Source organism: Mesocricetus auratus, unplaced genomic scaffold, assembly GCF_017639785.1.
Source record: "Mesocricetus auratus isolate SY011 unplaced genomic scaffold, BCM_Maur_2.0 Super-Scaffold_100010, whole genome shotgun sequence".
NCBI classification, from domain to species: Eukaryota; Metazoa; Chordata; class Mammalia; order Rodentia; family Cricetidae; genus Mesocricetus; species Mesocricetus auratus.
The window spans coordinates 16,343,074-16,620,672 of NW_024429194.1; the positions used below are offsets into that span (position 1 = coordinate 16,343,074).

Here is a 277,599-nt window from a genome sequence, read left to right on the forward strand (position 1 = left end):
CCTGCCCTCCATCTTTCTCCTAGGTGTCCACCAGACCCACGTTGAATGTCCTGCGGGTTGGGACACTCTGTACCAGTTGAAAGCCTGGCTTTGGCTCATCCAAGATGAAACAAAATAAAACTAAGGACACCAAAGCTGAGCAGTCCCTTAACACATCTAATTAAAATTCTCTCTCCACAGCATTGACCCCGACTTAGCTGAGATTTTAGCCTTCGTTTTCCTGACACTCAAATGCAGAGTCATTAGTTATTGATTTTGACATAATACATCACCCAAGTTTAGTAACTTAAAGTAGAAATACTTATTTCACAGCTTGAATGGCTCAGGAAATCTGGAGTGGGTTAGTTCAGTGGTTCCAGCTTAGGGTACCAAACAAGGCTACAGTTAGTGTCCAGTGAGGTTTTGGTTACTTGAGACTGGACTGGCAGGTGGATTCAGTTCCACACTACATGGATCCCTCTGTAGAATTACACACAACATGGTTTTCCCCAAGACAAGTGAAATTAGACAGAACCATGGAGATAAACCTAGAGAGGGAACACTCAGCAGCCTTAAACCCTGCAGAGACTTACTACCCAGAATATGCAAAGCACTCAAATACCAAAAAAAAAATCATGTGATTAATAAATGAGAAAATGTGTTGAGGAGACAGTTCTCAAAAAGAAAAAAAGGACAAATGGCCACTAAATATAGGAAAATGCCAATCGAAACTGCACTGAGATTCTACCGTACCCATTCATAATATCTATCATTTAAAACACAAATAACCACAGACTCTAGTGAAAATATGGGTAAAGGGGAATTCTTGTGCACTGATGATAAAACTGTAAACTCGTGCAGCTGCTAGGGAAATCAGTCAGGATGTTCCTAAAAATACTAAAAATAAAATGAACACATGTTCCAGCTCTAGGGAATAGTCAAAGGACTCATAAGTGAACACGCCACGAAAACGCATCCATGGTCATTGGAGCAGTGTTAAAGACAACTAATTTACCAATAGCTTTGACATCTATTAAGAGGTGAATAATACAGAAATGTAGCATATTTAGATAGATGATAGATAGATGATAGATAGATAGATAGATAGATAGATGATAGATAGATAGATAGATAGATGTTAGATAGATTATAGATGATAGATAGATAGATAGATAGATAGATAGATAGATAGATAGATGGAGACAGACATATATTCACACACATTTATCATACATATATACCCACAAGTTTATATAGTCACAAAGAAAAACAAATTATGACATTTTCGGGGAAATAGATGGGACTGGAAATCACCATGCTAAACAAATAAGCCAGACTCAGAAAGACAAACTCTCATTTCCTTTGCCACGTGGAACCTAGACTTCAGAAGGAAACAGGAAAGGACTGTGTGCTCCGTAGGGAGAGAGAGGGCATTGGGAAAGGAAGAAGAGTGCACTGGAAAGGAACGTTCATGAAAACATCACAATGAAACTGATTTGTGCTGCAGGATATTCGATCACACTGTGAATCCCGAGTTTGTGTTTTCATTAATTAAATAAAATCAACCCAGGAAGAGGAGCTAGCGACTAGTTGGCAGAAAGTAATCATAGAGAGGGAGTCTGGAAGACGGGTCGAGATGTACAGGAAAGAGTAGGGAGGGACTTTGAGTGTGGCGGTCTTTCGTGGTTTGTCGGTTTGGAAGAATGCGCTCTTTCTGAGATGCCAGTGAAGAGGGAAAAATCAGCTGATGGCTCCTCTTCGTCTCTGAGCTAGCATGTTTTCACCCCAGCCTCTGACTCCTCGGTCTCACTGATGAATAAAACAATAGGAATATAGTTAAAAACTACATATGATGGCAGCAACAGGAGGTAGATCCAGGGGGAAATGAAAGTCCCACGAGACTACTGCCTGCGAACTGGGCTGGTAACAGTAGAGCCGCAATTCCTGGCTGAAACAGGAATTCTCAGCTGCTGTGACTGCAGAGAAACAACGGATTGTATTCAAATAGTGTATGTCTGCTTAAAAATAGAGACACACAGCTATGATTACCAGCTTTATCATTCTTATTTATTTTTCCCAATTTATCTTTGCCAGCAATAGTTAATTTAGATGGCTCTGATACTTGCTACAAAAGAAAAGACAACAGCCCTCCTACACAAACACAGTCATTGCACTTGTCTGGCTATCCTTTGGTTTTGGTTTTGTTTGTGGTGATGGTGTAAACCGAACCCATGGGTTTACCCATATTCGACAAATGCTTCACCACTGAGCTACACTCCCATTCTTATCTTCCCATGAAGACAAACCTCACAGTCCGCACAAGCCATGATGACCTGTTGAGTCTGCCTACCTTTCAGGCACAATTTTTCCTTTTCCTTCTCTTTGTCTCTTTCTTTTGGATACTGCCCAGAACTTACATTTGCTCTGGCTTCCTTTTTTCTTCTCCATGCCATGTGACTGGCCTCCTTGCAGGCTTAACTCAAATAACACGGCTTTGTTTTCTTCTTCGCTCCATTCTTTGCCAGGCAGCTACCAAGACTTACAGCTTCCCTGCCATGAAGTTTTTCTTCTAAATTCTTAATAAAATCGTCCTCAGGTTTCAAAAAGAAAAAAAAATCTGTACAGATAGAGCAGCTAACTTAAGAGGTATGCACTGTAAATGCTGTAAACAAAATGTCACATTCTGGAAACAAAGTACAAATCCCATAGCAGGGACACTTTTTATATATATTTTATTGAAACAAAATCATATCACTTTCCCCCTACCTTTTCTTACTTCTGTCCTTCCCAGTTATGTTTTGAACCTCTTTGTACCCCCAACTCTTGAGTTGATAGCCTCTTTTTCTTTGATTATTATTACATACATATGCATATATATCATGTATATGCACAAATATATATAAATACAACCTACAGAGTTCATTTTAGTTCTTTGCATGTATGCGATTCCAAGGTTGGCCACTCTAAATTGATTTGTCAATCAATGAGGAACTCGTTGCTGGAAGAGGATAATTCTCCCAACACTCATTAGCTGCCTATGTAGTCCCCTTCCATGTTAACATGCCCACTGATATCACCCTTGTTCTGATCTGGTTTATGCAGCCATTTTAGGAGAGACCATTTCATAGCAGAGTTTCCGGTATTCTGGCTCTTTCCATGTCTCCCTTCACCACCTTCCATGATGTTTCCTGAGTCACAAATGGAGGAGCTGTAAAGTAGGTGTATCCATTGAAGATACAGAGTCCATAATAAGTTGATCTCATCATTGTGTCCAGTTGTGGTTTTCTAGCTACAGTAAGGAGAGTTTTATTTGATGAGGGGTATTAGGTACACTTATCTGTGGGTATAAGGATAAGATTTAGAATGTAGTAAGGAATTACAATAGTCTGGTAAAGTGGAGATAACAGATTATTTTCTAAGGTCCATGACCTCACTAGCCCCAGAAAGCTGGCTAGGTTTCCAGCACCAGGCAGGAAATCTCTCCTGTTGACTGGGCCTTAAGTCCAGTGAGGCAGCCACCAAGATGTGAGAGCCACTCATTGCACTTTTATACATATCTTGCTGTCTTACTTAGGTTTTATATTACTGTGAAGAGACACCATGACCTCGGCAACTCTTATAAAGCAAAACATTTAATTGAGGCTGGCTTACAGTTTCAGAGGTTTAGGCCAGTATCTTTGTAGCAGAATGCACAGTGGCCTGCAGACAGACATGGTGCTGGAGAAGAAGCAGAGAGTTCTACATCTAGAACTACAGGCATCAGGAAAGGAGAATGGCACTGGGCCTGGCTTGAGCATCTGAAACCAAAAAGCCCACACCCAGTGGCACACTTCCTCCAACAAGGCCACGCCTACTATGACAAGGTCACACCTACAAGAGCGCCATTCTCTATGAGTCTCTGAGGGTCATCTTCCCTCAAACCACCACACTTGCCATGCTAGTAATTAAGATGTTCATGGTGTTGTTGCATCTGGGTGGGACTGTTTATTTGCTTCCCTCCCTTGGCAACTTGCATAGGATTTTCTGTAACCCTGGAAGCTAGATTGTAGGAAAGAGACTTTCAGATTATTTTCATCTCACCCCAGCCAAAATATCAAAGCTCAACAAAAGGACTAAGAACAAACGCTAGTGGAGGGAGGAGATGGGGGAGCCTTCATTCACTGTTGGTGGGAATGTAAATTGATGCAGCCACTCTTCAAGTCACAGGCAGAATCCTCAAAAAAGTAAACATGAATCTACCACATGACCCACTGTGGTGGTTTGAATAAAAATGGCCCCCATAGATTCAGGAAGTGGCACCATTAGGAGGTGTGGTCTTGTTGAAGGAAGTGTGTCACTAGGAGTTGGGCTTTGAGGTTTCAGAAGCTCCAGCCAGGCCTAGTAGCTCACTGTTCATTCCTGCTGCCTGCTGGCCCAGATGTAGAACTCTCAGCTACCACTCCAGTACCATGTCTGCCTGCATGCCACCATGCTTCCCACAATGCAATAACGGGCTAAACCTCTGAGCAGTAAGCCAGCGCAAATTTAATTTTCCCTTGTAAGAGCTGCCTTCATCGTGGTGTCTCTTCACAGTATTAGAAGCCCTAACCAAGACACCCACCTATGCCTCTGTTGGGTAAAATCCCAAAGAACTCAACATCCTAGTCCATGGATTCTTGCTCATCTATTCCCTATTCACAATAACCAGAAAACTAGAAAAATCTAAATGTCCTTCAACAGATAAATGAATAATGAAAATATGGTATATATATATATATACAATGGAATACTATCCAGCTATAAGGAAAAATTAAATGAAACATTTTTCAGGTAAATGGACAGACCTGGAAAAGACTGTATTGAGTGAAGCCAGACCCAGAATGACAAATGCCACAAGTTCTTTCTCATCTGTAGTTCCTAGTTCCAAATCCTCAGACATAAGTATATAACATGGCGTAACCACAGAAACCAGGAAAGTATAAAGGAGGGGCTGTTGAAAGGAGACTATCTGGACATAAATGATATGAATATGTATCTACAAATATTATTCCAATCCACAAACAGAAACACATATTCCGTCTCTTGTCATTGAATGCTATCATAGAGTTTTGACTGCTATGAGAAAACATCATGACTAAAAGCAACTTGGGGAAGAAAGGGTTTACTTGAGCTTATAATTCTCAGGTCACAGTTCTTCACTGAAGGAAGTCAGATAAGGAACTCAAGGCATGAACCTGGGCACAGGAACAGAAACAGACGTCATGGAAGTCGTGGACTAAGGCTGGCTTATTCCATATGACTTGCTTTTTTCATATAACTTAGGACCACCTGCCCTGGATTTGTACTGCCTACAATGGCTAGACCCTCCCACATCAATCATTAGTCAAGAATTTGTCTGACAGACTTGCCTATAGGCCAGTGTTATGAAGGCATTTTCTCAATAGAGAGTCCATCTTCCCAAATGATTCTAGCTTGTGTCAAGTTGACATAAAACTAATCAACACAGATGTTTTGTGTGGCTGCTAGACTCTGACAACAATAAGTGAATTGCCACATGCAACAAGCCCCGTGACCTTGAACTTCAAGATTCATAAACCAAAATATGGCTCTTTTTTTATAAAGTGTCCTACCTCAGGTAATTCATTAATATAAAAAACTCGCTTATGAATTCTAGGATACCCACAGGCTATGTTGAGACACCTTATCTCAAAAAATAATAAAATAAAATATATAATAAGTTGATTATTGAATAAATTCTCCCATATATTTTATAGGTACTGTATGTTAATATAACCTCCTCAATCTCATCATGAGACAAGGGAAAATATTGTGAATAAAGAAATGAGAACAGAGACTGAAGAAAAGACTCAGTAGTTAAGAGCACTGGCTGCTCTTCCAGAAGACATGGGTTCAGTTCCAATACCCACATAGCAGCTTATAACCATAAGTAACTCCAGCTCTAGGGAATTTGAGACCCTCATCTGGCATCTGGCCTCTGTGGGCACCAGGCATGTATGTGGTAAACAGACATATATGCAGGCAAAAGAGTCATACACATAAGATAGATTTTGCATTAAAAAAGTTTTTAGGAAACTAAAATGACAAAAATCTTAATTATCAGTGTAAAGTATAAGAAGAACCCTATTGTAAAGGGAAACCTTCCCGCCAGACTGATTCCAGAGCCACATGAGTCCCAAATAAACACACAGGAGGCTATATTAACTATGAAGCTGTTGGCCTTGCTTGTTTCTTACTGGCTAGCTCTGACTTAAGTATTTATCCCATAATTGCTAATCTAAGTATTTCTCTTACTGGAGAGGTTTCCGGGCTTCCTACCCCATGGTGTTACATCATGACCTTCTGTGTTTCTCTTTCCCAGTGTCCTCCTGGACTCCTAGTCCTACCTATCTTTGTTCCCTATTGGCCAACAGTGCTTTATTGACATATACACAGGACTTCCCCCATCACCCTATTATTAGATTTTTTCCCCCAGTAAATAAAACAGATGACAACTCATACTGGCAAAGATATGAGGAAATGGAAACTTGTGTTCACTGCCGGTGGAAGTGAAAATTCGTACAACCACTATGGAAATCAGTGTGATGGTTCTTCGGGAATCTGGGTATGCATCACCCTCAAGATTCAGATATACTATTCTTAGGCACATACCCAAAGGGCTCTACATCTACTGCAGAGATTCTTGCTCATCCATATTCATTACTGCTCTACTTACAATAGCCAGAAACTGGAAACAAACTAGATGTCCATCGACAAATGAATGGGTGATGAAAATGTGGTACATTTACACAATGGAGTATTACCATCAGTTAAAAAAAAATGAAGGAAGGAGGAGGACTTCGGGGGTCAGCCATTCAGTCACCCAGCTACACAGCCAGACAGGGAGTAAGAAAGGAAGAAGAGATATACATAGAGAAAGCTAAAAGCCCAGTGGCCAAAGATAGATGGGTTAATTTAAGATAAGAAATGTGGGTTAAAAAAACGAGTCAAGATCCCAGCAGAAGGAGCCAACGCACCCCAGCAGCCTAGTCTACTGCCCCACCCTTGGGACTAGGCTGGCTGCCTGTGCTTGGGGTCTGTCACTGTGGCTTCCATCCCGACGTTGGGAGCCAACATACCCTAGTCTTCTACTCCACCCACGGCACTAGGTAAGCCAGGGCCCATTTCTGGGCCGCCTGCCTGTGCTTGGGGTCTGCCACAGTGGCTACCATTCCAGCAGCAGGAGCCAATACACCCCAGAATCCCAGTCTCCTGCTCCACCCACTTGACTAAGTCTACCAGGGCCTGTCTCCAGGCCACACTCCTGTGCCTGGGGTCTACCACTGGAGCTCCCATCCATCCCAGCAGGATCCAAAGCACCCCAGCATCCTAGTCCATTTCTCCACCCATGAGACCAGGATGTGGAGAGCCACCAGAGCATTGGACTTGCCTACACCCACCAGAAGGGAACCCTGGGTCTGCACCCACCTTCTGGAACTCACTGCAAGAACAGATGGGAAGGAGACAATATAAGAACACGATGAGCAACAGAAAACCCAAGATGACACTGCCAGAGTCCTGAGACCCTACATCAGCAAGACTGGAACACCCCAACACAAATGAAGTGCAAAGTGGTGGAAATCCACATACAATTCCAACAACAACAACCATTCCAAAACAAACGAGAATGAGCTATCAATGGTCATTAATATCCCTCAATATTACTGGTCTTAATTCACCCATAAAAAGGCACAGACTAACAGAATGGATTTGAAGACAGAATCCATCCTTCTGCTGCATACAAGAAACACACCTCAGCTTCAAAGACAGTCATTATTTCAGAGTTAAAGGTTGGGAAAAGATTTTCCAATCAAATGGACCCAAGAAACAAGCAGGGGTAGCACTCCTAAAATCTAACAAATTAGGCTTTAAAATAAAATCAATCAAAAGAGATGAAGGAGGTCACTTCCTACTCATCATAGGAGAAATAACACTAAGATGAAGTCTCAATTTTGAACATCTATCCCAAAATAAAAAGGCATCCACATTCCTAAAAGAAACATTACTAAAACTCAAAGCACATATAAAACCTCACACACTTGCAGTAGGAGACTTCAACACCCCACTCTCACCACTAGACAGAAACAAGGATACAAAGGAACTAATAAAAGTTATGACCCAATTGGGTGTAACAAACATCTATAGAACACTCCATCCAAACACAAAAGAATATACCTTCTTCTCAGTGCCACACAGAACCTTCTCAAAAATGGATCACATACTTGGCAACATAGCAAACCTCAACAGGCACAAAAAAATTGGAATAACTCCATGTATCTTATCAGACCACCATGCTTTAAAGTTAGAATTCAACAACAACACAAATCACAGAAACCCTGCAAACTCATGGAAATTGGATAATGCACAATTGCACCACTCCTGGTTCAAAGAAGAAATAAAAAAAGAAATTAAAGACTTCCTGGAATTCAATGAGAATGAAGACACAACACACCCAAACTTATGGGACACTTGGAAAGCAGTGCTAAGAGGAAAGTTCATAGCACTATATGCCCACATGAAGAAACTGGATAATAGTCACACTAGAGAATTAACAGCACAACTGAAAGCTCTAGAACAAAAGGAAGCAATCTTACCCCAGTGGAGCAGACACCAAGAAATAATTAAATTGAAGGCTAAAATCAATAAAGTAGAAACTAGGAAAACAATACAAAGAATCAGTGTAATGAAGAATTGATTCTTTGAGAAAATCAACAAGATAGACAAACCTTTATGCAAACTTACCAAACGGCAGAGTATGGACATGCAAATTAACAAAATCAGAAATGAAAAGGGAGACATAACAACAGACACTGAGGAAATCCAGAGAATCATCTGGTGATATTTTGAAAAGCTATACTCCACAAAATTTGAAAATTTAAAGGAAACGGACAATTTTCTGGATAGATATCACTTACCAAAATTAAATCAAGAACAGATAAGCAATTTAAATAGACCTATAACACCTAAGGAAATAGAAGCACTCATCAACAGTCTCCCAAGCAAAAAAATCCCAGGGCCAGATGGCTTCAGTGCATAATTTTACCAGAAATTCAAAGAACAACTTATACCAATTCTCCTCAAAGTATTGCAATAGAAGTAGAAGGGTCTTTGCCAAACTCTTTATACGAGGCTTCAATAACATTGACACCCAAGCCACATAAAGACACAACTAAGAAAGAGAACTTCAGACCAATATCCCTCATGAACATTGATGCAAAAATACTCAATAAAATACTAGCAAATCAAATCCAAGAACACATCAAAACAATCATTCACCACGATCAAGTAGGTTTCATCCCAGGGATGCAGGGATGGTTCAACATACGAAAATCCATCAACGTAATCCACCATATAAACAAGCTGAAAAACAAAAATCACATGATCACCTCACTAGATACTGAAAAAGCCTTTGACAAAATCCAACACTCATTCATGATAAAGGTCTTGGAGAGATCTGGGCTAACAGAAACATGCCTAAACATAATAAAAGCTATATACAGCAAACCGACAACCAACATCAAACTAAATAGAGAGAAACTCAACACGATTCCTCTAAAATCAGGAACAAGACAAGGATGCCCCCTCTTCCAATACCTCTTCAATATTGTACTCGAAGTTCTATCTAGAGCAATAAGACAACAAAAGGAGATCAAGGGGATACAAATTGGAAAGGAAGAGGTAAAACTTTCACTATTTGCAGATGATATGATAATTTACATAAGTGACCCAAAAAAACTCTACCGGGAAATTCTTATAGCTGATAAACACCTTCAGCAAAGTGGCAGGATACAAGATCAACTTAAGAAAATCAGTAGCCCTACTATATACAGACGATAAAAGGGCCAAGAAAGAAATCAGAGAAACATCACCCTTTACAATTGCCACAAACAACATAAAATACCTTGGGGTAGCACTAACCAAACAAGTGAAAGACCTGTATAATAAGAACTTTGAGTCTTTAAAGAAAGAAATTAAAGAAGACACCAGAAAATGGAAAGATCTCCCATGCTCTTGTATAGGTAGGATCAATGTAGTAAAAATGGCAATCCTGCCAAAAGCAATCTACAGACTCAATGCAATCTCCATCAAAAACCCAGCACAATCCTCCACAGACCTTGAAAGAACAATTCTCAACATTATATGGAAAAACAAAAAACCCAGGATAGCCAAGACAACCCTGCTCAACAAAGCAATGTCTGGAGGCATCACTGACTTCAAGCTCCATTATAGAGATATAATCCTGAAAACAGCTTGGTATTGGCACAAAAATAGACAGGTAGATCAATGGAATCGAATTGAACACCCTGAAATTAATCCACAAACCTATAAACACCTGATTTTCAACAAAGAAGCTAAAATTTATACAATGGAAAAATGGTGCTGGAATAAATGGATATTGGCATGTAGAACACTACAGATAGATCCATGTCTATCACCATGCACAAAACTGAAGTCCAAATGAATCAAAGACTTCAACATAAATCCAGCCACACTGTTAGAAGAGAAAGTGGGAGGTACCCTTGAACGAATTGGTACAGGAGACTGCTTCCTGAACATAACACCAGTAGCACAGACAGTGAGATCAACAATTAATAAATGGGACCTCCTGAAACTGAGAAGCTTCTGTAAGGCAAAGGACACAGTCAGCAAGACAAAAAGGCAACCCACAGATTGGGAAAAGATATTCACTAACCCCATATCTGGCAGAGGGCTGATCTCCAAAATTTACAAAGAACTCAAGAAGCTACTCTCCAAAACACCAAAGGATCCAGTTTAAAAGTGGGCTACAGAACTAAATAGAGAATTCTCAATAGAGGAGTCTAAAATGGCTGAGAGACACTTAAGAAAATGCTTAACATCCTTAGCCATTAGGGAAATGCAAATCAAAACAACCCTGAGATATCATCTTACTCCTGTAAGAATAGCTAAAATCAAAAACACCAATGACAGCTTATGCTAGAGAGGATGTGGAGAAAGAGGAACACTTGTCCCCTGCTGGTAGGAGTGCAAACTTGTACAGCCACTTTGGAAATCAGTATGGAGATTCCTCAGGAAAATGGGACTCAGTCTACCACAAGACCCAGCAATTCCATTCTTAGGCATATACCCAAAAGATGCCCATTCATTCATACAACAAGGATGTCTGTTCCAGTATGTTCATGGCAGCATTATTTGTAATAGCTAGATCCTGGAAGCAACCTAGGTGCCCCACAATTGAAGAATGGATAGAGAAAATGTGGTACACTTACACAATGGAGTACTACTCAGCAGAAAAAAAGCAATGGAATCTTGAAATTTGCAGGCAAATGGATGGCACTAGAAGAAATCATCCTGAGTGAGGTAACCCAGTCACAAAAAGACAAACATGGTATGTACTCACTCATATATGGATTTTAGACATGGATCAGGGGAGTGCCAGCCTACAATCCCACTGCCAGTGAGTCTGGGAAACAGGGAGGTTCCCAAGAGATATGCATTATACCCCCAGAGAAGTGGAATGAGGCAAGATCTCCTGAGCAGATTGGGAACATGGGGGGAGAGGAGAGGGAGCCAGGAAAAAGAGAGGAGGAAAAGAGGAGTGGAGAAGAAGACATGGGGGAGCAGGAAGGTTGAGTCAGAGTAAGAATAGAGGAGAGCAGGATGAGAAAGACCATAATAAATGGAGTCATTATAGGTTTGAGGAGAGAGCTGACACTAGTGAGATTTCCAGAGATCTACAAGGATAACACCAACTAGCAAACTAAGCAATAGTGGAGAGGCTACATTAATAGCCCCTACCTAATGATAAGGTTGATGAATACCTTATATGCCATCCTAGAACCTTCATCCAGAGACTGATGGAAGCAGAGACAGATACCTACAGCTAAACACTGAGCTGAACTCCTGGAACCCAGTGACAGAGATGGAGGAGTGATGAGCAAAGGGGTCAAGACCATGCTGGTTAAACCCACAAAGACAGCTGACTGGACAAGGGGGAGCTCTTGAACCCCAGACTGATGGCTGAGAGGCAAACAGGGGACTGATCCAGACTCTTATATGTGGATGCTGGCTCTTAAGCCATTGGATACACATGCTACCATCCATCTAACTGTGGCGGTATCTTAGCTGTGAACCTGCAAGAATGGCCACGCCTTTGGGCATGGTTTCAGGTGCCAACATGACCCATTTAAGGTAGACGAGCAGGGGACGGAAGCCCCTCTTTGGTCTGGTAAACTCGCTATAGCCCCTTGCCTTCAGATAACCACAGAGATTGCTATAGAGTAAGAGTCTAGGGGAATGGGGAGGAGCTCCCAAGAATGGGGGGAGAGAGAATACACAGGTATGGAGAGATGGGAGTGAGACTGGAGTGGGAGGGGAAAGTGGCTTCAGGGAGGAAACAGGAAAGAGAGCTAACGCCAGATGACTAGGCTTTGATGTCAACTTGACTATATCTGGAATTAACTAAAAGCCCAAGCCACTAGACACACTGCTGAGGGATTTTTATTTAACTGGATCAGTTGTGGTGGACATCCCCCATCCAGATCATCCGGGCCATATCTTCTTGAGGCTGCTTATGTAAAGGGCAAGGAAGAAGCTTTGCTCTTCGTCTGCTCTTTCTCTCTCTACTGGCACGTGGGTCCCTCCACTGCCATCAGAGCCTACTTCTTTGAGATTCTGAAATATACTGAAGATCAGCTAAGACATCAAGATGCCTGAACAACTACTGGATTTGGGGACTTTCTGCCAGAAGACAGCCATTGTGAGACTAGCTGGACCACAGCCTATAAACCATTCTAGTAAATTCCCTCTATGTATATTTAAACAATTCGATTTTGAATATACGAATGTATGCAGTATGTATGTATGTATGTATGTATGTATGTATGTATGTATATATTCGTTCTGTGAGTTCTGTTCCTCTAGAGAGTCCTAACTACTACAAGGAATCATGTGGAAACTTACTACTGTGGAAGTTTTGTAAAATACATATATGAAATAAATCTAAATGGAGTCAAAAACAGAGGAGACAATGCCCAACTAGACACCTTCCACCCCAAATGAAACCTCTAGTCCAAGGAATTGATTTCATCTAGTTGAGTTGTTGGCTAAAGAGGCCCCCATGGAAACCCCAAAATATCTTTTTTTTTTACTTTTTTATTTTAAATAGCTTGCTTCACATGTCAATCCCAATTCCCTGTCCCTCTCCTCCTCCTGCACCCCCCTACCATCCCCCCAGCCTCCCACCCTATCGCCACTTCCTTCCACATAGGGGATATCTAGAGTCTGTCATTTCACTCAGGGCAGGGTCCAGGCACTCCCCCTAAGAGTCCAGACTGAGAGAGCATCCCTCTTTGGGTTATGGACACATGATGTCTGTTTGTATGCCAGGGATAAACACTGATCCACTGCCCAAGGCCCCATAGGTTGCCCAGGCCTCCTCACTGACTCTCACACTCAGGGGGCCTGGATCAGTCCCATGCTGGCCTCCCAGCTGTCGGTCTGGGGTCCAAGAGCTCTCCCCTGTTCAGATCAGCTGTCTCTGCTGGTTTTGCCAGCCCATTCTTTGCCAATTTGCTCATCGCTCCTCTCTCTGTGTCACTGGGTTCCATGGAAAACCCCAAAATATATCTTAAGGAAGGAAAGGGAACGCAGGAAGGAAGAGATGGGGGAGGGAGTCATGGGGAAGGAGAGAGTAAGGGAGGGCGGGATGTCTGAGGAAGACTATAAGTGGATCATAACATAATAAAGTGTACAATCTTAGTAAGAACAAAAAAATTGATTTACAAAGTTTCACTTTTTTATTTTGGAGAGAGATAGCTCTGTGTCCTGGGGTTCCAAGGTAGAAGAATGTAGCCCTAGAATTAGTGGCCACAATTTTACTACAGGTGAGGAGAGCCAAGTTGAGAATAAACTTAGAGGAAAGCAAGACTGAAAGACGAAACATCCATGGTACATCTCTGACCACTTGGCTGCAGTGAGATCTAGAGCATAGCTTTCATTTTTTATAGGAACAAAAATAAATATTTTGTTCTGTCATAACACTTAAAAAATCAAAGTCTTCTGAATAATAGAACTCAGAAATAGCATTTACTCTACACAAATACTTAGAAGACTGAAACATATTAGCAGTGTGTTGTTAGGAAAGCAAATGATACCTTCAAAGATATTCCTGAACTAATTCCTAGAATTAGAGAATTTGGTATGTTGCCTAAAAAGACCTGAAAGATGTAACTATATTAAGGATTCTAGGGTGTTTTTTCCTAGATTCTCCAGGTTGCTCTGATCTAATCCCAAGAATCTTTTTCAAAGCACAGCAAGGATTTAGGTCAGGAGTGAGTCAGTTGTAGGGACTGGGTGAGAGAATTAGACATAAGATGATTAATTCTGGAGTTGGGGGAAAGAGCCATAAAGCCACAGGTTGCCTCTTGAACCTGGAAAAATGATTCTTAACCCTCTGTCACCTCCAGAAGGAGCCAGTATGACCAATGGCTCCACACTGACCCCATGAGCTGCCAGAACTAAAAGATTACACTATTTTAAACCACATACAACTGGCAATTTGTTACAGTTAACAACAGCAAAACTCATATAGTTGCATACTTCATGGAAATACCTTTTGTTACCCAATACAGAATTATGTCCTTTGTGAAAACAACAAGGAAGACACCCCAGGTTTCGTCCAAGTGGTTGAAGGCAATAGGATGACAGTCTGATACACTCTAATAGTGTTGCTATTGAGTTGATAGCATGGTTTTGAGCTCAAATACATTTTCTCTGCCTGTAACTAATGATACTTCTGAGGAACACTGATTCTCCAATAAAAAGCAACATAACTAACATGACTCATAAGGGAACTATATGAAGCAGAGGCAGAAGGACCACAAGTTCAAGGCCAACATGGCTGAACAATAAAATCCAGTATATTTTTCATGTAAATATATCTGATGTGTATAAAATTCTACAATAAATAAATTGGAAACATATGATATCACCTGAAATAGAATCAAGTATGTGTCCATTGTCATCTGGATAAATAACAACCTGAAATAATATTGGTAGCTTGATATATAAGAGAGAAAGAGTGAGAGAGTCTAATATAATTGAGAAGCAAAATGCTTTCTGTTTGACTCACTTTTTTCTCTTTAATTAATTTTATTCACAATATGCAAAATAGGCTGAGATGTGGTTACATAGCCAACTTGTTAATTGCTTCCTAAGCAAACTCTGATTAAGTTGTCACTAAATAATGAACAATTGTGCATGTGACCCCTGCATAAAACAACCTACCGTTGGCTTTTATGTCTGGAGAAATACCATCTCATTTCAATTGCTGTCAGTCAGATGTGACGTATTTTATATGTCCATAGACACGTTGCCCATGCGCATAGTCGTGATATGACAAACGATGTCTTTTTTCTTTGATTCAGATGAGTTGTCACGTTGCAACAGCTAGTCTCCTGACTGTCAGTTTCACAACCATCTGGGCACTCATTTACCCTAGCATTTTGGCTTTTAAAAGCCAAGTTCTGCGAATAACAAGCATGATTCCATATTTGCCAGGCAGCGAACTCCTGATCTACCAGACATAACTTCCTACCCTCACTTCATGGAGCTCTATGGCTACCTTGCTCTCCCTGCCCACATCTGCCCACAGCAACTTTCCTTTGAAGAATATCCACAGGGCGTTCCCAATTCCTGCTAGGCAAGGGAACAAGATCTTATCCTTCTACATATGAAGAGGTTACTGTTTTAGTATTACAATACTTTCTCAAAATTTAATCTGGTCATTTGGATGCTAATTCACTTTTAAAGTCTTAGTTAAATTCTAAAGGTAGGGGGCTGGAGAGGTGGCTCCGAGGTTAAGGGCACTGGCTGCTCTTCCAGAGTACCAGGATTCAATTCTTAGCACCCACACAGCAGCTCACAACTGTTTATAACTCTGGTTTTAGGGGACTCAGCACCCTTACACAGACCTACATGTAGGCAAAACACCAATGCACATAAAATAAAATGTGTTTAATTAAAAAATTCTAAAGCAAAATTATATCATCACTTGATTCCACCAACATTAATTCATCCAGTTAATATTTTAAGCACCTACTACAACCCAAGTGTACCAAATACACCAAGGATCATCTTCCCAAGTTAGATGACAGTGTCTCGGGTAGAGGAGAAATAACCAGCTAGAGTAAACATTTAAAGTACTGTGACAGGTGATCCCAAAACTCCATGGCTTAAAGAAAAAACAACATTGATTTCATAGTTTCTGTAAGTCAGAAAGTTCTCCCAGGTCTCCCAGAGCCATTGTGGTTTATTTATCTGGCAGGTGAGTGGTGGCTTTAGGCTTTAGGCTCAGTCTCTCCACATGAACTTCCTCACAGGACCACATTGCAACCACTCAGGGTGGCTCTTTTCTATAATGAGCCAGCTGAAGCTTCCATGTCTCTTATGACCTAGGCTTTGAATTTACAAGACACCACTTCTGCAGTATTCTGCCAGTCACACGGGCCAGCCCTGCCCTGCATTGACGTGAGAGGACACAGATGAAGGAGGTAGATTCCAGACAAGGAGCATCAGATGCCATCTGTCACAATACCATATGCAGCCCACTCCTTGAAAAGGCTACCACTTACGCATGAGCTGCCCCAGCCCATCTAACAAATGTGACCCATACATTCTGACAAGACCATGAACTAAGTTTTCCATCACGTTTAATGGGATCCAGAATCTCTGCACTGGGTGAGAATAATGTGTGGGGAAAGCATCCCAGATAGCCCCCTGAAGAGTGTTAGATAGAGGATGAGGGTGCCAGATGTGAACAGACACATCCCAGGCATCCCTGCCCCCTCAGCAGCAATTACACTCTCTGGAGACCCAATACCTCTTGCACAAACAGAAGTCCCAATTTTTCATCAATACTGTTAGCAGCTATTATTTAGACATTATACTTATAAAAAAATAAAAATTATATCACACTGACTTCCTTCTAGATCTTACTTTTGCTGAAATTTCTATCTCACTGTAATTAAATATTCAAAATGTTCAGTGTCAGAGAAAACATAAGTAGTGACAGAACATTTTATTATAATGGATACAAATTTAAATGTGAGACATAAGGTCATGAAGATTCTTAGAAAAACTCTAATAGGATGGGGAAATGTGATAACCAACACTATAGGCACAATCAACTTCGGGCTAGGGAAAGTTAGCAAATTCATTCCACTTCACATATGAATATCAGGCTCACTTAATAAAATGAAAGACGGGGAGAGAGGAAGAGAGAGAGAGAGAGTTCTCAATTTGAAAAAATAAAATTATGCAACCACTATAGAAATCGGTATGGACATTGTTCGAAATACTGAAAATAAAACTACCATATGACACACCAATGTCATACGTGGGTATATCTCAAGGACTCTAAGTCAAGATACTACAGAAATATTTGTACATCCATATTTATAGCCACAATATTCACAATAGCCAGGAGGCAGAACCAGCCTAAACATCCATTAACAGGAAATAGATAAAGTGTGGTAAATGTGCATAGTTAAATGTTGTGTAGCCATAAAGAAAGATTAAGTCATGACATTAGCAATAAAATGGAAGTAACTGCAGATTAAGCAAAACAAGCCAGGCTCAAAAGACGAATGTCATGTTTTCTGTCATATGGAACTTAAAGACTTTAAAATCCTGTGTGTGCAAGTGTATGTGTGTGCAAGTATGTGTGTACATGAATGTGGGGGGGGTCCAGCCAAAGAAACACACCTTGAGCAGAGACAAAAAAAAATCACACTTTGGCCCTGCAACTAGAACCAAAGAAAGGTACCCTGACCCTGAAACCAGTGCCAAAGAAACACACTTTGTCCCTGGAATCAGAGCCAGTGGGGGGGAAAAAAAACACCCTGGCCCTAAAACTAGAGCCAAAAGGCTAAAAAGGACCAGAGAAAGAAACACACTTTGGCCCTGAAACCAGAGCCAAATGTGACTCTAAACCTGTGTAGAAAACTAACCAATCCCTGAGCAGGAGTTCTAGCCATCCTAAGCTCAGGATTGAAATCTGACCAATCCCCACCCTGGAAAACTGCCCCTAAGAAGCTCTGTGTCTGTTCAGCTTCTGGCTGTTAGTGCTACCCGGCTGTCCTCTGCCATCTTGGCAGAGGGCAGCCACTCTCCTGGATTCTTCTCTTCCAATAAATCTCTTGAATGAGGTATAGGTGAGACTTTCTTTCACCAGAGCAGAGAAGACCCTGGATAGAGCAGAGCAGGACTGTAACACTTTTCGCTGGTGTAAACCTTCCCCTGGTAAATTGAAGTTGCTACACTCTCCTGAGGAATGGAACTGAAGTATTACAACTTCGCTGGGAAGCTCTCTCCTGAAGGAACAGAGCTGATACACTGGGGAAGCCTCTCCCTGACGCAAGGCTGTAAGCTGCTATGCTTACTGTGACCTGTGGTATTCCTTGGCTCCTGAGTACCAGAATACCTTGCCATCTGAGCTGTAACACTCAGTATTCTTTAGCTCCCCAGTACCATAATTCACCCTTTTCCATCACATTCAATCCGTTGAAATGCTTACTCTGTGTGTGTGTGTGTGTGTGTGTGTGTGTGTGTGTGTGTGTGTGTGTATTACGTGTGCTTAAGTAATGAAACTAGAACTGGGATCCTTAGAGTACAAGAAAGAGACCTTAGGGGAAGTGGGGAATAGGGAAATGGGACAGACATAACAGGAAAGCAGAAAGGGGACTAACTTGGAGAAAGTAAGGGAACCAGCTTGGGGAGAAGAAGAAATGGGGGAGGGCAGTGGGAAAACATAATGACACATGTTGATACATGACATTGCACAGTAAGCTAAATACTACTTTAGAAAAGCAATCCTTCTGAGAAGGATTGATAATGCACCCGATAGTCACATCCTTGGTGTCCCTGCTTTCTCCAGGAGACTCTCAAACACAAAGATGTATGTTCATGAAGCATAGTGCTGTTTTTCCCCTGCAATGAAACACAAAGCAGGTAGTGGGGGTTTTGTTTTAGTAAAAGCTAAACGAGTCCCCTTAACAAAGAAAAGATACTGCCTTTAAAAATAAACAAATAAACTGAACAGCAGTGGCACACACCTTTAATCTCATCATTCAAGAGGTAGCGGCAGGCAGATCTCTGTGAGTTCGAGACCAGCCTGCTCTACAAAAGCTAAGTCCAGGACAGCCTCCAAAGCCACAGAGAACCCCTGTTTCCAAAAACAAACACAAAAAAGTCACATTGAAGCCCATGATTTCATATGCCAACAAAAACCAAGTAAAATGTAACAAAAAAGTTAACAACAGTGTGGTAGTGTTGCACTGTGTTAGACTACATTTAGACTGTGCTCACTAAGTCTTTCTAAGTGAAAGAATGCAAGGTACAACCAAAGCTTCACAATATTTGCTCAGGATGGTAGGAAAACACTTAGATGGTATCTGTTATCTATAAAAGTATGTTAAATTAATCCCAAACTTAGCATGAGAGCATAACAGTAGCACTCATCCCTCAGTGTCCTGGAGAAAGGCCCCAGAACCCCTGTGGATACTGAAAACTGCCAATGATTGAATTCCTCTTATAAACAACACAATATTTGCATATAACCGATATATACTTCATATAAGGTATATGTGGCCTCTCATCTTTTGACATCACCTCTAGATGACTTGCAACGCAGAATGTAAAATAAATACTATGCAAATAGTATGCAGTAGGGTGTAAATAAGCATAATGCTATATTTAGGAAGAGTAACAAAAAGGACTGTACATATTCAATACAGATACAGCCATCATGGGAAAAACTACATAGTACACACACAAAAAAGCCCAATACAGATGCTCCAAAAGAGGTGCTGGAGAGAGCCTGAGGCTACACAGACATGCCTACACGTCACTTCAGTCGTTTTTACTTGGCAGAGTCCTCAGTGCAAAGCAAATTCAGATTTTGCATTTTGGAACTTTCTGGAATTTTTTTCCCAAAATATCTCCAGTTCAAGGTTGATAGAATCCACTGAGACAAAGAGCCAAATTACTCACTGTTTCTGCAAGTCAGGAAGCCAGGTGCAGCTGGACCCTCCCGCTCTGTAGCTCCCAAGGCTCCAGGCAAGCTATGGACTGAGTCTGCCATCATCTTAAACAAGAGGGAAAGTATCCCTGAGCTCACTCCGGTGAAAGCTGGCAGGATCTGGTCCTTCACAGGCTTTTGATAGGAGGGCTCAGCTCCCCACTGTTGGCCAGGTTCTATCATCAAGGCCATGTGGCACCTCACAATTTAACAGCTTGCTGCATCACAGCAGGAGAGGTCAGAGATCTTACAGAAAGTGGGTATCACAGACATTTACAACACAGAGACATATCTTAGCTCTTTTGCCTAATCTCATGCCCAGAAAAAAAAGCCAGTAAATCCAATCTCATTAGCCCCATAAAAAGGAATTTTCAAGTGGTAAGAGGGAGGGATGCTGTATCACTGTGGTAGCCAGAAATTTACATTTGGGGATTTTTATTTACCCAAAGCCCTTCCAAGGCTATATTCATATGACAAAATAATTGTATACAATGCAAAAAAAATGAACGTATTTTATCTTAAGACCTCTGTCTATTTTAAATTCTCCTCTACTTTATATCCAGAAGATTGACATGGATGGCTATATCATTTAAATCAAAGATACTCGCTTCCTGGATACACATAAGGGGCTGGAGAGGAGGCTCAGCAGTTAGAGCACTAGCTGCTTCTCTGGGGACCCTGGGTTCAGTTCCCAAAACTCACATGGCAGCTTGCAACCATCTGTAACTCCAGTTGCAGAGGATCTGATGCCCTCTGCTGGCCTGCTTGTACACTGCACCCATTTAGTGCTCACACATACATGCAGGCAAAAGACACATAAGACACACCTAAAAGACAAGAATGGCCAACACACCTATTAGCACAGGGTTTTTATTTGGAGCTTTGTGGGGGTATGTTTGTGTGAATAGCAGTCATCTCAATCTATTGAGGTTGTGACCAGACATCCCAGTATGGGAGTAGTTTTCAGAAACCTATCTTTGAGCTAGATATGGTGGTACCCCCAGTACGTTGGATGCTGAGACAGGAAAATCCCTAAGAGTTTGAGGCCAGTTTAAACTGTGTACTCAGACTATGCATCAAAAACAAAACAAAACTGGCATCTTTGCCAGATATAGTGGCTCGCACACACCTATGATCCCAGCACTCCAGAGGCTGAATGAGGCAGGAGGTCCTTGAGTTATAGTCCAACTTGGACTGCAAAGCAAGGTCCCTTTTTTGAAGAAATTAACCTCATTTAAAACACCTTCAGACTAATAAGCCTGATGTATGGGACTAAGGAGCTACAGACAGTGATGGCTTCTGAGAGCGGCGAAGTCAGGTTTCTTAAAGGGTGTGGCCCCTGGTTGGTCAGCCATTCCCCAGTGGACAGCCCCACATCGTGAGTATTTGGGCAGCAGGAACCTGGAATCCCATGGTCTATAAAGATGAATTTTAACACGTTTTTTAAAGAGGACATGAAATTGGTAGAGGGAGGTAGATCTGGGAGCTAAGATGAGGAGTAGGGGATGAATACAATCAAAGCTCATGACAAACATATTAAATTCTCAAAAAAGTAAAAATAGAGATAGATGAGTCTCATTACAGATGATCTTCCTCCAAATCCACGCCTAACCCCCACTGTGTAGAAGACTACCTGCTGTAACCTCCCCTTTCTCTCCGCCCCCATCTCCAACAGATCAGATGACACAGACCTATCCCCTCCTCTCCACCCATCCCTTTATCTCAGCACCAATCACTGGAGTCCTTCCCTGGGAAGCCACCAACCCCAGCAGCCAGGGAAGCAAGTTGACAATCTTCACTCTCCCTCCTCTCCTACAAATCCAGACCACAGGACTCCTCCCCAGCTCTGTAACAGAACAACTGCTGTGACTTCTCCTTCAAGTCTGACCACATTTCCAGGGGTCTAGGCAAATCCTGAAGGCACACCCAGTTTTCCTGCCATCTGTAGACCCCCTCACCCTCCCTTTTAGCCTGCTCCTGTTCCTAAGTGTCAGCTCTATAAAACATTCTACCCAGAACCCCTAGTGGCCAAAGATTTCAGAAGCATTCTCTAAGAGACAACCCATAACCACCACACTCTCCTAAGAACCAGAAAGAGCAACTGAAACCAACTAAGGGAACACTCACCCAACAAAGATAAGACATCAGCATCGTGAGTTACAATCATCCTAACCTGTGATGCCTAAACACAAGCATAAAAATGCAATCGATAACAAACAGGGTAATATTTCTCCACCAGAGCCCAACAACCTTACTACAGGGCCTGAGAAATGCATTCTAGCTAAAGCTAAACTGAACCTCAAAATATCCTTTGTGAATGTGTTAGAGGTCCTTAAAGATGATATGAATGAAACCATTAATGAAAATCTATGAAAACACAAGCAATGGAATGAAATTAAGAAAACAGTTCAATACATAAAAGTGGAAATAGAAACAATAAAGAAAACCTAAACTAGGTGAAAATAGAAAGGAAAAATTTAGGAGCTTGAACAAGGACCTCAGTGGCAAGCCTTACCAACAAAATACAAGACGCAAAACAGAGAACCTCAGGCACTGAAGACAAGACAGAAGAAATGGATACATTGGTCAAAGAAATCCATGTACAACATCCAGAAAATCTGGGACACTATGAAAAGACCAAATCTAAGAATAATAAGAACAGAAGGAGGGCTGGGCATTGGTGGCTCACACTTTAATCCCGGTACTTGGAGGCAGAGGCAGATGGATCTCTGTGAGTTTGAGGCCAGCTGGTCTACAGAGCGAGTTTCAGGGCAGGCTCCAAAGCAATACAGAGAAACTCTGTCTCAAAAAAAAAGAACAGAGGGAGGAAAAGAAACCCAGGTCAAAGTCACAGAAAATATTTTCAACAAAATCTTAGGAGAAAATTTCCCTAACCTAAAGAAGGAGGTGCTGGTCAAGTTACAAGAAGCATACAGAGCACCAAGAAAAGGAATTCTCCATGGCACATAATAACCAAGCGTACAGAACAAAGAAAGAAAATTAAAGGCTACAAGGGGAAAAGGTCAATTAGCATATAAAGACAGGCCTATTAGAATACCATCTGACTTTTCATGGGAGCCTCTAAAAGCCAGCTGGAGAGATGTTCTACAAACTCTAAAAAACCACACATGCCTACCCAGACTACTATACCCAACAAAATTTTCAACAACATTAGAAAAAAGACATTCCATAATAAAACAAAATTCAAGTTGTCTCTATTTATAAATCCAGCCCTACAGAAGGTACTGGAATGAAAACTCCAATGTAAAGAGGTTAACCACACCCAAGAAAGCACAATGAATAAATAATAACAGACCAGTTAAACAAAATAACAGGAATAAGCAAACACTGGTCACTGGTAACTTTCAATATTAATGGTTTAAATTCCCCAATAAAAAGAAAGAGACTAACATACTAGATTAAAAAGCAGAATCCATACTTCTATATATCCAAGTAACACACCTTATCATCAAGAATAGACATCACCTCACAGTAAAGAGATATCCCAAGCAAACCGAACTAAGAAGGAAACCAGTGTAGCCATGTTAATGTCTGACTTCAAGCCAAAACTATTCAGAAGCATAGAGAAGGATGCTACTCTCTGTATAAATCCACCAAGAGGATATTGCAATTTTTACATATATGCACCAAGCATGTGGGCCCCCAGTTCATAAGAGAAACAGTACTATAGCTTAAATCACATATTTAACCTCAAAACCCCAATAGACAGGTCATCCAGACAAAAACTAAACAGAGAAATGCTGAACCTGTCTGATGCTATAAACCCAATGAACTATGGTGGTTTGGGTAGGAATGGCCCCCATAGGCACATAGATTTGAATGCTTAGTCACTAGGGTGTAGTGCTACTTGGCAGGGATTAGGAGGTATGGCTTTTTTGGAGTACATGTGGCCTTGTTGGAGAAAGTGTGTCACTGGGGATGGACTTTGGGGTTTCAAATGCTCAAGCCAGGTCTAGCGTCTTTCTCCTCCTGCTGGCTGAAGACCTGGTCGTAGAATGCTAAAGCTACTTTACTGGCACCAAGTCTGTCTGTGCGCTGCCATGCTTCTTGCCTTGAAAACAACAGATGAAACCTTTAACTGTAAGCAAGCCACAATTAAACGCTTTCCTCCTTAAGAGTTGCTGTGGTCCAGCTAAACACTGAACTGAACTCCTGGAACCCAGTTGCAGAGACGGAGGAGTGATGAGCAAAGGGGTTAAGATTAGGCTGGAGAAAACCACAGGAATAGCTGACCTGAACAAAGGGGAGCTCATGGACCCCAGTATGATGTCTGGGAGGCCAGCATGGGACTGATCCAGATGCTCTGAGCGTGGGTGTCAGTGAGGAGGCCTCGGCAATCTATGGGGTCTGGGGTAGTAGATCAGTATTTATCCCTGGTATACAAATGGACTTTGGGAGCCCATTCCACATGGAGGAATGCTCTCTCAGCCTGGACACATGGGGGAGGGCGTAGGCCCTGCCTGGAATGATATGACAGACTTTGGAGATCCCCCATGGAGGGCCTCACCTTCTCTGGGGAGCATAGGGGGAATGGGGTGGGAAACTGAGGGGAGGGAGAGGGAGCTGGGATTGACATGTGAAGCAAGCTTGTTTCTAATTTAAATTTTAAAAAGTGGAAAACAATAAACCCTTCTGGTGACTTAAAAAAAAAAAAGAGTTGCTATGGTCATGGTCTCTTCACAGCAATAGAACAGTGACTAAGACAGAAGTTGGTAACAGGAACGAGGTATTGCTACAACAGACCTGACCATGCTGTTTGTCAGTGAAATGTAGATTAGGAAAGCAGCTGAATGCTTTAAGTGGGGCTTAATGGACCACACTGGTAGGAACATGGAAGACAATGATGCTGAGTGCAATGTAGATTATGACAGCCTGACTCAAGGGTTTCAGAGGAGAGGAAGTATTAAGTGGCCTAGAGATTGCTCTTGTGATATTTTGGCAAAGAATCTGGCTGCTTTTTGCCCTTGTCAGAAAAATCTGCCTGGGGCTAAATTGAAGAGTTTTGGATTGATGGTACAGGTAGAGGAGATTTCGGGACAGTCTAGTATTGACTCTGCCCTGTGGCTATTATGAAGAGCTATCATGGAAAGGAGTAAGCTGAGCAGAGGAAAATGCAAAATGCACAATTTGAGGAGAAAAGTGACACCGGGAAGTATGATAGAGCTACGGAGATAAGCAAGTTAAACAAAAGTCTGATGCTCAATGGAATAAAGGGAGTAGTGACCTCAGGGCAAAATGCCAACAAGATAAACTTCAAACTTGTGAAAAGGAATTAAAGGAAAACTTAAGGCCAGACATGGTGGTACACACTTAAGCTCAGCACTCAGAAGTCAGAGGCAGGCAGATCTCTGAGTTCAAGGCCACTTTAGTATACATAGTTCTGGGACAGCCAAGTTTAGGCAGCGGGATGGCCCCCGGGATCCAGAGGTGCAGCAGCTGGAATGCCGATTAGCACTCACCTTAGTTATCAATGACTGCGCTGTGCGGTTTTGGCACACAACCACAGATGGCTTAAGTTCTTTTGTCTGGCCGCAGTGGACGTGCGGGTTAGGGTGGAGAGGGTAGCACTCACCTCGGGAGCAGAGCCAGGCGGCCACCAGCCACAGAGGCATGGGCTTCCAATCCACTCAGCTGACACCAGATATGGATGGTAGCCAATGCTATAGGGAAAACAATACATTTATTTACCAAAGAGAGAGTCATACAAGCTAGGAGTTAGAAGCATGGCTGGCTTCCAAGAGAAAGAGAGGTCCTTTTTCCTTTCGCTTCCTTTTATCTCTACCTGTGCTAATTTTCTTGTCCCCGCCCTCATGGGCGGATAGCTTGTGGGGTTCACTCCTACAAAAGTCCAAGAGAAGGTGCCAGAAACAGAGACCCACTCGTTCACATCCTCAGGAGTCCCATAAAAACACTACACTGAAAGCTGTAAGAGCTACAGTGACACACTAAGGATCGGGGCAGACCCTGTCGGCCCAGTGCCTGATGCCACGGTCTCTGTGAAGTTCGCGTGAGCTTTGTTCCATTGAGTTAGAGAGCCTTGCTCTCCTGGTGTCTTTCATCCCCTCTGGCTCTTATGCTCTGTCCCCCTCCTCTTCTGTGGGGTTCCCTGAGCTCTGAGGGGAGAGATTTGATAGAGACATCCCATTTAGAGCTGTGTGTTCCAAGGCCTCTCACTCTCTGTATGACGTCTGCCTGTGGGTCTGTATCTGTTCCCGTCTGCCGCGCAGGGGCCGGGGGGCTTCTCTGAGGATGGCTGAGCAAGGCACTGATCTATGAGGATAGCCGGACGTCATTAGGAGTCATTTTGTCACTGCTTAAGAAAAGTAATGTTTGGTTTCACACTAGGTCTCTGGCTTATCTAGTGTCTGGTTCTTGGTCACCCAAGCAGTGTCAGTTTTGGGTCCCATCTTGTGGTTTGGGCTTAAGGCAAATCAGATGTTGGTTGGTGACTCCCACAAGCTTTGCGCCGCCATTGCCCTGGGATATTTTGCAGGCATGGCACTACTATAGATCAAAGGGTTCGTGGCTGAGTTGGTGTTTACATTCCTCCTTTGGCAGCCTGCAGAGTACCTTCCCATACCATGAACACTAGTCCATAGGGGTGAAAGTTATGTAGGTGTAGTATTTATCAATGGGGCCTCGCCATCAGTTGGTGAAGTCAGCTTATTGTCTTGGCAATAGCCTAGGTTGTTTGGGGGTTTGCATGAGACCCCTTTGGCCAACAACTCAATTGGATGCAACCCAGTCCCTGTACTGGAAGATTCATTTGGTGACAAGAGATGGCCAGTTGAGATTCTGTCTCCCCCATTATTTGCTGACTTCATTAGGATCACCTTCATATAGTTTAGGAAATTTCTACTGTACTAGGTTTCCATACCACCCCTCAAATACCCAATTATCTGTCCCCTCATTCCCTCCCTCAACCCCATCTCCCCTCCACATCCCAACCTGGTCCTCTCATTTCTGTCTCCCCACCCCCAGTCCACCCACAAAATCTATTCTATCTCCCCCTCCCAGGGAGATCCATGTGTCCCTCCCAGCCCCTCCTTCTATATCTAATGTCCCTGGGTCTACACCTTATACCTTGGTTATCATTTATTTAACAGCTAATAACCACATCTAAGCAAATACATACTGTATTTATATTTCTGGGTTTGGGTTATCTCACTCAGGATGAATTTTTTCTAGTTCAATCTATTTGCCTGAAATTTTCATGATGTTATTTTAACAGATGAGTAATACTCCTTTGCGTAAATGTACCATATTTCCTCTATCCATTCTTCTGTTGTAAGACATCTAGGAGGTTTCCAGTTTCTAGCTGTTATGAATAGAACAATGAACATGGTTAAGCAAGTGTCCTTGTGGTAGGATAAAGCATCCTTTGGATATATGCCCAAGAGGAGTAAGTATAGCTGGATCTTTTTTTATTTAAATTAGAAGTTTGTTTTACATGTCAATCCCAGTTCCCCCTCTCTCCCCTCCTCCCCTGCCCACCACTGACCCCCTATCCCATCCCCTTTCTGCTCCCAAGGGAGGGTGAGGCCCTCCATAGGGGATCTTCAAAGTCTGTCACATCATTTGGAGCAGAGCCTAGTCCCTCCCCCATGTGTCTAGGCTGAGAGAGTATCCCTCTATGTGGAATGAGCTCTCAAAGTCCATTCTTTTGCTACGGACTAATATTGATCCACTACTAGAGGCCCCATAGATTGTCCAGGCCTCCTAAATGACACCCACATTCAGGGGGTCTGGGTGGATCTTATGCTGGTTTCCCAGCTATCAGTCTGGGGTCCATGGCTCCCCCCTTGTTCAGGTCAGCTATTTCTGTGAGTTTCTTCAGCCTGGTCTTGAGCTCTTTGCTCATCACTCCTCCCTCTCTGCAACTGGATTCCAGGAGTTCAGTTCAGTGTTTAGCTGTAGGTGTCTGCTTCTGCTTCCATTAGCTACTGGATGAAGGCTCTAGCATGGCATATAAGGTAGTCATCAATCTCATTATCGGTGAAGGGCATTTAAGGCAGCCTCTCCACTATTGCTTAGATTGTTAGTTGGGGTCACCCTTGTAGATCTCTGGGCATTTCCCTAGTGCCAGATTTCTCTTTAAACCTGTAATATCTCCCTCTATTATGGTATCTCTTTTCTTGCTCTCCTCTAGTCTTCCCCTGACTCAATCTTCCTGATCCCTCATGTCCTCCTCTCCCTCCTCTTCTCCCCTTCTCTTTCTCCTATTTCTCTCTCCCCTTCCTGCCCCCATGATCCCATTTAGCTCAGGAGATCTTGTCCCTTTCCCCTTCTCCGAGGAACCATGTAGGTCTCTCTTAGGGTCCTCCTTGTTTTCTAGCTTCTCTGATGGTGTGGATAGTACGCTGGTAATTCTTTGCTCTATGTCTAGAATCCATACATGAGTGAGTTCATACCACATTTGCCTTTTTGTGACTGGGTTACCTCACTCAAGATGGTTTCTCTTAGTTCCATCCACTTGCCAATGGATTTCAAGATTCCATTGTTTTCCAGTATAGCTGGATCTTGAGGTAGATCGATTCCCATCTTTCTGAAGAGCCACCACACTGAGTTCCATAGTGGCTGTACAAGTTCCACTCCAAATGTCAATGGATGAGCATTGCCCTTCAGCGTGAGTTGTCACTTGTGTTATTGATTTCAGCCACTCTGTCATGTGTAAGATGAAACCTCACAGCAGTTTTGATTTGCATTTCCCTGATGACTAACGATGTTGATCATTTCTTTAAGTGTTTCTCGGTGTTTTGCGTTTCCTCTATTGAGAATTCTCTGTTTAGGTCTGTAGCCCATTTCTTAATTGGATTATTTGAGTTTTTTATATTTTCAGTTTCATGAGGTACCATCTTATTAATCGTTGACCTTAGTGCCTGTGCTAACAGTGTTGTGTTCAGGAAGTCTTTTCCTGTGCCAATGAGCTCAAGGCTATTCCACACTTAGAAATTGGCTGTTTTAAAATACCATTTCTGTGAGGGAATGAATTGGCATGGCAGATCAAGTACTAGCACTCCCTGCTTAATCATTTAATGTAGATTGGAATATATTTTCATCAATAATGTATTCATTAAATTTGTGCTTATTTCATTTCCATTTCACCCATACATCGTACATAAGTCAGAGATGAGCTGTATCAACACTGTGTATTTTTTTTTAAGAACCGCTTTACTATTTTTGGTTCCAAGCTCTTTAATGTGTAATTTTTGCATCTCTTGTCATGTGTAGAGAGAAGTTTTTACATATACTTTAATAAGTATTCTTATTCATGGAACTAGATAATTATCATTATACTGTCTGCAGCCATTTCATAATAAATGATGTATTGAAAATAAAACACTTTACATGGAAAAATAGACCATTTGTGGAGAACTACTGGTTGAGTATACTAAGCACCCATCCCTATTCTCCTCACCATCCCATCCCATCTGCTGCTGCTCCCTCCAGTTCCCCACAGTCCATAGCCACGTTACCTCTGGGATCTTCAGTTGATGAGAGTAGAAGAATGGAGAGAAAAAAATCCCTTCGCTGATGTAGGTCTCCGATTCTCAGTATAAAGTCACTGTTGCTTTGTAATGCCGAAATTAGCATCTTCTCACAGAGTCAGAGGAATGAATCTAGGTGCAGCATAGACACCAGTACAATGCAGAGCAAGTTGGAGCCTAGGTTCCTCCTCCTGCTTATTCTCTCTGCCTGGCAGCCCCGCCTGTTGCTCTACTGCCTAGCTATTGGCCATTCATTTTTTGTATCAGTCCTATCAGGTGCCTTAGGCAGGCAAAGCAACACATCTTTACATAGTTAAACAAATGCAGCATAAACAAATGTGATACACCTTTACATAGTTAAATATTCCACAATAATATGCCCTATTTGAGGAATAGTATTTCTACTGACATTCTCACTTTTTCCGTGAACATGCATGATGAAATGTGTCTAGGTGGTTTAAAGGGTGAATCTAAGTCAAATTTTGCACTTGGATTGGAATGTAATGAGTAAACAATGTAGTCAAAACCACAATGGGGCTGCTTTGAAGAGGCTCCCTTTGGTCAAAACCAGAGTGTTTACGGCAAAACCAGAGTGTTTATGGCAAAACAATGATGCCCATCAATTACAATGAATTGAAATTTCCCACCCTCCACAGTATCAAGAATGACACAGAAAGGGTGAGAGAAAGCCAGAGAGAGCTAGAGGGGGGAGGGGAGGCAAAGCTGCCTTTGGCAACCTATTAATTTATCAGTCTACCCTATCAAGGTTACCAGGAAAATGCTCCACTATACAAGTCTCCTATTGCCTATTACTGGTTTAAGCAGCAAGAATGATGATGTGCTTATCTTTTTTTTCCTTAAAAAAAAAGCCTTTTTTTTTTTTTGGTCAGGCAGAGGTGGTGCAAGCCTTTAATCCCAGCACTTGGGGAGGCAGAGACAGATGGATCTCTGAATTCAAGGCCAGTCTGGTCTACAGACTGAGTTCCAGGACAGCTCCAACTCTACACAAAGAAACTCTGTCTCAAAAAAAAAAAAGGAGTACTATTATCATTTTATTCATCATTTTTATGTGTAATGGGTTTTTACTTGCATGTGTGTCCATGTACCACAAGCACAGAGGTCAAAAAGTGTAAAGAGAAACTTTTTCCTTGTGAGAAGCCTTCCCGCCAGCCTGGTTCTAGAGCCGCATCAGTCCCAAATAAACACACAGGAGGCTATATTAATTATGAAGCTGCTGGCCTTGCTTGTTTCTTACTGGCTAGCTCTGACTTAAGTAATTACCCCATAATTGTTAATCTAAGTATGTCTCTTACCAGAGAAGTTTCCGGGCTTCCTACCCCATGGCGTTACATCTCGACTCCTGTGTTTCTCCTACCCAGAGTCCTCCTGGACTCCTAGTCCCACCTATCTTGCTTCCCTATTGGCCAACAGTGCTTTATTGACATAATCACAGGACTTCCCCCATCAAAAAAGTATTAGATTCCCTGAAATAGGGATTATAGATAATTGTGGGCTGTCATATGGACACTGGGAATCAAACCTACATCCTCTGTCAGGTAAGTGACTGTCACTTTCCTTCCAATCCTCCATTAAAATTTACCCAGTCTGTCCCAAGCCCCATAGCAGATTACTTGTCTTCCCTCTGTCTGCTTCCCTCTGCCTATTCCCTAGGCACTCCACTGAACCCCAGCACCCCGGATGGAGACAGCAGGATCTCAGACTCAGAGTGAAACTCTGCCTCCGTGAGTAAAGCGGAGCATGAGAAGGGAAACACAAGATGTCATCCTCTGGCTGCTGCAGGCATGTGCACCCTAACATGCATGTTCATATATGGCAAGCACACATCACACTAAAAATAAAAACACTCCCTCAAACAAAGCAAAAAGACTTAGTGTGGTGAGCCTTCTACCTCAACACCAGAAAACTTGAGGATCTGCTTGAGTTGGAAGCTAACTTGGGGTACATAGAAAGACCCTGCCACAAAATATATGGAGATGGACTTTCTTTGCACCACCAACTCTCAAATAATGACATGATTAATTATGAAAGCTTAGCCTTAGCTTAGGCCTAGCTTAGTCCTTATAACTTAAATTAACCCATTTATATTCATCTACATTCTGCCATGAGGTGGTTAGCTCTCCTCCATAACATATGTCCAACTTCCTCCCAGTCTCCCTGGGGACTCCCCAACCTCTCCAGATTCCTCCCAGAGTTCCCACCTCTGCCCAGAAGTCCCGCCTATCCTCTCCTCCCTAGCTATTGGCAGTTCAGCTCTTCATTAAACCAATCAGAAGGTGCCTTAGGCAGGAAGGAAGGACAGGCACATCTTTGCATATTGTGATCAAATATCCTTTAAAAAATATGTAAATTAAACATGACAAGGTTGGGTGTCCTGTCACTCCTTCGGAAGCAAGCTAGGATGGGGAGGGGGGAGCGCTGTTAGGACTAATTCTGCTATGATGAAACACCATAACCAAAAGCCAGTTGGGGAGGAATGGTTTATTTGGCTAGGAAATCGTCGTCTATGAAAGAAGTCAGAGCAGGAGCGGATGCAGAGGCCATGGAGCGGTGATGCTTACCAGCTTGCTCCTCAAGGATTCCTCAGCCTGCTTTCTTATAGAACCCAGGACCATCAGCCCAGGGATAACACTGCCCACAATTGCCTGGGCCCTCCCCCATCAACCATGAATTAAGAAAACGCTCTACACTCGTGCCTACAGCCTGATCTTATGGAGGCATTTTCACAATTGAGGTTCCCTCCTCTCAGATGACCTTAGCTGACAAAACTAGCCAGCACGGAGAGAATCTAGGGGGCATAAAAGGCAGAGGACAGGCCGTCCCTCCTCCTCCCCTTAAGAGGGTACCCCCTCCGGCTAAGATCCTGCCTCCCTCGTGATGAAGTCGCAAGGCTAAGCCGGAGCGGCACTTGATGGGAGGTAGGGGTGATGGGAGAGCTGCGAAGGTCACCTCCCTGAGCGGCTGTGGTCTTGAAGTCCGCAGAGGGCTGACGGGCGGAAGTGAACGGGGCAGATGAGTACAGTAACGTGGTTGTTTGTGCACACCCGATGCCGGGGGGCTAAGCCGCAGAGGATTCTGACCGTGACCCTGATGTGACCCTGACCCAGCCATATTTGCAGGGGTCAAGCCCTGACTCTGACCCTGCAGATGTAGTATCATGCAGCGGCCGCGTGCAGCTGGTCCACAAGTCATCCTCGCAGCAGTTCCCTAGAGACGGAACCATCATCAGGCCCGCCCACCCTGCGGTCCCGCCCCCACGCCATCAGCACCCCTCTCCCGCAGTTCACAGGGCCCCTGCCCGGGCTCCTGACGTCATCACGTTGTCCAGACCCGATTCCTTCGGGTCTCGGAAACCTCACGCTCCGCGCGGCTGCTCCCGACTACACATCGGCTCTTTCCGGCCGCCCTCCGGAGCGCTCGGCATCCTCTCACGGACACTCGGATGTCTTCGTCAATGCTCGGCGCTGCCAGCCAGTCTCGGTCTTTTCCGCCGCCTCTCGTTTCCGAACACGCTCGGCCGTTCCCGAGAGCACTCGGCTGTAAACTCGCGGAGGTCGGGCGTTTCGGCTCTGTTCATCCGTCTGCAGAGCCTTAAGAGCTCTCTGAAGCCTCCCTGATGGCGGCTGTGGATAAATAAGGGAACACAGACCCCAAAAGGCTTCTCCACAGGTGCCAACTCCAGCAGTTTGGCCCACGATACCCAGAATGGTTAGGGTCCACAAGTGCCGCCTTCTGAAGGCTCTGAACTACAATACCCAGAAGGCTTAGGGCCCTCACTGCCCTCCCCCCCAGACTTTGGACTACAATACCCAGAAAGCTCAGTCTCCCCTCCCCGGGGTTTGGACACTTACTGGAGCCTGTGGGGTCGCAGGGAAGCTAGCTATAAAACAAAAAACTCAAACGTGCAGAGAACACGAGCAGGTTCCGTTCTCGCCTGGACTTGTCCTCGATTCCTCGACGCTGGCGAGAGCGTTCAATCATGATCCGAGGTGCAATTTAGGGCTTGAGACCGTCGCGTGTCTGGTTCTCGCACGGTCCACGCAGAGTCCCTGCGGGGTCCTGAGTCGCCAGGTGCGGGAGGCCACACTGCCCAGCACCGGCGGTGACTACACGGAAGCCTCCGGGACGCTGTGAGCACAAAAACACCGCAAAATCTGCAATGTGCCGGGGCGCACGGGCTCTTTAACACTAAGATGTGCAAGCCGAAACGAGCGGCATCACCCGGAATGCATGCGCGCATCAGGACAGGGGCAAACCGGAGAATTCACGCCGTGGCCGCCACCCCAACCCTAACCACTCGCCTCCTTTGGGTGACGCTATTGTAAACAGAGATCCTCCTGCATCGACCTCCAGATTTCTGGAAGTACAGCCGCTCTGTTGACGACAAGCTGCGCCAGAGGACGCAGGAGTTGGCGCTTTACACAGTGGCCGAGCCCCTGGACACAGATGTGTTCCCTCGGCCTGTGCACGGGTGTCGGCGCGTCCGTCTACTGCGTACCCGAGCACAGGAGTCTGTACGCTGCCAGCTTAGCTGTGCCCCGGGAGGAGGTCACTGTTCCGGAGTGTAAACGCATCCCCCCCCCCGAAACGCGTCCCCGCACCTTTAATGCTGAGTTGCATTCCTAAACACAGGCGTGTGTGCCATCCTTAAATAGACGTAGCCCTGGCCCTGGCACAGCTGACGGCAGATTTTCCAGATAAGCTTCGAAAAATGTATAAACCGAACTCTACCCCTAACACTGACCCAAGACTTATCCCCAGACCAAACCCTACCTGACGCTAGCATGAGCCCTAACCCTAACCTAACGCTAAACCTAACTAACCCTAACCCCTCTGACAGGTTCCGCCGGTTGTTCCGAATGCTGCCACCAGGTGGCAGCCTCTGCGCGCCGTTGTTCGCTCCATTTGGCTTGTCTTTTTGGTCTCTGAAGAGTCTGCTGGTTTCTCCGGTTCGGCCACTGGATGGCACCATCCGTATGCTGTTTCCTTTTAGTTTTGCTCTTTTGGTCTTCAAATAGCATCTCCTTTCCTCTCTGAGAACGGAAACTTGCAGTCAAACCGATTGATGCCCAGAGTGATACCGCCCCCAAGCCTCGTATTTTCTCTCACTCGCACAATAGGGAGGTGTGACAGGTCTCCGGTGGAGTCATCTTCCCTTAATGGCCTGGGCTGGTCATAGTCATCTTCTACTCCATCAAGTCACCTAAATTTTCTCCTAACACGGGGACCACACACTCTAAACTCTCACCCCTTCAGTGTGTGCTACAAAATGCACCCCAAGGGTTTGGGGCGGAACGCGGGGATGTGTTCTCAAAGAGAAGGCTAGTGAAGCTGCAGAAGCTGTCTCTAAGGCAACTACTTAGAGCGATGGTGTAGCCCTTTCCTGATCTACAGTCCTTTTTCTACTTCAGTTCTGTATTTCCATGAGCCCCAAGCCCTGGCTGCCTTCCTGGAGTTCAACCTCCGGCCCTATCGCCCCACCTGGGATGGTTACCAACAACTCCCGACTCTGGCTACTTCAGAGCCAAGGACGGCTCTTTTGGCCTCAGCCACTGGTACCCATGCTGGAAGGCTACTTTAGAGGCGGCTTTCCCATCCACGTGTCCCGATTAGAACCCCAATAGTATGCAGGTTCCAAGGCCCTGAACACTTTTCACCAATACCCTATGACTGGACTTTGGGATGCAGCTCAAATCCTACTCATTGTCTAAGGATACTCGGGTTTTTCAAGGCCCAGAAGAGTCTCTCAGGGCATTTCTGGAGCAGTAACAAATTTTCAGCATTTCTACTTCTTTGATCCGATGTCTCCAGAAAATGACACAGCATTACATTTGGCTTTCGTCACTAGGTCAGCTCCGGATATCCCAAACTCCAAAAGCTACAAGGGCTCTTGCAGGGACGAATACCTCCCAGCTCGTCAGAGTGGCCCAAAAGGTTTACGATAACTGAGACAGTAAAAGGCAAAAGCAAGTTGTCTTGCTGACCCCTCCCCCACCCCTCCGGAAGTCAAGGATTGTACTGGCCAGTTCCAGTCAACTTGGCTCCATTTGTGTGAAGAATCTGTGGTATCTGGTCTGCCGGGGCTGAAGAGTCAGCTGTGACTAAGGAGAGAGCAGCATCACTGCAGTGAAATCTGGGAAGTGTTCCTTCAAGATCCCACACGGAAGCTGTGTTCCAGAGGTGGCCAAGGTTGCACCTTGTGCTGGCAGCTGACCTCGGTAGCAGAGGAGCTACCCAGGTGGCGGTGGTTTTGAAGGGGTGGAGGGGTCATGGAGAGCAGCTCGGCACTGTGTGGCAGGGCTGGAGTCCCTGAAGGCAGCCGGGGAGAGAGGCTATTGGTGAGAGTGCAGCCTGTTGGCAGCAGAAGATGCCAGCACTTTGGAGACGCCAAGGCTGTGGGATGATCACCATGAACAGCAGCCGCCTCAAGTGGAGCCTAGGAGACAGGCTGTGCGCTTCCAGGGCAGAGCCAGAGAAATGAACCAAGCCCTTTGCTGCTGTTGTTTGGTTTGGAGTTAGGGGGAGGGCTTGGTTTTGGTTGTTCTTGTTGCTGTGGTTTTTTTCCCCCAAGACAGGGTTTCTCTGTGTATCTCTAACTGTCCTGGAACTCACTCTGTAGACCAGGCTGGCCTCCTGAGTGCTGGGATTAAAGGTGTGCACCATTACCACCCAGCTGACCCAAGCCCTTTGAAGCAGCCCAGAAGGTGGTAAATAAATCTCGGATATTGGACATTGAGTTATTTATACTGTTGGAATTTGGTTTGTACTGTCCTGATTGTGCCTGTGTGCCCTGATTCTTTGTCTTAAAGTAAGGAAGTGGTTTACTGGGGCCCACAGTCAAAAGAGTTTGAATTTTAAAAGACTTAGGATTTTAAAAGAGCCTGGCCATTTTAAAGAGACTGAATTTTTAAGTGTCTGAGTGTTTTTTAAAGACCACAGCACTTTTAAAATTCGGAATGTTTTATTGTGATGCTGATATTGAAGAACAATGAAGGAAAGGTTATAGCTTAACAGTGATGTGTTTAAGTTGTCAAGGGGTCAATTGTGCCGGCTAGTTTTGTGTCAACTTGACACACACTAGAGTCATCTGAAAGGAGGGGACTCAAGTGAAAAAATACTTCCATAAGATCTAATTGTAGGGCACTTTCTTATTCAGTGATTGATGGGGTAGGGCCCAGTCCATGATGGGCAGTGCCATCCCTGGGCTGGTGGTCCTGGGTTCTGTAAGAAGGCAGACTGAACCAAGCCATGGGGAGCCAGCCAGTAAGCAGCACGTCTCTGGGTCCTCTACAACAGCTCCTGCCTCCAGGTTCCAGCCCTGTTTTGAGTTCCTGTCCTGACTTCCTTCAGTGGAAGGAAGCCAGACAAACCCTCTCCTTCCCAAGTCGCTTTTGGTCAGGGTCTTTCCTCACAGCAGTAGGAACCCTAACTAGGGCGGGCACCTAAGAGTCCTTGGCCACTGCATCGATGGGAAACCACACAGTTAAGTTTTTAGTAGACAATGTGGCAGAGGGGCAGTTACCAATAAAAAGATGCTAGCACAGGAAACCACAAACACAATTAAGGACAATCACCTCACACCTAAGAGAACGGCTGGGCCCCCAGCAGGTGACTCAAGCCGAACAGCAGCAAAGGACCTTGAAGGCATCATTCTTTAAAAGGAGCAAAAGGGGAGGTCTGTGTTAGAACGGGCTAGGATGTGGTGGAGACGTGGGATGAGGGGAAGGGGATGAGGGAAGGGGGAGGGGGTATTTGTCCCAGAGGGGCAAAGGACGGCCTCTGGGGAGAGGAGACAGCCGTGGCACGTGGGCAAATGGCGGTTTATAAAGGAAAAGGAGGAAACCCAGTGTAACGATGAGGTGTTTGATTTTAATTGGACAAGTTAATTAAGTGAGCCAAAGGGGGCTTCCGATTGCTGGACTTCCATAGCTGGACCTTGGTGTCAGCCTCAGGAGGAGGAAGTGACCAAGTAAGAGAACAGACCTCAGTGGCCAGCTTTAGGGATGTAATTGAACATTTATTTTTACCAAGGTAGAGGGAATGGAGAGAAGGGCAAGGCCTTGCAGAGTCGCATATTCGAGTGGGTTAGTGTCCCTTCAAGTCACATCATCCCTTCCCAACTTTATTTTATGACTGCCTGGTCACTTGTTAAACATTCACCACCCCCACCACCACCAACAACAACAGTGACCTCCACATTGGCAATGCTTCAGGGACTGTTCACGACCTTAACCATGGTCCAAACAGATTATGCAGTGTCTGGAAAACACCACCAAGCCTTGCAAAGAAAGCAGACGTTACTAGACAACTCTAAATCCCTCACTAATGCACTCCTCCCCACCAGCACTGATGCAAGTATGTGTTTGTCTTTAAAAGCCTGTATCCCTGAGCTTGGGCACCAGGAGACTTCAGAGGCGTGATCCCACTTTTCTTAGTCTGGCCGTCAATAAAAATGGGTCAGATTGGGCTGGAGAGATGGCTCAGAGGTTAAGAGCACTATCTGCTCTTCCAGAGGTTCTGAGTTCAATTCCCAGCAACCACATGGTGGCTCACAACCATCCTTAATGAGATCTGGTGCTTCTGGCGTGCAGACATACATGGAGGCAAGATGTTGTATTCATAATAAATAAATAAATCTTTAAAAAAATGGGTCAGATTTTAAATTGTCTTAATTAACGTGGTTGTCAATAACTACCTCACGTGAATTATTTCACCATCACTATTTTTCCTTGGAACTCCAACTCAACTCAAGTCTGGCCACATCTGCTTGGGACTCAGACAGGACCCCACCTGTTTACTCTCCTCCCTCCTCCTCCCATGGGCTTTGGCACCTTGCGAACTCAAGGGCATGATGGTCTAGCTCACTCAGGTCTGCCAAAGCCTCTCCTACCTCATAAAGATCCCATCTCCAGGTCCCTATTGGATCACTTTCTCCTCAATTTCCCTGTGATCATAGTTCTGTCAGGCCCAGCGAACTGGGGGCCATGCACAGATTCTCTTGTTCCCAGTTCCCTCAGTAACCCCGTCCCTATGTTGTTTTCAACATTTATGGGGACGTCAGATGGAGACAACCAAGTGTTTCTGATGGCTCTGGTAATACAGCCCACTAGGGACTGACTCCCCTCCACTGTCTCAGGTTGTATAGCCTCTGCCTTAAGGAGGGATGGGGAGTTTCACTGTTCAGGTTTTCTGTCTCCACAGAAGACAGACTGGTCCCATCTGGTCCCATGTCCCACAGTCTCAAGAGCCAAGCTTTGATGGGCTCTTCCATTGTTTGTTTAAGTCTTCCCCAATTCCAGAAGCCAGGCACTGAACATTCCCTGGCAACACTAGTTTTGTCTTTTCTTTTTTTCTTTTTTGCACAGGACCATTATTGATGTCTACATGCTGCATTGTAGAATGTCCCTGTTTTTCTACCCAACGTCAGACCCTCAGGGTATCATCCACTGCTTTTACCATGTTCTCCTCCTCTTCCCTCTCTGGATTTTTCCATGGCTTCCAAGTTCTTAGATCCCAAGAAGGGCTTTAAGCATTGATCTAACCTGTGCTCAATTTTCCCTCTGACCCCCAAGCCCTCAGAAGCATCAAGCCAACACCTCTATCTCAGTCTCTTACACATCTAATTTATTTGCCAAATCAGAGGTTAATGCAGGGAGTGCTGCCGAATCTCCCTTTCCTGTCACAGTTGCTCCTTTAAACAAACAAGTTCCTGCTTAGCAGCCGCCTTGGCCTCAGATGCATTTCTAACTGCACACACAGAAGCCAGGCAACCTCTGCTGTGGCTGCCAACAATCTCCACCCTTGTATGCTAATCTCAAAGACTGCAAAGATTCCTCTAAACCTTTAACTGTCTTCAGGACATCTCCATATTCACCCAATAGACGCCACTCATCAGGTAGGCATGCCAGACCATTCCACACAGACAAAGACTGCTATCCTAGGATTCCTCCCACAGACACTCCCAAGCCTGATGCCTCAACCTTAGTTGCTTGCCTGACTACCCATAGCACAAAGCATGCAACTGCTCACATAGTACAAAGGCAAATTACACCTCACACGGGAAAGAACAACTGTATAGGAACTTCATCCATAGATAATCCCGGCTCTGTTCAGATGCCAATTACGTCGTGTGACAAAACATTCCCCAGAGAGATGCTGCACAGACATCTACTCACCCCAGACAGGGAGCCCACAACAGGCCAAAGTGTGGCATGCCCCCACAGTGTAATGTGGACAGCCAACAGGTTTGACTGCAGTTACTTACAGGCGTATGGGTGAGGGATCACTCATAGGAGCAGAAATGACTCAAAGGCAGCTGCATCACACAGCACAGCCTGCAGGAAGCTCAACACGCCAAAGAGTATCCTTCCTACTCACTTCCAGGCAGCGGGTCTTGTCTCAGCCTCATTTGCAGCTAGTCAGTTTCAGGGACTTCCGGAAGCTATCTTGAGTTGTTTACCTTCCTGCTTAAGGAGCTTCCCCGAAGGATGGAATGTTTCAATCAGGGAGGAAACTGTTGCACAACAAACCCTCATCCTCTATCACTCATCCTGACCCTGAACTGAACCCTGATCCAAACCATAACCTTTACTCCTAAACCTGGTCCTAACCCTAAAGTAAACCCTAACCCTGACAGAAACCCTTACCCTGACCGGGAGGGGATCTTCTGCAGGGCTTAGCTAGCAAGACCTCATGGCTCATTTCCTAGAGCCAGGATGAGCCCCTGGGGAGGGGGACACAGGAGCTGATTAAGATCAATCAGGCTTTTGGCCAGGTTGTGAATGGGAACTGACTGGCAGGGATGAGAAGCTTTGAGACAAGCTGGGCGATTGGGGGGGTGGCTTTGGACAATTCTCCATTCCATTTTACAAAGTTATCTAAATCAATTTAGATATCAGTATTGGAAGTTTCCGATTTGGGCCAGCAGTGGCCATTGTTCGATGTATATTGAGGCCAGATTTGGATCAAGAGTTGAGTACCTGTGGTGGTTATGAGGTCTCCCAAACGGCGCTCTGTAAGCCTCACCCCAGACAGGCTTAGGATGTGTCCTTTGGTACTGATAATTTGTAACCCATAGCAGATGTAGGACCAAGGTAAAAATGGGGGTCAGATCCAGCTGCCCACGGTATCCCCAAGTTTCAGATTGGCCAGATGAGCCTAGAAAATTAGGGGGCATCCTCAGACTCGTACCTTCCAGCAGTGAAGAGGTCGTGAAGCCTGCAGAGAGCTGTTGGAACTCTCAACTGAACGAATCTCAAGTCGAGACTGAGAGAGGCTCCCATGAGCCCCTGAGACCAGGCACCACCAAGTTAGGTCCCGTGAGTTACCCTGTCCCGACATTTGTCTGTGTTGGATATGTGGTCTGGTCAAATGGAGAACACCAACAAAGCAAAACAACAGTGAGAGTAGCAAATGGCCAGGACAAGTGAAAGATGGCTCCCTGGGGGAGGAGGACAGCCCTGCCAGGCCTACCAGGGCCCAGGGCCCGAAAGCAGCTGAGACAAGGGAGGGCCAGCAGAGGGCTCGAAGCTGCCTGTGGACCCCAAATGTCTTCCCGGTTTCAGCACCAGAGGTTAGATTCCTGAGGCAGCATAAAGAGACAAGAGGCAGAAGGAGGCTGGAGTCTGACATGAATAGATGAGACTGCTTGTTAGCCCATGGGAGGGGCAGGCAGCCTCTCTCCTGCAGAGACGGAGGTGGTCTGCAAGGAGGAAAACTAGCTGGGACCCTTCACGGAGCTTGGGGCTGAGGAAATTGATGCCACTGTGGGGACTACACGGAGGTGCGGTCCTCTCTTTCTGGGAAGCGTTTTCCTCAGGCAAGACCAATTATCGTGGAGAACAATTGCCTCTGCAAACACTCCTATCTGCATTAAGCAAGGCTGAGCAAGGCCATCTGTGAACATGGAAACACTGTTTACCACAGAGGCCCTCTACCACAGTGCCTCGGGAGCGACAAGTCAAGCTAGGTTAAATTGGTCGAGTTCACCATCACTCAGAAGCATTGGTGTGGGCTGGAAGGATGGCTCAGTGGTTAAGGGCACTGACTGCTCTTCCAGAGGACCCAGGTTCAACTCCTAGCGCCAACATGGTGGCTCACAACTGTCTGTAACTTCAGCTCTAGGCGATCTGACACCCTCACACAGACATACATGCAGGAAAAATGCAAATGCACATAAAATAAAAATAAATAAATGATTTAAGGAAAGAAGAAGCCAGGTGGCATACACCTTTAATCCCAGCACTTGGGAGGTAGGAGGGTCTCTGTGAGTTTGAGGCCAGCCTGGTCTACAGAGCGAGTTCAAGGACAGTCAGGGCTACACAGAGAAACCCTGTCTCGGAAAAATAAGGAGGAGGAAGAAAAGTAGAAGAAAAAGGGGAAGGAGGAGGAGGAAAAAGAGGAAGAAGAAGAGGAAGAAGAAGCAGCAGCAGCAGCACCACCACCACCACTCTGGTTGAGGTCTCAGATTCCTGTTCCTGCTTGGGTCCCACCTGTGGTCCTATCTCTGCTTGCCCACTAAGCCAGCTCTTTTGCTGTGGCCCAAAGGGTAAGAATATGCTTTAAGATGCTCCATGGACTTGCAGATGCTTATTACCTCTCTGGAACCTGAAAAGCCCCAACTCCAACTCGACTGGCCCCAGAGGTTTCAGATCCTGAGAATCACGGCACCCACATCAAAGGGCAGATCACTGCTCCCCACCTCCTGGCTCCGCCTAGTGTCCCTTCATATTGACAAACCGACTAGCCCTTTGTCTTTCTGCCCTACAAGACCTTCACCTGTTCAATTCCTTCTCTCCGCAGAGCGAGAGCTGCCCCTGGGTGGAAATGCTAGAGGGAATAGGGCAGTGTGGTTCCTTGAATCATTAGTTATCATCATGATAACAGCTACCGCCAACCACTCTACTCCAGCCCTCTAACGCCATCCAACAGCTCTCCCATCCCTTAGGCCAAGCATCCTGCGCCCATGGACCCTTCAGTTTCTACTTAGGCAATGAGGGGTGCCTCTACTCTCCTGCTCATGAGCACTGACACCTGTTGTGTCATGGCAACATTGTGGATGTGACCCACCTACCCAAGGGCAGCACTGGCCAGAGGAACTCAAGTGAGTCAATAAATAGATAACAGATAAATAAATAAAATAAAAGACACCCCGATCACCCCACCCAGGCAGCCCATGGAAATCTCAATTTCTCGGTAAGGATGACACGTACCTAGCCACGTCCACGTGTCTGAGACATGATTAGACAAGCCCCAGTTCCCACCCCAACAGCATCCACTCCCTACCACAAGGAGCATGGCCTCGGGGACCACATCAACCAAGGCCAATAACAAGGCACTTTCAGCCCCTTCATCTCCCAGAACCCAACAGGAGGTCTCCCAACCCTCTCCACACTGTGAAAGCAACTTCAGATGGTCCTGGAAATAGTCACTGTCCCGGTGTCCCTAAACCAGGCTTTCCTGGGGATGCAGAACCCAGATGGCATGGGGCTTCCTCTCCTCCATCAGCTGAGCAGTTCCCTGCCCATACGTCTGCCTCAAGCCTGTCCATGTTGCTATTGCGCTCTGCAGTGCCGCACACACTCAGATACCAAACAAGCATCCCATATGTAAGTGCCAGCTAATTAGCTACTTTCACAACAGCGTGGTCTCCATGGCAACTAATATGCATCAGAGAGGCAGAGGAGATTGCAGTGACATCCCACTGGAGATCACCAACACGCAGCACCACACATGTGCACTGACATCCAGCATCACCTCTGAACTCTTTATTGATGAAAAAAATTAAACATTTAGTCTAAAGTGCCTAAATCATAACTGCATAGTGTACGGGGCTGGGGAGAAGAATGAGTGGTTCAGAGTACTTACCACTCCTGCAGATAACCCCGATTCAGTTCCCACGCTCACGACCATCTGTAACTCCCATTATAATAAACCCAACGCCCTCTTCTGGCCCCTGCCCCTCCCCCGACTCCAGCCCACCAGAATGAGGTCGCAAACGGCAAAGGGTCAAGTGAGAGGATGGGGGAGGAGAAACGAAGGCAAAAGCAATGGCTGGGATGGGATCAGAAGGTGTCACGTGCTCGTGACTCACACCAAGCAAGTTCATTTACAGCGTCTTATAGACTATTTGCAGGGAGGAAATGAACCGGGATCATCAGAGAGCTAAAGCCAGACAATGCTGGCAAAGAGAACACAAGGAGGGTTTCTGGGAAAGTCTTGGGCTGGACTGGCTCTCAGAACCCTGTTGCTGGAGTTTCCTTGTCTCGCCAGGTCCCGCCGCTCTTCTCAGTCCCAAATAAACACACAGATGCTGTATTAATTATAAAACTATTGGCCAATGGCTAGGGCTTCTTATTGGCTAGCTCTGTCTTAATTATTAACCCATTTCTATTAATCTATGTATTTTGACATGATCTTGGCTTACCAGAGAATGCCCGGACCTGTTACTCCTTTTGTAGCTACGTGGTCTCCCCCTGCCCACCCTTCCCAGAATTCTCCCAGTCCTGCCCATCTTCCTGCCTCCATTGGCCAAACAGTGTTTTATTCATCAAGCAATAAAAGAAACACATATACAGAAGGACATCCCCATCAGTGCCCCCCAACAACCACATCTGCCTTGGCATCATATTTGGAATTTTTGATGACCCTGACCATGGCCCAGCCATATTAGACAAAATAACTAATGTGTTTTACAAACTAAAATGACCAGCAAAGGTAAAAGTGAAAATAAGTTGTTACATTGTAACTGGAATCACTATCATGTTCTGCCAACACAAGGGTTGCAGTTATTCTCACCCTCATCCAACATTGTGGTTTTTTTACTTTTAAAAACACCGTGCCCCCTGAGCTTCAGCACAAGAGTATTTCTGAGGTGCTACCCCACTCTTGGTCACCAGCCAAAATAAAGGACCCCTTATGCTCTTCATTGGCTTAAGAAGCGTGATGTATTTCACACACGTAACATTTTACTGGCAGGTCAATCAACCCTATGCATTTTCTTCATCTATACCAGAAAAACAAAACAAAAACCATGTCCGTGGGTAAAAACTGTGCCCACCATGATGCAAAGCTCAGGCATAGATCCAGCTGCACTGATGTATAACCATCAAAGTGGGACTGGAACCCATCCTCAGTGGACCGAAGGGATGCTGGCCTCCGAGGACAAGCTTTAGGAGCAGGTTACAGATGAGACCTGTCCGGAGACCCAAGAAGCCTCCCCTGAAACAGCTCTCAACGGGCCGGAAGAGGGACAGGAAAGAAGAAACCACTGGGAAAGCCAGGTCAGCTTCAGCACCATCGACCACCTAGCAAGATGCCCATGTCCTCCCCCTGCCCTTCCCATGACCCTGCTCTCCCTCATCCCATGGCTCAGCTTCTAAGCTCAGCTCTGACAAGGGCTAGGACAGCTGACAGCATGGCAGCCTAGCTGCAAGCTCACCAACATCGAAGAGGGGACCAGTGTCTTAGTCAGGGTTTCTATTGCTGTGATGAAACCATGACCAAAAAGCAAGCTGGGGAGGAAAAGATTAATGGCTCACACTTCCACATCACTGTTCATCATGGAAGGAAGTCAGGACAGGACCTCAAAAGGGGCAGGAACTTGGAGGCAGGAGCTGATACAGAGGCCATAGCAGGTCCTGCTTACTGGCTTGTTCCTCGAGGTTTCGTGGAGAACCCTGGACCAGCAGCCCAAAGTTGGCACCACCCACCATGGACTGGGTCCTCCTCCATCAATCACTAATTAAGAAAATGCCTTACAGCGAGATCTTCTGGGAGCATTTTGTCAATCGAAGCTCCCTCCTTTCAAACGACTCTAGCTTGTGTCAAGTTGACATGACACTAGCCAGCACAACCACCCAGGCAGGGGAGCTGTCCCTTCAGTCCTCTGCAGCTCAGAGGCCATTGGCTTTCCAAGGTCTCCCAGAGGGCACTGCGCTCTCATGGCCAGTGGAGCCTGGCTCCGGGGCTTTAGAGAGGCTATACCACAGCCCTCTGCATAATCAATAAGGGCCCGGATGAAGCCCTCAGTGCCAGTGTGACAAGACTGGAAGGTGTTTCCACACAGAGTACAGACATCCCAGGAGCACATGTATACAGCATACACGTGCATACACATGTAGACACATATGCAACAGGCACACAGAAATGCACACAATGAATTTAAATGCCGATGCACATTTAAACCACTAACGACACTCTCCAAAGTTCAGAGGAGCAGAGCTAGAAATCACATGTTTTAAGGAACAAGTACATGATTAAGTGTGAAGTTGGGTGTATGTGTGTGTTAAATCGGACAGATAAATTAGCGGCTCTTCCTTTAGCTTCTGGGAAATGTTTCAAAACAGGGCAGAACAGAGAGTTTTTATTTGCAAACACTATTAACCATTTCCTGTTCCAACCTCAGAAGTACCTTTGAATCAGCCTGTCACCTGGGTCGCTGAGCCCTGAAACCCCATGAGACCTCACTGTGGGCCACAGTGGGTTTTGGGTCTGGATTCTGGCCCGCCCCTCTACCTCCTGTTTCCCTTGCAGTTGTTTCAAAATGATCCTTCTGTTTTCTGAACTTTCTGCCCGTGTCCCCATCTAAATGGAAACTTCCCATTACCTCCAGGGTGCGGGGGTTCCCTCTCCCTAACTTTCCACCAGTGCTGCCTTTGTGTCATAATCTTGAGGTCAACACCCTGGAAACTCATGCTTCTCTGCTGTCCAAAAGGAGGGGAGCCCCCAACCCCCCAGGCGGGGTGACTTCTAGGACTTGACACAGGGAAGCTCTGCTAGTGACCACTGAGACCAGCCTTGGGTCGACTCTTCCAGCCTTTCTTACCGAGCATTTTCTCAGCGAGTCCAGTAAGAAACAGATGTGGATGCAGGCTCTCCAGTTCGTGCTACCATGGCAACCTCATCTCCAATGATCACATTCTTGAAATGATAACTGGTGGCCATACCCACATCCTCACAAGAATGTCCCTGGCAGTTCTGTCCCCAGCAACTGGGATCTTCCCACCCTTGCCTTGGTTGGAAACAGCCACACCACCAACTCTGGCTCAGTACTCAAAAGGGACTAGAGAGCTGCCCTGGAACTCAAGGGAATGATGCCCCGTAGAAACCCAGAGCAACAGGCACCTGCTGTACCACACAGAGCAGGTAACCAGCACAGTGGGATAGCATGTGTGTTTTGGACATTGTGTGTATATTGGGAGGTAGTATGTGTGCCGGACATTAAGTGTGTATTGGGACATAGCATGTGTATCAGAAGATAGCACAGGTATTGAGGAGAAAGTGAGTCTTGAGGATTGTGTGTGTGTTGTGAGATAGTGTATGTGTTTGAGACTGTCGGTTATGTGTTAGGGATTGCATGTGTATTAAGAGGCAGCATTATGCTGGGTATCGCTTTTCTAGGGAAGAGAATGTGTTAGGGATTTTATATGTATTGAAAAATAGCATGAGCTGGGTGGTGGTTGCTCACGCCTTAACCTCAGCACGCAGGAGGCCAAGGAAGGTGGTTCTCTGTGAGTTCGAGGCCAGCCTGGTCTACAGAGCAAGTTCCAGGACAGCCAGGGCTACACAGAGAAACCCTGTCTCAAAAGAAAATAGCATGAGTATTAGGATTGGGTGTGTATTGCAGGATAGTATTGTGTTAGGGACTGCACGCCATGGAACATAATGTGTTTGTATTCAGGATTGAGTATTGGAGGACAGCATGTGTCTTAGAGATTATATGTGTCATTTGGAGAACACATGAGAATTGGGAGATCATATGTACTTTATAGAGCATGTGTGCTTGAGGATAGCATGTGTATTTTGGATTGTGGGTCTGGGAGAACAATATGCATGTTGAGGACTGTGAATTTTGTAGGGGATTATCTGGTAAGTAGTGTGAGTTGGGGTGTGACCCAGTGACCCTTCTCTAGATCTGGTCCTAGGACCCTGCTGCTCCACACACAGTACGGCTCTTTCCCTGCTGCCCTTTCTCTCCTGCTGTCTGCTTCCTTGCAGGCCCTGGGACCCACAAGGCAAAGAACTCAGACCCTCTCAGGCAAACATCCCTCACCAATGGGGGCTATTGGCACAGGGAAGCCAAGTGGGTTATTCCAGGTCCAGCCTTGTTCCTCCCCCCACTGCTAGGGAGGAGAAAGGAGAGAAGGGAGGAACAGGCCTAGGGATAAAGAGAAGGAAGAAGGTACAGCAGAAGGGAGGGAGAGAGATGGGCGGGGGTTCCCTCCCTCTCCATGAGGACATGGCCCACTACCTGCTGGCCTGGGATGTTGCATATACCTCCAGGGATGGGATGACAGCTTGCTGCTCAGACTCCAGCTCCTCTCCAATCTACAAAGTCTCAGTCCGAACATCACAGTCTAGACAGAACATCAGAACAAGGCTGCATGGGATCTGTCCAGAATCCGTTCGAGGCCTATGGCTGTCTCCTAATCGCCCAGCTTGGTTGGGGACTTGCTAGCCTGAGCATGCCTGGGAACCACAAGGGCGTCGGGAGGGGATCCCCCTCGCTCCTGCCCACAAGCCCCACACTGAGACTGGGGGCGGCCAGTCTGTGCCTCACACTCTTTTTCCATCTCTGTATTGTACAAAGTAACGTTTCCTTCGCCGCTAAGCCGGTGCCTCTGAACTAGGGCGGCTGCCACGGCTGCCAGATGGTTTCCAGCCGTGCTAGCTATTTTAGGGTTGTGAACCCCATACATCTCACTGCTAATATCAGCAGTTTTTCCTATTTCCCATTCACACTTAGAACACAACTGTTAAGTAATCAGAGATCTTCACAAACTACCAGCCAACCTGGGGCTGTGCACACGGGTCTGCTGGAAAAGACCCAAGTCTGTGACCACTCAAACTTGGTGTTGGGGGTCTGTCAGGCAAAGAGGAAGACCCAGGGCAGCTGGACCTTGAGAGCTAGGACCATTGTGGGAGCAGAGACGACAGTGGCCCAGGCAGGAGGGCTCAGTGTCTTGAAGGGAAGTAAAACCATGAGAGAAAGCTACACCAGGCCCAGGGCCTTTCTGAGGCTGGCGATACGGCTAGGCAGGAAAGCATCTTCTGGGGGTACCAGGAGAGGCTCACCATAGCCCTTCCAGGCCTCTCTGACCCATCAGGCAGAGAAGATGGGGATGGCTGGGCTCTCGCTCCCCAAAAGTGAAGGACTAAGGCACAGCTCGAGGGACTCCAGGTCATACATGTCAGACAAGGTAGGAGAAGGTTCCTGTTCACCCTCACTGCAGCCAGGGAGGAGGCCCATCCTTCAAAGGGATAAGAGTCTGGCCCTGATCTCAAGCTCCCTAAGCCCCAGGAACTAGGGATCAGCATACAGTGAATGCAAAGGACCAAAACTGTCCACAGGAGGGGCCTGAAGTGGAGAAGACCCCATAGTGCGACAGGAGGGAAGGGCAGCTGGTCTCTCCCCTCCTCTCTCTCTCTCTCTCTCTCTCTCTGTCTCTCTCTGTCTCTGTCTCTCTCTCTGTCTCTCTCTCTCCCCTCCCCCCACAGCTCCCTCACTGGTCCCTACCTGCTCTTCCCAGGCATCTTTCCCTCCCACTCCTCCATCCCCCTTCCTTGCCCCTCCCCCATATCTCGTTGCCTATTCTCCCACCTCTGTGGAGGTGGAGGAAGAGGGGGCGGGAGCCAAGAACAGGTCTCCTCCCTCCAACATAACCCAGGACAGTTTCCTTTCCGCTAGAGACAACTGCCAGAGCAGCCGAGGAGGAGGAGACCACAGCTGCGGTTGACGGAGGCACAGCCAGGGGCTCTGGGCATGTGGGTCCCGCAGGTGTGCTGGACACTCACTTGGGCTGTGCTGCAGTTCAGCTGGCAAGCAGGGTGGCTTCTAGGTATGTGGCTCCTAGGGACGCGGGATCAGGGTTGGTGGCTGGGCCAGGGCTTGAAGAATCCGTCGTCATCCTCCGTCCCTGTTACTGGATGTAAGAACCCTGAACTCGGGGGGCGCCCGTGCCCCTGGTTGCCCGGACTGGCTCCTTTTTCAGCTCTCGGGGGTTTTTACAGGTGGAGTGCCTTTCAGGGCTCGGGACCCACTCCCCACTTTCTCTCAGGTAGACTGAACGTTTGTCCAGTCTCAGCCGATTCTTTATGTCCTTCTTTGTGGAACACTAGCGGGTCTGGCCAGAGCTCTGGCCTTGGCAGCTGTGGCCCTGCTTCAGGATTCTGGCAGGTGCTGGTGTCCTTGGCCCTCCCTGTGTTTTTCTATAGTTGGGGACATCCCTACATGAGGCCTGCCTTACACACTGGAGAGATGACTGGCGATCTAAGGCCAAGGGTGTAATCAGCTGTGTGTCCTCACGGGCTTGGTGACTTCCTGTGCTGACATCTCTGGAGGACTCCAGTCTGCACATTCCTGGCCTCATAGCGTCTGTGGTGGACTCTGGGGAGGTTGAGATCGAGGGGTACAGCAATCCTAGTCAAATTCCTCACAGCGAAAACTCCACCTCACCCCGCTGTACCCCTTGACCTCTGCCCTCTACTCTCTCGACTAAGCCCATCCTCACTGGGAACCCAGGGCTAGAGGAAGAGTCACCTAGCTCCTGGAGTCACCTAGCTCCTGGGTCAGACCTCCTGCCGAGCATGGGAGAGTGATCCAGACAAGTTTATACCCTGTGCTGCCCTGGGACATGTTTTACCTGTAATGATGCCCCCTGCTCATACGACGCCTCAGTCACCTTGACTCCGGCCTCTTCACTCTCGTGAGAGCTGGGCGGGACTGGAAGCTAGGTGCTCATCATTGTAGGTCCTCTCCATGATGCAGGCCAAGGCTGGCTGGGAGGCTGGGGATGCTTTTCTTCCATGCTGGCCCCTGGTGGGAGAGCCCCTGGACTGCTGTCAGGGCTGGTGAGGAAATGATGATCCAAGGCCCTCTGGATAAAAGATGTCCCTTGAGGGAACCTAGGGCAGGAAGCAAAGGGAGAAGGACATGAGACAGAAAGGGGACCGTGACTCACTCTGGTGACCTGGCACACTGGGCATGCCCCCAAATGCAACATCATGACGAAATACGGAAAGACGAGTGTATTTATGCAGGCCAACTCTAGATTGTGTCTGACAAATGTCCTGAATCTGGCATGCCTCTCTCGCCATCTAAATAGCACTGAACACTTCACGTGACCAGTGAGTGCCCTGCCCCTTGGCAGAGCTGGACCTTGGGTCCAGGACATTTCTTCCTTCCCACAGACAGCCCCTCTCACGCTTACTAGTCCCCCAACCTCAACAATGGCTGCCTAGTGACTAAGGTGAGGAAAATTCAGGCTTGGCAACGGACCATCCTGTATCTATTCTAAAGGCAGACATAGTGGAGCATGCCTGTCCAAAGTTCAAAGCCAGCCTGGGCTGCCTTGCTGGCAGACCCTTTCGGAAAAAGCTGTAAGTTAGTCAGTAAAGCCGTGAGCATGGTGACCTTCGGCAAGCCACTCAGTCTCTTTACCGTTTTCTCACCTACATTTTTTCTTTTGTTCTTTCATTTTATTATTTTATCTTTTGTGTACAGATGTTTCGCCTGTGTGTCTGTGCATTATGTGTGTGCCTGGTGTCTGGGGCCAGAAGAAGGCATTGGCTTCCCTGGAACTGGAGTTACATATGGTTGTGAGCTGCCATGTGGGTGCTGGGAATTAAATCCGGGTCCAATGGAAGAACAGCCCCAGCTTTTAGCAGCTGAGGCATTTCTTATACCTCGTGGGTCATAAGATTTCATCAGACCAGCCGGGCGGTGGTGGCGCACGCCTTTAATCCCAGCACTCGGGAGGCAGAGGCAGGTGGATCTCTGTGAGTTCGAGGCCGGGCTGGACCGACAGCCTCCAAAACAATACAGAGAAACCCTGTCTCGTAAAAAACAAAAAAAAATATTTAATCAGACCACTGCCAAACTCATCCTAAGACACATTTCTACATTTCTTCCTCCTCCTTACCCTCTTCCTCCTCATCTTCTTCCTCCTCCCCTTCTATTCTCCTTTTTTGTTTTGTTTACACAGTGTTTCTCTGTGTAACTTTTGGAGCCTGTCTTGGGACGCGCTCTGTAGACCAGGCTGACCTCAAACTCACAGAGATCTGCCTGCCTCTGCCTCCTGAGTGCTGGGATCAAAGGTATGCACCACCGCCACCCGGCTAAGTCACAATTCTTAAAGTCAGACTTGCTTTTTAAAAGCTATAGTTTTGAAAAGTATCCACATAAAAATAAGTACATACACATCTGCATATATAGCTTATTAAGTCCATTTAGCTTTGCTCATACGTGCACATGTTCAGGGTTGACCGCTTGGGATTGGACAGCCTTCATGGGAGTTTGTCTTTGGGCAACTGATTCCCTCTCTCCCAAAAGCCATTAACCTCCTGTAGCGCCTCATATGGGGATAAGAGCATGTGGAATTCCCTCTGTTCACATCTGTGCGGCAACTGGTGTTATGATTATGCTAGTCTTGTGTTCAGTCTGGTTGAAAGTTCATGGGTGCGTTTTCCCTGTGGTGTCTAGGGAACACTCTCCATCATCAGGTCCACTGGGCCTCCAGCTCTGACCCGCCTTCCACACTCTCTTCTGAGCTTTGCCCTGAGCCTTAGGTCTAGGGTTTGAGCTCCAAATGTATCAGCTGGAGTTGTCACTTACTCTCTGCATTTTGAGCAGTTGGGTATCTCTGTAATCACCTCCTTATGTTGCAAAAGAACCTTCTTTGATAAGGGGTGAGAGAGAGCTACACTAATTTGTGGGTATAAGGATAGATATTTAGAAAACAGTTATAGACAGATGATAATGAATGGATAGGGGTAGGGGTGTGTGTGTGTGTGTGTGTGTGTGTGTGTGTGTGTGTGTGTTGTGATATTAGTTTAGAATACAGACCTTTTTGGGGGGCAATGTCTCATCAGATTGCCCAGGCCAGTCTCAAACGAAAGATTGCCCAGCACTAATTTCCCAGGTGCTGAGGTCAGCAGCGCACAACCTCACTTGGCGGAGAAGCAAGTTAGGAAGCTCTGTCTCAGGCTCAGGGCCTTAAATTGGAACTCAAGATAGGGGCTCCTCAGTCCCCATGGGCCAGTATGTTCCTGGTCCCCCTCCTGCCTCTGAATTTCCCAGCAACCTTTGGGTTCCTTGGTACCTAGGCGCATCCCCCACCTCTACCTTTATCCTGATGCATTAGTCAGTGTCCAAAATTCCCTTTCTACGAAGGCACTAGTCCCGCTAGCTGAGACGTGCCCTACTCCTACCTTATCTTAATTAATCCCATAGCTAGCCCCTACTGCTAGCAAAGTTCCATCCCAAGGTGCTGGAATGAAGATGCCAGTTTGAGTCTAGGAATAGTTCGCCCCCAAATCCCATCTCCTCACATCACTGCATCAGCAGCAGATGTTACAAAGCCCTTCACCCCTCCCTCATCCCCGGAAGTCCCCCAGAGACATATTCCCACCTAGATACAGCTGGAGCTCTGAGATTGTGTTTCCGGCTGGCTTGCCTCTCCTTGGCTGGGACCCTTGTGGGTGACGTGGTTTTGGCTGAGTGTCTGCGGGTCCTCCGCCTCCCCTTTGGCTTGGTTGGCCTGTGCCCTTAGTAGTTTAGGCAGGAAAGGTGGAGTGCCATCTGGGGCATCACACGGCTACTTGAAACTACAGTCCTGATGCCTTTGGAGGTGCCCGTCTGAGATCCTCACACTGAGGACATTCCTCCAGGTGGAAATTGGGGATGCAATCTATTTGTAATGAATAAGGAGACCCCTGTCACCCACCTGACCATGTTTTCATTGTCCCAGATGAATCTTGTCTAAATAAGGTATGGGATGCTTCTGTGTGGTTATGATTTGACCTCAGCCTACAGGAGCTGGTGATCTGCAGTGAGCTTGCTGTGTGACCCTCCAGGCTCAGATTCAGGCTCAGGCATGGTAACCTCGGCATGCCACTCACCCATGAGCTCACCTCTGTACATGAATCCAAGAGCAAGCTCAGGGAAATCAAGAAGACCCCTGTCGCTTCTATGCAGATCTTTGCACCAGCTAAGGAGGCCAGGGATGCTCCCTGGAGGAGAGAGCCTCGCTTAGTCCCTCTTCTGTTATTCTGGGTGATTTGTGAAGAATAAGGTTTAATCATCTCAGGGCTCCTAAGGTAGGAGTCTGAGGTCAAGGAGTGACCTCCAGTGAGTCCTTCCTGCCAGTGGGAAGACTGCAGAGTCCCAAAGCAGTTCCAGAAATCCTAGAGAAGGGCAGACCAAGCAAATGTTGTCTTACAGCCCAGCCTCTCTCTCTCTCTCTCTCTCTCTCTCTCTCTCTCTCTCTCTCTCTCTCTCTCTCTCTCTCTCTCTCTCCTCTCTCTCTCTCTCTCTCTCTCTCTCTCTCTCTCTCTCTCTCTCTCTCTCTCTCTCTCTCTCTCTCTCTCTCTCTCTCTCTCTCCAGCACATGATCCAACAGTCTGTGAGTGGACACCCTGTTGCCTCCAGAGCTCTCCCTTCCCAGTATCTCTAGTATATGACTTCAGGGTTAGTGTTCTGGGCACAGACACTCACTGATGGCGTGATTATGGGGTAAAAACTCCCAAGTAAGTTAGACAAGAGTGGGTTTGAAGAGCCTCACTCACCAGCATCGGCATGCGTACACTGGGCCTCCAGGAGCAGGAGTCCTAGGATAGGTTGGGCAGGGGAAAGGGACCCTTTACATTACATTCTGGTCCTCACACCTCACTAGGTTGAAGGGCAAGGGGTGAGTTCAACTAGGCTGGCTCTGCTCTGGGTACATCCCCAAAAGGGGTTCCAGTCTGTTCTAGGTTCCCAGATCCTGGTTAGATGCCCACGAGACGAGAGACTTGAAAAAGGGCCAAATCTCACTGGCATGCACACTGGCATGTGAAAGGAGTGTGTGTGTACATCACTGTACATGCACATTGCGTGTGTGTGAACATATATGTGGAGGTCAGAGGTTAATATCCGGTATCTTACTTAATTGTTCTCCACCTTAATTTTTGAGGCAGGATCTCTCTCTGAACCGGAAGCTCACAACTCAGCCAAATTAGCTCTCCAACAGGCTCCTGTCCCTGCCTTTCCGGTCCCAGGGTTATAGGCGTGCATGGATACACCAGACTTACATAGGTGCCGTAAATCAGTCTCCTCACATTTGCTTGCAAACACTTCAGCAACTGAGCCAACTCCACAGCCCTGGGTGACTTACACGGGTGTGGATGTGGGTGTCTGTGGGTGCACACACCTATGTGTGTGTGTGTGTGTCTGTGTGGTGGCCGGAGGAAGATGCCCGGCTTTATTGTCCTACCTTTGTGCAGATTATACCCATTAGTGAATAATCTGAGGCACCAATAATGCATCAGCGTCACATTAAGGAAAGAAATTGACTCACTTTCCCTTGGAGCCATTCAACCAAGAGACAGTCCGGATTAGAATTCTCCACTTCATGCTCCACATGTCTTTCTCCATCCGTCTGTTGCGTGAGTCTGAATCTATGTCTCTGTCCTCTGTTCAGTGTGTGTGTTGTGGCTGTCCGTGTTTGTGAGCGGTGTCTATCTGTTGTCTGAGCTGTGTGTGTGTGTGTGTGTGTGTGCGCGCGCGTGTCTGTCTGTCTGTCTCTCTTGTCTGTTTGTCCCTAACAAAGGACTTTGCTCTGTCTTTATGGACCAGCATAAAAAGTGTCATACAGTAGAGATAATGGGACACTTGGCAGAAATCTTTAACAGTGTTACAAGGGATTGAGTCACTGGCTCCAACTGACTGACTAACCCAGATGATAAGTGCCATTATCAACCAATACCCACAAATGGATGCTTTCGACCTCTGTGACAGATGTTAGAATGTTTCCACCTCTGTATTTGCTGCTTTCAGCAAATGGCACACATGTGTTATCTGAGTCAGGGGCATGGAAGAGAATGCAACTTAAGATTGCATTATGCATTGCTTAAATTGTAAAAGTTGATTACACTTACAAGTAAGGTTAATTGTTACATTGTTCTCTTAAATCCAAGCCAAGTGAGGTTGATTGCTATATTGTTACCTTAAAGGCAAGTTGAAGTGGGGCTTGGTGACATAAGGCTTTAATCCCACCACTTGGGAGGCAGAGGCAGGCAGATCTCTTGAGTTCAAGGCCAGCCTACTCTATAGACAGAGTGAGTTCCAGGACAGCCAGGGCTACACAGAGAAATCCTGTCCTAAAAACCAAAAGAAAAAAATTTCAAAGGCAGGCTAAATAAACAGGTTGGGTACACAGTAGGGCAGCAGTCTTAAATCTTAAGTGACACCAAGGTATATAATTAACTCTGGCTGTGAGGCCCAACAAAATTTTCAGTCTCTTAAAATGTAAGAGATATTTTCAAAGTATTACATTGTCACACACTTTATTCCCTTGAGACAGTGTCTTCCCAGGATGCCCCGTCTCTACTTCCCATGATGCTGACATTACAAACACACACTGCCACACCCGTCTTTCACATGGGTGTGAAGGACCCAAACTCCCAGCACCAAGTGTTCTTACCTGCTGGGCCATCTCCCCAGCCCTCCTCCCTCCCTCCTGTGAAATCTCTAATTGTGCAAACAACATCAAAAGAGTTTGCTGGAACTCATAGTGCAGGGACTCGGGGCCATCCTCACCCACTGTACCCAGAAGTCAGTATTGTCACAGTTCCTCTCCACTCACCCACCACTCCTGGGTTAAGCAGAAGTGTCTGTCTTTATCGAAGCAGGACAGTTCCTGCCTGTGATCTCAGCACCTAGGAAGCAGGCGGAGAATTGTGCGTTCAAGGCCAACCTCGGCTATCTAGCCAGTTCCTGTCTTTAAAAAAGAAGCCACCGTTATGTGTTTTAACCACAGTGACACTTCACTTTCATCTGCCTGTATGCTCCCACAGCATGAAAGGGAGACTCAGAAGTACTGCCTGGGGCCTCAGTACTTATCTCACTTTCTCAGGACTGCAGGAGATGCTTGGTGCTGACCCACCTAACTGCCATCACACGCAACGAGGTGCTTCCAGCTCTCTCGGGGGCCTGATCATTCCTGGGTGGCGCTTTTCTCTGACCTGAACGCCTGCGGGTATCACCCTACCACCTGTGACCTCCAGAGGCACTCTCTTGCCAAACCCAGCCCCTCCCACACATCCCCAAAGCAGAGCAGTGCCCCTGTGAGCAAGTGTCCACCCTTGTCATCGCTAGCCCACCACAGGCACAACTGAAGGGAGGCACATGCCAGTTCAAGAAAAGAATTCCCAGGGGAGCAGAGGAGCAGAGGCTGTGGGGCACAGAGGGAGCAGGGACTACTCTGAGGAGGGAGGAAGGGGCATGGAGGCCACCTAGACAGAGAGAGACAAGGCCCTGGCGTGGACATCGGCAGAGACCCACAAGAGAACAGAGATCTGAGAAGTCGACAGTCCCGCTACCAGAAGTATAGATAGCAAAGAGTCAGTGAGAAGAAAAGTCACTCAAATTGCCATATATTTAAACACAGGACCAGGAAAGACTTGGAACCAAACAACCGATGGGGCAAGGGGACTCTGGAATCCATGACCAAATGTCTACCCAACAACTCATCTGGGGCAACCTAGGGGCCAACCTTGAGAGGGAGGGTGGCAGGTGGTTCCCTGAGGACATGCCACGGTCCCAAAGCCCAGTGGATGAATCCCGTCAGAGGACAGGAGGTGACAACCGGACAGAGATGCCCGGTGTGTTCACAGACCACAACTGCCCTTGGACGGGTGTGACAATCCTGCTGGGAACAAAGAAGAGGCATATGCCTTTTGGCTCTCCGGGGACTTTTCTAGTCCTCATGACCATGGAAAGTCTTGGGAATCTGTATGGAGATGGGTGGTTGTGTGTGGCTGTGGTGGTGGATTTGGGGGTCAGGGTAATGCTGTATAGACTGAAGGTTACCGCTTGGAAAGGGACCCCGGGTTTCTAGTTGCAAGAAGGGAGACCATAGACCACACTGACAGAGCCTAGAAGGTGCAGGTGAGGAGCTACGTCTCCTTTGCCAATGTGTGCATAGCCTTACTACAGTGCCGGGGCTCTCTTGGAAAGGACTTGTGTGTTTGATGAAGGGCTCCACTGACACTAGTGTGTTGGGGCATGCTGGCTGAGTCTGGTTTGCACAGATCATCTCAAGCCAAAGAGAGAGAGTATACTGTAGCCGCATGGTGTTTGTGCTGCCTCTTGAGGAGGGACAGAACCTTCGCTAAGCTGGGGAGATCTCACCCTGGCCATCCCTAGCCTGGGCTTGGCCCCTCTGAGGATCCCTGATGCTGCTGGTCCTCCTCTCCCACACAGACCTACATGGTCTGCTGGCTGCCTAGCACCATGTGACTTAGGATTCACCAACTACATGGGATCTAGAGACCCTGGCCCTTGAGGAGCTCCAGGTCTGGCTCAGAGACCACGTCCACCCTCAAATCCAAGTGGCCCTAGATCATCAGCAGGGCCCAGCAGTGTTTATCCATCATCCATACAGAGCCGAGAACATCAAGGAGGGGAAATGTTAGTCCTGCTTCTTCCCGGGTGGGGGTGTCTCCGGGCCTCCCTCTGCTGAAGTCTTCTTGCTCACTGCAGATAACTCACCAAGAATCTCTGTGGCTCACTGCAGATGATAACTCACCAAGAATCTCTGTGGCTCACTGCAGATGATAACTCACCAAGAATCTCTGTGGCTCACTGCAGATGATAACTCACCAAGAATCTCTGTGGCTCACTGCAGATGATAACTCACCAAGAATCTCTGTGGCTCACTGCAGATGATAACTCACCAAGAATCTCTGTGGCTCACTGCAGATGATAACTCACCAAGTATCTCTGGCCCCCTTTCTGAGCTGGAGGCGGCTGATTTCTTATACCACATTTGCTGGCTGTTTTGGGCCCTCACTTTTTCCGTTCATCCTCTCCCTATGTGGTCCCTGCTCTTTCTGTGTCTTCTGAGGCTGTAACCTTAGCCATGGCAACACAGCCTGACTCTGTCACCCCTGGGAGGGAACGATGCCCAGTAAGGATAATCAAATGGCCCGCATTGGAGATGGTTGCCATGTTTGCAGTACAGTTCCCTGGGCCCTGCAATTGGGTAGAACTCCCTCACTATATGACTATTCAGTCTGTGAGAGGAGAGGGCAGAGAGCCAGAAAGGGTGCAGCTGGGGACATATCTCTACAAGTCCCAGTTGCCAAATGACTGCATAGGCCAAGGCCAAAGAGAGCTGGCAGCACAGCCGGCGTTGAGGCCAGAGCATCTGCAAGGGGGTCTCTGTGGCTGTTCCCTGTGTGCTCACCAAATCTGCCTTCCCTTGACCCTGGGGCTTCTGACTGGCCAGTCCTGTGTACTCGACTGTGGGTTTAGCTGCTGGCATCACAGAGTACGGAGCGAAGTTGTATGTAAGCGTGCATGTATGTGGCAAGAAGCCTGTCAGTGATACAGACATTTGCTGAGAAGAGCCACTGAGGCCCCGCATGATGGGTGGGGCATCCCTGACAAAGCCCTGGGAGCCACACCACCCAGTGTTTGCTTCGGGGAGTCCTGCACCATGGAACCTCTCCTTCTGTCCACTCAAGGGACATTGACACAGCTGATCTTTGGAGGCTCCTGGCTGTGACCTCTGATGTGACTGGAAGACATGGCTGCCCTCTAACTTCTGTTATCCAGGGCAGCTCTGTCAGCTCTGGGCCAGGACACAGCCTGGACCCCAAGTTTGCTAAGGAACACACTACCTCCAAAGTGGTTTTCATGCGAGTCCTCACATTCCCACTCCAGCATCCCACTGACCCTTCAAACAGAGCTAACCCAGCCGACCAGAAGGCGAGAGCTGGGCTGGGCAGGTCAGGCCTGGGAAACATTGCACAGGTAAAGACATTGGGGGCAGGGGGATCCAAATTCTCAAAGGACAGAAATAAGCACGCCAGTGACAAGCCTCAGTCTCTAGGTTAAATTATGCTAAAGGACGAGCCCTGTTTCTTGGGGCTGGGGATTGCACACCCACAGCCTACAACAAGCTACAGGCTCCTTGGCAGGGAAACTTCTTAGGAGACTCTGACCTTGGGTGGGTCTAAGAGAACCGTTCCTCTCCCCAGGGATTTCAGAAAGGGTGCACACACCCTGTCCTGACAGGTGTTTGTTCTCCTCCATCTCAGAGGTCTCCAGTGGGTCCTGGAGGCCGCTCACCTTCTCCCCAGCCTGGCTCACCGTGTCAGAGGGATCAAACGCCACCTTCACCTGCAGTTTCTCCAACTGGTCCGAGGACCTTATGCTGAACTGGTACCGCCTGAGCCCCAGCAACCAGACTGTAAAACAAGCCGCCTTCTGCAAAGGGTTAAGCCAGCCCGTCCGGGACAGCCGCTTCCAGATCACACAGCTAGCCAACGGGCATGACTTCCGCATGAGCATCCTCGCCACACGACGCAATGACAGTGGCATCTACCTCTGTGGGGCCATCTCCCTGCCCCCCAAGACACAAATCAAGGAGAGCCCTGGAGCAGAGCTGGTGGTAACAGGTGCAGCTGGAAACGCCTGAACAGGGGACCCCTCCTCCCTAGGGACCTGCTGGGTTCCCATCTGAGGGTCTGCCCCGCACCTTGAGGACCCTGTCTGTCCATCCCCCTCTTCTCTGGAAATCCTCAGGTGCCCCTTTATCTTCAAGGGATGGTGGGCCTAAGGAAGTAGGGTGGGTGGCCAGTCACTGCCTATCCAAAGTGGATTTGGAGCAGGCAGGATGGGTGCCCCCAAAGAGAATACACTGTGGGTATCCTAGAACTCTATCCTTTGTGGTCCTGTAGAGAGAATCCTGGAGGCCTCAACAAGACACCCCAGTCCCTCACCCAGGCCAGCAGGCCAGTTTCAAGGCGTGGTCATTGGTATCATGAGTGTCCTAGTGGGTGTCCCCGTGTTGCTGCTGCTGGCCTGGGTCCTAGCTGCCTTCTGCTCAACAGGTGTTTCAGGTAAGGATCATCATAACCCGGCCCCTGCCCCACCAAATCGAAGCCTCAGGCCTTGCAAATACCCCTCAGGCCATTCCCCACCCACTAGGCTTCCTGCCAACACTCTACCCTCTGCCTTTCATGGGGCTCCTGGCTGTCATGAACCCTTGTGGCCACCGTACTTCACACATTCCTTGACCGTCAGAAGGGCCCCGTGTCATCATACTTCCCACAGACCCTGACCACTACAAGAGCCAGGGGCCACCCCACCCACAGCCAGCCCCAGGCTGCTGGTTTCTTACTAAACAACTGGAGAAAGTTGCCATTTTCTCTGCCTGGAAGGAAGGCCTAAGTCAGGCTCCTGTCACACATGGGCCATTCCTACTCTACCATCTCCAGGAACCACCTAGCTAACCCTGGCCATCAGGCAGCTAAGAAGTCACAGATGATATCTGCTGCATGGCTGCCATGTGTGGTGTGCTCCAGGGGACAGGGCAGAGATCTGCGTCCGTCCCTGTGACAAGCTCATATTCCACAACTCATGATCCAAGTGGGAACTCCCAGTTACCAAATGGGAAGGGCACGGGTACCAGCCCACAGTCTAGAGCTCTTCAGGGCCTGAAACCCCTACTCCAAGCACAGACACATGTGTGCACGAGTGCTTGCACGCACACACATACTGCCAAGACATCCCCTCCACCGGGGAAGAGGGCTCAGCAGCTACCCTCTAATTCTGAGTGTGTTTCTCTACAGAGGCCAGAAGAGCTAGAAGAAAAGAACAGCCTCTGGTGAGTCCGGGTCCCCTTTCTTGAGTGGTCCATCACACTCTACCCCAGGGCTTGGCACAGGCAGAGAGACTGTGGGGCTCAGGGGCTGCAGCCTGGGGAACTAAGCTCACACCTCGAGCCAGGACCTTAGAGCTGTATCGTGATGATCCTCAGAGTGCATAGCCTTGTCCTGTCCAGCATCGCCACTGCTTATTCTGTTCTGGGCAGAGACGAGTATAAACATCACATTTTGGAATTCTAAACCTGCAAGAAGACCAGGGACCATTTAGAGGTAGAAACAGAGCCAGAAACAAAGGGACTGCACCAGCCGGGCATTGGTGGTGCACGCCTTTAATCCCAGCACTCGGGAGGCAGGGGCAGGCAGATCTCTGTGAGTTCGAGACCAGCTTGGTCTACAAAGTGAGTTCCAGGACAGTGTCCGAAACAATACAGAGAAAAAAGGGGGGCTGCACCCTGAATCTCAGAGGGCAGTGGGGAGGGGCGGGAAGGGACAACTGTTAGGTCCCAGCTTCAATGGCTGAGGTCTCTAAGAAGAGCCCCAAATCCAGCGGCAGACTGGAAACTCAGCATGGGGCGTGGTTGAGATTATGGGATGCACACACCACCCCAGCTGACTACACAGACGACTCTTTCTTCTTCCTCCTGTTCCCTTGTAGAAGGAGGGCCCTCCTGCAGCATCTATCTTCAGTGTGGCCTATGAGGAGCTGGACTTCCCGGGGCGTGAGAAGACCCCAGAGCCCCCCACCCCCTGTGTACACACAGAGTATGCCACCATCGTCTTCTCTGAAAGGCTGGGTGCCTCATCCTTGGGACGTAGGGGCTCAGCAGATGGTCCTCAGGGTCCCCGGCCTCCAAGGCATGAGGACGGACACTGCTCTTGGCCACTTTGACCTGATGACCAGATGCTTCAGCTGTTAGCATCCTACAGACTCTCCGCAGAGAGCACCGGTCCATTCCTCCATCAAAAGGAACGTGCAGGCTACAATGCAGCAAAGGCTCCCAGGGTCTGAGCTATCTGGAGTGACAGCTGCCTGGAGTGACCAATTCCAACACACGTGTTGTTGAGTGACAGTTCTATTAATGTGTAGCACCAGCTGGGAGCAGCAGGCATGCCTGTTCCCTCGTGTCACAGAGTGCTGAGCTGCCCTGAGCCCAGGTCTCCTGAAGCCTGCTGCTGGGTACTGCTATGGGCTTGAGTCACTGTAGCCTGTGCCCTCTGGGGATCCTGTGCCTGGAAATAGGGGAACATGATTAAAGACTGCCTGTGAGGCAGCCCCATAACAAGGAGCTCCAGGTCCAGAGTAGACACAGCACCTAACGCTGCCCGTGAGAGAGACTCAGATGGGACATTCATAGGCTGGGGGACCCAGGCCCCTGAACCAATCCCAAGACCTGAAGAGTTCCTACCTCTAGGGGCTGGGGAAGCATGAGCGCTCACCAGGCAACGGTTCTGGGAGAGTCCCTGCTGTCTTGCATGTCCAGCTCTTCAGCTGGGAAACTGAGGCAATGAGGGGAACCAACAGAGTTAGAAACCCACCCATACCTCCTGTGAGGTAATTGCCTCTCCCTTCTGTCCCCCTAGGGACCAAAAAGACATGTCCCAGGCCAGCAGCGGGGAAGGGAAATGGGAGACACAAGTTTGACTTACACCAACTGTGGCCATCTTGGGTAGTGATCTGGGTGTTAGGAGGTCTCTCCATTCATCCTCTCCTGGAGTCCAGTTCTGGCTCCCGCTCACACTATGGCCATGAAGTGGGCAAAGGGTCTTAAGGGTCCCCTTGGCACTTCAGACAGTCAAGGTAGCAAGAGCCTAGCTGTCTGGTGGTCACCCAGATGGCCAGGGCTCAGGAGTCCCTTTCCTTTGGCTCTGTTATAATTAAATGGTAACAAAAGCTTTAAGAAGCCCTGTTCTATTTCTGTGGTGTTGGGGCTGGGGTGGTGAATGCAGAGCTGCAGGGCCATGCCGAGGCTCCAGGTGAAGTAGGGAAGGTCACCACCTCTTCAGGCCCAGCCTGAGTCAGTCCTTGCCATTACTGAAATACACAGCCACTCCCCAGCCTCATCTCCATTCACCAGCCTCGCATTTACATGCCCCCACCCAGGTATGAAAGATCTCAAGTGGAGAGGTTGAGGAAAAGGCATGCTTCCCACACCAGGGAAGGGTCCCACACCAGGGAAGGGTCCCACACCAGGGAAGGGTCCCACACCAGGGAAGGGTCCCACACCAGGGAAGGGTCCCACACCAGGGAAGGGTCCCACACCGGCTGAGGGTCCCACAGCTACAGGCCCCGAGCCCGGCCCAGCGGGCGGTGCCCTACACTACTTTACCTGTGTTCCCCATGCCCTCCTCTGTGAGTTCTTCCAGGCAGGGTTGGTGCCGTGTGCTGGGAGCCACCTCAGAAGGGTGGGTGAAGTATGTCTGGGCATGGGAGAGGTGCCTGTGGGCCCGTCCCCACGGCACAGGATAAGACATTGCAGAAACGATAGACTCGTTCCCAGCCCTTCACTAGCCTGGCCTCTTGACTTTTGCCCACAGAGGAAGGCGGGCAGCCCTCTCCAGCCTCATCTGGAGACCAGAGAGCCGCCTTTGGGTGCTACAGCTCCCCACACACCCCCTAGCCCTTGAGTCCCTCCTGAACTCACTGCTGTCACTCCATATTGAGCGAGGGAGGAGATACCACGTCCTGAATAGAAAGTGTCAAAGGAGAGATGCCAAGAATAAGCCAGGGTGCTAGAAAAACTCACTGGTGCTAGAAAAAAGAAACCTGGTCACCCAGCTGACAGGAAAAGGTGATCAAGAGATGGGCAGCTCTCCACGGTTCAAGAGGCCCTCTTGGGTAGCCAGCAATTGAGTGCCGGCCTGCTCTCTCTATCACAGCTACAGATGGGCATCACTTAAGGCAGTGGCTCTCAACCTCCCTAACACTGAGACCCTTTAATTCCTCCTGTTGTTGTGACCCCCAGCCATACGACCATTCTGTTGCTATGTTATCACTGTAATTTCGATACTGTTATGAATCACAATGTAAACACCTGAAATATGACCCCCGGGGAGTTGCGACCCACAGGTTGGGAGCCACCGCTGGTTTAGCAGTATGTGAGGCAGCTGCAGGAGGAGCAGGGCACAGACTCCGCACAGGACACAAGGTTCTGCTCACAATGGCTCCGGACCACGGACGTGGCAGATCTTCCTACTTGATCTGTAAATTCAACATCATTCTGGGAAAATAAAAGTCTCACCTATAGAACTATGATGTTTGTGGGAAAGTGGACAGGAAACAGCCAAGATAACCACGCAGGAAGGGTGGAAGGGTGTCCGCTGCCTGTGCCGGGACCAGCGAGGAGCAGCCTCAAGTCCCTGTGAGCGGGGACTTCCTATCAGATGCTGGCATTCCCCTGGCGTGGTATTCAGGGTCCCACCACACGCAACACACTTGCACGCTCCCGAGCCCGGCAGACCGTACGGACAGAACATGGAAGAAGCTCAAGCAGGTGAGACATGTTCCCAAACAGCATGGGTGCGGGGCAAACCTTAGCTGTTGAAGAGCTTCAGACAATTCAAAACAAGATGGACACGTTCCACTCACAAAGTGGAAGGCAACAGCCTCAAGGTGGCGAAAGTTATCGTGTGCAAACCGAAGGAAGACATCTGTGCTCTCAAGATCCAAATACAAGCTAAATGGCGACCTAAAGGCCTGGAAAGGAGAAAGTGCAGAGAATGATGGAAAAGTTGGCAGGAGATGTAATCGTCATTGTACAACAGTATCAGGTGCACACCCGTCGATGCCTGCTTACACATGTGCATATACAGTGTGTATGCTCGTGCACGTGCTGTGTGTGTATCTTTCCATGCACGTATGTATGTAGTCTGTGCATGAATGTGTGTGCCACACACAGGTCACATGTTCATATGCATATTGCATAGATGCATGCATACACACACAACTGAAACAGTGAAAGAGCGTTAAATTTTACTTGTCATCCCCCTGCGTGACAGAAGACACCAAGCTTACAGCGTCTACCTTTGCCCATCTGTGCCCTGTGGAACACTGGGAGGGAGGGAGGGAGGGAGGGAGGGAGGGAGGGAGGGAGGGAGGGAGGGAGGGAGGGAGGGAAGGACAGGACTGCCAGTGCCTCCGGGTCAAAGCCATGCAAACCCAGCCACAGGGCTCTGAACTGGCCCATGTCCTCCGGTCCCCATCAGCAGTGTCAGCAGTTTGAGCAGACTCAGCACAACACCAGCAACTCGGTGTCTGAAGACAAAGAACCAAGTTAGAGTTGTGAGGAAATGACAAGGGAGCCAGGTGGGCATCAAAAAGTACCAGAGCTAAAATCTGGTTAATACACCTTGAACATGTGGTTACAAGAACATCGTTATGAGTTAAAAGAATATAAAAGGGATGGCGAGTACAAAAAAGAAAGAGAGAGAGAGATGGAGAGGAGGAGGCATAGCAGCGGGAGGAAGTGGTCGTTCTCTCAACGGTTCTCTGAACCTCCTGCCTGGCTCTGGGCTGCAAGGCGCTTCTGGGCCCGGCCATCCGGTGGTGGCAGCCCCAGTTCAGATAAGAACTGAGAGCAGCCGGGACCTGTCAGCACCTCACATCCGCTTTCCCGTAAAGAAGCCGAAGCCGCTGAACCTCCCCGCACTCATTTTTTCCGTCCCCTCGCCCTGCCCCAGGCACATGTGTCACCGCCCGGTTAAGACCCTGCGCCCACTCCTCCCACTGTGGTGTCCCTAATCTGGCGAGGCTGCAGCCTCAAGCCGGCTCTCGATGTGGTTCCTCGGCCACAAATCAGAGCTGACCCCCGGGGAGCAGGACCCAGGTGTCTAAGCCACCTACCCACGCTGAGCGCCACCCAAAGGGTTTCTCCTCTTCCCCCCCCCCTCCCCACCTCTCAGGTAGCGATCCCTCCCTAACTGGTCTGCAGAGGTGGTCAAAGGCCGCTGATTCAGACAGCCAGGGTCTGGAGCTGTTGGATGGAGGAGGCAGGAAAAGCAGCAGGGATCTGCCAGGAGGAGCCCAGTCTCTTGCTATGGAAGGCAGGACTGGCGCCTAGTTCCCTGTGGACTATTGGTTGAGCCCTGGTGGTCTCAGCCATACAAGGTGGATGGACCAGTGTGGGTGGCGCCCTTTTGCATTAGGGTTCAGGATATAGAATTCCTCCAGGAGGCAATCAATCAATCCATCAAGGCTCTGCAACAATGGGACATCAGACCCAATCACTGGGGCCACTCAGGGCACCCTGTCTTCAATTCTTGGATAACTTTATAGTTTTTTTGAGACAGGGTCTTGTTATGTAGCCCAGGCTGGCCTGGAACTCTGAGATCTCGCTGTCTCTGCTTCTAGAGTCCAGAGTACCGGTATTAAAGATGTACAACACCACACGTATCCTTTAATATTTTGTGTGAGTGTGTCTGTGTCTGTGTGTCTGTGTGTCTGTATCTGTGTGTCTGTGTGTCCGTGCGCGCGCACACGCACGTTCATGGTTCATGGTTCATGGGCATCATTTGTATGTAAGTACATACATTTGATCCCTTGGAACTAGAGTTTCAGGCAGATGTGAGCCACCTGGTGTAAGTGCTAGGAACTGAACCTGGGTCCTCTGCAAGAGCAGTAAGCATTGACTACTGAGCCATCTCTGCCGCCATTGGATAGACCTTAGTGTCTCTGACCTGGCCAGCTCCCCCATCCCCACTAAGAGGATCCCCCAGCATTTGCCCAGCCTCCAGAAACCTGGCCCCAGGGTGTGGCCAGAGGGAGCTGCTACCAGGTAGGCATAAGTCCACTACTGACCTGCCGACCACATGCCCATACGCTCTATGGCTGTTTTGAGGTTCGTAGGTTTTTATCTGGAAACTCCAGAACCAAAGCATTACACGGGCAGAATGTTCTTCCGCCATTAAAAACAGGCCGTTTGTGTTCACAGGCGCGTCACTCTTCACAAGGGTGAAGAGGTAGAAGCCGCCCATATGGCCATCAACAAATGAGTGAATGAACCAGATACAGTCCACCCGTATGATGGAACATTAGCCTCGAGAGGGAAGGAAATTCTGACACACGCTATACCATGGATGAATCATAACGTCAGTGTGTTCAGGGAGGTAAGCTGTCTGCATGAAAAGACAAACTGATTTTACTCACACAAGGGGTGAGAGTCAGAGATGGCAAGTCAAGCCTCGGCTGCCAGGACCTGGGGAGGAGTTGACAAGTTTGTACTTAACGGGTACAGAGTTTGATTTTACAACAGGAATTTCATTCTAGACTGGAAGGGCAGTCCCTGAGCCCAGAGTGCTGGCAGGGAGAGGTGGCCCTCTGCCTAATCCAGGAAGCTGCCTCAGCTAGGCAAAAGGGAAGTGCTCCCTGTCTGTGAGCACATGAGGATTGGCACGCCTCGCTAAAGTCAGGGGAAACTGAGGACCCAACAAGGTCGCCCTTAGTAGTCAGAGCTTGCCAGGGTGACAGGACTAGCAGGATCTTCAAGGACAGACGTTCAGTGCTCTTATGACCAGGACAGGTGGCAAGCCACCAGATGTGGGGATGAAGTGAAGCCAGTGCTTAGAACTTAGACCTTCTGAAGGGAAGCTCCTCCACTGGAGACTTCCTCAGCTACAACAACACAGCACGGTCCTCATTGTCATTCAATCTGTCAATGTGGCCATCAATTTCACCCAAAAATAAGTTGGAGAGACGGCTCAGTGGTTAAGAACAGGTAGTACTAGTCTTCCAGATGGTCCTGAATTTGGTTCCCAGCACCCACATCAGGCAGCTAACTGTAACCACAACTCCAGCAGAGTCTAATGCCTCCAGCCTCTGCATGTCCCAACCTGCAGGACATTCAACGTGGATCTGGTGAACACCTAGGAGAAAGATGGAGGACAGGGGATACAAAGAATGGACACCAAGACAGGATTCTGATCAAGGCGACAACTTTATTTCATCACAAAGGGATTTATATAGGAGAACTGAGGAGGAAAGGGGGAAGGTGTACTTGGTGCTGCAGGGACAAGAGGTCAGTGGGAGAGGTGGTCTGCTGCGTTGCCTGGCTACCTAATCTACAGGGCAAGAGGTCAGGGGTAAGAATTCCTATGTTGCTTGTTAACCTGACAGCAGGATCCAACCCTATCTATTACAATTTACTACTGCTCAGGCCTGTCTCCTGATGACCTTGTAGTTTTCCAATTAAGCTAATCTTTAACTGACAGGTAAACCCCAGGCTTGTTACTTGGAATTTGCTTTATGTCAGAAGGGGTGGCAGGGTGGTCTTAGTGTCACGTGTTCTCTATGAGTACGTGATACAGCCTAGCTGACTGATGGCTGGAGGTCCCTGACATCTGCAGACACCTCCACTCCTCCATATCCCGGTGGCCTCTCTCTCTCTCTCTCTCTCTCTCTCTTCTCTCTCTCTCTCTCTCTCTCTCTCTCTCTCTCTCTTTCTCCTCTTTTTCTGTGTCTGTGTGTGTGAGAGAGAGAGAAAGAGAGAGGGAGAGAGAGAGGGAAGGAGAGAGAGAGAGAGAGAGAGAGAGAGAGAGAGAGAGAGAGAGAGAGAGAGAGACCCATGCCTGGGTACCACACCCTGACCACAAAATTAGCCCACTTGGTCAAGTCCTGGGTAAACTAGATGGACCCGGATCAGGTCATGAACTCTTCCCAGTGTTGACAGGCTCTTGAAGGTAAGGTAGGAGCCACAGGGCAGGCACTCCCCAGAGCTGAGGCAACCCTATGGCTGCTCACATTTTCAAGTTTGTGGGCCATGGGGATGACTCAAGATTATGCAAATATGCTCGAGAATATGCAAAAAAATCTAGTATCCTTTCTTATTTTTACAGCTTTATGTTACACATTTTTAATGGATAGATTTCCTTTTTTTTAAATTGAGCTTGCAGAAGGTAGAAAGCTCCTATGTAGTCTCCTCCTAGCCCAGACAACTAGGTGCAGAGTCTTTACATTTAACAGGGTTAGGAAAGGCATTGGCTGCTACTGTGATATCAGTGTCCTTCGGGGTGTGACTCTCATCAAGTTCCCTTGTTGGTAGCACTGCAGTGGGCTTTGACAGATGTCTAACGACATGTACTGCCTTTCCAGAGCCCTATCCAGTATTTTCACTGCCCTAAAAGTCCTCTTGAAGCAGGAAGGTGAGGGCAGGTGCACATGACTGTGCGTCATGAAAGATTCCACTCCAAGACTCAGCAACCACGAAAAACCTTCCCTTGGACTGACCCAGATTTCCCACCTCCCCAGGGAGTGTGCAAAGTCCTAACAAAGAAAAATCAATCACCTACAGCCTACAAAGGCAAAAATAAAATAATTTTTTAAAAAATCACCACTTCGCCACTTTAAGAGATCCCCTCCTTTCTGTTTTGTTCCAAAACTAAAACAACGAAGCCCCTGGATATAGTGATGCAATATTCTAAAAATATCTTCACATTCTAAGAGACTGGCTCTTTGGCTGGCCTCACAGCCAGAGTACATAATACATCTTGAAGTACTTAAGACTCAAGACTATTGCCCTACTGTGTACTTAGCCGGTTTGTTTAACCTGCCTTTAAGAGAACAACGTAACAGTCAACCTTACTTGCCTTGGATTTCCCGTGTAATTTTTACAACTTAAGCAATGCATAGTGCAACCTTAAGTTGCATTCTCTTCCATGCCCCTGACTCAGATAACTCATGTGTGCCATTTGCTGAAAGCAGCAAATACAGAGGTGGAAAGCAACATTCTAACATCTGTCACAGAGGTCGAAAGCATCCATTTGTGGGTATTGGTTGATAATGGCACTTATCATCTGGGTTAGTCAGTCAGTTGGAGCCAGTGACTCAATCCCTTGTAACACTGTTAAAGATTTCTGCCAAGTGTCCCATTATCTCTACTGTATGATGCTTTTTATGCTGGTCCATAAAGACAGAGCAAAGTCCTTTGTTAGGGACAGACAGACAAGAGAGACAGACAGACTGATAGACACACAGCTCATACAATAGACAGACATTACTCACAGACAGCCGTAACACACACATGCACACACCAGAAGACACAGACATAGACAGATTCACAAGACAGCCTTCAGGCAGGCACAGGTTCAGATTCACACAACAGACACACAGAGAATGGAAGGCATGGGAAGCAAAGTGGAGAATCCTAATCTGGATTGTCTCTTGGTTAAATGACTCCAAGGGGAAGTACTTCAATTTCTTTCCTTAATAAGACGCCAATGCATTATTGGTGACTGAGAGTTAGTCACTAATGCAAATAATCCAAATAATCCACACCCTGAACCTAAAAACAGTTCTTGACTCTCTGGCTTACTCCAGCCCACTGCCACTCTGTGGAGCTTACTATGCTTCCATCTCTAGTTTTAAAATCTATACTTTAGCTACTGCATTTCTGTGTCTCGTTCAGTTCTTTGTTCAAGACACACAGAACCTGGATATCTGGTCACAGAAGACACCCAAGACTGTCCCCAGGAACACTCTGAGTTCTGCATATGTACATACACACCTTCACTCCTTGGCTTTGTCTTTTCCAGAAAGCCCTGTGGTTGCAATCACACAGTAAGAGACTTTTCCTATGGCCTCTCCTTGCAATACACATTTGCCTTTTCATAGCTTGATAGCTGTTCTGTGAACTTTTCCTGGGAAAATGAATAAACAGCTTTTCACCCCAGATAGGGCCCCAACAGCAAAGAAAACTATTTCAAGTCTAGCTTGATGAACCAATGACTTTAAAGTTATTCTGTTGTTTGTTTGTTCATTTATTTTTCAAAGCAAGGTTTATCTGTGTAGCCCTGGCTATCCTAGAACTCACTCTGTAGACCACACTGGCCCCAAATTTACCTGATCCACCTGCCTCTGCTTCCTGAATGCTGGGATTAAAAGCATGTGCCCCCACCCGGCTGACTTTAAAGTTCTTACAGAGTGGATGAGAGGTTATTCACAAGGGCATGGGCAACTTATAAACAACTACACCACTGAATAAAATGTCTTTTTCATCAAGTTAGCAGTTTATATATCCTCAGGGAGGAGTGTAGCTATACAAGTCACTCCCCTGTCAATCACAAACTGCATTATAATATGTATATTTATAGATATTGATTGATACATAGATGATAGATAGGAGATATAGATGATATATGGTAGGTAGAAGATGGGTGATAGATATATTAGATAGATAGATTATAGAAGATAAATGATATAAGATTGATAAATGATATATGATAGAAGATAGATGATAGATAGAAGATATTAGATGATATATGATAGATAAAAGATAGGTGATAGAAAATAAATGATAGGAGAGAGAGAGAGAGAGAGAGAGAGAGAGAGAGAGAGAGAGAGAGAGAGAGATGTAGTCTCCTCAGAGAGGGACAGGGCCCTGAAACTGAACTGCTGATATGTCTACAGAGAGAAGATTACCTTCTAATTCTCTCTTCCCAGAAACCATTAACTGCTTATCCTCAGGAAGGGGCAGTAGTCCCTTCCTCTCCTCAGTGAAGGAACACCAAAGGGCCCAGTCTTCTGAGTCCTCACATAGGTAGTCACAGTGAAAGATCAAGTGGATGATGGCCACTTAACAGTCTGGAGGACAGTGTTCTGAAATAACACGCTTCCTTGTAGTGTTTAGGTTAGGGTTAGCTGTTGTCTCCAAGTTTTATCAGTTGTGAATAAAGCTGCTAGAAACATCATGTTTATTTAGGTTTTTGTCTGGACACAAGTTTCCAACAACTTCAGGTAAGTACTGAGGAGCTTAATTGCTGAATTATATGGCAAAAGAATGTTTTTTTTTCTAAGAAACTGTGTGATCTCTTCCCATGTGGCTCCACACTCCTTCCAGAAATGACACAAAGTTCCTGGGGCTCTACATCCTCTGAGATCTAGTGAGACCTGAAGGGGCTCTCGCTGGTTCAAGCATGGCATACATGGCACCAACAGGTTTTGCCTTTTACCTTTCTCCCTCTTGCTAAACTGTTACATTCCCAAAGCTGGCCACCAAGGTCTATTCCTTTATTTGGCATGGACCCATTCCTGTGATTCCTCACCAAGGTACAACTATCGAAACATCAAGGTTCAGCAATCAAAACGCATTAAAATATCCAATCAGACTTCCCAAATAGCCTAGCTCACTCTAGCACAGACTTCTGTTGTGGGATATTTGTACACTGAAGATATATTGCTGTGATTGGTTTAATAAAGAGCTGAATGGCCAATAGCTAGGCAGGAGGTATAGGCTGGACTGGGAGAAAGAGAAAGTAGGAAATGAATCTAAGACAAAAGACACCTGGGGGAACGAGTCGGACACACAAAATGGAAGAGAGGTAAAAGCCACAGATAAGAGCTCATGGGACAAGCCTAAAGTAAGGTTGAGCTTTCATAATTAATACAAATTTTCCATGGCCTTATTTGGGAGCTGGCTGGTGGGACAGAGAGTCATTACAGGCCTCCCCTTTTTCCCCTCTTAAAATTAACACTTGAAAAGCTGTTTGCTGCTGTTTCTGCCCAATTCCGAGTCAGCCACCTTGTCTCTTTGCCTTGCTGACTTAATAAAGGATATCTTTGCATTTGGTTTGTGCTTGAAAACTGATGTTTGGGCGTGGCCTAGAGAAAAGCACCCTACAGTCCACAGGTCTCTTCAAAGTCAGTGTTCTGTGTCCGTGGTGGTTTGAATGTCATTGGCCCCCCACAAGCTCATAGGGAGTGGCACCATTAGGAGGTGTGGGTTTGTTGGAGTGGCACGACCTTGGTGGAGGAAGTGTGTCACTGTGGGGGTGGGCTGTGAGGTTTCCTGTGCTCAGGATACTGCCCCATGCCGCAGTCCACTTCCTGTGGCCTTCTGACCAAGATGTAGCCAGCACCAGGCCAGCTTGTGTGCCACCACGCTCCCCATCACGGTGACAATGGACTGAACCTCTGAAACTGTAAGCCAGTCACCCCAACTAAACGTTTTCCTTATAAGAGTTGTTGTGGTCAGGCCAGGGTGGTGGCGGCACACGCCTTTATTTCCAGCACTCAGGAGGCAGAGGCAGGAGAGATCTCTGGGAGTTCGAGGCCAGCCTGCTACAAATCCAGTTCCAGGACAGCCAGGGATACACAGAGAAACCCTGTCTCACACATCCCCCCCCAAATAGAAAGAGTTGCCATGGTCATGGTGTCTCTTCACAGCAATAGAATCTTAACTAAGACAGTGTTGTCATAGCAGATCTAAGCAGCCACCGAGGTGGTTGGCCTTGAATTTGTAACCCCACTGCCTCAAATCTCCCAAATGTTGGAATTAACAGGTGTATACCACCACACCCAGCCTCTGCTTCATCCTGTCCAGTTTTAGTACGGCATTATTTTCCAAACATTGTAAGAATTGTCAAGTTTATAAAGTTGCTCACGGTAGATAGATAGATAGATAGATAGATAGATAGATAGATAGATAGATCGATAGATAGATCGATAGATCGATAGATCGATAGATCGATAGATCGATAGATCGATAGATCGATAGATCGATAGATAGATAGATCGATAGATAGATAGATAGATAGATAGATAGATAGATAGATAGATAGATGATAGATAGATAGATGATAGATATTTTTTAAATCTTCAGCAGTCTATAGATCTCTGGCACTCTCTCAATCCTGTGAGAAATGTAGCAGAAATACAATGTCTTTTCTAGCCAAGGATTAAATAAGACGAGAAAAGCACCATTTTCAAAGAAAACTGTAAAAACACCATTTGACAAAAGCCCTTCCCAAGTCTAAATTCTTTAAAATCTAAATATATACCCAGGGTTACACTCTGATTATCAACTGCACCACTGCAATAGAAATGTGAGACCCACCAAGCCTTTAATCTCAGCACTCAGGAGGCAGAGTTCAAGGCCAGCCTGGTCTACAGAGTGAGTGCCAGGACAGCCTCCAAAGCCACACAGAGAAACCCTGATTCGCCTCCTTGGCTTGACATGGCTATATACCCTTCTTAGCTGGCTTTCTTTGGTCTGCTTGCCCTGTCAGTCATAACTGAGGACCTGCCCGCTTGTCCCTACGAATTGGTACAGTTCTGGAGCATAGCATTAGCAGAACACACAAATTTATAGCTGCTGTGACTTTCTTTTGAACGTTCCATTTTCCACTGGCAGAGAGGTCTCTTCCTGCACACCCACGCTTGTGAAAGAGTCCAAGTGCCTGTCATTGTCCCCTCCCTGCTGCCAGCCTCTCTTGTTCCGTGCGTCTTTTGGCCTCCGCTGTCGATGGCGTGTGGCTGTTCAGGTCTTTGATGTCTGTTTTGCCTTCTGTTTCTACTTTTTTTTTTGCCTTCCCTATTCTGTATGTAACTTCCCATTCCTCACATGTTTTAAGTTGATCTTTTTCTCTTCCCAATTGTCACTTCTCAATATGGCCATCAAGGAACCTTCCTCAGCGTATGCTGTAGCTTATGTTTCTCGTCCATAGCTTATACAAATTAGAACTGTCAGCTTTTTTAGACAGGACACCCACAAGACACCTGTTGTAAATTAAGAAAAGTGGGGAGAGAGAGAGAGAGAGAGAGAGAGAGAGAGAGAGAGAGAGAGAGAGAGAGAGAGAGAGAGAGAGCACAATGCTGTGCAGCAGGGTTCAAGCAGAGAGTTTTTTTAATTAGGAAAAGAGATTATAAGAGGGGGAAAGGGAAGTGGGGAGACTTGCCTCTGAGACAGGAGCAGCAGAAGGAGAGGGGAAAGGGTCGGAGGGGGAAGGGGAGGGAGTGAGAGAGGAACAGACAGAAAGAGACAGAAGGATGGGAGGTGGGCAGGGCCCTTTTAAAGGGAACACAGTGAATGTGCACAGGTGGTGTCTTAGTGGCTGCAGCTGAGGGCGTGTCCTGTCAGAACCCCAAGGACAGGCCTGAATACCCATTCCACCTCCATGCTCTTTGCTTTGATCTTAAAAATTCCAGTCCATTTTTTGGTTTACTTGAAAATATGACTTTTTTCTTGATATTTTTTTTTTTTTGGTTTTTCGAGACAGGGTTTCTCTGTAGCTTTGGAGGCTGTCCTGGAACTCACTTTGTAGACCAGGCTGGCCTCGAACTCACAGAGATCCACCTGCCTCTGTCTCCCAAGTGCTGGGATTAAAGGCGTGCGCCACCAACACCCAGCGCTTTTTCTTGATATTTTTAAGAAAGATTTTTCACTACATAGCCCAGGTTAGCCCTGACCCCTGGATGCTCTTGCTTCAACCTCCAGGAATTCTGGGCTGACAGGCATGGGCTTTTGGGTAAAAAGCCATGCCTTTTGCATGGCTCTTGGGTTGACAGTTATTTCCTTTCCACACTCACTAAAGAGCAGTTCTTTTGTGGCCTCTGATCATCTAGCTCTCTGGTTGCCTTTTGGACTTCCCAGCTTGTCGGACTCCCGTGGTTTCCTAAGATGTGCTCATCTGTGGTTTTTCTTTTGCTTTACCCAAAGTCACAGGCAACATCAAGTGGCCACAGCCCCTCCCTTGGCCACACCCGAGAAGACTGTGGGGCCTATGGGATCCAGCAGTCTATCTCTCTGTGAAAGCTCCTGCCTTTTGCTCCACCCACCATCCTGGACTAAGGGAGATGTTCTGGAAAGTTAAATCATCATCCCAGTAGGGCTCAGCTTTGTTTCTGGCCTTTCTGTCCTCAGGCCAAACTCCTTTCATCAATACCAGCAAAGAACCCATTTGTAACGTGTAGTTTTCCTCCGCCAGCCACTTTGCCCCCGCCCCAGGTGCTTGGGCTCTGCCACAGTTGCAGTTCCCAAGTAACACACAGGAGGCTATATTAATTATTAGCTGTTGGCCATTTGCTTATTTCTTACTGGCTAACCCATAATTGTTAATCTAAGTATTTCTCTTACCGGAGAAAAGGGTCCGGACATCTTACTTCTCTGGTGGGCTACATTGTCTCTGCTGTGTCTCCCTTTCGCAGAATCCTCTCAACTCCTAGTCCCACCTATCTTGCTTCCCTATTGGCCAACAGTGCTTTATTGACATATACACAGGACTTCCCCATCACCTATTCTTCCTAGATGTGCTGGAAGAGACCTACCAGCCCCTCCTCTCCCCTTTGCGTCCTATGTTCCTCAGGACCTCCTAGATCCACCCCAGTCTCCACACTATTTTTGACAATGGCTCCAAGAAGAAAAATGAAGATAACCCTTCCTCCCCCATTCCTCCAAAGTTATGTTCTTGTTATTTGGATTTTCTTTTTCTTTTCTGTTCTTTTTTTAAAAAGTATACAGGTACCACCTAGCAAGGACCTCCCCAACCCCACAGTACAGGAACATTTCCACGCTGTGGAACCTAACAGAATTGTGTCTTCCAACAAGGAAGATGTAGCAGGAGTTGGAGGACAGTTAAGGTCACTGTTTTGTGACACTGATGGGCTGCTATTGTGACAGTTAACATTGTCAACCTAACAGGATCTAGAATTTCCCAGGAAATGAGCCTCCGGCCACATCTGTGAGCCATTCACTAGACTAGGTTCATTGAAGTGCGAAGACTCACCTTAACTGCGGAGGGCATCAAGCCATGGGCACTGAAAAAAAAGGACAAAGCAAGCTTGTGGCATCCATGCCAGGAACAAGTTCGAGGTATCAGGAAATGAAAGACAAGACATCCAACTGTTTGTGCTAAGAGAATGTGTCTGCCACCTTTATTGCCAGAAGAATTCGGTGTGTGTCTTTATTGCAAAGAGGAAAGAGTGAGACAGAGAGAGAGAGAGAGAGAGAGAGAGAGAGAGAGAGAGAGAGAGAGAGTGTGTGTGTGTGTGTGTGTCGAGTCTGTATGTCTTCCTGTGTGTCTGCGTAAGGAGTGAGCAGCCTTATATATAGACTTACAGCACAGTGCAGACACTCCAGGTGTAAGAGCGTGTTTTCCTCATGCTAGATATTGATGTCAGGTGGGCAAGGCCAGGGCTGTAAGCCAGGACTAGAGAACAGGATGCATCTGTGGTTATCAGCTGACAAGCAATGCACAGAAATCCATGGGGGCTGGGGCCCAACATCTCCCCCTTCTTTATATATTAATTAGCACCTGTCTTAGGTGACTACGATGGTGACACCAAACTTACCAGCCAATGGAGAAATCACCCAGGCTGCATGACCCTGTTTTAGGTTGGCTGGCATGCCCTTAGTCTCACCTGTCATTGACTGCCTAATTTTTCTGTAGGCTCAACCATAGTTGGGCTCAAGGATTCTCTGTGGCGTTCAAGTGACAAATTGAGCCTAGGCTTGTCTAGCGCCGAGGTGCCTTCCGAATGAAATAAGTCCTATGGCTACAAGGCCCAAAAATAGGGACCCAGCCCATTCTTTGATTACACGGCCTACCATCTATCATCCTCTAAGGAGGATCTCTCCCATTCTTTGATTACACGGCCTACCATCTATCATCCTCTAAGGAGGATCTCTTCCATTCTTTGATTACACGGCCTACCATCTATTATCCTCTAAGGAGGATCTCTCCTTGGTGGCTGTCATCATGTGCACAGGTTTCCTCTAGGATCCCTTCCACCATAGTGCTTTTCCTTTCCACAAGCCTAAAGGCAATGGCGCCAGCCAGCCTTGGACCAAAAACCTGAAACCATGGTTCAACACAAATCTTTCCTGTAAGTTGGCCTTCTCGTATATTTTGTGACAGTAAAGAAAGGTGATTGGCAGTCATTGTCGGTGCACAGCTCAGCAGCATCCAGCACATTGACACAAATTTTCCGTGTATCTTACCACCATAAAAATTTCTGGGAATTAAAAAACCAAAAAGAAAAAAAAATCTGGGAAAACCTGTAGGGTGGCTGTCTCCCACTCTTCATCCCATGAATATCCTGTCTAAACAACCGAAACTCAGCTGGGCAGTGGTGTCACACACCTTTAATCCCAGCACTTAGAAGGCAGAAGCAGTTGAATCTCTGAGTTCAATGCCAGCTTGGTCTACAAAGTGAGTTCCAGGATAGTCAGAGCTACACCGAGAAACCCTATCTCAGGGGGAACAAAAGAAGAAGAAGAAGAAAAAAAGAAGCCTGAAACTCTGTCCTCACAAACACTAGAAGAAAATGGAAAGAATACCCACTTTCCAGAGCTTTGTTGTTTATTAAATGTAACATGTCAAGCACAGCATGAGGAAGCCTCCAGACAGCTGTTACCCGGAAATGGGCAAAATAATAGAACAACCCAGACATAGCAAAAAAGAGAAATTCAGAAACCAAAAAGATATAGAAAGATGGAGACATAGAAATACAGACAGATGAAAGGTTGGGGAGGGACCCGAGGAGGGACCCAGCAACCAGAGAAACTGACCAGGAAGGTGAGATTTGTCCAGAGAGAAGTCGGGGACCCAGAGACAGTATCAGAGCTGGGGTGCTGGCATGAGAAACAATAATCCTCCCTCTGTGGTAACAGTACTAGAGACTCAGTGGTGAAAGTGAAACAGCTCCTTTCACAACCTTGCTAATTCAGGTGGGCATAAAAAAAAGAAATGCCTTACATGCTGATCTGGCACAAAACAGTATTGCTGTTGTTTTATAGCCCTCAAATAGCATTTCCTTGCCCACTGAATGTCTCATTGCTGAGTTCTTCAGAGAGATACAATCATTCCTGCTTGTCTAGCAAAGTCCTCACCCTAAATTCCCCATCCTTCTGGGGCTTCAGAGCCCCCTCCCTTTCCTGACACATGGGCAGACTACAACTTTTTAACCCTAAGGTAAACTAAAAAGCATCCAAGCAAATAGGCACCAGCTTCTACCCAGGGAAGATGGGAATAGTGCCTCCTCATCTGGGATTCACCGTGAGCTCTAAATGCACCTCATACTGAAAATGGACAGTGATGATTTACTTCTAACTACCTGCAACTATGTGTTTTGGAATATTTTGTCAACTATGTGAAGGTGTGTTACATTTGTTTATGCTGTGGAGTATTTAACTGTGCGAAGGTGTGTTACATTTGTTTCTGTTGTCTTTGTTAACGATGTAAAGATGTGTTACATTTGTTGATGCTGCATTTGTTTAATTACCAAAAGATGTGTTGCTGTTTCACCTTGCCTGCCTAAGGCACCTGGTTGGCCAATAGCTAGGCAGGACAGGGATGGGCAGGGGTGGCAGGTGAAGAGAATAAGTAGGAGGAGAAAATCTGGGGGGGGAGAAAAGAAGAGAACCAGAAGAAAGAGAGGGACAAGCCTGGGGCCCGAAGATGGGCAGCTGCCAGACATAGAGGCAGCAGAAAAGTAAGATGTACAAAAGGAAAGGTAAAAGGCCCCGAGGCAAAAATAGATAAAGAGAAACAGATTAAAATAAGAGCTAAGATAAGGCCAAGCATTCATAACTAGTAAGAGTCTGAATGTCATGATTTGGGACCCAAAAGAAGAAGCCTGGCCAAGAGGTGGGGGTGCACGCCTTTCTTCCAAGCACTTAGAAGGCAGAGGCAGGCAGATCTCAGTAAGCTGGAGGTCTACAAATCAAGTTCCAGGACAGCCAGGACTGTTACACAGAGAAACCCTGTCTGGAAAAACCAAAAAAGAAAAGACTATGTCTCATGACCACTGCTTCACAAGTCTGAAACAGATTGTGTTTCAAGCAACAGGCTTACTCCACATGTTGAACATGAGAATTCTGACATGGGTCCCAAGGGGCAACACTAAGGTATTAACAGGGATGATATCTTCTGCAGACTTGGGGGGTGGGGGAGCACTCAGCTCCTCCCCTGTCTTCAAACCCAGTTCCAAATCCCCCATTCTCTGGCCCCTCCCCCTTTTATTAGAGTCCTATAAGGGCTCTGAATCCATTTAGATAACCAGCTTGGTCTTCCTCTTCCCTTCAGCTTTCTAAAAATCCCTTTGTCTTCAAGGTCACATTTTATGAGTTCTGGGGTCAGGGCAGGGCTGTCTTGGGAGGTGGGCATTCTTCCTACCAGACATCCATGTCTGTGTAGTATTGGAGCTGGTGATCCCGGGAGCTAAAAACTACATGTCAGTCAGAATGCTCACAAAACACGCAGCGCCAGGGTAGCCTGGGCTGAGGAGGGGCAGGCATCCTGAGGCATAGCTTGCCCCATCCAAGAGACATCAGATGCCCTGAGTGGTAGACATAGGCTAGACTTGGGGTAGGTGGGAAGGCAGAGGGAGGGGCCTTCTGTGGGAACAGACTTACCCTCTCCACACTGTAAGGTACTAAGAGGGAGGGAGGGGGAGGAAGGGGAAGGGGAAGGGAAATACAAACGTGCTTCCCTGAGGGAACAGCTCTGATAGAATAAGAGCCTTCTCCAGAGAAGGGTGAAGAAGTGAGCACTTAGAACAGGTCCTAGGAAGTAACCCTTCCTCAAGTCAAGCTCTGCCCCACTAGCTGGGGAGGCTGGCTCCCCAGCCTGCTTCTCCTGCTGGAAGTTCAGAAAGCTCAGACTTCAGACACCAGCAAGCTTCCGACAGATTGGAGTTGGCACACAGCAGGCAGTGGAAAGAGGGGCTGTGATGTCCACTGTTCCTGTTGCCTTCACCCCGGCCAGCCGCCCCTGGGATGAGGGCACTGAGCAGGGTGTAGGTGGGAAATGGCCTTGGCCATCAGAGCAGTGAGCTAGAGCGCTAGGACCCGAGGCTTTGATGTGGAAACTATCCCTTTATTTCTCACTCACGCGCAGACAGCAGACAGCTCCCCAGTGACATCCCCCGGTAGCAGCGAGGAGGACACTGTCCATCCCAGGGTCATGCTGACCTGCCCCAGCCTCTTCTTTACACTCAACCCTTCCTCCCCAGGTGCCTGCCAGAGGGCCATGCCATCAAGAGGGCCAGCAATGCCCCAGAGGTTTGTCCCTGGGACTGCGTGTCTCTAGGCCAGTGGGTACATTCTCCAGGACGTCAGCCAATGAGAACAAGCAAAAAGAGATGTCTTCATAGGAGGCCCTGGTTCCGCTCTCAAACAAACAGGCAAAGGCCAGGGATGCCCCAGGCACAGCCCCGAGGAATGCCAGGTCAGAGTAGCCACTGGGGCCCTCGTAGATCACCCAGGGCTCTGTCCAGCTATGAGGGTCCAAGGGGGACCGGCTCAGGTAGATTCCCATGTGGAGCCGAGCCCTACGCCCTGATGGGTGGGAATACAGCAGCCACGTGGAACTCTGGAGCAGGGAAGCAGAGGACACAGGGAGTTCTGGGCTCCAGACTGTTTTATCTCCACCTGAGCCAGGTTCTGGGCCATGATTCTCTGGGCCCCAGGACTGTGGGGAGCAAAATGGCCCTCTGGGAACCCAACCTTCAACAGGACCCCCAGCGCCTTCCCCTGAAGCCTCCTGTACTTTGAGATCGAAGCATGGGGAATGTGAGGTATTCCCAGGTCCCAGTGGCCACCGGTCATCCTGAGGCCTGCTGGAGGGTGGGGCTGGGAAGCCCACAATGCTACCCTGGCAGCCACGGGCAGTTTCTGCCAGTGAAGGCACCAGCTCCCCTGGCAGGAAGGAGGTGCCCTCATCAGCACTCAGCGCCTGCACCCGGTTGCCCAGAGGGCTCCGGGCATTGCAGTAGAGGAAGTCTCTGTCCACTGCAGCCAGCTGGCACTCTCCAGAGCGCAGGTTGGGCACAAGGCCTCCACAGTGCCAGGAGATTCCATGGTCATCACTGTAAAAGGCCAAGGAATGGGGACTGGTCCAGCAGATCCTGCCAAAACACTCCCGACGGTCCACGTGATAGGTGTAGGCAGGAACAAGCAGGCGACCTGAGCGCAGCTGAACTCCATGGCCTGGACCCACAGCAAAGGTGGCCCAGTCTACAGGGAGAAGGAGCCAGAACCTCAGGTTAGGTCAGCTGAGTGCCTCCCTATACTGAACCCTGAATGTCCCCAGTCTGGAGGAGCCTGTCAAGGCTATCTTGAGAATCCTGGGAGCCTGCTTGGTCAAATGCCTTCTTAAAGTTTTTAAAAGACTTATTTTTAATTGTGTGTGTTTGGGGGCCTGGAGAGATAACTCAGAGATTAAGAGTCCCAACTGCTGCTCTTCCAGAGGTCCTGAGTTTAATTCCCAGCAACCACATGGTGGGTCCCAACCATCCATAACGAGATCTGGTGCCCTCTTCTAGAATGCAGGCAGGCAGGCAGAACACTGTGTACATAATAAAAAATCTTTACTTATGTGCATTTGGAGGGTATGCACATAAGAACAGGTGCCTAGAGGCTAGAGGTGGTGGCAGACACCCTGGAGCTGGAGTTCCAGGCAGTTGTGAGCCATCCAATTCAGGTGCAGACAAGCCAACTCCAGTTCTCTGCGAGAGCTGTAAGTCAGACAAGCTCTTCACTCTGAGTCATCTCTCCAGCCCCCTGGTCGGGAGTTTTGATTTTTGTTTGGGGGTGCAAAGCCCAGAAACCAGGTCAAACCAGTGGTCTACCACAGAGCCGCTCCCCAGCGTTAGCAAGCAGAAGCTACTACACAAGGGCGGTGGAGGGAGGGGACCTTGGATGAGGTTTTTGGATGTGCCCCATTTCCTTGTCCTCCATCTCCCAGAAGCTGCCACACCCCTCTATGGTAGCCCCTAGGGCACTGCCCGTCAGCAGGGATCCGGTGGTGAATGAGAGTCAGACTGCTGGGGGGGGGGGTGGAAAAAGTGACTGGGGCCAGAGACCAGGGCTGGACGAGGAGGAGAAAAGCAAAAGGAAGTGGGTTAAGAGAAGGGTTTGGAAATGAGAGCCCCACCCTCTTTACAGACCAAGACAAGGAGAGCCCGTGCTGGGCTTTAGTAATCAGCCCTGCCAACACCTATTGGCCTGGCACTGAAGGTGCTTGGGCAGTGCCAGACAGTCCCAGAGACGGTGTTAGGAAGTCATTGCTCGTGGGGAATGGGAGAAGCTGAAGATAGGAGAGGCAGAATGAAGATTCCCAAGTCATTGGTGGGTCTATGCGAGGCCAGAGCCCACTGAGTCCACGCCCATCTTGCCCTGTCCTGTCCCTACCCTCTCGATTCCTCCGCCCCACACCACCAGCCCCTCCCACACCAGGTGCCACCTACCCTGCAAAGCTGCACCAATGGCCTCCTCAGTGAGGTCCCGCACACTGCCCCAGGTGAGGCCCGCGTCACAGCTGGTCACACAACAGAGCCGAGCAGCGTTCTTGCCAGTGGCGATCTGCACGGCCTCGGGCGTGTGGCCCAGCACCGCAATGAAGAAGAGGAAGATGGTACCGGAGTGTTCGTCCAGCACCGGGCAAGGGTTCATAGACCTGTGCCCCTCCAGCACCGCAGTCTCCAGCACACTCAGGGTGCCCCACTAAGGGAAAAAGAGGCAGCTGGTCAAAACATCTGGAGCCTGACCTCAGTCTCCAAGGGGGATCAGTGGAGCTGGGCTTCCACTCACCCGCACTGAGTCCTTGGCCAGGGTGCCCCTCCGCAGCACCAGGCGGTGGGCATGGGAATCATCAGGGCTGAGTCGCTGCTCTGCGAAGGCCAGCATGGTAGGCCTGGGAGGCACGCTGAGCAGTGCGGGCACGCGGTACGTCAGACCTGTCCTCTCCCGCTGGAAGAGCACGGTCCTTCTGGGAACACGAGGGGCCCCCATGCCCTTCAAGTAGGAGCAGGGCACCTGGAATCTGTTGGGGAGGAGGCCCCACAAGTTGACATGGCCACAAGCCAGCCCCACAGCCACCTGCCCATCTTGATGGCACTTTCCATCTCTCGCCCCAGATTTCTCACACCCATCTGCAGGCCCCCACAGCCACTGCACCCCAAATCTCTATAGAGCTGGCCCCTTTGTCCTCTCCAAGATGCTCCTTTGCCAGGCTAGCTGGTGCTGAGATGCTGGGAAGCTGGGCAGAGAGACCACACACACACACACACACACACACACACACACTCACTCACACACACACTCACACACACACACTCACACACACACTCACACACACACTCACACACACACTCACACACACTCACACACACACACACTCACACACACACACACACACACACACACACACATCCTGCTGGCTGGTGTGTCCTGGACACAATATATCACCACCAATAGGAGTATGGGCAAGTGGACAAAGTCAGACAAAAAAGGGGCGGGGGGGGGGAGCTCAATGTTCACAAATATGATACGTGGGACCAGGGAAGGCACACCACACAGCAGAGGCGGAGGAACACTGGCATACCCACATGGAAGCAGAAGGGAGCTCCAGAAATCTCCACAGATAATCGCTCAGACATAGGGTGTGCACCCAGTGAACCCCTGGGCTGCCGGGTGGTTTGGAGAACAGCAGAGCTGTCCTCTCCTGCAGCATCGGTACCAAGTGGCTCTCACAGGCACCAGAGAGAGCCAGGGGCAGGGCTGGTCAGCAACAGGAAAGCCAAGGAGACCAGAGAGGTCCTGGCTTGGCACTAAACTGATTCCTCTCTGTCAGAGCTGGGTCACTGTGAGGCTGAGAAAGTGGAGGAGCAGGGGACAGCCTTCCAGGGCCAGGAGGACTCACTGACTGAGGGAGGACAAAGGCCTCTCCTCACGGTCATCGCTGTCCTGTCTGCCCCCGTAGCCACTTCCTAACCTCAGCCACAAGCCAAGGACCAGGCAGCTCACCGTCTCTGTGTGATCAATGCTGCCTTCCTTGTCCACACCCCCACCCCCTGCATCCTCCTCTGGGGACTCTGGACTGAGGGACAGCTTGGAAACACTTCCCCTGAAGCCACAGGAGAGTGACCAGGCAGTCCCAGAGTGTTTTTCCCCACTTAGCCTCTCAAAGAAGGACCATTGGGGGGATAAGTTGGGGACATGAACTGGGCCTGCCAGGGACCACTGTCCAATTTGCACAATGGCAGACAAGAAGGTGAGTATATGTAGCCGATGTGGGGTCGATTGGAAGGCAGGGCGGGGTGCATTACCAGCAGGACATGAACAGTCAGAGCCCCCAACCATCTAGGCCAGACCACCTCCAGCCAAACAGCTCATGGCCAGGCACCCCGGGCCACACCAAAGCCATGCACACAGCCCACACCAGCCACTCCTGACCAGCCAACCACAAGCCAGTCCCAGCACTCAGGAGCAGAGGCAGGCGGATGTCTGTGAGTTCGAGGCCAGCCTGTCTATAGAACAAGTTCCAGAACAGGCTCCAAAGGGAAAGAAGAAGAAGAAGAAGAAGAAGAAGAAGAAGAAGAAGAAGAAGAAGAAGAAGAAGAAGAAGAAGAAGAAGAAGAAGAAGAAGAAGAAGAAGAAGAGGAGGAGGAGGAGGAGGAGGAGGAGGAGGAGGAGGAGGAGGAGGAGGAGGAGGAGGAGGAGGAGGAGGAAGAGGAAGAGGAAGAGGAAGAGGAAGAGGAAGAAGAAGAAGAAGAAGAAGAAGAAGAAGAAGAAGAAGAAGAAGAAGAAGAAGAAGAAGAAGAAGAAGAAGAAGAAGAAGAAGAAGAAGAAGAAGAATATCACAAAGCAGTGAGGGAAGCAAAGAGAGCATGAGCATGGCAGCTGGACACAGTTCAAGCCTCAGTAGGGACCTAGCATGACTTCACAGATTAACACAGGATAAGGAAGGAGTAGAGTGTGGTCACTCACATAAAGCAATGCAGGCTCCGCAGACCACAGAGGGCTGTGCTGTCCGCCACTAGCTCCACGGTGTAGGTGCTCTGAGTCTACCAACCACAGTCCAGGCCACAAGCTCCGTGGTGCACACTGCCCTGCTCAGACACTGCTGGCTCTGGGGCTTCTGAACAGCTTCCATCTCCTGGAAGCCCCCCAGCTCTGCACTCAAAAGGGCAATTGTGCCCAAGCAGAAGCAGGTGTGAGGAGCCACGTGTCCCTTCAGACTGAACAGGCACAAGAGAGACATTTTCTCTATATTTGGATGGCTTCCCAAAGCCTAGGACCACGGAAACTGCAAACACAGCCTGCCGAAGCTGGGAGCCAGAGCCCACTCCCCAGCCTGGAAACACAACAGGGCTGACAGAGGCTCCAAAGAACATTAGGTCACTACCATTGTACAGAGGGGAAACTGAGGCCTACAGAGGGGGCAGGGCTGTCATCCTGAGTCAGCTCTGGGTTTCTATGGAGCCTCACAGTCCCAGGGAGACCTCAGTCGAGGAGCAGAAGTCAGACCTCCCCCATACCAGCTGCCCATGTGGCCCATTCAGTAAGTTCCAGGGACAGGGACTGTCCAAGAAAGCTGTGTTTCAGCACACACTCGTGCCACCCCGAGCAAAGTCTCTCTCGGATGAAGAATAACAGAGGGGATCTTGAAGCCCTCAGTTCTAGCAGAGATAACCACAGACTTCCTGTTACAGCTTGACCTGGGCAAGCTGCTACCCCAGAGCACTAAAGCCAGCCCACATCTTTGCCTCAAAGGCCACTCCATGTTTTGATTGTTGGCTTGATACCAGGGAAATCAGAGTCGCTTCTTGGGGTCTTTAATCTTGACTTTGTTTTAATTTTTATTTATTTATATTTTATGTATGAGTGCTCTGCATGTCAGAAGAGGGCATCATATCCTATTACGGATGGTTGTCAGCCACCGTGTGGGTGCTGGGAATTGAACTCAGGACCTCTGGAAGAGCAGTCAGTGCTCTTAACTGCTGAGTCATCATTCCAGCCTTAATCTTAATTTCTAAAACAAAATGCTTTTTTTTTTTGGTTTCACTTTGACTGGTTATGTGTATCTATAAACAACTTGGGTCTTTTGTCCTGGTGTGGTGCCACACAGCTACCACCTCACAGAAAGCTGAGCCAAGAGGATTTCTTGAGCCTAGGAGTTCAGAGCCAGCCTAGGAAATGTAAAGATGGGCACCCAGCCCCAAAAGAGGATGACAAAAATAATCAATGTAAGTAGTAGGTGCAAGATGGCCGGTTCAAAACCATCAGAAGACAGAGGCTTTCTCTCAAACTCTCATAAGATAGTCTAAGAGTTTCCCTCTAAGTCAATTTAATTAACTTAGAAGAATTTTACAATTTTTTTAGGGCCAACAGTATCTGTACCTTTATGTACACTATAGCGTGGGCTGGGCAGAGTACCGGGTCCCAGGGACACCGCTGTTAACACTCTACAAAACCCAGAGGGAGGAAGGGAGGGAGGGAGGGAGGCAGGGAGGCAGGGATGCAGGGAGGCAGGGAGGCAGGGAGGGAGGGAGGGACAAGAGCAAGTCCAGGGAATGAGCCCGAAGTCACGAAGAGAGGTCGCTGTTACCAAAACGCTCCTGGTCATATACTTCAGCCACCACCTTACAGCCAGCAAACCAGCACCAATTGAGGGCCTGGATGGCCTTGTGAGTCTCTGAGACCATTGAAAATTCCACAAAAAACTTGACGATGATCTCTGCATCCTCCTCCCCGCCCTGCTTTTCTTGGTAGATAATGACCCGGTTCACAGCACCAAATTTGCCACACTCCTCTGTCACCTCTCCCTCCACGTCATCGTCGATGTCCTTGGGGTCCACCATGTTTCGCAGAACCGTCACTGTGGACTCCTGTTTTCTGAGCAGCTTCTGCATGGCCATGTGCGGAGCACTGCTGCCAGAGATGCTCATGTCCTCCTGTTCACTTAGCATCTCTGGCCGCTCTGACTCAGTCAACAGCTCCTCCTCTTCCTTCTCCTTCTTGGGCTCCAACAGACCCAGTGTTGGCGGGCTGGCTAGGATGGGGTTCACCACTCCCACAGAGGGGATGGTGACTGGGATGGGAGGGCAGGCTGGGGTCACACCTGTGATGACTCCAGGGGCCTGGGCAGCCATGACAGCCTGGGGTAGAGTCCCTAAGGGCTGGGCCAATGTCAGAGCTGGTGACACTAGTCCTGGTGTAGCTAAAGTACCCAGCACGGCTGCTCCAGCCACTGCTTCCTGAGCTGTAATCTTGGCTGTAGCTGCAGACGGGAGACCTCCAGGCCTGGCAGGTGTTAGCATGGGCATGGGGGGTGTGACGGCATTGCCCACCCTCAAGCATTGGCCACCCAGATCAAAGAGGTTCATGGAAGACACAGCATCCTGGGACGACTGGATCTTTTCATATTCAATAAAACTCAGCTCTTCTGCTTGCCAGTTGTGGGGCCCCGGGCCAGTGTACAAGACTTTATCTTGCCAAAGGCTTCAAACACACTCTTGATGTCATCATCAGAGAGGTCCTGATGTGCAGAGGCCACGTAGATGCGGTTGAAAGCCCTAGCCCCCCTCAGCCAACTGGTATATAATGGGTTGGGCCATGTCCTATGTTGCTGGGTCTGCCCACCTTGATGTTCCTGCCCCCAAGCATCACTAAGTTCATCTGCTCCAAAGCCAGCTGTGCAGCTTCTGGGACCTCATATTCCACGAAGGCAAAGCCCTTGTGCTTCATGGTAACAGAGTCCCAGGACATACCAATGCTCTTGATGGGGCCAAAGGGAGCAAAGGCCTGGCGAATGGTGTCTTCCCCCAGCTCGTAGTAGATGGGACCCACATAGACCCGGCACATGATAACCAGTGCCCACTGCCGCTGAGCTGCCATCCCAAGGTTGGTGAGCTGCTGCTGCTGCTGCTGCTGCTGCTGGTGCGCGATGATCTGTCTCACCAGCACACTGTTGATGCTCTGCTCCATTGCACATTTCTTGGCCTTCTGGAGGGCCACCAGTGGCTGCTCACCCTCCCCCCCTTGGTGGCCATTGACCTGGAGAGCTATAGTAACTGTCGCCATCTTGCATCCCGCAAATTCTTTTAATGAAATTAAGTTAAACTAATTTAATTTAAAATGATTTCATAAACTCTTCCAATGAAACCAAGAATTCAACAAAGACATCCCAGTTTTTCCAGTAACATGATGATCATGAAGAGACCCTAAGGATGCTCTTTGTAGTTCTCACCCCTCAGCCACAAAGTTTCCCTTTGCAACAGATAGAGACCATTACAGAAAACCACAAGTGATCCAAATACCGAGGACAAATGATGATTTGGAGCCGAGCCCCTACTGATATGTCTACAACACAACTCCTGTACAAGCTCTGTGGTCATAAAAGAAGAAGGGGAAGCCAGGTTGTAGGAGCAAGAGGAACAGGAAGTTTGTTGTGAGAAATGAAATGTCATCATGTATATCCTAGAAATGTCACAGAAGCCACCCCCATGAAATCTCATCAACATGGCTGCCTAAGTAAGGACCTAAACAAGAATGACACAGCTAGACATGCTAACACGGAAGGAGGAAATCTCATGGAGCACCAGCCCCTTACAAAGAATTACAGGCAACAAAGGAATGCTGAGAGCCAGAGAAATAGTCTTCTCCAGAAGAGATCCCCAAGTGGTCAGCCCTGAAATCACATAAATACAAGTAACATTATAGAATCGAGCAGGTTGTGTTTATATAGTCAAGAATTGTATATTATATGTATGTAGTACATATGTACAAAGCCACGCATTGGTGGCGCATGCCTTTAATCCCAGCACTCGGGAGGCAGAGGCAGGTGGATCTCTGTGAGTTTGAGACCAGCCTGGTCTACCGAGCAAGTTCCAGGACACGGTCCAAAACAGTACAGAGAAACCCTGTCTCGAAAAATCAAAATAAATAAATAAATGTATAATTTATAATTCCTAAATATATAAGATTAAAGAGAAAGATGCATGAATTTGAGAGAGAGCGAAGCAGGGGCATATGGAAAGGACTGGATGCAGGAAAGCAAAGGGGAAAATGATCTAATTGATTATATTTTTATTTCAAAAAAATTTTAAAGTATTAAAAAATAGTGACTGGTGGCTGGAGGTTGTCTTCTGTCTCTGCAAACCCCCCACTCTCCCACGCATATGCATACACACCCACATACACATGCACACCTACATACACACACAATTAGTTCATGTGCTTGCTTTTTCCTTTAGCAACAAGGCTTTCCCAGTGAAGGATGCCGGGCATGGTCTACATGCCATCACTTAACTTACTTACTCCAGTTCTTGTTCCAGAGCATCTTCCCACCCTCCCACCATGGCGGCTCTGCTATCAGAACACACTCTCCTCTGAGGCACTTTGATGGGGGAAGTCCTGTACATTTGTTAATAAAGCACTGTTGAGCCAATAGGAATCTATATAGGTGGGACTAGGAGTCCAGGAGGATTCTGGGAAGGAGAAACACAGAGAGTCAACATGTGACGCCATGGGGTAGGAAGCCCGGAACTATTCTCCGGTAAGAGACATACTTAGATTAACAATTATGGGGTAATTACTTAAGTCAGAGCTAGCCAGTAAGAAACAAGCAAGGCCAACAGCTTCATAATTAATACAGCGTCTTGTGTATTATTTGGGGACTACAACGCGGCAGAGCCCAGGCGACTGGCCGGTGATAAACCAAAGCGGATAGCAAGGAAAAGCTTCCCTTCACAACACTTAAGCTCCAAACCACATTTGTCACCAGCGCAGCTCCGAGCTAAGTTGTGTTCATTGAAAACAATGCTAAAAGAGGAATTCTTCATATTGCCATACTTCAAATGGCATGCATGCTATAATTACTGCATCCATAAATATGAACGTTCCTTAAATTACAATAAAAATACTGGAAAAAATTTGAGACAGTCTCCCTATATAGCCCTGCTTGGCCTGGAACTTTCTATGACAGAGTCTATATAGACCAGGCTGCTCTCAAACTCATAGAGACCCATCTTCCTCTAGCTCCCAAGTGCTGGGATTAAGGCACACACCATCAAGAAAAAAAAATACATTTTTAAGAAATCTTTCAAGACAGGTGGTGGTGGTGCACACCTTTAATCAGAGAACTCAGGAGGCAGAGGCAGGTGGATCTCTATTAGTTCGAGGCCAGTCTGATCTACAGAGCGAGTTTCAGGAAAGCCAGAACTACACAGAGACAACCTGTCTCAGAAAAATAGTAAAAAGTTTATATCCTCATACCCATGTCTCTGAGATTTGAGAAAAACTTTCTTTAGTAACACAAAAGATCAAAAGGTGAAGTTTGTCCTGGTTTTTTCTTTTCTTTTCATTTCTTTTTTATTTAAGACAGGGTCTCACTATGTAGTTCTGGCTGGGCTGCAACTCATTCTGTAGATCAGACAGGCCTCACAGAGGCCTGCCTGCCTCTGTTTCTTGAGTGCTAAAATTAAAATAGTTCACCACCATGCCCAGATCTTTCCTTTTCCTTTCTTTTCTTTCTTTTGGATTTTTGAGATAGGGTTTCTCTGTGTAACAGTCCTGCCTGTCCTGGAATTCCATTATAGACCAGGTTGGCCTCAAACTCACAAAGACCCATCGATCTGTACTTCCTACTTCCTTTGTGTTGGGATTAAAGGAGTGTACCACCACTGCTCAGCTAAACCAAAGATATTTACTCTTTTTATTTACAGTAAGACTTAAAATATATTTTCCATGCTTGCTCAAGTATCTAAAAAAAATTAGAAGTACAAACTCCCAGGTCAGGCACCATCTGCTTGGTCAGTGCTGATCCAATCCAGTATAAAGTTTAATGACATAAATATAAACAGCAGCTGGACTTCTCACCCCTCACAAAATGAAACGCATTGAGTCTGAATACACCTATTTGAGCCTTAAAAGCATGGAAGTCAGAACATCAAAGAGGAAGACTGTTGGCAAATGTCTCCATGTCTAAGCTATTGGCTTTCCACAAACCAATGGAGAGGGGCCCGGAAAGAGAGAGCGGAGAGTGATTTGAAGATTTCAGGTTAAGAGTGATGAAACATAATAAGGTGTTAAGAGAAGCTTTTTCCTTGCTTGCCGATTTGGTATATCCCCCGCCAGTCGCCTGGGCTCTGCCGCGCCAGCCTGGTTCTAGATCCGCATGAGTCCCAAATAAACACACAGGAGGCTATATTAATTATGAAGCTGTTGGCCTTGTTCGTCTCTTACTGGCTAGCTCTGCCTTAAGTAATTACCCCATAATTGTTAATCTAAGTATGTTTCTTACCGGAGAATAGTTCCCGGTGTCCTACTCCCATGGCGTCACATGTTGACTCTCCTGTGTTTCTCCTACCCAGAATCCTCCTGGATTCCTAGCCCCACCTATCTAGATTCCTATTGGCCAGACAGTGCTTTATTAGCATAAGACTTCCCCAACAATAAGGAAACTAAAAGTCCCCAACTAAGTGAGGGGGGTTACGTGATCAGAAGCTCAGACCCACGAGCAGCTGCAACAGCATCGCATGGGCAGCTACTCTTTTAGCCCACAATCTTAGGATGTGCTCTGGCCGTGGAATCCCAGACCACAGATGTGCCAATTAATTCTACCTAACCAAATGCAGTCATTGTCTTCTCAAGGTCCTTTATCTTGAGATAACTTTATATAAAAATTTAGTGTGCTAAGTAATCTCTGTAACTATGGAAACTCTACTGAGACTTACAGCCTCAGGACTTCTCCCCATCTCTTCTCAAGGCCTTCAAGTCTCCTGATAACCTCTGGTATACTAAGTAATCTCTATAACCATGGGAACCCTGAGGGCTGGGACTTGCAGCCTCGGGACTCCTGCCATCCCCTCCTGCTTTTCTTTAAAAGTGCCTTGCTTAGGATGTCTGTTCCACTATGTTCATAGAAGCATTATATGTAATCCTGGAAGCAACCTAGATGCCCCACAACTGAAGAGTGGATAGAGAAAATGTGGTACATTTACACAATGGCGTACTACTCAGCGGAAAAAAAATGGAATCTTGAAATTTACAGGCAAATGGATGGCACTAGAAGAAACCATCCTGAATGAGGTAGCCCAGTCACAAAAAGACAAACATGGTATGTACTCACTCATATATGGATTTTAGACATGGATCAGGGGAGTGTCAGCCTACAATCCCAGTGCCAATAAGTCTGGGAAACAGGGAAGTTCCCAAGAGATATGCATGATACCCCAGAGAAGTGGAATGAGGCAAGCTCTAATGAGCAGAATGGGAACATCAGGGGAGGGGAGAGGGAACCAGAAAAAAAGAGGGGGATAAGAGGAGGGGAGAAGAAGACGTGGGGGAGCAGGAAGTTTGAGTCGAGGTAAGAATAGAGGAGACCAGGATGAGAGACACCATAATAGTTGGAGTCATTATAGGCTTGAGGAAAGAGCTGAAACTAGTGAGATCTCCAGAGATCTACAAGTGAAAAACCTCGGCATCAAAGCGCCGGGCACTGAACCGAACCCTCTGCCCAAGAACCGGGGCCAGACCACTGGCTGCAAATGCAAGAGGTGATTTATTGAGTACACAGGCGCCTGCGGATGCTACTGCAACTCAGGTGCAGAGCATACCGGGCTTGCAGGGAGCACAATATTTATAGAGTTTTAATGGTTACATAAGTATCAGCATAGCAACAGGCATTTCATTGGCTCATCTTGGGGGCAGGGGTAGTTCCCACGGACTAAGTTTCCTGGTATTACCTCATGAAAGACCCTGGCACACTTCAGCAATTATTATCCAGGTCCCATGACTACTCTGGTGACCACAGATCCTGTTTGACATCCTGCCAGCTGGGCGAGGCACCTGGTCTGGGTTTTTTTCATTAGGCAATGGCCTGGCCTTGCTTTTCTTTTCCTAGGGGGTCCTGGGTAGGGGTCTTTCACAAGGATAACACCAACTGGCAAACTAAGCAATAGTGGAGAGACTGCATTAAATGCCCCTCCTTGATGGTAAGGTTGATGACTATTTTATATGCCATCCTGGAACCTTCATCCAGTAACTGATGGAAACAGAGACAGATACCCACAGCTTAATACTGAACTGAACCCCTGGAACCCAGTGACAGAGATGGAGAAGTGATGAGCAAAGGGGTCAAGACCATGGTGGTGAAACCCACAAAGACAGCTGACCAGATAAGGGGGAGCTCTTGAATCCAAGACTGATGGCTGAGAGGCCAACAGGGACTGATCCAGACTCCATGAATATAGTGTCAGTGAGGAGGCCAAGAAATCACTGGGGCCTTGGGTAGTAGATCAGTGTTTACCATGGTGTATGAATGATCTTTGGGAGCCCATTCCAAATAGAGGAATGGTCTCTCAGCCTGGATACATGGGGAAGGGTCTAGGTCCTGCCCTGGATGAAATGACAGACTCTGGAGATCCCCCATGGAGGGCCTCACCCTTCCTGGGTAATGATGCCAGGATTTGGTGGGGGGCTGGGGGCCTGGTGGAGGGGCAAGGGAGGGAGGGGTGGGAGAGGGAGATGGGATTGGCATGTGAAGCATTCATGTTTCTAATTCAAATAAAAACACATATTGAGGGGGAAAAAGTGCCTTGTTTTTGCGGATCAGGGCTTCAACTCTCCCGTCAGAGTTGAGCCCTAGCTAGCTAGCTGGTTTTCCGGAAATAAACGGGCCTTCTTGTACTTGCATTCGGTGTCGTTAAGCTCCTTGAAGCCTTCGGGTGGTCCTCTCCGAGTGGGTGCAACAAAGAGGAAGTATAGAGGCAGGTACCCTCCATGTGTGACTTGGGGTGCTGTCTCTGGCTGCTTTCTTGGACAAAAGAGTGGCTGGGGATATCTTCGGGATCAGTCTTCAAAGATGTCCATCAGAAAAGCCACATGTTTTCCCAAAAACTTGTTTGAGTGGAGAGGATTTCTACGTTTGGTGTCGGGCACTTTACCAAACACTGGCTGGCCAGAAAAACAAAAGCAAAAGAACCGCAGCTAATGCCCAAGCCATGCAGAGCAGGGCCGACCAGCCAAGGGCACTCAGGCAAACTCATCGATGGTGCTTCAAGACAGATCCTAGCAAGAATCCCCAGAAGTGAGGGAAGAGACAAACTATGCATTGTTGTCTTTAGCAGTCCCAGGAGTCCTCCTATGCTTGTAGGGACCTCAACTCACAAACCAAACTGGGATTCGGGGCTTTAACCCTGGCGGGAATTTTAGGACTAGCTGGTATAACGAAGATATTTTTAGCACAGACTTAAGTACCAGAGCTAAGAGAAAGAAAACCCCTCAAGGAGAAAATAAGAGCACAGCTTCCAAAATTAAGGTGACCTTACAAATGGTAGTTCTTTTTATAATTTATTTTTGTTTTGTGTGCATTTGTGCTTTGCTTGCATGTGTATCTGTGGGGCTGTCAGATCCCCAGGGACTGGAGTTGCAGGCAGTTGTGAGCGCCACGTGGGTGCTGGGAATTGAACCCGGGTCCTCTGGAAGAGAACACAGTGCTCTTATCTGCTGAGCTATCTCTCTGTCCTGGGAATTTTTGATACATCAAAAAATGCTTTTTCTTTAGCATTTATATTAAAAGAAACTGTAATAATTTTTATATATAGAATTTTTCTCCTAAATATTAAGAGGGAAGAAACAAAATTAAGAAAAGAGAGGAGAATGTGATCAGAAGTTATCTTTAGTTCTGACATAGCCTCTAAATATTTTTTAATATTTTATTAACATTTTAATTTATTTTTAATGTCTCTTAGGTGTAGTTTTTAAAGCTTCTATTAATTTGGGGGGGTTCGAGACAGTGTTTCTCCATATTATTATTATTATTATTATTTTGGCTTTACGAGACAGGGTTTCTTTGCATTGTTTTGGAGGCTATTGGTCCAGCCTGGCCTCAAACTCACAGAGATCTGCCTGCCTCTGCCTCCCAAGTGCTGAGATTAAAAGCCTGCACCACCACCGCCCGGCTTCTCCGTATTATTTTGGAGCCTGTCCTGGAACTCGCTCGGTATACCAGGCTGGTCTCCAACTCACAGAGATCCGCCTGCCTCTGCCTCCTGAGTGCTGGGATTAAAGGAGTGTGCCACCAACACTGGGCTTAAAGCTTCTATTAACTCTTATAAATTACCAGTTTTATCATATTGGTGGTTTTCTTTTTTTCCACCAAAATAAAAATCTGGTTTATTGAAGCTGGAGAGATAGACCAGGGGTTAAATTCACTTAGTGCTCTTGCAGAGGACCCAGGTTCAGTTCCCAGCACCCACATGCCAGTTCCCAGCCATCTATAATTCCATGTCTAGGGCATTCAGCACCCTCTTCTAGCCTCTGTGGGCACGAGGCACGCGCACACGCACACACACACACACACACACACACACACACACACACAGAGGCAAAATCTCAAACACATAAATAAAAGTAAATCAATACTTTTTAAAGACAGAGTAAGTTGAGTTTACTATTGGGGATTGTTTCACACATATATCAAGCAGGCTAAAAATTAAACAATAACTTCATATATAAAAAAGAAAGCTTCCAGATTTGTCTTTCATCACTATATCATACAAGCCAACTACTTCCAGTAGGGTATGTGAACCAAAAGAGGTTACTTTAATGCCCATAATACGGTTTTGTTGTTGCTGCTCCACTTTCTTTTCTTCAAGGTGTTTTTTTTTTCCTCCTTTGAGATTATAATGAACACAAGTAAAATCAGAAGTGGAACATAGAGCTGGGTGTGGTGGAACACGCCTTTTTTCCCAGCTCTTGGAAGCAGAGGCAGGCCAATCTCTGTGAGGTTGAGGCCAACCTGGTCTACGCAGTGAGTTCCAGGCCAGCCAGGGCTGTGTAGAGAGACCCTGTCTCAGAATGTCAAAGGAAGAAGGGGGAGGACTTATTGTTGCCCCTAAAGCTGGGCTGGTTACCTATTATCATTAAAAGTAGCTGCTGCCCCCAGCACTCTCGGGGCAGAGGCAGGCGGATCTCTGTGAGTTCGAGGCTGGGCTAGACCGACAGCCTCCAAAACAATACAGAGAAGCCCTGGCTCGTAAAACCAAAAAAAAAAAAAAAAAAAAAGTAGCTGCTGCCTAACAATATGTACAAAATATAAAATGTAAACAAGAAATACAAAATTTCCTTTTAGGATACTTTTTTTAAAGGTGTGTTTATTCTGTTCATGTGTACAAGTGTTTTGACTGCATGTATGTGCACCACGTGTGTGCCTGGTGCTGAGCCCAGAAGAGGGTGTGAGATCCCCTGGAACTGGAGTTACAGATGCCAGTGAGCCATGTGAGTACTAGGTACCCCACGACTAGGCCCTCTGTAGAAAGTGCTCTTAACGTCTGCACCATCTGTCCATCCCCTCTTTTTAAAACGTGTTGGCGTTGGCAGGGGCAGGCTCTTGGAAGTTTGGGTTCTTTTTTCCTCCCTGTTGCAAATTCTCAATCTGGTCATCTGTGGGCAGCACCGCCCCTACAGGCAGACAGTGGGATCTGCCCCTCTAGGCAGAGGTGACCACCAGAGTCTGAGACCAGCAGCAGGGGGTTGACCAGGTCACAGTGGCCCTTTAAGGCTAACATTTCCTTTCCTGCCGTCTAGTCCTCCTCATGGGTCTTTTCTTCTTGGCCACCTTCAGCTGCCCACAAGCCCGTAGCTGCCTCGACTGCCTCATCTTCGCCTCCATCCTCTTTCTCGCCATCACGGTCCTCCTTTTCCTCCCCAGCGTCCTCTTCTTCTTCATCATTGTCAGCCTCCTGCTCCCCCATTTCACTCATTCGCATCCCGTCGGCAGGGGCATCTATTCTATTCTCTGCCGCTTCCCCAAGTCCACAGTGTCCACGGCCTGGCTTGGCGGAGGGGTGCACCCGTAAGCCAATGCAGGGGTGCAAAGGAGAACGAGAGCTGGAGAAGTCTGGCAAGAAGGCTGCTGGGGGCAGGAGGCTGCAACAAGAAAAGAGCCTGACCGGGAACAATCCAAAAATTCACTTCCTGGAGCATCCAGTCTCCATTTTAACTCTTAATTCAAGTAGGCCACCCATTTGTGATTTTTTTTATTGCCCAGGACTTCTAGACTTCTGTTTTGTTTTAATTATTTTTTTTTCTGAGACAGGGTTTCTCTGTGTGGACAGTCCTGGCAATACTGGAACTCACTCTGTAGACCAGGCTGGCCTCGAACTCACAGAGATCCGCCTGCCTCTGCCTCCCGAGTGCTGGGGTTAAAGGCGTGTGCAACCACCAGGCAGCCTTATGTTTTGTTAAGCACAAAAAAACAGAAGTAAATTTCTGTTTTTTACAGAGCACGTTCCAGGACAGACTCCAAAGCAATACCTTGTCTCAAAAAAAAAAAAAAATAGTGAATCTTGCTGGATTTTTTTTCCATCTTTTAAAAATACTTTCAAATTGACTCAAACAGGAATCTAACATAAAATTGGCTGGAATACCAAACAATCTGTTTTTCTCCAAACATTTCCTCCTCCTCTAGATTAGATATGGGAGGGGTGTCTGGAAAGGTGGGAGAAGGTGATACTGACCGCACCAGAACTAAACTACGTATCTACTGAAGTCTAAGTCTGCAACCAAATAAAAAGCAAACTGAATGGTCTGAAACAAAAAGTGCTCACAAGAACATAAATAAAATAGACAATGTCTTAGTTACTGTTCCATTGCTGTGAAAAGACACCACGACCAAGGCAGCTTTTTTTAAAGGCATTTAATTGTGGGCTTGCTTACAGTTTCAGATTAGTCCATGATCACTGTGGTGGGGGCAGAGCTGCTGTGGCGGAAGCTGAGAACGTACACCTGATTCACAAGATGGAGACAGAGAGGGAGGAGTGGGAAGAGGGGGAGAGGAGGGGAGGGGAGGGATGGGAAGAGGGAGAGGGGAAGGGAGGGGAGGGGAAGGGAGGAGAGGATAGGAGAGGAGGGGAGGGGAGGGATGGGAAGAGGGGGAGGGGAAGGGAGGGGAGGGGGGAGGAGAGGAGAGGAGAGGAGAGGAGAGGAGAGGAGAGGAGAGGAGAGGAGAGGAGAGGAGAGGAGAGGAGAGGAGAGGAGAGGAGAGGAGAGGAGAGGAGAGGAGAGGCCTCCACATGGGCCTGTGAAATGTCTAAGTGACCTGATGATGTTTGGTTGGAATCTCCAGCTCACCCCTGCATGATTCAGAAAGCCTCTCTCTGCGCCCCCCTCTCTGGCCCACTTAGAGAGTCCCTGAACAAAGGAAAGGTGACTAATGCCCAGTTCTACATTCTTAGTGGCTACTGCAGCTTCCTCCCAGCCAGCCGCCCAAGTCCCCACCTAAGCCCTCGGTTTTTGACCATACTTAGGCACAAACCCGGCTTGTGGTGGACACGTCATCACCCCTTGCCTACAACCCATAAGATCTCCCTGCTTTCCGTTTGAGAAAAAGCACCTAATATTCAAATAACCAAATATTCAAATCTATGAGCCATCCTCATTGAACCACCACAGAGAATGTAAATCAAATGTTTAGAAAAGAAAGAAAAAAAGTATTTACCAAATAGGTTCCTAAACAACCAGCCCAGAACAAACCACAGACGGAGAGCTCAGAGTCCCAGAAAGAACTTACCCACGTCGCCAGTACCTGCCTCCCATCCAGTAATCCCTCAGATGAAAAGAAGATAATTCTCAAGGCCCCATGTTCCGGTTTCATAATAGTCGATACAAAACTCACAGTCTTCACCTCAGATGACATAGTTTGGGACTGGAAAAAGGACCAGCAGTTAAGAGTACTAGCTGCTCCCCCAAGGAGCCCCGGGGGCACTCACATGGCAGATCACAACCGTCTAAAGTGGCTCAAGGTGATCCCACGCTCTCTCTGACCTCCTCAGATACACAGGTGCCAGCACAGACATACAAGCAGGCAAAACACCTAAACACATAAAGTAAAACTTTATAAAAAGACATAGTTTATTTTGGAGGCAAATATGACTAACCATGCCTGCAACACACAGATTTAGGGTACCCCAAATAACATGTTACAATGTGACAATAGTTTGATTAAAAAAAAATTTAGAGTGACAGTACAAAAACAGTTGTAAATGATGGCACTTTTCAAATACACTGATAGAAGCATTACATAAACTAGTTAGAGCAAAGTGGGGAAATCTCTTCTGTAAGCTTAAAATGCCCCCCTGAAAAACAAAACAAAACACAGAATCCAATTTGTACTGCCCATATACTCACTGGAACATGGGGAAACTCTCAGTGGCCAGCCCCTTAAAGAAAACTGAGTCCTTCCCCACGGTCCCCCAGAAGCCATCAGCTGTGAAGAGCTAATATACTTCAGCTTCTTTATCACAGTTTTGAAGGACTCTCTTTAATAGCTTCTTGTCAGGATTATTTCTTTTTGGGGGGGTGTCGCAGAAGTCTTCAATGTCTCTCATTAATCTAGTTTTAAAATATGTAAATTTGGGTTGTTTAAAATGTCTATTTCCCTCATCTACCACCTTCAATCCATTAAGTCGGGCAGTGTTCCTGATTATCTTAATTTTAGGCATGTTACTCCTATTATATTTCACACACTAGGTCAAATAAAGAGGATCTTTTTATAAAAACAAAACTGGGTCATAATAACTAGTAGGTTTTAATGATATAATCCAGGAGTTTTTTTGTTTGTTTTTTGTTTTGTTTTTCAAGACAGGGTTTCTCTGTGTAGCTTTGGAGCCTGTCCTGGAACTAACTCACTCTGTAGCTCAGGCTGGCCTTGAACTCACAGAAATCTGACTGTTTCTGCCTCCTGAGTGCTGGGATTAGAGGGGTGTGCCACCAACGCCCGGCCAGGAGTTCTTGCTTAGTGGCTTTACCTGCTATTCCTCTCCTGAAGACTGCCCTTCCGTGTACTACTGAGCTTCATCTACATCAGATTATAGGGCGTGAGACATCAAAGCTATGTGGCTCCTTGGCACACAAAATGTGACAGCAAAGAGTAAATTTCCTCCAAAGCAGATTAACTTAATAGACCTTGAGCAGTGAGAGGTTGGGTTGCTTCGACTTTGCCCTGAGCTATCTTGAGCCCCTGTGATGATTAGGCTTCCGTTGCTGTGATGAAAGGGGAGAAGAGAGTTGGGGAGAAAAGGGCATGCACACCCTGAATCACGGCTCATTGGGGGAAGTGAAGGCAAGAACTCAAACTGGATGAGAAGCTGGACCGGTGCTGATGCAGAGGCCATGGAGGATGCCCACCCCCTGCACTGCTCAGCCTGCTTTCTATAGAACCCAGGACCAGGAGCCCAGGGATGGCCCGCCTCCCCCTCCACCATCAATCGCTAATTAAGAAAATGCCCTACAGCTGAAGGCATCTTCTCAACTGAGGTTCCCACCTCTCAGAGGACTCTAGCTCATGACAGGTCAACATAAAACTAGCCAGCACAGGCACCTTAGCGGCATCTTGCCCATCTCTGTGTCCAATCTAACATCCTTGTGACTAACAGGTAAAACCTTTCGGAATGCAATGAAACAGACCCTTGGCTCTCACCACCCCAAAGGCTCAGAATGTCATCAGCCAGGATGTGAGGCCTGTGGCGGAGATTTCCTCATTTTTCTGGAACCCATCTACCTAGTATTTCCACCGATGTATTTTTAAAGTGCCTTAATTTATGACTTTATTTGTTCTGCTACTGTGAAAACATCATCAAACTGTTATCAGGTAGGGACAGGAATTCAAGGTAACCTAAATTGGTGTTCTTGGGCCATGATCACTCATGTTTGGCTCCAGGATAAACTATCTCTTATCCCCTTGAGGTGAGAGTTGTGTTTTTCGCATGAACAGAAGAAGCATAGACTAGAGTATAGGGCAGTGCCCATTATTGCTTCCTATGTTTTGGGACAATGATTAGACCTTGGGTAGGGTCTTTAATAAGAAGCAAATTTTTGCTTGTCTAGTAACTTAATTTTCATTATCTAACCTAGGTATAATTATAAAAAAATAAAGTTTGAATGAAATGGAATTCATGCTTATGAAAATTTTAAATTAAGTCATAGAAACTCATGAGTCATTCCTAAGTACATTAAAATGATGAGATATCACTTGCTGACAATAATTCAAGTACTCTTGGCTTCTTATATTCTAAGAAAATACAATACGTGTGTGTGTGTGTGTATGTCTACAAACAAACATATCCTATTTTACATAAAGAACATTTTTCCCTAACAGAAAGCGTATGTTCAAAGAAACAAAATATTATCATGAATTGCTCACACACACAAACACACATATATGACAACATTCAATTCTCTCATATATTCAATTGTTTTATATACTTACATATGAATGAAAGAGACAACTAAATGTTGCTTTCTCCCTGAGTCTTTCCTAGAAATTAGGGTTTCACAGTTAGGGACATGGCTCAGTGTTAGAATACTTGCCTAGCACACTTGAGCTCCTGAGACCAATCTCCACAACTGACAAAAAGAAAAAGTATTAAGTCTACTGTGAATGAAGAGTTCTAATTAAAGAGCCGAGGCTAAGAGCACTTCCTACTCTTCCAGAGGACCCAAATGTATTAAGAGTAATTTTGTCTAAATTCAGAGGTTTGGTTTTGGTTTTAGTTGGTTGTGTTTTCTTCTCTTTTTTATGGTTTTCTGTTTTGTTTTGTTTTGAGACAGGATCTTGTTTTGTAGCCCTGGACATCATGGAACTCAGTATGTAGTCCAGGCTGGCCTCGAACTCAGAGATCTACTTGCCTTTGCTTCCCCGGTGCTGGGATTAAAGGCCTGTGCCACCATGCCTGGCATTCTTGACTATCTCTATTCAGTTTGGAAAAGTCATTCTTCAATTTACAGTGCTCTTTTGGATTGACTAGTTCGTTTTACCAGCTCTAAACTCACTGACAACTACTTTTCTTGTCGGGCTGCCATTAAATTGCTGTCCAAAGTAGCTCTTGCCCAGAGAAATGCCTCCACCCAAACTCAACAAATGAGGCTCAAACTGAAGCTCCAGGCTGAGTGTGTGACAGTGGCAACCTTCCCAAGACCCCAGGCACTTTGCTAGACTACCTGGGGTTGTGTGCCCAGGTAACCAGGTTCCTCATCCTACCAGAACTGGGGGCTGGGGGCTTAGAATCTCTCCACAAATGACAAAAAGAGGCACACACACACAAAAAAAGATCCCTGAGGCTATATACAACATGGTTTCCAAGGCAACCAAAGGTACCTGAGTCCCTCCTTTGTCAAGTGAGACACTTTCTCCTTCAGGATTTCCAGTGGGAAGCTACAAAGTGTTCAGGCTAACCAGAAACTTTCACATCCCCGTCTACACTGTTCTTCATAAAGTCAGAGATGGGAGGCCGAATATTCATCCCATCTCACCGGGGCCCACCTTAGAGCTGCTGCCCGGGTACCCTATACAGGCATGGCTCTGTGGCCAGTGCTGAGTCCATGCGGCTGGAAAATCCCAAGGAACTGTTCTGAGGCCCTACGTGGATCGCCAGGCCCACTGCCTAAGCCCCTGCTAACCCCGAGGCTGCTGTTCACCTGATGGGCTGTTTAGACTGACTCCTCCTTGTGGACCGACAATTAGAGGGCACTGGCATCCTTGCCTGTCCAGGACATGTCTCTACAATGGGTGGGTTCAGTTATGGTCCAGCTGTGCCGATTGTCTTAGGTGTAGGACCCTCTCCCCAGCGCTGGGGATGGGTGGGTCTCTACACAGAGGTTTCACACTCTGTTCTTCACTTTGGAAAGGTAGGCTGGCAAACTCTAGGGCTCCCAGGGAGATCTGGGGAGAAAGGGTCACTTGGCCAAACCCCTACGTTTTCAGGAACGGGATGTTCTTGGGGGGGTTGTTGGGAAACTGCAGCGAGTACAAGTGGGCCATGTACTGGAGCTCTGGCATTGCCATCCTCTGACAGATGCCCAGTGTAGTATTGTCCAGACCATGCTTAAGGTTGTAGCCCAGAATTTCCGCATTTCCAGACTGGTAGGGGCGCAGATTCCGGTCTTTTATCTGCGTCTTGTTCTTGTGCTCTGGGTCCTGAAGACACAGGGCGGTGAGCTCGCGGCGCCTCGCCCGCAGCTGCTCCAGCTCTCTCCTGAGCTGCTGTGGGCTCACCTCCGTGTGCAGCTGGGCCCAAAACGTGCGGTTGAAGTGCTGGTAGAGCTGCCAGTCCAGCTCGCACCAGCGCTTGGCACGCTCCCGGCTCTCCTCCGTCAAGCGCGAGACGGTGCGCGGGCTGCGTACATTCAGCTTGAAGGAGACCACGTCATCCAGCTGCCAGCGCAGCCGTCGGCGCAACAGCACCATGGACTCATCGAAGTGGTCCGCAATGAGCACCAGATGGAACTGGCGCTCCACCTCCGAGAGGCACGAGCGAACGTAGTCCACCTCAGCCGGCGCGTTGTTGTCGAAGCCAAAGTCAAACCACATGTTGTTTTTCGCGTAGACGTTTTTCAGGCCATCGCTGACTTTGTAGTACTTCCACGGATCTGCCAGGAATTGGTCCAGGGTCTTGACCTCCCGGAAGGCAGGAGCATAGTTCTTGTAGTAGATGAAGGAAGACTCCAGCTGGAAAACCGGGTTTCGTAGGATGGACAGGTAGAAAGTGTCATTGGGCATGACTTTCTGCACCTATTTGGAGACGGGGAAGATGGGTCTAAGAGTCCTTGTTAGATGGACAGCTGCCCACAAAGACCCCAATCCCCGCCTGTCCCAGCTCCTGCCAACAGAGCTAGAGCCTCTTCCTTACACGGCAGGAGCAAGTACAAAGGTTCCGAGGCAACAAAAGCCCAGTGTGTTCTTCCAGAACCAGAAATTCGGGCACGTGAGGGTGCGTTGGGATTCCCTCAAGCGTTGGGGCTACACATCTCATGCCGAGAGTCACTGGCAGCTTGAAGACAGGGTCTACGGGCAGACCCCTCCAACCCTGCAACTTCGAACGACCCCTCCACCGACTCTGTACCCGCCCCTGTCTCCACCCCTGTAAGCGCCACAGTTGCACACGGAATGCCATGGCTCGGAGCAAGGCAACCCCAGCCCTCCCGTCCCCCCACCTCCGCGTTTCCCACCTCAGGGAAGTTGAACCGCAGGTGGTTACACATGAGGTTGAAGTGATGATTCTGGCTGCCATCCTGCTTCATGCCCTCCACATACCGGGTCACAAAAAGCCAGGGGTAACCCAGATGCAAGCTGGAGCCCCTGGGCAGCGCTACTGACAGGTTGTGAGCCTCGGAAAAGCGGTAGAGGATGTTGAGCATTGTACTGCTGGCTGTCTTATGCGTCTTCAGGAACATGATGTTGGTGACTGGCGGTTCCTGGGCCTTGTCCCTGAGCAGACTAGGAGAGACCGTGTACACCACCATCAATAAAGGGGCCACACACCCTCAACAACATCCAAGAAGCACCCCTCAACATGGGGTCCCTACACCATTTTTCTCACCGTCTTCCAGTGTTGGGTCCTCACCTCAACTCTACCTCCCCGCCATCTTGCCGTCCAGGGGGTTTGTCTGTGACAGACATGGTATTCCCCTTGCAAGATATCCTCAACAGCTGTGCTTTCTGCACATTCTGTTCTCACGCAAGCCATAAACTCACACCTCAGACCCCAAGCATTCCCCTAGGCACCCAAACCTGCTGTCTTCCAGGGCACCCCGTGTGTCAGTGGCCCTGTGACCTCAGACAAGGTCAGCCAGCCTAACAGGTGGCCTAGTCACCAGGCACCTTCTTGTCTTTTTAAATATATTTTTATTAAATATATATATATATATATATATATATGTATTGGTATTTGGCCTGCATGTATGTCTATGTAAAGGAGTCAGATCCACTGAAACTTGAGTTACAGGCAGTTGTGAGTTGCCGTGTAGGAGCTGGGAATTGAACCCTGGTCCTCTGGAAGAGCGGCCAATGCTCTTTGAGTCATCTCTCCAGCCCGCACCTTCTTGTGTTAATGTAAGCCATAAGATTGACAAGGATGGTGAGGGGCGGGATCTAGTGAACCTTGGGACAATATGTTTTTTCAGAGGAAAATTTACCCCTCCCTGTCATACAAACCCAACCAGAGGATACATGAAGGACATGAAAATAAGACCATCCCAGAATCCTGGGGAAATCCCTGGCCTGAAAGGCAGTTGCTTGTGCAAGGGGGCACAGATGGCCGCTCTCTGGCTGATGTAGTCCTGGCAGGTAGGGGAGCGAGTGCTTTGGGGCCTGGTGACAAAGGAGTACAGTTGTGACCTCACCACCTAGAAGCCATGCTAGAACCCAGGCCATTTCAGGAGGTAGCCTTCCCAAGGTTCCTACTGTAGACCCAGCTCTGCTCAGTCCCTTTCCCGGACCAGGCTGGTCTGGCCAAGCCTGCCTCCCAGAGCCTCCTCAGAAGCCTTCGCAGTGGGCTTGTCGTCACAGGAGGCGGGCCCAGAACAAGCCTAGCTCACCACTTTCTCTCAGAGAAGACCTCAGTGGCGAAGCGAGTGCTGGTGTTCTTAAAGAAGACAGGATGAGTCTTGCCAGTGCTCTTGGGGTCCCAGAGCATGAGACACCTGCACAGGACTTACGGTGTAAGCAGTTGGAAGTCCACGTGCAGGAAGCCAGCCATCAGGAACACAACCAGCACCAGGAACAAGAGTGCCACCCGGAAGGACCTGTGGGCAGTAGCAGCTCAGTGCCTCTTGGATACACAGCCCCACCCGCTGTTCGACAAGGAGTCCTGTGACAACCTGCAAGCCAGAGCACGGTGCCCAGGGCTGCTCATCTCAGAACCTGGAGCTCCTAGGGCTGGGGGCTATAGGCCGTTCCCAGTCCCTGAGCTGCGAAGGGGACCTTGCACGGTAGATGCATGGACTGAGCCCCATGCTAAGGCCCCAAACCCCAATAGGAAAGCAGTTTGAGATGGGCATTGGAAAATGACAGAAACGGGAACATCGGAATTAGTGTCCTGATGAGAAGACAGCCACAGAGCCTGCTTCCTGTCTCCACCCAACCTGTCCTGTGAGGACAGAGAGAGCTCCCTCCCCTGGAAAACACACACACACCACACATACATATATACATACACCATACACACACCACACACATACACACAAATACACACACACTACACATACATATATACATACACACCACACATACCATACACACACGCTACACACATACACACATATCAGACATACACACCATACACATATATACATACACACCACACACATATCATACACACATGCCACACACATATACACACACTACACATACATATATACACACACACCACACATGCACATACATCACACATACATACCATACACACAAATACACACACTACACATACACATATACATACACACCACACAAACACACCACGTACACACACACCACACACATATATACACCACACATACATATATACATACACATACACATACCACACACACCATACACACTCACCACACACATACACACATACCACACAAACATATGTATACACACCACACACCATAAATACCATACACATACCACACATACATATATACATACACACTACACACATACACACACCACACAAACATACCACACACACCATACACACACACCACACATACATATATATAAATACACACCACACACACCATACACACATACACCCTACACACACACATCCACACACACACCACATACACATAAACATACACACCACACATACACACACCACACACATACACACATATCACACATACACATCATACACACACATACACACATACCACACATACATATACACAAACACAGCACACACATACACACACCACACATGCACATAAGCATACACACCACACACATACACACACACCACACACATGCACACCACCCATACACCACACACATGTACACACCACACACACACCTACACACACATCACACACACACACACACACACACACACACACACACACACACGCACGCACGCACGCACACACACACACATGCTTCCTTCTCTAGCTTCCAAATCACCAAAAGGACTGCTTAAGCCTCCCTGTGTGGGGGAGGGGCTACATCAGGCAGCTGGCTGGCAAGTGGGCATCTTGGGACGGAGAGGGCGTGTGGGGACGGAGAGGGTGTGTCTGGTATTCTGCCTGCTGAAGCATTTCGGGGGATTTGTTGCTGCTCTGCCTCTGCCTCTGCCTCAAGCCACAGTGAAAAGTATACTGGGGTTCCAGAGCTGCCTGGAGGGCAGGCCTCTGCTGGGTCCTGATTCATAGGCCGTGTCAACCCAGGACACAGAGCCATCATATGAAGCACAGCCACTGTGGTCCAGGACACCCCTGGACATGCAGTAGAGTATTAGAAAACCGTCTCTTCCTACTCTCAGAGATCTTGGTTTGGGGTTATTTTCCTGACTCTTTGGCAACCCACCTAGACACCCAGGGTGTATATTCCTTCACCTCTCAGTGTCTGGGTCTGGTTTTCCAGTGAACAGACTCATTGTTTGCTCTGTGAGGAGGCACCTGCTCCCCAGGCTCCCAGGCATCCCACTGGCCCCTCTCTCCCTAGAAACAGGATCTTGATGGGATTTTTGTGCTCTCTGACACACTCTGGGAGGACACGTTGATAGATACCGAAGGGTGTGAAACTCTCCCGACATTACAGTGCCCCCCACACCACATGACCTAAAACAGACGGTGCCCACAGTTTAAGTGGGCGGCAGAATAGATAGGATTCCAGGCCTCTGCGAGCTGTCTCCAGCACCTGCCAGGACCTGGGCACCCTCCCTTAGCTTTGATGACGACTGCAGGAGTTTCAGACACTCACCCTGAGAGGTGATGCTCACAATTTTTATGTGCAGAGCAAACAAGTGTCATCACGTGTCCCAAGGCATCTGTCCTTCCCAGGTGGATGCTGCCTGACCACCTCTCCACCGTGCATCCTTTGAGAGCAGACCCATAGCAGCTGGCAGGGAGGGGCCCTATAACACACCCACCTCTCACCCATACGTGAAAACCCACCAACACCCTGTGGCTTGAGGCTCAGCTATGGATCCATAGTGCTGTGTGTTCCAAGAGTCAGTCCGTTGTCTAAATCCAGAACATACTTGGCAAGACCAGTAATGACCTGAGACCAGGACCTTGGGGAGGCTATGGTTTCAGATCCTGGGAACTCAGTTTTCCCCCTCCTTGAAGGGCTGTGGTTCTCAGCCTCATTGCCACTGAGTGCTGGTCTGTGGCATTTGCTGTTCTTGAGATAGACTGTGTTCCCTTTGCCCAACATTGCATGATAGCCTTTTGCTGACTCCATGCAATGCCCCCCTACAGACAATATATAAGATGCTGCACTTCTTAACAAACATGCTTGTCATGATCCATCAGTTTATGCAAGATCCCCGGCTTCCAACTTTCCTGCCTTCTTCATTCTCTCATCTCCAGGCATTCCCCTCAGGGGCCAGTCCCTGAAGAATGACCTGCTGGTCTAGGTCAGAAGGGAAGGAGAGAGGAAACAGGGTCAAGCCATTCCAGGCTGAGCTTGCATACAAGGCAAGACCTAGCAAGGACTAACTCACTGAGTTAGAGAGCATCAGTCTTCCCAAAACCAACTAGACACCATCTCAAGTCAATAGTTTCTTGTGTCGTGGTTAGCACTCCCTGGGGAGGTGTCTGCATGAGGCCAGATGGTCTACAGCCTCGTGTAGTTAGTGTGACCCCCCCCACACCTGATAAGGACAGTGAGGAACACAGTCAGATGACAGCTCACCTTCTGCTCTTCCCTGGCTATCAATTGGTTGGTTCTTCCACATAAAAACCCTTCCTTAAACTCGATGCCTTTTACTGGCCTCCTCTCGGATTCATAAAATTCCAGCACCCACTAACCATCTGTCATATGACTTGTCAGGAACGAGCCTTTACACGCAGACAGCTCAAGGCCCAGGGCTCCCAAATCATAAGCCGAAGAGGGCACCAAGCCTACCACCTGCCCCTGCTTCAGCACAGCCCACAACCCTCCACAAGCCCTCCCTCCCTGAGCTGAGGCTAGAGAAGCCACAGTCCAAGACCCAGAACCCAGCCCAGTCCTCTGCATGAGGATGAACAGGAACTTCATTTTTAAAAATAAACCTTGATTCTCATGTGCAGAAAGCAAAAGGAACTCTTTCCTTCTTTCTCAGAGCATTGACCTAAACTTTCCACCGTGAGCAGAATGGTGATCATGCGCACTTTTAATCCCAGCACCCAGGAGGCAGAGGCAGGTGGATCTCTGAGTTCAAGACCAGCCTGGACTACAGAGTGAGTTCCAGGACAGCCAGGGCTACACAGAGAAACCCTGTCTCAAACAAACAAACAAAAACAATGACAACAAAAAATCTTTCCACTGTGAATCCTTCTGCCACCCCCCAAGATGAATGTTTATAAAACCTCCACAAGCCTCCTGCCAGCTCCACAAGGCCATCACTGTTTTACTAGGACATCCATCTCCCTGAATATATCCATGACACAAGACCATCTGGTGCCTGGCTCCAAGTCACAAGCCAGCTTCCAGCTGCAATGATAGACATTTATTTTTCCTTTAAAAATTTAGCCGGGCAATGGTGGCGCACGCCTTTAATCCCAGCACTCGGGAGGCAGAGGCAGGCGGATCTCTGTGAGTTCGAGGCCGGGCTGGACCAACAGCCTACAAAACAATACAGAGAAACCCTGTCTGGCAAAAACAAAAAAAATTCACTACATACATGTATTTATTTATTTATTTGTTTGTTTATTTATTGCACATATGTATGCATGCATGCTATGGGATACATATGAAGGGCAGGGGACAATCTGCATGAGGCAGCTCTCTCCTTCCACCACGTGGATCCTGGGAGTTAAACTCAGGTTTTCAGGCTGGCCAGGAAGCACTTTTACCTCCTGAGCTATTTTGCTGGCCCTAATTTTTCTATAGATGAAGCCAGTAAACTTGTACCAGCGGCTGCCTCAGTTTTCCAGCGGGGCCTTGGACAAACTTAGAGTGACACTGGTGCTTTAGAGTCATCTAGTCTGAGGACCAAGGACTGTGCATGTCAAGAACATGGGTATGGTCCCTCGTGGTAGCACACACCTTTAATCTCAGAACATAGGAGGCAGAGGCAGGTGGATCTCTATAAGTTTGAGGCCAGCTTGGTCTACAAAGCGAGTTCCAGGACAGCCAGGGATGTTACAGAGAAACGTTGTCTTGAAAATCCACACCCCCTCAAAAAATATTATGGACATGAGGGGCACATTTCCCATGATTCTCAAGCATCCCTACATGGACACCATCTTCCACCCCCCCCCCACAGTCCTAAGCCTTGGTCCCCCAGGCATACTCTCAAGCCCTCCACTTCCCCTTCTTCCACAGCTCGAGTGTCTCATTCCATTCTTAGAATCAAGACCTTTCCACCAAGATGAGGACATGGCATTGGGAGCCATGAAACCCATCCCTCCTCTGGCCTGCTGGGAATGGTCACAGGTGCCAGTATAAAGGGATCTTGTGATCCAGTTGCCTCAAATACCAAAGCAGGTACAGAGCCCATCTGAACATCAACAATGTCACCCTACCCGCTACTAAATCACTCAAGCCAAGCTTGAGTGACTTTAATGAATGGGTTAGCTGGAATAGAGGAGGGAGGTGGGTAAGGCAGTTGCTTCCTGGAGAAGAGAGTCCCCACAATGTTCCAGTTCACTTCTCCAGTGGAATGTTCTCGTTTCCTTTCCCCGTGTGGCTGTCAGGCTCTGGTAAACTACCAGGACAAACAATACCGGAATGACTTCGGACCAAACTGTCAAGTCTTTTTACCCAAGCACCTGGTCCCCCACCCTGCCCTGCCTTGCCTTCACTGGAGAAGCTGTGAAAGACTGAGGCCCTAACTCTCATAGATCCCAACATGACTTAGAGAGAAACAGTAGTCACGACGTCTGCCTGCAGAGCCCAGAGGACAGCAGAGAACAGGGGCGAGCTAGCTCCTGATGGTGGCCATGCACTGGGCAACAAGGATTGCTCCTGGAAAGAAGCAAATGGTTTGATGTCCTGGGAGTATGAGAAAACTCTGCACAGTTCTAACCTGGCCCACCTAGATGCTCTGGTGTTAAACCCTGCCCAGTCTGAGATACCTAGGCAGAGAGGCAATAGGCAAAGCTACTTGTAAGAATGTATGCACCACACACCTTCCCAGATGCTTAGACCTCTGCTCTTCCCAGCTGCGGCACCTCTACCCCACCCTCAACCTATTTGGCGCTGGCCCTAAAGACAAACTGTCAGCCCCAGAGCTTCCTGCCATGCCAATGGGTGACCTGCCTATACTCTCCAGTATAGGCGAGAGCAATTTAGGACCACCTGGAGACCCAGAGCATGTATCACTGGCCAGTCATCCGGAAGGATGGGCATCCCTGAATCAGACAGTTTCATGTGCCACACATGAACACCTTCTAAAAGGTAGGCAGGTGGATCTGTGGACAATAGCCCTCTTCCTGTTAGTCTCTTGCAATGAGGGAGTTATTCCACAAAAGACATGGAAACTCCCAAGGACTGTCGTTCCTATCAGAATGGATTCATACCACCCTCTCCATGTCTCCCCTACACCCCTAGACATAGCTGCAGGAGGGGTCATTTATCTCTCAGCCAGTCAGGTTCCATGGACACAGATCTACAATATGCCAGGAGACCTCCACGAACAAAACAGTTTGCCATCTACTTGGGAACCAGCCATTAGACTCCAGAGCCTGTTTGAATGACAAGCCAGGCTTTCCTGTGATTCCTGGAAAGGACCCTCTCCAAGCTGTTGAGCTGCCTGCAGGCTGTGCAGCAGGCTCCAGGTTCCCAGCCTTGGGAGCTGTCACCCACGCTGGGGTGGGCTTGGTGATACATCTGTCCTTGGGTCGTTTCTATTCCCATAAATAACCCTCACCTATATTCCTGTAATAAATTCCTGTGACCCCAATAAGACACACTGGTTGACCAAGTTGGACTTTGTAGTACCCCCACTTTAGTCTGTCTTGGGCTCCCTATCTGGAGTGAGTAGACATGCTGTGTCTCCCCAGAAAAAACTGTCACACAACGAGCACATGCTACCACACTCGGCCTCGGTTCTCATCCCACCCACACTCGGCCACATGCAGCAAACTGCAGCCAATCTCCCTTACTTTCCCACTCCTCTGCAAAGCCAGCCCCACACTGGAATCCAATAGCCTACCGTGAGTCACAGCTGACCACAAGAACACACACTCCACGGCCACATCAAGCTCCACCTCTCCTCCGTGGAGATACATACCATTCACAAGGTCACACAGGCTCCCATGAGCAGCTCTGTCCCTGAAGGAGACTTCCCCTGGGCTCAGGGAGCACAGGTTTTCAGTAGATCTTCCACCAAGAGGCAACCTGGCATGGTATACTCCTAAGCTACGGATTGCCCTGAAGCTTGCGGAAGGCTGTGCCTTTTACCCCTTACTAACTAGGAAACCTCTGAACCTGTTCTTCACAACAAGCCAACAATGTCCATGAGAAGGGAGACATATATGATTCACACCAAACTTCTATGGCTGTGGATAGGGGAACTCTGGCATGGACTCACAGACCAGATCTTACAAAAACGCAGGAACCCAGCCATCGGACAGGACAGAAGTCACTGGACCAAACCAGTAAGTCCCTGACCCCAGTGTCCCCCCAAACCTTCAGTCCAAATAATCCAGGCAGCTCCAAAATGTCTGTACTTGGGCTGCAGCTTCCTCGTGCGTGGGCTTTCCAGATTACAAAATGCTTTCCTGTCTCAAGCGAAGCTAGGCCTGAGGTATAATTCTATGGTTGAGTGCTGGCTTCAAGCCACAAGTTGAAAGGGAAATCCCTGGGTTTAAATCCTCAGTATCACAAAAATTAAAAGGCTAAAACAAAATCTAAAAAGACTGATTTCATGGAAGTATCGGTACTGATTTCCCCAAATCCAAGCCAACTTCCTTTCAAAAACAAAAAAAAACCATCAACACATTTTGCCAGCTTCTCGAACTATTCTAGAAGGAAAGCAAGCGCCCACCGACGCTGGCCACCCAGAGCCCTACCACCTTACCTCTGTGTGCCTCCCAGGACGGACAGCATCCTGGCTCAGAGCCTCCAGCAGCAGCGAGCAGGAAAGCCGTTGTCAAGACCTCCCACCGCCTTGAGTATGAGACAGCCCACTCTCAGCATGCCAGGTAGGGCATGGCTTCAGTGAAAACTGAACTTAAATCCCTCATAAGCTCACCTACTGGCTCAGGTGTGGTGCCACACGCCCCACCCTCTGCCCCCACCCCCACCCCAGTCACCTGGCTTAACTGCTGTACCCTAATGAGGAACCAGACTTCCCTTAAGCTCAGAAGGAAAAGCTGGCTTTCTGTAGGCCTCTTCCTCCTGTATCACTAGGCGGAGCCCTGGCAGCTGGGATGCCTGGCCCAGGAGGATTTTCTTGTTTAGGCTTACATTCTCTCCTTCCTCCCCTCCTTCCATGTTAGTCCTCCCACAGTGGTCTTAGAGGGAGCCGCTCCAGTGGTGATGGACCTAAGAGGGTGTCTAGACACATGTTCCCTAATTTTTGTGGGCAATAGAGACTTGGGAATGGGCCAATAGTTCTGCAGATGTGTGATCAAACACCAGAAATATTTTCTTCTTCTTATACTAAGAGGAAAAAAGACTTTTTAAAAAATATCTTAGGATAAGAAGGAAAATTGAAAGAGACAGAGACAGGCAGATCTATGTGAGTTCAAGGCCAGCCTGGTCCTCATACGAAGTTTCAGATCAGCCAAGACTACTTAGAGAGAAAAACAAAACAGGGTAAGGCACAGAGGCAGGCAGACCTCTGCCAGCCAGGGTTACATACATAGTAAGATCATACCTCAGAACTAATTAATCAGTTAGCTAATTAATTAAAATTCTGAGAAATGTTTAACATATTTAACACTTAAGAGATAAGTCCAAGTCAGACAGTGGTGATGCACACCTTTACTCCCAGCACTTGGGAGGCAGAGGCAGGCAGATCTCTGTAAGTTCAAGGCCAGCCTGGCCTACAGAGGGAGTTCCAGGCCTGGACTACACAGAGAAACCCTGTTGGGGGTGGGGAAAGGAGCTAAGTTCATCTGGACACATCCTATACAAACTGGCAAGATGATGACAAGTGCCCCAGAGTCACAGCCATCCATGGTAGTGACTCCCACCCTGTCCTTCATGGATAGCTGTGGTTCTTGACCTATGAGAAAGCCTTGAACACTGCCCTCCTCGTGTGCCTTTAGACATTAGAACACTGGACACCTTGCCTCCTTGCTTTGGCCAATGACATGCAGGGATGGCTGTATGCCAGGGTGGGATGGGTCCCCAAAGGACAGCATCTTGGGACCTCTCAGAACCCAGAGGGCAAGAACATAGCTCCAGAGATGCTGTCTTAGGTACCATTGCTGTGAAGAGACACCATGATGAAGGCAACTTAAAAAAGGAAGCATTTAATTGGGGGAGGGGCTTGCTTTCAGTTTCAGAGGGTCAGTCCAGGACCATCATGGTGGGGAGCAGGGCTGAAGGCAGGTAGGCACTGGGCTGGACCAGTGACTGTGAGCTTACATCTGATTCACAAGATGGTAGTAAGGAGGGAGGGAAGGAGGGAGAGAGAGAGGGAGGGACGGAGGGAGGGACTGGGCCTGGTATTGGCTTTTGAACCTCAAAGCCCACCCCAAGTGGCACACCTCTTCCAACAAGGCCACACCTCCTAATCCTTCCCAAATAGTTCCACTACCTGAGGACCAAGCAAACACATGAGCATGTGGGGGTGTTCTCATTCAAACATCACATCTGCTGGAACAGATTCAGAGAAATCAGAGACTGAGGGAGGCAGCTGTTAACCCCTTCCACTGAGGGCTTTGCCCTCAGCATAGCAGCTCCTGTTCAGTTGCTAATAAGAACTAGAGGCCCCCCAAATTGTGTTGTCTCAAGAAGCAGTGGCTAGGGGCATCTTGAGAAACTGAAGTATAGGTGTCACAGTTTGAGTAGAACTATGACACAGGCTCACATATCTGATGCTTGGTCACTAAGGAATAGCGCTACTTGACAGGGATTAGGAGGTGTGACATTGTTGCAAGAAGTGTGTCACTGAGGGTGGGCTTTGGAGTTTCAAATGCTCAAGTCAGGCCCGTGTCATTCTCTCTTCCTGCTGCCTGCCAACTGGATGTAGAACTCTCAGCTCCCTCTTCAGCATCATGTCTGCATGCCACCCTGCCTCCCGCCATAACAGTAATAGACTAAACCTCTGAAACTGTAAGCCAGCCCCAACTAATGCTTTCCTTTATAAGAGTTGCTGTGGGCGTGGCATCTCTTCACAGCAACGGAACCCTGGCTAAGACGATAGGTAAAGAAGAGATGCCAGCACCAGTGAGCCGGCCAAGCAGGACCCCAAGGCCACACAGAACATCACCTCAGTGGTGGGGACACACATCTTGCAACAGATGAAAGATGAACTTCAGACCATTCCCAACTAGAATGGATATCAAGTAAGTAGCCATAGCGACAATCTGCAGAACAAATCACTGACCTCTTGACCCAGGGTGGAGTAGAACTCAAAAGGCAGAAACAAGATCCCTGCCACACAGAAGAGTTGAAGCCTGCTGCTGACTCACGCACGGAAACCCAGAACATCATTTTCTCAAGCCAAGAGAAAAACAAATGGCTTCATTCATCTAACTGCTATGTGCACAAAGCAGTTAAGTACTTATTGTAGTTATTATAACATTTATTGTTTGTTTGTTTTTTTCTGAGACAGTGTTTCTCTGTGAAGCCCCAGCTGTCCTGGAACTCACTTTGTAGATCAGGTTGGCCTAGAACTCAGAAATCCCCCTGCCTCTGCCTCCCAAGTGCTAGAATTAAAGGTGTGAGCCGCCACCACCCTGGCAGCAGTAGAACCCAAACAAAGACTTAGAGGTACATAGGTTTTACAAAGCATGCATTCTTATCACAGCTTATACAGTTAGTCTGTGAAGTTAGTTTTTCCCCTTCCCCTCCCAGTTTTTCAACCTTAGTATCTTCATGTCCTGGTAAATTGCCTCCTAATTATTAAATACTAAAACTTAGGTGGTTCCTGGAAAAAAAACAAAGGTGGAGTCCTCGCCACAGTCCTTTAGCAACCTTCCCCAGAGGGCCAAGTGCTAGGTCTAATTCTCAAAGGCCAGCACACATCCCAGAGCTTAAAGGGCAAGGGTCTGCCAATTAGCTCTCCACGCTAGCAGCAGGTGAGTCTGCAGATAAGTGGTACTGGCTCTATCAGGTTGTTCTCAGCCCTGCACCTCCCCTCCCCCACATCCCACTCTAGAAACGGTAAGGGTTGGTTCACCTTAGCAGAGGCGTTCACAGATCCTCCTGCCCAGGCTACACATGTTCAACCAGAGACACGATGGATCAGCGTGGATCTCGTGTGCCCCTAAAACATCTCAGGTACTTTAGCTGCTCCACAGTGACAGACAGTGGCCCAGGAAGCAGCCAATGGCCCAGTACACATGTCATTGGGTCCCCAAATTAGCACCCTTCTTTCAGGCTGGGGTTCCAGTGCCCTGGAATCTCAGTGACTTACAGGACCTGAGCAGGAAAAAGAGGTCAACTACCTTCATGCCTGAAAATAGACAGGACTTTGTGATGTAGTGCGGATCAGTGACCCCTACCCCAGGCTCCTCTAGAATGAGGATCTGGACAGGGATGGCCAGCCACACAAAGGGGGCAGACTCCTGTGACCAAGGGGCTCTACTTAGAGCCTGCCTGAGACAAAGTCTGTGGCCTCCAGCCCCTCACTAAGGTCTCGAAGGCTCAGGGAAACGGCAGCTTAGAGCATAGTGTCTTAGTGTCTAGTGTAGCATGACCCTACCCAGAAGGAGCAGGAATCTCCAACTGGCCTTGCTGGCCCATGAGACGAACTGTATGGGAACAGTTTCATCTATCCGGGTCCTGCCTTTTCACAGACCAGCTAAGCTAGGCACAAAGACTGTGTCATTGGAAGGGGCCCCTCTCATCCAGACGCACAGATAGCAGGGGAAGATCCAAGCTTGGTCAAGCCTACTAGTTTGCCTCTCCAATTAGTGCTGCCTGGACAGCTGGCACCAAGCCCAGCTCTGCTTCAATCAGAAGTGACCTGAGAACAAAGGATCAATTCTTGCCATCTGGATTACAGATGCCAGGCCAGGGTTGGAGGACAAGGAGAAGGCAAGGGCAGCCAAGGGCCAGGCCAATGGGACCTGCAGTACGGAGAGCTCCAGTCCAGGGGCTCCCTCCAGTACCTACGTTGTTAGCCCAGCCCAGGACATAGTAAGAACCAATAGGAGGATCCATCTGGCTGCCCCTGGGTTTCCACTTTTCCAGAATCAGAGGCAAATCTTCCTAGTTAAGTTAAATGGGTGTTACACATCCCATGTGTTACCTGAAATGTGTCCTGACACTCTGTACCCCATCTCTCCCACCATCCCAAAGACCCCAGAGCAGCCACATAACCAAAACTGTAGCTCTGGCAACTACACTGCCTTTAAACAAACCAAGGACGTGTCTAGCAATCATGCATTCTATAGATAAAGAGGAATTCAACTTCCAAGGCCACTGTCTCAAGGAATTGTTTATATACCTAGTGGATGAGGGTCAACAGGGAAACACTATTACAGTCCTGTATATGAGAGCAAGCCAGGGTCCAGAGAGATCAAGTGTGGGCTGGTCCCTATGCACCAAGGCAGGAGGCTACCCAGCACAGGTAACATCCAGGCCTCATCCAAGCATTGGCCCGGTCTTGGAGACCCTCCTTATCTACTGCCCTGCCTGCCAAGTGCTATTCTAGAAACCTTACAGCTAGTCTTGTGCTTTCTGGGTAATAAACAGCCTCTGGTCATGAAGAATTGAGGTTTGTTGTTGGTTGTACTGGGCATTAGGCCCTAGCCATAAAGATGTAGCCCCAGCCTGACAATTCCATTCCATCTGCAGGAACGGATATGCTCGGGTATCAAAAACAAACCACCCCATTTCCAGTGTGTGTGTGTGTGTGTGTGTGTGTGTGTGTGTGTGTGTGTGTGTGTGTGTGTGTGTCCCACCCTCTCTAAGCACGCTCAACCTTTATCCTGTGGAAAGGCTGGGGCCACTCACTATTCCAATAAAGCAGCCTCATCAGTCTGCTGAAATGAGTCCACCTACTTCTCTGCCTCATTTTTCTCTGTGCTCTCATCAGGGCACTGGATCTAGAGACAGGTTGGAAAGTGTCTAAGTCTTTGCAGGACATGTCCCAGTCTGTCGAGGAGCACTTCCCAGGGACAGACCCTGACCCTAACCAGGTAACAGGCCCTGCTGAGCAAAAAAAAAAAAGTTACCTCAGGCTGCTTGCACAGTTTTAGGGGAAAAATGACACCAGGCTCAGAAGGAAGGGGCTCACAGGGCACAGGTTTGTGACGCCAGAGTGATAGCCCACTCCAGCCATACTTGCTCTCTGCTCGCACTGAACCTCTAGAGCAAGGGGGTCTCTAATGCCCATGGGTCACCTACCCTACCAACCCAGATGGTCAGCAATGGGAGGCTGTAACCAAGATACCCAGAACAAGAGCAGAGGGCTTCTGCATCCCATGTGTCCAGGGGCAGGGGCTGGTTTGGGGTGGCCACAGCTAGACAGATGTGCTGGACCCAGTGAGCACAACCCCCATGGGCAAGGTCTCCACACCTAGAGCCATACAAGGCACTGGACGCTGAGCGTCTTCGTGTGGCTTCTACTTCTGTGCAGCCACTACTCTGCAAGACCACACAGCCCCCTGTAGCCCGGGGCAGGGCCTGCCCACGCTCCAGTCAGCTTTCCAGGACCCAGACTCCAGGCCACGCTCTCTGAGCAGCTGCTGGCCCGGGCTGTGCTCCTCCCACCGCGCTGCTTAGGTAACTAGGTCTCATATTCCAACAGTATAGATGTCTGCAGGTGGAATCCTAAACTTCTAATCCAACACAATAGCCCCTCCCAGTTTGCACACTGGAAACGTCCCGTCTGCAGTGAAATGGGAGTAGTCAGGTGTGTCTTCTGTCCTTGCTCTTTAAGACAGGATCTCGCTGCGGAGCCTTGGCTGGCTTGGAACTCTCTAATTCAGAGACCAGCCTGCCTCTGCCTCCTGATGCCAGATTACAAGCAAGCACCACCACACCCAACTCTCTCCCATGGGGGTCTGTCATCTTCTGACGATAATCTTACTCTTCTTCCTGTATTGAGGGGTGAGACTACAGGTATTAGGGTGATGGCTGTGTCAGAGGTCTGAGTTTTCTCGAGGAATCTCACTGGTATGCACCTCACCAAGGACACCAGGTCAGCAAACCATGATGGGTTGGAGTGTGTCTCCTGTATACCCAAGATGTTCCCTGTCCTCAGTGACTGTAGTGTGTGTCAGTGAGCAGACTCGGAGGCAAGTTCATTTTTCCAGCTATTTCTTTCTTTTTCTTTTTTAATTTAAGTTAGAAACAAGCTTGTTTCACCTGTCAAACCCAGTTTCCCGGCTATTTCTAACTAGTTTTTCTTCATGGGGAGAACTCGCTGCTCCCTGTCTAAGTGGTCAGTGCCAACACAACTCTGGACAGCTTATCTTCCAGCTACACACTGCTACACCCGCCATACTATGCTTCACTGACTCTTAGATGCCACTAACTTCTAGGCATAAAAGGAAAGCTACCGTGGTTCTAAGCAGTGACCCTTCCCCGGGGATGGATGAGTCAGAGGGAACATCTCATGGCTATTCAAGAGGAGAAAACCACAGCCCCTTTGCCCACCCCGCACCCTGTGAGCTCCAGGAACAAACGCCCGACAGGAGTAAGAGGAAGGTTGGCACTAACCGGAAGGGCTTGACATGCACCCCCTTTGGGACCCCACATTCCCCGTGCCTATTTGTACCACGCCGGAGGGCAGGGTAGATGCAGCCTCTCCCTCCTCACATTTATTTTCCAGTCCACATGTGAAGACACACTGGGAACCCAGAGAGCACCAAATGTGGGGGATGAGCCAGAGCCGTGCAATTCACTTCATGTGATTAACTTCCCAGCAGCAGCAGCAGCAGCAGTTTATAATTCAATTTTTTTTCTGGAAATTGACGACAGCAGAAAAGTAGACAGACGTGTCCAACCTCCCAGGTTGCCAGGACTCTAGGACATGAGAGGACAGTGTGTAGACCACATGGTATGCCCAGGATTCAAGGTTGCCTCCAGCACTTCAGTCTGGGAATTATCCCATGGCCGGAAAGGTCAAGCTCTGTGGGCACTCACAGCCCACACCTGCTTACCAACCAGGCAGGCCTTCAAGAACAAGGCAATCTAGGCGTGGTGGCAATTGCCTTTAATCCCAGCACTCAGGAGGCAAAGGGACAGACAGGCCTTTAAGAACAAGACAAGTTAGGCATGGTGGCACTTGCCTTTAATCCCAGCAATCAGGAGGCAAAGGGGGCAGATAGGCCTTTAAGAACAAGGCAAGCTAGGTGTGGTGGCACTTGCCTTTAATCCCAGCAATCAGGAGGCAAGGGGCAGACAGGTGGACCTCTGTGAATTAAATGTTAGTCTGGTCTATGCAGTAAATTTCAGGACAGCTAGAGCTAAACAAAACAAACAAAGAAAACAAAACAAGAGAAATGGCCTGCCCTGGTCAATTACCAATCCAAGACCTGCTTGGTATAACAGACGACCCCACTCAGCCCCATGGGATTAGAGTTGTAGTGCTCTGGGCCATCGTGGTAACTGATCTGGGACTGGACAGCTCTGCCGCAGCCCTCACAGGGCACACATCACATAGAGATCCATCCGGTAACAAGATCACATCGAAGTCTTCCCAGACCCAGACAAGGCGGGTCTCCACTGACCGCCACAGAGCAGAGGAGATTTGGTCTGTTTAGGAGTGGGGAAACTGCCCACCCACTTAGCCTGCCCGCAATGAGCTGGTAGGACATCAGAGAGTTCTCATCTGCTCTGCTCAACATACAGAAAGGCAGCCCAGCCCAGAGGGTCCTCGAGTTGGCCCCTGGATAGCCAAGGGGAGACAGTAACCTGGTCTGTTGCAGGTGTCATCAGATGGGAGGCCTCATGGCCTACCAACCCTGCATGCCAGGTCCCAGCATCTCATGGCAACGAGATGAAGAGCTCCAATTAGGCCCGAGCAGGCAGAGTCTTATAGGGGTTCAGGATGCCTTTGGGGTCCAGCAGGACCTTGAGCTGTTGCATAAGCTTCATGGCCTCAGGTGGCTTGCTATAGCCGAGAACGTTCTTCTTCTTGAAGCCCAGGCCATGCTCGGCACTGACACTGCCCCGCTGCTCCGCTGTCCAGGAATACACATAGGGCTCCAAGGCACCAAGCAACTCCTGGCTAAAGGCCTCTGCCGTCACATTCAGGTGAAGGTTGCCATCCCCTGAGGAACAAGGGAACAGTTAGGTTGAGCAGGCCCCGAACTCTGCCCAATAGCTCCTGCTCATACTTCTAACGCCCTGTGAGATAACTCTCCACTAGCAGGTGACTGTACCCTGCCTGTCCAGTTTCTGAACCACAGCCCGTGCCCGTTCCCTCAACCCTCCATGACTGCGAGGGGAGCTACTGAGCCCCATCTTGTAGAGCCGTGGGCAAGTGAGCCCCTGCTCAGTCACGTGGGAGGCAGCAAGAGGTCCACGTCCACACTGCTTCCCCGAGGCCAGCACATGTCCCATGAACTGGAGGTGTCAGAGACTGGGGGGGACGGACAAGTCATTCCTGTCAGTCAACCTGCGACCCAGAGCGCCACTTTTCCACTGGGAAGTGACTCTGGTCTAAAGGGACAGGCTGGTGAGAGCCACGCCGCTGCACAGCAGAAGACTTCTCAAGCAATACTTGAAGTAAAAGCAGCAGCAGCAGAGCGTGGGGCGCATGTCTGCAATCCCAGCACTCAGCACACGGGGGCAGGTGGAGCTCCATGAGTTTGAGGCCAGCCTGGTCTACACAGTGAATTCCAGGCCAGCCAGGACTACAGAGTATTACCTTGTCTCAAAAAACAAAGAAAAGAGAAAGAAATACAGCGATGGCATCCTGTCAGTCTAGGATTTGCCCCCTTTGCTGGGACAAAACAGAGTTCAACTGGCAAGCTCAGCTATGGAGGCCACTGTAGTGATACCATTTTAAGAAAATATCTCTTACAGTCCAAGAAACTGGAACTTTTGGTGGACCTCACAGCCAAGTTAATATAAGACTCTGTGTGTGTGTGTGTGTGTGTGTGTGTGTGTGTGTGTGTGTGTGTACACATATATTTGACCTGATACCCTGCTATATACTCAGCTTGTTTGTTTATCCTGCCTTTAAGAAAACAAAGTAATGCCAGGTGATGGTAGCACTCACCTTTAATCCTAGCACTTAGGAGGAAGAGGCAGGAGGATCTCTGTGCTGAGTTTGAAACCAGCCTGGTTCTACAAGAGCGAGTTCTAGGACAGGCTCCAAAACTATACAGAGAAACCCTGTCTCAAAAAACAAGAAAACAATAAACAACCAACCTTGCTTGCCTTGGGTTTTCCCCATGTAATCAGCTTTACAACCTAAGATAACCCGTAGGTATAAACTTAAACTACACTTCCATGTCCCTGACCCAGAGGGCAACATCCTCTGGGTGTCTGTGTGTATGTTCGTGATGGTAATCATTTACTGAAAACAGCAAACAGGTCAAAAAGCAACCTTAAATAGCAAATATCTGGCATAAATGTTGGAGGCAACATGAATATAACTTGATAGCATACACTTACAGTTCTCTTTGTTTTACTGAGTACTTTGGGGCCGGCTGGGGTAAGCTGGAGTAAATAATGTAATCGACTGTGAAATTCTATTAAGGAAATTATACCGCATTCATTCCCCATGTAACCTTTCCTGAGCTTTTCAGTAAATATAAAGTTCTTTGTTAGGGACAGGCAGACAAACAGCAATAGGAACACAGACTCACAGTCAGGTACCTAGCGGGCACAGCCGACAAACTACAAACCAGACGGTAGGCTGGAGAAGCAGAGAACTCAAACTTGGGCTTGCTCTCGGTACGACTGACTCAAGGCCAAGTGTTCAGCTCTGTTCTTAGTGCAGCACAGATGAACTTTAGCACCTCTGAGGCTCTCTTTAATATGCTTAAGTCAGTTCACCTCGGGGCAAATGTGCAGCCCACAGGGGCAGAATGACAACGCTGCTCACCCAAGTGCCCGTATCCCACCACATGCTTGGCTCGAGGGCCAAGGCGGGCTCGAACGTCGATCACGAGGTCATAGAGCCGCTCCACGGGGAGGGATATGTCATACTTGAACACGCAGCCGTCACGGCTGAGCGCCTCTGTGATCCTCTCCCGAAGGGCCCACAGCGTCTAGGACAGACAGCAGAGGGAATAGTCAGCACACGGGGACAGGGCTCGGGGACGGGGTCACTGAGATGTTGCTGCTTTAACCCTGATCTTCGCAGAGGCAGGCAGAGGGCGTGCAAAGGTGGGGACCGGGAACCCAGAGCAGAGCAGGACGGGGCCTGGAGCAGAGCTGCTCACTCAGCTGCTCCGCTTTTATTCGGTTTCATACACTGAGGCTCACAAGAAGGACAGGGTCCTATCTCCCCTCTGCAGAGTCAGCCCCTGCCACACGAGGACCTCCAGCCCTGTGCCAGTCCCTGAGCGACCCCATCACTTCAGGGACTATACCAAGTAAAGCATGTAAATGATAGGGACTTTCCCCACCGTGTGTGTGTGTGTGTGTGTGTGTGTGTGTGTGTGTGTGTGTGTGTGTACTACATGTAAGGTATGAGGACAACCTTGAGTGTTGTTCTTCAGAGAGTATCCTCAAATGTTCCTCAAGGGTCTCTGAACAGTCTGGAACTCAAGGAACAGGCTAGGCTAGCCAGCAGGACAGAGATTCGCTTGTCTCCACCTCTCGGGTACTCGGATTAGAAGCACATTCCTCGTGCTCAACTTGTTACATGAGTTCTGGAGATCAAATTCAGGTCTCATTCCTAACCAGCAAGTAACTTGCTGGCTGAGCTGTCCCCATGGCCCTCCTTCTCTCCTGTGTCACCTCATGGCAGGCCCAACCCAAAATAATAAAAGCTCAGCCTCTTGCCACCACTGAGACGATAGTCAAAGTCCAAATCTCCCCAACTCTCACAACCTTTCTCGTGTGCGGTTTTTAGAGACAGGGTTTATTTCTAGGTCTTAGAACTCGCTCTGTAGACCAGGTGGATTTCACACTTAGAGAGATCCCCCCTGCCTCTGCTTCCCAAGTGCTGGGATTAAAGGCGTGATTGGTTGGTTTTGGTTCTCCCCACTTTTATAGCTATTTTGGTCCCTCTGTCCCTGACCACCACGTGGCCTCCTAGCTGATCCCCACCACAGACATCCAGCTGGCCAGGAGGAGCATGGGAGACACTGCACTGTGGTGCCCTCTCTTGTCCTGCCGCCCCCTAACTCTGTTGCAGCCTCCCCCTCCTCTAGAGCATCTACCCTCCCCCCACAAACTCCCCCACAAACTCCCCGAGGGGATTATCTTCCCACCTCCCTATCCCATCAACTGTTACTGTCTCCAGGCTTCTCATGAGGCGGGGCTGACGGGTGTGAGCTTTGGGCCCGCACCAGGTCATCGCTGAAGTCCAGTCAGCGGAACACCTAGCTGTCGTAAGTCACAGAGGCATGCAGCACGTGTTGGAAGACGTAAGGGCCACGTGGTATCTGTTGCGAGCCTCCAGCAGGGTGAGGGCTGGAGCAGTCTGCATAGGTCGTCAGAGGCCTCTGTAGCGAGGAGACTGGCCCTCTAATTGCAGCTAGTCTACGTGCCGGGCTGCAGCAAACACTTCCTCTCACACGCAGGATCTATATTTAACTGTATGTACACATGCATACACACGTGCGTGTGGCATGAGAGCAGAAGAGAACCTTTTTGGGGCAAGGACCCATGGGAAGGAGGAGGTGCTGAGGTCGGCAGCAGGGAGGAGATAGGAGTAAGATACAATCCGCATGGTAACAATGTCACAATGAAGTCCAACAGAACCTTTCATAAAAGGCTGGAGAGATGACTCAATGGCTAAGAGCACTTGCGGCTCCAGTAGACGACCCCGGTTCTTTTTAACCACCCACATGGCGGCTGAAGACAGACTGTAGGTTCCAGGAGATCTGGTGCCCTCTACAGGCACAAGGTGTACAGTGCACACACATACAAGCAGGTAAAACACTCATACAATGTAAAATAAAAATGAATAAATCTTTAAAAAAAAAAAGCAAAGGCAGAATGTGAGTCACCTTAACTTTCCCAGATGCTTGTTTGTTTCTAATGACCACCTGAGGCTTCAATGCTAGGTAGCACTCAGAATTCGTTTGCATAGGTAGACAAGCAGGCAAAAGGTAAGTCAGACATGGTCCTCTAAAAAATCCCAGTAAATGCATTTATCTCGCCAGGCTAGACTTGACTCTTCCTTTAGCCTCCTATCTGGAGTCAATACATGCCCATGTCTTACTGGGAAGGTCATGTAACAGCCTCCTCAAAACATATGACACTCGAGATGTAGATCCACACAGGCCACCTTCTTAGGACACGTCAGAAAACCCACCACTGGGCCAGCTCCGTGGGTTAAAGCATTTGCTGGGGCAAGCCCGATGGCTTCCTTTGATGCCTAGAATCTAAGAGGTGTGAACCAACTCCCAAAGTTCTCCTGACCTCAACACATTTGCCAAAGCACACACAATAATAGTGTTTTAAAAACAAAACAAAAGCCCAGAAGGATAGCTCAGCAGGTAAAGGCACTTGCTGTGTAAGGCTGGCAACCTGAGTTCAATACCCAGAATGCTCACATGGAGCAAGAAGAAAAATGACTCTGCAAAGTTGTCCCCTGGCCTCTATACACATACCATAGCACAGGTACACACACACACACACATACACACACACACACACACACACACACACACACACACACACACACACTAATAAATTTTAAAAGAGAACTCAGGGCTTCTGGAGGAAAAACCAAAGGACCAGAGGGCAGCGTGACTCAGGACTCCCCAGGGCCTCATTCAACATGAGAAGTCGGCAGTAACATCTTCAAAACCATCCTTGCACCACACAAAGACGGTCAAGGGTCAGACCATGTCATCGAACCGAGCTACAGCTCCAGAAAAGAGTGTTTCTAAACCCAAATCCAAGTCTAGCACAGCAAAGTGCCGAGCAGGATGCTGGGACACTCCAGTCTCTCCCAGACGTTTTCTAGGAAACCCCGGAGGGGAACCCAGCAGAGACATGATGGGACATGGGACCCTGAGGACTCAGGAGTGAGCACCTCTGCCATCAGGATCCAATGCAGGGTTACCACCAGGCAGAAAGGTACCACATCAGGGTGAAGGAGGAAGCTAAGGCCAAAGCGAGTGGACAGTACCATGTTCACCACCAGCAGCCCTAAAATCAATCTGTGGCGGGAGGGCGGCCTCACGGAATCAAAGCGGCCACAAGGGCTGCACACTGCCCTGAATACCTCTGGTATGAAGCAGTGCCATTACTTACACTTCAATAAACATGGGCCGTGGGCCTGGTGTACAGCTCAGCTGGGACAGTTCTTACCCAGCAACACGAAGCCTTAGGTTGGATCACCAGAACCACATAGACCAGGCATGGAAGCACATCTAAGCTCTCGTGGACTTGAGGGTGGGGGGCCAGAAGGTCAAGATGCTCTCAGTACACAACAAGTTCAAAGTCAGCTGAGGCTATATGAGAACATAGCTCAAAAAAAAAAAAACCCAACCAACTAACAAAACAACCCTAACTATAAGAAAAAAGCTATTAGCCAGGTAGTGGTGGCGCACACCTTTAATGCCAGCACCCGGGAGGCAGAGGCAGGTGGATCTCTGTGAGTTCGAGGCCAGCCTAGTCTACAGAGTGAGTTCCAGGACAGACTCTAAAGTTACACAGAAAAACCATGTTTTGAAAAAGCAAACAAATAAAAAAGCATTTAGAATACAATAGAATATACAACAGGCTGACTCTAGAGGTAGCGTTTAGAATACAATAGAATATATAACAGGCTGACTCTAGAAGTCAAAGCTCAAGGAGTCCATGTTTTTCACACTCCCTAGGCGCCTTCCTTTTTTCTCTCTTCAAGGACCAACTCTGGTGACCATTCCCTGCAGCCTCTCTGCCCTCTGCTGGCAACTCACCATACTGCAGACAGCAGGACCTGGGCCAGCCACCAGGAAAATAAAAACTCCCAGGTTAGGTGATGAGCCGCTCCCAAACAGAAATGCCTCCTGTTCCTTTGCCCCCCCCCAAGAAAACAAGTGGCTTCCTGACAATACAGTAAGGCCTGTTCCTCAGGCCCCTGTTCCCCAGGACTCGTTAAGCCTTCAGGCTTGCCTCCCATGGCCCTTACAATTCTTCTAGTCTCTCCCCACTCTAGACAAGTCTGTAGGGAGCTGTAGCCAACTTACAGCCAGCACACAGTCAGCTGTGTGGATCTGTTCACCATGCAGCCTGGGGGTGGGGACATGCGGGGGGGGAGTGTTTTGCTAATGTTAGTGAAAATGATCTAGATAGCAAGAATACATTTTGCACTACAGAGAGGCTTTCCTGTCTATCCTATGAACCGAGCTGTAGCTTGGCCACACGCTGCATCGCTGCTGGACAGGTCAGACCCTAGCTATGTGGACAGGAGGGAAGGAAGGTGGGAAGCGGTGTTACGTCACCTGGATCTTCCTCTGGTCAGTAGCCATAGTGCCGTCGCTCACCAGGCCGGAGTTCAGCATCTGCTCCAGGACACTGGTCAGCTTCTCGGCATCATGTGCTGCGCTGGAGCCTGAGGTCTCAACCAGGACGTAGAACGGACTCTCTACACGGGAGCGGAGACGCAGTGTAAGCCCCGGCCCCACCTGCTCCCGCAGCAAAGTCAGCTCTCCCCAGGAGCTGGAGGTGAACTATGAATGGGAAGCATTTGGGCACCTAAACTTCACACGGGTTAAATGCACGTTTCCTGCACTCTCAGATAAGGCTGGGCCGGGCTGATACTTCCAAGGCCTCATGTGGTACAGGCCCGGCAGCTTCGGGGTCTGAGAGCTGGCTTGTCCTGTCTTTTTTTTTCCTTTGAAAGACAAAGTTTTACTTTCAAATGATTACAAGCACACCAAATAATATGTAACACTTTCTTGAGCAAATAATATGTAACACTTTTCTTGAGCATCTAGAAATTTGGGTTAGGACACACTAACAGCAGCCTGACCAAGCATATTCATCGTCCTAAATTAGCCAGGATGGACTGGCTGCTGCTTCATGGGGTTACAAATGCTATTTACTACCTTTTCTTAGGTAACACCCCTGACCTTTAAGTGGAAGGGAACAATTTACTCCCTTTGTTTCTACACAGAATTGGTTTGTTTGGGTTTTTTTTTTCTATTAGACTAATAAAGGAAAAGTCAACAGTGATAGCTGCTAATTGCACAAAGAATTGTTTTTTTTTTTACTAAACTAATAAAGGAAAAATCAACAGTGATGCCTGCTGTTTGTACAAAGAATTGGTTTGGTTTTTTTTTTTCCTACTAGACTGATAAAGGAAAAGTCAACAGCGATAGCTGCTGTTAGCACAAACACGCAGGAAACATATATTCCTTAAAGACACACAGGGTAAAAAGATGAAACTTCAGGAACTTACTAAGTTGTACAAAGAGCTAGATTTGATGCTCTCAAAAAGTGAAGGGATCCACGACAGCATAAAGAAGTAATGTAATGCCTTCCAGAACAGAACTCGAGCTCTGCGGAGGGTTTCCCACTCCGAGGGCGTCTCCCACGCCAACCCACAGAGCAGGTGTCCCCCCCCCCAATCCGTTTATGTGACAGTCTTCATGGGTTTCTGGTCAGATGTCGCACACAAAGGCCAGAAGGTTATCTAGGACTTCATCCCTGTTCTGCTGGAAGTAGTTCGGGAGGACGGTCATCACTGCCACAACGGCCATGGGGCCCATTGCCACAGCTTCCTTGGCCTCGGACTCCTCCTCCCTGTGCAGGAGGTGCTGTTCCCTCTCGGCCTGGGCTTCTTCCTTGGCCTGCCTCAGCCTCGGTTTCTTTCACTTACGGGCCTTGGCTGCCTTCTCGGCTTAAAGCAGCGGCTGGATACCTTGCTACTGACTCCCATCACTGCGGGGCTCTCAGCCAAAACACAGCCCAAATCAGTGGGTTAAATGCGCCTGTCTTGTCTACTCTTACATGTTGTTTTTATCTAAGTTGTTCCATTTACCAATAAACACTCAGGAGTCAGATGTTGGGGTGAACACCTACTAGCTCTGAGAAGCCATGAATCTCTAAGTCCCTCCCTACTCCTTCCTGTGCCCCTCTCTATCAGTCTTCTGGGTCCTTCATGCTAGTTCTCATCAACTAGTCACTGCCCTGTGCCCTATCCAAGGCTAATTTTACTAACACAGTCTCAAAGTTTCACACTGCAATCAAACATTCCACAACACTTACAAAACTCCAGAACCCCAGGGAAAGACCATCTGTTAGTAGATGATTGCCTCAGACACAGCTACTATATGCTTAAAGGCCATAATCTCCACCACAAGAACTTACTGTTTAAACTTTCAAAAATTAAATGTGTATTACTAATTTACTGAGGGTCACTGACCCCTTAACACAACATTAAGGCTTCTTCTATAATAATAATGCAAGCTACCCCTACTACACACTGAATACAAGGGTTAAAGTCAGCAAAGCTTTCCTTCCTATACACAATGTCCCATGGTCACACAGTGCTTCTTAAATACCTGCCTGCCTGGGACATTCAACTGCCAGGACCTCTGAGCCATCCAAAATGCCCCATGGTATCCAAGCAACATGGTAGTGTTGCCAACACACACAGGGGTAGGTACCTTGTACTGGGTTGGTCAAGTGGAGGTGCTGTCTGACCAACTGCATGCATTCACTGTCCATAAACTCAAACGCAGACAGGATCTCGCCCAGCATCCCCTTGCAGGTGCTGAATGTCTGCAGAACCTCAGCAAACCCAGGGCAACCTGTAACAGGACGTAGAGCATCAGGCACACAGAGTGAAGGACCCTGGGACACAGGGCCTCACCCATCGCCTGGCCGGGTCACCCCCTTCTCAGAAGCAACACCAACCCAACTCACATGGACAACAAGCGGAGTAACTATGACGGGCTTGGTGCTACAGGAAACACTCCACAGCTCAGCTCAAGGTCGAGATCTGAAACTGTGCCTGAACTGCTACAGAGCACTCGGAATGGCAAAAGGAATCAGAGAGACACATCATGGCAAAGTCTGTAAGCATGGGGCCAGAGCTACGAGACACCAAAACTGAGTCATTTCACTCCCCCGTCTGTACCAAGGTCTAAGTTGGTCTCAGAAACTCACTGGACACTTATCTATGGACACCTGAGATCTCTGCAAGTGCTACAGGGCGGGGATCACAGCACAGCCCCGGGGTAGCTGCCTCCAAAGTATGGAAGCAGAAGGGAACATATCCACAGGTAGAGGATCCAGAAACCTTGTGGCAGGAGATGACATTCCTGGACTTTAGAAGACCCAGGACCACCTAGCAAAAGCAACACAACCCCTCCCAGGAAGAAACCACCCTCACCCTAGGCTTCTAGGGACCAAACAAACAGCTGAGAAACAAGGCTCTGCTACAACCCACGGTAGCTCAGAAAACACAGACAAGACGCTGTGAGAAACCAGGTCCTCCACTGCAAGAAATGGTCCATAAACAATGCTGTGACTTTAAAAAGATAGAAAACTTGGGGGCTGGGGAAATGGCCCAGTCTGTGGTAACATGCAGGCTGTCCAGACAGAAGGACCTGAGCCTCATCCTGGGCACCCACATGGAAAGTCAAGTATGGGGCTGGAGAGATGGCTCAGAGGTTAAGAGCACGGGTGCTCTTCCAGAGGTCCAGAGTTCAATTCCCAGCAAAAACATGGTGGTTCACAACCATCCGTCAAGATCTGGTGCCCTCTTCTGGCCTGCAGGCATACATGCAGGCGGAACACTGTATACATAATAATTTTTTTAATTAAAAAAAAGAAAAGAAAAGCCATGCATGGTGGCACATATTTGGAATTCCTGCACTGAGGAGATGAAGACAGGTGGGTCTCTGGGCAGTGGCTACCAGGACAGTGACAAATCTTATCTCAAAAAACAAGATGAAACAATACCCATCTGGACCCCACCAGCATGATCTCTGGACTCCACAAGCATGGGCATAAATCTAAACCCACACACATGCATATGCACACACAAAATAAATAAGCAAATAAAGGGACAAAAAAGAACAAATAACTGGGAAAGACTGTAAGGCCTCCAGCCTCCTCTGGTAGGATTTGGTGAGTCAAGCCTGCCTGTCTTCCTCCAGAACTCATTCAGCTCAACTGAATGAGTCAGCCGCAGGCAGAAGCTAGATAACAATCCTCAAGAAGGTAAAAGAAAAGCATGAACCACAGACAGCAAAGGCAGGCCATTGACGTTAGCCGCACAGACAAGGCAGTCCAAATGGTGTGAAAGCCCTGTGTAGGGAGTCACTACAGCCAAGAGCAGCGAGCCAGAGTAAGGGAGTAAAGAGAACATCCGCTCCAGAGCGGCGAGCCAGAGTAAGGGAGTAAAGAGAACATCCGCTCCAGAGCGGCGAGCCAGAGTAAGGGAGTAAAGAGAACATCCGCTCCAGAGCGGCGAGCCAGAGTAAGGGAGTAAAGAGAACATCCGCTCCAGAGCGGCGAGCCAGAGTAAGGGAGTAAAGAGAACATCCGCTCCAGAGCAGCGAGCCAGAATAAGGGAGTAAAGAGAACATCCGCTCCAGAGCGGCGAGCACCGCTCAGCCAGGGTTGCGCTCGGGATCGCACGACACACTTCTGAAGTCCAAGCACGGTGGACAAAGAAGAAAAGAGCCTCAACTGTGTTAGAGCGAAGTGTCCTGACGAGAAACAGGCCATCGCCTCTGGTTCAGGCTACACGCGGGACACCTGGAGGGCCAGGACCCAGGCCTCTGGACAGGAAGCAGAGGGCAAGGAGCATTCCAAGTGCACACCAGCATGTCCAGAGTGGCTGCCCACCCTCCCTAGTTGGCTCGGGGACCTACCGAGGAAAGCCACATTCACAGCCTTGGGCCTGGGTGGACACAAGATGGACACAGCAGTGATGACTCCCAGCGTGCCCTCTGACCCGATGAACAGCTGCTTCAGGTCATAGCCTGTGTTATCCTTCCTCAGGGAGGTCAGGCAGTTCAGGATGGTCCCATCAGCAAGCACCTGACAAGAGGAAAGAGACAGGCCTTCCTGCATCAGCCACCCTTCCCTTCTCCGGGGATGCTGGCCCAACTCCAAACACCCCCTGCAAAAGTAGCCAGCCATAAACGCTCCGCCACTCCACCCATCACACCCCCAATTACTTCAAGATGAAGTCTGGGGATGCATAGAACCTGGAGTGGATTAATCAGACTAAAGGGACGACATTTCTCCCCAGCTAGAGCAAGACTCCCCCAACCTTGCCTTAAGCCAAGAAAGTCATTGTCTGGTTGCTGGAGGGAAACCCACCCATGGCAAAGAATATACAGGGAGCACAGCAGGACGGACAGGGATGCAAGGGAGAGGCACAGACAGGAGAGCATAGGGAGCACAGGTGGAGGGGGCAGGAGCACAGCCGCAATGGTCAGGGAGCACACCTGAGGAAGCCAGGAGCCTCCAGAACTGGGAGAAGCGAAAACACAGCTTGAGGGCAGGGAGCACATCTGAGAGGTAAGAAGCCCTTGAAAGGGGAGCGAGGAGCACAGCTGGGAGGAGTGAGCAACAGAGAACAGCCTGCCGTGAGGCCCCCCACATCTGAGGCCCCCCACATCTGAGGCCCTAGGTCATTCAGGCGCTGCTGGTTCCCGTTTCACAATTCTACCTGAGACTTGTTGGCTAGTACGTCAAGCCAGGGGCTTACCGAATTTCCAGGACAGTAAGCACAGGAAAGTAGTAACAGTGGCTGGCAACCGAGCAGAGAGCAAAGCTCCTTGGACACTGACTCACTGGATGAAGCATGGCTTTCTGTTTGCCCGTCACCTGGGTAAGCAGGACAGAGGCTCTGCCCTTAGAACCCACCAGCAGGTGGGATAAGCAACTTAGTCTACATTGTCAACTTCACCAGTGGAAAATCGGGAGCTGGGTGGGCAGAGAGCGTCTGCTGCATAAGCAGAGAACTTGAGTTCCAATTCCCAGCACCCATGGAAAAGGCTGGGTCCAGAGCTTGTGAGATGGCTCAGGGGGTGAGGGCACCTGCCACTAAGCCTGACAACCCAGGTCGATCCCCATAATCTCCATGGCAGAAGCAGAGAACCAACTCCCACAAGCTGTCCTCTGGCCTCCACATAGGTGCCATGGTATGTGCACACATGCACGTGTGCACACACACATACAATAAATATGGAGAGTCAGACACGGGTAGCACATGTCTTTAATCCCAGCACACACCACACACACACACACACACACACACACACACACACACACACACACTATATATATATATATGTAGAGAGAGAGAGAGAGAGTCAGACACAGTAGCACATGTTATGTCTTTAATCCCAGCACTCAGCCTGGTCTACACTGGACATGGCAGTTTGTGCTATATTCCAGCACTAGGAGGCAGAGATAGGAGGATCATTGGTCAACAAGTCTAGCGAGCTGGTGAGCTCCAAGTTCATTAGGAGACTATCTCATAAAACAAGGTGAAATGTCATAGAAGACACTCAAGCACTCACTCGCTCTCTCTGTCTGTTTGTCTCTCTCTCTCTCCCCCCCACTGCCCCTCCCCGTCTCTGACACACACACACACACACACACACACACACACACACACACACACACACACACAGACTTACTTTTAAATTTAAATTACCATGGAAGCACTGGGCCTGTGGTGTTTCCATAAATATGTAACTGAGGTAACCTCGAATGTGGACAGCTTGTTAAAATGTGAGCACCAGAATGCATCTTTGTGTTTCCTGACAGAAGGTAACCATCTCCATCACATCCCTACTGCACCCTTCCCGGCTGTTACACACTGCATCCTCTCAAACCGAGTCAAAATAAACCCCTGCTCCCTATGTCACTTGCCAGTTATTGTATCACAGCAGTGCAAAAGGTGCTAATATAGCAAGGGTTCAGGGAAGGGGACTCAAGGTCCAGGAGATACGCTGGCACGGGTGTGACTCCATACCAAGTTGGCCTTAGCTATCCTTCCTCATTCTCCAATTCCTCAAAGTCTGGTACAAGTAGAACGTCACGGCCTGAATGAAGGGTCCCCTGTGGCTCCTTATGTGGACTCCACATGTCCCTGAGGTGCCCAGAGCCAGAAACCACTGCAATAGGGTCCCTGAGCTTAAATCGATACATATGCACCAATATAGCCCCATGCCCTGTGCCCCTGCTAAGACAACAGCCTTAGACTGAAGTTAGGACATCCCCAGGGCAGGCTTTGCACCGTTAGAACCCAGCTCACCACTTCCAGGCCCAGGACAGTCCCTCGAAGCGAGCCATACCGCAGAAAGCGCAGACCACCAGCATTGGTTGCCACATTACCCCCAATGTGGCAGCTGCCCTTTGCTCCCAAGTCCAGTGGCATGACGAAGTCCCGCTCCTGCACATAGGCATTCAGGTCTTCCAGCACACAGCCTGCCTGGCAGACCAGAATTCCTGCAAATAGAACTGAGTTACCAACAGCTTCTGGAACACTCACTGCTGAGAAACCTCCCAGAAGGAGTGTTCTCCTCAGACACCAAGGAAGAAGGATATCTTCCTGCTAAACAGAAAAACAAAATAAAGAACCACTTGGTCCAGCCAGGTGTTGGTGGCGCACGCCTTTAATCCCAGCACTCGGGAGGCAGAGGCAGGCGGATCTCTGTGAGTTCAAGGCCAGCCTGGTCTACAGAGTGAGTTCCAGGACAGCCTCCAAAGCCACGGAGAAACCCTGTCTCGAAAAACAAAACAAAACAAAACGCTTGGTTGGTCCTTGTAATTACAGTATAAAACAAGAAAAATTAGACAGGCAAAAATGGAGAAGAAAAGTTCTTGTACAACTCAGGGGAGGCAGTAGAAGAAAGGATGGTTACAGAGCAATGACCTCAGCCTGGGGAGCACTGGGCTCCCTAGTTACAATGTTTAGACACTTTTTGGTGATGAAAACCATTGCTGACAACCGCAAACAAAAGTCCCCTATACAGCAACCCAGCCTCAGTATAGGAGAAGGCTATGGAAACCCCTTCACAGGTATCACTGCATGGCCACATACGTCCAGGACAAGCTGCCACGGCAGCCTGGGTGCAAACAGGACTTGTGTGACATGCCCACAGTATGAGCCACCTAGTAACTTACAGCACACAGGAGATGGCCCTGATGCAGCTGCCAGCTCTGTCCCAGCCAGGACCACACACAGGACACACACACACACACACACACACACACACACACACACACACACAGAGTCCCAGGCCAACGAGGACAGACAGACAGACAAGCTCATCGGGCATTAGGAAGGACAGAGGAGTTCAGAGCACACAGGCACACACAAGCTTACCGGATACATCATGGAAGCTGATGACTTGGTTCATGAGGGCAGTGGACAGGATGACTTCATCAAACACAGGGACGCTGCCCCCCACCAAGCCAGTGTTTCCCCCCTGTGGGTTCACAGCCAAGTTCCTCTTATAGCAATGCCTGGGACAAACATAGCATAGATATCAAGCCAGCATCCCCATGCCCAGATGACCATCCTATTGCCAAAGGACAGGCTACCAAGTTAACACCTGTTTCTCAAACCTGATCGTCTTTCTAGGCCTTCCTGCTACGGAGGCTCTTCCCCCAATACCCTGTGAAAAATTCAAGGGAGAGTCCACTCCAATACTGTACACAGAGGAAGGAGGCTGACATGGTCTCTGGGGCATGGGGAGGGGTATACGTGGTCTAATTCTAGTACCTTCAGAGAGCCCTCTCCTAAGAGTCTGTAAGAGTCAGCGACACCATCTGTACCTCTACCACCCGTACTCCCTCTAACCCCACTGCTGTAGGCGAGCTCTGAGCCTGGACCACCAGCCCCTGGGCTGTGCCTGTGAAGCTCCTCCAGCCAGTAGTCTTGCAGAGAGGGACCTGGAGAAAGGATGCCCTTGCCCATGAGCCCAGAGGGCAGCAAGCTACAGGATCTTCTACTGGGCAGCTATGAATGTAGCCCATGGTGCTGGAAGGACTGTTTCACTGCAGACATTCCCTCACCTAAGAAAGCGGGGTGTTTCTCTTACCTAAGAATCTGGGACACTTCCTCGGAGGTCTGCGGCCTCAGCAACACTTTACTACAGCCTGTGACAAGAGAATGGACTTGTCAGCCCACGTGAAGGGACGGGGTTCAGTCACAATCATTCCCTTCCATAAGTGAAGATGGCGCACGCCTTTAATCCCAGCACTCGGGAGGCAGAGGCAGGCGGATCTCTGTGAGTTCAAGCCCAGCCTGGTGTACAGAGTGAGTTCCAGGTCAGCCAGGGCTCCACAGAGAAACACTTGCCTTGAAAAAAAAGAGAAAGAGTGTGTAGTGTTCTCTTTGCTGCAGTCTCTCTGCTGTCCTGGCTAATGGCTAGTTTTATGTCAACTTCACAAGCTAGACTCATCTGAGAGGAAGGAACTTCAGTTGGAGATGTCTCCAGCTGTGCGTCACTTTCTTAATTAGTCTTATTAGTGATTGACAGGTGCTGCGATCCCTAGGCTGCTGGTCCTGGGTTCTGTAAGAAGGCAGGCTGAGCCACGCCATGGAAGCAAGTTAGCGAGCAGCACCCTGCACAGCCTCTGCATCAGCTCCTGCCCCCAGGTCCCCGCCCCGTGTGAGCTCCCACCTTGACTTCCTTCAACAGTGAGCAGTGATGTGGAAGAGAGATGCAGATAAACCCTTCCCTCCCCGAGTGTCGTTAGTCAGGGTTTCATCTCAGCAGTGGAAACCTAACTAGGACACACAGAGGAGCTTTCATCTCCTCACCAATCTCACCGTCATCTCACCATCATCATCTCACCATCATCACCTCACCATCATCATCATCTCACCATCATCATCTCACCATCATCATCTCACCATCATCTCCTCACCAATCTCACCGTCATCTCACCATCATCATCTCACCATCATCACCTCACCATCATCATCATCTCACCATCATCATCTCACCATCATCATCTCACCATCATCACCTCACCATCATCATCATCTCACCATCATCATCTCACCGTCACCATCATCTCACCATCATCTCACCATCATCACCTCACCATCATCATCATCTCACCATCATAATCTCACCATCATAATCTCACCATCATCTCACCATCATCATCTCACCATCATCATCTCACCATCATAATCTCACCATCATAATCTCACCATCATCTCACCATCATCATCTCACCATCATCATCTCACCGTCATCATCTCACCGTCATCATCTCACCGTCATCATCTCACCATCATCATCATCTCACCATCATCATCATCTCACCATCATCATCTCACCATCACCATCATCTCACCATCATCATCTCACCATCATCATCTCACCATCATCATCATCTCACCATCATCATCTCACCATCATCTCACCATCATAGTTCACGCTTGTCCATGGCCGCCAACGCCCCCCAGACCTCTCCTCACCTCTACACCCACTAGCAACGACTCTCCCTAGGCTACTGCAGGCAGTCTGCTTGCTCGCTGGGCTCCTCAGCCCCTGTGCGGCTCACCGGGTACAGCCCACCCCGCCTGCTCATTGCCTTCCCCTCCTCCCTTCCCCCCTACCCTTCCTCATCTGTAAAGCAGCTAACATGCTCTTGGCTGCAAACACCACCTCCCCTGCCTGGGCTCCTATAAACGCCCTCACTTCCCCACCCCCGATGATGGTGTGCCTTCAGGAAGCACCCAAGAGAACTGCCTCCGGCTACGCTTCTCTCTTCCCCCAAGGTCACTGACGGTGTCCACAGCCCTTAGTCAAGTTCACTAAGGGCACCCTCCTCAGTCGCCTGCCCTGATCAGCAGTCACATGAGCAATCTGTGCCCCCATGAGCCTCTGTGCATTGGCTCTGCACTGTACTCCTGCTGTCCCTTGGCCTGGCTCTCCCTGTCTCCTTAGCTGATTCCTCTTCTCCACTGACAGTCTTGGGAGCAGTGGTCCCGATGCTGGACTCCGGATTGGCCTGTCATGCAACCCAATGGGCTGCATCTATCTGCACAAACCCAAACTGCGTTTCCCCAGAGGGCTGGCTCTCCTGCGCTCCTTTCCACCCAGGAAACAGAGATGCAGGGTTCCACTGTCCACACAGCCATGCTGTTGTCCCTCTTTAGGTCATAAGCAGACCTAGAGATAATTGTTTCCAACCCCTCTGGAACCTGTGATGTTTCAATGTTTATCAGGTCTTTCCAGCAAGACAGCATCCACGAAGCATTGGGCTAGCCTGCCTGGCACCCAAGTGTTCCCATTGCCTGTCAGGTGAGTTATTTTGTTGTCACCAAGTACTTATCTTTATAGCAGATAGCATGTTGTGTTTGCAAATCGGATGAAATCCCTTCAGAAGAGAAAATGAGATGCAGCTGCCACTCGGCCTGGGCTACTGAGCAATGGAAACAGGAGGAGGAGGCCAATAGCACCAACCGTGCATCAGGCCACAGCAAGAGGGCCAGTCATGCACCCCTCTCTCTAGAGGCACATGGATCCCCACAAAGATGGAATCTTAAGCCTGGGACCTAGAGAAATGGCTTAATATAGAAATAAACTCTTTTTAACATTTTTAAATGTATTTGTGTTTATTTCATGTGCCTTTGTGTTTTGCCTGCATGTATGTCTGTGTGGCTGTGTCAGATCCTCTGGAACTGGACTTACAGACAGTTGTGAACTCATGTGGGTGCTGAGGATCGAACCCCAGTCCTCTTACGGGCTGCCAGTGCTCTTAACCGCTGAGCCCTAGGCTCTTGATAGGAAAATTAAGATCTAACGGTGAGTGTCGGAGATGTTGAGTAGTTAAGAGGAGTACAGAGGACTAGAGTTTGGTTCCCCGAACCCGCACTTGGTTGCACACAGCTGCCTGTAGCTCCAGCAGATCTGGTGCCTTCTTCTGGCTCCCACGTGGACTGCATTCATGTGCACAAACCCATACACACTGCCTCACACACATACACAGAAAACTTGTTTGTCTGTTTGCTGGTTTAAAGATCTCAAGTTAAGGTCATCCTGGACTAAGCGGGCATTAAACACACTCACAAGACAAGGAGTCTATAGGACTGGAGAGATGGCTCCACCATTAAGAACACTTGCTGCTTTGCAGAGAACCCGAGTTTGATTCCCCGCACCCACATCAGCTGACTTACAACTGCCTGTAACTCTAACTCCAGGAAGTGACACCCTCTTCTGGCTTCCAAAGGCGCTCTCTCTCTCTCTCTCTCTCTCTCTCTCTCTCTCTCTCTCTCTCTCTCTCTCTCTCTCTCTCTCTCTCTCTCTCACACACACACACACACACACACAAATAAACCTTTTCTTTTTGTTTTTTCGAGACAGGCTTTCTTTGTGTAGCCCTGGCTGTACATGAACTCACTTTGTGGAAACGCTGAGATCCGCCTTCCTCTGCCTCTGTGCTGGGATTAAAGGTGTAAGCCACCACTGTCCAGCTAATAATTTTTTTTTCCTTAAAGACAGAAGAAGACCAAGGACTAAGGCAACACAAGCAGAAGTAGAAGCTGGCTGGATGCTACCAGGAACTCCCAGAGTCACCAGAAATTCAGAGTGGCAGGAAGGATTCTCCCCTACAGGCTGCAGGGGACACACCTGACTTTGGACCCTGGGCCTCCAGAACTGAGAGGGGTGCCTTTGGTGACAACTGCCTAAGAGCTGAGCAGGGGCAGGCAGGAGTGTCACAAGCCCTCACTTCAGCCAAGGCCGGCTCTGTTTCCGGGGCACTTACGGCATACTCACAGTGAACGCTACTCCCCTTACCTACACTGTCCCCCTGGTTTCTGCACTTGAATCTCTTACTCCATGCCCAGGTCCTGACTCACCCCGGACGCTCCTCAGCCAGTCCACGTTGTATGCCTCCAGTTGCTCTGGGTCTGTGACAACTCTGCCAGGTACGATGCGCTCAAAGGCGGCCAGGTCCTCCTCAGACACAGTAGAAAACGGCAGACGTTGCACAGGGTACCGCTCAGGGGTCAGCATAACCTCAGGGCTGCCAGAGGCCGAGGAATACCCTCTGCGAGCCATGGGGCTGTGCCTATGGCGAGGGCAACCCAGGGACGTCAACCCCACCGAGGTTCCCTGAGTGTAGGTCCTCCTCCATCCTGGAGACGCCCAGAAGAGCCTTGCAGAACATCTAGGCACCAAGTGGAGCACCATTGCTCCGGCCCTTAAATAAATAAATAGATAAATAAATAAATACATTGAACTTGCAGCTCAGGAGCAACGAAGTAATGGGAAAGCCTCACAATGGCCTCTGTACCACATCTGAAGTCACACACCCATTGTTCTTAGCCTGCAGGTCACAACCCCTTCCAGGTCACATATTTACATTTCAATTCATAACAGCAGCAGAATCGAAGTTATGAGGTAGCAATGAAATAATTTTATGTTGGGGGTCAGCACAGCATGAGGAACTGTATTAAAGGGTCACAGCATTAGGAAGGCTGAGAAACAGGGTGGCTTGGCATCAGAAAGACAGGGAAGCCAGGCAGTGGTGGCACACGCCTTTAATCCCAGCACTTGTGTGAGTTCGAGGCCAGCCTGGTCTACAGAGAGTTTCGGAACAGGCTCCAAAGCTACACAGAGAAACACTGTCTCAAAAAAAAGAAAAGAAAAGAAAAAGAAAAAAGAAAGGAAGGAAGGAAAGAAAGAAAGAGCAGTCAGCTGCAGTACACACAGGATACGATTCTTAGAAGGGTTTGGTTCTGAATGCTTCACGCTGTATAAGAGTCCTGTGAATTCACTGAGTATATACTTGTTAGTGATGCATTCTCTCCAGGGCGTTGTATTTTAACTTTTGCAAACAGCAACCGTTTTTTCCAGGCCTTCCCCTTCAAAGCAAAACTAGGTTTTAAGGCACAAAAGGGGAAGGTATCACGGAATTATACGCCCAAACAGATGAAAGACAAAAATTTTCAATTTTACATTTTGCGTATACTTTGCCCCAAGTTTCTAAATCCTGGGTAATAAACAAAAAGGCCTTGGAGGGGAGGGAAGGGAACTGCGACAGTGCACACAGGCCCGGGGAAGGCAGCTCACACAGGCAGCTATCCAGGAAATGCCACCTTCCAATTGAAGGCCCTACTTGGCCACTGCTTCCGCCTTACCTGAGACGGAAAAACACTACAGCAAGCGTTATGTGCCCTGCGCTGTGACGTCAGGGAGGACGAGCCATTTGCATTCCTAGCCAACCCGGCCTGGGAATTTGGGGGTGAAAACGCTGCGAATAGGCTCGCACCGCCGGCAGTCCCGGCTCGCTCCCGATCTGTGCAACCACTTGACAAGCCACAGCCCCCGGCTGCACAGACCCAGGTACCAACGCCCACCACCCTGGAAGTGCAGTCGGCCCACTACGCACCCTAGCGTCCGTCCGAGTGCAAAAAAAAAAAAAAAAATGTGTGCGCGCACACCCGCACCCAGCTTCCCACCCCTACACCACCGTAGGCCTCGACCGGAGGGGTGGAGGGAGAGACTGCGCGTGCGCGTCGCTCCTCCCAGACCCCGCCCTTCCGCTCTGACTCCACCTTATCAACCTTTCGGCGGTGCGGTGCGCTCCTACTGACTCAACCTGAGTCCCCCGGGTCCCAAAGTGGAGACTGTTCTACTTTGATCAGAATCCGACTCCACGCAGAAGATATCCCAGCACTCCCTATTCCGAGCGCTTTTCCCAACTGTCCCCATCGTGGTCCACCCGACTGGCCCCGAAAGCTAAGCGCCCACTCCTTCATCGCCACTGTCTCTTCCCCAGGGACCTCTGTCGCCCTTATGGATCTCTACCCTCTTCCCCTCTCTCCCCCGGGCTTCCATGTCGCCCGAGGTCACTCGCCCACCAGCAGACACTACTCGGAAAGCCCAGCTCCCAAAGTAAAGGCCCAGGGCTAGGACTTAAACCTGTGGGTACCGCAGAGGCCGGTTCCGCTCTGCAGAGCATTCCTGACCTCCTGGGCCCGGCAGTACCAGGTATCTGAGATAGGGCTTATCTATCTCTGGTTCTCCTGGGACAGCCTCCAGGTTAGCCACTTCCATTTGCCATCACGGGGCAAGCCCAGAAAGTACGGTCTGTAAGACGTTAAGATAATTAGAGTTCTGTACCAGATACTTTAGACCTCCATCCCAGGAAGCCCCGGAGGCCCCTGAGGCTGAGGCAAGACTAGAAAGTGTTGCTTTGCCAGGTAGTCCTGGCAAACTGGATAAAAGAATGCAGCGTTTAGGGATCATAGCTACGTGCTGTGTGCGGTGGATGCAGTCGCCGCTGTGCCTTCCCCTAGGGTCTGTCCACCCTCCCAGATTTATCAGACAGGGCATTGGGACATGGTCAGTGCATTACCCTGGCATTGCCCTGGTCCAAGTCACAACTGCATTTGGATTCCTAGACTGGTTAGAAGGACATTCCAAAAGCTTCTACTAGGCCCTTCCTAGGTTGGCCCTCACTCCATAGATCACTAAGGGTAATTGGCAGTCATCAAAAACATCAGTGTGGCCAGGCAGTGGTGGAACGTGTCTTTAACCCCAGCACTCGGGAGGCAGAGGCAAGCCTGTGAGTTCTAGGTCAACCTGGTCTACAGAGTGAGTTCCAGGCTCTAAAGCTACACAGAGAAACCCTGTCTCGAAACAAAGAATGTCAGTGTGCTGGCTAGTTCTGTGTCAACTTATCCCAAGCTTGAGTCATCTGAAAGGAGGGGACCTCGGTTGAGGAAAGGCCTCCATCAGATCCCCCTGTAGGGCATTTTCTTGATTGATGGGGGAGGACCCAGTCCATTGTGGGTGGTGCCATCCCTGGCCTGGTGGTCCTGGGTTCTACGAGGAAGCAGGCTGATGAGCCAGGCATGGTGGCACACACCTTTAATCCCAGCAAATGGGAAGCAGAGGCAGGTGGATCTATGTGAGTTCAAGACCAGCCTGGTCTACAAAGTGAGTTCCAGGACAGAGAAACCCTGCCTCAAAAATCAGAGAGAGAGAGGGAGAGAGAGAGAGAGAGAGAGAGAGAGAGAGAGAGAGAGAGAGAGAGAGAGAGAGAGAGAGAGAGAGAGAATGAATAAGTCAGTAAGCGGCACCTGTCTGTAGCCTCTGCATCAGCATTAGCTCGTGCCTCCTGCCCTATCTGAGTTTCTGCCCTCCCTGGTTCTGATGATGAGCTGCTTGTGGAACTGCGAGGGGAACGAACCCTTTCCTCTCCACGTTGCTTTCGGTCATGGTGTTTCAATCACAGCAATAGTAACCCTAAGACGGTCGGTTCAGGAACATAGAAAGATGCCCAGAGGGTGCTGGATCCTTTTATGCCACCCGATCACCACAGCCCTCATTAACTGGTAGGCCAATGGCATCTTTGACAGTTGGAATTAGTAACAGTTCAGAGCCAGGTGAGATTAGCAGTCACGGGGCTGGAGAGATGGCTCAGTGTCACGTCTGCTGCGTGGCCTGTGTCCGAGAACGTGCGGAGGGTGTCGGGGATTGACAACACAGAGACTCGTTCAATGATATAAAGAAAACTTTAAACAGGCTCCAAAAAGGTTCAAGAAAACCTCCTAAGAAAAGCTCCCACCAGAGAAGCTTCTGCTCTCTCCTCTACCCTCGCTGGTTCTGCCCTGACCCAGAGGTGGATGTGTGTGGGTTTTTGAAGGTGCGGTTAGTCTTTGGACAAGGTCGAGGTCAGGGCGGTTTCCGTGGGAAGGCCTTTCCCAGGAACTTATTGTATCGTTTTTAGTAAACATGTTTTTACTAAACATTGTCTTACAGCTGCCTACTCCCAGGCAGAAGGGGAAGTGGCCAGGAACTTATTGTATCGTTTTTAGTAAACATGTTTTTACTAAACATTGTCTTACAGCTGCCTACTCCCAGGCAGAAGGGGAAGTGGGTCTCTGCTCAAGGTCTGGTGTTCCCACAATTCACCCCTTTTTATTTTCAAATGAGGCACTCCTGGCTTAGGTCAAGTAGGGTCACCCTCCCTTTCCCGTCTTTGGGGGACCTTGAACCCCTGTTTTAGGTGGGAGGGGTCTTCCCCACAGGTTGCCCATCATCGGAGATACCCCAACCTTAAATCATCTGTAACCAACCTTCATGGCTATCGGGATTGCCATGGGCTAAGCTAAGCAATACTTGGTTACGGATCTCTTGTCTCTGGAACAAGGCACGTTTGAGCTCGGCATAAAGCCAGAATGCCTACTGCCACTGCCACCATTTCCAGGACCCCCATTGACATAGCGCCTCTCCATCACCATACCCATCACCAGATCTGGGCCATAACATTCTACCAGCCTTCGTCTGTTACAAGGGTAACCTGCACGTGATTTACATTCTGTTACAAGGGTAACCCGCATGTGATTTACATTTACAATTTGATAAAGTTTCCAATCGTTTCAAGATCTGCTCAGGAAAGCATTTAGAAAGTGCACTTGCACAGATACATTAGGTACAATCATTGATGTTACACATGTAGCATTACGAAAAATATGAACAATAGTTGTCGCATTAGGACAAGTTGCATTTCTCCAGAAAAATACACTGGCCTAGTCGTGATTCCAGAAACAGGAACCATCAAGTGACCATGTCCTGTTCAAATACTGAAAAGAGGCTTTTGCCACTCATAGTCCATACCAATGTCCAAATACTTTAAATGGGTCCTTTTTTCCCCTAAAGGGAAAACTGGCAAAATGAATTCTGTTGTTTCAAGGTGTGTCAAGGGCAGACAGTTAGTCTTTCCAGTTCTCTGTTGGCTTCGGGATGAAAACTCACGGGTCCGGAAGGTTAATGCAGCAGGTCTGTTGAAAAACTGGAAATCTCGAACCGACTGTTTTCTTTCTTTCTTGGGCTCTAGATTCGATGACATCAAGGGTCAGGAACACTGATTTAGGAGATCTCACTCAAACTGGCTTAGGTAGGCTCCCATGGTCTCAGGTCCAGTTTTTCTCTGCTCCATGCATCTCACTAATTGGTCTGACAGCTGCCGAAGCTTTATTCTTTTCCTACAAGAAAACACAAACATGCCCTCGACCCCAAATTAGAGTCTTCTCCACTGTCTAGTGTATGGATGTCTCCATTTGACCTGAGCAATGGTTGCTCAAGTTCCATCATGCCAGAATCTGTCTGAAGCTCACTGGTATTCACATTATAAAATTTTTAAATGAGGAGTGTATTATTTGATGAGTCATGTGGGGACTGGGGACATTATTCCCCCTTTTATATTTTTAAAAAAAATTTTTTGAACTGTTGAAGCTGGATCATAACAGTCGAAGGATTTGTCTACCCTCCTTGGTTAACTATCTAGGTAAATTGGGGTCCCTACTTAGATTATTTGTAGATGCCCATTAAAAAGGACATACCCTTTAAATATTTCCCAAAAACTTCTGAAAATCACTCAAAGATTGTAAACTATACTGTGTCCAAATAACTTTTGAAAATTATTGGAAGTCTGTGAGTAGTCTTTCCAAATCTAACCTGTAGAGCTCTCACTAGCTGACAAGGCCTCATTTGTATCTTAAATTTTTCTGTTAAAACATTAACAGACTGGCTGAATGTTCCTTTTGGCTATATTTAAAGCAATCTAGGTAGCTTCTTAACTATTTTTGAAGGGATTTAAGTATCCTTTTAAGCATATAAGCAGTTTACACTCACGCATTCACAATCACATTTCATACATACCGGTGTGGCCACACCATACATTCAGAACATACATGCATCTTTCAGTCATCCTTTTTCCCTAGGTCATGATTAGTCTGTTGCAATGAAGCTTCCTTAATTGAAATCTATGTAAAAGAACAACTCCAGCCCCTCCCTTGCGTCATCTGGGGGCCCCTGCTTTTGGACTTGGGTTCCTGGGTGGTGAGGATCACTCCCATTTCTTGCATGAGGTCCCGTCCCCAGAGGTTAATAGGGAGGCCAGGCAAAACATATGGCTGGAAAAGCCCTGTGTGGCCTTCAGAGTCTTGCCACTTTAAGATTCTGAGGCTTTTTTGGGGCACAGCCTGTCCTATTCCCTGGAGGGTCACTGTCCCTTCCTCTTTCGGCCAGGCGGGGGGCCAGAATTTATCTAAGAGGACAGAGAAATCTGCCCCAGAATCTAAGACGCCCCTAAAGGACTTGCCTTCTATCTTTAATGTAAGCTGGGGGCGGTTCTCCATAGTGGCTACCCAAAATGCTGCCGGGCCGGTTGTGGTGGCGCACGCCGGTAGGATTTGCTGAAGGAGGCAGAGGCAGAAGGGGAAGTGGGTCTCTGCTCAAGGTCTGGTGTTCCCACAGCTCAGCGGTTACTGGCACTGGCTGTTCTCCCAGAAGCCTGGGGTTCACTTCCTAGCACATGCATGGCAGCTCGTCACCATCTGCAACTGCAGTCTCAGAGTATCTGATGGCTTCTTCTGCCCATTCTGGGTACCAGGCACACACATGGTACATAGACATGCATGTAGGCATAACACTCATACATGTAAAAAGAAAGTCAGGTGGTAGTGGTGCACACCTCTAATCCAAGCACTTGGGAGGCAGAGGCAGGTGTATCTCTGAGTTCAAGGCCAGCCTGGACACTACATAGTGAATTCCAGGAGAGCCAGAACTACTCAGGGAAACGCTATCTCAAAAAAACAAAAAGACCAGCAGTCGTGCTAGCAGTAGTAGTGCATACTTTAACCCTACCAGTCAGGAGGCAGAGGCAGGCAGATTTCTGTGAATTCTAGACCAGCCTGGTCTTACAGATCACATTTCAGGACAACCAAGGCTACACAGAGAAACCCTGTCTCGAAAAACAAAACAAATAAATCAGTCAAATAAATAAATAAATCGGTAGTCAGTCACCTATCCACCATTCCAAGAACTGAACTTTCCCTTAACCCTAGCAGTCACCCTGGAAGTGACAGCTGATACCTGGAGTGTACACCGACAATACAACATGTTGCCACAGGGCCCTTGGCCCCAAATCACAGCATGATGGGTAAAAGGCTGGTCTCCATGCTGACCAGTGTCTTCAAACTCAGCACTGTCCAAGGGATATCTAACACAACTCAGTGATATATATGCCCAGATTCTTATGTGGAAACCCTAGTTCCTAATGTGACTGGGGACATAGCCTACATGTGTATAATTAAGGCTATAGTAGGTTGGGACCTACTATAAAGAAACACTAGGGCCTGGGGATGTAGCTTAGTTGGTAGAGTACTTGCCTAGTATGCTCGAAGTCCCGTATGTCACTATGTAGGCCAGGCTGGCTGTAGAGACCAGAATCAGCTTGACTGATCTCCCTAGTGCTAGGATTATGGGCATGTGCCACCACACCTGGCTGTGGGGGCTCACACCTGTAATTCCAGCACTCTGTGAGTTTGAATCCAGCTTGGTCTACTAGACTTCCAGAACAGCCAGAGCTACATAGTGAGTCCCTGTCTCAAAAATAAGTAAGAAATGAAAAGGGACACGAGAATTCCCTTCCTACCTAGCCCCACTCAGCTAGGTGAGTATAGTGAGAAGGCAGCTGCCTACAACCCAAGGACAAAGCCCTCAGTGGGTATCAACCTTGATTTCAAATCTCCAGAACATTCTAAGGGTGTGTGTGTGTGTGTGTGTGCAAACTGCCCAACCAGACCTCAAAGGGATGCTGACAACCTCAAGAATCCCCCGGGTGTAGGTTCCCATTCCAGGGGAGGCACAGCACATCAGGCAAGTGTTCTATCATGGACACACACCCCCGCCCCTCAGTAATAGTGTATACAGCAGTCCCTAACACTCCCATTCATGCACACATCTCCCGTGGGAGCCTGGAAACACGGCACTGCCCACTGACCTCCCTGAGTACCCACTCAAAGCCAAGTGCAGGGTTCAGGTCCATAAAGTCCCTCGGTGGCGCCCTGGGCTCTTGAGTATATAAATGAACATGAGACACACCCACTTCTGACACAGCACAGGGGTGCTACATGCATGCCTGTTTACAAAATGATCTGCTTTCAAATGTTTCTTCCCAAAAATACTTTATTTATTAAACAATATATCCACAATCCATGATCCAAAAATACAGATATACATCTTTACATTATTTAATAAAAAGATTTACAATAGTATCTCTCCTTTACAAAGGGGACATAGGTAATAATTCCTTGAAAATAAAATGTGACATTCATGTTAAAGCTGCATCACCCTGATGGATGGAGTGTGGCGGAGAATGAACACCACATTCTGAGGGAAAAGACACTTCTCAGACCTCCCTGCTTCAAAGCTCCTCTCGGTATCGGCAGTGAAGACCAGTCTCCATTCATAGAAAACGGGTTCAAAGCCTGAAACAAATGCCCCTCACTGTTTGGCTTCAAATCCTGAAGACCTAACCTCATAATAGGGCCAACCCTTGGCACCATATCCCATGGAGGAGCTGATCTGTGGACAGTGTTATTGCTTGAAGCATCCCTGCCAAGGCCTTCCGGGGACAGGTGAGGCATAGAAGGCAAGATGCCATATCCACAGGAGCACGCAGGTGGCCACCTCCCCAGCCATCCACAAGCCCTCACACCACATGGCTCTTCACCGCAGAGTGGAAGACACAGCCGGTGGCCTGGCTCCTACTGACCTCCCCTGCTGGACAGGCAGATGGTCAGCATTGCTTGGACCATCACACCTCTAGCATGTTCACAGATATTGGGGCTCAGTTTTTTATTAATTCATGCTTCTTCTGTAAGAAACTGGAGAAATTCAGACTACTGATAATATGCACAGGAGATAAGATTCCTCTCCTCTTAGCAGAACACTCACATACTTATAAGGGAACGACACAGCGAGGACCCAGCCTTGGCTGCCACAGTGACCTGTGGGGTCACCCTACCTACCCACTCTGTCTAAGGAGCAGGGATAGCTCAAGAGCCAGGTCTCGATGGGCAGGCATGAAAGAGTATCTGGTCCAACGATGGAGACAGCCAGGCTTTTGGAATGGTACCCAGTGGCGCAGCACCATGGCTTGTGTTTCTACAGCACCCGAGCCAGAACTGGCGGGACACTTTCCCTTGAACCTCCTCCTTCCTTGCTCACAGATAGTAACAAAGGGACAAGCACTCCATCAGAGTCCTGCCCATGACACAACACATTTTTCCTTCCCGCTTCTCTTTTTCTGTTTTGTTGCCAAGGGTCAAACGAGACCATCACTTCTGGAAGGCGGCTTCGCTCACCACCATACAACCAATGCTCCGCTGAGCTTCACATATGGTAGGCTAGTTACTCCACCACTGAGTTAAATCCCCAAACCCATGGATTCTGTTGTTTCCAAGCTATACGCATCTTATTTTGGGGACATTATTGTAGCTGTCAAAAGGGAAAAAAAGCAGATAACCATAGAAATTTGCAAAATAAATAAAAGTCAAAAGTCACTATGCAGGATGGACCCATGTGCAAGTCAGAGAAGCCAGCATGACCTCAGGAAGCCAGAAAATGGAGTTTAACCAGCACCTCTGCTAGGAAACGCTCCTGCCTCAGGCTGGATCTCAAAGTATTAGTCAGCTTCTAAGGCATTATCATGCAAGATCTGATTTAAAACTTCTTGTGCTTACAGAAATTGTGAGAGGTCCAGAGATTATAGGCGGCACACAACTGTAATCCCAGTATTTCATGGCTCAGGCAGGGTGACTGCTAGTTGAAAGCTAGTCTGGGCTACATAATTAGGCCCTGCCTCCAAATAAATAAATAAATTAAATTAAATTAAAGGATGCATGAGGCCTGACCCTTAAGACTGAAGAAAAAAAAAAAAAAGATAAAAGCACTCGAGAGGAAGAGAAAGGTGGATTTCTGTGAGTTCAAGGACAGCCTGGACTACAGAGCGAGCTCTAGGACAGCCAGGACTATAATGAGAAACCCTGTCTCAAAAAAAGGAAAAAAGAAAGAAAGTTCTGGGTTTGATCCCTAACATTGCAAAGCCAGATCTGTTGGTGCACACCTGTGACCTTAGCATTTAGGAGATATAGGGAGGAAGATCATAAGATCAAAGCTATCTTCAGCTACATTGTGAGCTCAAAGCAAGCCTAGGGTACATAAGAGCTGGTCTTTAAAATAAAAAGGGAAAAAACAAAACAATAAAACCTGCAACTGACCCTCACAAGCTTTAGAACAACAAAAGGCTAAGAAATGAAAATGTCTAGCTGGCGGTGGTGGTGTATACCTTTAATCACAGCACTCAAGAGGCAGAGGCAAAGGCAGAGAAATCTCTGAGTTCAAGGCCAGCCTGGTATACAGAACTAGTTCCAGGAGCAAAACCCTGTCTCCAAAAATCAAAACCAACCAAACAAAACAAAATTAAAAACTGAATATGTCTATTGAATCTAAGCCTGAGAGGGGGTTCCCAAGAAGACAGCCAGCCCCTCAAGCCCGAGCCCACAGGAACCCCATCTCCAAAGCTGCTCCCAGTCTGGAGACAAGCTTGCACTGTTGCTTAGCAGCGGCTACCATCTGCCTGGCACCTGCTGCCCAGAAAGGGTCAACAGGGACCAACTTACTCAGTAGCATAAACACAAGCCGTCCTGCCTCCCTGTCTCGCTGGGACACTGTGCAGGACACTGTCCAGAGGAGCAGGACCGGGACGGCACCATGTGGGGCAGTACAACTCCCTCATGCTTTGTCTCCTTTCCTCGGACAAAGTGGGAGAGAACTCTAGCTACTTAAACATGACCACCTTAAAACCATGTGCCTATCGTCAGAGAAAAACTGACCTCCCCTTAAACTGGAAATTGCATAACCCAGCTCTTGTTTCGTGGGTCTTTTTCTGGAGTGAGGCCAGGGACAGGCTTTCTTAGTTAGTTGTCAGAGAGCCTGAGATACTGGGAAACAAGCCCAAGGAATTCAGAGTCAAAGGAAACCCTCAGGATCCTGTCACACTTAAGGAGTCACCATAGATACACCTCAACAGGCTGTGCATAAACCCCCCCCCCAAATATCTCCATTAGACAGTGCAACACTGGTTTCGTGAACACTGGTTAAACAAAGGGTACACTCTAGTTTCCTACCTTCATTCTAGAACTGCTATTGGGCACACAAATTCACAAATCATGTCACGTAATTGTAGTCCCCCTGGATATAGGATCCTGCTCTATGGGATGCAACACAGCAGAGTTCTAAAATCAGCTCACAGCATACAGACTCACTCCAGAGACACACAGACCCATGACCTTCATGCTATTACAATAATTTCATCTTCACAGTAAAAAAAAAAGTCAGGAATTCCCAGAGAGGTGGGAGCTCAGCCTGGCTGTTTGTCCGCTGTTGGGCGGTGCTGGTCATGATAACTGACAGTCCAAGGCTAACGGAAGCCGAATCTCCAGGGAGGGCGGAAGTTCACCCTGAACAGGCGGGGTACCATCAGACAGAGGGCACTCCCACCTGGGAAGAGCCGATAGTCCTTCCCAGACGCATCAGAGGTACAGGGGCCAGGAGTCGGTCCCTGGGCTTCCGTCAGGGTCAGAGCACAGCATGGGACAGCGCCCGATAACATTTGCTCACAGAGCAACAGCGGTGCTTCCACGGTGCCACAAGGCAGTCCTGGAAAACACGGACACTCAAGGCTGACCCTCTAGTCACAAAACAGTGGCCGTTAAAAACATGTCCACCCTGCACCACGCACTTGGCCTGCAGCCCAAAGTGACACTCGCCACAGGTGGTGTTGCCATTCCCGTGCTGGGAGGCTGCAGGAGAGGGGAGCCTGCGTGCACAGTCACCGTGGCAAGTCCCTGTGAGATTGCTCTGTGCAAATGGTGCAGTGGCTTCTTATTTTGGGAAACATCCAAAATGACAACTGGCCACTGGATTATTAAATATCAGTTGGAATAAGGTAGTTTTAAAATGAAAGATAATATTGCAACATGAGTGAAGAAATATATTAGCTTGCTCTTCAGTCTGGCACAATACCCTCTTCTCTACTTCTTCTTCCTCTTCTCCTGAACACACCTCGGACAGAACCTGGGACGAGAAAGACACGGGGTCAACATTCTGCATCCCCAGGGTAGCCAGAGGACAGTGACACCAAGTGAGAGGCGCTGACTTGTGTATAGCTGACTGATACAGACCAGCACAGCCTTGTGATCAAGTAGATAAGGCGAGCCAGAATATGAGGTGCCCACTACAGAGTCTACACCAATGGCTCGTGGACTGAACATGCTGAAGACTGCGTACAGCCATGGCCTGATAAGCCTGTGGACACCAGCTCCTGAGACAGCCGCACTGGGCCCTGGAGCCTGGATGGGTCCCACAGGTCCCGGTGCTGCAGGTCAAGTATGTATCAGAGCCTCAGGCAGTGTTCATGGACACTCAAGAACACGGCAGCCATCGTGATCCAAAGGGACAACCTGGTAAGGTCCCATGTGGGAGACAGCTACTTGACACACGTTGCTGCTGACATCACTTCCTACCTGTGCTACAGTAACCATAACCGTGTCAGTCAGAGCCTAGGTGTCCCTCTGAGGAAGCCCACGCTGGTGAGCTACAGAAAGACACACTGGAGGGCTGGAGAGATGGCTCAGCCGTTAAAGGCTGGGCTCACAACCAAAAATGTAAGAAACACACACTGGAACCCCACTCCCCAGTTCTCCTGCCTGGCTTTGGGCCTAGCTCCAAGGTTGATGTAACACCCCAACAGCTTTCCGGTGCTGTCCAACTCTCCGCCTGGAGATCCTGCAAACGATGCCCCATGTCCAACTTGAACTCAAAGACAGATCCTGCTGCCCCGTACAAGCCTCCTCTTTTCCCTTAACCAAGCAACCACCACCCATCGTCAGCCCAGCCACATCCCGGCTCTCACACGCCCCTGCCACCGCAGCCCAGCCCACTCCCACAAGGCACAGGCACAGCCAAGGCACCTGCCATATGGTTCTTTTCTTTTATTTGGCTTTTCAAGACAGGGTTTCTCTGTGTGGCTTTACAGCCTGTCCTGGAACTCACTCTGTAGAGCAGGCTGGCCTCGAACGCTCAGAGATCCGCCTGCCTCTGCCTCCTGAGTGCCGGGATTAAAGGCGTGCACCACCAACGCCCCGAGATATGAGGCAAGGAGCCTCGCACAGTAGGCATGCCTACTACGGTGAGATCGCATTCACACCACACATACCATGAGTGCAACTGACCAAAGCCCTTGCAACCCAGCATCCACCCCTCCTTTCCCAGGTGACTCTGAAAGTGGCCACAGGCTGATCTACAGGCCGAGAATGTTACCATGAGATAGTGCTCCTGGGAGGAAGGTCCAGTTCCTACTATTTCATTTTAAGAACATGCATCCAGCCGGGCGTTGGTGGCGCACGCCTTTAATCCCAGCACTCAGGAGGCAGAGGCAGGCGGATCTCTGTGCGTTCGAGGCCAGCCTGGTCTACAGAGTGAGTTCCAGGACAGGCTGTAAAGCCACACAGAGAAACCCTGTCTTGAAAAGCCAAAAAAAAAAAAAAAAAAAAAAAAAGAACATGCATCCATTCTTAACACAAGTCGACAAAAGCAGGATTCTATTCAAATAAACCTTGGGAACATCTTGAACAGTAGGTAGCCTCCTGCTGACCAGATGTAGGATAGAGAAAGAACGCACAAGCCTGTGCTCTGGTAGATGAGATCCCTGGGAGGGAAAACACCGACTATACAGCTACTTCTCGTGTTCTTCATAATCCCCATTTTTCCCTGCTCGCCTCGTCTTCACTTAAAATAACCTCTGCCCAACACGAGCCAGGGATGAAGGGGACATAGTTCAGTGCAGAGTACTGGCCTGGCATACTGGACACACACTGCGGTGGAGGTATGGAGCCCCTCTTTAAAGGGCGGTAGTGTACACTCTATATATGCCCAGGTAAGCTGAGCAATAGCTCTCTGTCTCTGTCTCTGTCTCTCTCCGTAAGTTTGCTGCCACCACCCCCAAGCCCTCCCCAGCCAGGACCAATGTTGCAGAAGTATGGAAACATACGATAAGAGCCAGAGCGCCAGTTACCCCCATACTAACCACTTTCCTTTGGGCTTCGTGGTGAGATCCACACAGGCGAAGTGAAACCACTCAATTGGACACTGCAAGGCAAAGGGAACGCCTGGGTCACAGCCGTGCACTCTGTATGTCAGACAAAAAGCCGAACACCCACCCAGCTCTACAAGGTTTTCCCATTATCCTCTGAGGTCCACTCACATCTGGATTGTCACAGCCGATCATCTCCCCGTAGGACACCTGGTGGCACAGGCAGTACGTGGGCTCGTTGGGATCCACAGGCATGTCCAGCACGTCAGAGGGGTGCACAGAGAGGATACTGTCAGTAAACTCAGACCTGAAGGGAGACAAAGGATCTGCTGACCACAGGGCAAAGGGGGAAGGCAGCAGGTGCAGGAGGCCACACCGTAGCCCTTCCACCCCTAGCCCAGGGCGCCTCTATCCTGGAGCCAAAGATGTGAGCAGGTTCCTCTAAGGATCTACAATAACTCTGGGGTAACCATCACTCACAAACTTGCTTCTGATTTTCTTCTTACTGGAGCCTGGGAACAGTCCTAACACCTGTCACTGGAGTCCATTCTCAAGGATAACCTCAAAACCCTCCAGTCAAGTCTCTCCTGAGGATCGACAGTAAGGACAATATGGTGTGCTTGCTCATTATCAGCTGAGGAGTCTATTGGACTAGTACCAGCCACAAACCTAGGGGCAGCAGCAAACAGCAAATCACACTACCCTCAAACCAGCAGAGGCCCCAGAAGCAGGCAGTGGGGTCTGGAACTGCTAACAGCACTCACCAGCAACTAAACCCAACAGCAGCCATTGCTGTCTCCTGGGGGCAAAGACCCCCTCCAACAGGACAAGGCTGCTACTTTCCCTGGATGTCCCTTCTATGTTGGCTGCCATCTCCAGGTAGGGACAAGAACATGGCCCCTGCCAGCAGATAGTTAAGATTTGAGAAGAGTTATCTGTGTCTCACCCAAGGCTGACCTAAGGGTAGAGGCACCCACCAGCTCTGCTGGAGCCACTGGACTGTCCTCCTCCCTTGACAAGGGACAGTGTATCCTCTGCATCTACCCCAAACATACACTGGCAGCTGTAGGAGTAAACCCCACAAAGCTATCCGCCCATGAGGGCGGGGACATGTAAACTGACACAGGTAGATATAAAAGGAAGTGAAAGGAAAAGGAACCCCTTTTTCTCTTGGAAGCCAGCCACGCTTCTAACTCCTAGCTTGTGCGACTCTCTCTCTCTGGTAAATAAATATATTGTTTTCCTTATAGCATTGAATATCCTCTTTAGGCAGCCCCTCATGGCCTTGGGTTCCAAGTATCTACCCATCAACCTCACCCCGTTGCAAACCAGGCTAACAAGAGCCAGCCTGGCACACACTACCTTGCTGACTCCCCAATGCCCGAAGCTGCCCCTGGACTCCGAACAGCAGCCTAGCGAGAATCCTACTCCCTCACCTTCCCCAGTAACTGCTGCTGGCACAGCCCGGCCCCGCCCTTCACTGTAGAGCGGGACACTTAACTTACTCTTGACACGTATTTTTCAGATAACTGTGCAAACTGCAGGGCAGTCTAGGCAGTATAATCCCTATACTGTAATACCACTATCCTGCTCACCTCTGGACTAGGCATGCATATTGATAAATAAATACTGCCAGTTCCCAAGAGGGCTATGCCAAATGCAAAGCACGACGCAGCTGCAGACAGGAAGCCCTGGTCCTAGCCTCTGAATTCCCGAGTGTTCCCCAGGTCGGTACAGTGCACCTACATCCTAGCCCAACACCTAGGAGGCTCTGGAACCAGGGCCTCTCCTTAGCAGGTAACCCATGCTTTCACAGAAACATCACAAAAACATATCTGAATCCTTCAAGTGGGAAACTTTCTTAAAGACCCCGGATACTCTGCCTGGGCCCCTGGCCTCAGTGGTCTCTGTGTGGCCCAATGTCAATGGACGCCATGCAGCCCCTCTGAGGCAGCAAGCCAAGCCCAGAAGTGTGCCTGCCTCTGCTGCTCAATTCTACCAGCTACACGGAACTTTCCCACTGGAAGATCCACCATCCAGCTATCGTAGGAAGCCACAGCCACTGAGCTGTCACGTGACCTGCAGCTTAGCATCTCCAGGTTCAGTCAGTCAGGTGTGGGGACCCCCATCTTTAATGAAGCCCTTGGAAAGCTGAGGCAGGAGGAGCCTGAACTGTAAAGGAAGTCCAAGGCCAGCTTGTACATACTAGGACCCTGTCTCTGAAACAGAAAACAAAGCAGGAGAGGGCAGAGAAGTTGAGAAGACCACCTAGTAAGTGGTACCCCACAGGGAAGACCACCTAGTAAGCGGCACCCCACAGGCAGTCCCTGTCCCTTGTTGACTTGCCTTGGCCCTTGGCTAGGTAAGCGCCCCTCCCCAGATGTGGCCAGGAAACTCCTTCCAGACATGATCACCCATGGGCTTCCCTAACAATCCAGGCTGTCCAGAAGGGACCTAGCTGTCTACCCAAGCATTAGGATAAGGAACTGCAGAAAAAAATGATCCCTTTGTTCCCACGGCAGACCTTGGCTTGCCAGAAAACCAGGCCCTGGGGCAGCCAAGGAACTGAACCCTGACCTTAGCTTAAAGGACCTTCCATGGGAAACAGATGGGGTCTGGCAGTTCTCAAGTATCTCTGTCTGATACCTGTCCTCTGGCCAAGGGGCCACTGAGCCACGAGAACCAGACTGAGCACTGCTCCAAGTCCCCCATGGAAAATGACGGCCACCATCAAGCTATAACTGATATAATTTCTAGTCCTTCTCATCTAGGTCATGAAAAACCCAACCAAGCACAGCCTGGGGCCAAAGACTGCAGCAACAGGCAAGTGGCTGTGTGACTCCAGGTTCTGCCTGACACAGCAAGTCCAGGACTCCAGGGCCTCGGGCTCTCTGGATGCCTACTCCATGGAGGGTGCTCTTACATCAGATGTCAAGGGCTGAGCGCACGCCTAGTTCCAGCAGCCTCCCCTCAAAGACATATGCAAATTGGGATTAGTGGCCCAGACAGGAAATGGGCCAAGGCAAAGTCAATACAGAGCAGGTGTCCTACCACTGTCACCATCCAGTCACACTACCGTGAGTCCAGCAAACAGGTCTGAAAGCAGTGACTGTCTCCCATGCATCAGATATAACTCAACAGCCTGCCTCATCTGTGAGTTTTCCGGAGCAGTTACAATGCCCGTCTTACACCTGAGGCCTTGGGGGGCACGCTCCAGCCAGTGGGTGCTGGCTCCCCCCAACCTAGAGAGCCCTGCACTGGGCTCCTCATGCTAAAGACACTATGTGAAACATTCAGTGAAAAAGACAGCAGCAAGAACGTCTGTGCAAACCCAGTAGCACCGTCTCTGGGTTCGGGGGAAGGAAGGAGCAGCCACCCCATGAGTCAGAAATGCAAAGTTCAAAACCACCTTACAGGCAGCAAGACCCTGGAGCAATGTGGTGGGTGATCCACCACATTAGAGGCCGTCCCCCAAATTTGGGAGATGTGCAAAAGGAGAGGGGTCCTTCATCCCCTAGATTTGGCAGGAAGGGTGGCCCAGCTATCAATGTAACACTTTAGGACCTACATGTGGTAGCTGTGTACACCTAGGATATGTGCTGAATACAAGAACTAAATTGTATGCATGCATGTATGTATGTACATATGTATGTATGCATGCCAACAAAGGCAGAGTGACAATTCCCTTAGCTCTAGAGTCTGTGAGACCAGGGCTTGCGTTCACAGCCAGTCTCTCCTCAAGGCAGAAGCAGTGTGGGAGTGTGACGCTGACTTACAGAACAGATACACAGCCTTTGAGATGTTAAGGTTGGCAGAACAGAACTTTAAATACCCTGGTGATCTGACAACCAAGGACATGAAGACACTAAGGACCACTGTGAGCCTGGCCTGGCCTGGCGTGTGTGTGAAATACTAAGGTAGTGGGGGATTCACGAGGTGTGTTCTCCCTGCTGTTCAAAAAACGGTGTTCCATTGGGAAGAGGGAGGAAAACTCTTACCCGCTTTTATGCTTCTTTTTCTTTGGAGTGTCCTCTTCTGATGTTCTCCTGCCTCGGCCCCGGGAGCTTCTCTTTTCTTTCTGACTCCGACCTTCTAAAGGACAAAAACCCCCATTGTTATCACAGAACAGACCGAAGAGGAGCGAGATTCCCCCAGATTCATGTACCGTCATGTGCCTAACACACTTAGGTGCAAGCCTTCAAAACTGCAGTCCTAGCAAACAGAACATCAGCCAACTTGCTTTTCAAGCTTCGGGATCCAGTGCTTTCAAAGTCACTTCCGTCCATTCTGTCCTTCAGGTCAGCCTCAAAACGTGCCAGGTCAGCGTCAAGCCTCCGGATGTGTTTATCCACCTGCAAAGGGACACTTGAAAACGTGACTTCACAGTAACACGAAGGCTTGGTGGCCTGGTATGCACCTGGATTACGTCTCCCTAGCAACCCAAGAAAACACCAACTAACCATGGTTCTACCAACAAGCAAGCCAAATGGCCCCAAAAACCAGACTCCTGGGGAGCAGGCCCAGATGAAGGCCCCAGAGCGTCCTCTCCCTGGGTGCGGGTGAGGGCCTGGCGTCGGCCCGCACTCACCATCTCGTAGGTCTGCATGGCCAGCTGCACCTTGTCGTCGCTGTACTCTTTGCACTTGTTGTAGGCGCTCTGGATCTTCTGCAGGTGCTCCACTCGCTGCTCTGAAGAAAGAGTCTTCACTGTGGAGATATACTCGGCAGCCAGGATGTCAATCTCTGCTTTCTTATCTGATGGGGACAGGTGTGGACGTCAGAGGCAGAGTGACATGCATCCACGACGCTGGCAGGAGCGTCACTGCGCGTCAGTGTGCGCTGTCTGGTGCCGCAACTTCCCCAGGACAGAGCCAGCACAGGTTGTCCGGCAGGCAGCCAAGCTGCCCTGACTCTCCTCAACAGCCCATTTTATTATGGTTATGTGCCTGGCTCCTGGTGTACAACTTAGTCACACACCCAGGGGAGGAGCACTTAGGAAAACGCACACAGCAGCCAAAAGCAAGAAACAATGAAGACGCCCCCCCAGTAAGACTAGTCAGCAGCACAAGGAACAACTAACTAGCTAGCGACTCACAACCCTCGGGTGACTCCAACGGAGGCTGGCAGTGAACGACAGAACAAAAACACCCCGTGTGCCTCCACTGACACCAACGGCAGAGCCACAAGCATCTCTGCGCTAACCACGAAGCGGGATGTCTTCAGATGACAGCCATCAACATGCAGTTCAGAGCAAGCATTAATTTGCACACAAAAATCAACAGCGACATCATATAAAATTGCCTTCCAGACACAAATTTTCTTTTGTTTAGACTTGAGTTGCACCCACCCAAGATAGTTCATTATCAGATGTGAGCATTCCGAAACTGAAGAACATAAAAATCCCAAATACTCCTGGCCCAAAGCATTTAGGATACAGAATACTCACTTCTAAATAGTGCAGAAATAGGGAAAAATTTTAAAGGAGAAAAGCAACAAACATTCTAACTGAAAAGTCAACAGTTAAAAAGCTATGCTAAGAATCTGAGTAGGAAGCCAGGAAATAGGCTGGGGAGAGAGCTCAGAGGGTAAGTGATCGCTGTGAAGGCACAAGGACAGGAGTCCAAGTCCCCCAGACTTCCCTTAAAAGCCAAGTGCGGCAACACGTGCAACTTAACTCCAGCGCACTCACTGGGAGACGGCACCAGAGCCTGGAAAATCCAGCTGGCCTGACATATGCGGCAGTGAGCAAGAAAAGAGACCTTGTCTCAAACCAGGTAGAAAGAAGGCTGTCCTGTTCTCTGACCCCTACACATACATCATGGCAAGTGCCTATCCTCACATATGTGTACACACATATCATATACACAGATTTAAAAAAGAAACCAAACTATAGCAGAGTCAAAAACACCAGCACAACTAGGCGGTGGTGGCACATGCGTTGATGCCAGCCTGAGTGAGTTCCAGGACAGGCTCCAAAGCTAGAGAAAGCCTGTCTTGAAAAACCAAAACAATCAAAGCAGCAGCAGTCTCCTCTCTACACCTACATTCAGGAGACTAGGGAAAGATACACTGGGAGGACAGGGTCAGCCTAGGCTACAGAACAAGACTCTGCCTCAAAATCAATCAATCAATAAATAAGTACCCAAGATGGGCATCCTGCTACACACCTTATATCCCAGCATTCAGGAGGCAGATGCAATACAGGTGGATCCCTATGAGTTTGGGACCAGCCTGGTCTACACAGCCAGTTCCAGGCCAGCCAAGGCTATATAGCAAGGCCTTGTCTCAAAAAACAACAATAACAAAAGGTATCAAGCCAGACAGAGGTGCACACCTTTAGTCCCAGCACTCTGGGAAGCAGAGGCAGATGGATCTCTGTAACTTTGAGGCCAACATGGTCTACAGAATGAGTTCCAGGACAGCCAGGGCTACAGAGAGAAACCTTGTCTCAAAAAGCAACAATGGCAAAAAGCACCAGTGCTGCCTCCAAGACATTGTATGATACAAACCCTGTGCTCTTCAAGGCCCCTTGAGAGCTCTCTGATATCCCATGTCCTTTACTAGATCTCTCCCTGATCACCCAGCTTAGGCTATACCCACCTTCTGTTCTCTGGTCCAGCTCTCTCATCAGCTGGAAGTTCCTCTGAAGTTCACAGGGAAGGTTCTCAATGCCTGAAAGAGATGTGAAAGTGCTATACTTCTCAGTAGACAAAAACCTGCCCCCAGGGATGCAGACATGGCTTGGCTGTTAAGAGCACTTACTGCTCTTCCAGAGGACCCAAGCTCAATTCTCATCACCTACGTGAAAGCTCACAGCCACCTGTCACTCCAGTTCTAAGGGATCTGATGCCCTCTCTGACTTCAGAGGGTACTGCACACACGCGGTACAGACATACATGCAGGCAAAACACACATGTACATAAAATAAAAAATAAATCTTTAGAAAAAACAGTATCAACAACAAAATCTCCAGGGCCCTCCAGTTAGGGGACTAAAAGGATCAAGCCCATTTTAGGGGCAGGTACCAACAGGCTGACAGTTTCAGAAGCACTGGCAGCTCAGAGGGAGGATGCAGGCACCGGCCCCCAGCGTATGCAGACAGGGAGGACAGCCGATCCCTCCCCTGAGCCACATCACTCCCTGAGCTACATTCTCTGAAGCACAAGCCAGAGCCTGAGTTCTCCTTGATTTCTCCAGCTTTGTCCTGATACCAACCGCACCGGGAACCGTAGACCAAGCAGTCCTGAGACATGCTCGCTCTGCTGGGCCCAACTTTTCAACCTCTAGCCACACACAGCTATGCACGCTGGAAAAGCAGGCAGTGCCACCGAGCAGTTCACCAGTCCCTGTGGTTAGATGAGCTGCTTGCCGGCTGCACTCGAAAGCTTTCGGCAGACTCCAGTTGACTCCAAACACTCCCCACAGCCAACAGGGCCAGTGTTTTAGGCCCACGTCTTAGAAAACTGGCTGCTCTAAGCCGTTAACTTCCTGAGCTCACCAATACATTCTCATCCACAGCCTGACTCCTGGGGCCCTGCAGCGTTCTATTCTCCAGAGGACCTCTCCCCTCCCAGAGGGGGACCTTCATCTGCAGTCTCCAGATCTACATTTATTCCCAGGCCTTAATCGTCTGCGAACTTTAGAAAGAGGGGGGGGGAGAGCTGGAGAGATGGCTCAGCGGTTAAGAACGTTGGACGCTCTTCCAGAGGACCCAGGTTCAATTCCCACCGATGCCCTCATACAGAGAAAACACCAAAGTACATAAAATAAAGATAGTTTCAAAAATAAGAAGCGGGAAAGTGTGCCCCAACAACTATCAGTAAGTTGTGGAGAAATGGGGTTCCTTCCTACAGGTGGCACAGGGCAGGTGGGGAGAGCAGACAGCAACCATCAACGATGCCAGCACTGAAATGAACCCGTCTCGGATCCACATTAGAACGCACACTGGAGGGACATCAGCATGAAGACAGATCACCTTGGAAACCCACTTTCCAAGCCCTGCTAGATAGTCAAAACCGAGGGGCGCCCCACTGGTTTGACCCACCTCCCTACAAAGGGTCTCAATTCCTCAACGTAAAGAGTGGGAAATAATCCTCTCAATTCTCGCCGGGAGTCAATCTCACCATCTATAAATAAACGGAGGAGGGCATGCCTAGGATGTCAAAGATCAACCCGTTCGTTGTACACACATCCTCCCTTGCTGGGCTGGCTTGTCCCTCGGGGGGGGGGGGGGAAACGCATCCCACAAGCCTAGAGCTTCCTACTACCATTCCAAACGCCAACGCCACAAGCAGCAGGTTGGGAAGGGGGCGGGCACCCCAAGGGAGGGGCTCGGGGCGTGGTCGGCGTCGGGGGTGTGGCTGAAGCGGAGAGGGCGGGCTGAGCCGCAAGCCCCGCCCCGCCGTGACGCACCTGGAATTGGCGCGGCGGAGGCGGCGGGACCCCCGCGCCGCGCCCCACGCCCTCCACCCACGGCCCCGCCTCAGGCCGGCCGTGAGCCCCACTGTCCCCGTGGCCAGTCCCCGTCCGCGACCGCACCCCGGGGCCCCGCACGGGTCGCGGTGGGCCAGGGGCGGCGGCGGCGCAGGCCCGCGAGGGCGGCGGCTCGGCCGGGGTGCTTACTGTCCAGATAGTGCTCCAAGTACATGGCAGTCGCCATCTTCGCTGCGGCCACGCTCGGGGTCTGCGCGAGCGGGCGGTGCCGCGGACTCGGGGCGGGGCGGCGCCGCGCGCTCACTATTCATGAGCCGCGCGCGCCGATTGGCCGCAGAAGAGGCGGGGCGCGGCAGGGCCCACCCCCATGCTTCCGGCCGGCTGCGGTCGCCAGGCGGCGCTGTGGGGCTTTGCCTGAGGGAATCCGGGTGGGCGATGGAGTCGGCTCGTGGTTTGCAATGCGGAATTCCTGCTGCCGACTTCCCGGCCCTGGCGGTGGCCTGGCGAGCGCTTGCCCGGCGACCTCGCCTGCACGTGTGCCGGCTCCAAGCTTCACCTTCCGGCCGACGCCAGCCGCTCCCCGGCGTTGTTCAGACCGGGGTCTGGGCGAGCCGAGAGCCGGTGCGAGCTGCCTGTGGTGTGGTGTCTTGAAGCTGGCAGCATGGTCCTCCGGGAAGGAGACGACCCCCCCAAACACACACACACACACACACACACACATTAAAACACACACATTAGAACACACTGACACGCGCACGCACACGCACGCCTTGGTTAGCATTGATGCTCTTTGTTGCTGTGTGGTCCCGAAGGGGCGTGCCCACACAGGACCTGCGTGTCTCGTCTGCACGTGGTGAAAAAGCCATGCATACCTCGATGCCGGCAAAAAAAAAAAAAAAACTAGAAAAGCCGGGTGTGGTGGCACGTGCCTTTAAGCCCAGCTCTGGCGAGGCAGAAGCAGGTGTATTTGCATGAGTTCAAGGCCTGACCTAGTCCATAGCGAGTCCTATGCTGCCCAGACTAGCTAGACCTCGTCACAATTTTTCTTCTTTTTTTTTTTTTCTTTTTTGTTTTTCGAGACAGGGTTTCTCTGTATTGTTTTGGAGCCTGTCCTGGAACTTGCTCTGTAGACCAGGCTGGCCTCGAACTCACAGAGATCCACCTGCCTCTGCCTCCCGAGCGCTGGGATTAAAGGCCTGCGCCACCCACATTTTTTTTTTAAGAACAAAAGGGAAAGTTAGTGGGCCTGTGGTGGCACAAGCCTTAATCCCAGCACAGCCGAGGCAGGCAGACCTCTGAGTTCGAGGTTAGTCTGGTCTACAGGGTGAGTTCAGGACAACCAAGGCTACACAAAGAAATTCTGTGTCTAAAATCAAAAGGGAGTGCTACTTAAATATGTCAGATGGTAGGATTAAGTGTTTCCTGTGTCTGAGCCTTATCCGGTGTTATCGTGGACACGCTTGTCAGTTACCGTGTCTCTCTGCCACACAGAAACCAGTAAGATTAGGAAATTATCTCCAGCAACGTTTCATGGGTGAAATTTAGGTGCCATGTGCCAATCCTGCTTCTACTTTGTAACTTCATGCTTGTCAGAAGTAGGGGTTCCTGTCCTAAAAGCCCCAGGGCCAAGGGCAGCTGGGGCGACAACAACAGTGAGGGCACTCCGCTCACATCCTCAACCTTTGAGTTAGTTGGTTGTACAGCTTTTTAGTTTTTTTTTTTTTTTAATGTGTATGAGGAGTGTTTTCCACACATGGATATATGGGCATCACTTGCGTGCTCGGTGCCCAGGAAAGCCCGAAAAGGGCATCAGATCCCCTGAAACTAGAGTTGCGAGCCTCCATGTGGATACTGAGAACCCAACCCAGTTCCTCTGCCAAAGCAGCAAGTGCTTTTAAACTGAGTCCCCAAAAAACAGGGGGTTTCCTTTTTCCTTCTTGGGGTTTTCCGAGACAGAGCTTCCCTGTTATGTAGCTCTGGCTGTGCTTGAACTTGCTGAGGTAGTAGACTAGGCTGACTAGGAACTCAAACGCCAGCTGCCTCTGCCTCCCCACTGCTGGGACTAAGGGCATGTGCCACCACACTGCCTGACCCAGGGTTGCCCTCCATCTGAATGTGTGGCCAAAGATGACCTTGAGCTGACCCTCCAGCCGCCCCCATCCAAGTGCGGCCCCATCCAGTTTACTCGGTGTCTGAGCTCAAACCCAGGGCTTCATGATTGCTTGGTAAGCATTCTACCAAGTGACCTGTACTCCCAGTGGTCTTCCCTTTGCGTCCAGGTCCTTATATTTCCATTCTTTTTTTTTTTTTTTTTTTTTTGAGACAGGGTTTCTCCGTGGCTTTGGAGCCTGTCCTGGAACTGACTCTGTAGACCAGGCTGGCCTCGAACTCACAGAGATCTGCCTGCCTCTGCCTCCCAAGTGCTGGGATTAAAGGCATACGCCACCAACGCCCGGCTATCTTTGCATTCTTATGGTAACTTTGTTACGGTTAATGAAACAATAGTGATACATTATTAACTAAAATTCATAGTTTCCGATAGTCGACTAACTGTGGTCTAATAGTTCTGACAAATACATATAAAGTAGTCCTCTCACAGCATCTTGAAGAATAAATATCCCACTGCCTTAAATTCCTCTGGTCTATTACAGTATGGGACATCTCCCACATACTCTTGTAACCAATAAAATTTTAGAATCTCTGTAGTTTTGCTTTTTTCCCCCAGGAATGCCATTTAGTTGAGGTTTACAGTGTACATCGTTTTTAGACTGGCTTCACTTATTATTATGCACTTTCAGTTTTTCCTATGCCCTATTATGGCCTGATAGTTCTTTCTTTTTATTTTTTTTAACTTGAAAAGCATTCCACTGTGTAACTACCCCGTTTATCAGTTCACCTGTTGGAGGACATCTTGGCTGCCTCCATATTTAGGCAAGTGTGGATAGAGCTGATATAACCGCTCTTGTGCAGAATTTTCTGTAGACATAGTTTCAAACTATTTTGAATAAATATTGGCTGTATATTAATAATAGTTTCTTGAAAAACAGCCGCCAGCCACGCTATCTTCCAAAGTAGCTACATACACAATGGTTTTGTTGTCTCATCAGCATTGACAGTTTCCTTTGCATCAAAACCTCACCAGCATGCTGTATTGTTGGAACTGTAGGTTTGGGCTACTGTAGAAGTGTGAAATTATCTTGTAATTTGTGATTGCTAATAATGTTTATTTTGGACATGTTTACATATCTGGCATCTGAGTACCTTTTTGACTACGTATCAGTTCAGATGTTTGCACAGACCTTGATTTTCTTTTCTTTTTTTTTAAAGCTTTATTATGTATACACTGTTCTGCCTCCATTCCAGAAGAGGGCACCAGATCTTATCACGGATGGTTGTGAGCCACCATGTGGTTGCTGGGAATTGAACTCAGGACCTCTGGAAGAGCAGTCAGTGCTCTTAACCTCTGAGCCATCTCTCCAGCCCCAGACCTTGATTTTCTGATCCTTCCTCTACCTCCCAAGTGCCAGGATAATAAAATATGCCTTTCAATATATCCTGTTTATTCTGCTGGGTATGAATCCAGGACTTCATTCATGTTAGACAAGCACTCTGAGTACTTCCCTCATCAGACTTATTTAAATATAGCCCACGCTAGCCTTTAACTCGGGATCCTTCTGCCTCAGCCTCTAGGGTGCTGTTGTTTTATTTGAGACTGAGACAACCTGTGTGTTCTGGAACTTGCTATGGAGATCTAACTGGCCTCAAACTCAAAGAAGTTTGCCTGCCTCCTGGGCATATTTTTTTTTTCCTGGCGCTAATCTTTTCTATAAAAACACTACTAGGGACAAAGTAAAAATAAAGTGAGAATTTTCCAGTTCTGGCCATTTCCTCTCACCAGTGTCTGCCCCTGGGTTTTCTTTCTTTTTTTTGGATTTTCGAGAGTTTTCTCTGTGTAATCCTGGCTGTCCTAGAACTCCTTCTGTACACCAGGCAGGCCTCGAACTCACAGAGCTCCTCCTGCGTCCGCCTCCTGCGCTGGGATTAAAGGCGGGCGCCACCGCCCCTCGGCTCCTGTCCCTGGGTTTCCAACACAACCCCAGTAACACTAGAACCACAACACTGCCGGGCGCTTTGACGACGCTGCGGCACGTCCCGGGAGTCGCTGCTCGTGCCTTTGCTGTCTCAGTGATGGGAAACTCTCGGGACCCTGCAGCCACGCGCTCGGGGCCATGAAAACCGGATCCCGTTACTGCGGCTCCACGTGACCCGAGCCCGCAAAACCCCAGTCCCGCCAGAGCGGCCCTAGCAGGGCGCTGCGAACGGAAGTTCCGCGAGTGGGCGGGCACCGGGAGGCTGGGACCCCGGCCACGGGCTACGCAACGTCCGGAACCACTTCCGGAAGCGCTTCCCCGCAGGCTGCGAGTTCTAGACCTCGGCTTGCAGCCGGAAGAGGCGGTGCGGCCGGGACCTGCGCGCTCCCGCCTTCTGCTGCATCAGACGTTGGCGGGAACCTGACAGGTTGGCGGGAGCTCGCTCGCGGTGGCGGTGGCGATGGCGTCGCGTCGCGGGGCGCTCATCGTGCTGGAGGGCGTGGACCGTGCCGGCAAGACCACGCAGGGCCTGAGGCTGGTGACCGCGCTGTGCGCCTCGGGCCACAAAGCCGAGCTGCTGCGTTTCCCCGGTGCGCGGGTGGGCGGGCCTTGGCAGTTCTCCCTCGCTTTTTGTGTGTGTGTTTTTTAAAAAAACTTTTAGAACATTTACTGTTGTGCATGGGAGTGCTGGCTAGTTTTTAGGTTACCTTGCCACTAGCTAGAGTCGTTTGGGAAGAGCGACTCTCAGTTGGGAAAATTGGCTCCACCAGACTGGCCTGCAGGCAAGCATGCGAGACGTTTTCTTGATTGATGATTGATTGATCGTTGATGGGGGAGGGCCCGGCTAACTGGGCAGTGCCACTTCTGGGCTGCTGGAGATGGGTTCGCTGGTAAGAGACACTGGATTGAGGACCCGAGTTCAGTCTTCCAGGTAAAAAGACGCTATAGTAGCTTATAATCCTAACCCTGGAGAGGTGGAGACAGGCACGTGCCTCGTTCCTGCTGCTTGCCCGCTGGCCTGTCTAGGCAAAACTGAGCTTCGGGTCCCAGTAGAAGACCCTCTCCGAAAACACAAGGTGTATTCCTGGAAAAGGAATACGAGGTTGACCCCTGGCCTTCACCCGAGTGCCCTGGAACCCCAACCCCTGATCCTACACATATGTAGGGAATTGGGAAAATGCTTTGTCGGGTATTCTAATCTTCAAACTTTCCAATTTAAAAATAACTTTATTGTATTTGCATTGGTATGAAGGTGTCAGATCCCCTGAAACTGGAATTACAGACTGTTGTGAGTTGCCATGTGGATGCTGGGAATTGATCCTGGGTCCTCTGGAAGAGCAGCCAGTGCTCTTAATCTCTGAGCCATCTCTCCAGCCCGAGAGTACTTTTGAAATCAAGACTTATTTACATGGTTTCTGCACAGTAATGCGTTCTCTCAGGGAAACTTCCTGGCTTCTGCAGAGATGGTACAACCCTGTGAGGAGGTTTAATAAAGCTTAGAGTTAGCTATGAGGTCAAGTGGAAAACTTGTGCAGACTAGTGTATACTTTAGGTGAAAAGTCCCACCTAAGTAGTTTTTGCAACTTTCTCTTTCTAGAAAGATCGACAGAAATCGGCAAGCTCCTGAGTTCCTACTTAGAGAAGAAAACAGAACTGGAGGACCACTCGGTGCACCTGCTTTTCTCTGCAAACCGCTGGGAACAAGTGTAAACACTGACTCGCTCCTGCTCCCCCTTGTCACTTGCAGACTTCTGTGTGTAGCATGTGTGAACACATGTGCAGGTTCACATATATGCATTTTTCTGTAGTATGAATACCTGTGTACACATATGCTTGTCCATCTGGTGCATGCCTGTCGCTCAGAGCTCTAACTAGAGTTACAGGCAGTTGTGAGCTGCCATGTGGGTGCTGGGAACCAAGTCTGAACCCTCTGCCAGAGCAGCAAGTGGATTTAACTGCTGGGCCATCTTTCCAGCCCTGAGACAAGGGTTCCTTTTCTTTTCTAAGGTTTTTGTTTTTGTTTTTGTTTTTTCCGAGACAGGGTTTCTCTGTATAACATCCCTGATTATCCTGGAACTTACCTTATGTAACCCAGGGTGACCGCATGCCCAACTGAGACAAGATTTCTTACTGAACCTTGAGCTTACTTTTAGGTTTTGGGGAGCCAGACTCAAGTCCTCATGGTTATCCACAGAGCCATCTCCTAGCCCCCAACTTTTTTTTTCTTTTGGAGATGGTGGTTCCCTCTGTAGCCCAGGGCATGTTTTAATTAAAGGCAAGCCTCCTCCCTCAACTCTTAAGTGCCTGCTATTTTCTGTGTTGCATTTTAAGGACACATACTTAGCTTGCATTTGTCAGAAATGCGTTCTGTACATTCTCTCTCCCACTCTGGGATTTGTATTTTCATTTGTTTGATAGCCTCTTGCATAGCACAGCTTCTTAATTTTGTATCAGTCCTTGCATGGATTTGATCTTTAGTGTTTTCAAACCCAAGGGCATCCAGGTCTTCTCTGTGTGGCCCTGCCCTTGCTTTGTAGACCAGAATGGCCTCCAACTTGAAGAGATTTGCCCTCCCAAGTGCTGGGATTAAAGGTGTGCACCACAATCTCCTGGATCTCTTGTTTGTTTGTTTTGTTTTTCAAGAAAGGATTTCTCTGTGTAACCCAGGCTGGCCTGAACTCAAAGAGATCTGCCTGCTTCTGCCTCTCAAGTGCTGGGGGATTAAGGCGTACTCCACAACCCCCACCCTCTCCCTCTCCCTCCTTCCCTCCCTCCCTCCAGGGTTTCTCAGTGTAGTTTTGTAGAGCAGGCTGGCCTTAAACTCAGAGATCCTCCTGCCTCTGCCTCCCCAGTGCTGGGAGCAAAGGCGTGTACCACCACTGTCCAGCCTCTCATTCTCTTTTTACAGAAACTTTCTGTTTTATATTTAGGTCCAGGGTTTAGATATTTTGTTTGTTTTGTTTTTCATAACAGGGGTTCTTCTGTGTAGTCTTGGCTGACCTGAAATGCTCTCTAGATCAGGCTGGTCTCGTACATGAGATCCACTGCCTCTGTCTCGTGAGTGCTGGGATTAAAGGCGAGAGTCACTGCCTCTGTCTCGGGAGTGCTGGGATTAAAGGCGAGAGTCACTACCACTGGGGTCGATTTTTTTTTCCCATTTTTTATGTTCACTAGCTCCATACGTCAAAAAACTGAGGCTGGAAAGATGGCCAGTGGTTAAGTCTTAAGTTCAATTCCAACCAGCGACATGGTGGCTCACAACCCTCTGAAATGGGATCTGATGCCCTCTTCCAACATAAAGTCATGCATGTAGCTAGAGCACTCATGCATAAAATAAATCTTACACAAAAACTTTTTTTTTGTTTTGTTTTTGTTTTTCGAGACAGGGTTTCTCTGTGGCTTTGGGGGCTGTCCTGGAACTAGCTCTTATAGACCAGGCTGGTCTTGAACTCACAAAGATCCGCCTGCCTCTGCCTCCCGAGTGCTGGGATTAAAGGCGTGCGCCACCAATGCCCGGCCTGATTTTGTCAGTTCTTACAATTAAGATCAGGCTTGGGCACAGTTGTCAGCCTCTCCTGGCTCTCCATGCCCGTGCGTCCTGTGCTCTTTGCTGGTTCTCTCCCTCAGCAGGGAGGGTGCAAGTGTCCACTGGCACCATCTAAAGAGAAGATGGACAGTTTTGTAAATAAGTCTATAAATCACTGTGCTGTAATTGCCATTGTGTGGAATTTCTAAGTTGGGATTCTGTTTTTCAGGCCATTGATTAAGGCAAAGTTGAACCAGGGTGTGACCCTTGTTTTGGATAGATACGCCTTTTCTGGGGTTGCCTTCACGGGTGCCAAGGAGGTGAGTACGGTGTGGTGTCTGTTTCAGGGTGCCAGCTGTGGGCCCTGATCTACTTTTCTTCATTTTCAGTCTCTGACCACATGAGTATCTGTTCAAGTTACTCCTAGGAATTGGATGGCTCTGGCATTCTTTTAACTCTCTTGCGAGTTTTTAATAAAGAAATGCACTTGCATTTGTTTTTCACATGCAGTGTTGTGTTTCCCATCTGGAAGATTTCTCTCACAAAGGTTCCATGTTAGATTGTCAGGCAGAGCCTCACTCTGACCAGATGTAGGATGGTGAGGGTGCTGGAGCCCCCCCCCCCATGGCTCTGGTTCCTCCACATTGCTTCATTTGTGTAACGGCGGTAGCTGCACTGCCCCTTTTTCTTTCTTTCTAAAACACAGTTCTGCCATTTGTGTTTAAGACGAGGTGTCACTGTAGCCCAGACTCACCATGAATCATAGAGATCCCCCTGCCTCCAGTACTAGGATTAAAGTCTGCACCACCCGAGGCCAGCCTGGTCTACAAAAAAAAAACCCAACCAAACCAAAAAAGTCTGCACCACCACTTCTGACAATGCTTTTTTAGTTTTTTGTTTATTTGTTTTTGTTTTGTTTTGTTTTTTAGAGACAGGGTTTCTCTGTATTGTTTTGGAGGCTGTCCTGGAACTCACTTTGTAGACCAGGCTGGCCTTGAACTCCCAGAGATCCGCCTGCCTCTGCCTCCTGAGTGCTGGGATTAAAGGTGTGCACCACCAGTGCCCGGCACTTTTTTTAGTTTTAAACCTCAGATATTTGGCAACAAATAAAGCTCCCGGGAGTGTCATCAGCTTCAGGGACACTCACACCCTTTGCTCAGGATCAGATGGCCGGGTCCTCATCAAGAAGCAGATGGGGTCTGATAATGTCTTCATGTGATAGCCCTTGAGGGTGACAGATTGTCAAGTGACAGTAACACAGTAACTCTGTGTTAGAGTCCTTCCTCAATGAAGTATTTTGTTTATATTAGGAAGCAGGGCAGATGATGGGCACAGTGTGGCCCTGTAGGTCTTTGGGGTTACTTCTTGAGCTTACAGTGTTTCTGGGGGATAGGATGGCCTCTAGTTCTACTTTTCTTCTGGAAACGACATTTTTCACAAGGTGATGAGATGAGTGAGTGGGAATATGTACATGAGTTCGGGTAGGCAGGCTAGCGTGCCGAGGGCTTCCATGATCATGGCATCAGGCAGGCAAGCGTGCAGGTGCAGTGGGTTTCCGGGATTGCTAGTTTCCTTCCGTGTTTATCATCAGGATGAATACAGATGAAAATTTACGGCATAAAACCCTGTCCTGTCTCTGGAACAAGTTCGCCATCTCAGACTTCCTAGGCTGAATGTACCACCAGGGTATCTACATATGCCATGTGCTATTCTGCGACAGGGTCCAGGATGTGGTGAGGGCACAGAGCTGTGATGCCACCCTGTCTACTCTTAATTCCAGCAGGGTCCCCAAGCCCCACTTTGAAGCAAAAGATTACATAACCTGTTCTGTTTTGCTTTCTCAAACTCCTGGCAGAATTTTTCCCTGGATTGGTGCAAACAACCAGATGTGGGCCTTCCCAAGCCTGACCTGATCCTGTTCCTTCAGTTACAATTGCTGGACGCCGCTGCGCGGGGAGAGTTTGGTCTCGAGCGCTACGAGACTGGGACTTTCCAGGAGCAGGTTCTGCTGTGTTTCCAGCAGCTCATGAAGGATAAAAACCTGAACTGGAAGGTGAGTCCCGGCTACAAACAGGTAGTGTGGTAGTCTGTCCTCTGCGGATACTGGCGCAGCTGTGGTTAGTCTGGTTACCCACCTGCGAAACCTCAGGGAAGCTGTTCTGGTTCTCTGCCAACAGATTTTTTGGTGCTAGGAATGATGCTTGCTACAGAATCTAGGGTCTCACCTACCATTGGGCTATTCTTCCAGCCCCATGCCAGACCCCTCCAGGAGGCAGGACTTGGAGATGCTGACGTGTATTCAAGTGTATTCAGACTCTCCTGGTTTGCACATGCGTATATGTGTGTCCTGAAGGAACAGAGCTGCTTCATCATCTCCCAAGAGGACAGAAAGCAAACCAGGGTGGTGGGGCCCTGCTGTGCATCTCCAAATACCTTGGGAGTGCCCTCAAGAAAGGCGCAGCTGGGTTTTTTGTTGTTTTTGAGACAGGGTCTCTCTCTCTACACAGCCTTGGCTGTTCTGGAATTCACTGTGTAGTCCAAGTAGATCTGTCTGCCTCTGCCTGGCATGGAGCCTGTTTCTTAGTCTGCTTAGGAGCAAGATGGGCAGCTAACACATCCTGCTTCCCCAGTGTCTGAGATGTGCTGGGTATGCCAGCTGCCATGTGCCAAGAACACCAGGTGCAAAGAAAACTCGGTGGAGGGTCCTGAAGGCTTTAGGTTGGCTTTGGCAGGTGCTGGCTTACCTGAGGTCACCACGTGCACCAGGAATAGATGGAAGGTGACGCAATGACCCTTCTCTACTGTCTCCATGGTGACAGGTGATTGATGCTTCCAAAAGCATTGACGATGTCCATGAAGAAATCCGGGTACTCTCTGAGGACACCATCCGCAGTGCTGCACAGAGTCCACTGGAGGAGCTATGGAAATAAACCACGGCTTCCATTGCAGATACCATTCTTGGGGCCTTGGGAGGCAGGTAGAAGGCTCACAGCAACACTGTTCCGCAGGAGCTAATTCTTAGCAGAAGAGACTCCAAGCCTCCGCTCACAACCTGAGATTTTGGCGATAGAGGGACAAGTCCTGCAATATCTTCTTCTGCCCACTCCTTGATGCTAAAGGTGTTAACATGTTATGGTATTTCCATACTGAACTTTAGTGGCAACTCTGGGCAGTTTCCTGAGATCACTAAAAACATAATTAGTTGGGAGACTTATTTTAACAGAAACTAATAAAAATTTACTTGGAAATGGACCTAACATTGGCTTCCCCTAAGAATTTGTAGAGATGAGTCTGCCTACTGTGGATTTGATCAATGTTACCAGGCTCCATGCTGTGTCTGTGTTCTCAGGAATTGCCAGGCTTATCAAGAGGCATGATGTTCACCCTTCTAGACCCACTGATGATAGCTTTGTTGGGTTTATTGTGCTCCTGAACCTTCTCACACCGTCCCCTCCAAAACAGGATGATTTGACATTTCCTGGCAGAATACAGCCTGTATGTGTAGCGTGTTTCAGGTGAGGTGAAGCACCTTCCCCCGCAGGATCAAAAGGACACAGGCTAGATGGATGGCATGGTATCTTGATGCTGCGTACTACCCGGTGTGATGATGCACACCTTTAATCCCAGCACGCAGGAGGCAGAGACAAGCAGTCTTGAGTTCCAGCAGTGAGTCACACAATGTGTAGTCATAGCAGCCTTAAGTCAGCAGAGGCCGGACATTGGTGGCGCATGCCTTTAATCCCAGCACTTGGGAAAGGCAGGCAGATCTGAGTTCGAGGCCAGCCTGGTCTACAGAGTGAGTGCCAGGATAGGCTCTAAAGCCACACAGAGAAACCAACAGGGAAAACAAAAGCAGAGAATGCTAGGCAAGCTTTGCCTTGGGCCATCGTACTTGGGTCAGTAGGTGTCATCTGATTATTGTCTCCCCAAGATCTCACCAGGCAGGATGAGAGGATTCTCAGTCTTGTACTCGTGCCCTGGCATATCCTTACTATCCCCAGGCCAAAGCCAGGTACAGCCTGCCTAGAGAGAACCTGGGGTAAGGCCGGCCTTGAAGATGAAGTGGGTGCCTTTCACCACCTTTGGATACTCCCACCCCCACCCAAGACTTTCTTCTGTGTAGCTAACTCTGTAGACTAGGCTGTCCTTGAACTCACAATCCTGCCCACCGTCTCACCCCACCCCTCAGTGCTAGGAATAAAGGTGTGTGCCTCCACCACCCGGGTTAAACAAGACTTTTACTATTTCTATGTGTATGTGCCCACAGAGGTCAGAGATGTTAGATCCATTGGAACTGGGGTCATAAGCAGTTTTAAGCTGCCAGGTGTAGGGGCTGGGAACTGAACTTTGGTCCTTGGGAAGAACAGTCAGAGCTCCTAACTCTTGAGTCATTTCTCCAGCGCCTTTTTTTCTAAATCATGGTCTCTTTGCATCTTGCATTTCTTCCTTTTAGGGCCACATTTTTATTAATAAGATAGAAAATAATAGACATTAGGCCAGAGGCAGGGCAAGTTCCACTTGTCCAACATGGGGAGATCAGTACCTGTCAACAATAAAATCATAGCCAACCACAACCGGAGGAAAAAATCAACACACACACACTTTGTTTTCTACTGAAACTTATTATTTACCATTAAGAATTGCAAACTACACTACTAAGAATGAGCGACCTCAGGAGGCCTTTCTCAAGCCCTGAGAGTTCCCTCAGGTTGTAGTGTCCCACACATCCATCCTTGGTGCCAACAGCAAGACCTGGGTCGTAGCAGCACAATGGCTACTGGACTCATCAAGTGGAGCCCCAGAGGAATGGAAACTGTTCTGGCCTTCCCCCCAGTCCCATCCCACCTGAAGCTAAGGAACAAGATGTAGGAGAAAGAGCAAGGAAATAAATTATGTTAACACTTGGTGAGCAGGGGTATGTATCCCTTGTTACTTTGTGGGCCACTTAAGAGTTGCCTTATCTGGCATAGGCCCTGGTTTCACCCGTTAACAGGCAGGCTCCCAGGGAAGGGCATTTAGCAAAAGCTCCTGCAAGGGCCATCCCACACTGCCATGCCCTGTCCTCTCTCCTAGGGGGAGGAAAGGCCTCTCTAAGTCAGTAGACCTAGAGCATCAAAGCTTGGAGGCCCAGAAAGCCAGGGTTACGAGGTGGCAGGAATGCGAAGGAGGGTCTGGACACTTGGCCTGCTAGTGCCTGGAGCCACCTGCTGTTTAAATGCCTACTATGCACTAAAAGCCAGAGATAGCGCTTTAGCCTTTTTGGCCCCAAACCATCTAAGATTCTCTTACCCAGGAGGGCAAGAACATGGAAGAAGGCTCAAGTAGCAGTATGCACCCTACCACCAGCAGGTACAGTGTCACAAGCAAAGAGAAGCTCTGCTCCCGTCCCTTTCCTCCCAGAGGGAGGCCGGGTAGCAAGCTAACGGCAGCAGGCGGTGTGACTTGAATGCACCAGCCCCTTACACGTGAGGTCCTAATTGGGAACCTCAGGACCACAGCCCCAGATGCCCTGGAGCTGGTCAGCTGCCCTGTGGCTCAGGTGTCCACACGGTGCCCAGGTACACTCATGTCTTTGGGTTTTCCACATGCCCCACTGGAATACTTTCTCTCCAAAGCAAGTAGCAGCCTTGCTGTAGCTCTTTCCATATGCTCTCCCACTGAGGTAGCCCTTGATTATCACACTGGGTGGAGGAGACAGCCCAAAGCTCACCCTGCTCAGCAGTATGAGGCCATGCTGTGGCTGTTACTCTTGTACGTGTCAACCTGCAGGCCTTCTAAGACTGACCTGGGAAGTGCCTCAGAAATTGATGTCTTTGTTAAACAACTTCAAACAGGGCTTTAATGCCAAATAAACCACAGACCCAGGTGCCCAGGAGAAAGCAGGACCAAAGCTGATGTGCTGACCAGGGCTGGCAGTGTCAAGTGAGAACTCCTGACCCGCTGCTCTTCCTGACTAGGCCTTCTTATGTGGACAGGCCCTTGGTGTGTTTGGGTTAGGCAGTCTGACTCCAAGCAGTAAGGCCTCCAAGCACCTCGGTCCTTGGTCCATGAGCAGAGCAGGCCCTCTAGACAGAGGTGGCACAGGCGCACAGCACTCGGCAGGGGTGGCTGGGTGGATGGAATGCGGTGACACTGAGTGCCCAAGGCAGGTCTGGGTTCTCGAAGCACCCCAATGAGGGCCACAGAGGCCATCCCCCAGCCCCAGGATCTTCAGAGGGTTAAGATTTCAAAGTCTTCATCTTCAGAGTCAAAGAACCTCTCCAGTTTCTCTACATCAGAAGAATCTGGAAGGAACAAGACAAGAACATTAGCATCCCTTGGGAGCTGGTGTGGATGTGGGTCGGCTGGGATGCTAAGAGAGGCCCTTCCTGACTGGAGTCTTTGCAGGCATAAAGGGGTCCAGCCCCATGAGCAAGTGACAAGGCCCTAAAGAGGGAGGGAACTCCATGAAGGAGAAGAGCACAGCATCTGTCTCCTGCCAGCAGACAAGTGAAGGGTCCAGCAGTAGCCCAGGGTGATGAGGGCACCCACTCCTTGCACCTACTGAGGAATGGGCAGGTCTGTCCAGACCTCCACCCACCGCCTCCCAAGGCCAGTCCCTGAACTGTTCTGTGCTGGCCCATAGGACCTGGGCTGCCTCCAGCAGGAACGCTAGCCACAGGCCAAAGAGCCAGGACTGCTCATCTCTAGTGGCTTTTACACTGGCCCTCATCATCACAAAAATGTGCCCCGGGAACCTGTGGGAACATGTCTCAGTCAACAAGCCCCTGGTAGAATACAGACATACTGTGCTGCTGCCAAGCTCAGGGTTTGAGGCCTGGGGTGCTCTGCAGTGTCCTCTCAACCAACTATTTGTACCTGGGGCTCATATAAACATTAATGGTTAAGAGGAAAAAGACCAAGACTCAAAGGGCTGGTGGCGGGCACAGACTACATGAACTGAGAGATGGGGACAGGAGACTATCCCGTCTAGACTTGGCTCTGCGGCCTCAGTACTCACCTAGAGACAGGTTTAGGACATCCTGGCCGGCCAGATGGGAAGGCTGCTGTTCCACCAGCTCAAACATGGGCAGGGCACCACCAAGTAGGGATAGCTGTCAGTGAGACACCGCTGTTAGATGTGCCTGGACAGGCACTATAGCCTCCAGTCTGCTGAGGTCTAATTTCACAAGAAAATGGTTTTCTCTACCAAAGGTTACAGCATAGACTAACAAAGTGGTCACCACAGCACAGGCCCGCCGCACTGGTCATGGTTTGTCACCCGCCAGGCGGACATGATTACAGAAGGTACAGAGAAAACTACAGGTAGGAGCTGGCGGAGGGGTGGCCACTGGCATATGATTTATTGCCACTCCACAGCCAAAGGAGGCAGGTGAGTGGGCCAGAGCCCTACCACAAAGTTAATGTGCAAAACTGACCTTGACATAGCCAAGAGAAACAGCAATGTGAGGCAGCTGCTCTGTTCAGCCTGCCCACATGTGTGAGGCAGGGACAGAACTCCCCATGCAACTAGGAAATGGGGTTCCTAGCTAGGCCATGCAAAGAGGCTCCCTTTATCCCAGCCACCTCGTTGCCTGGGTCCCCAGCAGTTTCATTTTGCTTTGGACAGGGGCAGCTACAGACCTTTTTGACTTGTTGACACCAATCATTAAAGTCTTCCTCAGTCTCACAGAAAAATCCCTAAAATGAAAATGAGAATAGTGACCACACCCATTTGAGCAGAAAGCTATGATCTCCAGTCTACAGAGATCCTGGCATGCACTGCCATACGTGTATGTGGTTCACACACGCAGACACAATAATGGAAGGCCTACCCCAAGGTGGCAAGGGAGAGTGGTACCGCCGTGTGTGCCCTTTGACCTCAGCTCTCAAAGCTAGGACTGGGCTCACAGGTGGTGAGCTGTGCACCGCTAGCCCCGTGTGTCTGGCATGCTCTCTAAGGTTAGCTGTCTAGGTGGCGGCAGAGCATCACTGAGCTGCTGAGGTGCGTTCACTAAATTGTGCACACACTCTTGTGTGCTGGGGAACGTACCAGTGGGCTCTGCAGGAAGTCTGAGCCCCAGGCCGCAGCCTACTGTTCACAGGTGGCAGAGGGCACTCTGGGTGCTGGGCCTGTGTGACTGTATGTTGGTACTAGGCATGCTGCACTCTGCTAACGAACATGATGCGCAGCCTAAGCAGGCAACGGCTTTCCCGTGAGGCACTGTTTTGACATTTTTGGTTTTGCACCCTCTTTCCCCCAAACACATTTTGAGTGGGCAGGTTTATATAAATCATCAGAGATGTCTACTACATCATCAAAAAGAGAAATGGAGAAGTTTATTCAAGGGAATACCCTAAGTGAACAAATAACAAAATGCTGATGAAAAAACTACAAGGCAACGAAGTACAGACAGATGAGTCTAGCAAGCTGGCATTTGTATTTTATAGGGTAAGACAGCACACACCCTCGCACTTGGTACATGCACTCAATCACAGGCAACACTCGCACACACTCTCAGGAGGCAGACAGTCTCTGGGGAGGATAAAGAAGATCTTTCACTATATAAACCTAACAGTCCAGACATTTCCCTTTATATTCCTGCAGAACGGGCCCGGAATGTCTCAACAGTTGCCGAGGAGTTTGCCTGGTTGAACATACCACAGCAATGGATGGGTCAAGCTCTCCAATGCCCATCCTGCAGGGAGGGTGTTGGCAGTGGAAGCTCTCATCAGGGATAAAGCAGCTGTCGGTCAGCTCCACTGCGGGCTGCGTAGTATGGGGGTCCAGGTAGATGAGCTCCTCACCTGGGCAAGATGACAGAAGTCTCAGGCAGCTGGCTAGAGCTGGGCAAGAGGGAGGGAGCAGGCCAGAGCAACACCCAGACCCACCATATCAGAGTCAGCAGAAGGCAGGCAGCAATCGCAATGTCAGCGGGGGTGGGGTACGAGCCACCACGATGAGCGAGGGGAAAGCAAGTGAATTAACAACACAACCCCACAGGAAAATACCCACTCCTCAGGGAGACATCATCCCTGTGAACCCAGAGCATGCAAATCAGACTCACCCACGCAGCCAATAAAGTAGTGGGCACTGTTGGGCTTCCCTCCAATAACACCCAGGGACTGGGGCATCATGAAACAGTGCTGCAGGAGGGAAGAGGGATGGAAGACCACTGAGCACACGGGCCTTGCAACAGCACGCAAGAAGACCACTCCCACACGGTCCCGCACTGTACAGTTCAGGCAGGAGTGTGTGGCTCACCATCCACAACCACAGGCAGGCCATGGCCTCCAGAGGCCTGCCCCAATACTCAAGAAGAGAAACAAAGACGTCCCAAAGAGCAGCCAGTACAAGAGCACACCACAGTTCATCCAGGGCACACTTTGGAGAGGCGATGGGAGTGGGGAACGACTGCAGACACCAGTCTGACCCATGGGAGTGGACAAATGACAACAGAGGCAAATCAGATAAAGATTCGAATCGGTGGGGAAGCGGCAGCGACAGAGGAAGTGACCTTGGGACCCTCCAGCAGAGGGAATGTCAGGTCAGACAGTCAAGAGATATGGAAGGATGAGCGCTGAGAGGTGATTGGAAGTTAAGATTTTAATAAGGCTCTCAAGGGTGAGTCCGTGGTTTAAAAGGTTTTGCCGCTTGTTTTTGTGACGGGGGTGGGAGAAATCAAAGAAGTAGGTGATGGAATTCTCACTGAATTTGTCCCCATTCTCATGGGCCTACCCACTCTCTGGACCAGTGGCTCTCAGCCTTCCTAATGCTGCAACCCTTTATACAGTTCCTCATGTTGTGGTCACGCTCCCCAACCATAGTTATTTCATTGCTAATTTACAACAGTAATTTTGCTACTGTTACAAATCATAAATGCAAATATCTGACATGTGGGAAATATCTGATATGGGACCCCTGTGAAAGGGTTGCTCAACCGCCACAAAGGGGTCACGGCCCATGAGTTGAGAACCATTGATCCAGTCATAAGTAGAGGTTCAAGGGATACCCAGGAAGGGCACAGCAGAGACCTGGTAGAGACAGAAGACCCTGATGCCAGCTAACTGACCACACTGAAATAGATGAAAAATCGCCAGCATGGGGCCCAGGTGAAGAGTAGCTCCTAAGACTCACCTTCAGCGTCTCCACATAAGCCTCATTGATGTCTGTAAGCCCCAGGCGGAGAGGGATGAGGAGCACCAGAGGTCTCCAGGCTGAGGGACCGCTGGTGACTTCAGCTCCAGCAGGGAACCCATTACAGTGCAGCTCTTCATCTGCAGGAAACGCAGCAGCCCCTGCACAGGGAAGGCTGGCCCTGCACAACCTTCCTGGAGGGGAAGACATGTTTCTCATGAGCTAAGCAGAGGCAGACAGAAGTTCTCAAGGAGAGTGTTTTGAAAACCAAGTGCTAGGCACTGGCTGGAGAGATGGCTCAGTGCCTAAGAGTACATGACTACGCTCTCAGGGGATACAGGTTTGAGTCCCAACATGCACAAGGCAACTCACAATTGTCTGTAACTCCAGTTCCAGGTGAGGCCACACCCCCTTATGGCCTCTAGACACACAAGTGGTGCACACAACCTGGTTCTTCTGCAAGGGCAATAAATGCTCTTCTCCACCAAGCATCTCTCCAGCCCCTCCTCATCATCTTAATACAGGGTCTCACTATGCAGCCCTGGCTGGCCTAGAACTCTAGACTGCCCTCGAACTTACAGAGATCTGCCTGCCCACAACCTAAGTGCTGGGATTAAAGGCATGAGCCATCATGGCCAGCTTTTAAATCATTATGACTTCCTTACTATGTGTGTACACTTGTAAATGTATGCTCACACACATGCCAAAGCACATGTGTGGGGTCAACAGACAAGGGTGGGAATCAGGTTCCAGGGACTGAACTAAGGTTGTCAGGTTTGGCAGTAGATACCCCCCGACCCCCACCCCCAAGACCACTCACAGGCCCACTGTTTAATTTTTCTAACCTCTAAGCACACACCAGAACCACTTATTCTTTTTCAAGACAGGGTTTCTCTTGTGTAAACTAGGCTGTCCTGGAACTGGCTCTGTAGACCAGGCTGGCCTCAGAGACCCGCCTGTCTCTGCCTCTACTGTTGGGATTAAAGGTGGGTGCCACCACCACCCAGAAAAACACATCTTTAAAATAAACAAACTAAACAAATAAATAAATAAACACACAACTCTTTAAGAACTCAACTTTAAGAACTGAAGAAATGGTTCGGCTATTAGGAGTGTTTGAGGCTCCTCCAGAAGACTGAAGTTCCCTTACCAGCACCCACACTGGGTGGCCCACAACTCCTTTCTCTGGCTCTCTGTGGGCAACAAATCTTAAAACCGTAAGAGAGACAACTCTACATGAGATCTTTCTTTTATTCCTTTGGAAATTTTCACTGCAAGGGTTAACTTTAAGCCATCTCTATTTTGTTCAGCTGCCACTTGGAAGCTTAATTTCCGCTGTTTTGGATTTCCCTTGTTCTTCTCCCCTGCCCTCTTCTGACATCTCAACCAGAGAGGCTGCCCTCTGCTAGTGTGCTGTCCTGACCCGCATGGGGTTGCTGTAGCACGGCTCTCAGGGTGGAGGCGGCTTTGGCAGCCTCTGTGAGAGACGCCTGCTCTTCCCTAGCTGTCCCTCCACAGCAGTTCAGGACGCTAGAAGCAAAGAAACTACGTGGCCACTGTGCCCACAGCTTTGCTGCCATTTCTAAGAAATGGGCGATTATGGGCAGGCTTCAGCAGTGGAATAAAACGGGAGCTTGCTCTTTCACTATGTCTACAGGTTTTAACCACGTTTATATTCATCTGTCTGTATGTGAACGCAGGTGCAACAGCACATGTGTGGAGGTCACAGGCCAAACGGAAGAGCTGGCTCTTTCCACCATGTTGAGTCACAGGGGTCAAACTCAGGTCACCAGATCTGGTGAAGTGTCATCTCACCGGCACGCTTCCTGTCTTCATGGATGCCCTCAAAAGCCAAAAGCAACTGTCACAATAACCAACACTACACCGTGCTCAGGAACCCCGGCTTCTTTACCCAAAGCTTCTGTCCATCATCGTGTCCTGATGTAACTTTTCCTAAATTCAGAGATGGATGTTTTGTCCTTATCTTGTAATGAGCACGTCAATTCTGATAGGGTCCTGGTCAGGGCTAAGAGGTCTCAGTGCCCACCAGGAGCCGTCAGAGATGCAGCCTCAGGCTCCTTCCCCAGGACCTGATCCACATCCTCATGACAAGGCCTCAGGTCATGAGCTTATTGGTCAAGTGTTGATGTTCCAGAGACTATAGGAGAGACTGCCATCACCATGGCTCCCACAGTGCCTATATAACCAGGTTACACCAGGGGTGGGAGAATGGCCGAACAGGTAAAAGGCATTTGCCATGCAACCCCAAGGACCGGAGTCCCAAAGGTCATGGTGGATGGAGAGAACCACCTCCCAAATGCTGTCCCCTGACTTTCACACGTCAAACACACATTATAACAGATATACATCGACATATGGGCACGTATACACACCCAAACTTTTTTTACTTAAAAGTTTCTATGGGGGCTGCTGACATGCTTCAACTGTTAAGAGCACCTGCTGTTCTAGCAGAGGACCTGAGTTCATTCCCTAGCACCCACGTCCAGCTGCTCACAACTATTATTGTGTCTTATTCCTTCCCCTTTTCGACAGGTTTCTCTATATAGTCCTGGCTATCCTGGAACTAGCCCTGTGTATCATCCTAACCTTGAACTCAGAGATCCACCTGCCTCAGCCTTCCAAGTGCTGGGATTAAAGGTGTACGCCACCATCACCCAGCTGCTACCATGTTTTCAACACCAGGGGAAACTAATTATGATACTACATAAGGTTTTGGTTGTTTTTCTGTTCTGTGAAATGTGTGGCAGTACTGGGAATTGAGTCTAAGAAATCTACCACTGAGTTATAGCAATAGGCCCTTTGCCTGCTTGTTTTTCGAGATAGTGTCTCATTAAGTAGCCTAGGCTAGTCTGGAACTATGTAGATCAGGCTGGCCTTGAACTCATAGAGATCCACCTACCTCTACCTCCAAAAGTACTAGGAATAAAGGTATACACCTCCACACCCAGCTACTTTTGTTTTTTGATTTAGGATCTCAAGTAGCCCAGGCTGGCCTTGAACTCCTGATCTTTCTACCTCCATCTTCTAAGCACTAGGATTACAAGCATGCACCATTTTCCCTGTAGAAATGAGTCTGGGCATCTGGTCTCCCTCAGGCTGCTGATAGGCATTCATTCTAGAACCATGCACTTCCTTCTTAGGCTTCCTTCCCTGGAGATGGGGCAGCTGAAAAGCCTTCCTTGCAGCTCATCTGAGCATTAACGCAATGAAAAGCAGCAAGAGTAACGTATTTTCCTTCATGTTAAGGCTGTCCCGACCTTTACTTCAGGAACTAAAATTACTCTCTCCCGCTGTAACCCTTGTGTGGCTGTGTCATTCTACTCAGCTTGAACATGTTACCTGCGGCACACACAACTAGCTTGAGGCTGGGGAGAACGCCTGCTCTCCCTAGCCTAGAGGACACAGTAAGAGAAGGGGTTTGCAGGTGCCTCCCAGGCTTCGACTGCTGGGAAGTGCAGTAAGAGAAGGGGTTTGCAGGTGTCTCCCCAGGCTTTCACTGCTGGAGGACACAGTAAGAGAAGGGGTTTGCAGGTGTCTCCCAGGCTTCCACTGCTGGGAAGCGCAGTAAGAGAAGGGGTTTGCAGGTGTCTCCCCAGGCTTCCACTGCTGGGAAGCGCAGTAAGAGAAGGGGTTTGCAGGTGTCTCCCCAGGCTTTCACTGCTGGAGGACACAGTAAGAGAAGGGGTTTGCAGGTGTCTCCCAGGCTTCCACTGCTGGGAAGCGCAGTGTGCCGGGCCACTTACTGATCTCCTCCATCACCACAGTGTTGTCCATTGCTATGTGAACAGCCAAGGAACTCCACGTGTCGAACACAGCGAGCTTCCTACAGAAAGCAAGAGTATTCCCATGAGCCTGAGATAGCGTGAGCACTGCAGCATCACAGTGACAATCACGAGGCAGTCTCAAAGTTTAGGTCAAGGATTTGTCCAGCAAGTCGAACAGGAAGAGAGCTGGGTGTTGCTAATGGGGGAAATGCCAGCTGCCCTCCGCCAGGAGACAGAGTATGGACAGGGGCCCCTCCATGGCACAGCGGCATCACCTGTGGGGAGGCAGGAGGCAGGTTCAGCTCACTGTTGAGCACCTCACTCTGAGTTGACAGCCCAGAGCTCTAATGAGCACAGCTGTGCTCAACCGTGGGGAGGGAGCACGGCTGCAGACTTGGGGCTCTGAGGAGAGCAGACTAGACTGCAGCCGTGCTATGCAGAAAGAGGCTGTCAATTGGGGACCATGGGGATGAGGCAGAAGGCCTATTAACCAGTGAGAAGACAGAAAGCAAGAAGGGCAATTTTGTCATGGGGACAGTTACCAAGGACTAAGGGGCAAGGTCCTGATATGTCCAGGACCACAACAAGAGGCCAATGCCTGGGAGACACGAGGGCAGTGTTTCTCAACCTTCCTAAAGCTTCGACCCTCTAATACATTCCTCACGTTGTGGTGACCCCCAACCACAAAATTACTTTCATTGCTACTTCATAACTGTAATTTTGCCTCTGTTATGAATCCTAATGTAAACATCTGATAAGCAGGAGGGAAATCTGATGAGACCCCTATGAAAGGGCTCACGACCTCCGGGCTGTGAACCACAGCACTAGAGAAACCACACACAGCCCTTCCCCGTTGGAAACTTGGAAGGGGCTGAGTAGAGGCAGTGCTTCCTCACTTCCCATCATGCCCTGCCACAGCAGCAAGTGAAGGACCCAGGAGAGTCAAAGCAGCACTTCATTGAGCTGGCGTGTATGTACGGGCAGCGGGGGAGCAAGCAAGTAGTCAGGCAGGTTGGGTAGACTGTGGTCAGCAGAGGCACGGGCGCAGGCTAGGCAGGCCTCGGTCATAAGTCACACAAAGGCCCCAAAGCAGGAGAGAATGGGTAACAGGTGTGCCATCCAAGAGTGTGTCAGGGCAGGGTAAGCTCGGGGCACAGGGTGGGTCATGATGTGGTAGCCAGCTAAGACGCCCATGACAGCTAGAGCCTCCAAGGCGCTTTATGGAGATGACTTTGGCTATTATTTGAAAGTCTAGGAGAGAAAGAGGATTAATGAAGCACGGGCAAGATTGTGGACCAGGAGAGCAAAGAGGAGGGATGAGCATGGGTTAACACTGCCTCACGAGCCTCCAGTGTTAACCCATGCTCCATGCCTGCCTACCTGTCTGCCTGCTGCCATGCTCCCTGCCGTAATGGTCATGGACTCTAGCTCCATGGAACCATGAGCCCCCAAATTAAATGTTTTTTTTTTTTTTGTAAGTTGCCTTGGTCATGGTGCTTTGTCAGGGCAATAGAAAATCACTAAGGCAAGGCAGGATTTGGAAAGGGACACTGAAGGGTATGGAGTAGGTATGCATACCACAAAGCCGCAAGTCAAGGAGTCACAGCCAGCCAGGAAGTGCCCAGGTGGCACCTGTGGGATATGGCCATTGCAGACACAGGATAGGGTTATCAAGGGAACATCCAGGAGAAACTACAGTTGGTGAAAGATTTGAAAGATACTGGTTTTCAGCCCAACAGGAAAAGCACCCTACATGAGTGAGTCCTGGAAATTGGTCCAGAACCTCCCAGAAGCCACAGGGAAAAGTGAATCAGTCAAACAACAGAGCAGGGAGGGGATTGTGGGTGACGTAGGGATGGCTCTGTGGTTCAGAGCACCTGCTGCTCTTGCAGAAGATCCAGGGTTCGGTTCCCAACACCCACACAGCAGCTAACAACCATCTGTTAACTCCAGGTCCAGGGATCTAACAACCTCTCCTAGCCTTCCTGTAAGCCTTGCATGTATGATGTGCACAGACACATGTGCGGACAAAATACCCACACATACAAAGATGACCTTCAAAACAGAAACACCGAGGGGTCAGACACTGACAAGTGGCATGTCCCTGACAACAGCAGAAAGAGCCATTTCAGAGGAAGTTTTGGAGCAAATACCCCTCAGAATAAGACTGTCTGAGCTCCAGACTCTGGGGTCACAGAGAGGACAGGAAGGGACAGGCAGGGACTCATAAGAAACAGACTCCAACAAATTCTGAATAACATGTAGAGGCTTATGATCTCTGACAAATCCAGAGGTAGAGAGCTACAGCACCTGCAGATAGAGTACCAGAACTGCCATGGTTCCAGAGCTGGGACGCCCTTGTTACAGATGGATCTGTATACCAAGACTGAGGACAGGGCCATGCTAGGCTCTGACCTAAACATGAATCCCATTCACAGAACAATAGGCATAGTCACCCAGAGGACTCCCCTGGGTCTATAAGCAAAGAATCAGAATACCTTATTTCCTGTGGCAATAAGTACTCAAGGAGTGGGTAAATGCCAAGGAGAACTCATGCTGACCCCAAGAAGCAGAAGGGCTGGGCTCATTACGTACTTGAGGACCTGGGCAACAGTGTTCGGCCCGTACCACTGGCCTATAGACTTGCCTTCGCCAACTCCCATTTGCGCTGCAGGAAACAGACCCATGTTAGCAAACACATCCATTCTACAGCACCTTTACTTTTGGTACATCATAAATGCTTCACAGAAAGGTCTACACACCACACACACACACACACCAGGCCAACTTTTGGTACATTAGTAAACACTTCATAGAAATGTCTACACACAACACACACACACCAGGTCAACTTTTGGTACACCAGTAAACACTTCATAGAAAGGTCTAGACAGACACCTACCCTCCTAAGGAAAGCAAACCTTGAGGAGGAGTCTAACTCACAGACTTCATAGAATCAGTCACTGAAGGGTGTGCAGGGGCAGGGGTGGGGCAGGCTTGGGTCTGAGCTAGTACTCAACACCAACAGCAGCTCACAGGGGTCAGAGGCTAGGGAGCGGCCTATAGCCTCATCCTCCATCTCTACAAGAGTCCCAAGGAGTCTGCCTTCTGCAAAGAGCCATGCCTGGGACACACTTAATCCCCACCTATCTGGTGGATGGAGTAGTAGCTGTCCTTCCTGTCAAGGAAAGCATTGAGGACGCTGAAGTAACTGTCAGGCTGTCTCTTCCGCTGAGTCCATCTCCAATCTATTGGAAACAAAGCACAAGTAACAAATTTTCCTTTTACACAGCACTTAATAAGAGTAGTAAGTGTATAAAACTTTATCTTCTGAACCTTATAAAATTTAAAAATCAAATTCTCCAGGATTTCAAATATGCATACACTAGCTCATCAAAACAAATCTAGGCTGAAAGCAGAAAGCTGTTTGAACAGCTTAAAGATAATTTCTTTAAAAAGTCCATTTATACAGGCATGGTGGTTCAGGCCTATAATCCCAGCTCCTTGGGAGGCTAAAGCAAGATGCACTGGTTAGTTTTATGTCACAAGCTAGAGCCGTTTGGAAAGAGAGACTCTCAATTGAGAAAATGCCTAGACAAAGTAGACAAAGTAGCCTACAAGAAAGTCTTTAGAGCCTTTTGACTAATGATTGTTGTGGGATGGGTTGAGTGGTGACAATCCTGGTCGCGTGGTCCCATACTGTTAAGAAAGCAGACTAAGCAAATCCCGAGGAGCAAGCCAGAAAGTAGCACTCTTCCATGTCTTCCTCTTCAGTCCTGCTTCGAATTACTGCCCTTACTGCCCTTAAGAGACAGTGTGACCTGATGGTTCTGAGATGAAATAAACCCTTTCTTCCCCAAGCTGCCTTTCATCATGATGTTCTTCATGATGTTCTATCACAGCAATAGAAACACCAAGTAAGACATAAGAGAATTGCAAATTCAAGGCCTGTTGTAAAAAGAATGTAATTTTAAGGTTGTTACATTTGTTTATGCTCTGAAACATTTGTTTAAGGTCTAATAAAGAGCTGAACGGCCAATAGCAAGGCAGGAGAAAGGACAGGTGGGACAGCAGGCAGAGAGGATAAACAGGAGGAAAAGTCTGAAAGAAAAGGAGAGGAGGATGTCAGGGGCCAGCCACCCAGCCAGCCACAGAGTAAGAGTGAAATTAAATACGAAAAGGAAAGAGTCTAGAGGCAAAAGGTACTCAGGACAATTTAAGAAAAGCTGGCAAGCCGGGCGGTGGTGGCGCATGCCTTTAATCCCAGCACTCAGGAGGCAGAGGCAGGCAGATCTCTGTGAGTTCGAGGCCAGGCTGGACCGATAGCCTCCAAAACAATACAGAGAAACCCTGTCTCGTAAAACCAAAAAAAAAAAAAAAAAAAAAAAAAAAGCTGGCAAAGCCAGGTGGTGGTGGTGGTGGCGCACACCTTTAACCCCAGCACCTGGGAGGCAGAGGCAGACAGATCTCTGTGAGTTGGAGATCCGCCTGGTCTACAAAATACCCAGGATGGTCAGAGCTGTTGCAAAGAGAAACCCTGTCTCAAAAACAAAACAAAAGAAAACAAAACAAAAAACAAAACATGCTAAGGCCAGGCAGTTATAAGAAATAGTAAACCTCAGTGTCATAATTTGGGAGCTGGTGGCGGCCCCTGCAAAGAGTAAAGAGCCCAAAAAAGCTGAGAGTCAAAGTGCAGAAAAATACCACCACCAACAAAGGCCTGCCTGGGCAACTCAGTAAACTCCTGAATTAAAATACTAAGTAAGAAGAGAACTAAGCAAAAAGACACACACAGTATGTGCTCACTCATAAGTGGATACTAGATGTAAAGTAACGGATAACCAGACCATAATCCACAATCCCAGAGAAGCCAGGTAACAAGAGCCGTAGGAGAGATGCATGGATTGCCCAGGGAAGGGAGAATGGTGAGAGCTCCTGGGAGGGGCCATCATGGGTTAGGGAGAAAGCTAGCACTAGGGAAATTCCCAGGAGTCCACAAGGATGACCCCAGCTAAGACTCCTACCAATAATGGAAAGGGTTCCTGAACTTTAATCAGGTTGGTGACTATCCTAACTGTCATCAGAGAGCCTTCAGCCAGTAACTGAAGGAAGCAGATGCAGAGACCCACAGGCAAGCACCAGGCTGATCTTCAGGAGGGGGAAGGGATGATATGAGCAAGAGGGATCAAGATCACTACAGGGAAACCCACAGAAACAGCTGACCCAAGATTGTGGGAGTCACGGACTCTAGACCAACCGCTGGGAAACCTGCATGGGACCTAACCAGGCCCTCTGCATGTGGGTGACAGTTGTGTGGCCTGCACTGCGTGTGGGGCCCCTGGCTGTGGGACCAGGATCTATCCCTGGTGCATGAGATGGCCTTTTAGATCCCATTCACCGACATGGCAGGAGGGGCTTGGTCCTGCCTCGACTTGATGTGCCAGGCTTTGGTAGACTCCACATGAGAGGCTTTACACTTTCTGATGAGTGGATGAGGGATGGGGTTGAGGAAGGTATGGCGGGTGGGGGTGGGAGGAGGGGAGGGAGGGGGAACTGTGGTTGGTATGTAAAACAAAAAATTTTAAATAAAAAAAAAGGCTAAAAATGTGGTGAGCATTGCAAGCTTCCTACAGAGATCGAAAAGAACTATTGAATGGGCTTTCCATGGCATGAGCACTGAGCGTGTACAAACCACTGTCTTTCACTGGGAAGACAGACACACACACACACACACACACAATTTGTTGGTACTGGATGGAGGTTGACCTAGGGCCTTGATCATGCTAGACAAGCACCACAAATCTGTGTTTTGCCTATGATAGGTTTGTTTTGTTTTCTGTTTTGTGTGAGACAAGGCAGCTTTGTAGCCTAGGCTGGCCTAGGACTCTCTATATAGACCAGGCTGGCCTCCAATTCATAGAAAGAGGCCTGCTTCTGCCTGCCTGGCACTGGTGTTCACACCACACCCCGCTTCTATAATGTGCTTTAAACATCCCTTGCTACAAGGACCCCATTTAAGCAGGTGACTCACCTCGACCTAGGTGCCGGCATACAAGGGCCTGGGCAAAGATCATCTGTCCACAGCGAAGCATGCAGCCCCAGCCTGTATCTGAGGTAGGGCCGGTTCCCCCTGTGTGGAAGACACAACAAGAAGCATTCACAATCAGAACCCAGGAGTCCAGCAACGGGAGGCATTTGGACAGCTCCAATGCAGAGGCACTGACCCCTCACACACCTGCTACATCTCAAAGCACAACGCTGAAGACTCAACGTGCAAGGTCCAGATCTCTGGGGAGTAGAATGTGGCAGGCTTTCTTCTAGCCACCAACTAGCTTCCAATTTACAACACAGAGACTTGTTAGTAGCTTTGAAGGCTTGGCCTTGCTTAGCTCACTCATTTCTTGCCAGCTCTTAAAACGTAAACTAACCGGCTCCTCTTCATCTACACTTTGCCTCGGGGCTTTTACCTTCCTTTCCTTCTGTGTGTGCTACTCTGAGTCTGCCTGGCTGGTCCTGGGAGTCTCCTTCTCTTTCTCCCTCTTGTCCTTTCCTCCTGCTCACTCTCTGCCTGCCAGGCCCTCCTGTCCCTCTACTGCCTAGCCACTGGCCATTCAGCTTTTTATTAGACCAATCAGGTACCTTGGGCAGGCAAAACAACACATCTTTACATAGTTAAACAAATGCAACACATCTTTATATAGCTAAACAAATATTCCTTAACAGGAGAATGTCCTAACAATCCCCTCAAGATGGGCAAAATGTAAACAACCCTTCATGCAGTGATAGGAATACCTAGCCCACAAACAAGACTCTCCATGAATATTCTGGAAGATACAGAGTTAAAGTAGGAGAATCATCTCCTACTACCAGAAGGCAGAAATGCAGAAGCTCCCTGATGCCCAGTATTGCTGACCGTCAGGGCTATGGTGGTCAGTAGCAGTGGTAATGACCCTTTCAAGCCTGTGCTTTGAGCCCCTCCACTAATGTCCACTCACTGGGGCTCAGAAGACTGACAAAACACAACAGGAATGGGGAGAATGCTCTCAGCAGCTGTGCAGGGCAATGCCACTGTGCAGCTGTGAGGAAGGGGAACAGCTATGCAGCAGCAACAGACAGACGTGACGCGAGCTGTGAACAAGAACTCAGGGCTCAGTGGACAGGCTTCCCCCACTTCTGTACCTGTCACCACTGTCATCCCACAATCATCTCTACGAGACACAAGGGATATTCAGGCCACTCCTGGTTCTTAGGACCACGATGAGCTGCTTTAGTTGTCAGTCTGAATTGCCCAATTGACACACTCTGCAATCACCTGATATGGTGGGTGTGAGTGGGAATGGCCCCACAGGCACACAGGCTTGAACACTTGGCCCCCAGTTGCTGGAACTGTTTGGGAAGGATTAGGAGGTGTGGCCTTGTTGGAAGAAGCTCATCACTGCGCAGGCTTTGAGATTTCAAAAGCCCATGTTAGTTAGCTCTCTCTGCCTCCTCCATGTGGACTGAAATATGAGCCCTCAACCTTTGCTCCAGTGCCATGCCAGTCTGCCTGTTTGCTCCCTGCCATGATGGTCATAGATTCTAACCATCTGGAACCATGGGTCCCAAATTAGATCCTCTCTTTTGTAGGGGTCCCTGCAAGCAAGCATCATGACAGGCAGGGAAATGAACCAAACTGCAAAGAGAAGAATGAAAACTCAGTTCATCCTGTCGTACTGTCTAGGGTCTGACACCAGGCAGTTCATTGTCAGGATATTTAAACATAGTACAATCTGGGAAAGAGTTTCTAAGCAACAATCATTCCAATTCCAGGAGCACAATAAAGCTTAAAGAGTGACTACATAGAAACTCCTTTGTAAAGGACTTGTGACCATAAAGATGGGTTCTATAGCTTAAAGGCCTAGGACCTGGTATGGTTTCTGACCAAGATAGCATAGAGGTCAGCAGGCCATATAGTACATGGCAAACCTCCCCTGAGGATGGGTTCTATTAACTGGTAGCTAAAGTTCTAAGGAGGGAGAGTGTGGAATAAACATTCTGGGGGATTTGTGTAAGTCTGGGTCTATAGATAGCAAAAGGTCACCAAACCATCAACAACATCCACTCTCAGCTTTCTAGGTGGAATGCAGGTGTTCTATTTCCTCCATTGAGGAGACGCTCCAGCGTGTTTAACACTCCTGGTTTCTCCAGTACCCCAGCATTCTTTTTTTTTTTTTTTTGGTTTTCAAGACAGGGTTTCTCTGCTATTGCCTTCCAAGTGCTGAGAACAAAGGTGCGCACCATGGCCTGGCTCAGCTTGTTTTGTTGTTTTTTCTTAAGCACAACCCAGGACTAGTGTTTTGAAATATGAGTTAATTTGACTCTGTAAAGATGTGTTGCATTTGTTTAATTATGTAAAGATTGTGTTGCTGTTTTACCTTGCCTGTTAAGGCACCTAACTGGGCTAGTAAAAAGCTGAATGACCAATAGCAAGGGAGGAGGTACAGGTGGGACTTATGGGCAGGGAGAGTAAGTAGAAGAATTTAGACATGATGGAGAAAAAAAGAGATGCCAGGAAGACACTAGAGGCCAGTCAGCTAGACCCAGAGGAAGGAGGAAAGTAGGGCATACAGGATCAAAGAAAGGTAAAAGCCCCGAGGCAAAACATAGAGGAATAGAAACAGGTTAAATTAAGTTAAAAGAGCTAGTGAGACAAGCCTAAGCTAAAGTAGGCTATTCATAATTAATAAGAAGTCTCTGTGTCTTTATTTGGGAGCTGGTTGGTGGCCCAAAGAAAATGCCAACTACAGACTACCTGTCCAGGGGTGGTACCAGCCTCAGTGGGCTGGACCCTCCCACATCAATCATTGAGGCATTTTCTCAATTGAGGTTCCCTCTTCCCAGAAGATCCCAGCTTGTGTCAAGTTTAAAAAAGGAGGGAAAATGCCAGGCAGTGGTGGCACACACCTTTAATCTCAGCACTCTGGAAGCAGACGCAGGCAGATCTTTGTGAGTTCAAGGCCAGTCTGGTCTTCAGAGCAATTTCAGGACAGCAAGGGCTACACAAAGAAACCCTGCCTCAAGAACAAAAACAAGCAAACAAAAACCAAACAAAATAAATAAATAAAAAAACAAAACAAAACTAACCAGCACAGAGCCAGTCTCAAAAACAATCAACGACAACAAAATTATGGCCGTGCCCCTTTATTCTGACTAGGATGCCCAGTGACAACTGGCTGACAAGGAGACAGCAAGCAGATGTATTCCATCACAGGTTGTAGAAAAGTGGGGTACTCTGCTGGGGAGAGAGCTCAGTGAGTAAAGAGCGTGATGGCCAGTGCAAAGACCTGAGTTCAATCCCCGCCCCTGCATTAAGCTCAGCACAGCACACTTCTGAACCCCAGAGCTCCTAAGAAGACGGGAGGCAGAGATGGGGGAGTCCAGGAGCTGGACCAGCCAGACTGACATACACAGCGATGACCAAGAGTCCTCGTCTCAAACAAGGCAGAAGACAAGGACTAAAACTGTAGGCTCCATACATGTGCCTGTACCCCATGCGCAAAGACACAGACAGACACAGAGATAAAAAAAAAGAACCTGGCCAGGTGGTGGTGACATACGCTTTTAATCCCGGCACTCGGGAGGCAGAGGCAGGTGGATCTCTGTGAGTTTGAGACCAGCCTGGTCTACAAGAGCTAGTTCCAGGACGGCCTCCAAATTCACAGAGAAACCCTGTCTCGAAAAACTCAACCAACAAACAAATAAATAAAAATGAACTAAAACATTTGAAAGATTAATTTTTTTTAAAGTAGGGTACTCACCAATGGCTGGAAAGTTTCTCCTGTATGTAAACCAGAGTCTAGATGCCACATCAGACAAGATTTCGTCCTTCTCTAGTTATTTAAAAGAGGAAGACAAAGTGAGTCAGCAGACAATTGCCATCTCAAGATTTCTACAGAAGTAATCAGAGCCAAGTGGACAATACCTGTGAAAATGCTGTACTTTCTGCCCAGAATCCAAACAGGCTCTGAGGTCTCAGGGAAATCTTCGAATTCGGCAAACCGGAGAGTATCATATGTCAAGGTGGCTGTGGAAACCAGAGAAACACATTTGCCTGATTTCATACTGACCCGCTTTGTAGACAGGTCCCACATAGCTCTCACTGTTGTCCTGGAACCTGATAATGCACCTCCCAAGTGCTGAAATCAAAGGTGTGCACCACCATGTCCAGCTTTATTTTGGGGGACAGGGCCTCATGTATGCTATGTCTTGAACTTGAAATGTAGCCAAGAGTGACCTCAAACTCCTGATCCTGCTGGGCGGCGGTGACACCCACCTTTAGTCCTAGCACTCGGGAGAGGCAGTAAGTTCAAGGCCAGCCTGGTCTACAGAGCAAGCTGCAGGACATCCTCCAAAACAATATAGGGAAACCCTGTCTCGAAAAACCAAAACAAACTCCTGATGCTTCGGCCTCTACTTCTTGAGTGCTGGGATTATAGGCCTATGCCACCAGCCAGTGTATGTGGTGCTGGGAACTGAACCTCATGCTGGCTTCATGCATTCTAGACAAGCAGCCTACCAAATGAGCTACAGCCCTAAGAAGGTATCCTCTAGGACTCTCCCAACCGCCTGCTATACACTGTGGATACGGATACCCAGCGTATTCAGCTTCCGTGCTGAGGACAGGACATGACAAAGGTGGGCACCACTTCTGAGCCCTGGTGGCCAGGGTCTAAATCTAGTTAGGGCACTCACAAGGCCCTCCTAGGCCATTTATATAACTTTTGAGTGTAAACAGTCACTCATCCATAAAAATGGGGTAATAACAGGGCTGCTTTACCACACAACAATGAAGCCTTCATGAAAGATTTCTCATGAGGTGCTGGCAGGCAGACAGAAGGGCATCAGTGTCAGCTGGTGTCACTAATATGGAGGATGCAGAATCAGAGTTGAAAGCATACACATCTTACTATGGCCAGAGGGCTTCCCTGGGTACAGTCAGGACTGCACCCCCAGAAATACAAGCCAGTCGGACAAGTCCTCAGCAACAAAGGCTGTCTGAGCAGGACAGGGCCAGGCCTGGAACTCTGCTCTCCCAAGTTTTAGCTGTCTACTTTCAAGACAATGTCAACAAACTGCTTGGTGATCTTAAGGTTACATATGGTTATTTCAGTACATGATGTTAAAGGCCAAGTTGGGATAAATTATCATTCATGTGTCCCTAAGTCTAAAACAGCAAAAGCAGAGTAGGGAAATTTCTTAGATTTATTAGCAAACTTTACAGGTAAGGAAGCCAACTTCAAAGTGAAAGCATTAAGTGGGGCTCTATTAAGTTGAAATGTATCACCAAGTCTACTATCGTAACTATGAAAATTATGGGTTGGGGAGCTTGACAAACCAACAGCCAGGCTGGGGGTGAGGAAACCAGAAGGTAACAAAACTACAAAGAGGCAATCACCAGTTTCCCACCAGGGAACAAAACTACAAAGAGCTCCCACCAGTTTCACAGCAGCCAAGAAGCGACAGTAATCCAATGGTCTGTGGAGAGATGGGCCCCGCCCTCCACCAGGTGAGTCACCTTTCTCTGGGCCTTGCTGCAGACTGCTATCTGAGCTACTCTCCCATTCTTCCCACCACACTGCGTCCTCCACAAGTCAGAACATCGTTCACTTTGTTTCTGAGAGGAAACTGTGCAGGAGCATGTGTCTGTCACAGTCTTGAAGGCATTAGTTCCTGTGTGGTCCTCAAGAGCACAGCCGTGGAACCAGGGCTCAGGCACACCTCTAGTTCTGAGATGGCACCAAGAACGATCCAACCACTAGAGGCAGACAAAGGCTAGCATGTGATCCCAGTAAGTCAGTGTCCTTCCTGTCTCCATTTTCTCACGGGTGAAGTGGGCTGGGGAGTAAGGATTCTAGAACTCTGAGCCAACTGGGAGTGCCATAAGCACTTTCACAGAGCCATGAAATAATGAGACACTTTGTGGAAAGAAATCCATTCTGTTCCTAAGTGGGAGCCTAACAATATTCAAGAGACTCAAGTAAAATGTGTTCCTTTGCCAAAACAGATTCTAACCCAACAAACTTTCCTCAAGAAAGACATACAGTCCTGGTGGGATGGCACACTCCTTTAACCTCAGCATTCTGAAGGTAGAGACAGGTGGATATCTGTAAGTTCCAGGACAGCCAGGCATACACAGCAAGTCTATCTAAAAACAAAGAAAGAAAGCGCGAATGCACGTGCACACACACAACCTTAACTGCATTTAGAGCAGAAAGCACAGATGCTGCCACAAGGGCCAGCACAGGTGACTTTGATCCTTCACCTTGGAAAATCGGCATCTAAGGCTCCACGGCCTCGATGATTCCAACTAGAAGAGCACATGAAGGCGCTCCCATCCTTCTGTTGTCACAGGCATCCCACTGGTCTGGAAGACAGGAGGAACACACAAGCCATCCCCAGAATACCTCACCTTACACGAGCATACCCACACTGTCAACTGAAACACACAAACACACACGATTGAGATGCCATTCAGAGCATCATCCAGGCCAAGCTGACAGGGAAGAGACTAAGTGACAAAAGGAGGTTTTCAAACTCGGGCTCTAATTATGCCTGAGGCTTGCTTCTGGAGGTAGAGCCCACACCTGCAGCCATACTGTCCCTAAGCTTCTTTCACCTCCCCCAAGAAATAGGACGAGAAACCAGACAAGTGCAAAACCTAAGCTCACCAGCACCAGCACCAGGACTCTGGGTGCCAAGAGGCCTGCCTCTACACTTCTCCAGAGGTTCTTCAATTCAACTGAACGGTCCCTGATATACCTTTATACCCAAAGGCATGTCATTTACAAAGCATTATGAATGGCTCCCAAGACAGACAGAGAGAAAACCGTTTCCAAACCCCCAACAGTAAGTTAAATTTGTCATGAGACAACACACAGGGGAAGTAAGGTGCCAAGAAAACTCTGTCCCATGAAAGAGCTCTTCCATTTGGTCAAGCTCCCTAGTGTCTGACTTCCCCTCCCTCTTCTGGGGACTTCTTCAGTGATCACAACTGAAAGAGAAAATGCAAAGTGTTTTAATAATATGACTAGTTAGGAAAAGTACTATGACTTAATATCATTTCTCCGACAGTCAGAAAAAGAGAATTGTGTTCAATGAATGGAACTAACCTTTTTACTTGACCACAAATTACACTGTCATTCAAGCAGGGAAAATTACAAAAACATGTAGCCAGTAGATCTCTTCTAAAGATTACTGCAATATATATCATGTTGTGGAATAATCTTTTTGTCCACTGCGAAGATGTGTCTCTGCCTAAGGCACCTTCTGATTGGTTTAATAAAGAGCTCAATGGCCAATAGCTAGGCAGCAAATAGGCAGGACTCTAGGGAGAGAGAGGAACTCAGGAAGAGGATTAAGGCTTGTGTATTAAGCCAGTGAGACTTGGAAGGAATTGGAAGAATAGTATGGAGGGGAGGTTAAGAGCCATGTGGCAGAACACAGATTAATATAAGCAGGTTAATTAAAGTTATAAGAGCAAGTTGGGAACAAGACTAAGCTACACTAAGCATTCACAGTAAGTAAGAAGTCTCCATGTCATTATTTGGGAACTGGCGGCCCAAAGAAAGTCCAACAATAATCTCGTTCTTATATTTTAGAGATAAGAATGATGGCTCAACCTTGGGAGTCTGAGGAAGGAGGGTCATTTGAGTTTGAGGCCAGCTTGGGGATACACAGCAAGTCCCTATCTCAGAAGTTCACTATTTTATAAGGGACATGACTACACTTTATAGTATAAATTTAGAAGAAGGGTTCTTTCCTGGCTTTGAAAAATTCTTATGATTAGAGTAACAGTTTACATATAGAAATAAAACTTAAGTTGTTAGAAAGCTGGAAAACCCTGCTTTAATAGACACCAGACAGAACATCTACATCAAATCCACTGCCATGAGACCGGGACATAGCTCAGTTAGAATGCTTACACCGTTTTCAGGATCTCCAGCACCATACACACTGGGCTTGCTGATGAACCATTTATAATCATGGTCTGAGCATTTGGGAGGTAGAAGCAGATGGATTAGAAGTTTTAAATTACCCTCCATTAGCTGGGACAGAAGAACTTTAAATTTTGGGAGCATTTGCATGTACACAGTAAGATCTCATTAGAGCTGGGTGGTAGTGGCAACGCCTTTAATGCCAGCACTGGGGAGGCAAAGGCAGGCTAATCTCTGAGTTGAAGGCCAGCCTGGTCTACAGAGCAAGTTCCAGGATAGCCTCAAACTAATGGAAATCCTCTCACAACCTGCCAGGCAGTGGTGGTGCACACCTTTAATCCCAGCACTTGGGAGGCAGAGGCAGGCAGATCTCTGTGAGTTGGAGGTTAGCCTGGTCTACACAGTGAGTTCCAGCACAAGCTTCAAAGCTACAGAGAAACTCTGTCTTGAAAACCAAAACAAACAATAAAACTCAGATCCTCATGCTTGTTCAACACGCACTATACCAACTGACCCATTCCCCCAATCACAGCACGCGAACCAGGAGCATGTTTGTATACACAATGCTGGGAAATAGGCAGAGTTCATTCAAACCACTCGGGCCTTCCACCTCCCTATCCCAGCAGACTTGAGCTCCCTCCCTGCACATCTTCAGAACAGGGCTACTCCCTTAGCTCCTAGCCTATGTAACCAAAGGCCCCTTCATCAAAACCAGCATGGACAAGCCTCCTGCAAGCATGTCCTCCCCATGCAACTTTCGTAGCTTACACAGTAAAACCTGGTGCCATTTTCACTCCTCCCTCTCTACCCTTAACTTCCACCTGTAAGAATCTGCTGACTTGGCCTTCACCACACATCTGGAATCTAAGCTCTCCCAAGTCTACAGCATCTCTCTACATGTCTTATTGGGGCACACTCTTACCTTATCTTGCTGGCTTCATCCCTCTTCAGTACATTCTCAATAAAAAGACAGAAAAGGCCAGCAAGATGGCTAAGAGTGTAAAGGCGCTTGACTGATACCTGAGTTCAATTCCACATGGTGGAAAGAGAGAACTGGCTCCCTCTGACCTCCATTCCCTTGTTGTGGCATGTATGCCTGTGCTTCAACACACACACACACACACACACACACACACACACACACACACACACACACACCCTGCTCAATAAGAGGGAACTCATGCCTGGTACTAGAAACCTAGCCAATGACCTGGGGCTAGTAATGCCATGGGTCTTGGAGAACCTACAATCATTACATTATTATATCAACATAATTCCTAACTACAATCCAAATATTTACCCATATGTCCACAGATAAGTGTAGTTCTCACTCAACAAGGAAACTTCTCAATAGATGAAAACCGTTACAAACATAAGAACAAGTGACCATGTGGTACCCATCCCCAACTGTTACATCTACAACATATCTCCTGCAATGAAAGCTCAGGGATCGTAGGGAAAGAGCAGCCAAAAGACTGAGAGCCAGGAGAACAGAAGTTGCTGTGAAAGTACATCTGTCAGAAACGTCAGAAGCTACCCAGAGTTAAATTAGCATAGCTGCCTAAACAAGACCTGAACAAGGGTGACACCAATAAAGGGGTATAGGAATGGTAAGAAAATAGGTAGATTATCGAATCTACTTTTAAACTAAAAAGCAACTACTAGTCTTAAATATTTTACACTGGTATGGATTTTTGTGTAAGGATACAAATTTAATGTTATTTTTGTCATACTGTATGTTTCTACTCTTGTTTAAGTTAGTTTCATATATTGATACAAATTTAAGGTTATTTTTGTTTTAACATACTGTATATACGTATCTACTCTGCTGCAGTATTATACTTATGCAGTTCGTTTTAAAGTGTAAAATTCTAGTCCTTAAACTGTTTGAGACAATTAAGAAATATAGGTTAGTAGTAATCTATAACAATCAAATTTGTGGCCATGTTAGGTATGCTTTTGAGGTCAAACATTTATTTTAGATAGTTGGGCTTCAAACACTTTTAGAGACCTACAGAATATGGCTTTAAAAAGGCTTTAACAATATAAATCTTTTCACGACAGTGATACATGTCTGCTCCTGGCAGTACCAATTTACTTCAAAAAAGGAACCTTCATATGGAGTTTGCTTTCCTTGTGGCAAAGTTAGCCAGCCACTGGGAAAGAAACTGCCCTTGTCTCGACTGCTGACAGTATGTTGTCCAAACTAGACAAGCAGAACACAAAAGAAAGCAACTGTCAGACTTTGCCAAGAAAAGGTAGGCTAGTCCTTCAAAATTCCTGCTTCACAGAAAAGTTTGTAAGATATTCTAGGACTATAGGTCAAAGATGGATGCCCCAATGTTGCAGAGGAACCTTGGGAGATCACCGTCTAGGCAACCAGCTACTTCTTCCATTTCTATAATTTTGGAAGTTGTTTGCTCCACATTTTTACTTAGGTAATATAATATCCTTCTTGGAACTCTGATAGGGCTGAAGACTAGACAGCAGCAGTTACAGTTTTCCTCATTACCAAATTATAAGGTTGAGAGACATAAAAGCTTAAATTGTTTATCTAAGAAGACATTTCAAGGTTTAAAAAGATAGTTTTGGGTTGGAAATACAAGTTAGGATGGAAAATGAATTAGGTACAGAACTTTGAACTCACCAACATATATAAATTTCTCTGAATTTGCCAAATGCAAATGGCCTGGATATTGTAAATGTAATTCTTACCTGTTAATTGTTCTTATTGTTTAAAGTTTTACTATGTTAGAGTTAAAAACCCTTTCTTTTTTATTTAGATAATAAGAGGGAAATGCTGTGGGATATTTGTATACTGTGTGAAGATGTATTGCTGTGATTGGTATAATAAAAAGATGAATGAGCCGGGCATTGATCTCAGCACTAGGGAGGCAGAGGCAGGTGGATCTCTGTGAGTTTGAGGACAGCTTCCAAAGCCACAGAGAAACCCTGTCTAGGGGGAGGAGGGGAATGAACGGCCAATAGCTTGTCAGACAAGACTTCAGGGCAGAGAGAGAACTCTAGGAAGAAGAAAGGTAGAGTCACCAGCCAGACACAGAGAGGAAACAGGTACAAGATAGAAGAGAGGTAACCTCCTGTGGCAGAACATAGATTAATATAAATGGGTTAATTTAAATTATAAGAGCTAGTTGAGACAAGCCTAAGCTAAAGGCCAAGCTTCCATAATTAACAAGTCTCCATGTCATTATTTGTGAGCTAGTGGCCAACAGAAAAGCTTGCTAACCTTGCTACAACCCTAGCAAAAGAACTACCGCCAGCTGGGTGATGGTGGTGCACCCCTTCATCCCAGCACTAGAGAGGCAGAGGCAGGAATCTGTGAGACACAAAGGCAGTCAGTCATACACGGGAGGGGTTGGAAGGAAAAAAAATCACTAATTATATTTTAACTAAAAATTATATAAAAACAAATGTTTTTTAAAATCCCAGAACCAGTCTGTTAAACTTCAATACAATCACATACTCCTCTCAAAACCTTCCAAAGAATCCTACTCAGAATAAATGCCTGAGTTGTCACGGTGCCCTGGCAAGGATCCATGATTGATCCACCTTTGCATAAACAAACAAACAAACAAAAACCTAAGCCAGGCATTTAATCCCAGAACGCCTGAGACAGAATTTGAGGCTAGCCTGGTCTACAGACTGAGTTCCAAGACTGTCAGGGCTACAGAAAGAAACTGCCTCCAAGAATCAAAAGGAAGTAAACTATGTAGGGGCATTGAGTGCAGCTGCTTTAGGGAGCCGGAGGCACTGGCTCCCCTTGACTAGAGTAACAATGGCTGTCAGACACAAGCACTGGGAACTCAACTGGGGTCTTCTAGAAGAGCAGCAAGTAGGTCCTTAACCACTGAGCCATCTCTCCAGCCCTCTAATTCACTTAACTCCAGGGTCAGGCTTCTCTGACTCTCCCACACTTGGGCACACCTAACTCCATGCTGCTTTTCAGTCAGGTCACTTACACAGTTGCTTTTTGTGTTTGTTTGTTTGTTTTGGTCTCGATAAGAAGGTATTTTCCCCAACATCAGAAACACAGTGCAGTAAACTGGGCGTGGTGGCACACGCATTTAATCCCATCACTCAGAAGGCAGAGCAGGCTGATCTCTGTGAGTTCAAGGCCAGCCTGGTCTAAATTGTGATTTCTAGGTCAGCCAGGTCTCTGTAGAGACGGTGCCTGGGGCACAAGGGTGGGGGAACAATTATAAGAACCAGAAGCCATATTACAGTGTAGGAAGGCAGAGATCAGAGAGTAGACCATAAAAGACCATTCAGCATTCTATCAGGAGAAAAACTGCCCCATCATGCCCTAAAAAAAAAATCATGTTTTTATCAGTACTAACACATGTCTTCAAATGATCTCTCACAGCATTCAATACCCTCTTAAGGTCACATATGTTGTGGGACATTTTGATAGCACTGACACTCCTGAGGCTGCCCAACAGTTAGACCTTGAATCAGAGGGTAGAGCCAGCAACTAGCTGACCAGAATTGGCCAGAGGAGCCAGCAATTTGGATAGAGAAGAACAGAACGAAAGGGCAGGAACCTGAGTTTGAGCTTCCTCTTGGTTCTGGGATGCAAGAAGAAACAGCTCTAGTGGTGGCTCCAGCCAAAAGGCAAGGTCAGCTAGCTGCTACTCAGCCTGAGCTAGCAAAATTTTACCCCAGCCTTAAAACTCCTGCGTCTTACTGATAAATAGAACGATAAAGACTTAATGTAAACCTACATATTGTGTCTGCGGCAGAGTTGGGGCCACAGGACTGGAAGCCCTGCCAGGTGGTGACCTGAGTGGCCAGTGGGGTGCTGAGGGGCAGAAGACAATAATTAAACTAACAATAGATTCATGTGCAGCGGTTAACAGAAAAACAATGCATGTTCAACTATACAGTTATATACTTGGACCGTTTTTCACATTAAAGATAATATAACTGACTATTAAACTACATTTTCTGCCTTTTTTCTTTTGAGACAGGGTTTCTCTGTGGCTTTGGAGGCTGTCCTGGAACAGCTCTTGTAGAAGAGGCTGGCCTCCAAAGAGATCCACCTGCCTCTGCTTCCCGAGTGCTGGGATTAAAGGCGTGCATGAGCAATTTTCCCTCTTAAAACGTCATATTAAGAGCCTTAGGTACTTAAAATAGATCTAAAAAGAAACTAGAGTCCAGGAGATGCTCATCTTTAATCCCAGCACTGGGGAAGCACAAGCAGGAAGATTTCTGTGACTTTGGGGCCAGCATAGTCTACATATCAATGAATTCCAGATCAGACAAGACTCAAGACTATATGTGGAGGCACTGTCTTAAAAAGGGGGTGTGGCAACTAAATAACTCTATGTTATTCACTCCACACCTCCAGCAAGCATTGTGGCAGTTTCAGTTATTCATTCTAAAAAAAATATATTAACTTCACAAATTTACACCTGGTTCACGCCTTTCAGGGAGTCAAGGTTTCTGCTTCCTCCAGCATTTTAAAACACTGAAGAGATAGATGCCAAACTATTGCAATGTGTATGAACTGTAAGCATCACGCCCAAGTCAACCTCATCTATGATGCAGCTGTCAGTAGAAGAAAAATACCAAAAGCAATGTCATTCAAGACGGGTACAATTAAACCAGGGCAGGATTCCTTCACAAAGGAGTGGATTTGGGAAGGCAAAGCAGTTCTTCAAAAAGTTTATTTAAAAAACAAAACAAGCCGGGCGTTGGTGGTGCACGCCTTTAATCCCAGCACTGGGGAGGCAGAGGTAGGCGGATCTCTGTGAGTTCAAGGCCAGTCTGGTCTACAGAGTGAGTTTCAGGACAGCCTCCAAAGCAATACAGAGAAACCCTATCTCGAAGAAAAAAACAAAACCTCAAACTCTAATGCTGCTGTGGGAATGAAAGAGAGAACCTTTGGGGCGGGCGGGATGCATATTTTTAGGTCTGTTTGGAAACGATGTATTTGGTAGATTTACATCTCCAAGACAGCTTGTCAGGAAAAACAAAGATCTGCACTCTCTCTCTCTCTGGGGCTTCGGAAGCAAGAGTCAGTTCAAAAACAACACCCACACTTAACCCGGTATTAGGACGCCAAGAAGTCAAAAGTAGGATGCGACTGGATCGCGGTCCCCAGCCGCAGAAACAGAAGCGTGGGTCACCTACACAGGTTACTGAACTTTAAAGACAAAAGATGCGCATCCTGCGACTGCTGGAACCTCCGCCGACAACTTGACAGAAGTTAAAGAGCTCGGCTTCTTCACGGTATGGCCTAGCTCCGCGGCGCACGGGTCCGCCCCTGTCACCAATGTACCCGCGTCCTGATCGTCCCCCAGGCTCGCGGTCCCCACTCCCGGAGCCGCCGAGCCCATTGGCTGGGGCGCTCACCAAGGGCCTCGGAGGCGCCGGAGGCCGCGGCGTTGACTGGTGACCCCGCTAACCGGGTGCGGAGCGCTGCGGCCCGCCCTGCTAAACGCACCGGCCCCCGCCCCACCGGGCGGCCTCAGGAGCCAGCCGGCCCGCCCGCGACAGGGCAGGCGCCCGCCCTCCTCACCTGCGTCCATCTTCCCTGTCCGGTCGCCGACTGACCGCGGTGTCGCTCCGACGGACTACTGCGCGACACAGCGACGGGAAGCCGAGGTAGCCAAGCGCGGCGCAGCGGAAGCGCGGGCGTCGCCATCTCGCCGTACGGCGGTGGGAGCGCGGGGGCGGGGCCTGGGCCGCGTGTGGTTGGCGACCGGACCCGATCGCCCCGCCCCGCGCCGCCCGCCGCCGCCGCCGCTTCGGAAGCGCCCTGGAGCCGGCCCGAGCGCCGCCCGCCCGGCGCAGCCATCTTTCCGTACAGACGGTTCCCCCGCGCATGTCTCGGTACGGACTCGCCGCCCGCTGCGGCCGCGACGCTCGCGCCGTGGCCCGGCCGCCCGGGCGCAGCGTGGTGCGGGCGGCAGCGCGCAGCCATCTTGCCGTACGGCTCGGCCGCGGCCCACGTCCCGAGCTGTGTCGCCGCGCTCCCTCGGGGCGGGTCGGGCCGGCGGGCGGGCGGCGAGCACCGGAGCCTGGCGGCGCCCACGACCGAGGCCCGCAATGGTGATCTGCTGCGCGGCGGTGAACTGCTCCAACCGGCAGGGCAAAGGCGAGAAGCGCGCTGTCTCCTTCCACAGGTACGCGGCCCGCCTCCGGGTCCGCCACGCCCCCGCCCGGGCCGGGCCCGCGGGGAAACTGAGGCCGCGCGGTGGGCCGGACTCGGGGCACCGGGAGCGGGGGAGCCGGCTAGCCGAGCGCTGCTGAGGGAGGTGGACGGGGTCGTGGAGCTTTGTGACCTTGGTCCGGACCGCCGGCTTCGGGGAGCAGCGCGGCCATGCCTCGGGTAAAGCGGCCGGAGCCCCCCTTCCCCCCGGCCACCGCCACCAACCGGCGCCGCACTGATTTGGGCCGGCGCTGCCAGTTTCGGGAGCATCCTGCAAGGGCGCTCTCTCGGGCTAACCCTGCTCTTAGGGCTCGGGCAGTTCTCCGCTCCTGCCTCGGCGGGACAGCCCGCCCGGAGGTGTGAGGCAGGAGTGCGGCCCGGCGCACGCAGCTCGACTTCCTGCATCCACAGCCCTCATCGCTCCCCTCGGGGGTCCTGCGGCCAGGGCACTGGCGCTGAACACCTCCCGCGTCCTGCATTCCGGCAGAGGCCGGCGGGAGGACCGTGGAAGGGCTTCCCGGACGGTTCTCGGGTGGCCCCCGAGCGGGCCGCGCCTTCCGAAGGCTTCCAAGACTCCCGGTTTCAGTTGGTCCTCTCCTGTGATTTCCAGCAGGGGTGAACGGCGAGCGAAGGGGCTCTGCCTTGGAAGCCGCTTCGCGCATCCTGCTACCTTTTAGGACTCGGTGTTAAAATATGAAGAGGGGAATGGCACGCGTCTGTTGAAAGTTCACAGGGTTAAAACATTAAGGCTCCGGTCTTTACGGTCTGCTTCCAAACAAAACCTAGTACCGCGAAGCAGTCATACAAATCAGCCAGAATGGTTCCTTGACAGTTTCAGTTAAAACGCGTCCTAAAAGTTTTGTTAACAATCTTCTGAAAATGGGGCAGAGTTGCAAGGACTGCTGCTTGGCATTCTCGGTGTTCTAACGTGGTGTAGGATAAACGGTGCCCGAACTGGGGGGCGGGGAACTCTAGGAGTCAAACTCAACAAAACATTGAGAAATAACGTTAGAAGGCCGGCTTGCTTAGAACATCCAGATCCATCCTGTTAGGGCTAGTCTTGGTTCCCACCTGCCTCCTAATCGCTGGGAGATCGTGGCCACCAACCCTACAGACCTTACCTTCATAAGTGATCATTAAATAGCTTCGTTAGATGAGGGAAGAAATTACTAAACATGTTATCAATCATCTTTTTTAAACATTTTCCCGCTGAGACATACAACATAATTTACCGTTTTTTATTGCTAGGGTGTTTTGGTTTTGTTGTTTGGTTTTGGTGTTTTGAGACAAATAGCTTTGAATTGAATGGCTTTGTTGGCCTACAATTCAGTTATAGTTTACGCAGGTCTCAAACTTGTGGCGGTCCTCCTGCCTCTCCCTCCCAGGTGCTAGGATTATGGGCATGAGCCACCACAAGCAACTTGTTGCTCTTTTTTTTTTTTTTTGAGACAGAATCAGCTGAGGTGAGTGAGGCTGGCCTCCTGTAACTAAGAAGGACACTGCCTTCCTAATCATCCCATCCTCACCTCCTGAGTACTGGAATTACAGGTGGCCACTACAACACCTGGCTCTTTATGTAAAAAGACACAGTTACTCAGGTAGCCCTTGAACTTAATCTAGTCCAGGTAGATGTTGAACTTGCGACCCTTTTACTTCAGAGTGACCGAGATCACAGTCTTGCACCATTAGGCCCGGCTGGAGCTTTGGGGCTTTCTGCTAAAGCTGTTTCCTATACCCTGAACTGCTTGAGCCCCAGCTGTGCTGGCTTTTAGCTGGGTCTCTGAGATATTTCCTAGTCTCTTGCTCCCAACTCTATGGGCTTCTCATCGGAGGCCTAGCACCCAGACCCTTCTTTTCAGGTACCGGATGATTTGGTCAGTGGTCCACTTATGAAAGCTATTTCCTATTGTCTGGTGTCTCTGAGCATCCTTTTGTGCCCAGGGTCATTTGCCACACCTAGGAGGCATATCCTTTCCTCTCTACCCTATAGACTCAGGATCCTAAAAGAGACGGTAGGTAGCGCTTTCTCCTTTCCATTTCAGTAATGACCTGCAAGATGCCCTGAAATCCTAATGAGTTTTTAAGTGGTTGACATCAGTACGAGTTTGGATGCTCGCAAAAATACTTGGTTTATTTGTATTGATGGTAGTTTTAGGGAAAGGTGTCTCAGTATTTCTAAGTACTTTGTTATTTGCCCTGCAGGTTCCCCCTAAAGGACTCCAAACGACTGATTCAGTGGTTGAAAGCCGTTCAGAGGGATAATTGGACCCCCACTAAGTATTCATTCCTCTGCAGTGAGCATTTCACCAAAGATAGTTTCTCCAAAAGACTGGAGGACCAACATCGCCTGCTGAAGCCCACAGCTGTACCCTCTATTTTCCACCTGTCGGAGAAGAAGAGGGGGGCTGGAGGCCATGGCCATGCTAGGAGAAAGACCGCAGGGAGCGTGAGAGGCCACACAAGCACAGCCACAGGGCCAGGAACCGTCAGCTCCTCACTGCCCTCAAGTGATAGCTCGATGGCCAAGCCTGAGTCCCGAAAGTTGAAGCGAGCTTCGCAAAGTGATGCAGCCCCCAAGGCCACCGCAGGAGCTGTCAGTCAGGAGCAGGGGCAGTCCCTAGACAGAACTCCTGGAGCTGGACTGGCCCCCCCGCTGGCCCGCAGCCGGGAAGCAGCAGAAGTGTCAGCTACGGTGGTGGCTGACCACCAGAAGGCCTCGTCCTCTCATGACGCAGGCGGGGCAGACAAGAGTGGTATCTCCATGGACGACTTCACACCCCCAGGATCTGGGGCTTGCAAATTCATTGGCTCACTTCATTCTTACAGTTTCTCCTCCAGGCACACTCGAGAGAGGCCAGCTGTCCCCCGTGAGCCCATTGACCGAAAGAGGCCGAAGAGAGAGACGGAACCAAGGTGCAGTGGGAACAGCGTGGCCCAGAGTCCCCCAAGTTCCTCACTTACCGCAACCCCTCAGAAGGCTTCCCAGAGCCCCTCCGCCCCTCCTGCTGATGTCACCCCAAAGCCAGCCGCGGAAGCCGTGCAGAGTGAGCACAGTGATGCCAGCCCCATGTCTATCAACGAGGTCATCCTGTCGGCCTCCGGGGCCTGCAAGCTCATTGACTCACTGCACTCCTACTGCTTTTCGGCTCGGCAGAACAAGAGCCAAGTGTGCTGCCTCCGGGAGCAGGTAGAAAAGAAGAATGGAGAGCTAAAGAGCCTTCGGCAGAGGGTCAGCCGCTCCGACAGCCAGGTTCGAAAGCTGCAGGAGAAGCTGGACGAGCTGAGGAGAGCAAGTCTCCCCTACGTCCCCTACCTAAGTGGCCTGCTGCCCCCCAGCCACGGTCAGTACTTAGCCAGCGCGTGCTTCCCTGCCTTCCTTCCTCTGCCTAGGAGAGGTTTGCCTGCTGTGTGCCTGGTGTCTGTGGCTACACATTCCTGTGCTCTCCTGAGAGTGCTCAACGACCAGAGATCCCAGACCCAGGGTGTAGGAGATCCAATCACAGGAGAGGTCTGTGTGTATGAAGATTGCAAGTAGGCAGGCATGGTGACGCACACCTTTAATCTCAGTGCCCAAGAGGCAGAGGCAGGTGGATCTGTGAGTTCGAGGTGAGCCTGCTCTATGTAGTTAGCTCCAGGCTAGCCAGGACTACATGGAGCAGTGGTTCTCAACCTTCCTGATGCTGTGACCCTGTAATGCAGTTATTTCATATTGCGGTGATCCCTGACTATAAAAGTATTTTCATTGCTTCTTCATAACTATAATTTTTCTACAGTTAATAGTAATGTAAATATCTATTTTTTTATTTTTATTTTTTTCTTGGTTTTTCTAGACAGGGTTTCTCTGTAGACCAAGCTGGCCTCAGAAATCTGCCTGCCTCTGCCTCCTGAGTGTTAGAATTAAAGTTGTCCACCGCTACTGCTCTGCATATATCTGTTTTCTGATGGTTTTAGGCAGCCTCTATGAAAGGATCCTTCAACCCTCCAAGGGGTCACGACCCATGGGTTAAGAGCTGCTGACGTAAAGATACCCTGTCTGAAAACAAAAGTAAAAACCAGGTCAGCAGGCTCAGAGACTCCATTGAAGGGGGATGGATCCCAAAGGGAAAAAGTAAAACATACGAATACTTTTTTTTTTATCTGGGCTGGGGGTTTGAGACAGGGTCAGCATGTTGCTCTCCCTGTCTGCTGACCTCCATTCACATTGCCCTGTGTAGACCAGGCTGGCCTGGAACTCAGAGATCCACCTGCCCCTGCCTCCGTCTAGCTAACCTCTTTTTCAGGTGTTTAGGAAAGCTGGGTGTGGCCTCTCATACTGCCAGGACAAAATCTCAGGCGAAGCTTTAATTTTCAAGTCCCTCCTGAGCTATCGATACGTGAATGGAGTCAGAAGAGCTTTTAGGGTCTGTCAGGAGTCCGTTCTCTTCTGCCATGTCAGTCCTAGAGACGGAACTCGGGTGTCGCGTTGTTGGCAGCAGGGCTTTTACTGGCTGAGCCATCTTGCTGGCCCTCTTAATAAAGATTAAATGCTAGATAGAGCGAGTGAAAATTTAACCAGGTGTTTATTTTGCCTGCGGTTCGAGCATTTGTGTGTGTGTGGTGGCTGAGGCTGGAGGCTGAGACAGGAGGATTGCCGTGAATCTGAGTTCCGTCTGAGATACATAGGTTATTGAGTGAGTCCCTCCAGTTTCCAAAAAAAGGGAAAACTTTTTATATACCTCCCAAATTTTATTCTTTGTTTTAAAAGATTAGTGTAGATATATAAATTTCAAATATTTATTGGCTGTGTTTTTTACTCTCCCATTATTTTATTATTTTTTGAATTGCATTTATTTTGTGTCTATGTGGGGGGTCAGGAGGATACTATGGCACACGTGGGCAGATCTGAGGACAATTTTGGGCATTAGTGGTCCCAGAGTTGAGCTCAGGTGCTCAGACTTGGCAGCAAGTGTCTCCAATTGCTGAGCCATCTTACCTGCCTATATGTTTTACTTTTAAAAATTGATTTCTAAGCTAGGCATAGTGGCCCATAATTAAAAATTGATTTCTAAGCTAGGTATAGTGGCCCATAACTTGAATCCCCAGAATCCAGGAGGTAAAGGTAGGTGGATCTGTGAGTTCAAGGCCACTTTGGAGACTCTGTCTCCAAAAAGAAAAAATATTTTGATTTCTGGTTATTTCTTACTAGAGTAAGGATGGTGGGGATAGTGTTCAGTACACATGGAAAGCTTTTCTGACCACGTTTGCTTACCTGTATCAGCCTTTGCCAGTACAGGAATGATGGACCTGTCTGTCTGCTACAGCAAAACTTTCAGGGCCTCCCGGACCTCTGCCCTCTGCGGAGACAGTGAAGCCTGTGACTTTTTAGGTGCATCTGGGGAGAGAAGCCAGTCACAAGCTCATCTGGGTGGACTACTTTTGTGAATTCTCACTCGTGATGTTGCTTTGGTATCTTTTGCTGTGACCACTAGTACAGAACTTTCTCAGTTAGCCCTGGCTCTGTCTACATTGTTTCCATTGCTGTTACTATATTGTTTCATTCTTCTTGCTTTAGGTTTTAGTTGTTCAGGCTTCTGCAAAATTTCCTAGCCTAAAACCTGCAGTTGAGGCTGTGAGTCTTTTCTGCCTGGGGGCCCATTCTGGATTTGCTTTGTGCTATACTTGTTCGTCACCGATACTTTGTCATCTCAGCCTTGAGTCCGTCTTAATCCTAGAGCTTTAATTTAAATAGCTCTGAAGCAGATAGGTTAGTAAAGGGGAGAGATTTTTTGGAGTTACTTTGACTTTTATTATAGTGAGATTTAATGCTATGTTGTCTTTAAGCCTGCTTTTTAAACTGTTGAGATTTCATTGTGGCTGGTACAGTGGTTTGAACAGGGTCATCAGACTTGTCAGCCAGTGCCTTTACTTTTGACTTGAGCTCAGAATAAGGTGTCCTCTCCTCTGTCTGGTTACATTGTTCTTTTCTGGCCTGAGACTGAGACCTTGGCCCTGGTGTGACTCAGCAGAGCCGTTGCCTAACTTCTGGAAAGGTACAAAGTCAGCTGACTTCTAGAAAGGTGAGGCACTCAGCATTCTCTTAAATGCTCTACTGCGATTCCAGAGGTGCCCGTGTCTTCCTGTGTCTGTCAAGTCACTGGTTTTGGTTAGTCTTTTGAGGCAGGGTCTCCCTGTATAGCTCAGGCTGGCCTTGAACTTGTGGTTATCGTCAGCCTCTACTTCTCAAGTACTAAGATTACACACCTGAACCACCATACCTGACTGACTATCAACTTTTGCTTTAGATTTGAATGGAAGCCTTGTTAGATGTGTCCATCTTCCTGATGATCAGAAGCACAGACACCTTTCTCTCCTTTTTAAAGACCTTGTTTTGAGATTCAGCCTCATTTGGTTTCTCAGGCTTCATTCCAGCTTCCTGTTCTGCCCCTCCCTCCAGCTCCCAGGAGCTTGAAGACTTGTTCAAGGCAGCCTCTTCCTCGATGCCTGTCCCCTCTTACAGTGTAGCCAAGTCTGGCCTTGACCTGCCGATCCTCCTGCCTCAACCTCCCAAGTACTGGGATGATAGGCGTGGCCACCACACCCACCTATGTATTATTTCTGTATTCCTTCATTTCAGTCTTTTCATGTCACTTTATTTTATAAATAAATTTTAATTGACTTTAAGAGTTGCTTTATAGAGTACTTAAATCTACTTACATTATCAATAAGTTGGAATTTTTTTTTGAGACAGGGTTTCTCTGTGTAGCTTTGGAGACTATCATGCCACTCACTCTGTAGACCAGGCTGTTCTTGAACTCCCAGAGATCCTTCTGCCTCTGCCTCCTGAGTGTTGGGATTAAAGGCGTGTGCCACCAATGCCCAGCAATAAATTGGAATTTTTATTTTTTAATTTGTTAACCTTTCCTTTTTTGTTATTTGCTTTTGGAGAAATGGTCTCACACTACAGCTCTATATAGCTTGAAAGACAACTCTGTAACTTAGGCAACTTTAAACTCAACAATCCTCCTGCTTTGGCCTTAGAGTGTTGGTGATGCAAACGTGAGCCCTCATGCCCAGTTTGTTACTCTGTTTTAAAAACAAACATGTACTGTTGGGTGTGGTAATACCCTATCTTCAGGATGTAAAGATAAGAGATTCAAGATTTCAAGACCATTCTGGACCGCATGAGACCCATCTGAAAAAGGGAAAAAAATACATATATGCATTCATATATACTTATATACATGCATATGTATATACATATGAATGCATTTTTATATAGTGTTCATCTTTCTGTGACTGAATAGAGCTGATCAGTTAACCATATTAGCCTCCCAGGTCAGATAGTCCAGGGTTTTGGTTTGTACTGCTTGTGTTTTTACCTCTTCAAGTAACCATTAAAATTTTAGTATTAAGGCCGGGCGTTGGTGGCGCACGCCTTTAATCCCAGCACTCGGGAGGCAGAGGCAGGCGGATCTCTGTGAGTTCGAGGGCAGCCTGGTCTACAAAGTGAGTTCCAGGACAGCCCCCAAAGCCACAGAGAAACCCTGTCTCGAAAAACCAAAAAAAAAAAAAAATTTAGTATTAAATTTAATATTCTGCTTATTACTTTTTTTTAACCATTGTTTATGTATCCAAGTTTGTCCTTTTTGGAAATATCTAGTGGTTTATAGGATTTTTTGTTAGTTTTTTTGTTTGTTTTTTAAATTTATTATCAGGGCCCAGAAGAGGGCATTGGATCCCCTGAAGTTTGATATATGCAGTTGTGAGCTGTCAGACACGAGTGCTGGGATTTGAACCAGCATCCTCCAGAAGAGCAACAAGTGCTCCTAGTCACCTAGCCATATCTTTAGCGCCTTTTGCTTGTTTTGAGAAGGTTCTCACTGCTTGGTCGGGAACCTGTTATATAGAGGTTGTCTGGCCTCCAATTCACAGAGATCCACCTGCCTCTGCCTCCTGAGTACTGGGACTAAAGGTGTGTGCCATCAGGCCTAGTATCTGGTTTTTGTTTGTTTTTTTTGAAGTTCATGGTCTAGTGCAGTTTTGAGAAAGGGCCAGTTTGGTTGACAGGGTTTGTTTTTGGGTTTTTTTCCCCATTAATTTAAAAGAAGCTTTTTAGTCTGATTTGAAGGAATTATTCTCTATCTGCCTCTTACACCAGTTATATGATAGTTTCCTTATCCATGACTTGCCCCTTCTTCTAGAGTAGTAAGAGTTCTTTTGGCCTTGAGTGTATAGAAAGTTACCTGTTGCATTTTCTATGGATCTTGTTTGTTCTTTGACTAAAAGCTCAAATACGGAATTCTGTTGTTGTTTATTCTGTCTTGGTGTGATGGAAAAGGCTGGGCTGGTCTTCTGCGGCATTATTCAATGAGGGTAGAGGATTACCCTCTGCTGTGTAGGGCCAGTGCCCACAGCTGCCAGGAGACAAGAGGAAGTAGTAGTCAGATGAACTATGGACTGGGGCCTGCGAAGGAAAGGAGTGTCCAGGGCAGAGACTAGGATGGTCCCTCTTCCCCCACAGGAGCCACGCCCAGGCTGCTGAAGGGAATTGGGTTTAAGATGCTTCCAGGCACCACCAGGACTTTGAACAGGACCCAGCCTAAAACTGGGGTGTGAGATCAGCGTCTGAAGGACTGGCTAGATGAGGGACTGAGCTGGGTCCCTTTCCAGAAGGGATTAAGAGGGAAAGGTGCTCTGGGCTGTGTGGGGAAAGGTGGTTGTTTATCTGCAGTCTTACCAGGATTGTGGGGGTGGAACCCAGTGCAGAGGTTGTATGGGAGATGTGAGCATTGATGCAAGGCCAGGAACAGTGCTTTTTAAAAACCAGTTAGCCTTGATGGGAGCATAATAAGTAGACAGTAGCCTAAAGGGCCATGGCCCTAGGGGAGAAGTCTGTTTTTGAGTGATGAGGACCCTGCAGCTGTGAGACTCAGATCCCAGTGCCCTGGAAATGGGTTGGTGAGGTGAGCAGGGGTCAAGCAGACACTGCCCCATGTCTCTGCTCCTAGCAGTGAGGCTAGGCTGGCTGCTGGGTCTGCAAGGAGTCAGGAGGTCTGGGACAGGGACTCTTGAGAATGCTCTGATCCAGGCCTGTCAGCCACACCCATGGCTGCTGATTTCTTGCTAGGACTAGTCTCCGTTCACATGTATTCCTTCACTGGAGAAGGATTGCCTTGGTCACATTTTAGGTTCAAGTGAAGAGGGCTATTCGATACATTTGTTCACAGTTTACACAGAATGGAGCGTCTGGGCCCATGGACTTGAGGCTTGGAGCAGACTGCCCTCCAGAAGTATAGCAGAGACTCCTTTTGGGACAGGGTGCTTGTCCTCCAGCCTCTCGGACCTTACTCCAAGTTGGTTCCCAGAAAATGTCTGTGTTTTTCTGGGGCCTATTAGGGTAATTTTGTTTTCTGTCACTGCCTACTTGTCCCCCTCCTGACTGCCACCACTCATCTTACTTTAAGTTATTCTTGTTGTTGTTTTCTTTGATTTTTTTTTTTTTTTTTACATTTTATCATGTGTGAGAGAGGAAGGGAGGGAGGGAGAGAGGAAGGGCACTTGCATGCCACAGTACATATGTGGACAATTCTTACGAGTTAGTTCTCCATCTACATAGATTTTAAGACAGGATTTCTCGCCAGGCGTTGGTGGCACACACCTTTAATCCCAGCGCTCGGGAGGAAGAAGCAGGCGGATCTCTGTAAGTTCGAGACCAGCTTGGACTACCAAGCGAGTTCCAGGACAGCCTCCAAAGCCACAGAGAAACCCTGTCTCGAAAAAAAAAAAAAAAAAAAAAAAGACAGGATTTCTCTTGTTCTTGCCATGCTGCATACTTCAGACTAGCTGACTAAAGGGCTTCCAAGTGATTTTCTTGTCTCCATAGCCCATCCCCTTAAGAGTGTTGTGATTGTGTGCACACATGCGCACACACGGAAGCTAGGCTGAACCTGTCTTGTGCCCTGCAGCACTGGGATTACAGTTGTGTCACCACACACAGCTTTTTCATTTTATTTTAATGTGGGTTCTAGCGATCGAAGGCTGGTTCTCGTGCTTTCCAGGCAAGCATCTTACTGATTGGTGAGTCTCCATCTCTTAGGCCCAGTTTTTAATTAAGTCATTCTTTCATTTTTTGTTGAGCTTTGTAAGCTCTCTGTATGGTTAAGCTATGTCTTTCATGAGTTGGTATTTTACATAGATAACTGCTTCCAATCTGATCTGTCTGTTCTCTTAACGGTGGGCTTTGGCAGAGCCGAAGTTTGTCTCTTGGTTGGTTGGTTGGTTGGTTGGTTGGTTGGTTGGTTGGTTGGTGTGCTGGTGGTTGGTTGGTTGGTTGGTTGGTTGGTTGGTTGGTGTGCTGGTGGTTGGTTGGTTGGTGGGTTGGTTGGTGTGCTGGTGGTTGGTTGGTTGGTTGGTTGGTTGGTGTGCTGGTGGTTGGTTGGTTGGTTGGTTGGTGGGTTGGTTGGTGTGCTGGTGGTTGGTTGGTTGGTTGGTTGGTTGGTGGGTTGGTTGGTGTGCTGGTGGTTGGTTGGTTGGTTGGTGGGTTGGTTGGGGGGCTGGTGGTTGAGCCAGTGGCTTTGCATGTGCCACATGTGTGCTACCCCCAGCAGTGTCTCAGCCATGGAAGTGTTCAATTTGATTTTTTATTCATTTTATGTGTATAGTGTTTTGCCTGCATGTATGCCTGCATGCTTAGTGCCCACCAGGGCCAGAAGAGGACATTGGATTCCTGGACCTGGAGTTAGAAACAGTTGTGAGCCATCCTGTATGGTACCAGGAACTAGATCCAGGTCCTCTGAAAGACAGTCAGTGCTCTTAACCACTGGGCACCTCTCCAACCCAAGATTTCAATTTTAATGAAATCAACCTGGTTTCTGGAATCTGGAAGTTCTGCTACTCATCACTACCCCTTCCTATCCGGAAACAGATTAAAGAGACAGGCAAGCTGTGGTGTCACACACCTTTAATCCCAGCACTTGGGAGATCCCAGTATTTGGGAGGCGGAGGCAGTCGGATTTCTGAGTTAGATAGAGACCAGCCTGGTCTACAGAGTGAGTTCCAGGACAGCCTCCAAAGCTACACAGAGAAACCCTGCCTCAAAGAGGGGGGGTAGGGGAGGGTGTTGGTTCATTAATAGAAATGGAGACCTGTGGAAAATAGTATATATTTCATATCACCTTTCCTTCATTTTGTCTCAGAAGTATGTAAGAGATGGTGGACTGGAAATTCCACCCTTAGGGCTTGGCAGAGTTCCTTGTTTCCAGACCCATTACTTTGGTAGGTGTTTGCTAAGGACTGTTTTGTCCCCTTTCTTTGCAGATCAGGGTCAAATCTGCATTACTGCATGTCTGTTAAGTACTGATTTTGCAAGTATAAAGGGCTAACCAAAGGTAGGTCTCTAAGTGCAGCATAGTGGTAGGCCATGCATTTGAGGCGAGCCTGGGAATTTAGAAGCCTCTGTGACAGGTTCTCAGAACTGTTACTTTGGTTTTATTTAGTTTCATTTTGGTTTTTTGTTTGTGTCCTTTTCTGTTTTTCCCTGGGAAAGTTCTCCCTTATCTGAACTGAGTGGCTGCCAGGGCCCTGCTTGCTCTTTCTTATCAGTTTCCTCTTATGTGGGTCATGCTTTTGTTATTACTTCTAAAAGCTCTTAGCTAAATCAAGGTTACCTAGATTTTCCCTGTTGCCTCCAGGAGTTCTACAGCATCGTATTTTTACATTTGGGTCTGTGGTCCATTATGAGATAATTTTCCCACTTCTGTAGCATTGTAGTAAGACTTGGAAGTGGACTGCCTCGCCAGCTCTGCATTTAGTATGGTGTTAACTTGTTCTCTAGAACCTCTGTCACTGTCTCCAGAACATCTGGGGGCACTCCTGAGGTCCAGTGCTACATCTGCAGATCAAGTTGGGGAGAGCTAACAGTGTGCTTCTTCTTAAACTTGCTTCACTATTTAGATTCTGTGGAATCATCTACCTAGTTTGGTGCTTTCCTCAACACTTACACAGATTTTTATAAAAGTTAAGATGGCTGGGCCAGTAAAGGTACTTGTTGCCAAGGTGATGACTGCACAAGTGGAAAGGAGGAAATGGACTTCCACAAATAGTCCCTGACTTCCAGGTGCACACTGTGGCACACGGCACACAGATGCACACTAAACAAATAAATAAATGTTTAAATGTCTACATAAATATTTCATTAGATTTATAACTAAATATTCCCTTTTTAATGCAAATGTAAATTTTATTTTAGGTTTAATTATAAAGTTCCAGTTGTTTATTGATAGTACATAGGAAAGTGAATAATTTTTAGGTGTTAACACTGTGTCCTAATCCTTGCTATAATTGCACATTATTCCCATAAGTTTTCTGTAAATTCCCTGAGTTTACTTTGGTCATATAGTTAATTGAGGGACAAGGACACTTTTATAAAAAGGGGATACTTTTATTTTTGCTTCCCAGTCTGTGTTTTTATTTCTCCTTCATACTTTGTGTATCCCGTGAGTGTCATTGTGGTACAATAAGAAATGTCCTGGCATAGAGCTCTTAAAACGCTGCTCCTTCAGAATTGTGTGTGTGTTAGGGGTGAGAATGCATCTTCTGTTGGTCCTGTCAGAATTGTGTGTGTGTTAGGGGTGAGAATGCATCTCCTGATGGTCCTGTCAGGCACACCTGAATTTGTCTGATGTGATCGTCTTTGACAGATGAGGCAGGTCACCACAGTAACCAACCGCATGATTGGAGGGGTGGAAAGGAAAGCTGTACTGAGGCCTCTGGCTGAGGGTCGTTGGCTTAAATCATCAACAACGATGATTTGCTCACCATGCCTGTGTAATGAGGCTCCGAAGAAGTTCCCAGAGCTGTGCTGGCGGGGTTCTGACAAGGTGGCGAACCGGGGAAGGCAATGGGGCTCTGTTTCACGCCCAGGAGGTTATCTCTGTGGTTATTATTCTTTGTGAACTTGGGAACAAAATAGTTTGTTGTTGGATAGAGCAGTCCTAAGATGTCAGTTATGGCTCTGCATCACTGATTTTCTCCCCTGGTGGATCTGCCCTTTCCTGGCGGAGGTCACTGCTGTCTGTCTCTCTAAGGGGTTTGTCTACTTCTCCCACAGCCCTGTGGTGTTTATAAATCTCAGTGCTCTGCTGTTAAACTGGTTCCTTCACTTTTACTATTATTTACATAATCCCCTCTTTGCCTGGTAGTTTCTTTGTCTTGATGCCTCTGTAGACCAGGCTGGCCTCAAACTCAGATCCACCTGTCCCTGTCCCCTACATGTTGGGATTAAAGGGTTCCTCCATCACCACCCAGCTCAGTTAGCCTGACACATCTTGTTTTCCTTGCTTTACCTGTGCAGTTCACACTAACCTTGAACTTGAAATTTCACCTGAGCCTGTGAAGTATGAGGCACAAAGATCAAGTTTAAAGTCAATCTGAACTACACAGTAAAATCCTATCTCAAAAAAAGAAGGAAAAAAAAAAACAAAGATTAAGAAAATTATAGCCCTAGGTTTGATCCTAGGCCTGGCAAAAAGAAAAGAGACTTTTATCTTGCCTTTACTTATTCTTGATGTTCTTTTTTCTCAGTTAAGTTTTGAGTCTCTGACCTAAAGGGCCATTTGGAATACATTTCCTGTTTGTACTTGAAAAAGAGCCCTTGTCTCTGAAGAGCGATTTCACTGGCTTTAAAATAAGTGTTGTGTGTATGTAGCATGTCACATGCATGTAGAAATAAGTCAGAGGGCAACTTACAGGAGTCACTTGGTCCCAGGGCTCAAGCTTGGTCGCAAGGCTTGGTAACAAGCACTTTCACCTTCTGGCCATCTCTGAAGTCCTTGTTTTGTTCCAGGTTTTGGTGATGTTCAGTGTTATTCGAGAAATGATGAACCCAGGGAACGGGGATAAGTTTTTACCAGACCAAAATTGATGACTATATAATCAAGAATATATACTACGGACAGAAATGAAGTGGGTGAATTCTTAGAGGAAGAATAGCTCACTGAGGGGAAATAAGTACTTTTAGAGCAGCTAAGAGAAGTCTCCTTGACTGTTTGTCTGGGGTCACGTTTGTTAGGTGCAAATTGTTTGTGTAAGACAGCACACATGAGGATATCTAAGGACAACTTGGAGGAATCAGGTCACTTTTTTGACCTTGTGTCCCAGGGATTGAATTTGTTGTAATTTAAGAAAAACGGTTCTGGAGAGAATTATGCCATGCAACATCAAGCAAAGGTTTTTTTTTTTTTTTTTTTAACTAGGGAAAGGAATCATAAAAAGGGAAAAGGGAAGGAGAGAGACCTGTCTCCGGAGGCAGGAGCAGCAGGAGAGAGGAAAGAGAGGTGAACGGAGGGAGGGAGGGAGGTGGATGGGAGGTGGACAGGGCCCTTTTAAAGGGAACATAGTGAATGTGCACAGGTGGTGCTCTCAGTGGCTGCAGCTGAGGGCGTGTCATGTCGGAACCCCAAGGACAGGCCAGTGCAGATGCCTGAATTCTAGCAGGACTCAGGCCACCATGCTTGGCAGCAAGCACCTTACTCACTGAGCCATCTCAGTGACCCCACAGTCTTTTCTTATTCAAAAGCATAACTTTTTAAAATCAGAAATGAGTTTCTGAACATAAAACCTTTTCTATCTCTTTCCCACACTTGTTCCTTTCTGTCATACTTTCATTTCTAAAATCCCTGATATAATCTATGCTTTTCTTTTGAAGTAATAAAAGCCTTACATAGGCCACATCTAATCACTTTTTTGTTTTTACAAAAGACATCTTGCTAGAGGGTGGTAGTAAATAAACTGTTACTAACTAACTAAAATAATTTTAATATCTAACCCAAGTTATCTAGTGGCTCTTGTTTGTTTAGTTTGTGTTTTTTGAGGCAGGGTTTAGATGTGTAACAGCCTTGGCTGTTCTGAAACTTGCTCTATAGACCAGGCTGACCTTGAACTCACAGCGATCTGCCTTCTTGAGATCCTCTTGCTTCTGCCACCGGAATGCTGAGATTAAAGGCTGTGCTACCACCAGCCAGCATGACATTGTTTTTATAGTGCTAAATTAATTTTTTATTATTACAAACTTAAAATAACTAATTTTTAGATTAATTTTTTTAGATTTAGTTGTTTTATGTGTTTGAGTTTTGTGTATATGTATGTATGTTCACCACACTCAGAAGTCGACCTTCAGAGGTCAGAAGAGTGAGTTGGGTACCCTTGGAACTGGGGTGCTAATGGTTGTGAAACACTGTGTGAGTGCTGGAACCAAACCTGGGTCCTCTACAAGAGCAAAAAGTGCTCTTCCCTGTCTCGTCAGTTCTCCAGCCCTGTGTGTGTGTGTGTGTGTTTGTTTTTACACCTTACAAATTAAAAAATTAGGACTAAGCTTATGTGTATTCTTTCTATTCATAGGACAATTTTAATTCAATTCTTTTGTGAGGACTTTGTCTTACATGTTGTATAACTTGTATCTAAAGGACGGAAACAAATAACACCAAATGACAGACTCAGGCAACAGCCGAAAGCTATGCGAGCAGTAACTCGGAACAGGGCTGGAGATGTAGCTCAGTAAAGAGTTTGCTAGAATGCAAAGGCTGGGTAAGTGGGTGGTAGCACATGGTCAGTAATTCCAGCACTTGTGGAGGCAGGAGAATCAAAAGTTCAAGGTCAGCCTGGACTACATGAGACCTTATTTCCAAAAAGGGGTTGGGGAGTGGAGGGGCTGGGAGAAGAGACTCATTTGTCAGTGCACCCTTAGCAGAAACAAGGTGGGAAACTTACATCTCAGGGACACAGAGGTCAACTTAAACACTGAGGGACCGACCATGTGAAGGCAAAAGGTTGGGGGTGAAGCTTGTGGACTGAGCTTAAGGAAATGAGCTGCTTGGTGTCGGTAGAAAATATTTCAAGAGAGTCAGTCCAGGTTCCTGTCTATGAGATTTCACTGTGGGGAGAGGAAGCTCTGCTAGAGTAGAGAAGGAAGAAAGAAGAGGAATAAGAGATAAATGGGAGGTAGACACACTATCGGACAGGGTTCTCTTTTCCCCTTGGCTTTTCAGGGTAAAACCCTCCTGGGCTTCCTGCATTCCTGGAGCAGAGTTATTAAGGCAAAGGGTGGGAGTTAAGGAAAAAGAAACTGGTGAGGCATGTGTGGTAGCCCACACCTTTAATCCCAGTACTAAAGAGGCAGAGGATCTCTGTCTACAAAATGAGTTCCAGGACAGTCAAGGCTGTTACACAGAGAAACTCAATAATAACAATTGTCTGGTGAGACACGTGTGAAGCCCCTCTCAGATCTGAGGGTCCTATAACAGGGCCATGGAGACTTGGATAGAAAGACTCTCAGTCCTAAAACTATGGATGACTAAGGAGATCTAATTGAAGAATACAGTTACAGTCCCATTAAGCTGTCAGCATTCTTGGTCTATGAGTGTATTTAAAGGCCAAATTTTGTTACAGAGGAAAATAAGGTTGGCTTTGTTTTTCTTTTTGAGAGTCTGAGGGTCAAACTTAGCTAGTTTTTAAAATTACATTCTGAGCCAGGTGGTGGTGGCACATACCTTTAATCCCAGCACTCGGGAGGCAGAGGCAGGTGGATGTCTGTGAGTTTCGAGACCAGCCTGGTCTACAGAGCGAGTTCCAGGACAGCCTCCAAAGCCACAGAGAAACCCTGCCTCGAAACCCACCCCCCAAAAATTGCATTCTGGGAGTGGGTCAGAGTTGATGAGGATGCAAAGCCTACTGTAACTTCTCCTGGAGGGGCAGGGTTTGCCCTGGAAACTCCTTTCAGTATGTTGGACCCCTTCCCATGTGTTGGGGTAAGACCCAGTTTTACCACACTGACTTCTAAACATCCCCAAGTGAAGAGATAGCCTTCCAGTCCTTCGAGATAAATTGTGCTGTCACTCTATAGCCAAACCCATCTGGTTGGTCAGGCCACAAACCAGCAGTGAGGGAAAGAGGAACGCGCTCGCTGTCCTGGAGAAGTGAGACCCTGGCTGCCTATAGAAGTCTGTCAGGGAGGGGGATAGCAGGTGCAGATGCCTCAGTCACAGGTTTTGCTTCCTCCTCACGTGTGGAAAACAGCAGAGCTGGGAAAGAAATGGAGAGAAAGAGGTCTGAGCCCTTACGGTGTGTGGATTCACATATGCAGGCCATCACCAGCCCACATCATATGTTGAGTTTTAAGAGGGCTCGCAGGAGGAAGAGAAAGAAGTGCCCTTTCTCTGGTTGTCTGGGGTGAAAGGAACTCTTTCATGGAATGGCAGCCTGGGTGACTCTTGATGGTTTTTGTTTGTTTGGTTGGTTTTGGATTTTCGAGGCAGGGTTTCTCTGTGTAGCCCTATCTGTCCTGAATCTCACTCTGTAGACCAGGCTGGTCTCGAACTCACATAGATGCACCTGCCTGTGCCTCCTGAGTGCTGGGGTTAATGGCTGCACTACCGGTGCCCAGCGACTCTTGATTTCTGACCTGGCCATCAGGACTGGGGCAGGGGTGTGGCTGAGTAATGTCCTCCTGGGATGCCTGCTTCGCTCCGAGGTGGGGGCAGTGCGGGCAGGGGCAGACATGAGTTAGCATCTGGGGAGACTAACAGTTGGACAGTGCTTCGTTTCTGCCGTCGCTGGAGGGTCTTTGTTCACGCCTTCTTTGTCTTTCGTTTTGTTTTTGAAACATGGTCTCTCTCCGTATCTTGGAACTCATAATATAATATAGACAGGCTGGCCTTGAACTCACAGAGATCCACCTGCCCCCTGAGTTCAGGGATTAAGGCATGTACCACCAGGCCACCTCCATCGTCCCCTCCCTCATTTCTAAACAGATGTAACCTGACTGGCCTGGTGCTTCTAGTGTAGCTCAGCCTAGACTGTGGTGTGTTCCTGCCTTTGTCTTCCAAGTGTTGGGATTGTATGTCTATCCACTGTACTACAGCCATTTACTTCTCAGAGTTGAAACGAGAAGCCCCTACATCACTGTTAAACTCGGTCATTGCTAATATGTGAGCACGCTGCTAACTTTAATAACTTACCAGCTGTCTTGATTAGCTTTCTCCTGCCGTGATGAAGCACCTTGGCCAAGAGCTGCTAGGACAGCAAAGGGTTATTTCACAGACTTACCCTCAGGCCTCTGGTGGGAGAGCAAAGGGTTATTTCACAGACTTACCCTCAGGCCTCTGGTGGGGCATCTTCGCAGCCGAGGTTCCTCTTCCCACATAACTTGAGCTCGTGTGAAGCAGACAAAAAAGCCCACTTATCAGTCCGTCATTCTGATAGTTCTCAGTGGATTAACTAGATAATCAAACATAATCTTCACTAAGAATAATATTAGAGCCTGCTTTATATGTTCTGAATTCTATAGCGGTTTTTGTTCTATTTTCCACTCATCATCTCTGATTTCCTGTTTCTGTGTGTGCCCCTCTCTGTTATGAATGATCAGTTGGTCCTTGCTGTCATCTTGATGCTAGTGGCCCATACCCTGCGCCTCCTGCTGGGAAGCGTCCCTTCAGCGTGCTGAGCAGCCAGCCTCTGCTGGGTGGTGGTGGTGTTGTTGTTTAAACTTAGCAGTACTGTATGATTAGCGTCATTCTCTCCGCTCACCACAGCAGGAAGCACTGTTACTGCTAACAAAGCAGTAATGTGAGGGTGAGAGTCGTGTAGGATTGTGTCCCCAGGTCCCAGCAAGAGTGTACCTACCCATGTCCTGTCACCAGGCCCCAGAGCCCATTTGCCAGACTGAAAACCCTCATGTTTAAAGCTAAGCTGAGCAGAACAACATTCTTAAAGACAGAAAAGTATGTTAGGAGCCTAAGCTCCTGGCAGATGTTTCTGAAGAAACAGCATCTGTTCTGTGTCTGCCCTGCTGTGTTTTCTGATGTAGTGAATTGGTTCCCTCAGCGCCAACAGAGGTAGTGGGATCCTTACTCCTTCCTCTGGATGGGACAGTTAACTCTCTGGCCTGATCCTGACTCAGAAGATGCAGCTCGGTTTCCAGAGTCCATTAGCTCTAAAATTCTGCCATCTCCCAGGCTGTCTTGTCTTCCTCATTCTTCTGAGAATCAGTCTTTTATAGAAGACTACAATTCCCAGAATGCTCTCTTTGGATTGGCATTCATTTCCTGCAATACCAAAACAGCCAGGTGCTCACATTTCCCGTCAATTGGCAGAAAATAACCTTGAGGAACCTTGACGGAGTGTATCGGGAGTTCAGAAACTTAGGGATGGGTAAGCCTGCTTTCAATGCTTACGCCACTTGACGTAGAAAATTTAAAGTTTTATTTTTAGGATTTTAATAAGAGAAAGATGAAATCAAGAGAAAATTCATAGAAAAGCGTATCTAGTTTTCTTTCTAAAGATTGAAGGCTTTTTGCTTTGTTTCTGTCTTCCTAGTGAAGTTAAATTTATATACAGTAAACACAAAGTTCTTGAGGCTGTAGTTTGATGAATTGCAACACATCTGGGCTCCATAACTGGCTGTTTGGGTTATAGAGTAGTTTGATGGCCTTCACCCGCTGCCCCACATGCCAGTGACAGCAAGGAGAGTGGCCAGGGCTCACTGGCAGCAGTTTTCAAGCGGGGATTCTGGGACAGTGGAAGAGCAGAGAGTGTGAGCCAGCCCGTGCATGGTAGTCCAAGTTTACTGCCAGGGCGGAAGCACTGATTGTTAGTGTCCACCTGCTGTCACTTGTCCAAATTGGCATCCTTTGTGGGCAGCGAGCAAGGAGAGTGGAGCCGGGCTCAGTGGTGACATGCTGCTTTTCAGAGTCTCTTGTCTGCTGCACTCGTGTAGTGGGTCATGAACCTTGGCACTCTGAGCATCCTGATGTGTAGCCAAGATGGTATGTCCTTCCTTTCCAGTCATGTATTTCCCTCTCGCCATCAGAGAATCTTGTGGTTCTGTTTTCTTCCGCTGGCCAAGTGTCACAAACCAACTCATGAACCTTGCATGCCACAGGACTGGTGGTGCCTGGGTTTGCGGCTCTTCCTCCAGAAGGACCTGCTGATCTCCTGTTTATAAAGGGGCTGCCATAGCCTGAGGCGCATTTTCCATGTCACATAGGCACTACTTAATGGGCTTTAGCAGAACTTGGGCAAGGCAGCAAGCTATAGCACTTAGCAGTTGCTCCTGCCTTTTCAGGTAGATGCTGAACCTGTGCCAAGGTGCCCGTGTGCTGAGCATACAGCTCTCTGGTGCTTGTAGCCAGCCGGAGGCTATTATCCATCTTGGCCCTTGTGACCGACACATGCTTACTCTGCCCTCCTACCCACCCGTCTCCTTTCCTCATGTGTCCTCACCCTGTCTGGGACACCTCCACTTTCTTTACTGTGTGTCCTCACCCTGTCTTGGGACACCTTCACTTTCGTTACTGTGTGGTTCCAATGCCTTTCCCACTTCTGGTTCTGATACTTCTGTCCTGCCAGCCCTGGATTTGCAGTTTGCTGTTTGACCTCATCCCTCTCTAATCATTGCCTTGTCCAGGCCCCCAAAGCTCCTATTAGACAAGACCTCTACCTGAACCTGGCCATGCTGATACCCCTATAAAGTCATCGAAAAGGGCATACTGCAACCTGCACACCCATAGATCCAATGCCAAGCAGTGTGCCTCCTGGTAGCCTTGCTCTCCGCTACTACCTAGTCTTAGCTGTTCAGCCCCTTAGACTCCCCCAGCATCCCTGTTCCCTTTTCTTCCTTAATAGCACAAGACATTCCACATTTCCAACTTCTCCACAGCCTCCCTCTGTGGGCTCGTCCTGTGTGTCCTTTTGTGAGAACCTGATTTCCCACTTAATCAGAATGCTTCTGTCTCATCTAGTTTTTCTTTTTCTTTTATGTGTTTTGCCTTCAGTATTTGTGTGCAACACGTGTGTACAGTACATGCAGAGCCGGGAAAAGAGCATCAGATCATGTGGAGCTGGAAGTACAGGCAGTTCTGAACCATCATGTAGATGCTGGAATCAGACCTAGGTCCTCTGGGAGAACAGTCAGAATAGATTCTCATCTACTGAGCCCTTGTCTCTCGCCTCTCTACGCAATGTCGGGAGAGGGTACACAGACACTTGGAACCAACCCTGCTTTTACATGAAAACCCAGCTCAGAGGGCTTGACTGGAGCTGGCCAAGCTTTGCAGAAGCACATTGCCTGCCCTGGGTTAATGTGTCTTTACCATGCCCAGTTAGCTCTCACAGGTATGTGATATCTGAGTCTGTTGTTTGGTTCTCCTTGCTCTTTGTTGAGCTAGTAACTGAATACTTCCTCCGTTGCTTTCTGAAACCTGTTCCCAGGATGACTCTGAACAGCATGAACCCTTTTCTGGGATATAGCTGAGGGTTATATAGATTGCTCCAGAATAGCCAGGGGCTTCTCAGCCCTTGCCCAGAGGAGGGAAGGAGGAAGGAGGAAGCCAGTAAGCAGAGCACAGTAGTGTATAGAGGTGGGGCAGCTGAGGCTACCAGCCCTCACCCTTGGAGGCCTTAGGACACCACGCCCAGCAATGCTGTGACTAACGAGTAGACCAGACAGCCAGGGCAGGACTGTGTGACTCACACCACCAGTTGTTTACATTGAGCAAATCTTTAGAAAGTGAGTTGTTTTTCTCTTCAAAATCACTATTTCTAAAGTCGGGCGGTGGTGCCGCACGCCTCTGATCCCAGCACTCAGGAGGCAGAGACAGGTGGGTCTCTGTGAGTTCGAGACCAGCCTGGCAGTTACTTTTCTGGACTGAGTTCTGGAAAAGCTATGCACATGTCTGAGCCAGCCACATCTCTAGTGCTGCAGAGTTGGCTACCTCCAGTCTGCAGCAGCAAACAGGGCACTGGAAGCCAGGGTCTGCTACCAGATCCTTAACACCCATCTTCTTTCCCTGTGTCTTCCACCATGGAGGTAGCTTTCCCTCTTTGTAATGGGAGCCCTGGACATTTCACAAGATTGGAACCAGGTAAAACCTGCTCTTGAGTCTGCGTCTTTCAACCAGGCCCACCTGTATTGTAGATTTGGTAATGAGTTTGCTTTCATGATTGAATAATGTTCATTGTCTGGACATGCTGTGTTACATCTTACTCAGCAAGCATTGGATGCAAATTCTGCTTTTGACTGTAGTTAGATCTGGCTTTAGTGGGTACTTGATTTCTGAAGAACCTGTGCCTGGGGGTGTAGCAACATGTTACTAGGTTCTGCTCTGTTATCACCTTTTTAAAAAATTAAGTTTTTGTTTTGTTTTAATCTACATCATTGTGTCCCAAAGTTTGGACTTTCTGTTTGTTTGGGCTAGTACTCTGCCCACATCTGTGCTGGGATGTCTTCCCAGCATGTCTTCCCAAGTGGCCACACCTCCTAAATCTCCCCAAACCGCAGCGCCACCAATTAGAGACCAAGAGCTCAGATACCCAATACTGTGAAGAACATTTCCTAATTACACTGCTTTGGAGGTTTGCGTTGTCTTCCTGCTTCCCCAAATTAAGCTTCCTCACTCACATCTCACCATTTATTTGGTCTTCTGGGTTTATGGAGAATGGTGTTGCAGGAGCAACAGCCTTGCTCAGGATTTGAAGGGTATAGCAGCCAGGCTTATTTGTACATCCCTGTGATCCAGGTACTCTAGAAGCTGAGCAGGAGGACCTCATGGTAAGCCTGAGTCACAGCCTGAGAGAGACCTGTCCCACAGGGCCTGAGGAGTTGGCTCAGTGCTTAGAAGTACTTAACTGCTCTTCCAGAGGACCTGAGTTCAGATCCAGCATCCACTTGGAGGAGTTGGTTCTCTCCTTCCACTTGTGACTTCTAAGGATCCAACTCAGGTTGTCTTGCTTGGCAGTGAGCGCCCTCACCTTTTAAAATCGTTTTCGTTCCTGGAAGAGGCAGTGACGATGCTGACCTACTTTATGCATCCCAGCAAGATCCTCAGACGGACTAGAGAGAAGAAACAGCAGGACCAGGATCAGTCTGTCCTGCCTTAGTTTCTTCTCTTTCTCTGTCCTCCCTCTCCTGGTTTGTATCTCTCACCTGACATTGAGGACCATCCTCCTTGGAAGCAGTGTGAAGCCAGACTTCCAGGGGGCCTGAGCTTGTTTCTGCTGGAGGAATTTGTCACCCAGTATGACTGAGACGAAGAACTCCAGGAGGGAGGAGCTGAGTGACTCCTAACTGGGGTGTAGGTGGACTTTCGTTCCCAAATAACCAACATGAAGACGCAATATTAATTATAAATGCTCAGCTGATAACTCAGGCTCACTACTAACTGGCGCTTACAACTTAAACTAACCCATTTCTATTAATCTACATCCTGCCACATGCTGTTACCTCTCTCATCTTGCACCTCCTGTTTCTTCTCGGTGTCTGGCTGGTGACTCCATCCTTCTTCCTAGTGTCTTTAGTCTGGTTTTCCCACCTAACCTTGTCCTGTCCAGCTATTGGCCAGCCAGCTTCTTTATCCAACCAATCACAGCATAATTTACAGTATACAGAAGGATTATTCCACAGCAGGGGGTTCTAAAATAAAGGCAATGCCAGACAAAGGTGAGGGGTAGCATAGGACACTGGGGGCAGGAACAGGCATGGTGGATTCTGGGAAGGGTTAATGGAGTGTGTGACTAGAGTCAGGTATGGGTCATGAACATTAGTGCATTCTAGCTCTGCCTCCCGAGCCGCTACTTGACCCCTCCCTGAGGAAGCCAAGGTGTTTCCATGGTTATCTTCGTAGCCTGTCCCTGTCCTGAGCATGCCCTGTCAGGAGGCTGCACTATCTGTCGTTGCCGCCTCCCACCCTAGGGGGCAGACAGAGATCATCCCTGTCCTGCCTGCAGGATCGCAACGGAAACAAAAGGGAAGAGAATGGAGAAAAGGCTGCAGACTGCCAGGCACAGGTACCCACGGGACATGCGTTCTCATAGGATATACATGCTAACCATGCATGAGACACAGGCATGCTTATAGGAAGAAAATGACAGGACTCGCTTTCATGTGTGCTTTGTAGTAGGTGTGTGAGGAAAACGGTAAGGGAGAACTGGTGTTTCCTGGCAGACATTGTACAAGATGTCACATTTCCATCATGGCTTCCCTGAGACACCCTGAGGCATAGGGGCTGGCTTCAAGCCAGCTGCATACCACTTCTCCATACACAGTCCCCTGTGGTTGAATGCTACCGGCTCATCTGACTTCTGCAAAGGCCCTGTCATAGCAAGGCACCTGTGTTGTCCCCCCAAAGGGCTTAGGTGTTAGCTATGTTGTGGATCGTAACATTGAGGTCGGCAGCAGACTGTCCTATCTGGCTCAACATGACTGAGTGCTGTGTGCCCTGTATTGGAACAGCTTGAAGCCATAAACCTCACTGGAGTGTTTTTCAGCTAGCCCCTGCCCCTTGAAGGAGAGGCTTCAACTGAGATGTGAGGCTTACTCAGCACCCTAAGCATAGGGGAGCAGATGGAAGCTTCGTCTGCTTGAGATCCAGTGAAGAAGTCCAGAATGTGACCTGCTGCACTCACACAGACACACAAATATGTATGTGAATAAAAATAATTAAAATTTTGTATGACATTTAATATTTTATGTGAAGATGTTTGCCTGCATGTATGTGTATACACCAGGTGTGTTTTTAGTGCCTGAATCGGTCAGAAGACGGCATCAGATCTCCCAGAACTGGGATCTTGGATGGCCATTTAATGCTAGGACTTGAGCTGTGGTCCTCCAGCAGAGCAGTGAGTGCTCTTAGTAGCTAGGCCATTTCTCCAATGCCATAAAGACATTTTTAAGGACTGTCCAGATGGCTCAGTTGGTAAAGGCACTTGCTGCCAAGTCCAGTGAGCTGAGTTCAGCTCCTGGAGCCCACATGGTAGGAAATAACTGATAAGTTGTCTCCTCTACTCTTAAAGGTCTTCCCTCTTTCAGTTCAGAGATACGTGATAGCCAAACTAAAGTAGTTCCACGGCCGTCCTGGCCAGCCCTGCACAGCTCTCTTGGAGCACACTGAATGGTTGGTTTCTGGAGGCGGGCGTATGTCAGTTGGTAGATGAAGACTCCCACCTGCTAGACTGAGCTTGTCCATCTCGAGTGCTTCTCGTCCTTCACGTTGCTTTCCAAACTCATACTCAGACTTAAGTCATAGAAAGGTACCAGGGGTATCCTGGCCACAGTCGGAGCCAACCTGGTGCTCCTTATCCTGCACAGCCTCCTGCGGAGTTGGGGTGACAGCAGTATTGATCTTGGGTCATGTGACTTAACCACAGAGAGCACCTGCTGAACAGCCATCAGCCCCTGTCCTCACAACTGCCTCACTGAGCAGCTCCTCAGGGTTGTGGCCAGTGTGCCACCTTCACTGTGGAGACACTAGAGCCCTGTGGATGTGAAGAAGGCAGGGCTGAGTGAAGGGGAGTAAAATTTCTTGGAAGCTGTCAGCCTCCAGTTGCAGCCTCGCCTCCCTCTCAGCCCTGATGCTTTTCTGTCGCCCACCTGCTGCATTCCACCCCAGGACTCCAGGGCTTTCCTTTCTTCATCGTCCTCACTGCCCAGACTCTGGGCACTACAGAGGGTCCAAAGAGGATCTCACCACAGGCCGTTTGAGGGTTGTGTGGCTGTTCTGGCAAAAGTACATTCCGGCAGCGTGTGGGTCTCCATCCAAAGCCTGGCAAACCCGTGGCGGAAGCTAGTCATTTACTTTTCATCCTTTCATTTTTCAGAGCCTCCCAAGATGAACCCAGTCGTGGAGCCGCTGTCCTGGATGCTGGGTACCTGGCTGTCAGACCCGCCAGGAGTTGGTACCTTTCCAACACTGCAGCCCTTCCAGTACCTGGAGGAGGTGCACATCTCCCATGTGGGCCAGCCTATGCTCAACTTCTCGTAAGTCCCCACCTGACTCATGGCCTGCCCAGGTCTTCAGATAACTCCAGACAGATCAAACACATGCCAGGCAGGAAGATGCAAAAGCAACTGTAGATTTGCTTCAGAAAAGCTCTGGCTTTCCCAGAACCAGGCAACTGAGGTGCAGGGTTGGTAAAAATGGTACTTGCTTGCTTCATGCTGTTCTTTAAGATGTTAAGCATAAATCTGTTGGTATGTGTTGGATTAACTCTCTAGTGTCTAACCCATATGGAAATCAGTCATCTAGTGTTGAATGAGAGGATGTGGCTTTCTTTACTTTTTTGCCCTGTGCTAGGTGAGGTGTTCAAGACAGTTGATGACTCTCGGTAGGAAATAGTGTTGCTTTTAAGGGTAGCTGAAATGTAATTACAGAAGTAATATATGCGTTTAGCAAGTTTAAATAGGGTAGGGACATATCGCAGTGGTGGAGTGGTTTTGTCGTATGTATAAGCCCTGGAGTTATTCCCCAGCACCTCACATAAAAAAGTAAGTACATAAAATAAAAAAGCAAACTTCCATTTCTGCTTTAGTCTCCACTACACAGTTCTATGTTAAGAGTCTTAATTGGGAGCTAGCAAGATGGGTCAGTGGGTAATGGCACTGACTGCTCTTCCAGGGGTCCTGAGTTCAATTCCCAGCAACCACATGATGGCTCACAACCATCTACAATTCAGTCTGGTGCCCTCTTCCGGCATGTAGGCAGAACACTGTATATGCAATAAATAAATCTTTTAAAAAAATCTTAATTGGGACGGGCAGTGGTAGTGCACACCTTTAATCCCAGCACTTGGGAGGCAGAGGCAGGGGATCTCTGTGAGTTCGAGACCAAGTCTGGTCTACCGAGCAAGTTCCAGGACAGGCTCCAAAACTACAGAGAAACCCTGTCTCGAAAAAAACCAAAAAAAAAAAAAAAAAAGAATTTTATCTTAATTGAGAGCTGGCAAGATGGGTCAGTGGGTAATGGCACGACCTGAGTTCAGTCCACTTCAGGGGTTCAGTTCCCAGCACCCACATGACAACTAACAGCCATCTATTTCAGGGGATCTGATGCTGTTTTCTGGCCTCGTGGGTACCACATATCTGGTATACAGGCATCCGTGTATTCAGATACCCATACACATAAAATAAAAAATAAATCTTAGGCTGCAGATGGCTCACCAGTGCATGTTTCTTTTCCAAAAGAACCCAAGTTCAGTTCTTAGAACTCATGTCAAGCAACTTAAAACTAAACTACCTGTAACCTGACCTCGGGATCTCCAGCTATCCACAGGTACCTCCACACATGTGTGACACACACACACACACACACACACACACACACACACACACACACACACACACACACACACACACGAGGAAGAATTAAATAATCTTTAGAAAATAAATCTCAGAATAGTCTAGAACAGCCAACTCTGCTAATGCCTGTAGTTCCAGCACTTGGAAGACAGGCAGGAGGATCACAAGTTCACAGGCTGCACAGCAAGACAGAAGTTAAACATAAAGAGAGCTGGGTACGGGCTGGGGGGTGGCTCAGCTGCCAGAGATCCTGTTGCTTTTCTAGAGGACCTAGGTCCTGGGTCTGATTCCCAGCACCCAAAAGGTGGCTAACAGCCATCTGTAACTACAGTTCCAGGGGATCCAGTGCCCTCTGGCCTTATAAGGCACCAGGCATGTATGTTGTATGCAGACATACATGCAGGTAAAACACCCATACACATAAAATAAAAATGATAACATTGTAAAAGAGGGCTGAGGACATAGCTTGGTGGTAATGAACTTGCCCAGCATGTGTGAGGCCCTGGGTTCAATTCCAGTACTGGAAAAAAAAAAAAAAAACCAGACAAATAAATGACCCAGATAGGCTTGCTCCTTACTCTTTCCCTCCCTCCCTCCCTCTTTCTCTCCCTCTCTCTTTCCTTCCTTATCTTCCTCCCTCCCTCTTTCCTTCCTTATATCCCTCCCCCCTCCCTTCTCCAGGCCTTGTGCATGAGCAGGCTCCTTACCCTGCGCCACATTCACAGCCCAGCCCAGAGGCAGTCTTTACCTTTCCTGTCAAGGTGTGACACTGTAGACCATGCTGACTGACCTCTTTGGTTTGCCTCCTAAATGCTGGGATTATAGGCATGTACACTGTGTCATTATGGATATGTACAAAGGTTAATTAGAAATTATACCTTAATTCAATACCTGTTCCATTTCTACTATAGAGAGTAGTTGGGCTGTTACACAAAAATAAGTGTTCTATTTAATCCTAGCATTGGGGAGGCAGAAGTACGCAGATCTCTTTAAGTTCAAGGTCAGCCTAGTCTACATATTAAGTTCTAGGCAAACCAGAGATATACAGTGAGACCCTGTCTCAAAAAAAAAAAATCCAGAGAGAAAGTTTGGTAGGGTAGGATTCTACTGTAATTATCTACTGTGGTGCCTAGAACTTAAAACTGCAATATACAAGCTGAAAAGGTCTGATACCCCATATTATTGGAAACAAGATTCTACATGTGATATAGATGTACTTTTCTGTCCCATCAGTCAGTCTGTCCTGCTAGCCAGCTCCCCAAATAACCACACAGAGACTTAGCATTAATCATAAATGCTCTGCTGATAGCTTAGGCTTGTTACTAACTAGTTCTTACAACTTAACCTGTATTTCTTGTCTAAGCTCTACCTTGTGGCTCATGGCTTGTTACCTCTTTTTCTATGCATCCTGCTTCTGTCTCTGGCTCACTTTGCCCTCTTCTTCCCATCCACCTCGTCCAGCCTGCACACGTACACGCATGCACGCATACACACACCCTGGAAGACAGAACAGGACGTGGAAAGGTGGTGATGGGCTGGGGATCAGAGTCTGGAGGAACCACTTGTGACCAGGGTAGATCATGTCCCTCAGACCCATGGCTAGTGTTTTTCCACAATATTTTTTGGATTACTGTATGACCTTTTCTTGGGGAAACAAACTGTTTTCCCCAGATAGGATATCAACAACAGGATTCTACCAAGGTCTAACTTGGTGAACCATTGAGTTTGTTGGGCATATTTACAGTGCATGGTGAGAGGTTGCTCATAGGAGCATAGGTGACCCCCAAACAGCTACCTTACCACAGAGTCCACCCATCATGGATAGCAACCTCAGAGAAGCTGCGTCAGAGCTCCCTGTCCGTCAGCCTTCCACTTCTGTGTGTTCTAGTGTCTCTCAGGTCACCTGCTGGGTGGACAGGAGGGAGCAATGGATGCAATCCCAGGTAAAGGTCCTATCTATCTAATGAGCATTGGCAGCTCTATTGCAACAGACATAGCCGTCACCATATTGTTCTGTGTATTTTGTTGCTGTGGCTTCCGGAACAAGGAAATCTCCGCTCCAAGATGACAGTAGGGTGACCATGTAATGCCTGAGAGAAAAACAGCACATCAGATCCCTGTCCTATGGCTCCTATATTTTCTCACTCCCTCTTCTGCAACATTCCTTTAGCCTTGGAAAGGTGATATGTGTGTGAGCCTTTTTTCTGCTTTTTAAAGCATTTGATCACCGTGTTGCTTAGGCAGTATTGAGCAGTAAAGATCACACCCAGCAGGGGGCTCTGCTAGCTAACACCGCACTCCCATTCCCAGGGTCCTGCTACATCACCTTATTTAAATAGAGAGGATAGTCCCTTCCTGCTCAGTGAACTTGGCCCCATACACCTCCTCTCTAGCTTCTGACTCTCCTCTTTCAGACCCTGATTCATGGGACCTCAGCTGTTGATAACCGACTGTCCCTAATGACACATGTGAGCCAGCCCACCAGGAACTGAGCCTTCCCGTTGTCTCAGGCTATTCAGCCTTTGTTCCCAGAAGGAATGGGTTGTGTTACTCAGTTCCTCTCCTTCCACAGCACTCAGACTAATCCCATCTGCCCCGTGTTCCACAGGCTTAAGAGCCAAGCCTGGGTGTGAGTTCTTTCACTTTATTTATTTACTACACATCCAGTGTTCTGTCTGCATGTATGCCTGCAGGCCAGAAGAGGGCACCAGATCTCATTACAGATGGTTGTGAGCCACTGTGTGGTTGCTGGAAATTGAACTCATAACCTCTGGAAGAGCGGCCAATGTCTTAGCCTCTGAGTCATCTCTCCAACCCCCTTTCACTTCCTTCTTACAAGTCCCTCCCAAATCAAGCTGTTCCAAGGCAGAGTATTCCCCTGACTCTTGGTTTTCTATACACCTAGTCTGCCTGCTGAATCATAGACTTTCCCTTTCTATATGTCAGAAGTTGGACCTGAGCAGTAGCTTCTGTCATTTTCATCTTACCTGTTTCTTCCATGGACTTGGGGTTTTATCACAGGAGGGACTCTGTAACACAGCTCTAATTTGTACTCCTTCTCTTTCACCCCTCCCAGCAGCAGAAAGGGGTGAGCCAGCAACTCTCTAACTCATCCTCTTTTATCTAATTTACCTGCTAAATTAGAGACTACCATGGGGAATAACTACGTGACCCTTCCCATTTTAATCCTTACTTACGTAAGCATGGTCTGTCTGGGCAGCCATCCTGGTTTTAGTTGCATGTTTTATCATGTAAACTAGCAGTCACACAACTGCTGTCACAGCTTGCTCGAGTCTTGTCCCATATGTGCTACTCTCTCTAGTTTATTCTCTGGTCCTTAGCTGTGTTCAGGTTGGACCCTACTAATCTAGGCAGCATGCCACTCGGCGAATGTGGAGCAGAGAAGCCATCCTGAGGAATGCCTCCCAGCACCACCATGGACACTCCACCTTTATTTGCTACACAAACAAAGGTTGTACCATTGCTGTTCCCAGATTCATCACAACTCTGCTGATCCACATTAAGACACCAGTTTGTTGCATGAACTTTTCCCAAGACACGAACAAATGTCTCTTCATCAACTACAGACCAAAGTTGGTTGTCAAACCAGTGAGGGTATTGAGGTTACTTACAACATTGTAGATGACCCTCAAGTAGATGTATCTCTGCAGAGTCTCATCATCATAGATGATGACCTCATGGGGCCCTCTTTTAGTTACTCAGTGTGCTCCATTAATTCCCAAAGTCACTTACAACTCAGAGGAGAGGTGGAAGGATATGATGGCCAGGATCCCCAGGGAAGGTCTTATAACTCCCCTTCTGCTGGGAGTGTTAAAAACTATTATTAGCTATGTGTGGTGACACATGCCTTTAATCCCAGTACTTGGGAGACAGAGGCAGGCTGTGAGGTACAGGCCAGCCAGGACTATACTGTTTTCGTAGACCTGGCTACCACTGTGTAACGTATCCCATTACATGGCTTTGAGGCTGAGGTGATCTCCAAGGTGGCATGGGGTGGTCATGTCATGCCCAGAGGAGAAACCTTGCTACAGCACATTTTGAGGTCCTGTGTCTGCTTCATGGTCTCTGATTTCCCTTCCAGGTTCAATTCCTTCCATCCGGACACGCACAAGCCAATGCACAGAGAGTGTGGCTTCATCCGCCTCAAGCCTGACACCAACAAGGTGGCCTTTATCAGTGCCCAGAACACAGGTATGGGGCCCTCTCCAGGGCCTGCTGGCCAGTGTTGCAGAAGTAGTCCTCTCAGGTGACTCTGAGGTGTTCCTGCTCGCGTTCATGTATTATAGGGACAGTGAAGATAGAGTTCTCCATAGACTTGAGCCTTCCTCCTGGCACAATACATGCCCAAAGGATAGATCCTGGCAAGAACAGGCCAACCCGCCACATGATCTTTCTCTGCAAGTCTGGCAAGCTGATGTTCAAACATCGCTCAGCAGCCGTGTGACTTTGGCCACGGGCAGTCTCACTCTGTTCAGGGTTAGCTAATGAGGAATGACCTAGCACCAGCACTGTCGGGCAGACAACTGCACAGGAACCCGAGAGCTCTCGGCTCCTCCTCCAGCGCTGGGTGGTGCTCTCGCTGAGGTGGGACTACTCCTAGCCCACTGAGAAATGCAGGTAAGGCAGGAGGGCAGGTGTTCAGGCACCTCTGCGGAAGGTGACCCTCCATTGGGCATTTAGCCTTATACTCCCCATTACGTAGAGGGGGTGAAGCAGGAGGATTTTACCTCCGCGAATTCTAGAGCAGCCTAAGCAGCGTAATGAGACCCCCCTCTCAAAACCAGGTATGGGGGCTGGGAGATAGCTTAGTGGGCAAAGTGCTTACTGTGTAAGCTTGAGATCCGAGTCTGGGGTCCCCAGTACCCCCATAACAATGCTCCACACCTGTAGCCCCAGCCTCAGGAGTGCAGAGGCTGGCAGATCTCTAGGGCTTTCTGACTGAGCTCCAAGTTCAGTGAGAGACTGAGTGTGTCTCCAAAAAGAGTAAGAAAGAGAACACTCAAAGTCAACCTCTGACTCTATGAATATAAACAGAGAGAGAGCTCAAAGTCAACCTGTGACCCCCATGAAATGAAGAGAGAGAGAGAGAGAGAGAGAGAGAGAGAGAGAGAGAGAGAGAGAGAGAGAGAGAGAGAGAGAGAGAGAGAGAGAGAGCGCCATTTCCTTGGTGTCTGCAAGAGTAACTTCGGAGAAGGAAGAACCGCTGTACCTGGATGGCAGCACAGCTCAGCTTTCCCGTGGCTGTCCACGGTGCTGCTGGAGGTGGGCGTGGCACTCACTGCCCCTCCCTTGCAGGTATCGTGGAAGTGGAGGAGGGTGAAGTGAACGGGCACGAGCTCTGTATCTCATCCCATTCCGTCTCCAGGATCTCCTTTGCCAAGGAGCCCCATGTGGAGCAGGTGAGCTGACCTCCCGCGTGTTCCCAGAGCATTTGCACTCGGCAGTCTGCCACACCATCTGACACACTGACACGATCCTGGCTGCTGTCCCCAGCTCTTACTGTTTCCATCCCTCACCCTCCCGTGGTGAGAATGATCCCTGCTGCAATACCTGGTCCCTGCACCTTTCCCGTGCATTGATTTTCCATCACCAAATACTCCTTTATTTTTGTGCTTTCTGCTTTCGTAAGTGTATCCAAATCTATTGGACAGATTTCTCCTAAATTACTGAGCCAGGGGGTAGGTACATTTTGAATGGGAGATCTTGATAAATCGTTTAACAGTGATACTAGTAGCATTGGCTGACAGTCACTGGTTCCTGCCGAGTTCTTGTCACCTAGCTTGTGAGTGTATATTCTGTTTACGCTGGGTGTCCTGTAGGTTGTGATTTTATTGTTGACTTATAGGAGGTTTTACGTGCTGTGGATGTTATCTGTTGTCTGTTTCCTGTGTGGCTAGTGTGGCCCTAGACAGTGCCTTCATTTATAATGCCATCTGCCCCAAGGTTTCCGTTATCACATTTGAACTCAGATTCCTGCTTTCTACTCCAAAATAATAATAAAAATACTACCTCATTTTCTTGTATCTGTGACTTTGCTTTTCTCCATTAATCTGTCATATTTGCCTTTCTGTGCTGAGTGACTTGTGGCCCTCGTGTGGCTTATAAAGTGCCGTGTATCTCTTAGACCATGCTCATATGAACGGATGGTTTGTTTCTTCTCACCTGCTTATTTACTTGTTTGGGTTTTTGTGTGCGTGCGCCCCCGCCCCCAGAAGGTTTCTCTGTGCAGCTCTGGCTGTCCTGGAACTCTCTCTGTAGATCAGGCTGTTAGTCTTTGTCTTTTTATTGCAGAATTGAGACCATTGTTAGAGTTACTGTGCTAGAGATGTGGCTCAGCGGTTAAAAGCGCTTGCCACTCTTGCTAGGACACGTGGGTTAGTCCCCAGCACCCACATGGTGGCTCACAACCATCTATAATTCCAGTTCCAGAGATCCAGGGCCACCTTCTGTCATTCGAGGACACCAGGCATTCACAGTGGTACACAGACATACATGCAGGCAAAACTCTGATACATATAAAATAAAATACATAAATCTAAACAACTGAGTTTTCGAGCAGTGCTTATTAATTCCTGGAATGTTTTTGTTATTTGTTTGTTAGTTTGTTTCAAGACTTCTTTTGTTTACCTGTTCTGGAATTGTTTATTGTATCCTACTGGGTGTAGTTAACCTTATTTTCAGATTTAAGCTTTCCACCTATCATCATCTGTAGAGCTGTATTGGTGGACAGAAATTTCTTAAATTTGTTTTTATCACAGTCTGTTTTCCTTCTGGTGTGATTGCTGGTTTTGCTGGGTGTAGTAGTCTGGGCTTGTATCTGTGGTCTTTCAGAATTTATAGAATACGCATTCAGACCCTTCTGACTTTCAGTCTCCACTGATAAGTTAATGTATCGGCATTTGTATGTGGCTTGGTCTTTTTCCCTTGTGGTTTTGCTTTGTTTTAAATACATATTCAGTGTTCTGCCTGCATATATACCTGCAGGCCAGAAGAGGGCACCAGACCTCATTACAGATGAATGTGAGCCACCATGTGGTTGCTGGGAATTGAACTCAGGACCTCTAGAAGAGCAGCTAGTGCTCTTAACCTCTGAGCCATCTCTCCAGCCCAGTTTTGTTGTTTTTGTTTTGTTTTTCAAGACCAGGTTTTTCTGTGTAACCCTGGCTGTCCTGGAACTCACTCTATAGACCAAGCTGGCCGCAAACCCAGAGATGATTGCCTTTGCCTCCAGAGTGTTGCTCAACTTCCGTTGCAGTTTTTAATGTCCTTTTTGTTGTTGTTGTTCTGTACATTTAGTGTTCTGTTATGTGTAGTGGGAGTCTCTTTTCTGGTCCTGATTATTTGGTCTTCTGTATGCATCTTGTACCTTGATAGGCACTTCTATCTGTAGGTTTGAGAAATTTTCTTATATGATTTTGCTAAAAAATATTTTTCTATGCATTTGATCTAGGTTTCTTCTTCTTTATAGCTATTGTTTATAGGTAGTGTCCCAGATTTTCTGACTGTTTCCTGCCTGAGTTTTTTAGATCTAATATTTTCTTTGACTGGGCTATCCATTCTTTTTTCCTTGTCTTCCAGATGTGAAACTCTGCCTTCTACTTGGTTTCATCTGTTGTTGAGGCTTTTATTTGAGCTTTTTGTTTGACTTCTAGAGTTTTTATTTAATTCAGTTTGTCTTTTCTTTAGTGATTCTATTTCTTTGTTAAATTCTGTTTTCATGTCTTGAATTGTTTTCATTAATTCATTCAACTGTTTGCTTGTCTTATTCCAGTCTTCATTGAGGCATTTATTCATATCCTTTATTTATTTACTTAGTTATTTATTGTTTTTGGGGAGGTTTGAGACAGGGTTTCTCTGTGGATTTGGAGGCTGTCCTGGAACTAGCTCTTGTAGACCAAGCTGGTCTTGAACTCACAGAGATCTGCCTGCCTCTGCTTCCCCAGTGCTGGGATTAAAGGTGTGTGCCACTACCGCCAGCACTTTATTTACCTTTATTTTATGTTCTTCAGTGTTTCACCTGCATGTACATCTGTGTGAGGGTGTAGATTCCCTGGAACTGGAGTTACACACTGGTGTGAACCTGGGAATTGAACCCACTAATCCATCTCTCTAGCCCAATGTCCTCATTTTGTCTGGAATTTTCTATCAGTTACTAAGAGCTGGGTAGTGAGTCTGTGTGTCTGTCCTTTCTCCACTTCAGTGTCCTTTGAAAAGGACTTAACTGTTTAAAACGGAGCTGTAGGTTAAACACTTTAGGACTAAGGAAGCTGGTGGGAATCGAAGCCCACCGTCCTAGCCTGCCCTTTGTGCTCTGGTGCTCTCTGCTCCCCACCTGTGAACCGTGTCCACTGAGGAGCCCTGGGCTGGCCACGCAGCTGCCTGCCTCAGGCTGAGCTGCAGGCATGCTCACTGTGCTCAGCTTGTTCGCATCAGAGTTAATTCTGTCAGATATGTTGAAGCCCTTACTGCTCAGCCAGCAAGAACCACGGTACCAGCCCCTGAGGTAAAGGCTTTCCCTTTCTGAGTCATCAAGTCTCCAGTGTTTGCCTTGCCTCAGTTGCCTTTGTATCTCTTTCGCCCCAGGCTTTCCTCTGTATACTTCCTTCTGCATGTTGGGTTTCTCCCGTGTCTCTCCTCCTAACTCCAGGGTGGGCATCCTGCTGGGAGGCGGACTCTTCACATTTCTGTTGACATATTTTCTTTTGCCCTTTTCTCCTGTTTCTCCCCCCTCCCTTAATTCTGGCGTAAGAATCTGAAGAGATAAACTGAGCTCTGCCTATGGTCCCCTCGCCACAGCAGTTCTTGAGAACTGACTCACTGGTCTCTTTCTACTTGGTCTTGTCCCTAGCTCTTGTGGGGAGCGGGGCTGGGAGTCTTTTCTCAACTAGACAGCTCTGAATCCATGAGAGTCCTCCAGAGCCAACAGGTGTTCTCAGTATGGTGCCGCCTCTGATTCTTAGCTCCTTGTTCCTTGGCGCATCCTGGTACCTGGTAACTGTGTTTTCATAACAGGGTCTCAAGCATCCAGGCTGGCTTTGAACTCATGATCCTCCTACCTCTACCTCCCAGGTGTTGCGATTATAGGTGTGCACCACCACATCCAGGTTAATTAGTGTGGGGATCTAACCCAGGCTTCATGCATGAAAACAAGCACTCTGCAATTGAATTGCATCACCAGTCCCGAAATACACTTCTGATTTGTTTTTCTCTTCAGCCCTTCTTAAGTAAACTTGTAATGACTGACATTTTTATCTTTTTCTCAGCAAAAGGGTTGGGAGTTCAAGTAATTGATGTGGCCAAGGCTACCCATGGTCCTGGAGCCCTGAAGTGAGAGTCCCTTAGAGGGTTGTTTAGACACCATTTGTCCTGCAGTCACACTGTCCACAAGCATTCCACGCCCAGGACTGTGATTCAGGACATGACTCGGGATCTACTCCTATTCCTATGGGAAGAGCCAGTGATATAACAGACCAGGTCCGCAGGTGCTGTAACAGATCAGTGGTCCCCAGGTGCTGGCTCAAGGCCTCCCAAACACATTTGCTATGGCTTAAGGCTCAGACGGAAGTGGAGGATTACAGCCAGCAGAACGCCATTAAATATTAACAGAAACTAAACAATAGGTCACTTCTGGAAAGCTGAGCTAATACCAACCCTGTGTCTACCTGTTGCTTGGGAAAGTGGCTGGTGTGTCCCATTATGGTTCACGCCCAGCGACGTCACCTTGGTGGAGGTTTTACCTGCTCACAGGCCAGTGACCAGTGACAGACACAGGTGGATGCTCCAGGGTTTGTTTGGTATTTTTGTTTTGTTCAAAACAAAACCTAGGCTAGCTTGGAACTCATGTAGCAGGGCTGATCTAGAATTAGAGACCGTTCTCTTGTCCCAGCCTGCTGAGTGCCAGGATTATCTGCATGCGTCACCAAGCCTGGCTTTTGCTGAAAGCTTTGAAGATATAAAACTTAAGTGCTTTGTTTTGTTCTCCACTCAGATTACTCGAAAATTCAGACTGAATTCTGAAGGCAAACTTGAACAGACGGTCTCTATGGCAACCACTACACAGCCAATGACTCAGCATCTTCACATTACCTACAAGAAGGTGACCCCCTAACCTGGAGCAGCAACCAGAGCCTGGGGAGGAGCCTGGCTCCTGCATCTAGCCCCCAGTTTAGTAGAGACATCCTACACAGACACCGTGTGGCCACAGGCTCTGCTGACACAGAACTGTCCGCGTGATCTTGTAATGGCATAGAAAACCAAATAAAAGGCCTTTATTTTTATGGCTGAGGATTTTGAATATTATCACTGTGTAGACTGTACATTTTTTATCTGCTGATGATAGTTTGTTTTCCAGTCTTGTCTTTAAGATATTAAGAAGGGATCACATGTTCCCTCCTTCCTTCCCTCCCCTCCTCTCCTACTTTTTACAGCTTTTGTTTTCTTTTGCAGTGCTAACCCATGCTGAGCAAAGACTCTAGTGCTTATGATGTCCCCAGCCCCCAACCCTCCTCCTCCGAGATTTCTGTCTCTCTTCCCTCGGGCGTGGAGCTGGGATCCGGGACTCTCCACGGTCAGCCCCATCAGCCTCCCCTGGCTCTCAGCCTTGCCTGTCTGTCTCCCGACAGTGTTCCACCTGGAAGTTCTGTGTGCGTGCGAGTGTCCGTAAGCTCGACAGCCTGGCTGTCTTGGTCTGTCTCTTCTGCTTGTCATGGCTGGGATTTTCTCAGAAGTCCCCTCCAGAGTTGGCCCGAGTCCCTTAATGCTGTGTCTGTGGGCTTGTGCTTTGGGGTCAGGTACCCGCAGTGTCTGTGGACGCCCAGCAGACAGCACTCCTCTCCAGCCACCCCCATCTGCCCTTCCCTGCCAGCACCCCGGGCTTAGGGAGCTCCATGCAGTTTCAGCCAGGGGATGGCTTTTGCTTTGGCAGACATCTGGTACTCAGGTTATCCCTTAGAGGTGCAAGAGGCTTTGATCTGTGAACCCATGGCTTTCTATGGGTAGAAATAGAGACCAAAGCCTAGAAATACACAGGCTCTTCATGTGGAATACTCAACTCCCAGGTCTTTCCATGAACAAAAGCCAGGAGGTTTTTGTTTTGGAAACAAGGTCTCATGTAGCCTAAGCTGACCTATGTAGCCAAGAATGACTTTGAAGTTGTGAACCTCTCCTGCCTCTACCTCCCGAGTGCTTGTGTTACAAGTGTGTGTCACCGCGCCTGGTTTTGTGCAGTGCTGAGGGTCACAGAGCTTCACGTATTCTAGGCAAGCCCTTCACCAGCCGAGGCACAGGCCAGCCACAGGAGGTCATTTCACACTTACTGTCTCTTATTTTCCCCGAGACAGCATATGGAGTTAGTTCCATTGCAGACTCTGACCTCCTCGTGGCAGTTAAATGTTAGCTTGACTGCACTGAAGAGCAGTCAAGGGATTAGTGACGCACACCCCTGGGAGTGTCTGAGGGTCTCCAGACACTGTTAGGTCATAAGGACCCTGACATAATCAAGGAGTTAATCACTTGATGGATCATAATATGGCTGCATTATTAGGAAGTGGTGAAGGATAGAGAGGTGGCCCTCGCTGACAGAAATGGGCTAGGGTGTGTGTCCTTAGGGCCTGTGTCTTGTCCCGGCTCTTTGTTTTGCTTCCTGGCCACTGTGATGGGACTTGCTTCACCAAACCCCTCTGGCCGCGATGGACTAACACCTGCAACCCTGAGCAAAATAATCTTAACATTATGCCAGCTGTCCTGTCACAGTGGTAAGAATGCTGACTAAAACACCCTCCTCTCCTGACTGCATTAGCTCGTGGCATACACATTTAAACATCAGATGAGGGCCTCGTTCTTACCACACGAACAGCACTTGAATTCAGTCTCCAGCACCTATGAAAAAGTGTGTGGCAGCATATTCCTATGTTGTCTGTACACCCTCCATCAGGGAAGGTTGGGGAGGGTGGGGAGACCCTCGCCCAAGTACCACCCATTCCCGGCCAACTGTTATATGCAGCTGTTCCTTAATCGCCATGACTTCTGGAAGGGACTAGAATATAGGCTGGGGGCAGGGACTGGAGGAGAGGAGCTTCATCTCCGTGCTATGGGAAAGCCACCCCCCACTCCCCAGTGAGTAAAGGCTTTCTGGCTGCAGTCCATTGGGGCAGGGGGTACACACCCTGAGAGGAACTGCTCACACATTCTCTGTAAGAAAGCTCAATACAGTAGTTGGTTCGTGCCTATGTTTGCTTGGGGACCTTTGGAGAGGGGATTGCCTGTGTTTCCCATGTGAAGGAATTTCAGCAGTAGCCCATATATAATCCCAGTGCTGGCAAAGTGGAGACAGGAGGATCCCTGGGGCTTGCTGGCCAGCCAGTCTAGCCAAATGGTATGCCTTAAATTCAGTGAGAGATCTTGTCTCAAAAAGCAAGGTGGACAAAGCCGGGGGTTGGTGGTGCACACCTTTAATCCCAGCACTCGAGAGGCAGAGGCAGGCGGATGTCTGTGAGTTCGAGGCCAGCCTGGACTACAAGAGCTAGTTCCAGGAAAAAAAAGTAGATGGCAGCAATAAGATGGAGGACTAGATAGATCAGAGCTTCAAAGCACTTAGCTACTGATCCAGAGGACCCAAGTTCAGATCCTGGCATCCAGAGAAGACAGCTCACCGAGATTCGATACGCTCTTCTGGCCTCCACAGATGCACTCACACATAAACAATAAATGTTTATTGAATATGGTGGAATCTTGAAAGGCGGTGCTTGCTTGAAATCACAGTGGCAGGCAGCTCTCTGAGTTTGAGGGCAGACTGGTCTACAGAGGGAGTTCCAGGACAGCCAAGCCACACAAGAGAGAAAGGTGGAGAGCAGTTAAGACAGACACCCGGCATCAGTATCTGGTCTACGCTCAAGCACACGCACATCCACGAGTGCGAACTCTAAGCTGGGTGTGGTGGGAAATGCTTGCAATCCCAGCATTGGAGCAGCTGAGACAGGCAGAGCTGAACCTACTCTAATTAGCAAGCCCCAGGCCAATAAGAAATAATGTCTCAAAAAAAAAAAAAAGAGCCAGGCGTTGGTGGCGCACGCCTTTAATCCCAGCACTTGGGAGGCAGAGGCAGGCGGATCTCTGTGAGTTCGAGGCCAGCCTGGTCTACAAGAGCAAGTTCCAGGACAGCCTCCAAAGCCACAGAGAAACCCTGTCTTGAGAAAAAACCAAAAAAGAAAAAAATCAGGCTGGAGAGGCTGAAGCGATGGCTCAGTAGTTGAAGAGCATTTACTGCTCTTGCAGGGGGCCTGGGTTAAGTTCCAGCATCCACATGGTGGTTTACAACTGTCTATATAACTCCAGTTCCAGGAAACTTGACGTCTTCCCTCTTCCCTCAGTAGGCACCAGGCACACCACACACACACACACACACATACCAGGCAAAACACTCATAAATCTAAAAATATTTTAAAGGGTGAACCGCACTCCAGAAAAGAAACAGCAGCCCTGGGTTGGCCTCTGGCCCCCACAGGAGACACACGTGCCTGAGTACCTTGCACACTAACTATGGCCGGAGAGGCGGCTCTGCAGGTGGGGCATTTACAGCTCTCTTATACCGCTTCGCCCACAACCAGCATCTTAACAACCTCCTGTGACTCCAGCTCCAGGGGTCTGACACCCTCTCCTGGCCCTTTCCAGCATCGGCACGTGAATAAAAATTACCCTTGGCATGAGCTCCATAAGAGACAGCATCCCAGCCTTCAAGTCTGAGAAGGGCTTCTTTAGAGGAAGAGCCATCACATCCACGACGTGGGGAGGGGTCCTGAAGGGAAAGAGCCCTTAGTTCCCTAGGCTCCAAAGCATTAGGAAAATGACATCACGGGGCTAATACCCTTAAATTCTGGTGATTCCCTTGAGATTAAAGAACAAGCAAGGCTCTCTTATTACAGGCTTGGGGAGGGGGACAGGCAGGGGTTGGGGAACCCTCTGATAAACTTCCAACTATAATCTAAGGTCCTCTGGAAAGTAGAGGGTGCAGGTTGGAGGGAGCTCATCTGAGAGCTACAAGGTCAGAGCACCAACTGTCCCTTGGGAGGAGACTGCAGAGGAGCCTGTGTCATCTCTGGGGAAGGAAGCAGCTAGAGGGCCTGTGATCCAACAGTTTCCAATTCAAGTTTAAGATTATAAGGGGTTTTTTTAATTTATTTTTTTTACATTCCAATCCCAGTTCCCCCTCCCTTTTTAAAATATTCTTTGATTCTGTTTCTTCTCAGATGAAATTTTAAATTAAAATATTGTTACTTAATTGTATAGGATGTGTGCAATTACCTTAAAATAATTTTTAGTGACGAGACTGATGATCCAAATTTGATTTTTGCTAGTCTGTATGCTTGTCCTATTAAAGACAAAGTTTAAATATGACATAGTAATTTCTGACTGAGCCATGAGACCAATTTGGCACATAGGTTCAGTTGTTTGTTTCTAGGGTTTGGTGGCTCTCGTCAGTTCATTTTGCTCATGTGAATCACTGGAGGGGTTTTGTTGTCAGAATGCTAGGACAGGACGCATCTGCCAGCGCTCCCGAGTGCCAGCGTTAGGATCAGTTCTCCCTTTGCTCACTTAGTAGGACAGGACGCATCTGCCAGCGCTCCCGAGTGCCAGCGTTAGGATCAGTTCTCCCTTTGCTCACTTAGTAGGACAGGACGCATCTGCCAGCGCTCCCGAGTGCCAGCGTTAGGATCAGTTCTCCCTTTGCTCACTTAGTAGGAGCATACGAAGCCGTCCCTGTCATTTTGGAAATTTTCCAATTTGTTTCGTGATTTCTAGGCCTGAGATTGCAACTCAATGAGCAAACCAGGCTTTTTTAGGCGAGGCCCCTTCTACGGGATTCGTGCCCCAAGGCATGGGCAAGGTGCCCACTCACAGACCTTAGAGACTGGTCTCGAACATGGATTTGGACCAGTGATAGGTGGGAAATTGAGTAGTTTTAGTTTGTATTCCTCTTTATTTTGTTTTTCTTCTTGACACAGAGTTTACAAACTTCTTTGAATTAATATTAATCCTAATACTTTTGATTTTTAAATTACATTTTTTAAAATTTTATTTATTGGCTTATTTATTTTGTTTTTCAACACAGAGGTTTCTCTGTGTAACAGTTTTGGCTGTCCTAGAACTCACTATGTAGACCAGGCTGGCCTTGAACTCACAGAGATCTGTCTGCCTCTGCTTCCTGAGTGCTGGGATTAAAGGAGTGTGCCACCACTGCCCAGCAATTACAATTTTTTTATTCTGGTAAAATGCATGCAAAACAAAACTCAACATTTTAGTCATCTTAGAGTATCTGACTCAGTGTCATTTAGTACTGTCATGTCTGCAACCGTGACCTCTACCTACCGAACTTAGATCACGTGGAAAGCTCATGCCCACCACACCCCGTTCCTCCCACTGAATACTGAATGGCACTCCTTTACCAGCGTGTTGGAGAATATTAAATGTTACCTGCATCTTGTTCCCGTGTGTATTTTGTCTTTATTATTCTTAGGTGTATAATCATATGTAGGAAGATTTAGCTCATTCTTCAGGTATAAAGAAATTCACAGATTTTCTTTTCTAATATTGCCTGAATTTTACACTGACCTTTGCGCTTGACCTGCCATTGGTCTTGGTACAGTGCAGATCTACCTCTGGGCAGGGGAACACACTTCTCATTAGACTGAACTTTCTAGGCATTGAAGCCTGACCCTGGGTTACCCCCATCTCCAGTCTCCGGCTTCTTCCAGTTGTGCCAGAGGCTCAAGGTTGAACGGGGCAGGTAGGACTATTCTCCCATTCTCTTCACTGGGGTGGGAGTGGTTCCTGGCATACGTGCAGCTCTCCGGATCTTGGGTGTGCGCTCTCTCCCCTGCCCCCTTCACGGCTTCTATAATTGTTTTGATTAAGCTAGAAGACATCCTGTGTTATAAGGAGTTCACCTGGTTTATGAGTGCCCACCGGGGGCCGTCCTGCCAGTTGGTTCCCTGCTAACCTTCTGTCTCTCCCGCTTGTCTTGTGTCTTTAAGGTGTTTCTAGAGCTGGCTCCATGCGGGCTTTCACAGCTCTGGTCCCGTTTATGCCTCCAGCTTTCATCTTTCTGTTGTTGGAATGTGTCATGTCCCCATTGTGTCCTCTAACTAAATGTGCATACTGATCTCTGTGCTACTTTCCGAGTTCTTAGTGTTGAGCATTTACTTTCTTGGCTTGGAAAGAAACCAAAGGATTTGGTCCAAGGACAGAAGGCTGGAAAGACAGGACCACCCACACGTCAGCATTGCTTTTCCCCCCCTCCCTCCTTCCCGCCCCGCTCTCTTCCCCTGCTGTCCACCAGGCAGCAGATGACAAGACAGCCCTGGGTAATGGCCGCATACAAGGGTTCCACCCTGAGGAAGACTTCACAGAGGCCTCGAGGGTACCTTCCTGGGGGCTGAAAACATGGGGGAGCAGGTAGACATAAAGGAGGAAGGAGCCAGGAGAGCTACGGGAGACAGACTTGCTTGTGCAAACAAAGCCTATCTGGAGGTCAGAGACTAGAGTTTGCTCCTAGCTAACCACAGGTCTGGAGGGCTGTACAGACAGACAGGAAGTGAGGTATCTGGGTAGAAACAGGATATAAGCAGAGAGAAACAGGAAGGCTAGCTCTTGTCAGCCGAGACACTAAGGACGTAAGGTGTGGTCACGGCTTGCACCTTCTGTGATCTCTCAGCATTTCCCTCAATATCTGACTCCAGGTTTTTATTACTTAGGGTTTTTATTATTAAGAGCACTGTTTACATTTTGGCCAGAAGATTTACAGCAGGACGGGGGCAACTTGCCCCACAAGAGTCCCAGTCTGGCCCTGAGAAAGCCACCGGCTGCTGTGGACTCGCTCAGTCAAGCTGTCTGCACCCGACTCCCTGCTCCGCCCCTCCACCGAGCACCCCTAGAACCTTTTTCTTTGAGTCTGATGGTTTGACCCAGCTTTCATTTGGACTAACAGACACACCTCTAGACCGCTACGGTTAGCTAATGGCAAGCTCCATTCTCTGACCTTCAGACAGGCTTTATTTGTACAAGCAACATCACTACAAGACAGCTAGAAGATTCTTCAGTTCTCAGTCCCCACCTTATTGTAAAGTGAGGAGTACCAGGGCTGGCAGGCTGGGTCTCCTCCCGGCACTGTCCTGAAGCCTGAGCAGGAGCCAGTGAGCCTTGGGGACTGTCGCTACCTCAGGAAGCAGTGAGTCCTCCCCGGGGCTCCAGCACTACAGCGAGGTTGGCTTGGAGGCAGACGAGGGTGCTGGGCCTACACACGAAAGACTAGGAGTCCTAGGGCTGACTCAGTGGTGAGGTGGTCTGGCAAGGGAGCTCCAAGACAGCTCTGTAACACTCACTCACTCACCAGGCCTTCTGGTCTCTTCTCCATTATGTCCCTGGCTAGACGGGGTGGATGCTGCGCCTCTTTAATCTCAGCACCCAGGGAAGCTGAGGCAGGAGGATCTCTGTGAGTCTGAGGCTAGTCTACTCTATATATTGAGTTCCAGGATAGCCACATCTAAATAGAGAGGCTCTGTCTCAAAAACACAACAACAAAATTTAAAATCTCCAGCTAATTCACAGAGACCACCAGCTTCAACCAGCCAATCACCGCCATGGTTCTTGTTTCACCCCACCTATAACACGGAAGGCATCTGTTTGGTGAGTCTTGTCAATGGCTCGCCTGATTCCTCTCACCCTTGATAGCTATTTCTACACATTTCCTATCACTTTGCACAAATAATTAAAACTCCTTTAGAGACAATCCACCTGTCCCTGTCCTGTCCCCTACCATCTTGGGGCCAACTTGTCTCAACTTGTATCCAACTAACAGGTCCATAAACAGCACCGTGGGGATCCTGAGGATGCCTGGGAGGCTCTCACCATGAAATGCTGGGTGGTCATCTCCTGGTGGCGGGATCCTCAGAGGGAGGAAACTGCCACTGTGGAAAGCTGACTGTTGACCAGGCCCCCTCATTAGGCCCAATGTCCTCAGCTTCCTCAAGGCCTTACACACAGCCTCATTCCAACTCCTGCTGTCCCTTTAACAGAGACCCTTGTGAGACCAGTTCAGCCTGTGCCATGATCCAGCCACTGGTGAGCTCAGCATCCTCAACTCTGGCTTGATGGGGAAGTCTTTCTGTGTATATGTCAATAACGTACTGTTGGCCAATAGGGAAGCAAGATAGGTGGGACTAGGAGTCTAGTAGGATTCTGGGAAATGTAGTGGAGTCGTCGTGATCCCCAGGGAGCAACGGGTGCTCAGGAGTGCGTCCTCAAAAAGCTAAGTCCTTATAAAATATGTATTAGTAATTATGGGTTAATAATCAAGTCAGGGCTAGCCGATAAGAAACCAAGCAAACAGCCAACAGCTTCATAATTAATATAGTGTCCTTGTGTTATTTGGGGACTGAAACAGGACCCGGGTGGCGGGCAGGAAGACTATACGTTACACTGGCTAAAGTGTTTGAGTCTCTATTAGGGCGGATATAACTCTGATGGGATGCTAGAGCTGGGAATTTGAAGACCTATGTTTATCCTTTTCTTTCCCCATTTTTTCCAGCATAATTAGGATATATTATTTATAATATAATGATAATAATAAGTATACTTTATGAATTATTAAAACTTGCCTGAGGATTCAGAGACACAAAGTCAGCCACAAGCTTTAGATGTCAGGCAATGGTGATACACACCTTTAATCCCAGGACTCAGGATTAAGAGGTAGACGGATCTCTGTTAGTTCAAGGCCACACTGACTACAAAGTTGATCCAGTGCTAAGAGAAACAGCTCACACAGATGATCTCAGCACTTGGGATCACACGCCTTTAATTCCAGCACTAGGGAGATATAAAAGACAGGAGCAGGGTCTTCAGTAGTCAGTCTCAGGATTCTCTCCAGCTACGCTGAAGAGAGGCAGAACTCTGAGGTTTGGTGGAAAGCTCATGGGTCAGCCCTTTCAGCCTGAAGTAGAGGTAAGAGCTAGTGGCTTGGTTGCTTTGTTTTTCTGATCTTCAGTTTGAAGCCTGAGCCCCAATATCAGACTCTGGGTCTTTTACTTATCATGCAATAGAGTTCCCCACCATTTACGTGGAACTCCATTTGGAGAGAGTACAGATCACCAGAACCTGGCCTTCCTGGTATTTTGAGTATCTCTGTTGCCACATCACACCCTGGGCTAGCACAGCACGCTCTCAGGCAGGCATTAGCACCTTTAAACCTTGGCTGGAGAACCAACATGAGAGCCCTCTCCTACTTCATATACCTCTAACAGTTACTACAGCGGGTCACTGAACAGCCTACAGCAGCTCACCTAAAGCAAATGGATTACTGCCTCTTTGCCCTCCAGGGGGATGTGAGCCCCTTGTGGCTACAGAGCTGCTTCCTACAGAACTTCCTTCGACCTGACACACAGCCCACCCCAACACGTACAACCCGGCAGTGGGCCAAGCTGCTAGGCTAGGTCAAGTCAAGGGATGGGCCTAAGGAGACACAGAAGGACAGGGCGTATTCATCCAGCACACACCTCCAGCACTACAGGTCTGACCGGGACTCCGAAACACTCCCATGACCTGATTTAGATAACTGCATGTGGGGAGCCCAGGGAATGTGTACTGTTTGTCACAGGCATGGACATGTCAAGGGCCCAATGCCTCAGACCCATGGGAAGGTAAAGCCTTCCTTGGGTCTGACTGCATGTAGACAGTGTGTGCGAGCATGAGTGTGCGTGAATGCTTGACAGTATGTACGAAAACTAGTAACTGCAGCGTCCTCCTCCCTGAAGTCACAGCTTAAGATTGCACCTACAGACGAGCTAACCCTTCCCCTGTGCTGTACATGATACATATACATCATGAGGTTCCAGATTGTCACAACCCCATCAGAGTGTGCACAGCCCACCCGACCCCAGCTTTTCTCTACAGGTGACCACGTGTTCACTCTTCATCCGCTCACAGCTCCCAGCCAGGTCAAGTCCAAAGCTGCTCAGGACACAGCAGGTAGAGGAGGATGCTCTGCTTCTTTTTACTCACAGAGATCCACCTGCCTCTGCCTCCCGAGTGCTGGGATTAAAGGCGTGCACCACCACCGCCCGGCTGAGGATGCTCTACTTCTAGGGCACCATGAACGACTGGGTTTCCCAAGTCTAAGTTCTTAGAGGTCCCAGCCCGTGATGTTTCGCAGTCCCATGAGGACAGACATAAAGAAAGCCCAATAGGGCCTCACACTCTGCTGGGTAAAACTTTATTGGGGTCCAACCTGTGCAGACCACCTCATCCACAGGATCTCTTGTTCACTGGTCAGGTGAACTCCCTACACTCCTGATCCCCACCACAAAGGGCCCACTGTGGGTTAGGGACACCATCTTCATCTAGAAATAGTCGAAGCAGCAGCACAGGGACCTTCTGCTCTGCCCTTAGGGACAGAGAGTAAGCATCCCTGGCTCCTCTTGCATTAGCCAGTCATCTTCAGGTCAGATGTACAAGACCTGCTTCCCACAAGGACTGAGGCCAGCTCGTGTCCTAGGAAGGCCCCTTCCCGGGGTGGGGGCCTGGGGCATCAAATGAGAGTTCCCCAGTTCCTTTCTCCAGGGCTGGGCACTGACCCTGACTCTCTGGCAGGAGTTCCAAGAGAAGAGCTACAGCAGACCCTGAAGCCAGCTCCAGACTCTGGGACAGCCTTCTCCACTCACCCCTCCCAGAGGCCAGGGTCCACAAAGGAATGGGGTTTGGGACAGGGCCCCAGGGGCTGGATGCTCCCAACTTGAGTGAGGGAAGTGCTTTGGAGGTGTTGTGGGCCCCTTGGGTTGGGCCCAGGAGCCCCAGGAGTGGCCCCTGCTGTGGGGAGCAGCTCATCTCTCTGGCAACAACAGGAAGAATGCAGCCTTCAGGAAGCGGCCAAAACTGTAGAGCGTGGCCACCAGCCAGTGGGAGCGGAAGCCAGGGTCTGTGCTGACCACACACTTGAGGACATCGGTCTGGAAGGAAAAAGGGACAGTTAGCAAAGCCAGGCAATCCAAGGCCCCTATTACCTTGCTCTAGAAAAATGCCCTATCAAATTACAAAGGGAACATGCAAAGCTGTTTGAGGAAGGAGGTTGCAGCCCAGCTGGACCAAAACTTGAGCAGGATACCTGCGAGTTAGACAGGGAAGGGCATCAAGTCAGACATCCTTCCTGCCCATTTTATAGATGTAAAAGGGCTTCTGGACAGAGCCCACCCTTCATGCCCAACTATGTTGGCAGTCAGGCACGGAGACTAGGAGGGTCTGACCCTGACACCCACCCCGTAGGTCTTGCTTCTTGAGATGCAGAAAAGTGGGCTCCCAAGAAGAAAGCGAAGGTGCTCTGGACAGTACTGAGATTTCTCTTGGGGGGGGGGGACTGATTGTGTCTGCTAAAGACTGCCTTGTTGGCCTCTTTCTGCCAGGCACCTTCTGGAAGCAGGGGAGAGACAAGAGTTCAGGGTCGGGATGATGTCGGTGCAGGCACAAAAGAGGCCAGCACCTGCCCGCATCTCAGAGCAGCCCTGAGTCCTGAAGCCCTTGCTGCTGCCCCCACCTTCTGTCCCCGCCCCCCCCCATCCCCGCACCAAAACTCCAGTGCTTACAACACCTCGCCCCACTCACCCATCCGCCACGCCTCCGAAGCCAGGTCGCCAGGGTCTTGCGCACAAATTCCCCCAGGCAGTCAACCAGGGCATGAACCATGGCAGGCTGAGCCTGCCGAACGCAGTCCACAGCCAGCCCCGCAGCCACCGAGTACAGGGACACCACCTTGCCCCATGTGATGCCTACAGGGAGATAGTTGCTGATCAGACCGAAACTGGAGTCCAGCCCCTAGGATACCATGAAGAGCTGAGCTTCTCCGAGCTACTTTCCTGCCTGCCATTAGCTGGTGACTAGTAATGACGATTGGGCCAGGACCCTCCGTGCAGGCCACCACCACAATAGGAGGGCACTGGGCCGGATGTACTGGTGTGGCTTGACCATCATCCCCAGCAAGCCACACTCCCCTCTCAGGCTGTCCTCAGGAGGGCCCCAGCCTCCAGTGCATACCTGCTGAAGCCTAGGATGAGACCAGCCTTACCCACATCTGAGAGAGGTGTCCACGGGAGAGCAGCGTAACACAACACACTGGAGTGATTCACAGCAGGGCATGAAAATCAGCAGACAACTTCAAGGGTGTGTCTGACTGTTCTGTCTGCTACTCTGAACCTTGACACCGGGGCAGTAGGTCAGGGCCTATCCCACACTTGCTTTATAAAAAAGTCACGGACCACCGGAAGATTCTTCCTCACACCGCCCTCGACCTTGGGCCTCCGTATGGATGTGCCCACAGTCATACAGAACACACATACACACACGAGAGTGGAAAAAGACAGAGATGTGTCTTCTATCACCAGTACAGACAAAAGAGGTCCTGGGGTGATGGCAGCGTTTCCGTGGCAGAGGCAGGGGAATCAGAAAGGAGTTCAGTCCAGGCCTGCCTAGGTTACCTAAGTTCTAATCTCCAAATCGGGAGCTGGAGATACGGCTCAGTAGTTAAAGAGCACATACTGCACTTCCAGAGGACCAAGTGCAATTCCCAAGACCTACAACAAGCACCTCACAGCTGCCTGTGTCCCAGCTTCAGGGACATGATGCCTCTGACCTCCGAGTCACACGCACATATCCACACACAGGTACAAACACACAACAGAGTTAAAAATAAATAGTTTACTATATATTTTATATTACAATATTAAACACAAGCATTAAAATTATAAATTATATATTCAAACATGTAAATTATATAGTTATATATTATTTATATATAATTTGCTATTATATAGCTATATAATTTATTATTATAAACTTATATTTAAATACAAAAGTATTTAAAAACCAAACAAATCAACCAGGCATAATAGTACAACACCTTTAATCCCAGCACTCAGGAGGCAGAGGCAGGCGGGTCTCTGTAAATTTGAGGCCAGCATGGTCTACAGAGCAAATTCCAAGACAGCCAGTACTACACAGAGAAACCCTGTCTCAAAAAACCAAAATAAATAAATAAATAAGTTAATTAATTTAAATAAATCTTAAAAAGAGGGGGTTGGCATGGTAGTGTACCCCTGAATCTCATTATCAGGAAGTGGAGGCAACAGAATCTTCAGATTAAGGGAGCCAAAGAAAAAAGTACAAATAACACAAAATAACACACACACACATACACACACACACAGAGAGACACACCCACAGACACACACACAGACACACACACACAGACACACACACACACAGAGACACACACACAGACACACACACACACACACAGACACACACACACAGACACACACACAGACACACACAGACACACACAGACACACACACACACACACAGACACATACACACACTTGTGAAGAAGTAAGGGTTCAGGCCCTATAAGATGCTAACCTAAGAAGTAGACCCTGAAATTCCCGTCAACCCACCCTCACACGGCACTCAGAATAGCCCCTGACCAGTGCATGCGTCAGCACACAGATGCTCACCACAGAACCATTCACAACAGCCAAAAGGGAAACCTAAGTGCTGGCCAGCAAACGGCTGGGATCCTACAACGGCGCTATTAAACAGCCAATAACCAGAGTGAAGTTCTGATGAATGTCACAGCACTGCAAGGGGAAGGACCTTAACAAAAAGGACACAAATCCTGTGCCGTCACCCATAGAAATCCTGTGCCGTCACCCATAGAAACCCTGTGCTGGTCACCCATAGAAATCCTGTGCCGTCACCCATAGAAACCCTGTGCTGGTCACCCATAGAAATCCTGTGCCGTCACCCATAGAAACCCTGTGCCGGTCACCCATAGAAACCCTGTGCCGAGCCGGGTGGTGGTGGCGCACGCCTTTAATCCCAGCACTCGGGAGGCAGAGGCAGGCGGATCTCTGTGAGTTCGAGGCCAGGCTGGACCGACAGCCTCCAAAACAATACAGAGAAACCCTGTCTTGTAAAAAAAAAAGAAAAGAAAAGAAAAGAAAAAAGAAAAAAAAAGAAACCCGTCTGTGCCGGTCACCTATGGAAATCCTGTGCCCATCACCCATAGAAATCCTTGTCAGTCACCTATAGAAATCCTGTGCCAATCCACCTACAGAAAACAGAACAGGACACCCACAGAGCCAAAAAAGTGATTCTCAGGGACTGGGGGACGAGGAACCGGGTGTCACTGCTGATTGGCAATGTGTCCTCAGGATTTGGACAAACAGCATTCTGAATGTGCTAAATGCCACCAAATCTGACATTTAATGTGCCTAAATGTTACAGTATATGAGTGCTACCCCCAAAATCAGACATAGAAGTGACTTGCTATCTCTTTCAAAATAAACCCAAGGGTCTAGAGAGATGGTTCGGAGGTTAAGAGCACTAACTGTTCTTCCAGAAGTCCTGAGTTCAATCCCAGCAACCACATGGTGGCTCACAACCATCTCTAATGAGATCTGATGCCCTCTTCTGGTGTGTAAACATGCATGCAGACAGACTACTGTATACATAATAAATAAATAAATCTTTTTTTTTTTTTGGTTTTTTGAGACAGGGTTTCTCTGTGGCTTTGGAGGCTGTCCTGGAACTCTCTCTGTAGACCAGGCTGGCCTTGAACTCACAGAGATCCTCCTGACTCTGCCTCCCGAGTATAAATAAATCTTTAAAAAAATAATAAACCCAGTCTGAGATCCCAGCTGAGCTGTACTCTGGCATCAGTGGCACCTTTGTCACTGCTAGGACGCAGCCCTGGTTCTCTGCCTCCTGAGAATCCTAGGCCAGAAGGTTCCTGTCCAGGGCCAGTGGGTAACCAGATCCTAATGTCAGTCACAATTTCTCAAGGGTGCTCTGCTGTTAGCTGTGCCCTTGACACGATAGAGAATTAATGTGCCACCCACAGAGTGTCCCAGTCCCTCACAAGAACTGAGGAGCCTGATGTCCTGTTAAACAGTGTGCTCCCAGCAGAAGCAGCTGGGAAGATGCTGTCCAGGGACGCGTCTTAGGAAGCTTCTGTTTCCCCTTGGGCTCTCATATAGCCACAATCTAATTCTGGAACATTTATTTAAAGATTTTTTTGGCAGTTTTTTTTTTTTTTTAGACAAAGGCTCTATTATATACCTCTGGCTGTCCTGGAACTTGCACTGTAGACCAGGCTGGCCTCAAACTCAGAGACTCACCTGCCTCTGCCTCTAGAGAGCCAGGATTAAAGGCGGGTGCAGCCACACCCAGACTGATTTCTTTGTTTTTAATGTGTGTGGGTGTTTTGTCTGCGTGCATGTCTGGTCTGTGTACCACACATATGCTATGCCCAGGAGGCTGGAAGAGGACCCAGATAGCCTAGACCTGGATAGAACCTGAGTTATAGCCGGCTGTGAGCTGCCATGTGACTGCTGGGAATGGAACTCGGGTCCTCTGGAGGCGTAGTAAGTGCTCTAAATTGCTGAAGCATCTCTCCAGCCCCTATAATTCCACAGCATCTTATCTTTCCCGGAGAGCCCCATAGCCACCGGCCACATGCCACTTCTCCATAGCCCCTGGCAGCCTCTAGCCTGCTTTGTTATAGTTAGCATAGTCTGCGCATTTCTCACAAATGGAATTCGGGTCTGGCACATTTCAGGTTCATCTGAACTGCACTCCTCGTCATGGCTGACAACATTCCATATCTGCTTGTCAATTAATGGACAAATGGATAGTCACAACTTTTGCTGCTAGGAACACACACGGGCAAGCTTCTCTGTAGGTATGTGTTTTATGTCTGTCAGGTATACATCTAGCAGTAGATTTGCTGGGTCATAGGCAAACACCACGCTTTACCATTTGAGGACCTGCCAGGCTGGTTTCCAAAGTGGCCACACTTCACATGTGTCCCACCGGCTCTGAGGAAAGGCTGGGTTCCCCACACCCTCATCCACAACGTGATTGTCTGGCCACAGACTAGTAAGGGTTAGTAAGAATGAAGCCCTTCTGGACACACGGTGACTGATGATGCTGGCCATCTCATGTGTTTGTCAAGTCTGCTGGTGCTTCCTGGCCTCCAGTGAGTGGTGGCTACCCTGCATTCCCATGGCTCTCTTCCCCAACCTCTTCCCCGCAAGCCATAGCTGGCGTCAGCTGGAAAGGGCTCTGTCTGTCACAGAGGATCTCTCTGGGCTGCCTCCGTGCTCAGGGTGGACTTGTATGAGGCAGGGATGGTGGACGGGGGTGAGGTTACTCTGAGCTCTCCCCAATTCATACTCCCTGCCACCCAAGGCCGTCTCTTCTGACCACGCCTACCGCTAAGGGAGGCCCAGCCTCTGGGGGGGGGGGTCACTGAAGCCACCCTCGGGCTAGATCTGCAGCCTCAGAAGCAAAGTTCCTTATAAATCCAGCCACCCCTGGCTCGTAAAGCAGCCTGCTTGGCAGCCTGCAGACAGACACCCAGGCGGCCACCCTTGGCTGGCGTCAGCTGCCAAGCTCCAGAGCGGGCAAGGGTGGTCCTCCACCCGAAACGCCTGGCTGCTGGCTTCCTTCCTGAGCCCTCTCCACTGCAGTCCCTACCAGGTGACCTTCAAGAACGGAACTAGAGCTTGTCCATTAACTCCTGGCACAGTTTCTCCCATCCCCACAGCCTTTCCCCACCTCTCCCACTCCACCGCCCACCCACCCACTTCCCACAGCCCATTCCCCCGGCCCCGCAGTTTTCGGTAGGGAAGCCACACTGGCTGACCCTGGCCTGTCATGTGATGCTCCTGAAGCTGGCCTGGGCCTCCCCACTCCTAGGCACATGCATCTGGCAGAAGTGACAGCAAGGTGTCTAGCAGGGTTCTAAGGAAAGAGCATGGGACAGGAGGGTTTGGGGAGACGAGTCTTGCAGCCTCCTGGAGACCTGGGCAGGATACAAAAGGCAAGCAGCAATAATGGAACTTGAGGTAATCAGGGAAGGGGGTGCAGGAGCTAAGAGGTGGCCTTGTCCATCGGTCACTTCCAGAGCAGAGATGGAAGGCCCTGGGAAAGCCCCAGAGGAGCGTGTCACTGTCATCCAGACAAGTGTGTCCCTAATCTCCTAAAGTGTCCCATGAGCAGGCACACTCATAGACTCTTCGAGACGCTCCCACTGCCCCCCCCCATTTCTCTGTATAACAGTCCTGGCTGTCCTAGAATTTGCTCCAGGCTGGCCTTGAACTCACGGAGATCCACCTGCCTCTGCCTCCCAAGTGCTGGGATTAAAGGTATGTGTCACCATCCCCTGGCAGGGATGCTCACTTTTTGAAATGTCCCATATGGAGCTAGCTGTGGAAATTTAAGTACTATGGTCACCAAAAGCCCAGGATAGACTGCTGTAGTCCTGCAGAGAGATGCTGCCCTGCAGGGTGCCACCATCCACCCCAGCCGACGCTGGACCACTATCAAATGCCAGGCAGGCTTGTGCCAACAGCCCTCAGAACGACCAGCAGCAGTAATTATCAAATAATCTTGATAACAATATACTCATCAAGAAAGACCACCCAGCCACTACTCTCAACCAAGTAGCACAACTATATATCACTGCTAATCCTACACCGATCTCCCATTAATCCAATCTCACCACTTTCATAAACCACCCAGTCAGGTATATTATTACATTCCACCTCTTACCCCAAAGCTATCATAATAACTTATACGTATGTAACTCCTAACTCTGTTAAAATCCCCACCACCGAAACTGCCAGTGCCACCCAACTAGACCCCCAAGTTCAGAGTAGCAGTTGCATACCCAGTGGAATGCCTCAGAAGATCAAGCCACCTAGAGTCAAGCCTGAGGCTTGAATTCAACCTCATGGTGGATGGAGAGCCAACTCCCAAAAGCTGTCCTCTGACCTCCACACATGCTCATGGTTCAGTGCACATGCACGCGCGCGCACACACACACACACACACACACACACGTGCATGCTTGCGCACCAAGCAAAAAACGTAAGAAAAAACAGCCAGGTGTGGTGGTGCACACCTTTAATCCCAGCACTCAGGAGGCAGAGGTAGGAGGATCTCTGAGTTTGAGGCCAGCCTGGTCTACAGAGTTCCAGGACATCAAGGGCTACACAAAGAAACCCTGTCTCAAAAAACCAAAAAAAAAAAAAAAAAAAAAAAAGTTGGCCAGTAGCACCTCACACTGCCTCCTGAGGCAGCTCTTCTCTGGGCCGGGCCATTCAGAACAGCCCAAAGTGCCAGGAGGCTGGTATGTGACGGCAGGGCCGTGTCAGAGGACCCCAAGGATTCCTGTCCCTGCCCATCTGCAGACGGTGAGCCCCCTCCCAGCGGTTACTTGAGTAACCTGCCCAGACCTACCAGCTGAGAAGATGTGGCCTGCCACAGCAAGGAAGGCGTCAGTCACCACAGGCTCAGACTGCAGGGAGATGCGCAGCTGCCCGGCCACGTTGCGGTACACACTGGGACGGATCTGCTCCAGCTCATCCCCTGCACGGACACGCAGTGGCTCAGGTCCTCTCACACGGCAGCCCCGGGCTAGCGCTGACCACGACTCAATCCTGCGCTCGCTCCATCCCCCTGACCTCACTGGGCCTCCAAGCTAACACCTCCCCGCGCCCCCCAACCCCCCCGCCCGCCCCTGGTTCCCCACCACCTCGCCTACCTTACTTTATCTGACTCTCCCAACCTTGGCCCCATGAACAAAGAGACTATGGGGGCTGTGGAACCTCCAGCCCCCTAGGGCAAGCTGGCCGGGCCAGTGGGGCAGGAATCCTGCGGTGGCTCATGGGCAGTGCCTGCTCAGTGAGTGACTCACAGCAGGCAGGTGAGTAACTGGATGGGCCGAGCAGGGGGTCCAGGCAGGCAGGCAGTACCCAACACGGATAGGGGCTCGGCCGGCCGGAAGACCACACCCCTGCAGTCACCCCCTGCTGCCTCACAGAATTGCACTGGCTGAGGCACTAGCATCACTGGTAATGGCTCAGTGAATGACTGAGGCTTAGCCAAGGCCCTGGGACAATGGTACCACTCACATGCCACCATGGGCTCCCGGTGCCAAATGGGTGTGTTTTTATACGGTGCTACATCAGCGTAGCCATAGCTGGGCCAAGGAGGATGCCTGCCACAGTCCCACCTACCCCCTGGGCTGCAGCGCCCTTGGCAGCAGCATGCATGCACAGGGGGAAGATGGTGCCGGGAATTCCACACAGCCTCTGATTGGGTGTCCCTGGCCCAGCCGCTTCCCCAGCCAAAGCAAATAGGGAAATGCTGCTGCCGCCTGGCCTGTCCCAGAGATAAGGGCGCCCACGTCATCCCTGAGGCCAGCTGTGCTCTATCTAATTAATTAAGATCTGGAACCTGAGCAGAATCGGGAGGAGGGCCAGGGGATGTAGAGATGGCATGGAAATTCCCACGGCTGGCCTGGATGTTGCCAAGGATAAAACTCTGGGGGCCTCTGGAGACTGACCCCGGGAGACTGCTCAGGGACATAAGCTGGGCTGCTTCCTGTTTGTGGCTGGGGTCACGCTGGGGGGCAGGGAGCTATCACAGAACTTAGAAAAATTCACCCTGAATAGTCACGACAATGCCAAATGTACCCTGAACAAGAACACATTGGGATCCAAGGTCTCTGCCTCCAGGAACCCCCTTAGCTGTCTAGAAGGGTCTGAACCCCGGAGTCTAGGAACAACAAGACTGGGCGATGGAGAAGCCTGCAAGTTATTCAGACTCAGCGGCAAGGCGCGAGGGTGACCTGGGCGGAAGGACAAGCACGCTGGGCAGACCGAGCTTAAGTGAGAAGTTTTATTAGAAAGGGTAGGGAAGGGGAAGGAGAGAGAAGAAGTAAAGAGACAGAGACAGGACGGAAGAGAGGAGGGAGACTGTCTGCCCCAGGGGACCGCAGGAAAGAGAGGAGCAGGAAAGAGAGGGAAAGAAAGAGCGGAAAGAGAGCGTAAGTGGGCGGAGGTCTTTCTTTTCAATGGGTCCTTTGCACCCGAGCCGACCAGGGTACTGCCTGAGTGCATTCTGCCAGGTGACAGGGGCAGGCCAGCGTAATGCCTGAGTCCTTACACCTGCTCCTTTCCACAAGCCAGTCCTCAAGCCTCTCAGGACCCACCAAAAGGACCGAGAGACAGAAGTTGAGGGGATCAGACCCAAGGCAAGACTTCCTCCCTGCCATCCCAGTGTCCTAGGGACTCCCAGGAAGCCTACATGTCTTTTCTAGAGATAGCCACAGGTCTCCTCCTCTGATGAGTTTACCTAGCCAAACCCCTTCACTCACCCTTTCCACACACCAGAGATAGCTCCCCTCCATCCATACACAGCTCCCCTCCATCCATCCATGCACAGCTCCCCTCCATCCATGCACAGCTCCCCTCCCTCCATGCACAGCTCCTCTCACTCCATGCACAGCTCCCCTCCATCCATGCACAGCTCCCCTCCGTCCATGCACAGCTCCCCTCCATCCGTCCATGCACAGCTCCCCTCCGTCCATGCACAGCTCCCCTCCATCCGTCCATGCACAGCTCCCCTCCCTCCATCCATGCACAGCTCCCCTCCATCCATCCATGCACAGCTCCCCTCCCTCCATCCATGCACAGCTCCTCTCCATCCATCCATGCACAGCTCCCCTCCATCCATCCATGCACAGCTCCCCTCCATCCATGCACAGCTCCCCTCCATCCGTCCATGCACAGCTCCCCTCCCTCCATCCATGCACAGCTCCCCTCCATCCGTCCATGCACAGCTCCCCTCCATCCGTCCATGCACAGCTCCCCTCCCTCCATGCACAGCTCCTCTCCATCCATCCATGCACAGCTCCTCTCCATCCATCCATGCACAGCTCCCCTCCATCCGTCCATGCACAGCTCCCCTCCATCCGTCCATGCACAGCTCCCCTCCATCCGTCCATGCACAGCTCCCCTCCATCCGTCCATGCACAGCTTCCCTCCGTCCATGCACAGCTCCCCTCCATCCGTCCATGCACAGCTCCTCTCCATCCATCCATGCACAGCTCCCCTCCCTCCGTCCATGCACAGCTCCCCTCCATCCATCCATGCACAGCCCTCCTGGGACTCTGCCTCTCTCACAGATCTACACAGCCCTGTTCTTGAGGCCGTCACAGCACAAAGGCCTGTATAAAGAGCACGAGGGCACACCTCATCTCCCAGGAAGCCAGGGCTTCCAGGGCTCCCTCCAACCAGGGGAGTGCACACCGGCTCTCCCTGACACCCACTCACCCATGCATTTGGTCTCTGATTACCTCCCATTCCCCTGCACAGCCCCAGGTCAGCCCCAGGCCCCAGGCTGGCTGTGGTTAGGTGAACTGTCCAGTGTCAACGTTTGCCTAGCCTTTCCTCTCACATGTCCAGGCCTCAGAGGCGCTAAGGGGAACCACTGAGCTATGTGTGAACCCCCAAAAAACACTGTCCCAGATGTCCGTCAAGAAGGCCCGGGGTGGGATGGGGGGCTTCCCATCAAGGGAAACAGCAGTGGGTGTGGGATTCCAGCCAATAACTGAAAGGCCTATTTTCCAAAACAAACACTGGGACACGTGGTCCCACAAAGGATTTTTCAGTCTCGCAGAGTACAAGGGTCACAATAAAGTTTAGCTGCTCAACTATTACTCTTCCAGAGCTTTCTGTGGTTTATGACAAGAATGTCTGTGATCTGGGCTAAGCAGACGTGGGGGGTTACGGGTGGGGGACTTGGCAAAGGAGTCAGCAAGCAGGCAAGCCTGGGGAAGAACAGAGGAGCACCAACCTGGGTGGCCTACCCTGCACCCTCACCATTCCAGACAGATTTGGGCTCCCACGCACGCACGCCTCCTCTTTACCCCAGAGGGAGGGTGAGGCGCAGCTGCAGAGGACATGTCTGGAGAAGGAAATGTCGGTGCAGAACAGCTGTACCCAGTACCCAGAAACACAGCGGGCAGGCCCATCAACCAGCTACTGGGGGGGGAGGGGTTCTGGGATCGTGGCTACTGGTGCCCCACACTCACCCAAGCGCAGCAGCACGGTGCACACCTCCGCTAGCCGTCCTCCAGGGGCAGGCGAAGTACGCTCTGGTGCGCTCCAGGAGAGGCCGGCGCGCAAAAGCCGCGCGTGCACGTACTCCCGGCCTAGTGCCTTGGCCTGGGCCACCAGCTCCTTGTCTGTGGGCGAGCGATCAAAGGCGTCCATGATCTCCGCAGCAAAGACAGAAGAGCGCCGCAGCACCTCCATGGCCGAAGCGCAGGCGAGAGGAACCACACCTACGACAGACAAAGCACAGCCGGACTGCCTCCAGCCAAGCGGGGCAGGGACGCCCACCACTCGAGAGACCTGGAGGCGCGGCGCGAGGCACAACGGTCCCCCACCGCGTGCGCCCCGGTCCAGCGCTCATCCAAGGGCTCCCAGAGAAGCTGGGAGCCGCCCTCAAAAAAGGGCCGGTTTCTGATAGCCTCTCGTTTTGCACCCCAAACCCTTTAAAATACTGTCACGTATTTTGAATTAAATCACGCAGTTCTCGGCGGTGGTCAAGGGTTGGAAGCACCGCGGGGAAATGGCGATAGATTCTGTAGTCACAGATCCTAGGCTCGAGGACCAGTTTGCGGGCGACGAAGGATTCAGGGGCGACCAGGCGACAAAAGGGACCCTGCAGGCTCCTCCCGGCCGGGAATCAACTCCCAAGGAAGGCTCCAAAAGGCGCGGCGATTCCTGGGCTCCGAGGCCACGCACCTGCGTACCTCGCAGAGCGAGTGTTTGTCCCCGGTGTCGCCGTTCCCATGGTGCTACATCCAGGGGACAGACGCCACGCCCGCCCCACTCACCTCTCCAACCGCATGGCGCGCGGGGCGGCTGTGAAGTTCTGGTTTCAGGACCTGCTCACCGCTGTCTCAGCCGATCTAGACCCTTCCATTCAAACCCGCGGGCGAGCGCCCCGCCCCAGCGCCCGCCCCGTCCACGCCCGAGCCGAAGCACAGGCTCTGCCGGTCTTCCCGCGCTCGCAGAAGTCCTGGTCTCCTGGGGTGCGGGAGGCGTACCGCGGACTCCCCGCAGGCGAGTGGCCAAGCCTAGGGCTTCGCCTTCTAAGGAAACGGCAACCCCCGGGGGGTGGAGCCGCAGCCCAGCTCTGCCCAGCGCCTCCCCAGCTTAAAGAAGGCCAACACAAGTTCTCGGGATGCGCCCGGGAACGCAGCCAGGCTGGAGCTGTCCCGACAGGCAGCGCGAAGAACATCCAGCTCTGACACCAACCCACTGGGGTGCACCGAGTTCCATTTTAGAATTGGCTGATTTAGACGCTTTGGTGCCTTGTAGAGATTCTGGATTCTTGCAGTTCTAGGGGATCCGGTGCCCTCTTCTGACCTCCGAGGGCATCAGGCATGCACGCGGGGCACAGACATTCATGCAGGCAAAAATTCATACACAAAACAAAATTAGAAATAAATACTTCTTTAAAAATAGATTCTGGATTCTTGGCTTAACGGAGAGTGGTGGAGACTTGAATTTGTGCTTGGTTGAAGGGTTGAGGATGCTGCGAACACCCTCCCCCACTCTAGCCTGGTTTTGCTTCTAATGAGCTGGAGTTATTTATGTGAAGTCCAATATATACTTTTTGGTAGTTGATTATCTCTTGTTAGGGTATTTTCCTTGGAGAGAAAAATAGAGGAGAAAGAGAGAGACAGACAAACAGAGACAGAGAGACAGACAGAGAGGGAGGGAGAGAGAGAGAGAAGGGGGGGAGATTCTGGTCTGGAACTGTGTTAGCAGCTTCTCCAGCTTGTCTCCAGAGTCCTGCACCACAGGTGCCATGACCACGCTCAGTTTCTCTTACCAATTTCTTTCAGAAGCTTAGTTATTTTAGGATTCACATTATTGTGAACAGTATGGGAGTGAGTCAGAGCTCCTTTTTCCCATGTGGATTTCCTAGAAAGTCGGAATCATCTACTAGGCCGTTCTCCATCTTCTGGCCCACTGCAAAATCCCAGTAACAGGGTTTGCTAACTTAACCTGATTCACCTAAGTGCAAATTTCCACCTAGAGCTATAAAATACATATTCTACACACACACACACATATACACACAATCAAAATAGGACATCTGGAACCATAAGCAAGTGTCACAGAATTGAAATCATACACTGATTATTCTCTGAATTAAACTAAAGCTAAATTACAGAGAAACCAATGGAAGTCTACAAATGTTTGGACTGAAATACCACACTTAAAATGAGGCAGGATAATAAGTCATGATGGAATTGTTTTAAAGATTTACTTGTGTGTTTTATGTATATAGGTGTTATACCTGCATGTACATCTGCACCCAAGGAGAAGGCACTGAATGGCTGTGAGCCAGCACGTGGGGGAATTAAACTCAAGGCCTCCAGAAGAGCAGCCAGTGCTCTTCACCACTGAGCCACCTCTCCAGCCCCATCCCCAACAGAAATATCCTCAAGTTAACAAAGGTGAAAAACAGCATGCATCAAACGTGTAAGACGCAGCCAAAGTACTTCTTAAGGAAAACTTCTAACCCTAGAAAATGGGTTGAACAATACAGAGAAACCCTGTCTCGAAAAACCAAAAAAAATTTTAAAAAAAAAAGAAAAAGAAAAAAGAAATCCACAACCAACCAATGGGCCAGGCTCCTGGAGTGCAATCCAAGTGAGGAGGAGTGACAATATGAACAAAGAAGTCAAGACCATGATGAGGAAACCCACAGAAACAGCTGACTCAAGCTAGTGAGAGATCACTGTCTCAGGTCGGACAAATGGGGAACCTGCTTAAGACTGAACTAGACTCCCTTAATATAGGAGACAATGGTGTGACTGGGACAATATATGAGGAACTGACAGTGGATCCAAGCTCTAACTCTAATGCACAAACTGACTTAGTGGAGCCCATTCTGTATGGAGAGATACCTTGCTCAGCCTGTGAGGGTGGGGAGGTGCCTTTGCGCTGCCTCAACGAGATGATGGGGCATTCTTAGTAGACTTCCTATGGGAGGCATTACCCTCTCCGAGGAGCAGATGGGAAGTGGGGAACAGAGGGGGAGGGGGAGCAGAGGACAGAGGGGGAACTGGGATTGGAATGTAAAAAATAAATTAATAAAAAAGAAGCAAGAAAAAGAATTATAAACCCAAATGCAAAATGAAATCATTTGAGAGAGGGAGGAAGAGAGAGCTGAGCAGGTATGGTGGCTCATACCTAGGATCTCAGAACACCTGATAGGGTCAGGAGTTTCAGGGATTCAAAGTCAGTCTCATCTAACATAGCAAATGTCAGACCATAAGGCTGCTGTGGAATATTATTGTAACTAGGCAAAGATGCGTTATATTTGTTTATGCTATCACTTTAACTGCGTAACCGGGTGTTGCTTTTGTTTATGGCTGCATTTGCTTAGTCATGCAAAGATGTGTGTTTAATTGTGTAAAGATGTGCTGCATTTGTTTCACCTTGCCTGCCTAAGGCACCTGGTTGGCCTCATGAAGAGCTGAATGGCCAATAGCTAGGCAGGAGAAGACTAGGGGCTGGCAGGCAGAGAGAATGAATAGGAGGAGAAACCCAGGCTCAGAGAGAATGAAAGAGGAGGGGGAAAGACCAAAGGAGAAAGAAAGGGAGATGCTTGGGGCCAGACAGCAGACACAGAGCAGTACATACAGAAAAAAAGGTAAAAGCTCCAAAGCAAATAGTAGATAAAGAGAAACTGGTTAACTGAAGTTCAAAGAGCTAGGCAGGAATGAGCCTAAGGCTAGCCCAAGCATTTAAAACTAATAGGCTGAGTAGTGGTGGCCTATGCCTTTGATCCCAGCACTCTGGAAGCAAAGGCAGGCAAGATCTCTGGGGCTTGCAGGACACCAGCCTGGCTCAAATTTCACTGAGAGGTCCTGTCTTAGGGAATAAGGTACAGAGTGTTAGGGATAGACGGGGACCCTGCAGGTGTCCAGGCAGGGAAACACCGTGAAGAGGTGAGAATAAAGACTCAGTTCAGGTTGACTTCATCAACCTGAATCAAACTTGGGGAGTCTGATCTTAGGCAGTTTATTCCCAACTTTTTTTCTTCCAGTCTTTTTTAGACAGGGTTTCCCTGTGTAGCCCTGGCTGTCCTGGAACTCACTCTGAATACCAGGCTGTCCTGGAACTCATAAAAATCCACCTGCCTTCTAAGTGCTGGGATTAAAGGCATGCACCACCCCCACCAAATTTAAATTCCCAACGAATTTAAACACAGAATGGTTTGGAAAAACAGTGTCCTGGTGCGATACAATCCCCGGTACACAAGGAAACATAATTACTTAGCAGTTCAGCTCAAGGCACAGTGTGCTTCTTCAACAAGATGAGTCCTAGAGACAGGCTACCTGTACTAGCTTAAGAGCCTACACTTGAGCTGTTAGCCATCTCTGTTCCTGATTGTGGGAGCTCGGGGAACTCCTGGCTGTAAGGATCAGTTAGATCACTAGCCATCTCCAGTCTTGGTTGTAGGAGCTTGATATGCCATGGCCTAACAGATAACATCGATCACAGATAACCAGGCTATAAATCACTTTCAATTCTTAGCTTTCTGGGTGGGAGAACAGGTTTTTCTTCTCTCCCGTTGGAAAGACAATCCTGCCTGCTTAACATTCCTGTTTTCTCTGGAGATCTGTGGGCACCAGGACATTCTTGCTGTTCTTCCAACAAGAAGACACTGGAAGTCTTCCTCTGACCCCTCATGAAAATGCAGGTAAGCAAGTGTGCCCACACACACACACACACACACATACACACACATACACACACACCCCTCTCTCACACACACATCTCTCTCTCACACACATCTCTCTCACACACAAACACACACACACCCCTCTCTCTCACACACCTCTCTCTCACATACACATCTCTCTCTCACACACACATCTCTCTCACACACAAACACACACACACCCCTCTCTCTCACACACACCTCTCTCTCACATACACATCTCTCTCTCTCACACACACACCTCTCTCTCACACACATCTCTCTCTCACACACACCTCTGTCTCACACACACATCTCTCTCACACACACACCTCTCTCTCACACACACATCTCTCTCTCTCTCTCTCACACACACACACACACACACACACACAGTTCGTGTGCACATTCTCTTAGCACAAACGGCCAAATGTCTTGTCTTTCATTTAAATCTCCAGACGTTCACCCTATACATTAGACTTGCTCGTGGCACAGGCACCACAAGTGGAGGTCCCACCGAGATTGGGAAAGAAAGGATACCCTGAGAGATCGTCCTCGGAGGTTGGCTAGCAGGAATTATGAGGGTGAATTGGAAATGGGTACATCAACTTCTAAGACTTTATTGACAGGGCTGGAGAGATAGCTCGGAGGTTAAGAGCACGGTGGGTTTTTCTAGAGGTTCTGAGTTCAATTCCCCGCAACCACATGGTGGCTCACAACATCTATAATAAGATCTGATGCCTTCTCCTGGTGTGTAAGCATGTATGCAGATAAAAACATACATACATAATAAAATAAAATATATTAAAAAGACTTTATTGATAGAAGAATTGTTAAAGAATCGATAGAGCAGTTAGAATTGTTAAGAAACAAGGTACTGGTATTAAGTGAAAGACAGCTAAAGATTTCATTTTAGCTTTGGAAAAGACAAGGCTATGGTTTTTACACTCAGGAGGCAGAGGCAAGCAGATATCTGTGATTTCAAGGGCAGCCTGGTGTATGGAGTGAATTCCAGGACAGGAAAAAGTAAATAGAGAAACCCTGTCTCTTTGTTTGTTTGTTTGTTTGTTTGTTTTTTCGAGACAGGGTTTCTCTGTAGTTTTGGAGGCTGTCCTGGAACTCGCTCGGTAGACCAGGCTTTTGAACTCACACAGATCCACCTGCCTCTGCCTCCTGAGTGCTGAGATTAAAGGCGTGTGCTACCACCAACCGGCAAGAAACCTTGTCTTATAAAAGGAAAAAAATAAAAGAAATAGAGTAATAGTAATAAATAATCCATATAAAGATGGAATATACACAGAGAGTCGATACTGTATGCTATTGTGTTGACTTTGAATTGTTTGACTGCTGAGGAAATAGAAACAACTGCTAAAAAATGCTGCTGGATTAATCCAACTCATATATTTTAAAAATGCCTTGACTTCAAAATTTAAGTATAAGAATATGTTGGCTTTGGAAAGGAGATTTTATTTGTGTTTCCACAGAAAATAAAAAGCTGTGGATTCCTTCCAGACAAACATGGTTTGATAAAGCAAGACCCCCTGAAGCAGTGTCCCAGGATCTCTGGATTTTCTTAGGATCCCCATGGTATTTCAGCACCCCCAAACAGCAGGAAGCAGTCTGAAGAGAATGACACCCACATTCCCAAACACATTTAGGGTCAATTTTATGATGACAGGCTGTTTAATCAAAGAATGGGCTGGGTCCCTATCTCTAGGCCTTGTAGCCATAGGACTTATCATATGCTTCACTTGGCTAAGGTACCTTGGCACTAGCCAAGTCCAGGCTCAGTTTATCCCTCGAGGCCCACAGAGAATCCTTCAGCCCAACTATGGTTGAGCCTACAGAAAAGTTAGGCAGCCAATGACAGGCAAGACTAAGGCGATGCTAGCCAACCTAAGACAGAAGGGTCATGCGGCCTGGGTGATTTCTCCATTGACGAGCAAGGTTGGTGTTAATGTCCCAGTCACCTTAGACAGGTGCTAATTTATATATAAAGAAGGGGGAGATGTTGGGCCCCAGCCCCCATGGGGTCTCTGAGTTGTTTGTGGGCCAATAACCGCAGGTGCATCCTGTTTTCTAGTCCTGGCTTACAGCCCCAGCCTTGCCCCACTGGCATCAACCTGTAATTATGAAAACACGAACTCTTACACCTGGGGTTTCTCCACTGTGCTATAAGTCTGTATATAAGGCTGTTCCCTTCTTGCAATAAACACACACACACACACACACACACACACACACACACACACATACATTCTCTTAGCACAAATGGCCAGATGTCTTATCTTTCATTTAAATCTCTAGGCTTTTGCCCGATACATTAGACTTGCTGTGGCGCAGGTGCCACAGATAGCCACACCTGTCAGGCACACTACACGAAGGGTGGAAAAGAGACAGCAGCAATGGCTCAGTAGTTAACAGGTCGTACTGTTCTTGCCGTTGGCCCAAGGTTGAGCAGTTCACAACTGCCTGCAACTCCAGGGGGATCCAATGCCAAGGTACCTGCACTCATGGGTACACACCCCCACAAAGACAGAAACAGACACACATGCAATTTTAAAAGTAAATAGTTTGGGCTGGAGAGATGGCTCAGAGGTTAAGAGCACTGCCTGCTCTTCCAAAGGTCCTGAGTTCAATTCCCAGCACCCACATGGTGGCTCACAACCATCTGTAATGAGATCTGGTGTCCTCTTCTGGCCTGCAGGGATACATGCAGACAGAACACTGTATACATAACAAATAAATAAACCTTAAAAAATAAATAAAAGTAAATAGTTTAAAAAAGAAAGTTGAGGAACAGGAGTGTTGGCACACGCCTTTAATCCCAATACATGGTTGACAGAGGCAGAAGAATTTCAATGAACTTTTTTAAAATAAAATTTTCACAAATTTTATACATTTATACATATATCTGTGCACCACATGCATTCTTGGTGCCAGTGAAGGCCAGGAGAGAGCACTGGATCTCCTGGAACTAGAGTTACAGACAGTAGTGAACCACCACCATGTGGATTCCAGGACTTGAACCCTGGTGCTCTCCAGTGCTGTGGAACAATCTTTCTGTGAAGATGTGATGCTTTGATTGGTTTAGTGAAAAGCTGAATGGCCAACAGCTAGGCAGGATTTCCAGGCACAGAGGATGCTGGGAAGAAGGGGAGATACCAGGGGATGAGGAGCAAATGGAATGGGCACTACGGAGATGAGTTGATAAAATCACAAGGCAGAAAGTAAAGGAATAGAAATGGGCTGATTTAAGTTATAAAGTGAGAAGCAAGCCTAAGCTACCAGCCAAGCTTCCATAATAAGTCTCCAGGTCATTGGAGAGCTGATGATCCCGACAAAAGAGTCCAACTGCACTCCTGCCCTTCTGTGAACTCTTCACCAAAGAAGACTTGAGCGCTGTGACAAGATGGTCATGAATTTGTGTAGAGTGTTCAAGCTTGGGACTCAAGTTCTGGACAGGTTGAAACACAGAGACTCAGCAAGGGAAAGAAGCTAACCCAAACGATGGATGAAGAAAGGGCGTGGCAGCCCTGAACCCTAGAGTGTGACTTAAGTCCATTGGGAGTTACCCCTGACAAGGAAAGAGCTGGAGTCTGCAAACTTTAATCACACCTGCTTCCTCCTCTCCCTGTGTAGCCTCAGGCCCTTCCGGCCCTGCTCAGTCTGTTTTCTTCTTTGTCAAAATGAGACTGTGTTCTCCCACTTCCGGTCTCCTGCTGAATGAAGCCTGGCTTCTGGCTACACGGCAGCAGGGGTGAGTCACTGGGCAGAGCTGATGACTCTCTCTCAGTCCAGGAGTGCAGAAAACAAGTCAAAAGCCAAGTCACCCCTGGGTGTGGCAGATTACACCTCTAACCCTAGCCCTCTGGAGGCTACATAGTGAAGTCTAAACCACTCTGAGCTACGTGGTGAGACCCTGTCTCAAACAAACAAACAAATAAAATCAAAGCCAGTTATGGCAGTGCACACCCTTAGCCACAGCGCTCAAGTCTTCTTTGGTGAAGAGTTCACAGAAGGAGGCAGAGACAGGTGATCTCTGACTTTGAGGCAGAGGAGCAAGCTGTGCTCCCAGGATCTCTTCCCTGGTGGTCTGTGTGGTCTATGTCTTCATATCCTCTAAACTTGATATCTCCTGGGTCACCTCAGGATGGTGGTTGACACTAAGCAGAGCAGGTCTAGCCTTGATGTTCCAAACTCTAGTCCTTACTGGGCCAGGCCTCCGGTCTCCTACAGTAGATCTCCACCCACTGGCTGACAGGACTTCCATGTGAAGTGCCCTATTGCAGGGTGAGCTGAGGTGTCGTCATGTAGCTGTGGAGAAAAGGCCCAGAGGACACTTTGGAAAGGGAACAGTGATGCTGTCCTCAGGTAAGGCTAGGTCCTAGCTGATCTCACTCTTTCCAGAGTCTGCTTTGGCCCTTTATATAAGAGGCAGAGCACCCCAGGCAACTCTCTCTCCTCCAGACCTCAGCTATCTGTGTGGTCCACAGCACATCCCTGGAGAGGAGCTGTACCACTGTACCACCAGGGTTTGCAGAGGCACCATGGATTAGTTAGCTGTAGACAGGTCTAGATGGGGTTGGATGGGACTGAATGGTGGCGTGAGGGATAGGAGGTGACAGGAACCTCTGGAGTTCAGGATGAGGTATGGTATAAAGAGGAGTGATAAATAATATCCACAGAACCTCCTGGCTGGGCCCAGTGATGCCTGTTTCCACAGCCTGTGCCTGGAGAGGTCTTCACTGCCCAGCTTCCCAGCTGCCGAGGGTGGGAAGAGCCCGGTGTGCAGGACGGCCATCACCACAGTTTCTGAAGTCTCCTTTCCAAATGTGCCCTCAGATGGCTGCTTCCCAAAGCCTTTGCTGCTATGGCTGAGGTCCATGTCAGCTGCTCCCTCTGGACAGCCCTCCTTCCCCACAAGGGTGTCTTTCCAGGCTACCACGTGCGTAAGGCACTGAGAACACTGATGCGTTAATCAGTGTTATTCTATTACCAATAAAGACTTGGGAGCCAGATATTGGGGTGAAAACCTGGCATATCAAAGAAACAGGAGGAGTGACCAGCTGACTTTCCCTGTTTTACAGGAGACCCAGCCAGCATGTCTCTCTCCACATGTTCCAGACCAAAAAGGCCGAGAATCAATACGTGCAGGTGGATTTTCCCTTGTGACTGTTGGCTCCCCAATCGCTGTGGAACAGTCTTTATACACTGTAAATATGAGTAGTTCTCATTGTTAATAAAAAGTTGATTAGCCGATAGTGAGGAGGATTTTTCCGGGCAGAGAGAATGCTGGGGAGGAAGGGGTGTCTGAGAGGTTGCCAGGAGATGCAGGGGGAGCAAGACATGCTGGAGGACAGGTAAAGCCACGAGCCAAGTGGCAAAACACAGATGAATAGAAATGGGCTGATTTACGCTGTAAGAGCTAGTTAGGAATAAGCCTGAGCTATCAGCCAAGCATTTATAGTTTATATTAAGTCTTCATGTAGGTTATGTGGAACTGGTGGGTGGGAAAGAAATTAATAATGACTTATTAATTATGAAAACCCAGCTAATAGCTTAGGCTTGTCCCATTAGCTCTTGTATGAAATTAACCCACTTCTATTAATTTACTTTCTGCTTCATGGCCTGTAGGAGGAAAACAGAATTCTGCCATTAGCCATGTGACTTATTAGAGGCACATACAGATGAGGTAATAAAAGGGCGGTTTACCACACTGATAACCACACCCACTTTAGGCATGACTAAAGACATATATGGACATAGGGGACATAGGCAGTGAACTACTTTTGGGCCTGGCTAGGGGTGTTACCGGGGAAGGTATAAAAGACTGAACAGCGGAAGTCTCGCTCTCTTTTCCGGCTTTCCAGCTTCCAGTTCGGTGATGGAAAACTACTCAGCTCATCTGGGTTACTCGTTTGTCTCTTGTGAGTAATTTCTACAATAAATACTTACTTATACTTTCAGTAAGTGTGCCGTTTATCGCTGCAGCATCAGTTTGGTGTCAGAAGTTCCAGATCCCGGATCCAGGCACCCAGAAAGTGGCTGCTCCTCGGCCTGACCATCGCCGGCCCCAGGCACGCGTGGACTCTCCTTTCGCTAAGTTCCCCACCACTTCGCTCGGCAAGGCACGATTGCCGCCACCGGGAACCAGCACCTTCTACCTGCCGGTAAGGTTAACTGGTATTCCGAGATTTCTCTCGTGGCCACGTGCATTTTCACTGGCGGCCTGCTGACTTAGGCCTGAATAAAACTCCACTGGTAACAAACTTAACTGCTTTATACAATGTCAACTAACATTACAATGCAAGATGTTAAGAATTTTCTTGTTTTTTTGTATGGATTGGATATTAGAAAGGGTTGAGGACCTATCTGGAAGGTACTTTCTACCCACGATGGTGATTATTAGTTTTATAATCCATATAATTTTGCTAAAGAAATGGTTCAAAAATAGGGCAAAATATGACAAGCTTATACAGGTCATAAAGTCATGGCAGGATGGTTATGAAATCCTAGTACAAAGAATTCAGGAAAATTCCTTGCAGGATAGTAAGGAAGGTTTGGTAAAAAATATTCGGGATATTAAAAATGATAATGTAGGTCTGACAAACAGGTTTAAAGAGACGGAACATAAAATTGAATTACTTTCAGGAAAAATGTGTTCTATATCTATCGATTGAACAGACAGAATATAAAAAGTGGAACATAATGTTGAAATGTTTAACCAACAAAACTGTTCCATGTTTGATGATTTCACTAGCAAACTACAAAGACTGGAACATAAGATTGAAAAGCTAACAGAAAAGATTTGTTCCATGTCTGAGAGCAATGACAAACTAACTGATAGAATGTTATTTCTGGAAGGCAGTTTACATGCTACTGAAATACTTTCTAAGGATGAGAATATTAAATATTTGGAATCAAGTATAAATAATGAATGCAAAAATAAATGATTCTATGACGTCCTTGGAAAATTATTTGACCCAAGAACTTCAAGAGCTCAGAGAATCAATGATGAATAGATTGCAGGTCTTAGAAGACATCAAATCTGATACTTCAGAATCAGACATACAGGCAACAGGTCAGAACAGGGGTTTCCCCACACGTCTCAAATGCCGGAAGATCTCCCTAAGGTTGCTATGCCCTACTTATCATTTTCCCAGTATCTGTAACCGAAAAACCAGCAACGAAAAAGCACCCAAATGGTCCCATGGGAACCTATACAGATGAAGGGCCTAAAAGGAATCCAGGAGGCCATTGTTTCATATAGTCTTCATTCTCCCTATGTCAGAGAGCTCCTAACCTCATAGGCCACTGCAAATAGATTAACCCCAAGAGACTGGGCCCAATTAGCCTTGGCAGTGCTCGAAAATTCATGTCAAATTCAATGGAGACATTTATGGAGGCAAAAGGTGAAAGCCATAGAGATTCAGGGATTAAAAAACAGTCATGAAGCACCCCAAGACAAGATTCTTGGGGAGGGTGCTTACGCTGACCCGCAAGTTCAGTCTGCATATGACAAGCACATGTTGTCTTTATGCTGTACAGCTGCTTTGAATGCTTTGGATAAGGTTTGTGAAACAGGAGAGATAATGCAACCCTATACCAAGGTAGTACAGGGTCCAAGGGAAAGGTTCACTGAATTTTTAGAGAGATTGTTCAGAGCAATAGAAGTACAAGTAACAAATCGATAATCTAGGTATATGAGAACACAAAACCACAATGCAGGCAGGTACTTTGGCCATTAAAATTAAGATCAGTGCCATTGGAGGAATGGGTCTTATATACAGCTAACCTTGAATGTAAAAGTCAGGATACGGGAGCTTGGGTAGGTGAAGCTATTTCTACAGGCTTGAGGAGGCACCAGGATGCCAGATACCCTACCCGTGAC

The 277,599-nt window shown here is 48.5% G+C and overlaps 9 protein-coding genes, 1 long non-coding RNA gene and 2 pseudogenes across 19 annotated transcripts; 3 read left to right on the forward strand and 9 right to left on the reverse strand.

Moving 5' to 3' along the window:
* Positions 1–32,067: 32,067 nt before the first annotated feature.
* LOC121142731 lies at positions 32,068–34,724 on the reverse strand. Its single transcript, XR_005879788.1, has 2 exons — positions 33,453–34,724; positions 32,068–33,224 (listed from the first exon to the last, which is right to left on the reverse strand). It is a non-coding gene; the product is annotated as an uncharacterized LOC121142731 (long non-coding RNA).
* Positions 34,725–49,272: 14,548 nt separating this feature from the next.
* Positions 49,273–63,152, forward strand: Pdcd1 (programmed cell death 1). Its single transcript, XM_005077183.4, has 5 exons — positions 49,273–49,439; positions 59,683–60,042; positions 60,325–60,486; positions 61,219–61,253; positions 61,910–63,152. Exons 1-5 carry the CDS (start codon positions 49,364–49,366, stop codon positions 62,141–62,143), a joined length of 867 nt encoding a protein of 288 aa, XP_005077240.1. The 5' UTR covers positions 49,273–49,363; the 3' UTR covers positions 62,144–63,152.
* Positions 63,153–80,814: 17,662 nt separating this feature from the next.
* Positions 80,815–85,874, reverse strand: Neu4 (neuraminidase 4). 2 transcript variants are annotated; one of them, XM_013118435.3, is made up of 4 exons: positions 85,728–85,874; positions 83,550–83,781; positions 83,207–83,462; positions 80,815–81,974 (listed from the first exon to the last, which is right to left on the reverse strand). In XM_013118435.3, the coding sequence occupies exons 2-4, from the start codon at positions 83,748–83,750 to the stop codon at positions 80,995–80,997; spliced, it is 1,437 nt and encodes a 478-aa protein (XP_012973889.1). In that variant the 5' UTR covers positions 83,751–83,781; positions 85,728–85,874; the 3' UTR covers positions 80,815–80,994. The 2 variants fall into 2 exon arrangements, with proteins under 2 accessions (XP_012973889.1, XP_040608907.1); XM_040752973.1 differs by lacking the exon at positions 83,550–83,781.
* Positions 85,875–87,325: 1,451 nt separating this feature from the next.
* LOC101842974 lies at positions 87,326–88,823 on the reverse strand (annotated as a pseudogene).
* Positions 88,824–99,632: 10,809 nt separating this feature from the next.
* Gal3st2 (galactose-3-O-sulfotransferase 2) lies at positions 99,633–113,919 on the reverse strand. Its single transcript, XM_013118443.3, has 4 exons — positions 113,735–113,919; positions 106,239–106,325; positions 104,751–105,018; positions 99,633–104,313 (listed from the first exon to the last, which is right to left on the reverse strand). Exons 1-4 carry the CDS (start codon positions 113,761–113,763, stop codon positions 103,495–103,497), a joined length of 1,203 nt encoding a protein of 400 aa, XP_012973897.1. The 5' UTR covers positions 113,764–113,919; the 3' UTR covers positions 99,633–103,494.
* A 7,139-nt stretch (positions 113,920–121,058) lies between these two features.
* On the reverse strand, positions 121,059–142,369 carry D2hgdh (D-2-hydroxyglutarate dehydrogenase). Of its 2 annotated transcripts, none has more exons than XM_040752975.1 (10): positions 142,246–142,369; positions 140,711–141,054; positions 136,929–136,986; positions 136,211–136,350; positions 135,137–135,330; positions 132,735–132,903; positions 130,518–130,661; positions 128,349–128,491; positions 123,842–124,007; positions 121,059–122,057 (listed from the first exon to the last, which is right to left on the reverse strand). In XM_040752975.1, the coding sequence occupies exons 2-10, from the start codon at positions 141,042–141,044 to the stop codon at positions 121,798–121,800; spliced, it is 1,608 nt and encodes a 535-aa protein (XP_040608909.1). In that variant the 5' UTR covers positions 141,045–141,054; positions 142,246–142,369; the 3' UTR covers positions 121,059–121,797. The 2 variants fall into 2 exon arrangements, with proteins under 2 accessions (XP_040608909.1, XP_040608908.1); XM_040752974.1 differs by lacking the exon at positions 142,246–142,369 and adding an exon at positions 141,995–142,201.
* Positions 128,498–130,196, reverse strand: LOC110342226 (annotated as a pseudogene).
* Positions 142,370–148,817: 6,448 nt separating the features above from the next.
* Positions 148,818–163,519, reverse strand: Ing5 (inhibitor of growth family member 5). Of its 3 annotated transcripts, none has more exons than XM_005077186.4 (8): positions 163,429–163,519; positions 161,407–161,478; positions 159,395–159,561; positions 159,047–159,158; positions 158,805–158,898; positions 154,978–155,113; positions 154,801–154,862; positions 148,818–152,789 (listed from the first exon to the last, which is right to left on the reverse strand). In XM_005077186.4, exons 1-8 carry the CDS (start codon positions 163,463–163,465, stop codon positions 152,747–152,749), a joined length of 723 nt encoding a protein of 240 aa, XP_005077243.1. In that variant the 5' UTR covers positions 163,466–163,519; the 3' UTR covers positions 148,818–152,746. The 3 variants fall into 3 exon arrangements, with proteins under 3 accessions (XP_005077243.1, XP_040608910.1, XP_021086926.1); XM_040752976.1 differs by lacking the exon at positions 163,429–163,519 and adding an exon at positions 162,930–163,225; XM_021231267.2 differs by lacking the exon at positions 163,429–163,519 and adding an exon at positions 162,851–162,924.
* A 4,100-nt stretch (positions 163,520–167,619) lies between these two features.
* Positions 167,620–174,113, forward strand: Dtymk (deoxythymidylate kinase). 2 transcript variants are annotated; one of them, XM_005077187.4, is made up of 5 exons: positions 167,624–167,920; positions 168,928–169,036; positions 171,086–171,176; positions 172,712–172,909; positions 173,676–174,113. In XM_005077187.4, the coding sequence occupies exons 1-5, from the start codon at positions 167,791–167,793 to the stop codon at positions 173,784–173,786; spliced, it is 639 nt and encodes a 212-aa protein (XP_005077244.1). In that variant the 5' UTR covers positions 167,624–167,790; the 3' UTR covers positions 173,787–174,113. The 2 variants fall into 2 exon arrangements, 1 of the variants encoding a protein (XP_005077244.1); XR_001196896.3 differs by lacking the exon at positions 173,676–174,113 and having other exon boundaries at positions 167,620–167,920; positions 168,928–169,112; positions 172,712–172,763.
* Positions 174,114–175,458: 1,345 nt separating this feature from the next.
* Positions 175,459–205,404, reverse strand: Atg4b (autophagy related 4B cysteine peptidase). 2 transcript variants are annotated; one of them, XM_005077189.4, is made up of 13 exons: positions 205,273–205,404; positions 194,720–194,821; positions 194,556–194,627; positions 190,790–190,888; positions 187,905–188,006; positions 187,354–187,426; positions 184,738–184,817; positions 180,974–181,167; positions 179,904–179,982; positions 179,498–179,643; positions 178,480–178,536; positions 177,857–177,950; positions 175,459–177,140 (listed from the first exon to the last, which is right to left on the reverse strand). In XM_005077189.4, exons 1-13 carry the CDS (start codon positions 205,280–205,282, stop codon positions 177,067–177,069), a joined length of 1,182 nt encoding a protein of 393 aa, XP_005077246.1. In that variant the 5' UTR covers positions 205,283–205,404; the 3' UTR covers positions 175,459–177,066. The 2 variants fall into 2 exon arrangements, with proteins under 2 accessions (XP_005077246.1, XP_040608912.1); XM_040752978.1 differs by lacking the exon at positions 205,273–205,404 and adding an exon at positions 197,060–197,090.
* A 131-nt stretch (positions 205,405–205,535) lies between these two features.
* Positions 205,536–243,303, forward strand: Thap4 (THAP domain containing 4). Of its 4 annotated transcripts, none has more exons than XM_005077190.4 (6): positions 205,536–205,879; positions 208,108–209,246; positions 231,529–231,688; positions 237,108–237,217; positions 238,322–238,425; positions 243,015–243,303. In XM_005077190.4, the coding sequence occupies exons 1-6, from the start codon at positions 205,803–205,805 to the stop codon at positions 243,132–243,134; spliced, it is 1,710 nt and encodes a 569-aa protein (XP_005077247.1). In that variant the 5' UTR covers positions 205,536–205,802; the 3' UTR covers positions 243,135–243,303. The 4 variants fall into 4 exon arrangements, with proteins under 4 accessions (XP_005077247.1, XP_012973931.1, XP_012973932.1 ...); XM_013118477.3 differs by lacking the exon at positions 205,536–205,879 and adding an exon at positions 205,964–206,085; XM_013118478.3 differs by lacking the exons at positions 205,536–205,879; positions 208,108–209,246 and adding an exon at positions 224,982–225,087.
* Positions 243,304–253,272: 9,969 nt separating this feature from the next.
* Positions 253,273–265,944, reverse strand: Bok (BCL2 family apoptosis regulator BOK). Its single transcript, XM_005077191.4, has 5 exons — positions 265,816–265,944; positions 265,006–265,257; positions 261,366–261,494; positions 254,669–254,832; positions 253,273–254,019 (listed from the first exon to the last, which is right to left on the reverse strand). The coding sequence occupies exons 2-5, from the start codon at positions 265,226–265,228 to the stop codon at positions 253,894–253,896; spliced, it is 642 nt and encodes a 213-aa protein (XP_005077248.1). The 5' UTR covers positions 265,229–265,257; positions 265,816–265,944; the 3' UTR covers positions 253,273–253,893.
* Positions 265,945–277,599: the final 11,655 nt, after the last annotated feature.

Bases quoted from the DNA above. Each gene is read 5' to 3' on its own strand.
- Pdcd1 (XM_005077183.4), top strand. From the start codon at position 49,364: ATGTGGGTCCCGCAGGTGTGCTGGACACTCACTTGGGCTGTGCTGCAG. The intron at 60,043-60,324 runs GTGCAGCTGGAA...GTGGTCCTGTAG, and splicing joins AGCAGAGCTGGTGGTAACAG to AGAGAATCCTGGAGGCCTCA. The intron at 60,487-61,218 runs GTAAGGATCATC...GTTTCTCTACAG, and splicing joins CTGCTCAACAGGTGTTTCAG to AGGCCAGAAGAGCTAGAAGA.
- Neu4 (XM_013118435.3), bottom strand. From the start codon at position 83,750: ATGGGGGCCCCTCGTGTTCCCAGAAGGACCGTGCTCTTCCAGCGGGAG. The intron at 83,463-83,549 runs GTGAGTGGAAGC...TTTTTCCCTTAG, and splicing joins TGGCCAAGGACTCAGTGCGG to TGGGGCACCCTGAGTGTGCT. The intron at 81,975-83,206 runs GTAGGTGGCACC...TTCTCCCTGTAG, and splicing joins CATTGGTGCAGCTTTGCAGG to ACTGGGCCACCTTTGCTGTG.
- Gal3st2 (XM_013118443.3), bottom strand. From the start codon at position 113,763: ATGCTGTCCGTCCTGGGAGGCACACAGAG. The intron at 106,326-113,734 runs GTAAGGTGGTAG...TACTGCCCACAG, and splicing joins GTCCTGGGAGGCACACAGAG to GTCCTTCCGGGTGGCACTCT. The intron at 105,019-106,238 runs GTAAGTCCTGTG...GGTCTCTCCTAG, and splicing joins GACTTCCAACTGCTTACACC to TCTGCTCAGGGACAAGGCCC.
- D2hgdh (XM_040752975.1), bottom strand. From the start codon at position 141,044: ATGGTGCTCCACTTGGTGCCTAGATGTTCTGCAAGGCTCTTCTGGGCG. The intron at 132,904-135,136 runs GTGAGCTGGGTT...TCCTCTTGTCAG, and splicing joins CTGTCCTGGGCCTGGAAGTG to GTGCTTGCTGATGGGACCAT. The intron at 130,662-132,734 runs GTAGGTCCCCGA...GTCCTGTTACAG, and splicing joins TGTGAATGTGGCTTTCCTCG to GTTGCCCTGGGTTTGCTGAG.
- Ing5 (XM_005077186.4), bottom strand. From the start codon at position 163,465: ATGGCGACTGCCATGTACTTGGAGCACTATCTGGACA. The intron at 158,899-159,046 runs GCAAGTTGGCTG...TTTGTCCTTTAG, and splicing joins TGGATCCCGAAGCTTGAAAA to AAGGTCGGAGTCAGAAAGAA. The intron at 152,790-154,800 runs GTTAGTATGGGG...TTCTCGTCCCAG, and splicing joins ACGAAGCCCAAAGGAAAGTG to GTTCTGTCCGAGGTGTGTTC.
- Dtymk (XM_005077187.4), top strand. From the start codon at position 167,791: ATGGCGTCGCGTCGCGGGGCGCTCATCGTGCTGGAGGGCGTGGACCGT. The intron at 169,037-171,085 runs GTAAACACTGAC...TCTGTTTTTCAG, and splicing joins GCAAACCGCTGGGAACAAGT to GCCATTGATTAAGGCAAAGT. The intron at 171,177-172,711 runs GTGAGTACGGTG...AACTCCTGGCAG, and splicing joins CCTTCACGGGTGCCAAGGAG to AATTTTTCCCTGGATTGGTG.
- Atg4b (XM_040752978.1), bottom strand. The intron at 184,818-187,353 runs GTACGTAATGAG...TGCTTTCTGTAG, and splicing joins ACTGTTGCCCAGGTCCTCAA to GAAGCTCGCTGTGTTCGACA. The intron at 178,537-179,497 runs GTATGTTCAACC...TTTTCATTTTAG, and splicing joins TTGACCCATCCATTGCTGTG to GGATTTTTCTGTGAGACTGA.
- Thap4 (XM_005077190.4), top strand. From the start codon at position 205,803: ATGGTGATCTGCTGCGCGGCGGTGAACTGCTCCAACCGGCAGGGCAAA. The intron at 209,247-231,528 runs GTCAGTACTTAG...TTCATTTTTCAG, and splicing joins CCTGCTGCCCCCCAGCCACG to AGCCTCCCAAGATGAACCCA. The intron at 238,426-243,014 runs GTGAGCTGACCT...TTCTCCACTCAG, and splicing joins AGGAGCCCCATGTGGAGCAG to ATTACTCGAAAATTCAGACT.
- Bok (XM_005077191.4), bottom strand. From the start codon at position 265,228: ATGGAGGTGCTGCGGCGCTCTTCTGTCTTTGCTGCGGAGATCATGGAC. The intron at 261,495-265,005 runs GTGAGTGTGGGG...GTGTCCGTGCAG, and splicing joins CACCGTGCTGCTGCGCTTGG to GGGATGAGCTGGAGCAGATC. The intron at 254,020-254,668 runs GTGAGTGGGGCG...TTTTCCTTCCAG, and splicing joins TTCGGAGGCGTGGCGGATGG to ACCGATGTCCTCAAGTGTGT.